At 41.1% G+C, this 288,358-nt stretch overlaps 1 protein-coding gene across 5 annotated transcripts; it reads right to left on the bottom strand.

The window, feature by feature from the left end:
* Nucleotides 1–105,174: 105,174 nt before the first annotated feature.
* On the bottom strand, nucleotides 105,175–235,056 carry SAB (HYPERSENSITIVE TO PI STARVATION 4). 5 transcript variants are annotated; one of them, XM_087679596.1, is made up of 23 exons: nucleotides 234,243–235,056; nucleotides 234,037–234,148; nucleotides 203,949–204,206; nucleotides 197,525–197,787; nucleotides 197,192–197,414; nucleotides 185,424–185,597; nucleotides 185,241–185,318; nucleotides 184,743–184,985; nucleotides 182,480–184,609; nucleotides 180,414–182,346; nucleotides 157,261–157,367; nucleotides 156,808–157,164; nucleotides 155,573–155,691; nucleotides 130,550–130,814; nucleotides 129,803–130,027; nucleotides 129,492–129,631; nucleotides 129,315–129,387; nucleotides 128,883–128,984; nucleotides 128,556–128,768; nucleotides 127,692–128,075; nucleotides 113,762–113,929; nucleotides 105,840–106,224; nucleotides 105,175–105,545 (listed from the first exon to the last, which is right to left on the bottom strand). In XM_087679596.1, exons 1-23 carry the CDS (start codon nucleotides 234,311–234,313, stop codon nucleotides 105,448–105,450), a joined length of 8,121 nt encoding a protein of 2,706 aa, XP_087535722.1. In that variant the 5' UTR covers nucleotides 234,314–235,056; the 3' UTR covers nucleotides 105,175–105,447. The 5 variants fall into 5 exon arrangements, with proteins under 5 accessions (XP_087535722.1, XP_087535723.1, XP_087535724.1 ...); XM_087679597.1 differs by lacking the exons at nucleotides 234,037–234,148; nucleotides 234,243–235,056 and having other exon boundaries at nucleotides 204,013–204,135; XM_087679598.1 differs by lacking the exons at nucleotides 203,949–204,206; nucleotides 234,037–234,148; nucleotides 234,243–235,056 and having other exon boundaries at nucleotides 185,424–185,592; nucleotides 197,525–197,659.
* Nucleotides 235,057–288,358: the final 53,302 nt, after the last annotated feature.

Raw genomic sequence — 288,358 nt, 5'->3', positions numbered from 1 at the left:
GATGCATAATTCCCTTGTTGCAATTTTCCATTCATGATGTCATTCTGCTTTTTATAGCAGTCTTTAGCCCCATTTTACCACAGTAGTAGCATTCAACATTGTTGTTTGCATTTTTCCCTCTTTGCCATCCACCACGTCCTCTTTGGCTCCCCCTGCCTCTAGAGTTACCACGTCCTCCTCCATGGGACTGGTTTTCTTGAGTTTGCTGCATATTCTGATTTCTACCACGGCCTCCAGATTGACCTCCTCTACCTCTGCCTCTACCTCTTCCAGCATTTGAGTAGAAGACAGTTTCTTTTGAAGTTCCTCCTGAAGAATATGCACCACCATTTCTCTGCTCCTCAGAAATTAGAAGAGCAATCAACTCCTCAAACTCAGGAAATCTTTCATGGATGGAAATGGATGTTCGGAACTGTGCATAATCCTTTCCTAGACCATTCAAGGTCACGGAAACTAAATCATCATCTTCCACTGGCGACCCAATGGAAGCAAGTGCATCTGAAATCTTCTTCACCTTCATGTGGTAGTCATTGATGCTCATACTTTCTCTTTGCACATTGTGCAACTCTTGCTTGAGCTGCATTTTCTTGGCTTGTGTATTTGTGCTATACATTTTTGACAAAGTATCCCATGCCTCCTTTGGCATACTTGCATCCTGAATATGCACAATCATAGAGTCTGAAATACTGATAGACAGCCAGTACATAACTTTTCTGGCTCTCTCATGCCATCCTTTAAATGCCTACATTTGCTGTTGATTGGGAACATCAGGAAGAACTGGTTCTTCTTCATTTCCTCCAACGAATTCCCAATATTCTTTTCCCATAAGGAAATTCATCATTCTAAACTTCCATGCTTGGTAAGTGTTCTTGTCAAGCTTTTCAGTGACAATCTGTGAAAGAGAATCAGACGCCATTACAAAACACTGCAAAAAATCCTGTCACTGCAAAAAACACAGCTTCAGCCTCACAAGGGCAAATCTGCAAAACTGACGAAAGTGGTATTTGACCACATAGTCACTTCCTAGTGACGATTTTGCATCAACAGGCAACAAGGATGATTCTATAACTCCCAATGTCTCTGCGCACAGGCATACGATGCAATTTCTATGGTAACTTTTCACCAACCTGTAGAATAGTGGTCGCACAACAAAAAACAGGGCCTTTTCTTGAGTGCATGGGAAAACTTCCGCCTCCAAAACAGGCCCTGAAATGGCCTCAAATAAAAAATACAGGGTAACAAAGGGCTAAAGCCCTTTCCTGCAACATAGATTGCCCTCTTGCTACATAGGGAAGGCCGTCTCAATCTGAGACAATGTACTCTTGCACTTTCTGACTATGCTACCTGTAGAGACTTACTCCCAAACTCGAAATATGAAAGCAACACTGGTCAGAGAAGGAAGGAGTCTCACTTGTAGCTCTCTCACTTGCACAATGGGGGAATACACACACAGGTGGAGGCTGAAAACAGTTTTTCATCTTCTTAGTTGTGTAAGCCAAAAATAACTCTTGTACATAGAAATAGAAGAACCCTATATATGGGTCTTAAACCAAACTCAACTAACTAAGGTGGCATACTATCTGAGCCATGAACTAGAGTAGATAAGGATAGCTATCATCTAGCTATTATTCATGGGTGGTGTATTAACTGCATCTGCAGCTAACAAGTTAGTGACATAAATGCATAACGGTCACCCTGGCGTATCACGAGTGGAGCTCGATATCTCAACACCACCCACCCACAAATTAACGTATATATATCAAAGTGTTTCTCGTCTCGTGGTATTGCATCGGACCTCGCCACCACTACCACTACCACTACCACTACCACTACCACTACCACTACCACTACCACTATGACCACTACCACTACCACTACCACGACCACGACCACGGCCACGACCATGACCACGACCACGACCACGACCACGACTACGACTATGACTACGACCACGACTACGACCACGACCATGACCACGACCATGACTACGACTACGACTACGACTACGACTACGACTACGACTACGACTACGACTACGATCACGACCACGACTATAACTATGACTACGACCACGACGACCATGACCAGGATTACGACTACGACCATGACCATGACCATGACCATGACCATGACCACGACCACCACTACCACTACCACTACCACTATAATAAACAAGAAAAGAAGAAAAAAAAAACAACAACTACTACTACTACAACAATAAACAAGAAAAGAAGAAAAAACTACTACTACTACTACTACTACTATAACAACAAAAAACAAGAAAACTAAACAACAATAAACAAGAAAAAAAAAAACTACTACTACCACAACAAACAACAACAATTAATTTCATTTTCTCTCTTCCTCTCCCTCTCTCATTTCCTCTCCCTCCCTCACCCTCTCCCTCTCTTTCTCTTTCCCTATCAGGTTTAATGTTTTTTTTCTCTTTTTCTCTCTCCTCTCCCTCTCTCATTTCCTCTCCCTCCCTCACCCTCTCACTCTCTTTCTCTATTTTCCTATTAAGTTTAATGTTTTTTCTCTCTCCTCTCCCTCTCTCATTTTCTTTTCTCTCTTCCTCTCCCTCTCTTTCTCTCTTTTCCTATTAATTTTAATGTTTTTCTCTCTTTTTATCTCTCCTCTCCCTCTCTCATTTTTTCTCTCTCCTCCCCTCTCTCATTTCCTTTTCTCTCTTTCTCTCCCTCTCTCGTTTCCTCTCCCTCGCTCACCCTCTCCCTCTCTTTCTCTCTTTCCCTATTAGATTTAATGTTTTTTCTATTTTTTTTCTCTCTCCTCTCCCTCTCTCATTTTTTCCCTCTCCTCTTCCTCTCTCATTTCCTTTTCTCTCTTTCTCTCCCTCTCTAATTTCCTCTCCCTCTCCCTCCCTCACCCTCTCCCTCTCTTTCTCTATTTCCCTATTACGTTTAATGTTTTTCCTCTCTCATTTCCCTTTCTCTCTTCCTCTCCCTCTCTCATTTCCTCTCCCTCCCTCACCCTCACCCTCACCCTCACCCTCTCTTTCTCTCTTTCCATGTTATGTTTAATGTCTTTTCTCTCTTTTTCTCTCTCCTCTCCTTCTCTCAATTTTTTCTCTCTCCTCTCCCTCTCTCATTTCCTTTTGCTTTCTTCCTCTCCCTCTCTCATTTCCTATCCCTTCCTCACCCTCTCCCTCTCTTTCTCTCTTTCCCTATTATGTTTAATGTTTTTTCTCTCTCCTCTCCCTCTCTCATTTTCTTTTCTCTCTTCCTCTTCCTCTCTCATTTCCTCTCCCTCTCTTTCTCTCTTTCCCTATTATGTTTAATGTTTTTTCTCTCTTTTTTATCTCTCCTTCCCCTCTCTCATTTCTTTTTCTCTCTACTCTTCCTCTCTCATTTCCTCTCCCTCCCTCACCCTCACCCTCTCTTTCTCTCTTTCCCTATTATGTTTAATATTTTTTCTCTCTCCTCTCCCTCTCTCATTTCCTTTTATCTCTTCCTCTCCCTCTCTCATTTCCTCTCCCTCCCTCTCCCTCTCCCTCCCTTTCTCTCTTTCCCTATTATGTTTAATGTTTCCCTCTCCCTCTCCCTCTCTCATTTCCCTATTATGTTTAGTGTCTCCCTCTCCCTTGCTCATTTCCTCTCCCTCCCCCTCTCTTTCTCTCTCCCTCCCTCTCCCTCTCTTTCTCTCTTTCCCTATTATGTTTAATGTTTCCCTCTCTCCCTCTCCGTCTCTCATTTCCTCTCCCTCCCCCTCTCCCTCTCCCTCTCCCTCTCCCTCTCTTTCTCTCTCCCTCCCTCTTCCATTTCCTCCCTCTCCCTCTCTCATTTCCTCTCCCTCCCTCTCCCTCTCTTTCTCTCTCATTTCCTCTCCCTCTCTCAATACACATGAATTATACCAAAAACAAGTAAAAGAGAGAGAGAAAATACAAAAGCAAAGCAAGAATGGACAATGCACTCACCGTAAAGGCTCGAAGAAGGGTTTGGCAGCTCCTCTTCGCTCTCCATACACCTCCTCCTCTTCTTTGTGAATGGCAGTGGCAGCGGCGGTGAGAAGCCTTCTTTCTCCCTCTTTCTCTCTTTCTCTCCCACTCAAATGCAAGATGTTCGCTCTCCCTCTCGCTCTCTCTTTCGTGAATGCATGCAAAATAATGCGCTCGGGTTTCGGCCGGCATTTTTTTCGTCTGAGTACCATCACTATTTGCGTCGCTATTAGCATCATAAATGCGATGCTTATAGCGAGGCAAATAGCGACACTGCTATTTCTCGTCGTAAATGGCCGTTGCTAAACCCTCATATCCTTGTAGTGGTTGTATATGTATTTTGTGATGTTTAGGCTATATCTATTATATTTATATATTTGTATTTGTAGTTTCAAATGTTTAGGTAATAGGGCTAAAAACCATGACAATCATACCATCTATCCTAATGACCACAACCAAGGGTGATAGAGTATATGAATTAGAAGCACAACTTGCAACACTCTTCCAAATGAGGTTGGAAGAAGTCAATACCACACATGTTAAAAGATTGGTGATCACAAATCAAAATGTAAACAAAGAGAACCTTAGGTATTTACATCACTCTAGCAAGTGCTAGATATATCCTTCCCATAAAGAGAAATTCCATCCCTCTATCAGTTGGGATAGCAAAATTTCTATGTTGGAATAATGGGAGGTCTAGGAGTATCCTATGAAGTTTACTTTCTATTTTCCAAAGGGAATTGGGAAGGTACTCCCTATTGGAGTATAGCATGAAATCATTAGCATAGGGGCACATCTAGGGAAAATGTGGCTGGAGCATAAGGGCTAGGATCCTGGATTATGGCAACATGATCTAGTAGATTACTGGCGTGACAAAGTGTTTGAACTACCCAAAATAGTACAAGGCTACAAATCCTAGCCAAAGCATAGAACAAATCTTGTGGATATCAACTTGGAGACCTTTACTAACTTTTTTAGTGTTTTACACTTGGAGAGAGGAGATCCCACCTAAATACATTACCCATGAAGGCATGGGTTTGGTTACAACCTTGGAAAATATGGGTGTTATGACTTTCCCCTTATCTTCAATGTTAATACTTGTAAGGATAAAGATAGCCTCAAGTTCTAAGAAGAGACTTGGTAGCCTCCTTCAAATGGTTCATATTGGGTTTTTCAAACCGCCATAAAACCTTTGTTTCAATATTATTATGAACCTAGCAAGAGCTTTCATGCTCTCTTCTTTAACATAAACCCATGCAATAGAAGAAGAAAGCCTATATGCTCTCTTCTTTAAGATAAAAGTAAGAATAAATAGACATGCCATGGTCAGATTACTCCTATGAGCAACAATGTTGCCAGCCTATTGTCTTAAGTTGCTGAAGGACATGAACTCAAGAAGATTCACCAATTGTAGTCACCCCTTCCTTCCAACAATACCATACGGGTATGGCTAGACCTCAAAAGTTACATGATGAGCACAGTTTGCATGAAAAAGCCTTTGAAGCCACTCCCTCTAATAACATAAAAGAGGGGAGAAAAATACAAAATTTGAAAGACAAAAAAGAAATAAAATACCATAAGTGCATCCTAGGGTCACTTAGTAGACCTGTCATCCCATCAAGCATCCTATGCAATGCATTGCACATTTCTTCAATAGCTAGGCCCCTGTAACGTGCCCGCCCCTCAAATTGCGGAACACGTCTTAGCAGTCCATCGAGAGATCAAACTAGAAGACGCCGCCTGGCACTCCCAAGGAATGACACGGGTTTTGCCAACTAGGGTCTCTCGAGTCTGCCTCGCAACGGAAATTATCCAGCTATTCCCACTAGGATCGACCTGAAGTCTAGGTATCCTAGCAATCGGGTTCACCTCACAGCCTTCTGGCATTGGTCTACAACTGCTCCACTTTGCACAGATACAACTGGACCAAAGCAGAATCATACTGCACTTGGTTCAAAGAGAATGGGAAACGAGAGGGATGCATCGCTCGACCTCTTTGCCCGTAGGGCATAATTCCATTCCGGTCCCCTAAAATGGTATGAATCAGGTTTTTAACTTACAATTCTAAGGTCCTTGTCTATCTAACGTTCCCATCAAATAAATTCCATTTACGAAAGCTCTCGGCTTACCAAGACCACCCTGTTGTAGGATGGACCCGACGGTCACATCCACCACGCTTTCCTTGGGGGTTGTTTTAGTTATCTAATTACCTACCACATTATGTTTGACACATAAAAGCACCTTCCTTAATCAGCCCACTAATCACAGATTCCTTTACGTAATTTAGGGCACAGACACGAAGACAAGATAACAAGATCAAACACTTCCTTAACTTCAGATTAATGTTTGTCTCCCGTCCATACAGGAGAATTAAGTGTCCTTTTCTGCCATCGCAGAAAAATCCTTCTGTCTCCTGGAAATAAAAACCCGAAGGTTTATCCTACCAAGATTCTGCCTTGTAACTAGTATCAAGGCCTCGAGATCCCATCTGAGTCACGTAGAACACTTGTGTAGGGTCCGAAGGCATTGGGATTTACGGCCAGAGCCCCCCCGGCACCCAAGCGTCCTCCTACACCAAGTAATTTCCATGGAGAGACCTCTCCCGATAGGTTCGGTCCACATTCCCGGCGCGGGTTCATAACCCCCTTGGTTAGGGTTTGGCGAGTCGCGGGGGTAGCTAATGCCATCCTTCCTTAATTATCCCTTTAGGAAATCACCCACAGCTGAAGCAACCAGCCTAATAACATTTACTAGGGAAAACATCCCTTTTGTTCCCATGGCAATTTATTCTTACAGTTCCCGCCATGAAAATATAATCACTTGGATATTCATCCAAAGCCATAGCCAATCCTTAAGTATCATTTCGGGAACAATCAAGCTAAAACAACCAGCCTAACATCATTTAACTAGGAAAACATCCTTTTTGTTCCCATTGCAATCAGTCAACACAGACCCGACCATGAAATCATCAATCATACCCCACTTGGATTAACATCCAAACCACATTAACAAACACTTGAATGCACAACCTCTTGCTTCAAGGCATCACAATCCCATTGCATGCACAACTAGAATTTAACTTGGATGTATCAAAACACTTGCCCAAGGAATTTAAAACCTTTTCTAAGGTAGAAATGCTTCTAGATCCTTTAAATGATCTAAGTGGTCTTCACCTTGATCCTGATTTCATCAAGGCTAACATTGCCCTATTGTTTCAAACATAGACAAGTTAGGTAGTTTGTACAACATCCTTGTTAAGGTGAAGTTCCTTTCCTGAATACCCTCAACACTCTTCCTTAGGTCGATTGCAACCCATAAGATCCGATACTTTGGGAATTGGGGTTTTCCCTAAGTATGCCTTTGCTTGTAAGGAATAAGAATCTACATAGTCGAATGGCAATTCAACTCATGCTTTTCGAGTTATGGACTGGTGATACGCCCTTTCCAACAACCTTAGCATCAACTAGGTCTTCATAGGAATTTTTTCCTAGATAGTTTACCTATCTAACTCCTAAATGTTGTTGCGCATTGAGTCCACTATAGGACGTCCTTACCCTAGTATGTAAGTCTCCCCTTCCTGATTTAGATCCGTAGGTGTTGAGACATTAACAGTTCCACTTGATTCAGTCTGCTTCTTTTCCCCTTGGGCGTTTCCTTGTGGTAACTTAGTCCTAACTCAAAGCATTGACTGGTCAACCAAGGCAATAGACAAGCCTTATTCGCAACCCATCCAAGAGCCCTTTATCCTTCCAGTTCTTTACTCATCTCTCCCTAACCAAATAAAGTTAATACACTTGGCAATGCAAGACTTTTCACCTAGGCCTTCAGGATACAATCTAGATGCATGTGTCCCTTCCATCTCTCTTAGTGTGCTACTATGCAGAATTCTCCAATCAAACTTATCCATCATGCACATGGTGCGTTTAATATATTAGTACATCTTAAATGACCTTTAACTCTCTTCGTACTTGGCAATGAATACTTATTTCTAATGCACCGGATCTCATGTGACTTGTGTATATGAAAGTCTAGGTTTCTATCCATCGGTGCAATTGCATTCTATGAACGGAAACTAACATTTCATGTGTTTAATTTCTATACAGATGCAAATCGTGATTTTTATTGGTTAATTTAAGCATTGCTCTACGCGAAGGTCTATCATTTTATGTAAAAAATTATGAAAACCTTATCGTTTCATGTGCGTCAATCCATGCAGAATCCATTCTATTTGTCCACTTGACTCCCATGCAATCATCCCGTATTTGCAATATTTCGTGCAACAATATTACATGTATGTCAATATTTCATGCAACTCATGCACTTGACTTTTCATAATCATGCACTTTAAGTATGGAAGAAAAACCATGAACAATAAGCAATAAGAATAGTGGGAGGGTTAGAGAACACCCTTTTCGAGTGGGTGGTCAATGTCGTCTTACTAGGTGTCACAAGCCATCCACGGACTTCCGGTCTCATGCGTTCGCATAATCGTGAGTGTCCTTGATTTCTTGATGGCCGCAAACGAGTCTTCGTACTTGGCTTTCCGATTTCTCTTCAAGTTCTCTTCTTTCTCACCTTCTTCTTCTTCTTCTCCTCTCTCTCCCTCTTCTTCTCCTTCTCTCTCCCTTCCTCTTCTTCTTCTACTTCTACTCTTCTTCTCCTTCTCTTTCTCTCCCTCTTTCTCTTCTTCTCCTCTCTCTCTCCCTTCTTCTTCTTCTTCTTCTCCTCTCTCTCTCCCTCTTCCTCTCCTTGTTCTTCTCCTCTTCTTCTTGTTCTTCTTCTCCTTCTCTCTCTCCCTCTCCCTCTTCTTCTTCTTCTCCTCTCTTGTTGGGGATAAAGGCCTATGTGCCTGATACCTTGCCCGATTGTCGGGCGCCCATTCTTTACAAACCCTAACTAATAAAGGAAGACCCCCTGACACTTTAGTGGTGGGGTTGGAGTTCCCATTTCTTGTCTCTCCCTTTCGTGCTCTTGCTCTCTCGCCATAGCTCTTGAGTCCAACCTTCGATCCGTCGCTCCCTTTCAACTAGTATCAGAGCTTGGCTCTCCGATCCCATGGAGCTCGTCCTCGACTCGCATTACTTCAGCTTTGAAATGAATACCTATAGCCTGCAGCCCTCATGGCAGCCATAGCTCAAAGCTTCAAGGTATGATTTGTTCCTCCCACTCTCCCCGGTTGTTCTCGAACTTGTTGGCCATGCCTCAGGGCTTGTTTGGCCTCTTGCGAGCTTAGCCCCCTAGAGCCTCTCTTTCAGCCCAGACTTTAGTTTATAAGTCAAATAGTGGACATCAGGGAATAAGAATAGCCATTGATGAACTTCTACTTGGAGTTTTGAAGCCCCTTTCTTCACTAGGCTTCATTGAGCTTTATGAGCCCTTGCATTGGGCTTTTCATCTTCATTGGCCCTCATTGGCCCTCGATTGTCTCCTCCCAGTCAGCATGACCCCATACAAATTGCGCTAAAATCTAGCAGCTGAAAGACAACTGATTCAGCTTCCCCGGGTAGCCCGTCAGCAGTTCCCCCTTGTGCTCCATGTGGTTTGAGCCCACTCAAGGCTTCTTGGAGCACTACTAGTGCCTACCTACCCTCCCCATTCATCTTCCCCAGCACATGTGGTAGTCGAGGCCTATTCAAAGGTCATGCAGGCTGCACCCTGCTATGGCAACACTTTACAAATGTGGCATTCCTCTTCCTCCAGCTCCCACTTACTATTGGAGCTCATTGGGCACTCAATAACCACCTTGGCCTTTCTCTATGCCCTTTGATACTGATCTATGGCACTTAGCCTTTGATCTTTGAGCTCCACATTCTCAAATAGGCTAAGAAATCACAGGTCTACATGCTATAATATAGGGAAGCCCCCTACTTCTCATGCCTATGGTCAATGTGGTGATGGTCCGATGATGCGCTTTTGTGCTCGGTAAATGCCTATATGATTGGGGATGATGTGCCATTGTTTGGATAGGCTTTTGGAGCTAGATTGAGCCGTTGTTTCTTCATATTTTCACTATTCACAGGCTGGAAATAGGGCAGCACTTGCCTCTTGGATGCTTCACGGTCACGGATTATGGTTATGAGCTGTATGTTCATGCCTACTGATGCTCGACACTATGGGGATGTATATGCATTGCTTGGATATGCTTTTGGGGATGGATTGATCCACTATTTGCTTGGTTTTAACATGGATTTACATGTTGGAATAGACAGGGCTAAAAATGTTTTATCAGGTATTTCTATGCCTATGGCTTACGAGCTATGTTTTGGGTGTTACAAATGATGTATTGATGCCTAAATTGGTTCCTACGCACTCGGAAATGCCTTTGGGGATGTATTGGGACTGAAATGGAGCTTGGCATTTATGACATTGGCTGTGGTTAAATGCTATTACACGTTGTTATGAGCTTGAAGATGCTTATGTGGTGTATGCTTCTGCTTTATGCTCCATGGTTGATCATGTCTCCTTCATGCTTTGGGCCGACATTGGAGCTCTGCCTTCATGACATTTCTCGTCATGGTTGCAGCAACAAGTGTTCTTTTAAAATAGCTTATGCCATATGTCCTTGGTCGATTATGGGTTATCCTCTTGGCAAGATGTATTGTCTACGATGGATGTTATGTACTTGGTTGCATTGTGATGGATGCTTAGATTCATGTCTGATTTTCCCAATTGTTATGGAGCTTGATGACATTATGCACTTAGGGATTCCGGATGCCTTTTGGATTGTGCCATTAGGACCTTGGATATGCTCTGGGTTTATGCCTATCTGGATTTGGACCTTTGGGTGTCTTGGATGTACTGCAGTTGCTCTCTTGGCATCCGCCTTTGCCCGTCTAGTGGGAGCTTTGTCCTAGCACATTGGCTTTGGATTGCAGTTTGATTTTATGAGCCTTATGGTTTGGATGCAGATGAGCTTGGATGTTGAGACCATGGGCTTCCGCCCTCGGTCTATGCTCTTGTTGTCTTTGACATATGGATCCTTGTATGCCTTTGGCACTCGGCAGGATATTTGGACATCGCCCATGCATTGTCTATTGACTTTGGGGACGCCTATGTGCTCTACCCTCTCTTTTCAGTGCCTATGGCAGGCCTTTGGCTATGTTGCCGGTTTAAGAGGGTCATGTTCATGCTTGGATGGTTACTATGTGTTCAATGCTACTACCTTTATGCAGAGTTTACCTATGTGGGCTGATTTGATTTGGATAATGCCTTGGATCCAATTATGGTCTTGCCAACCTTTTGCCAATGACAGTGCTATGCATATTGCCTATGGCTTGAGCCTTTGCTCATTTGGTTATGCGTATGGCAGTTCTCCGAGGGCCACGCGAGACATGTCATGCATGCCAGTTTATGCCTTTTGGGGGTATGCTCTCTTGACACAGTTGGCTATGTCAGACATGAGTATGGATGATGGCATGTCTTGGCTTGTTGTTCGGTTGTATTCCGACTTATTTGCCAGTGGGAGCTTATGCTTTCTTGATCAGTTGCCTATAGTTGGCTATGCTGCAGTTGTGCTCCTATAGGTTTATGCATTCCTATTGAGGGCTATGACTTGGATGTGGCAGTTTATTACCTACAGTTGGTGTGTATCACCCCACCTTGGTTGTTTTCCAGGCCTTTCTAGACTTGGTTGGCTCTTCATGTATGCTACTCAACGGTGTCTTCTGCTATTACTGGACTTGTGTCCACTGCCTTATGGCTTCTATGCATTGCCGTGCAAGAGGGTGTTGATGTGTATGCGTAACCCTGGTTTCCCTATGCCTTTGGCCGTTTCTTGGGACCTGCTTTATATGACTACTATGAGGTTATGCCCATTTGTAGCTTTGATGCTTATGCAGGGCTTATTTTCGTGCATTTGCACGATGTTGACCTTTATGGTCTTGACTGTCTTTGGCATGTTTCCTGGGTGTTCTCTGGGCGAGCAGGATGTCTTGTTTACTCCGCTCTTGCCTGGCTTAAAGACCTCAGATGTAGTCACCATTATGGTGTCCTTTGCCTATGATGACAGCTGTGCTGGGAGTACTCTAGGTCTTGAGATCTCAGCGGGATTTCTGGCCTCCTTTAGGAGGATGGGCATAGGATGAGTTTCCTCGTCCTATTGTTGGGTTTTTTCCGATTGTATTTATGTACATGTTGTACTATTTTCTTTTTTTCTCTCTCTCCTCACTTGGGCACATTTGCCTTTAAGTGGGAGGTTATTGGGCATAAAGGCCTATGTGCTTGATACCTTGCCCGGTTGTCAAGTGCCCATTCTTTACAAACCCTAACTAATAAAGGAAGGCCCCCTGACACTTTAGTGTTAGGGTTGGAGTTCCCATTTCTAGTCTCTCCCTTTCTTGCTCTTGCTCTCCTGCCATAGCTCTCGAGTCCAACCTTCGATCCGTCGCTCCCTTTCATCTCTCTCCCTCTTCCTCTCCTTCTTCTTCTCCTTCTCTTCTTCTTCTTCTTCTTCTCCTTCTTCTTCTCCTCTCTCTCCCTCTTCCTCTCCTCCTTCTTCTCCTTCACGACCAGAGGGGGGCACTGTAATCACGAGGGGGGGGGGGCGGTGTCCAGACGGAGGGGGGAGGGCTCGCTACCTCCCGTAGCAAGGGGGCCGCTGCCTATTGCCATCGAGCTGAGAAGGGGGGCGCCGATGCAGGTGATAGGGGGGAGAGGGGCCACGCTACCGTCCTTTAAGGTGGGGGAGGGGGGGGGCGAGATGGCTTATGGGGGGGAGGAGATGACGCTCCCCGCCATCTGGGGGGCTACATGTCCCCCTTCTCTCACTTCACTCCCTCTCTCTCTCTCCTCGACATGCTGTCGACGGGGAGAGAGAGAGGGATTAAAAAATTTCAAAAAAAATTAAAAATTTAAAAGGGGGTGATTCTCATGGGGAAGGCATGGGGGCACATGACGGATGTTACATCCTCTCCCCCTTAGGGGAATCAAGATGTCCTCATCTTGAGAGAAACTGGGGAAGACAAGCACTAATGGGGCTTATGACCTGTGGGTTGAGACCCACCATGCATCCGCTACGCTACTCTTAATGTTTCAAGTAGCGCAATCATATTATTTGAATTGACCATAGGTACAAGAGTAGGATTTATTCTCAATTGTGTCACATGTCGATTAAACTTCTAGGAATTTTAGTCCTCCCAATAAGGTTTAGTGGGCTCTAGATATTTGTCTTCATATGATTTGTCTATATATCCATAGACTGCACCTATGTAGCTTCGTTTTCTTGGAGCCTCAATGTCTTCTAGACTTAGATCAGGGCAGTCTGCTTAGATGTGTCCTAGCTCATTACATTGGAAGCATTGACGGAAGGGACATCCCCTATGGATGTGCCCTATCTCTCCACACGTATGGCATCTCTTATCCTGATCTCCATAGTCATCTTTGCTACAATTTCCCGATTTAAGTTCTTGGGCGATTGGATTCACTCGGAGTAATGTGTCTTGCAAGTCCATTGGGCACATTGATTCCAATCGACTATTTATGAGTGGATTCAACCCAACACAGAATTTTGACACTTGTTGTGTCATATCCATTGGGGGTGCATACTTTAAGAGCGAAACGAACTTTGAATAATATGCTTCAAGGGATAATCCTAGCTGCTTCAAGCCATAGAATTCATTCATCTTTTGTGTGCGATAGGCAGGTGGCAGATACCTCCCTCGCACAACTTAAGCTTATCCAAAGTGATTATCCCTTCCGAGATCGCTTGGTCTCTGCACCAGTGTTTCCACCAAAGTCTCGCTTCACCTGTAAGCTTAAGTTTGGCGAGCATGGCTTGGTTAGCAGAGTGCGATTCTTGCTGCCTCAAAATAGTCCTCCATGGACTCAATCCAGATCTCGGTGTCAGCTTGAACAGTCCTTCCCTTGCCATCAAACTCGGGTGCCTTAATTTGCTTGAGAAGAAATTTCTTCCTTGCATGTCAGCATTCGTGGGTGCAGAAGGTGCTTGACAATCAAGCCATACCACTTAGGTTATTTCTGTTTAGGATATGTCTATGAACCAAAAATTAATCAATTATGTATCATTATGAAGTTTTGCTCTAATACCAACTGTAACGTGCCCGCCCCTCAAATTGCGGGACACATCTTAGCAGTCCATCGAGAGATCAATCTAGAAGACGCTGCCCAGCACTCCCAAGGAATAACATGGGGTTTGCCAACTAGGGTCTCTCGAGTCTGCCTCACAACCCAACTTATCCGGCCATTCCCACTAGGATCGACTTGAAGTCTGGGTATCCTAGCAGTCGGGTTCACCTAATAGCCTTCTGGCGTTGGTCTACAACTGCTCCACTTTGCGCAGATACAACTTGACCAAAGCAAACTCATACCGCACTTGATTCAAAGAGAATGGAAAATGAGAGGGATGCGTCACTCGACCTCTCTGCCCGTAGGGCATAGTCCCATTCCAGTCCCCTAAAACGGTATGAATCTGGTTTTTAACTTACAACTTCTAAGGTCCTTGTCTATCTAATATCCGCATCAAATCAATTCTATTTAGGAAAGCTCTTGGCTAACCGAGACCACCCTACCGTAGGATTGACCCCACGGTCACATCCACCACGCTTTCCTCGGGGTTGGTTATCTAATTACCTATCACATTATGTTTGACACATAAAAGAACCTTCCTTAATTAACTTGTTAATCACAGATTCCTTTACGTAATTTAGGGCACAGACACGAAGACAAGATAACAAGATCAAACACTTCCTTAACTTGTCTTCAGATTAATGTTTGTCTCCCGCCCATACAAGAGAATTAAGTGTCCCTTTCTGCCTCCACAGAAAAATGCTTCCGTCTCCTAGCAATAAAAACCTGAAGGTTTATCCTACCAATATTCTGCCTTGTAAATAGTATCAAGGCCTCGAGATCCCATCTTGAGTCACGTAGAACACTTGTTAGGGTCCGGAGGCATTGGGATTTATGGCCAGAGCCCCCCTGGCACCCAAGCATCCTCCTATGCCAAGTAATTTCTACGGATTCGATCCACATTCCCGGCGCGAGTTCATAACCCCCTTGGTTAGGGTTTGGTGGTTCGCGGGGGTAGCTAACGCCATCCTTCCTTAATTATCCCTTTAGGAAATCATCCACAACTGAAGCAACCAGCTTAATAACATTTACTAGGGAAAACATCCCTTTTGTTCCCATGGCAATTTAACCTTACAGTTCTCGCCATGAAAATATAATTAAGTCTTGGATATTCATCCAAAACCACAGCCAATCCTTAAGTATCCTTTCAGAAACAATCAAGTTGAAACAACCAGCCTAACATCCTTTAACTAGGAAAACATCCTTTTTGTTCCCATGGTAATCAGTCATCACAGACCCGACCATGAAATCATCAATCATACCCCACTTGGATTAACATCCAAAACCACATTAACAAACAGTTGAATGCACAACCTCTTGCTTCAAGGCATCACAATCCCATTGCATGCACAACCAAAATTTAACTTGGATGTATCAAAACACTTGCCCAAGGAATTTACAACATTTTCTAAGGTAGAAATCCTTCTAGATCCTTTAAATGATCTAAGTGGTCTTCCCCTTGATCCTGATTTGATCAAGGCTAACATTTCCCTATTGTTTCAAACATAGACAAGTTAGGTAGTTTGTGCAACATTCCTATTAAAGGTGAAGTTCCTTTCCTAAATACCCTCAGCACTCTTTCTTAGGTCGATTGCAACTTACAAGATCCGATACTTTGGGAATTGGGGTTTTCCTTAAGTATGCCTTTACTTGTAAGGAACAAGAATCTACATAGTGGAATGACAATTCAACTCGTGCTTTTTGAGTTATGGACTGGTGATCCGCCCTTTCCAACGACGTTAGCATCAACTAGGTTTTCATAGGAAATTTTCCCTAGATAGTTTACCTATCTAACTCCTAAATGTTGTTGCACATTGAGTTCACTAGGACGTCCTTACCCTAGTATGTAAGTCTCCCCTTCGTGATTTAGATCCGCAGGTGTTGAAACATTAACAGTTCCACTTGATTCGGTCTGCTTCTCACTACAACAAAAATGAGGCATAGACGTGCATGTTAGACGCGCAAAGTCGGGCGCATCTATCACAGCGTCTATAAGTGCGTGTAAACGTGCGTGTAAATAGACTCGAATTTTGCGTCTATATATCCGCGCAAATAGACGCTAATATAGATGCGCCAACAGATGCACAATTATTTAACCACCTAAAATTGGCAATTCACATAATTAAAAAACCAAAGTTAATAATTATTTAACCACCTGAAATTGATTCTTGAGCATGCACGTGTACGCATGATAAAAACCATAAAATTAAGAATACACATTGAATCATTGAATTAAAAAAATAGAGTTAATAATTACTTTTTCATTGCTCTCTAATGAATGGCAGTTCCTCCAGTTGACAAGCCTGATATAAGTAATTAGCGGCAAGCGACAGAAACCTTACAATTAGTAGCAAGCATTGCAATATGTATCTCGTAATTTCTCTACGTACTTGAAGATGATAAAAGATACTTCCTTTTTATTATGGAAAATTCAATTTAGCTTTAAACTTGACTATTGATTCTTGAGTATGCACGTGTGCGCATAATAAAAACCATAGAATTAGGAATACATGTTGAATCAATAAGCAAATTAAGTATGTTACAGTGAATGATCCATCTCATCTTCAATGAGATCAGCCCTTGCTAAACTATCTACTTCTAGGTCTATGTTACCAAGAGGTAACGAAACAAATAAGTCTATCCCACTATCAGATGTGTTGCTATATTGCTCAATAACTTCATCAATATCATTGACAATCCAATTATTGCCTTCTTCTGTGTTTCCTTGAACATCCTCACGAGGTTCATCTTGTACTATATCACGGATATCATCCATTATGGTGTCATCATGCACATCAACATTAATTGTTGGATTGTCATCTGCTATCTCCATGTCGGTAATATTACCATATATTGGTTTTGAACGATTAGATATAGGGATGGCATACCACTATCGGTTATTGTTTACCATTGGATGATACACAATCTGTATTTGAAAAACAAAAGCAAAAAACTTTACTTATTATATTGACTATATGTATCACATGTATACATATACAAAAATTAGCCTTTGCATAATACCTGCTCGCATTGTTGAGGTATTACTAATGTGTCATTCTTGTTTTGGTGAAATTTTGTAGAGTCCATGATTACAAAACCACTTGGATGACGTCTGATTGTACAATGCTCACCATTTGTTATCACTTCTTTAAACCACTTCACATCCAGTACATATATAAAGAATCGTCTAAAGTCAAGCTTCAGAATATCTTGGATCAAGCCACAATAACCTTCCATGGTACCATTGGCATCCTCGAAGTGAGCAAGGACACCACAATTTTGGGTATTTCTCTTTTCATCTATACGTTGAGTTTGAAGATGTTTACCCTCACACCAAAGTGCATTGAATAATGTGCACTAGTAGTAAAAGATAAAAGATCAAACATGTCAATTATTTATATAAAATAAAACTTATAGAAACAAATTAATTGATAGTATGTCTCACCTTTTATAAGCAACCTCGTGCATATTCCCACTCTTCTTGAGATATATTAATTTCCTCCTCTTTTTCCATTCTCTCCATTTCCTCATGTAACCAATCTATATCAATATGACATGGGAGCGCATTTAGATGATCTGGAAATGAGACATTACGTCCATATCTAGTGTGAAATTCTTGTCTTTCGCTTTTTCTTCTTGCCCTTGCTTCATTATATAGTGTCACCCATTTGCTCATTACATCACTATTGAGCACACAAAAACTATTTAACTTACGAAGTTCTTCTTTTGTTAGCACTTTACTCATTCCTTTTCCTTGAGGTACTATAGAGGTCATCCTCAAGTCTTCATCATCTTTCCATAGTCGTGGTTGAGAGGGATCCACTTCAGCAAGATATTCAGAGATATAAACAAGGGATGATTGCACTAACCAACCCTCAGCCATGCTTCCCTCAGGCCGTGCTTTTTGCCTCACAAAATCTTTCAAGGTTTTCATGAAGCGCTCAAGAAAAAACATCCACCTTACATGAACTGCCCCACAAAGTGCGATCTCATCAATCAAATGTTCAAGTAAATGTAATTGAGTAGTTAAAATGGATCGAGGAAAAATTTCCTCCACCAAACAAACCACCTCAACAGATAATACTCGAGCATCTTGCAATGTGTTTGGATCAATTTCCTTCGAGCTCACGTATCTGTCAAGATGTATGATGTGCTTGTTTATTTTTGTGTAGAAATTCAAAGTTATATAATGAAAAAATACAATGTATACATACCTCACAAGCTCTCCCATCTTGTAAATGATATCACGTACATCTTTGGATACACAATGGGATATGCTAGTAGGAAGTACGAACTGAATGTAAACAATATTCATAGATCAAATGATTAGTTGAGGAAAAAGTCATCATACCCCAAAGTTTACACATAGTTACTCCACTAATTACTATATTCATGGTTAGAGATACCCTTACTTGAATCATTTTGTGCCAATCGTGGGACTTCAAACCAGATAGTTGCTCCACACCTCTTTCTTTTTCTTTATGAAGGCTCCCTTGAGACATCTCATACATCCAGTGGGTGTTCGAAAGCTATATATTTGTTCCTTCACTATTTTTTCCTCGTTCTTTGACAACATCCAAGGTGCATGGGGTAGCTCAATCTTTCCTCTGGGTCCAATGCGTGGCCAAGCTCGTCTCATGCGACCAATGTTATGTAAATCCTCCCTTACATTAACTGAATCACGAGCCCCTATCAAGTGATCCCATAATGTAGATACAACATTTTTGAATATGTGCATGGGGTCCAATAGGTGATTGATTTTGAGTTCAATCCAGTACGAAAGATGAAAAAATATAGAGAACCTAACAAACAAACAATATATTATGTAAACAATTCATCATGCTAAATACTTTAAAGTCAATCGAGAGAAATGCACTTCTTACCGACTCATGCCGAGTGGAGGGTGGTTGTCGGTATTAATCCATCTCTCCTTCCAATCTCAAATGGTTAGAGATTGTGGAGTCATTCCATTAGTAGAGAGAACATATTTGGGATGGTCAATAGGAAGAAATCAATGATGATTGTCGTAGATAACATTCTTTAAACGTGCCGGCCTAGAGGAAACTAGAGAGGGACCGCAAATAGGACATGCATGATATCCTGACGTGGTTAAACCTGAAAAACAAGTGAATTAATAAAATACAATTGATTCAAGTCTTGAATTTCAAATATAGAATTATATACATGTACCTGAATACTCACCGTATCCTGGAAAGTCGTGCATGGTCCACAACAACATGGCCTTCAATGTGAAATCTCTAGAGGATGCAGATGCACTTGTATCTTGCACCTCAATACCTTCCCGTAACATTTCTAACTCTTCAATCAAAGGCTCTAAGTAAATGTCCATGTTTTTTACCTTGTGCTTTCCAGGAATCAGAAGGGACAACATTACATGTCCCTTTTTAATTGCCATGGATAGAGGAATATTATAGTTCACCAATACCACTGGCCATACATTGTATGATGTGCTTTTGATGCCAAATGGATTGATTCCATCCATACCTAAACCAAATCTCAAATTTCTTGGCTCTTCTTTGAAAACGGGCCACAAATTATCTATATGTTGCCATGCCGGTGTGTCTGCAGGGATCCTCCATTTTCCATCACTTGAACGATGACTAGCATGTCATGACATGAGCTTTCCAATAGACTTACACTTGAATATAAGTTTTATACGTGGAACAATCGAAAAATGTCGCAAAACCTTACGAGGCACATCCATTGACTTCATCTCCACTTCGTATCTTGATTCGCCACAAACAGGACACTCTCGTGCGAACTCATGAATCCCACGAAATAAGACACAATCATTGGCACATGCATGGATCTTGACATAATCGAGGCCTCCCAGAGATGTCAAGTAAAGTCTTGCTTGCTCTCTCTTAGTTGGCAATTTGTTTCCTTTTGGAAGCATTTGTGATAATAACCTACATATATTTTTAAAAGTGAGTTAAAAAACCACCAACATATATTTCTGTCTTATTTCAAAATAGAACAATTAATATTATGATTCATAAGCCAAACTAAACGCATCCAAACTGACATTACTTCAATAACGCATCCAAACTAAACGCATGCAAACTACTTCAATAACGCATCCAAACTGACATTACTCCATCCATAAATTGTTTGCAAGTTAAGTATCTCAAGGGACGCACGAAGAACGGAGTACGTACAACCTTCATACAACGGAGTAGATGATGCTACATATAGTGGATCATCTGGCTTCGTAGAGTGACCTTCTCCTTGAATCGGTTGCGAAAATAGATGGTGTACCATGTTGTCCAAAATCTCATCCTCTACGACTTGATGGGGCATTTCATGAGGGCTACTATCATGGTCGTCAGTCTCTACTCTTCTTGAAGACTCTGCCTCCTCGCATCGACGTTTTGCAGCCTCTCGACGCCCGGGAGGGAGCATCTGAGGATGTGGCACCGCATCCTGCTCAACCACAAAAGGGAGTTTCATATACGTTGAAATATAATTCCCGTAACATAGACATGCAATCTTAGTGGTAAGAAAAACAATGAATACCGGTGATTTTTCTCGGTCCCATTCTCCATACAAGCTGAGGTGTGACATTGCAATTCGACGTGCTCGAAAAATACACCCTCGACAACGATCACACATGCATTTAATTTTTCGTCGTAGCCATGCATCTCGATTATGAAGACGCAATGTTTCATCCTCACTTGAGGATGTGCTCATTGACTCATCAGCTTGCACCGCACTAGGTGATGACGATGTTGACATGATTAAACCTAATTCATGACAACATCAAAATATTTGTCATTCATATATAAGTTTACATAAGATCTCAATTTTAAATACACAAAAATCATCATAAATACATTAAAACTTATGATAAGAATTCACTATCAAAACTTATCTTAAAAACAAAAAATTATGATAAAGCCTTAATGCGCGTCTATAACCGCATTTACCTACGCGTCTATATTGGCGTCTATTTCCGCGTCTATGTTCGCGTTTATACTCGCGTCTATCTGAACAATAGACGCGCATATACACGCAAAAATAGACGCACACGTCAAAATTCAAACCATACTTAAATCGTTTCTTTTCAAACTGTGCCTTTCCTTTCCTGCATTTTTTGCGGTTCTGAAGCTTGAGTTTAGCCAACATGCAGTCTCTTCATGCCTCACCTAGTCTCTTCATGCCTCACCTCCTCATGACTCACCTCTTCTTTCATTTCAAACACACAAGAAGGGAAAAAGGAAAGCCAAGGAGAGGAAGAAAGAGAGAACAAGAGAGAGGAGAACAAGAAGAAGCAGCAAGCAAGCATCAAGGGAGGGTAACTTACCAAGGAGAGGAAGAAGGAGAAGGAAGAAGCACAATCACCCGCCACACCAAACAACCAAGGTGAGTCTCTCTCTCTCTCTCTCTCTTCCTCTCTCTGCTCTGTCTGTGTATTTAGGATTTGTGATTCCATTATGTATTGCATTTTGTAAATCATCAATGGCGGTCGTCGGCCTAAAATCAGCTGACCGAGCGCGTCTGATAGCGCATCTACATTTCAGTGTAGATGCAGATATAGACGCGAAAAATGTTTCCTCTCATAGCGTCTGAGGGCGCGTCTTAAAGCACGTGTGCTGGCACATGTGCTCTGCAATGTACACGCGATGATACATGCGCTGGACAGAAGGTTGACCTGCAGTCTATACACGATTATACACGCGCATTGACCTGGAATGTGCGTCTGACAGTGCGTCTGTGCTGCATCTTAGATGCGAGGATAGACGTGCTGGATAGAAGGTTCACTCTGGAGCGCGTCTGAGGGCGCGTCTAACCTGCAATTTAGACACGGGGATACACGCGCCAAGTCTCCCAGTTCTAATACTAAACAATATATTTTTGCAATGATGAATGTGACCAATCCCATGTTTGTGTTTATCAGTTTTCTTGTTTATGAGAAGCATTAGCACTTAAGTTTTATGTTCAATGTCTAAAGAAAGCTCTTTGAAAATGTAGGTAATATATGATTTTTTGTATGCAAATAAATTTGTGTTTTTTTTACAGATGTTGTATCCTGGTTCATCTAGCAATGACCCGGATTTGGATCGCATGAATGATACATTGGCCTCCTTTGGCAGGGGGGTCAATGCATTTTTTGGAGGTTTTCCTAGTAGGGAAGACTTCATGGGAGAGATGACCAGACACCTTGGCCTCTCTCCCACAGCAGACGAGGTGTTCAGTGTCATGTCTGGGACGCCTCTGACGTCTTTGCCTGGCACTACTTCCCAGACTCCACATGCAAGTACTCCACATGCAGGTACTCCACGTGCTCCACGTGCATCGGCTAAAGCACAAGCATCTGCAGAAGCATGTGCATCTGCAGAATCTCGTGCGTCCAGCGAGGCAGAGGGTAGTCGACAGAGAGGGAGGAGGGAGAGTCGAGGGGGAGGACGAGACTTGTGTGGGGGTTGCCTAGGAGGTGGCGAGCGATCACCCTCACCAGTAGATCATGTAGAGGAGCTTGTATGCCAATACTATAGAGTTACAGATGCTGGTGGCATCTTTCATGATGATGAGGGAAGGGATGTAATGGCGTATATGAGGAGCGTCGTGCATGCGACGTATAAAGATTGTTTCATTGCCTTCAAAAATCAGAAAAGCGGCTTGTGGCAGGAGGGGTTGAGGACAGTCCATAGAAGGTACCCAAATCCTGAGGGTCAGTGATTCTCGGATGATTGGGGACGCACAAAAGTGAGGGATATGCTTCACAACAAAAGATCCCACCTCATGACACGGGCCAGGGACTCACTGCGGAGGTTGGAGGAGGGGCGTGGAGCCTATAGGCAACCACCTATGTGCCACCACATAGAGTGGGAGAAAGCCAAGAAGAAAGCAGCAGAGAAAGTGAAGAGTCGCCAACACGCAGAGGCGCGACGGATCCAAATGGAAACAATGGGATCGTCGCATTACGGATTACACGGCAGAGAGTGGTGGGAGGCAGAGTTTGTAAGTATATTTTGATTTCTAGTTTTTTTAATTTATATTTCTTTCAATTCTTTATATATTTTATTCTAATATATTGTGACTCATAATTGTTTGTATATATCTAAATGTTTTGCAGACTACCATCGTTAGTAGGACACCTACTCCTAGAGAGGTAGGTTACCATTGAGGCCATAACCGCGCAGCGACATGGCTTCACTTCTATGAGGAGGGTCTCATCATTGAGGACCAATACAACCGGGCCATGAGGATTCGACAGCCAGAGGAGGTATGTTTTTATTACTTTCTTATTAAAAGTATAGCTAATTATAACTTTTTATCCACCTTGTCTATTTAAGCAACCCTGATCTTTTGTGTGTGTAGGCGAACCCGGATGTGGAGCATAGTGAGGAGGGGGATAGCAACACTAGTAGCCATGGTGGTACTAGCGAAGATGTTTCCTCTTCAGATTCGTAGAGGAGCACCATACCTCCTCATGAGGCCTTATTTTCTTGTATATGTATGATATCTCTTTGAGCCTACTGCTTGTGGCCACGCTTTAGGTCGCAAGCACTTAAACTTCCCTTGTAAATACTTTTGATATATAATGAATACATTGACTTTTATTTTCAATTCTCGTGCCCGTAAGATACATTGTCTTTTTCCCAAATGCACAATCTGATGTATGGAAGGGGGGAAAAAAAAACCAGAGAGCCTTTGCAACCACATGCTCTCTAGTTTTTTTTTTTCCAGTTCTGTTTTGCATGTCTATCCACGCGTCTAAATTGGAGATAATTCGCATTTATATGCGCGTCTATAGTGCAAACTACACGCGCTTATACACACGCTTCATAATTCAATTTTAAAAAAGAAATTAAATATCTTTTTATTTTCCATTCGCGTCTACCAGTGCTTGTAAAAGCGCGTCTACTAGCGTGTCTATATGCGCGTGTATATGTGCGTCTATTGCGCGTCTATTTGTGCATGTAAATTCGTTGATACATGCGATTATAGACGTGAAATGGTAGACGCGCAAATAGACGAGCGGATAGACGCGCCCGTAAGAATTTCTTTATATTCAAAAATCGTGTCTAAATGTGCGTCTATGAGGCCTTTTTGTTGTAGTGTCTTTTCCCCTTGGGCATTTCCTTGTGGTAACTTAGTCCTAACTCAAAGCATTGACTGGTCAACCAAGGCAATGGACAAGCCTTATTCGCAACCCATCCAAGGGCCTTTTATCCTTCCAGTTCTTTACTCATCTCTCTCTAACCAAGTAAAGTTAACACACTTGGCAACGCAATACTTTTCACCTAGGTCTTTAGGATACAATCTAGATGCATGCGTCCCTTCCATCTCTCTTAGTGCGGTACTATGCAGAATTCTCCAATCAAACTTACCCATCATGCACATGGTGCGTTTAATATATTAGTACATCCTAAACAACCTTTAACTCTCTTCATACTTGGCAATGAATACTTATTCCTAATGCACCGGATCTCATGTGACTTGTGTATATGAAAGTCTAGGTTTCTATCCATCGGTGCAATTGCATTTTATAAATGGAAACTAACATTTCATGTGTTTAATTTCTATGCAGATGCAAATCATGATTTTTATTGGTTAATTTAAGCATTGCTCTACGCGAAGGTCTATCATTTTATGTAAAATTTTATGAAAACCTTATCGTTTCATGTGCGTCAATCCATGCAGAATCCATTCTATTTGTCCACTTGACTCCCATGCAATCATCGCGTATTTGTAATATTTCGTGCAACAATATTACATGTACTAGACTAGTCAATATTTCATGCAACTCATGCACTTGACTTTTCATAATCATGCACTTTAAGTATGGAAGAAAAACCATGAACAATAAGCAATAAGAATAATGGAAGGGTTAAAGGACATCCTTTTTGAGTGGGTAGTCAATGTCGTCTTGCTAAGTGTCACGAGCCATCCACGGACTTCCGGTCTCATGTGTCCACGTAACCCTGAGTGTCCTTGATTTCTTGATGGCCGCGAATGAGTCTTTGTGCTTGGCCTTCTGATTTCTCTTCAAGTTCTCTTCTTTCTCACCTTCTTCTTCTTCTTCTCCTCTCTCTCCCTCTTCTTCTCCTTCTCTCTCTCTCTTCCTCTTCTTCTTCTTCTTCTACTCTTCTTCTCCTCTTCTCCTCTCTCTCTCCCTTCTTCTTCTTCTTCTTCTCCTCTCTCTCTCCCTCCCTCTTCTTCTCCCTCTTCCTCTCCTTCTCTTCTTCTTCTTCTTCTCCTCCTCTCTCTCCCTCTTCTTCTTCTTCTTCTTCTTTCTCTCTCTCCCTCTTCTTCTTCTTCTCCTCTCTCTCCCTCTTCCTCTCTAATTTCTTCTTCTCCTTCTCTTCTTCTTCTTCTTCTTCTTCTTCTTCTTCTTCTTCTTCTTCTTCTTCTTCTTCTTCTTCTCCTTCTCCTTCACGGCCAGAGGGGAGCACTGTAATCATGATGGGGGGGCGGCATTGTGTCCAGACGGAGGGGGGGAGGGCTCGTTGCCTGCCGTAGCAGAGGGGGCCACTACCTACTTCCATCAAGCCGAGGAGGGGAGCGCCGATGCAGGTGATGGGGGGGGGGGGGGGGAGAGGGGCCATGCTGCCATCCTTTAAGGTGGGGGGAGGGGGAGATGGCTTATGGGGGGGAGGAGACGGTGCTCCCTGCCATCTGGGGGGTTGCATACCCCCCTTCTCTCACTTCACTCCCCTCTCTCTCTCTCCTCGACGTGCTGTCGACGGGGAGAGAGAGAGGGAAAAAAAGATTTCAAAAAAAATTTAAAATTTAAAAGGGAGGTGTTAAGTGATGTGGATCTAGGACATGACACAAGCTATGGTGGATCAAAGATGTAAACCAAGTTCATAATGACATGGACAAGTAGAGACAAACTATTACACAAGTGAATTAGGTTCCAAGATAGATTAGCTTGGACTCATAAACACAATCTTGTGTAGTATCGACAATGACAGATACTTAACTGAAAGTAAAAAGCATCATGATATTGTGTTCATTTCATAGTCAAGTACAATGCTTTATAGGCTTTGAGTTGTTCCACTCTCCTCGCTGTGCATATGGGATTCAAGACATCTCCTCTTGGAGCATACATCATTTGTCTATTTCTCAACACCTCCCCTCAACTGATGAGTCCCGACACTTGCTGGCTTTTGCCCCCCCTTCATGATAACATGGCCCGGAAGACTAGCTCATAGGCAGCCTAGTCAAGTTAAAGCTTGAGACTTTACATCTTGGTAAGGGTTGTACAAATCAAATTCACTAAGGAAAAGAAAGATCCACTATGGGAAAAACATATGAAAGATACAATGAAAGTTCTTCAAAACAATCTATCAGAGTTGTTGATGGTAGTGGAATCATATTCTTCTTCTTCTCTTTCTTCCATGTATTGGTTCTGGTGATGATCACTTTGCAATTGTTGGGCTCTCTTCTTGTAGAAACATTCATTGGCTACATGGCCAGTCTTACCACAATAGTGACATGTAATCCGATCCTTATTATTATTGTTGATGAATCCTCGACCTCTTCCTTTAGGTCCAACAGCTCCTTTGGTGTACAAAAGATTGTCCCTAGATGATGAGACATTGTCTTTTGCATTCTTGGTTTTTACTTTGCATTCTTCATCGAGTAGTGAGTGCTCAATATCTTTAAGTGTGAGGCTTGGAACATTACTCAAGGTGGACACAAGATTTTCATATGGATCCTTGTTTACACTTGCAAGCAGTACGGCTATTGCTTCATCTTCCTCAATATTCTTTTTAAGAGATGCAAGTTGAGTTTTTAAACTCTTAAACTTATTAATGTGTATGGTCATAGAAGCACTGTCTTTGATATCCAGTTTATAAAACTGCATGAGAAGTTTTACCTTTGAATTCTTTGCTTGAGTACCAAACATTTTATCAAGTTCCTCCCAGGCGGTTTTAGCATTTCTAATGCCAGATATATGATGTAGCACATCATCACTTAATCCCCAAGCAATGATGCCTAGTGTCTTATTATTCATCTTCTTCCATTCTTTGGATTTGAACTGGTCTTCTTCAACGAACCCGTCTTCATCATCTTCCTTCTTGTTATCTGCATCATCTTCAAACAAGTCCCATAAGTCATTTCGCATCAGGTGGTACATGGTCTTTTCCTTCCAGGCATGGTAGCCTTCTCCATTGAACTTTGCTATTTGCTCAAGTTCTGCCATGTTGAGCAGCTCCAATTAACTAAGAAAAGACCAGCAAGGGGGATTTGTGAAGTGTCACAAGGAGGTTAGTGTCAACTGACACTAGTTGAGTATCAATAGATACTATTCTTGAGCTTAGTATTGAATGTCGGTGCTTGATCCAAGTGGCAGTGTGTGCCCTAAGTTGAAGGGAATGAGAAATTTAAAAAAAAGAGCTTGCACCTTGATGGCTATGGCTTCCTGGATTAGGGTTTTGACCCAAGCCTGGTTTTTTCCAGATATCTAGAGCTAGAGTTGATCATTTTGAAAACTTTTTTTTATGGAAATGTAGCTTACTCCATGCTCTACAAGAGCCCCATGATAATCGTCAAGATCGGGTACAGAAATATGCGCGCAGATCAACGAAACGTAACTAGGCGCAGTTATGGCAACGACGTCAAATTTCAGAAATACCAGGCTTGTAGGTATCCAATGTCAGGCTTAGATGTGATAGGCAGAAGCTCCTTGAGTAGAAGAACAATCCTCTTGAAAAAAGCACACTGAAATATTGCCTGGTTTGAGAGATATGAGAGCTCAAAGTGAGGTATGTCCTGTAGGCCACAAACTGGGGCTATGGCAGCAACTGACAATAGTGACAATGCTGAGGTCCAGATAGCCAAATCTCATGGATTGATGTGATACAGGGAAGCTTTGTGAGGTGGAGAACAGCTTTCCAGAAGGAAGCTCAAAGAGATTTGGTATGTGGAGTGAGATACAGGAGCTTCAAGATGACAGGGTGCTGCTAGCTATGGCTGCCACAAGGTCCAACTGAGATTTGAAGTTGAAACTGAAGATATGAGCTGAATGTGGGCTGGTTAGAGATCACTAGAGATGAAGGGAGACTAGAGATTTAGAGTGTGAGCTGTGCCATGCCCAACTGGGCTCTGATACCATGTTAAGTGATGTGGATCTAGGACATGACACAAGCTATGGTGGATCAAAGATGTAAACCAAGTTCATAATGACATGGACAAGTAGAGACAAACTATTACACAAGTGAATTAGGTTCCAAGATAGATTAGCTTGGACTCATAAACACAATCTTGTGTAGTATCGACAATGACAGATACTTAACTGAAAGTACAAAGCATCATGATATTGTGTTCATTTCATAGTCAAGTACAATGCTTTATAGGCTTTGAGTTGTTCCACTCTCCTCACTGTGCATATGGGATTCTTGACAGCTCCTCTTGGAGCATACATCATTTGTTTATTTCTCAACAGGAGGGTGGTTCGCATGGGGAAGGCACGGGGGCACACGGGGGATGTTATAGCCCTCAAGAGTGGGACAATTATTAGTGACCAAGATACAATGGCTACTTATTAGTGATGAAGATATGGTTGGCCCCCAAGAGTGGGATGATTATTAGTGACCAAGATACAGTGGCTACTTATTAGTGATGAAGATATGGTTAAATTGCTATAGTTGTTTAGATAATATTTGCTTTCTTAATTTGGATTCTCAAAAATGGAAAATACTTGGAGGTAGTGTTGCTATCTATGGCCTCAAGCAAAGGCCATCCTTTTTTCTTCTTGAATTACTAGTAGACCTTAGGTTTATTCTAAAATGTACTAATAAACTTATGAGCTCTTGGTTAGTTCTTTAAAAGCTTTTGTTGTTTTTCTCATTAATACACTTTTTGTTGTTTTTCTCATTAATACCACATGATGTTTCTTTATCTAGTTCCTCGTTAACTAGGGAAGCATCCTTGCAAGCTATGTTTAATAGTGATGAGCATATGGTTTGGTACATGTTCTCTTATAAAATAAGGAGTCTTGATTTAGTTCAAAAGATTGAGAGACAAAAGAGTTCCTTAGGTTTTTGCACTTAATATTAACAGATTGAGCACAATAGTGTGAGATCTCGGGAAAGTTACTATATGTATATCTTTTACATCACGTGCATTCAAGGCCTATTTATAAATATTTTTGTCTGAGTTTTTAATAAACCATACTCTTTTCTATTCAATATGTAAATAAACTTTTTATATTACACCCTTTTATATGTAAAAAATATATAAAAATGATATTTTAAAAATACCTTATTTTGAACCCACGTGATGCACACATATATTCATGAGTAACTTATCCTAGCGTGAGACGTGCTTGTGGGTTGTAATAAAAACAATTATAATTATTTTCATAACTATTGTTGTATCAGTTCTATATTATGCCATGCTACAATGGTATATAGGTTTTACATTGTAGATGTGATACTCAATAGCTAGCATTTGAGAGGTTTATATCATTGTGAGTATCTAGAATTTGAGAGGTTTATATCATTTGAATGCTTTTCAAACTAAGAGCTTCTCTAGGATAATGCATTGGATCCTCTCTAAGATAATGCATTGGATCCTCAAAGTTTGTATGTTTTTATTATTTTTGGGCCTTTTTAATTGAAAATCTTTCATTACATATTATGTCTTCCTCAATGAGAACATCAGCATTCTATGAAAGGGAACAAAAAAATATTGACTTGGTTGCCTACCATTGGTTCTTGTTCTCAAAACCATGATGATGAAAACTCTCTTGAGATTAAGGCTATGGCATACAATTTTTTTTCTTGAAGTGTTAGCATACCGAGAAGAAAACTGGCTCATATTCAAGGCAATGATTTTCTTCCCAAATTAAGACGTGTGGACATTGTACTCTCGAGCAAAGTTAGATTTGATGGATGGTAAGGGAAAGAATCAAAGTTAATTGAGCATAATTTCCCCTCAAGAACGAGCAAGACTCCTAGAAGAAGCAACATACCCTTATGGGTAAGGCTCGCAATAAGGAGATCAACCATACACAGATAAAAGTTGTACATTTCCAAGCTTGAATTTTTCTCATGAGAGTTACTGTAGCCGCTCTGAAGAGAATCTATATCCCAGGAAAGGCGATTTGATCCCTAAAAAGCTGGGGTGAAATTTTTATCAGAAGTCTTTGCGAGAGTCTTGGGAAGATTTGGCATGTATTAAAACGACACTATACAAAGAAGACTCAGTAGTACTGTATTGTTTGCCTGGCGCGCACAAAAAATGTTCTAGCGGCCGGCCAAATTAGTAGGCTAAGAAGTGTGCATACAAGACGATTTAGCAGGCGGCCATTAGAGCAGTACGGTGGAGCAAAACGTCTCGTGCATTTTGTACAGCTGCTGCTATCTCATTCCTCACAGGACCTCGGGTGTGTCGATGAGTCGTACGGACAGCAAGAGGCTCAGACAATTAGAATCGGGTGACGATAAACAGTCGGAATAGGGGCGCCACCACATTTGAGGGAGGCGGCTGCCTTCCTTAAGAACTGAATTGACATATAATGGTGCAGTGGGTGCCGCCGGTTTAGCCGCTGCTGTCGATTCCTTCCTGTCATCACTAGAATCAGTACTAGCTGTGGCCGACGCGGTGATCATAGAGTTGCTGCTGGTATTATCATAAAGAGAAGCGAAGGCCGGCATAAAGAAATCCAAGCTGTCCATGGTGATCTTCTTCCTGTAAATGACTAGCGAGAGAGAGAGAGAGACAGACAGACAGACAGACAGACAGACAGACTACCTGTGAGTGATCAGGGAGTAAGTGTGGGTGGATGATTGCAGTGTCGGAGCTGATGATCAGTGCTAATCGAAGGAGCCAATATATAGCTATCTGAACAGCGTTTCTGAATGTTTTGTTGTTTCGACTGATTGAACTGATTTGGATTCATGGGGCGCCTGAAGTAATCTGGCGGGCCGAGAGCATCTGTCTTGGTAGCTGCCTGTTTTTTCTTTGAACTTTTCCTGGGGGCCCGCTGTTCCTCGTTTTGATTGCTTTAATAGGGTTCTCCAACATCACAATGCGTTCTCTCTCGGGTCACTCGCGCCCTCTAATCGTCCTCGAGGAACTCTTTCGAGATAAAAATATAACACTCTCCCGATAGGGTAGAGAAGCCACTCAAAAATTTGGGGCCTAGAAAGGTGACACTTCTTGGTTTGAAGCACGACCATGTAGTAAGGGCAATGCTCCACCCAAAGGCTAATGCTGGGAGGGGCAATCGCTACTTCCCCCCTATCCCTAGGGTCATGCTCCTTTGGTCCAACAAAACATGGGTACTTGAACCCTCACCTGCCTCTACAAGCAATTACAATGTCAATGTCCTTCTCTTAGCTCAAGCCATCACACATCAAGATTTTTGTTCAGGTTGACAAGGGTCACGTGCTTTTATTGGTTTCTCTATCCTTTACATGTCAATCATATGATATGTTATCATTAAATATATTAGGCACAATGATTTTGCCATCAAGTAGATGTAGTTCACACATCAAGCCTATAATATGCTTAATTGGGAAGAATTTTATAGTGCCAAGATCGACTTCTTTTCAAAATATTGAATCATGAGAGAGAGAGAGAGAGAGAGAGAGATTAGAATCATGCTTTGTCATTAACTCTCATTTAACACTTTTGGTATTCTCACACATATAGGATGCTTCCATAGCATGCATGCAGGGATCTATGAACCCCAAATAGCTACCTAAGTAGCATGGAGATGGTGATGTCCGTGGGTTCAAGCAATAGAAGCAAGGGGGTGGCATTGAGATAGATTGTGTACTATAGCTTGATCATCTAATATCTAACAGGTTGAAAATTGGAAATCTCATACACATTGATGAAGAGGCTCACAACAATGGGAGGAAAAGATCCACTTTGTCTCATGGCAAGAAGATATTGTGAGCCTTTATTCCTTTCTCACTACAATACTTTAAGCAATTATGTGCAAATTTTGCATATGTTGAGTTGTTTCATGGATCAAGCTTCTTTAGAAGAGGAATTTAGCATATGATTTTGGAGTAGTTATTATTTTAGGATCTCATTGTAGTAGTTCGTATTTGTTGCTAAGGGATTCTATTTGATGGTTGTTAGGTCTCAAATTGAAAAGGATCGCATTATGAATAATGATGTTGCTATTATAAACATTTGGTCTATGTTGTTCCTTGATTGTTAAGCTTTTTCTATAACAATGCACTCCACCATGAGTATCATGTGTTGATTTCTTTTTCTAGCTTACCTATGTGGTTTGATGGTGAGGTTGCTTACCTTGCTAAAGCACTAGAAGGTAAAGTTTTGTACATGCCAATAATTGCTTCTTCCATTGGAGTTATCAAAGTAGAAAGGTATGCATCTATCCTATGGGGTGGGTGAAACAATTATCATGATGCTCATGAAGTATTTGACATGAAGGAAAATGAGCTTTTACTTGGAAGTTGTTGTCATAAAAGCATTGTAGATGTGAGATAAGCATATGTACTGTAGTAGTATGTGACATATTCATAGGTGTTAGTTGAGATATTTATATGTGCATCCATTAGATCTACAACTACCCCCATCGATCGGTCTTCAATATTACTTATATGTATGTGTATGTATCCTTTTTATACAATACATGAGTAGGCTCGCCAATTTTGTATTTCTCTATCTCAGTATATTTACCACCTATCCCATTACAACATTCTTAGCCTCACATTGGTAATCCTCATTGCTCACAACCTTAGAACTGGTCCTAGGTTGATCACCTATTGCATCCATCTTAGGATCCATCCAAACTAATTGTTACACTAACTAGTTTGCAATCTCTTGATAGGCTTCTCATTGAAAAATCATTAATATATGTTGAGAGGTTAAGCTCCATATGAACTAGTATCTTTATACACCTCGGTCATGTGACATGATTTTACTCACTAGCATATTAGGTTATCAACATGGAGAATAGGACAGTGATTCTATAAATGGACTATATCCATGTAGTCTACTCTTGGCTATGGCATATTCATTGTGACACCTTATCTATCATTATTGAGTTCAAACTTAGTAGCCTCATATACATATGTTTTAGTACTTTTATATTAGTCTTTTATCATGATGTAGACTAAGTCTTTTGTATGGAAGAAAAACAAAGTAATAATGTTTCCAATAGCAAAAACAATAATGATATAAATGAGTAGCTCTTTGTCATGTAGCATTTATGAATAATACGAGTGTTGACGGTTCATTAAAGAATGATGTATGGTATGTCTCTAACCACATGAGTTATCATGGAGAGTGCTTTAGAGAGATGCACACTCTTGATTCTTTAAGTCATGTGAAAATGGGAAATCATACAACCCACCCCATTACTCACATTGAAAATTATTCCCTTGAGTATAGATGATAGTAAAACAAACTAGTTTGGCCAATTTGCTACATGTACCAAACATAACTAAGAATCTAGTTTCTATTGGTCAAATGGTGGAACCAGGATTGCACATTCGGTTCACATCTAAGGGTTGTTATGTAGAGAATCCTAGAATTGGTTGTAAGTTAATTGCAAAAGGTAAGTGAAATAGGAGATTGTTTACTCTTGATGAAGGTCTTTCTAAAATAGAGGCCACTATGTTTGCAAAGATTTAGGTGTTGTGGGTCACATTCAAAGTTGGCATAAGTGGACTGGTTATGTAAATGTACAATGTTTGAAAAATATAAAATTAAAATACATTGTGGATGGCTTAACAAAGTTTAGAGTTGATGTGATGCATAAAGTATGTGCAGCATACCAATTTGAAAAACAGGTAAGGCATGCATTTCTGCATGAAAAGCATGTATCCAAGAAGTCGTATGAGTTAATACATTCTGATGTGTGGGGTCCTACAAAGATTGCAACTATGAAAGACACATTTAGTAATTTTGGTACTACTTCAAGATTTTGGCACCATTCTCCTTTGTCACAAAGCATAGAAATCAAAGAGTCAATTGTCTATATATATTTGAAGAATTGGCTCTTAAGATGTCTACAAATAAGGGAAGTTTCAAAATGGAATTGGCACCTCTAAATGTTGCAACTTCCATCCAAGTCTTGTATTTTTCAACCCTCTATTTTGAGTCTCACAAAGTAGAAAGGTTCATGATTTTCAAATTGTGGCTCCCTTGGGTCTCCAAATATGAGAATGAAAGATGCCACACATGTAATAATCAAGACCATGAATAGGGCTAACATATACTAATATATAAATATACACACTAATCTATCATTCTCAAAAGAAAGAAGATAATGGTAAGCTTTCCATTATTTGGGAATCTATTCTTGCCAAAGCATGGTGATTGAAAATTTTCAACATGCCTTATTAGGATAAGGGAATGCATGCATTGTGTGCATTCTAAATGAAAAGCAATAAGACTTGTAGAAACAAAACTCAAAAACAATCCATGGCCACTAATTCTTATAGATACTCCTCAATCTAAAGATGTTGATTGGGATGATGACTAATAGCCCCACTAGAGCAATCCAAGGTGAGAGTGAGCATATGCCAAGAGATGGTTATCTCACAAGCCTTGCAATTACATGTGCTAGCCTACCTATGGACATGGACATCTTCCAAACCAAACTAGGTGAAACTCAACCCCAAAGTGACACAACCATGAAGGGGTTATTCTCTTGGCTCACTTTATTTGATATATCAATGTGAGCTTTGGGTGATAGTTTCAATGCATAAAGGGAGGGCAATAGTGTAAGAATGGGGTTCCATTCATGTTGTAGCACACCATCTCCACATAAAAAAACATGGCCACCTTATGCATGTGATCTCATGACTATGAGGTTGGTTTAAATGCATTCCAGCAAAAAATACAAAAATTAGCCAAGGGATTGATTTGGAAATTGAGGCTTCCATATCCCATCAAGTTGAGCATCAACAATCATCAAATCATTGTTAGTTTTTAAAATATTCCTATTAAATTTGAAATTGGAGCAATGAGTTCAATCCATCTTGAAAGGCTTGAGTTGCTAGGAGTTAGCTATGGAATTGAGAACTTGGCATTTGGAGAGGTATGGGATGTCTTGGCTCTTGATGGTGAGACGATGCCACTCTAGGCAATGGCCTTGGTGGTGACGAGATGGCCTTGCCCAAGCTTGATGTCAGCCTCCTTAATACAGATGACAATAAGTAGAATTAGGCCCACCTTGGATGGGGCATCCTAGCTCTCCCACTTATTCTCCTTTGAGCTTGATAGACAAAAACCGCGTTGTCATGCCACTGCGTGGACACAGTGTGAAAAACCATAGAGTACATCATCATTTGGCTTTCTTATTAATCTAGAAAGCTAATGACATATTAGTCATTAGTATTAGTGTCCATAGTATGGATGGTTTAAAAACATGAGATTTTTGGATTATTTTAGTCTATTTTTTATATTTTGGCCATTATTTATTGTAAATATCCTCAGAGGGTGTTTGTAAACTTCTAGAATAGGGTGACATGTAGAAAGTAAGTGGCTTTTTAGCTAGTAGTAGTAGACATTGTCTAGATAATCCAAGAACCATTTCTCTTGGAGCTAGCCAACAAATTATCAGGCCTTATGAACGTTATACTAACCAAGAATACATAGGGCTGAAGTGTGTTTGGAGTCCCATATAAGGCTTTTATTTCCCCTCTCAGGTCCTATCAAGATATAGTGCTCCTGGGAGAAGTACTTGGGTTTCTCCTATCAATAAATCATCTAAACCTGTTAACATTTGGATTGTTTGGACTCTTTATCTTGGATATACAACAGAGTTTACATGTAATACATGCAAATTTTGAATCATTGAGCTTTGTCTTTATCTCGTGTAAAGGCTTTGGCAAACTTGGTAGAAGGTTTTATGATATATCCATGATGTATGGACCTCTATCTTGAAGAGAACTTGATTTCTAGCATTCTTGGGATTCATTTGAATCTCCTGCCTATTCTTTTTCTTATCTTCTATCTCCTATTCTCTACTTTCTTCTCTCTCTAATCCCCAATGATATGATTTTTCATATAAAATCCCTCCAATATTAGTGAACTCGAGGTGAAAGGTTGTCAAAAGGAAAGGCAAGATGGGAGAACCTTCAAGCACAATTTCTAGTGATGTTTTATAGTAGTTAGTGTAGAATATAAACATGCTTATACATGTACAACAACAACAAAAACAACAAGTGATACATGCTTTTATTCAAATAGAAACTATTGTGATGAATGCTCTATAGGTAATAGAGCATGAAATGAAGTTGTTTAATGGAAGGAATATATCTACATATTTGCATACCTATCCTCAAAAGATGGATTTCTTTGGGGTGGCTCGACTTGCATGGAGCCAGTATTTTGTATGGGTAGTGTACATGAATTGGAAGCTCAAGTTACGAGATTGTATATGTAGGATGCTGACTAGGTAGTTGTTAAGAAGACACTCCAAGAAGAATTTTACATTGAGGACCCTACTTTGATTACATGCAAGACTTTCCAGGAGTGGGTTGTAAAACCTGATAAGGGTTTTGTGGCTACGGTTAAGAGGATAAAGTCGATTTGAGTAGTTAGATCTTCCAAAACAATAGTCTCTTTCAAGTCAAAAAATTAAATTGTTTCTGCTCCGTGCTTTCACTTCAAGGCTCCCTCCCTTCAACCCACACATGAATGTACACAATGTATATTCCTCTCTTACTATAAGCCGCAACTAAACATGAAACATGTAGCCACTCTATTAATACTTAAATACTCAAATACTGTAGCTTTCTCTCAATGACACTGTGCTCAATTGGTGATGGATGCAAGTAAGGTAATCTTGTTATGAGAAGGTGACTTAAATAGCCGAAATGCAATATTTGAAAAGATTCAAGGTAGATGCACAACAAAAGGAAAATAGGGACTAGATATGGACCCTCAATCCATCTTCTTCATTCTCTTTTCCTTTCATTATTCTCATGCTCTACAATGATTATCTCTAAGAGTGGATAGATACTCTTTTGACTTAAAGTCACTTTACACACAATCTTTCTTTGTTTGATGCATTCCTAGGGTATGAGCTAATCTATGAGTTATTTCCCAACACTCCCCCCTTAAACTCAAAATGAGCCTATAAACATAGTACTCCAAGTGCACTTTTAAAATTGTTAACCCCAGTACAAGATAGAAAAAAAGGAAGCAAAACTAAATTCAAGAAAATTTAAAAATACGGAGCAAAGTGAAAAAGACGACCCGATAGAAGGATAATAGGAGAAAAGGCCAAAAGTGCAAGGGCAACTTAAAAGTCAAGACAAAGACAAAGGCACATTTTAAAATATAAAGGTGCCCCCAAATTTTTGTAAAAGAGTGCGAAGCTCCCTCCTTTGCAAATTGTAAAGGGTAGAAGGGCATAGATGAAGGCATAATGTAAATAGAAGGGAATAGGACAAGAGGACCTTGGTAAGATGGCCGGTCATACAAAAAAGGGGATGGTTGCCCAAAGGGATAAGGGCATGTATAAAAGCAAAAAAGTGAATAGAGAAGCTCATTCTTGGTGTGTGGCAAAAGTGGCTCTCTTCTTCTTCTTCTTCCCTTCTCCTGTTCTCTTCTTGCTTGCTTCGGCTTGTGTTTGAGATAGGGAGTTTGAGAGTGTGAGGGTGATGAACCATGGTGGAGAAGCTCTCCATATTCTCCTCTCTTCTTCTCTTCTCTTCTCTTCTCTTGTCTCGTGCATGTGGCTATGGATCATGGAGTTTGAAGGTGGAAGATTGAGGTTGCTTGAGCTCATATCTCAGATTGTGGAGCTACCAGTGTGCTTGAAAGACAAGGGTACTTAATTGAGCATTGAGGTAAGCTCACTACACTCACAGGCTTGAGAGCATGTACAACTATGTGAGAGGTAGCCATTGGCATTCGTCCTGAAATGCTTGAATAAGACAAGACTCAATGCAGAGAGGGAAAGAGCACTAGAAGCTCATCTCACATTGATCGAGCTTCTCACAAAGAGACTTATAGACAACATGGCTACAAAGAAGAGCAGAGAGGCCCTAGCAACTTTGTTGCCAATGTGGGAATAGGAATCACTCCAATTTTGAAGAGCCAAACAAAGATACCCGTAGTTGCCAACCAACTTGACAAGTACCGGCCCGAAAACGATCCATATAGCTTTGTAGAGTAGTTGGAGCAAGTGTGCAAGGCAAATAGCCTAATAGACCCCTGTTTAATGTGTGCAAGCTTTCAGATTTTGTCTCGAAGATAAAGGATAGATGTGGTACACCAATCCAGATGATGCCGAATGCAACCACTTCAATACTCTCAAGAGTCTCTTCATCAAGAGATTCTTTGAGTCAGGGTACTTAGATAACCTCATGGTTTGACTGATGAATGTCAATCAAAAGGACAAGGAGGAAATTAGAGATTACCTCACACATGTGCAAAGTCTCTTTAAGAGAATCCTGGCCACAAAGAGCGACCTAGTGAGCAAGTGTTCTTCTCTACCATATTCATCATAAGTGAAATTAGGAGTGAAGAGCTCTACAAGGCCTTGGTAGGCAACTCGAACTTGCAAAGGGACGTACTAGTAGGGTCTTTGAAGAAGCCATACCTCGGGTAAGTTACTCATGAATATATGTGTGCATCATGTGGGTTCAAAATAGGGTATTTTTAAAATACCAATTTTATACATTCTTTACATATAGAAGGGTGTAATATAAAGGGGTTATTTACATATTGAATAGAAAAGGGTTATATTTTATTCAGGAAAAATTCACAGATAAGGATATTTACAAATAGGCCTTGAACGCACGTGATGTAGAGGATATACATATAGTAACTTCCCTGAGAACCATACACATAGACGAGTAGATCAAGGAGAGAAGCTCGAGAGCCACAATCCAAGATAGTGCAGCCTTTAGAGCCTTTGAGAGAGAGCTACTACCACTAGTGAGGGATCTCGTCAGGGTAACCAAGAGAAGGGGAAGAGTGTTGACCCCGAGCCAAGAATTAATGGACATTAGAGTTGGCCAAGCTCGAAGAAATGATGAGAAGGGCTACGCAACCTCACGTGCAACATGTCCATTGTGGAGGAAAGCACCTCCCAACTAAGTACACGGATCTAGATCCAGACCTTGAGCCAACTTCGGTAGGTTTGGTCATGAAGCTATGCATTGTCGATTACTGAGGCGATTACTATCCATATCCGCACCTTTACAACCAACCATACTACTTGGGGAATAGACCACCACAATTCAGAAGGGGAGCTCCATTAGCTCTCCTAGCGTGCCTAATGATGCCAAATCAAATGCCCCCAGAATGGACATCAACCCTACAGGCATATCTAGACCACTTGGACCCTTCGTGAACGATCCACCGAGTGACGCTCCAATATATTATGTAGAGGAGCCAAATGAGGGTGAGACATACATAAGCCATTACATCTCGTACAACAATGAGGGCAATCCCATCTTAATAAAATTTAGAATAGATCGGTGATGGCGTTAGGGATCGGGGAAGAGGTAGAGGCCTAAGAGAGCAAAGCCAAGACCCAATCTCCTGCTAGATTTACGGCCACCCAAGGCATATCTCATCTCATTACCCCAAACGAGAACAAGCTAATTGAGAAAAGGCCAACTTGAGATGCTTGAGTGTGGAATCACTCACTTATATGCCAAATGTCCCATGCAAAAACCATCTACTAGCTTAGCCATTGTACCTTCTGTAACTTAGGTGTTGTTTGGAGTCAAAACACTTAGTGATGAGGCCACTTCCATCTCGTTGAACATCATGACTAGAGCACAATGAAGCAGGTTACTATTTCATTGCCATGGCCTAGCGATCTAGATGCAGCCTCAATATGAAAGAATACTTGTCGAAGGAAGAAAAAGAGGGCTAACCCCAAAGTGACACTAAAAGTGGATAGTGCTACCACACTAATGAGAGGGAAGCAAGTGGCGAAGGCAGAGGCTAAGACTTCAACACTTAAAAAAACAGAGAAGGGGAGTGCCAAGGTTGGGGAATATCCTAATCCAAAGCACCAATTGAAAATAGTCAACAAGGTTAAGGAGTGGGTGAGAGAAGCCCAAGAGCATCTAAAGGATGCCAAGCCCATCCTAGAAGACGAGATCAACAAGTTCTCTAGTGTAAGTACACATGTCTCACTGACATGGGTAAACTCAAGAGATGCATCTTCACCTCATCAAACCACGAAGACAAGGCTTAGACACCATCAGTAGGCAAGCTATCTAAGACCAGTGGTGGAAAAAGAGTGTAGGGCAAGACGAAAGGAAAGCGGCTAATGGCCTACTTACGACACCGCTATTGGCTCATGTAACGTTGCCGATGGGGGATCTGCTTAGGCAAAGTCCCTATCTAACAAGCCAGGAGTAGCCGACTTACATGAGAATGACACAACCATGCGTAGATACCTAGCCTCACATTGAACTCAATGTCTAAGTCCTTACATGTGAATGCTTTTTGGGAAGGCACAGAGATGCATGATGTCCTACCAGTGATAGCACTAGGAGATGTCACGAGAAAGGGGATTGTAGACAAGGGAGCGGGATTCAATGTACTTAGCCATGTAGTTCTACAGGTTTGGGTAACCCACCAATGGAGATAGCAAGGTTTAACATCACACTGGCTAATGGCATGAAAGTTAAGCCATTTAGAGTATTGAAGGATTGGCCCTTGAACATAGTAGGTGTCCAATTCTCAGTGAATCTAATTGCTATAAAAAGGGAGTAGATTACGATATCTTGCAAGGCAGCCATGGATGAGAAATGCACAAGTAATCAAAGACTAGGGTAAGGGCCTCATATTCCTAGGTAATAGATCAAAGGCAGTGAGAGTCGAGATGGATACATGGATGACCATGCCAGTCGACTTAGATATCATCTCCTATATCTTGAAAGGAGACACCCAAGCCACAAATTTGTGCAAAACCTTGACAAAGTACATTCCTTGCCCCAAGGATGAGCAGGATTGGGCAAGCTGCAAGAATAGTTGGTGACTCCCATAAAGCCACCGCACCTCAAATTCCAAGGGGTAAGACCCTACCATTAGTGCCACTCTGTATGATGGCCAAAAACCCTAGCAACAACCAACAAATACCCACCCCTTTCCATATCCCATTTAACAAAAACTCTAGGGGATTATTGAGTATCTAACAAGGGACCTAGCTAGTCACCCAGTTGATAATCTCAAGCCACTCCAAGATCACATGGATGAAGCGAAATGGTGATGGACTAAAGTGCATGACCTAAACCTTATGTACAATTGGGCACTGATCATGGATGAAAAGGGAGTCGATAATAGAGACCTAGATGACGACGAGAAATCAAAAGGTAGCAATCTAGATGGCGAGTACAAGGACGGCTATTCCTCGAATGAAAGTAGTGAAGAAGAGGCCAACACCATAGAGTACGACATTGACAGTGATCGAATAAATAAAAGTAGACTCTAAGATGCAAAGAGCTAATGCATTTAGAATCAAAAGAGGAGTCTTCAGAACTGAATGTGATTACACTCGGCTAGATCACTTGGGTGTGATAGACTATGAGCAAGCAGGGCTAGTCCAACCAAGTGTTGTGCCTCTCTTTAGGATAGAGTCAACCTTAGAGCTGTGACCACTAGGGGAAACTCCATCCTCTAGCGAGGGTTGTGAGTTGAACTCAGAATTAGAAACAAGCTCTAAGAGTGATCCAAAGATACCTCGACCACCTAAAACTAGATGCACCAAAGGGGACTTGCTAGTCCATCTAAGGCGTAGATGGTTGAAGGAGGAAAAGAGAGGACAACCAAAAGGGTTGAAAGCAGAATAGCAAAAGAAACCCTAAAACCTACCAAATTGATTTATTAAATTCAAGAAAGGGAACAGGGTAGTGATCTTGTTGGGTGTGAAAAGAGACAAGGACAAACAAGTGAATCGATAGAAGGACCTGCCAGGGTCAAGGAAGTCAACTTAGTAGGGGAAGGGGAGAGGGATCAACTCGTGTCTATAGCTGAAGGCCTAACCAAGCAAGAAGAGGCTGATCTTATTTCTTTCTTGTGAGAGCACATAGATGTATTCACATGGTCCTCAAAGGAGACGATCGAGGGTTGTAACACATAACATCCCAATGACTCGTGACGCAACACCAGTAAAACAGTGACCTACTAACCCAATGAATCCAAAGCATGCTTACGCCATGAAGGAAGAGATTAGTAAGATATTGAAGGTAGGATTCATCTACGAGATTGAGCACACAAACTGGGTGCCACCCAGTATGATTATCTTGAAGAAGAATGGAAAATTCCAAATGTGCATGAGCTACAAGAAAGTCAACGCCACGACTAAGAGAGATAATTATCCATTGCCTTACACAAAGCACATGCTTGAGAGAATAGAAGGAAAAGAGGCCTATAGTTTCTTGGAGAGCTTCTCAGGTTAGAACCGAGTTCAAGTACACCCCGATTATAGGCATAAGACAGTGTTTGCCACGAAATGGGGTGTGTTCGTGTACATAGTCATGCCATTTGGGCTGATGAATGCGCTTATTACCTTTTAACATTTAATATGTACCATCTTCAAGGACATGCTTAGGTGAGAGCTAGTAGTATTTGTTGACAATCTATACATGCACTATAGCTAGAAAGAACACATGGATAAGCTTCGCACAGTCTTTGAATGATGTAGGCTCTATAGCTCTCTTTGAACCCCCTAAAGTGCCAATTTCTTGGTGAAACATGGATGTATCTTAGGGAATGTGGTGTCCAAGAATGGCATTGCCAATGACTTCTCTAAGATCAAGGTTATTGTCAACTTACCACCACCAACCAACTATAAGGGAGTTCAGTGCTAGGACACACGAGGTACTATCGGCACTTCATTCTAAACTATGGATTGATTGCTAGACCACTCTACAAGTTGTTAATTGTATTCAAGTGGATCCAAAAGTGCCAACGTGCTTATGAGGAATTGAAAAGGTTCTCACTATTGCACCAATTTTATGAGTCCCCCCCCCCCAAGACTAGAACATAACATTCCATGTGCATATTGATGTGTCAAAGTCAGGTCAAAGTCAGGTCAAAGTTTGCTGTTGGAGTTGTTTTGTGCTAGCTTGGTGAACACAACCTTGATTATCCATTGAGCTTTGCTAGGAGACAACTCATGGATATGGAGATCAACTACTCTACAACAAAGAGGGAGGGTTTAGCCATGGTATTTGCTCTAAAAGAAATTTTGACATTATCTTTGGCTATGCCCTTTACCTTCTTTACTGAACCATCAAGCCTTGCTTTATCTTGTTAACAAACCTCTACTGGACACATAGCTCAATGGTTACTTTTTCTTTTAGAGTTTGACTTTTCAGTGGTCATATGCAAAGGCAAGCGACATTACATGGCAAATCACATGTCTTGCATACCTATAAGAGAGGCCATTGGATAGGGCATTATAGATGACCTACTTGATGCACACCTTTTTAGCATGTCCAATGAAAAGGATTTATTCAGGGCCAACGTGATGCCTTATTGGGCTGAGGAAACAATGTCCAGATCCTAGAGCAAAGATTACCAGAGGGACCTATTGAGAAGGCTAGGCTAAGGCACCTTATCCTTAAGATTCAACCCTATCAATTGATCACCAACTAACTCTATAGGTCAGGACAAGAGGGCCTATTGTAGAGATGTGTATGTGAGCATGAAATGCATGATGTGCTGATTGAAGTGCATGATGGAATTGCTTGAGGACATTTCAAGAGAGATACTACGGCCCACAAAAGGACTAAGGATCCTATTTGTAAAGACAAAATGGAGTTGACCCCAGTCATAGCATGCCAACCATTTGAAAAATGGGGCATTGACTTCATTTGGCCAATCAATCCTACAGCACAGTACTCCGAAGCCAAATACATCATTGTGGCAACGGACTACCTCACAAAATAGGCCAAAGCTTGAGCCACTAGAAAGGATGATGCTAGAACTACGACTAAGTTCCTTTGGAAGCAAGTGATCTCACAATTCGGTTGCCCCATTGAACTAGTTAGTGAGCAAGGCACTCATTTCACTAATGAAGTGATCTCTTACTTGCTTTCCACCTTCTTGATCATCCATCGAAAATCATCACCTTAATATCGTCAAGCTAACGGTCAAGCAGAGTTCAAAAACAAGATCTTAGTAAATGTCTTGACTAAGGTAGTCTCTGTCTCGCACAACAACTTGGATAACAAACTCATGGCAACACTATGGGCCTATATATAGGACAACATATAAGATGGCAATTGGGCAAACACCCTTCAAGCTGACCTATAGAACCAAACTGTGATTTTGCCAGTAGAGTTTTTCATTCCTAGCTTGAGAGTAGCAGTGGAAGAGCGATGGGATGGGAAAGAAGCATGGACCAAATGCTTAGTAGAGCTGGAACGTCTCTCTGAGACATGACTCCTAGCTACTCATGTGCTAATTTGTGAGAAAGAAAGACGCAAGAGTTGGTTTGACAAGCATGTCAAACAGTGTGACTTTGAGCAATGTGACCTAGTATTGCTATACTTAGTGAAGGGCCATAAGCAAAAGATGAAATTTAGAGGATTAGGGCCTTTCATAGTCCACAATATTAGTCAAACAGGAAATGCAGAGCTCAAAACCTTACTAAACGAGAGGACATAGGCTTCTTTAATGGCAGTCGTCTCTCAAGAAGTACTACCCCCAACCTATCCATTGCACGAGCCACCAATGCTACAGTCGACTGTCAACGTGAGAGTAGCCACCATTAGAGAAATTGAGGATACGGATGAGGAGGCAATAGAACCTTCTTATTACAAATCATAGCGCTGCTCAAAAGACATGCACTTTTGATGCGCTCATTGATGAGGGAGCTAACTTTAGCATCCTTACTTACGAGCATTGGGCTCTCATTGGTCAACCCCAACTGCAACCCATGAATGCTAAGCTCAACTCGTTTGGCGGACAGCCCTACCCTCTGCTAGATAAATGCAAAGTAGTGTTCTCTATCGAGACTGAAAGCCTACCCATGATTTTCTATGTGGTACCTAACACCAAAACCATAGGTAAGGAATTTCTACTAGGACATGCTTTCAAGAAGCATGCACATTGCAATGTCAACTATGACTCGCAGTACATTCAACTCACCATTGACAATGTGAGGATAGTAATGCCTTTTAGCAAGGGTAGCAAGGCTCCACCCAAGCCTGCATAGTGCCACCAATAGTAGTACCTAATATAAAGTCTAAGGAAGGGAGTCATGGCTTGTCCCACCCTGCCACCAAGACTGACCAATCGTAACCCAAGGGAAATGCAACCAAGACCATTGAACAACATCCAAAATGGGTACCTAAATGCCAATCATCGCCACCTAAGAGATGACCTGCATGGACCCATAGCTCCCAAATATCACATCCTAAGCATAGGAGACACAATTGGATTTCTAGAACCTAACAAGAACAGTCAAGATACAATGGGCACCTATAGTGCCCTATTACATGCACAAGGCTACTGTGAGGGAAACAACTAGATTTGGGTGCCTAAGACCAAGAGTATCACATGTGCCCCTCAACCAACTGCTACTAGCCCATCTCCAATGACTAGTGAACCAACTAAACCTGCTAAACCACTAAAGTCCAAAACCAAACTTATTGAACCACAATAGGTCTACCGACCAAAACTACAATTAGTTGCCCCTAAAATCGACTCAACTTAACACTACTAGTTCCCCAACGGCTTCACAACCAACAAGTAGCACAACATTTGAGCCCCAAACCATGCCCCTCTCACACAAGTGGCTAGCCCGCATCCTAAGGATCAGCAAAAGTAGCAAACACCACTTGTTGAGCTATCCAACCCATTCAAACCCCAACATCCTACAGGCCTTAAAACCTCTTATGAGCAGAGATCTATTCTTACGTTGGCCTCTAATCTAGCTAAGAACACGGGGGATGACTTGGTCACATGCATTAGAGACACTTGGATGCTACCTTCACAATGCTTGCTAAAGCTACAAACGGTTGGACCTAGGCCTCCTAGATGAGCCTTTAGTAATTGATGTATGCACGATGCCATGTACATGGGAAGAATCCAAATTCATGTTCATTAAAATCCCCATGGTAGCTTTGAGGAATTGATCGCCACTAAGATCTCGCAGCAAGCTTGTAAATGAATGCTAATCACCTCCTATGGCAAGAGCAAAGTCTCTACCACAAAGCAAGAGCTAGAATAACTTAAAACACTAGCCATCACTGAATCCTCCTTTCTACATAAATGATACGCTCTCCATCTTCAATGGGAACAAGAGGGCTACCCAATCATGGCCAATGCTGAGCAAAGACATGCCATCAAAACCTCTGAGTATGACCCTACTTATGTAGCTCCTACCTCCTTTAGAATATTGGCCATCACTCGCAACAATCGACCCTTAGAAGATCCTAGGGTGGTGATCTTTCAAGTGTCTCCCCCACTTCCTCTTCACCTTCTGCCTATCCCACAGCCTCTTGGATTATAGCAATTAGCACCCCACCAAACCCTATAATCAATGCTTTGGATGATGATTTCTTTCTTGCATTCCCCACTGTGGAAGCCGAAGACTCCCCGCCTACTGGTCTTGTACTTGTGGCTAGTGCCTATGCCACAGCTTCAATAGTTTTTTGCACGTAGCCATTCCAATTCACTTCATCTAGGGACTTGGCTGCAAGGCTCTCTAGCAAGGGCACTCCAATTCTGCTCATTAAGGCATTGTACCTTTGACTAGAGAACAGAGTGTTGATCATCTTTGCTTGCAACTAGACTTCAGGGTCTTGAATATCGGTTAGATTGACACTATCATTGGTGTGGACTAGGGCTTTTTCCATTGCCAGCATGCCGTAGACATCCCTTTTAGGTTGCTCTCGACCTTATTGACCAAGCCCAATGCTCTTTCCACCTTTTCTAGGCTCAATTCCACCTCAACCCTATGGGGTTATTATCCTCATCTCATTGTTACATGTCGTGGCTCCTATTAGCATCAAAGGTTCATAGGCACTCTATGCACTTGCTATAGCCAACATCTCCATGTACTTTCCCAGATTGCATTGGTCAACAAGCTGCTTCACGGTCGGTTCTTCCATGACCACGTCGTCCAAGTTCATGATGTTCCCAAAGTTGAATCAGTTGAAGGCCCTTATTTCACTATTAGTTCATACTTCACATTTTCTTCTTCCATGAATGGAAGCTTGCCTTTGTCTTGGCCTACCATCATAGGTTCCTGTCACAATACCACAGCTTACCATTAGTTTTCTTGAGGTAACTCTTGTAAGACGATAAGTAGATAATGAATGTAAGCTATGGAAAGGCGAAGTGCTTAAGTATAAAATAAATACTTTTGCTTCAAGTAGTCTACATAATCCAAAAAATGTTTGACAATTTTCCTCAATCATAAGTTGATTTTTATCCATCCTTTAAACCTTGGTTGAGGTTTGAGACATGGTTTCTTCCCCACCTTACCCCCTCCTCCCCCCAGGAATGATGTGAATCCTTCCTAGGATTGGAAAATGAAGGGTTATGGGCATTAAGCATAAGCTTGTGGTGTTTCACTTTTGCATTAGCCAGGCGTAGAAGTGTGGGTTATACTATAAGTGAGCATGATGGTACATGTCGTGAGGTCTAATACCTATGTGCATAATGTAGGTTAGGACATTAGTTAGGAAATCACTTGAGTTGATCCTACTAGTAATGTATAGCTCTTCCTTGGTAAGGACTTGATCTAAATAGGGTTGAAAGGACAGTGAATTAGGGCAGAGAACCGAAGACACCATCTGGCCAAGGAGGGCCTAGGAAGCTAAAGAAGTAGACTCCTCAAAAGCAGCAACAAAAAACCAAGGAGAGAATGGCCAAGGAAGAGAAGGCCGAGTTGTTGAGAGTGCAGGCAGAGTCGAGGAGGTCTAAAGAAGAGAGAAGGGGAAAGCAGAAGTAGAGATAGAAGAGTTGCACCGGAAGGAAGAGATTTGTATGTCAGTGGAACAGCCTTCCATGGAACAGCCTTCCAGGGAGGAGGAGTTATTCACTATCAGTCCACTAAGGGAAGACAACCCAAGTACCAATGTCAAAGTACTAGAGATCAAACCTCCACCACCAATGATAGAAGTCAAAGGTAAGGGCCTATTGTATCCAATCTTGCATGTTCCTATGCCCCAAACAGTAACTACCACAACCACCCAAGGCATCACTAGACGGTGGATACAAGCAATCTCATAGCATGGGTGCAATATCTAGTGACTAAAGTACAAGAAATAGTCTCGGGCTTGAGTGGAGAAGCTCCAATAGCTAGAAAAAAGAGATCGATAGCTATGGATGCTAAATCAAGGCAAGATCCCAATAAGTGGAAGATAGAGGTCGTCATGCCAAAAAGGAGATGGGTGCCCAAAGGGATAAGGGTATGTATAAAAGCCAAAAAGTGAATACAGAAGCTTATTCTTAGTGTGTGGCAAAAGTGGCTTTCCTCTTCTTCTTCTTCCCTTCTCCTCTTCTCTTCTTGCTTGCTTTTGCTTGTGTTTGAGAGAGGAAGTGTGAGAATGTGAGGGTGAGGGACCATGGTGGAGAAGCTCTCCATATTCTCCTCTCTTCTTCTCTTCTCTTCTCTTGTCTCATGCATGCGGCCATGGAGCATGGACCTTGAAGGTGAAAGATTGAGGTTTCTTGAGCTCGCATCTCAGATCCTGGAGCTACCAATGTGCTTGAAAGATAAGGGTACTGGATCGGGCATTGAGGTAATCTCACTACACTTGTAGGCTTGAGAGCGCATATGGCTATGTGAGAGGTAGCCATTGGCATTTAGTTTGAAATGCTTAAGCAATAAGCGGTCCATGGGTCTTGGCAGTCGAGCAAAAGCTCCCACAAAAATACTCAAAAAGTTATATTTACCTAATGATTTGGTAAATATATGTGTAACTTGATTATTGCTTTTGATATGTACCAAGTATCTCTCTCCAATCATGACTTTCTTTATGATAAAGTGATAGTGCACTTCAATGTGTTTTTCCATAGCATAATAGATTGGGTTCTATTGATGTTATCACAATACATGATAACTCCTCCATCCACCTCAATCCCCAACCATGACTTTCTTTCTGATAAAGTGATAGTAAACTTCAATGTGTTTTTCCATAGCATAATAGATTGGGTTCTACTGATGTTATCACAATACATGATAACTCCTCCATCTATCTCAATCCCCATGTCACATAAAAGTAGTCTCTACCATGTTTGCTCACAAGTTGGCAATGTCACTCCTCTATAATCCATTTTAGTGCTTAACAAGGATACCTTAGGTTGTTTCTTGCTATTCCAATGTACCATGGCTAAACCAAATGAGAAAATATCCGTAGTCTACATCTATATATCCAAATAAAGTAGGCTTAATTTCTTTCTCATAGAACAAGTCATAACTCACTATCTTCTTCGCATACCTTAACACCCTTCTAACTACATCCAAATACTATTTTCATGGCTTTCAGATGAATTTGGTCATCACTCTAGTTGCATAACTTGGATTTGGTCTTGTTATGATCAAGTAGTTCAGACTACCAACCATCTTCCTAAACATAGTAATATCTTCAACATAATTCCCATAATCAAGTATCTTCACATTTTGGTCCAATGGAATATCAACTGGTTTATATGCAGTCATCTTATACTTTTCCAACATTTTAAAGGAGTATTCTCTTTGCACCAACCAAATTCCATGTGGTATATCTATCACTTCTATGTCCAAAAAGTATCTTAATAGTCCCAGATCCTTAATATCAAATTCATTGTGTAAGTCATGGTTTACTTCAATCTCTTGATCAAGAATACTTATTATAATGAGATCATCAATATAGATGACCATAGCAATCATACCATCCTCAAAATGTCAGACGTAGAGAAAATAATAAACCATACTTTGTTGAAATCCCATGTTGAATAGAAACCTTTTAATCATGTCACACCATGCTCTAGGTGCTTACTTTAATCCATACAATTCCTTCTTCAGCTTGCATACATAATGTAGATACCTCGGGTATACATGCCCTTCTAGATGCTCATATACACCTCCTCTTCCAATGTACCATTTAAGAATGGATTCTTAATAACCATTTGATATAGATTTCAACCATAAATCAAAGCCAAAGCAATCACTGATCTAGCTATGTTCATTTTTACAACTAGATTAAATGTTTTCTAATAGTCCAATCTATATGTTTGAGCATACCTTTTTCAACCAGTCTTGCTTTATATCCTTCAAATGAACCATCACCTTATATACCCACTTGCAGCAAATAGCCAATCTTTCCATAAGGTAGTTCAACCAAATCCCAGGTCTTATTCTTGTTTAAAACATCCATTTCTTTGTCCATTGTCTCTCTCTAGTCTTTGCTTTCAAGTGCTTCCTTGAAACATCTTGGCTCTAAATGTTCTACATGAGTGACCATATAAGCATAATGCATTTTCATGTAACCATTGTATATCATCTATCAATTGGATACTTTAGTCTTTTCTATCGTCTCAATTGAGGTACACTAGATGGTGTCTTAGCTACTCTTGCATCTGGCATTACATACTTTCATGTACTTTTTATATTTTGAATTGTAACATGAGGTATCCCAAACTCATCATCCATAGACTCATCTTGCGAAGTTTCACCAAGTAGCATTTTCTCTTTTGTAATTTTAGCCCTATTTTGTGTGGTTGTCAATCTATCACTCCATGGGCTAACACTTCCACTGCTTTCTATGTGTATTACTGCACTCCATGAGTATTTTTTGCTTTAGTCTTAGGTCTATACCAAGACTCAGACGCACTATATCTCACATCCCTACTTATGTAGACCTCCCTAGTAATAGGTTCATAGCACTTATCTCCCTTCCTTTCATTTGGATAACCACCAAGAAATATGCATTTAATTACCTTTTTTCCATTTTTCTTCTCAAATTATGAGGGATATGAACATAGCACACAATCAAATGCCCTAAAGTATGCAACTATAAGCTTTTTTCCATACATCTTCTCATAGGGTGACACATGATGCGTAAGTGTTGTAGGTGTCCTCTTTATAATATGAATTTCAGTATGTACTACCTTAGCACAATAAGTGAATGGCATATGCATTTGGTTCATTATAGCTCTTGCAACTTCAACAGTAATCCTATTCTTCCTTTCTGCTACACCATTATGTTATGTTGTATAATGATATGTAACTTGTCTTTTGATCCCATGATCTCTCAAGTAGTTAGAGAACTTATTAGACATATATTCACCCCCATTATCTGATCTTAAGTATTTTATATAAGACCCAAACTACTTTTTCTACCATTGCTTTAAAGTCTAAAAAATTCTCAAATGCCTCATTTTTTTCTTGCAAAAAGTAAACCCACTATCATTCAATTAAAAGCATCAATGAAAGTAATATAGAACTTGCATTTTCCACTCAATGACATATTCTGACATGGACCCAAATATCTGAATAAACCATTTCCAAAGAATATGTATTGATGCTTCCCCTATTTGGAAATGGAAGTTTAGATTGCTTCCCAAACTAACATGCCTCATGTATACATGATCATAATTTATATAGCTAAACTGTGAAAGACCACTAACTATCTATTTAGTCTGCATTTATCCCAATCTTTGCAAGTTACATGTCCAATTATTCTATGATATATCTCCACATCCTTGTCTTATCCATATCTTGTTTCCACATATATAGAATCCATACTTATTAAACCTAACTTGATATATCTCCACATCCTTGTCTTATCCATATCTTGTTTCCACATTTATAGAATCCATACTTATTAAACCTAACCTGAATCCTTAATTAGCCATTTGTCCCAGCCAACAAAAGCAAGATTCTTTGTGAAATGAGGGACATACAATGCATCTCCTAGTTTATTAAACCTAACGTGCAATCCTTGATCAGAGCCATTTGTCCAACATAAGCAAGATTCTTTGTGATAGTAGGCATATACAATACACCTCCCAATTTATTCTCAATACCATCTCTAGTGACCAATGGTACACTCCCAAAATGTATAATTGTATGTAGACTATCATCTCAAGAGATTACATACTCCTCACTTTGCATTTCTTGCTTCCTGTGAAACCATTCTTATGGTAAACAAATGTCTTCTAGCTTATCCACTTCTAGAGACATAACATATACCTCCATAAACACTTGCATAATAACCATACTAAGTCCCTCCACAACCTTTAGACATCGCATTTTTCTTATGGGAGAATTCCTTATCATAATGTCCAAACTATCCATAATAATGACATGCACTATCTCTATCAGGACTAGACCCTCCTCTACTTCTAGAGAAGGATCTCGCCCCACCTCTAGGCATGAAAACTCTACATCCAAAAGAGCTATGACTATAAGAAAATGCATCTCCATGACCATAAGGAGGTCCTCTACCCCTCAAAAGAATACCATGTCCTCTCTAATGGTAAAATACAATGTTTCCACTAGTGTTTTTGCCATTGAAACACCATATTGGGGAATATGGGAATTTCCCATAAGTTTGGGAAACGTGGTCAAATCTTTGCATTTGTCATAACTTGAACACTATAACTCCAAATCGAGCGCTCTATAGCTCAATAGATTCCACTTTTCAAGTGCTTTCCAATGATAGGTCACATCATATGGTTTTGAGAAACTTATGGGCATGTTATCTGAGTGCCACCTTTTTAGTATTCAAAAAATGGGAATTGGGAGACTAAGGCCCAATGAAATAAATGCCATAAACATGTCTGGTCATGGCCAAAAACATCAATACCACATGCCCACATGATCTATATCTTTTACCTAGCAATAAACACCAAATTCGGGGCTCAAACAATACCTGTATGATCCAAAAAGCATCAAAATGCGGGTCTTTATTTCATAATTTTCCATGCTATGTTTCTGTAAATTTTTGTACTAAAAATGAAGTCTACATACAGGCTCAAGTCAAAATAAAAAATGAAATTTATTGCAACTTATTTTCATTTGAAATGTTACCCAAAAGTTGCATTGAAACTACTTTGTTTTTCCTTCAAAACAATTAGTTCACTTCTATGCAATGTGAACACTCAAACTATGAACCCATTTAAACTTAGTTAGTTCAACCCAAGTTGAGTGTGAAACTAGTTTCCAAAATAACCAACTCAAGAAGTTCCAATGTGAACACAAGGCTTATACCTAGTTCAACCAATAACAATGTGAAAAGGTTATGTGTGGGGGGGGAGGTTCTTTAAAGCTAAGGTTTATTAATTTAATCTTTTGAGACTAATCACACAACATGCAACCATTTTTGGCCAACACCATACTGTGTGGGCGTTTAGGATGTCTTTGGCGCACTCAATTTGATCAAATACATCCTCTTGTCATATTCAATTGCACATGCAACTTTAAGTGCTCCATGAATAGTCCACATAAATAGTCTTCAATCTCCTTGTCTATCTCTCTTTGACAAACCCCCTACTTCTTTCTCTAAGCAAGTCATGTGCTCAACTCACAAGTTTCCCCTATGCTTCTGGGGTTAAGCAAGCCCTAGGCTTAAGCAGCCCCCTTGCTTCGATATCAACATATGTATCTATTTGTACCACCAAGCAAACTGAATTCTTGCTATCATACATGATTTACAGCCTTCAATGGCTTCTCAAATGCATTCAAAAAAAAGCAATAGAACCCCAAATCCAAGCTCTAGTAGCTCTTCCAATCCATACACTTATTTTGAGTTGATAAGATGAGGATTTGTACCTAATTTATTTGTAGATAGCAAGCTTGTATTCGATGCAGACCTCATTTGATGTGCTTCTTAGTCTTGTTCTACACTGCCGCTTTGATACCAACTAAAAATATAGGTAGATGTGTAACGGAAGGGAAATAGAGACTAGATATGGAGGCCCAATCCATCTTCATTCTTCATTCTCTTCTCCTTCCATTCTTCTCACACTCTAATCCATAAAGTCTATACTCTCCTTACATGTCTCTCTTTTTCTCATATCTAGTGGCTATCCTAGTTATAACCTGCTTGTTTGATCAACCTAGAGACCTAGATTTACATTGTTCTATTTTAATGACACTACTAAATGACCTTGCAAGTTAGAAATTGAGCTCAAGAAACTATGGCTATCAAGAAAGCTACAACTATTTGGTCAATATCTCCTTCTCTATCTATGTTTGTATATGACTCATAAGAACATCATAAGTTGGCTTGATGTGTGTGTATGTTATGTGTGTTGTTGGGGGAGAGAGAGAGAGAGAATTCAAATAGAGTAATGAGGAGAGAGGGATTGTTATTGCAAATAAGAAAACAAACCGTTTCTTTACACTGGATTCTGTGGGCATCTAACTAATAAGAAATCAAAACAAATGTGGCACAATAATAATTAATCATCCCCAGGATACCAAACGTTAAGGTCTACCCTTAGTCATGCCAAAAACTAGGACGCCCTAACTATTCTATGGTCGGAAGGGAGTTCAGTAATATTTTATGGCAGCATAGATTTTCCGGAAATCGGAAGCGGTAGTTACTAATATTTAACATCCTGCGCTTCGAAGCAAATGTTTTCTATTCCGGGAAACTGTAGATGGGTTTTGAAAAACAAGTGGTTGGGTTTATAAAACTGGTGAGAACAATGGGCGACACAATACAAAGACAGCCAGAGAGATGGGTAAACAGATGGTCGGCTGAGATTTGTGGAGGCGCCCCATGAATTACTTCATGATCCGATAGAAAACATCCAGGGAACGAGAAGCGCAGATCGGCTATAATATTATTACCACTAAATCTCGTTCATTCACACATTCATCCATCTATCCTCCTCCACTCTCTCTCTCTGATCTCTCTCTCTCTCTCTCTCTCTCTCTCTCTCTCAGAGACATACACACACACGCTGCTCTCCCTCGATTGCTTACGACCTCGACAAGATCAACAACAACATGGACAGCTTGGATTTCTGCATGCCGGGCTTGGCTTCCCTTTACGATGACAGTAGCTGTGTTGCGTGTAGTACAGCTGCTGCCACGTCTGATTCTGACGGCGCAGAAGATCAATCGACACCAGCTAAATTGGCAGCCGCCGCCTACGACGCCAATCCCCTCTTCATCGTCGTCTTCTTGCTCGACCTTCTTGTTGACGACGCGCCGCCCGAGGTTTTGTGATGGCAGGAGTCGTCGAGCTAACTGTGCTGCACTTTGTATCAAACATGAGAGGTTCTGGGCTGCTGTAATGATTTGATGGCCGCCCGCAAATTAGCCTTCATGTCTGAATAGTTCTTAGCTTGATTGCTGAGGCCGGGGGCGCACCATGTTGTGTGTGCGCGCTTCAGGCAGGAGATTTTTGCATTCTGGGTTTTAATTTTGAACGTCTGATCTCTATCCCCCCTTTGGCATAACGTGTAAGTTGATGGGTCAGGGAACCGAACAAATCTGGTTCCCTTGGTCTCTCTCAGTCATTAGCCCTATGAATCCCTCTCTCTCTCTCCTTCTCTCTCTCTCTCCCCCTCCCCAACCATGTCTGATCAGACCAGAGCTATAAATCCCTACTCTGGTTGTTCGTACAATCCATCTCTCTCTCCCCCCCCCCCCCCCCCAACAGACTGTAAATTCCTTCTTATCTAATAGCAAACATAAAATGTTTCGCTTGCCTGTAGCTGCCTTGTTCAACAATGCGTGCACACTTGCCTAGAATGATATGCAATAAGGTTGTACCCCCGTCATGCTCACCAAGGTCCTCGGAAGAGTGTTCTCGGTTAAGTGCAATGTAGCCATTGCAATTCTTCGTCTTGCAATGAGGGATGCAATGCGTTGATGCCTCTGAGCATTTTAGGTGCGACCGCTCGACTTCGTGCTTCATTTTGCACCCTCGTTGGGATGCAATGGACGACACTTGCTTCAATGGCCTCAAACTAAATCCAAGTTGAATAAGATAAGAGATGGATTCACAGCTCTTCATGGCTTTCCAAATGTTATAATGGGGCAAAAGATGTTACAAATTTCAAATTGGATCTTCCCCTACGGTGCGGACTTGTGCAATTGTTGCTATTGGTACGATCACGTGATTTCTCATGGGATTGTCGATGCCAACATGTATTTTTTGCATGTAAATATTGGTTGATGTGGGTGTGCACATATGATACTAGAGCGTTGCACGATTCTACATTCTTTATGCTATGCCATGGATAGTCTAGATTGATTGGTGCCCCATTTGAGTCTCCTAAATTGTAAATTAGGGAGTACATTGTGGGAGATGGTGGGTGTTTACCCTCTTTTACCGTGGCTTATTACTCCTTTCCAAAGGAATAAGCTCATTACAAAAGACATGCATAGTTACAACTACATGCAATCATCTAATGCATATTGGGGTTGAGTGGGCGTTCGGGAGGCTAAAAAGATCATGTTTGTATCTTGGTAAGACCATTGAAAACCTTGACCTTCAATGTTTGCCTAAGATTATCAATGCTTGTGTTTTACATAACATACTCATTCTTCATCAAGAAGAGGGAGACACCCCAACATAACTTGATTTGAATGATGCGCTTGTGCATAACCCTCTTAATGACTACTTTGACTAGGATGATGAATTTTTATGGAAACTCAATGTGGGGAAGGTGAACATGTTAGACACAATGTGATGGGAGTATATGAACCTAATAAAGGATGATGGAGATGCTTAGCACTTATTCGCTTGTGTACTTGATTGCATGATGCTATTTTCATTCTTTTATTTCTTTAGCTTTATTATGCCACCCTTTATTTAAAGGCTTTCCAATCTATTTTCTTAGCTTATTGAGAGACCGCCCACGCCATGTTTAGTGAGAACCAAGCAAGAGAGAGAGAGAATTTTGCATTCTTTTAATTTTTAATGTGTGTGTGTGTGTGTGTGTGTGTGTGTGTGTGTGTGTGTGTGTGTGTGTGCACTCATGAAAAACAATTTTCTCAATAGGAAAAGAAAAGGCAAGTTTTCAAATTGCCTTTTTTGTTTTGTTTTTTTGGAGAGATCATGAACTTGCTAAGTAAAAAGCTATGTGCATCACAAAATGAAGAATGACCAAACACTAGCTTTTAGAAATAGCCAATGTAGGACATAAGACTTGTGGGACTACTTAGTGACTTCTTTTTGAGAGAATAGGCTTAAGTCTAAACTTGCGGTGAGGTACCTCATAGTAGGATTGGGGTGCAAACAAGATTGTACCTTTGCTAAAGTTGGTGATAACAACCATCATTACAATGTTGCTATATGAGTAGGTAGAAAGTTCTAGCACCAAGCATAGGAAGAAGCTCTAGAAGTAATATTTCAATATTTGTCCTCCGCATTTTTTTTTGCCACAATGATGTTCCACAACTTTTGCTCCTGTGCAATGGTATCCAAAATGGCTTGTGCTTGGCCTTCATAATTTCTAGTTGTTGCTTTTTCTTCATGCACTTCACTAGTGCTTCCTTCTATGACTGCATCCACCAAATGAAATCAAGTATTGTAGAGGAGAAATTAGTAGAGAAGTTACCTTTGAGAGAAGTTACATTTGAAAAGAGTGGCATTCCTTTATAATCAAGTATTGTAGAGGAGAAATTAGTAGAGAAGTTACCTTTGAGAGAAGTTACATTTGAAAAGAGTGGCATTCCTTTATAACCTGATTGCCGACATAAAGTAGGCCACCCGAATGAATGTTTAGATCTTGGTTTGGGAGGCCATTAGCTTCATCTATTAACCGTTCTTTCCAAGTGATAGGAAGAGGTTGAAAGAACTTAATGATCAACTAAACAAACTTAAGGATTTCTTGATTAAAACATCTCAAGCTCTTGCCATCTCCAATATCAAGTTTGATGGCCCATTCCCCTATTTGTAAACCTTTATGAATAATTAGCCACAAAAGGGTGGATTTTTTAATAGGAATATAAGGAAACTAGAGGTTTGAAAATATAAGCATCCATTGATCCAAATCCTACTTAAGGTACCATTTGTCATTGAGCTTCGATAACAATTTGTGAGAGGGGAATAATATTAGGATGGGCAAAAGTGGTTGTCCATTTTCCTAAATGGTGAAGGTTCTAAGATTAAAGCCCCCTCTCAATTGGATATCTTGACAAAGGTTGTCAAGCAATGCTATTGTCCTACACATGATTAATTGAAGTTCATCTCTAGAAAATTTAAAGATGTTTTTTATCATTCTCAATTCTAGTCACTCTCTTTTTTGAAAATCCCATAGGCAAAAGGTGCCTAGGAATATTGCCATAGTATACATTGAACCAAATTGAATCTAGTGAAGCCAAGATCAAAGTGAAGTTAGGAGGGTATGGTTGGATTTGATAAAATGTTTATACTTCAGCCAAGCTTCCCACATATTCTTGGCAAGGAAAGTGACTTTGTTAATTATTATAGAAACATTGGCAAAGATAACAGTGATGTTTCATAGGTGTTTCTATTTCGGTAAAGGGAGAAGCTTGAGTGGGAGCACGAGCAAGCGAAAGCAAGGAGGTGTGTGCTATGGCAGATGGAGAAATAGAGCAAGAGAGAGACTCAAGATGTGGGAACTCCAACAATCATAAAGCGTGTTTCTATTTCGGTAAAGGGAGAAGCTTGAGTGGGAGCACGAGCAAGCGAAAGCAAGGGAGGTGTGTGCTATGGCAGATGGAGAAATAGAGCAAGAGAGAGACTCAAGATGTGGGAACTCCAACAATCATAAAGCGTGACTAGTCCTCCCTTATTCATTAGTTACCAAAATAATAAAGAATGAAGTGATAGTGATAGGCATCTACCACCTACAATGCACAGGTGTCTAGGTCCCCACCACTTGCGATGTGCATGTGTATGGGTAGTGAAGTGTATTGCATACATGGGTGACATAGGCAGAGGTGCCTTTACCCCCAATAACCTACCAATTAAATACGAATATGCATCTAGTGAAAAGAGAACGAGTAAAAAGTGACAAAGTACAAACATGTGCCTAAGACACCGATGCCATAACGATACATGTGGTGTTGCAACCACTGCCAAAACATACTCGATAAACCCAGATACAAGTAAAGGATAAAGAGTGCTAGAGTACTAGACTTGACACCTCGTGCAAGTACAAGATTCCCATTATTAATCTTCCATGAGGAATGACCAAAAGATATAAAGTAACTTGTATCGTCCAACTGTCTGGCAAAGAGTAGGCTTTTGGTTAAGGCCGAAATATGACATACATCATGCAAAGAAAGATGATGCCTGAAGTAAATTGTAGTTGTGCATCTCCAATACCAACAATATCTAATCCCAAGTCATTATCCAATTTGATAGATCCTATCATGCTATGATAGGAGTGGAACAACTCATGATGAGGGGTAACATGAAATGAAGCCCTTGAATCAATCAACCAACATTGCACATAAGCTAATTAGACTTTGAAAGATCAAGAGAGAAAGTTACAAGTGTGTAGTCATTATCAGAATCAATTTGCACTACATTAATGTCTTCAATCTCGAAGCTAGACTTACTAGGGACAATGTTGCAATCATTACTCTTTCGTAGCACTTTACCCTTTTTCTTTTCCTTGCTCTTGTCATCATGCATTTTATAGTCTCCCTTCAGAGAAAACATTGTAGAAGACGTGCTTAGAGAGTGAAAAATGATTGTAGATTTACATAACTCATCAAAATCAGTGCATCCTCTATATCAAAGCATTTGGGATTTACACACTCATGTCTCAATGGCTTAATCTATAATTTCTAAACCAAAACTTGCCATATCTATGCGTTCTAGTATAGCTATAGTTGGTGCCATCCAATTTATCAATGTTAAAGATAGCGTTGTCATTTGATCGACTAGTCATCATGCCAATAAATGAACAAGAATAGTACAAAAAAATAGGTTGATATCAAATCAGCCCCAAATCATGGTCTAAACAAGGTCTAAACAAAAGGAAACACCAAAGCGTAGGACTATCCACTAACCACTAGGATTGAGCTATCAATCAAAGCATCTACTCTCATAAATGATGCATAAGCCTACAAGTACAACATTGCCATATAATGAATCCAATAGTGAATCCAAGATCAACTCTGGACAAGTGATCAAGGGACAATGGGTCCCACTATCTCAATAGACTAAGCTCAACTACATAAAACCCAAAGATCTACTCAAATGCAAAATATCCAAGTAGATTAAGTGACTTCCCATTTACATATCTGGGAGCATAAAATCCAATAAAATATTCATATACATGGCATTCAAGCATCGCAGATACATTTACATAGCTAGGAGCATGAAATCCAATAGATCAAATACATGACATTCAAGCATCGGATATACATTTACATAGCTGGAAGCATAAAATCCAATAAAATCTTCAAGTTCGTAGGTGAATGATCATTGTAGAAATTGACCAAAGCTCCAAGACATGTAAGAAAGTTCAAATGCAAATCTCAAAACATTCCATAGGTATATCTAGGTGCATAGCATCAATGTCATATATCATTACATCCAATGAACTACCCAAATGGCATTAATTGTCAAGAGATATAACCATCACTGTCAAAGATCTTGCTGCCCACTTTATTATAATAGTGAAAACCCTACTAAGACTGAGCCAAATAAGCTCTATCCAATCCAAAATGCACCTCAAAGCATCCATATAACATTAGGGGCACAATGGTAGTAGGCCAAAGGTACCAAAGAAGCAATATATAGCTCTATGTATGATGTTCCACAGGGTATACAACAAACCTATCTGCAATAACTAGCAATGATTGACCTTATACAATCCAAATGGAGCTCAAGATCAAGACAAAGAACCTTGGGACAATATACAAAGGTCGGGAGATCAAGCAATGAGTTGTAGATGAGATATAGATGGAATGCAATGAGCTATCCAAACAATGTAAATAATGTTGGTTGAGTTAGAAGGTTCTTGGGCTACTTCTCCACTTTATTGGACACTCCATAGTGTGCAATGGGTCCTCAGGAAGTTGGGGAAAATGCTAGAACAAGCCTTAATGAAGGGGGAAGGTCAATGCATACCTTGGAAGGATGAAGGATGGGTTGCCATGAAAGCTTGTACTAAAGGTCTCTTCATGAACTGAAGCTAATGCTAAAGAAGCTCCTCGAATCAATGCTTTGATACTAGTTGAAGAGAGAAGCCTAAGTGGGAGCAGGAGTAAGTGGAAGCAAGGGAGATGTGTGCTATGATGGATGGAGCAAGAGAGCAAGAGAGCAAGAGAGAGAGACTCAAGATGGAGGAACTCCAACAGTCACAATGTGTGAGTGGCTCTCCCTAATTCAATTAGTTACTAAAACAATAAAGAATGAAGTGACAGTGATGGGCGCCCAACTTGTTGTGTACATGCGTGTAGGTAGTGAAGTGTAGTGAATAAATGGGGCACAAGCACCTTTAACCCCAACATGCGAATAGTCCTTAGCTATAACATTTTTAACTCCTTAATGGAGAAGTATAGCCTAGTCTTCCTGAGGGTACTATAAACTCATAATAATCCTCTCTTTTTTTTTTGCGAACTTGTTAGCTAGTTTACTAAAGTCTAGGATCCCAACTCCTCCTTATTCCTTGGTAAGATACATGTGCTTCATGCTACTTTGGGTTTTTTCATGTTGTAATAAACAAGGGATGCCATAATAATATGTTTCAGGACTACTACTCTTCTTACTAGCTTGCCTTGATAATCCTTTCAATACTCTAGCTTGTTTTATATATCTTGGAGAGGACTCATTGGCATTTTTGTTTCATGGAAACCATGAAACCCATTGGGATCCTAAGTAGATAAAATACCTATGCCTCCTAAATTATTTTGCAATCTTTATCGTGTATAAAAAATTTACATTTAGCCCTAGGAGAACTTAGCTTTGGTCTTGAGAATGGGGATTTTATTTTTGCGAGCTTTCATTTTCGTTCTTTTGCAATCAATCCTTTTTTATAAAGCTTTTTTGTGCAACGTACCAGGGATTCAATATTTGCAAGCTTCTAGTTTCATGCTTTTGTTTTTTTTTTTAAATATAGCTTTCAAAAATTAATGTTCCCACATGTGAACCTTGTGGTTAAGCTTGTATCAAAGAAATATATTTTGAACCATTAGAAACCCTCATTGAATGAAGGAGTAGGATTAATTGTTTAGGTAAATTTCTTGATCTGTTTGCAAATCTTATGTTTGGTGAAATACCAAAAGAGTTTTTTGAATTTACAAAACAAGTGGTGTTTTTTAAAGCATACCAAGAGCCTGCAATGGCATAGTTAATAAGCAAAATCACATTGCAGAGAATGACCAATACCATTTATTGTCTTTTAGAGTGTCCATACTAAAAAAGAGAAATACATCCACACAAAACCATAGCTCTACTTAAATTACTAGGACAAGAGAATTGTCTACAATATAGTGAAAGACCACAAATCACATGTCCAAAGATAATAGTATTATTCTAAAACTAGAGCATCTCTATGTAAGGAACTAGTCCACATGCAATGTTTGAGAGGCACTATTGGTGCAGCAAGTCATCAATCTCCGTGCAAAGGCAATGGTGACCATCCTTGGCACTAGCCTACCCAAGGCCACCACATCCTGCAAACATATCCAAGACATATTCACATTGCTCTGTGAAGGTGGCAAGTAACCACCTAATGAAAACACAACTTATTAAAATACATTCAATAAACTATTTCCTAACATTCCAAGTATATGAGACATCACCTGTAAAACAATAATGATCTCTTCACATCACCCCTAGAAAGAATCCCATGAATCTTCATAGGATAGACAAAGTCATCTGGCACATAGCTCTGATGAGCTAGAAAGTGAATTGCATCAATGGCCTTACCAACCTCTTGGTTGTATGACAACAGTATGCGCTTACCCGCCCGATGCCACAAGAAAATGGTGATGTCCAAAAACTATTTTAGCATCACAAAAATGAACATGTGTATATTAAACAACATAAAGAAACTCACAAAACTAGAAAATGAAAGTAAAAAATATTATAGGTTCTTACCATCTCTTGAGTAATAGGGTGTCTATAGGCTTTTGTAATGCAAAAAGGAATCCATGTGTGATAAAGAACAAGGCCTACCCTTGTGGCATTTACAATGAACTCTCCAATGTTCTTTGCTAAGCACATAGTAATCAAGAATCCAACGTCTATGAATCACTCATATGCCACATCCATGATGTCGACCACCAAGTTCTTTGTAAAGACATTCTGCTTTGGTATAGATATACTCTCTATACATATCAAAATGTGATGACTTGTGAACTTCAAAAGTGTCATGCAATAGATAATATATTCCTAGCATATTACACATGACATAACTCACCCACCGACTCTACACCCAATGCATCCACTAGTAGACTATGGTAAAGTCTACAAATATCAATCATGCAACCTTGTGACATGGTGCACCATCCATGTTTAATTAGTACTCACCAACTTACATGTAATGGGCCATCTTTCCGAATTAGGATGCCCAAATGCCAATTCAACCATGAAGGATGAGGTTGGAGCAGTACATTTTTTTTATGACTCAGCCAGATGTGTTTGCATGGCTCAAGAGTCTCATTAGGTGGATCCATCAACTTCTTGCCTTTGCAAATAACAATAAAAATATCATTCGACTAACTCAACAAACCCATAATCAAAGATAACATCAATACAAAGGTGGGATATTAGGCAAGGGGTAAGATACAAAGGTTCATATATTTATTACCTGGCATATCTTGCAATTTTTTAGAAGGAACTGCACAATTTGTATCCCAGTTGGTTTGTGTAGCCGGTGCAGCATGTGCATTAAGTATTTCAAGCCTAGATGGTTCAAAAACATTGTCAAACTGTGTTTCTATAGTGAAGCCTTGTTATGTTCATCCATGGATCCTAGAATAGCAATGCCATGATTACTTTAACTACCACATCCTCAACTAATCAACAATTTAGCAAACATACTAGACATTTGTAAAATAAACAAGTTAATGCCATTGTTTGCAAATCCATCTCTTGCTTTGGAATGACTCCAAGGGGGTAATCAACCCACCAAAGATAGACATTTGCCTCCCATTTTGTGGTCCCACGCTCTTGGATAGTTAGAGAGTACATGGTGTTCTCATCTTTCACATGAACCCACTCTTTGGTCACTACTACAGACATTTGTTTAGTACACAATGCAAGAACCACCTATAACCATGATGTACCAACCACAATGCAATTTAGCATATTGTCCAAATAATAATAATCGATAGTCTCCCTTGCTTAGGTATTCTATTTCAAATCAAATAAGAGCCACCCACTACCATGGATTTGCAAACATGTATAACAAGCAAGAGAACAAATCTAAAACAAACCATGCTTCCATGGGTTGTAATAGCCACAAACCAATAATAGAAGTATAGGTATACTTGAGTGAAACACCAACATAATACCCATAGAGTAGTCTCTTAGTTGAGAATTCTAACTTAGGCATCTTGTCTTGGTCTTCATCAAATGACTTCATTGTGTAAATAATCTTACCTCTTGGGCAAGTTCACAGCTTGACATACAGTATAACTTGTTGTACAAGTAATCTTCACCATGCTTAGTTCATCCCATTGAATCCCATATAATATCTTGAAGTTATCTTCTCCAGTGGCATGATTAGAAATGGAGAGATACTTGTAGCCACAATCTTTTAACTATTCTTCCTCAGCTCTTATGGAAACTTCAATATTTTTTTGTGTTTCATGTTCTAGTAATCCTTGATCCTTGATTTTTACAGTTTCTTTGAAAATGAATGCATTAAACTCTTCCTGAATTCAACTAGCACATGATTATGAAAACATAAACATGACAAAAATAACGAAGATCTTGAAAACACTGAATTGTACAAAATTGGATACAAACTCATTTTATTTGGAACATTTCTTCAAAAAAATAAGCTCATCTCTTCAAGAGGATCTTATTTTATGAATTAAGGGTATCAACGAACTTATAAGTATACATAAATGATTTTGAAAACACAAACATGACAAACATTAAAAAAATTTATGAAAATACATGGATTTAGGGTTAAATTATAGAGAGGATCCTTTGTATTTGTTGAGCTTTTTTTTAAAAAAGACTATCTCTTCAAGACGCTTCCATGTGGAATTTAAAGTCAACACTATTACTATGCAATCATGTGGGTTGTGGCGAATACCTTCCAAACAAGCTAAGATATTAGAATACACTGTGTGTTGTACCATGGTGGAGTATAGTGGTAGAATCTAATCTCAATGGACATCTCCACCTCAACCCACTTTCGTTGTTTAGGTGTCAAGCTAGGCAAGATGCTCTCTTTGTTGGCAATTTCAAACTTTTAAAACATGTAAACTTCATGGCCAATATTTGGGGTGACATAAGCTCTTGTAATTCTACATTGGGATGAGAATTATTCAAGAAACCAAATAATAGAGATCTTGCACAAAAAATTGAGGGATAAGAAGAGCACTAACACATTAGTTATATCCAAGGCTAGAAGGGCCAAATTTCAAAGGTGGTTTGCAATGGCATACAAAGCTAGGGTGGTACTTCAATCATTCTTATTTGTGAGGAAGGGATTCCTCTTTGACCTCATCTTAGCCTTTGTGGGTTTCAATGTTGAACAAAGATAGATCTTAGGTATGGGATGAGATATAAAAGAGATTTGGTTCATGCGATATCTTGGTCACCAAATTTATCCATAATAACTAGTTTCAGTCACATTGCCATCACTCCTTGATTGGTTGTAAGTGAAACCTATGCTTTAGCAAAGGCATTAGGTAGATTCATATATATTCTTAGCATTGCAAATAGATTTCTAAGAGGTGAAAATAAGGCCTCTACCTACCTACTATTTGTGTTGTAAAGGCATTTGCATTAGGTAGAGTACCAGTAGTATGCAGAGGCATTATGTAGAGTCCTATCTTCAATTTCAGTTGCCAAACATGGATGATATGAATATAGATAATGTAATTGAACAAGGGATTGAAGAAATATATCCATTGTGTTTGAGATAAGAGGTCTATAGGTTGAGATATTGAGTGTAACCATGAGGGATGAACATGATAAGTTGAGACAATGATGATTTGAAAGGAGAAGCTATATTTGGAGTATTGCACAATGAATGGGAAAAAGAGTGAGAGATACAAGGACATGAGAAACATTTTGATGTGTTAAGGAAATTGTAGGACGAAGACCTCAATGATGAGTTCTTATGTAACAAGACATGGGTGTGCAAGAGTAATTGTAGCATGAAGATTTTGTGATGAGTGCTTTTGTAGCAATACATGGTGTACAAGAGCAATTGTAACATGAAGACCTTTGGGATAAATGCTTGTGTAGCAAGACATGGGTGATACTCTATGAGAGCTTGAAGGCTTTGTCTCTTAGAAGACGAGTGTACCTAGCTATTATTAACAACATGCATATAGCTTCATAATAATTTTGTATTAATGAGGAACTTGATGCTACAAGCTTTGGTTGGTCTCTCATGTCAAATCATGGAAACATTTAGAGGAGAGGAGTGTGAAGTGATGATACAACACTATGTGAAAAGGATTAGATGGACATTGTGATTTTGGAACCAAGATAGATAGGTAAAGAGATAGTGTCCAAAGTAAAGACACTTGGTAGTGATGGTTGTGTAACTAATATAGATAAGAATGCTCTACTCACATGTAAGAGATGATAAGGAGACTATATTTTATGAAATATACCATGTACTTTATCCTTTATGCCAAACAAATCCTTTGTAGTCGATCTATTTGGGAAGGCTAGTCATTCCATCGTGGAAAGAGCTAGAACTCCTAAGTAATCATGCAAGGTGTTACTTCAGCCTTACAAGATGATACTCTAGTTACACAATAAGAGAACCTTTCATTAGAAAAAAAAACTCTCCTTCCATCTGTTTGAGTTGTTTGTGAGCATCATTCATATGATTTGGGTTGGTGATGGAGCTATGAAATACCCATTTAATTGGTTTCTGCCCCTACTACAATATGTCAATGGATCCTTCATAACTTCTAATGAACCTTAGTGTATACAAAAAAGGGGGGGTGGCAGCCCCCCATCATCCAAGTGCACTCGAATGATTTGAGGCTGCCACTCCCCTTTTTTTCTACACACCTTGATAGCTTACCTTGATAGCTTCTAATAACCCTTAGTGTGTAGAAAGAAAGGAGGGGTATAGCCCTCCTATTTCCTAAATACATGCAGATGATGGGGGGCATTGCCACCCCCCTTTTTTTCTACACATGTTGATAGATTCTAATGAACCTTAGTGTAGACAAAAACGGGGGTGGCAATCTCCCCATTATTTGAGTGCACTCGGATGATGGGGGAGCTGCCAATCCCCCCTTTTTGTCTATGCACCTTGATAGCTTACCTTTATAGCTTCTAATGAACCTTAGTGTGTAGAAAAAAGGGGGGTGGCAACCTCCCCATCATCCGCATGCACTCAAATGATGGGGGGGCTACCACTCCCCTTTTTTCTACGCACCTTGATAGCTTCGATCGAACCTTAGTGTAGAAAAAAGGAGGTCACGACCCCCCCCCCCCCGCCATCATCCGCATGCACGTGGATGATGGGGGAACTGCCCCCCCTTTTTTTCTACACACCTTGATAGCTTCTAATGAGCCATAGTGTGTAGAAAGAAAGGGGGTGGTAGGTCCCCCAATGTTTGAGTGCACACGGATGATGGTGGGGCTGCCACCCCCCATTTTTTCTACACACTAAGTCTCATTAGAAGCTTTCAAGGTGTGCAGAAAAAAAGGGGGGTGCCCCCCCCCCCCACCCATTTTTTTCTACACACTAAGGTTCATTATAAGCTATCAAGGTATGTCGGAGGGCACTCAAATGATGGGGGGGTTGCCACCCCCTATTTTTTCTGCACACTAAGGTTTATTAGAAGCTATCAAGGTGTGTAGAAAGATAGGGGGTTGGCTCGAATGATGGGGGGGTTGCCAACCCCCTTTTTTTATGCGCACTAAGGTTCGTTAGAAGCTATCAAGGTGTGTAGAAAAATAGGGGGTGGCTCGAATGATGGGGGGACTGCCATCCCTTATTTTTCTACACACTAAGGTTCATTAGAAGCTATCAAGGTGTGTAGCAAAAAAGGGTGGTGGCAGCAACCCCATTATCTGAGTGCACTCAGATAGTGGGGGGGCTCCCGCCCCCCTTTTTTTCTACACACTAAGGTTCATTAGAAGCTATCAAGGTTTGTAGAATAAAAGGGGGGAGGCGCCCCCCCCCCCCCCCCCCCCCGCCCATAATCTGAGTGCACTCGGATGATGGGGGTGTTGCCACTCCCCTTTTTTTCTAGACACTAAGGTTCATTAGAAGCTATCAAGGTGTGTAGAAGGAAAGGGGGGTGGTAGGCCCCCCATCATTAGAGTGCACGCGGATGATGGGGGGCCTACTGCCCCCTTTTTTTTTTACACACTAGGGTTTTTCCTAAGGGGATATAATGCCCTTGAGGTTTTTCCTAAGGGCATTAACAGAATCCCCTTGAGGTTTTTCCCAAGGGGATATAATTCCCGAAATTGTGAGCATGTTGTTATCATCCATCCATAGAATTTGTTCATTGTGAGTTATATCAATTGTAACGACATAGTAGAAAATTATAAGATATAAGACCATGGGAAAGAAAAGGCATAATAGGTTCAAACTTGTGTGCATTGTGTCATATATAATTAGGTATCTTACAAATTGTTATATGATATAAAGAGGAGAAATTGTAGTATGGCATGGTGTTTGAGTGAGAAACTTGATATAGCTAGACACTACTCGAGCCCATAAGGTTAGAATGGTACCATAATATATAAATGGATGCTATAGCTACAAATTGGGTCCCTAGCATAAAATGCTAGCATTATATCCATGATAGGTGATATATCTACAGCTTAGAGGCCCTAGGTTAGAGTGTTATCATAATGTTATGTAACACATAGAGGACACATGATATGATATTGTGACCGAGTGAGAAACTTGGTGATATAGCTAGACATTGGAGCACCTAGGCTAGAATATTGCTAGCATGACATACATGAGAGGTGATATAGTACAACATTGGAGGCTCCATGATAGAATGCAAGCATAATGTACATTTCTTTGGTAATTAAGGACACTTGGGATGCTAGGATAAGGCACATGATTTTGGTCATTCAAGACACTAGAGGCCTAAAAAGGATGCTACAATACATGGGATCCATAGATGTAGAATATAATTAAATAAGTAATAAAATTGGAATAAAATTCAAATGCAATTTATAACAAACACAGATAGTATTGATTCACTCTGATCAATCATTGTAACTAAATTCATTACAAACAATGATAATGATAATCAAGAAAAGCCACACTATTAGATGTGAGTCATATCTAGGATTAGTTGAGATAATTTCTTGTAGTTCTTTTACCATTGTCCCTTAGTAGAGAGAAGTTGTGTTTGCAAATGCAAATGCAATCACAACAAGCTCCTCACAAGCTACATTCATAAAAGTATACCATTGACACCTAAGACTCGTACTTTGTATCTTCAAGTTCAAAAACTTTGCATGATATTTGGATGTCGCATTGGCTTGTACCACAAAGTCCACAACCACATTTAAGGTATTGAAGTTTTATTGAGATAGTTTTATGATGGTGTCAAAATTGTTAGGTCAAAATACATTTGTAAAAGAACTCACAAAATCCAAGCTCTCATATGTATGTCAACCATGGGGTATATGATAAAGCTAATGATAGTCAATTACTTCTACAATAGATTTGTGCCACACCTCTCCTTACTTTTCCCAATGATGCTATTGAACATAGATCAATATTGTACACCATCCCTTACATGCTATGTAACTCTATATATCACATGTTACCTTTACATTTTTCAAATAAGGGTCCACTAGACTTAGTTGAAGCTATTCTCTTCACTAATTTTCCAAACAGGGATTCTCCTTTCCTCTTTCAAGCTTCTCCTGAAAGCTTTCATGGATGAAATCTCACTTATCATGCAAGACCTTGATCCAAGGATCTAAAGCCTTCTACAACCAACTTATTGGAATCTTAGCCTCCTTGATGTGGACAGACTGGCCATGTGAAAGATCTCCTCAATGTGATTTGCACTTCTTTTAGGCACACGAATGGCTATTTTGAAGCATGCAGGCCAACAACAACTATTGTGATGAGCTATTACTTGCACATTACTACAAGATTTATCTTCTATTTGGCACAAGGGAGGTCATACTTCAGCCTTTGAACATTATTCTTCATTTCTCAAACCATTTTACACATGAGAGTAGCATAGAGACTCCATATTCTTCATCATTTGTGCTCTAAGATGATTCTATCCATTGTTATTAACTAAAGGAAGCTTCTATTGTGAACCTTGAAGGCATTCTTCCACTTAACTTTCCATTCCCTCCCTTTTCATAAACCCTAGCTATGGCAAGTTTAGGACCACAGTAATGACACCATAAGGAATCCTTCCATCACATAAATTTCAATATTTTTTGTGAAGAAGGCAATCTAATTCATAATAGAAAATTCACATAGCACCACACTGTCCTATAACATAAGGGTCTTTGGCTTCTTTGGAAAGATAGGTGAATACATATTAGAACTAATATGAAATAATCATTATAGACATAATAAAATTATTGTCATTAAAAGCAAATATCTCCAAGATCAAATAGGTAACCATGAAAGTAATCATCACATCTATAATATCCATGTGTACACATCGTCAATGATTAGTATACTAATCTCTACATTCCAAGCTTTGCAACCTTTCTTATGATCTTGAGTTGATTTTTCTTCACCCTTAAAACACAAATCATTGGCACGCATCTCTCTAAGCTCCTTACTACATAAGAGTTTGCTATTAGTATTATTTGTGGTGGATTTTTTACCATTTTTAGCCTTTGTATAGTTGCCTTTTACTTCAATTGTAGGTCTATAACTACCTCCTTGTTTTGATGCAAAAACAATGGGATAGATTAGTATTTTGTTGTGATTACTACTATAGTTACTTAATCCCCTATTTTCCTGACTAAAAACTTCTCTTGAATGATTGAAATTATTCCCTAACCTTGCAGAGTGATTTAATGAAATATTCCCACATTTTTGGATTGAAAAGAAGACATATCTCTACGATATTTTTGGTTGTGCCATTTAGCAAGTTGAATTGCCTCATGAATGGCCTTGGAGTGCACTGCACCAACCTCCAATGAAAGATGAAGATCAAATCCATACATGTATTTATTCAATTTTGCCAAATCTGAAATCCGCTCAATATACATGGATAAATTCAAAAACATGTCAGAGTAATCTCTAGAGCAGACATGCCTTTTTGGTTGAGATCATACCATCTCCTTTGGAACTTCTCTTTCTTTATATGAGAGACAAAAACATCAACCATTTCTTGTTTAGAATCCTCCCAAGTGACAAACTCTTCTCCAATCTTCCTTATGTACCTCCACCCCATGTGGGCATAACTTTCAAGATGATGGATTTTATAATAGACCTTTGCTTCATCATTGAATGAGTAGAGTGTAAAATACATGTCCAATTTATTTATCCATACCTTCCATTCAACTGGTGAAGAGTTTTCCCCTTTGAAGTTTGGGATGCTAATTGCCTCTTTTTACTCTCTACCACAGTAAGATCGTGGATTTGCATTAGGTTTTCCATAAGATGGTTTCTTCCATGAATCTTTACTCCATGTATCTTGTCTAAATGAGGGATGCCCAACTTGATTGCTACCGAATATGAGAAGATAGCTATTCAAATCCATGATTAGAGAGCTGACCAAATGAATGGTCCTCTCTATTTTCTTGATCATAGAATGGTCTTCTCTCTTCATGCTTGTCTTCAAATTTGGCTTCAAATCCCCTTTGCAAGTTGAGGGTTAAGGGTAAAAGGACTTATAAAATAGATCGTACGCATGATAATCATCCACAAACCTAGGGTTTTCTCCTTGCCTAGTAGCATTGCTTGGGCTAAATTGTCTCCTTCCCTTATTATTGCCTTGTAGTTGAGATCGATGAAAAGTGTTATTCAATCTTGATGGTTCCCCCTTTTCACAAGTAGTCACATTGGATTGTGAACTTGGAGAGAATTCATGTGGGGGTGAAATAGGATCATGTGTAGGTTGAGAATCATACATCATGCTACCCAAACTCTTGGTGGTTGCAATCAATTCATCAAACCTACTTTCCATTGAGTTATTGAGCTAATGTATATCACAAAGAATTGCCACATTCATATGGCTCAACTCCTTTGACAATTCTTGATAATCATTTGGCCATTGAGAAGCTTGTGTAACTTCATTCCTATGTTGAATGTTTTGAGCATTAAGTATGCTTGTTCCTTCATCCTTTTGGTGTTTATTAACAGCTTCATTTGAGTATTTTGGCTTAGATTTATATTCTCTAATATCCCCATTAAGAGTATCCATGACTTTATCATTCTGCTCGTTTTTAACCATATGTGTAGAGTGCTATCCACAATGACCATCAATCATTAAATTCACAATAACTTTTGATTCTAATACCCAATTGAAGAGATTTTTAGTTTTAAATGATGGTAATGATGCCTCTTATCAGCCTATACCTTTGATTTATGTTAGAATGCATATACCTTATTCTAGAAGCAAGTTTTCAAACCTATCCAAAATAGGACCCAAACTATGTTGTGACCTTGTTTCAACCTTAAACCCCTTTGTAATATACAATTAACCTATGATAACCTAAGATTATGTGGGAAAAGTATCTAAGTACTTGTAGGTAGAAGGGTTAATGACCTAAACTTATAATAACGTGTCCTTGGGCCCTATTTATGCTTGTAATCCTTGTTGGTGATGAGCTACTACTAAAATATGGAATGAATCACTCCCTAACTTCCAACCAAAAAATATCCCTTCATCTGCAATTATTTCTATGGGCTCCAAATCACCAAGGGTTTTCAAAGTTCCTCTTGAACCATGATTGTGCACCCCTTTAGGGTCATAATTAGTAAGGGACCACCTCTTTTTGTCTTACCAACTCCTGTAGCATCCTCTTTTTCTTGTGGGAAGATACATGACAAGTTCATGCTAATGCAAGGTAAACAATGATGACATGCAAGGTTGAATGGATTATTTCTAATCTTCCAATGATGTGGAGGTATTGAATTGTAAAAGGGCTGAATAGATGGGGAATGGGTAATAATTACCTCTCACCAATGACTCATTACTTTACATTTATCCCCACTTACCCTCTTTGGTACTATTTCAATCATGGCACTCAATCCAAATAAATAGTATTGGGAATTTGATGATAATGGACTATGTTGTTGGCCTTGATTAAGAGCTAAGAATTAATAAGCATGGCTAGAAAATCACTCATTTTGAAAATTTTAAGTTCTAGGGAGTCTATGATGTAATGCAATGAAATATTGGATGACTTTCTTTTGCAATTAACCTCTCTTGTAGTAGGAGGAGAAGCCCAATAGTTGGATTGAAAGAGAGATTAAAAGTAAGATCATGTAGGAGTACCTTTCGCAATGAATGAATTAAGAGTGGATGGAGAGGTACTTGATCAGTGATCCTTGATTCTCTTCTTGGATTAACTCAAAAGCAATGAGTACATCCTTTTGTGCCTCATAGAAAAATCCATAACCTAGGGTGGACTTCACATACCCCAATATAGACCTACATCCAAATGAGGCTTCCTAGGTACCTACGTAAAATGACTCACAAACCCAACAACATAACTTAAGTTTGGCCTTGTAATAGTCATATAAATCAACATACTATCCTCTTGAACATAGTAAGACCTTCTATCTTATCCCCAATATCAACACTTAACTTTGGATTCTACTCCAACAACATTGAATTACATGTAGTCATACCATACTTAGATAACATATCCAAGCCATACTGTCTTTGGGATAGCCATATACCATTTGCACATCTAATCATCTCAATACTAAGAAAATATCTTAGTTCACCCAAATCTTTCATCTCAAACCTTTTCTTCAAAAGTTCCTTGACATTAGCAATCCTAATATCACTATCACCTATAATAATCAGGTCATCCACATAGATGACTATAACAACCAAACTTCCATCTCCCTTTCTTGCATAATGTGAGTGATCAGAATTAGGAAAATAATGCCCATGTTGATATGCTATTCTTTGATCTTGTCAAACCATGCTTTAGGTGTTTACTTTAACTCATAGAGTATCTTCTTTAACCTGCACACATATGTGGAATGCTCCAAAGCTATATAACCTATTGGATGCTCAATGTATACTTCTTCTTGCAAATCACCATGCAAGAAGGCATTCTTTAAATCCACATGTTGCAAACTCCAAGCTTTGGCTACTGCCAAAGAAATCAACACATTTGACAATTGCCATCATAATAATTGGACTAAGTATCTCTTCACAATCTATGCCATATATTTGAGTATATCTTTTCATGACCAACCTAATTTTATACCTACTAACAACTATTTGCATTATGCTTTAGTTTATAAACCTGCTTATAGCCAAGATCTTTTTGGTCCTTAGGTAATGGTACTAGATTCAAAATCTTGTTGGTCTTTAATGCAACCATTTGCTCATACGTTGGTGCATCCCAATCGGTAAGACCAATAGTCACCTCAAAATAAGTGGGCTCTATATCATTATCTATCTTCACCATATGAGCATAATGGTATATTAGATAACCCTTAAAACCAAATCTTCTAATAGGGTATCTCACCTTGCTACACCTACAATCCATTGGATCACTCAATGGAATCTGTATATTACCGTGTACTCTTTCTACACTTGCAGATTGGGCTAGTAGTATGTCTGATAGAAGATCTACCAATGGATTTATGTCTTCTCTTGGTAGTGAAATAGTTACTTGGAGCAACAAAAAGCAACCTATGGTTGCTTTATCAAGTATACAGACTGAGTACTAAGGTTCTACTATGGTAGCATGTGAGGTGGTATGGATGCAAAATTTTATTGGGGGATTTTGATGTATAGGTAGATGGTCTAGTTATTATTCATTGTAACAACATGAATAGATACAGTTGGCTAGGAATCCTATGTTCCATGTTAGGACAAACCATATTGAGGTGCACTACCATTTTATGATAGAGAAGGTACTTGTAGGTGAGACCAAATCAATGTATATGAAGACACAAGATTATATAGCTGACATTTTTACAAAGGCATTGGGTATTGGGAAACTTCAAAGATTTTAAAGCTTACTTGTAGTTACAAATATGCAATTGAGCTTTAGGGGGAGTGTTGAGAGCAATCTCAACATGTGTAGACATTGATGATCAATCACCTAGCTAAATGGGTCTGTACATCTATAATTAGCACGTCCATGGTCATTATGACCCTCACACATGGCCATTGACTCATTACTTATTATATTTGGTATAGAACCATTTGATTAGTATAGTTGATTATGCATTGTTTAACTTTATAGGTCACTTTACTTTATGTTGTATCTTATCTCTCTTTGTATATAGTGTATAATTTGCTAAAAAAGAAAGAAAAACTAATCAGAAACTACTTTGGTCTCCATCTCTCTTCTTGTGTTCTTAAGTGAGCTTCTCTCGCATATATTGTGTGTGTGTGGGTGCAATAATTTTAGCAAGTCTTACATTCTTACATCCTAAAATTAAGTATATTTCCATGTCCTACCATTGGAAACATGGATAAACCATATTTAGAATATTAGGATTGAGAATTATATTCCAATTCAAGTGTAGAGTGTTGAGATATGGATTGCATGAGTAAATGAATTGAGCATGCACATTTCTAGGTGGCTATTCACCATATCATACAAAGCATAGCTTTCTTAGTTCTAAATATCTCTTTATGAGCTAAGCCCAATCCAAGGCGCCAACCTATGTATAACAAAGCAAAGAAGTAGCTTCTTGAAATATCCAATGTATGCATCACTTTCTACTCACTTCTTATAGTCTAAAAATGCATGGTTTTTTTTAACCTTTAAAGAACTTGTGATTGGGCTTGGGACTTTCAATTTTTGTTTGGGATTTTTATTTATTTTTAAATGTATTTCTTTATAGTTCTTACTTTTATGGTTATGTAATCTTACTTCAAACATTTTCAAAAACTATAGTTGTCAGCTATGGGAGTATATAAACATCTTGCTATTTTTGTCTTAAATTTTTGGTAGTTTTGTATCATTACTTCTAGTGTATAAAATTATTGGTTATATGTAAACAATATTCTAATATCATTTCATATACATTAATGCAACACAAATACGTTTCTTGGTATCAGGTTCTATTTTTTATCATCCATGAAGAATGTTATATGATGGACATAATATGAGATGCATGCTTCCATTTTCTTGAGAAAGTGAGAGGAGCAAGGGGAGATACTAGGATAGTATACAAAGATGCTATGAATTTAACCCAAGGGGTTATGACTTTGTTGGATTGAGTACTATAAGGTATTTATATCTCTAATTTAGATATGTTGGAGGTGTAGCTACCCAAATCCATTATGTATATGTGATTCTTCAGTTACATATGAGAGTCAGATCTCAAAGAAGCTATAAAATTCTTTATGGATTTTCCATCATCTTACAAATGGTGACAATGAAGTCTCTTAATCTATTATAGTAGTGCAAATTTATCTTATTAGGTACGTTTTAGATTTTATCATGGTTTTTGACTTTACCGTATCTCCTTTTTGTCAAGCAAGCTAAATATAGATTGGTACACATCTTGTAGCACTACTGCATATTGTTTATACAAAAATTTCAATAACTTAAGTGTAATATGTCTTCAAATAGTTTGTAATGTTATCAATATATAATTCAAGAACTTTATTTTATACCACTTGGTTCATTTTCAATTTTATTGGTACACTTGCGTTGATATGGATGATAATAGTAACTAAAAGAAAAAGACCAAGAAGCTGTTAGTTGTAGAAATGCAGCTCCAAATGGAGTTGTAATTTTGCAATTAGCTCTCTCGTTCCTTTTCATGTGCCAACATTCAATGTATTTAACAATGTGTGCATATGTGCACGAAAATGCTTAAAATCATGCTCGTCCTCTATAAGATACACACAATTTTAGAGCGAGTTTGTTGACATACATTCAAGCTTGAGGATAGACATACCCATAAGTTTTTTAAAGTTCAATAAATGTATCTATTTGGCCTCCTACAAGCCTAGTCCCTTGTAGTGGTTTTTCCATGCTTCATATTGTGAATTCCCCTAAATTTTATGCATTTGAAAGGTTAAGCTATGGTGGAGTGATTCCAATACAAAATGATTACTTTGCTTACCACTCAAAAGATGGTCCATAAATCCTCTTTTCTGGCCCTTCCATTGAATTCACTATCTACCCATTATTTTGATTTCATTATTGTTTGCATGCCTTCATGGGTAGAATTCCTATTGATGAGGATGAATTTTTGAGATGGCTCCATGCCACATTTCAAGCTAATGTAAATGTATATTAGTTCATCTTAAATTTGCTAAAGGCTTTTTAAAAGTTCTTCATAGTTATAAAAGCTACATTTATATTTCTCATGCTTCAAAACCTTCAATTTTATTACTTAACTATGTTGATTGGTTTATAATTTTTATATCTAGTTTTTAGAAATAGTTATAGAATTTTGAATGATTATATGGGTTGCCCAAACTCTAAAATCGCAATGTTATCATTATGACTATAGTTCAATCCCAAGTCCTCTTAAGAGCTATTTTGCAGGTACTATAACTTTCTAGCTTTATAGAATTTGAAGAATTCTAAATATTTTCTAAGATATTTCAATCTTAAAGTAACCCTAAACTCATATTTCACAATAGTAAGCAAAAATTTATGTTTTGGTAGACTTTGGGCTGTATTTTATCATCCTTAGCTTAGGAAATAGTAAGTCATCAATAAGAGATGAGTTATAGAAATTTTTGCTATCTCAAACTCTCTAGTTATCTTGTTGATGTGAATTTGAATACATAGAAAGTTCCTCATCTCTAGAGTGGACATTCAAGCTGACCTAGACTTGGTCATAGATAAAATTATAACTTATATTAGAGATGGTTTTGATTAAATACATAGTTTTCAAGTTATTCTTAGCTAAAGTTAACCTCTTAGTCTAATTTTGTAATTTTGTTCAAAAATGTACTCTCTTGTCATTTTAAAGTATTAATTTATTCAATTGGCCCTTGTTTTTAGATCATACTTAGTTAGATACATTTTTTAGATAATCAAAAATTCTAAAGTTTTATTTGATGTATAATATTTTAATTACTAATGATTTTTTAAAAGGCATTTCAACCTTAAGATGCCCATCCAAAAGTCAAATTTTACTTCAATAACCAAAATAAATTAAGATTTATATATGTATATTAGGTAACTATTCTACATTTAATCTCTATATATTTCATTTATAATACATGACTATTATTTAGTTTAATATCTTCAAGTTTTATCTTAGCATCATTTAAAAGTTAGCCCTATTAATATTCTAACCTCATAACTATCTACCACTTGCAATCATATTAAATATTCCATGGGTACATATTCATTGTGTAGAAGGCAATGTTTTGGGTAAAATCCATGCAATTTTATTTATACAAAAGAAAAAATTCACTACATGGAGGTAATACAAGTGACTTTTAAAGTATTGGGCCAAGAGTTTCACTACAACAGAAACGAGGCATAGACGCGCATGTTAGACGCGCAAAGTCGGGCGCGTCTATCATTGCGTCTATAAGTGCGTGTAAAAGTACGTGTAAATAGACGCGAATTTTGCGTCTATATATCCGCGCAAATAGACACCAATATAGACGCGCCAGCAGACGCACAATTATTTAACCACCTAAAATTGGAATTCACATAATTAAAAAACCAAAGTTAATAATTATTTAACCACCTGAAATTGATTCTTGAGCATGCACATGTGTGCATGATAAAAACCATAGAGTTAAGAACACACATTGAATCATTGAATTAAAAAAATAGAGTTAATAATTACTTTTTCATTGCTCTCTAATGAATGGCAGTTCCTCTAGTTGACAAGCCCGATATAAGTAATTAGCGGCAAGCGATAGAAACCTTACAATTAGTAGCAAGCATTGCAATATGTATCCCGTAATTTCTCTACTTGAAGATGATAAAAAATACTTCCTTTTTATTATGGAAAATTCAATTTAGCTTTAAACTTGACTATTGATTCTTGAGTATGCACGTGTGCGCGATAAAAACCACAGAGTTAGGAATACACATTGAATCATTAAGCAAATTAAGTATGTTACAGTGAATGATCCATCTCATCTTAAATGAGATCAGCCATTGCTAAACTATCTACTTCTAGGTCTACGTTACCAAGAGGTAACAAAACAAATAAGTCTATCTCTCTATCAAATGTGTTGCTATATTGCTCAATAACTTCATCAATATCATCGACAATCACATTATTGTCTTCTTCTACGTTTCCTTGAACATCCTCGCAAGGTTAATCTTGTACTATATCACGCATATCATCCATTATGATGTCATCATGCACATCATCATTAATTGTTGGATTGTCATCTGCTATCTCCATGTCGGTAATATTACCATATATTGGTTTTGAACGATTAGATATAGGGATGACATACCACCATCCGTTATTGTTTACTATTGGATGATACACAACCTGTATTTGACAAACAAAAGCAAGAAACTTAAATACTTACTATATTGTGTATATATATCACATATATACATATTAAAAAATTAGCCTTTGCATATATACCTGCTCGCATTGTTGAGATAGTACTAATGTATCATTCTTGTTTTGGTGAAATTTTGTAGAGTCAATGATTACAAAACCACTTGGATGACGTTTGATTGTGCAATGCTCACCATTTGTTACAACTTCACATCCAGTACATATATAAAGAATCGTCTGAAGTCAAGCTTCAGAATATCTTGGATCAAGCCACAATAACCTTCCATGGTACCATTGGCATCCTCGAAGTGAGCAAGGACACCACAATCTTGGATATTTCTCTTTTCATCTATACGTTGAGTTCGAAGATGTTTACCCTCACACCAAAGTGCATTGAATAATGTGCACTAGTAGTAAAAGATAAAAAATCAAACATGTCAATTATTTATATAAAATAAAACTTATAGAAACAAATTAATTGATAGTATGTCTCACCTTTGATAAGCAACCTCGTGCGTATTCCCACTCTTCTTGAGATATATTAATTTTCTCCTCTTTTTCCATTCTCTCCATTTCCTCATGTAACCAATCTATATCAATATGACGTGGGAGCGCATTTAGATGATCTGGAAATGAGACATTACGTCCATATCTAGTGCGAAATTCTTGTCTTTTGCTTTTTCTTCTTGCCCTTGCTTCATTATATAGTGTCACCCATTTGCTCATTACATCACTATTGAGTACACAAAAACTATTTAACTTACGAAGTTCTTCTTTTGTTAGCACTTTACTCATTCCTTTTCCTTGAGGTACTATAGAGGTCATCCTCAAGTCTCCATCATCTTTCCATAGTTGTGGTTGAGAGGGATCCACTTCAGCAAGATATTCAGAGATATAAACAAGGGATGATTGCACTAACCAACCCTCAGCCATGCTTCCCTCAGGCCGTGCTTTTTGCCTCACAAAATCTTTCAAGGTTTTCATGAAGCGCTCAAGAAAAAACATCCACCTTACATGAACTGCCCCACAAAGTGCGATCTCATCAATCAAATGTACGAGTAAATGTAATTGAGTAGTCAAAATGGATCAAGGAAAAATTTCCTCCACCAAACAAACCACCTCAACAGATAATACTCGAGCATCTTGCAATGTGTTTGGATCAATTTCCTTCGAGCTCACGTATCTGTCAAGATGTATTTGAGAATTGTTTATTTTTGTGTAGAAATTTAAAGATATATAATGAAAAAATACAATGTATACACACCTCACAAGATCTCCCATCTTGTAAATGATATCACGTACATCTTTGGATACACAATGGGATATGCTAGTAGGAAGTACGAACTGAATGTAAACAATATTCATAGATCAAATGATTAGTTGAGGAAAAAGTCATCATACCCCAAAGTTTACACATAGTTACTCCACTAATTACTATATTCATGGCTAGAGATACCTTTACTTGAATCATTTTGTGCCAATCGTTGGACTTCAAACCAGATAGTTGCTCCACACCTCTTTTCTTTTTCTTTATGAAGGCTCCCTTGAGACATCTCATACATCCTGTGGGTGTTCGAAAGCTATATATTTGTTCCTTCACTATTTTTTCCTCGTTCTTTGACAACATCCAAGGTGCATGGGGTAGCTCAATCTTTCCTCTGGGTCCAATGGGTGGCCAGGCTCGTCTCATGCAACCAATGTTATGTAAATCCTCCCTTACATAACTGAATCACAAGCCCCTATCAAGTGATCCCATAATGTAGATACAACATTTTTGAATATGTGCATGGGGTCCAACATGTGATTGATCTTGAGTTGAGTCCAGCACGGAAGACGAAAAAATATAGAGAACTTAAAAAACAAACAATATATTATATAAACAATTCATCATGCTAAATACTTTAAAGTCAATCGAGAGAAATGCACTTCTTATCGACTCATGCCAAGTGGAGGGTGGCTGTCGGCATTAATCCATCTCTCCTTCCAATCTCAAATGGTTAGAGATTGTGGAGTCATTCCATTAGTAGGGAGAACATATTTGGGATGGTCAATAGGAAGAAATCGATGATGATTGTTATAGATAACCTTCTTTAAACGTGCCGGCCTAGAGGAAACTAGAGAGGGACCGCAAATAGGACATGCATGATATCGTGACGTGGTTAAACCTGAAAAAACAAGTGAATTAATAAAATGCAATTGATTTAAGTCTTGAATTTCAAATATAGAGTTATATACATGTACCTGAACACTATTCGTATCCTGGGAAGTCATGCATGGTCCACAACAACATGGCCTTCAATGTGAAATCTCTAGAGGATCCAGATGCACTTGTATCTTGCACCTCAATACCTTCCCATAACATTTCTAACTCTTCAATCAAAGGCTCTAAGTAAATGTCCATGTTTTTTACCTTGTGCTTTCCAAGAATCGAAAGGGACAACATTGCATATCCCTTTTTAATTGCCATGGATGGAGGAATATTATAGTTCACCAATACCACTGGCCATACACTGTATGATGTGCTTTTGATGCCAAATGGATTGATTCCATCCATACCTAAACCAAATCTCAAATTTCTTGGCTCTTCTTTGAAAACGGGCCACAAATTATCTATATGTTGCCATGCCGGTGTGTCTGCAGGGATCCTCCATTTTCCATCACTTGAACGATGACTAGCATGCCATGACATGAGCTTTCCAATAGACTTACACTTGAACATAAGTTTTATACGTGGAATAATCGGAAAATGCCGCAAAACCTTACAAGGCACATCCATTGACTTCATCTCCACTTCGTATCTTGATTCGCCACAAACAGGACACTCTCGTGCGAACTCATGAATCCCACGAAATAAGACACAATCATTGACACATGCATGGATCTTGACATAATCGAGGCCTCCCAGAGATGTCAAGTAATGTTTTGCTTGCTCTCTCTTAGTTGGCAATTTGTTTCCTTTTGGAAGCATTTGTGATAATAATCTACATATATTTTTAAAAGTGAGTTAAAAAACCACCAACATATATTTCTGTCTGATTTCAAAATAGAACAATTAATATTATGATTCATAAGCCAAACTGAATTGATACCTACTTCAATAACGCATCCAAAATGACATTACTCCATCCATAAATTGTTTGCAAGTTAAGTATCTCGAGGGACACACAAAGAACGGAGTACGTACAACCTTCATACAACGGAGTAGATGATGCTACATATAGTGGATCATTTGGCTTCGTAAAGTGACCTTCTCCCTGAACCGGTTGTGAAAATAGATGGTGTACCATGTTGTCCAAAATCTCATCCTCTACGACTTGATGGGGCATTTCATGAGGGCTACTATCATGGTCGTCAGTCTCTACTCTTCTTGAAGACTCTGCCTCCTCGCGTCGACGTTTTGCAGCCTCTCGATGCCCGGGAGGGAGCATCTGAGGATGTGGCACTGCATCCTGCTCAACCACAAAAGGGAGTTTCATGTACGTTGATATATAATTCCCGTAATATAGACTAGCAATCTTAGTGGTAAAAAAAAACAATGAATACCAGTGATTTTTCTCGGTCCCATTCTCCATACAAGCTGAGGTGTGACATTGCAATTTGACGTGCTCGAAAAATACACCCTCGACAACGATCACATATGCATTTAATTTTTCGTCGTAGCCATGCATCTCGATTATGAAGACGCAATGTTTCATCCTCACTTGAGGATGTGCTCATTGACTCATCAGCATGCACCACACTAGGTGATGACGACGACATGATTAAACCTAATTCATGACAACATCAAAATATTTGTCATTCATATGTTTACATAAAAACTTAAAGCTAGTGTATTAATTATTCTAAGATCTCAATTTTAAATACACAAAAATCATCATAAATACATTAAAACTTATGATAAGAATTCACTATCAAAACTTATCTTAAAAACAAAAAATTATGATAAAGCCTAAATGTGCGTCTATATCCGCGTTTACATACCGTCTATATTAGCGTTAATTTCCACGTCTATGTTCGCGTCTATACTCGCGTCTACCTGAACAATAGACGCGTATATACACTCAAAAATAGACGCACACGTCAAAATTCAAACCACACTTAAATCATTTCTTTTAAAACTGTGTCTTTCTTTTCCTGCGTTTTTTGCGGTTCTGAAGCTTGAGTTTAGCTGACATGCAGTCTCTTCATGTCTCACCTCCTCATGACTCACCTCTTCTTTCATTTCAAACACACAAGAAGGGAAAAAGGAAAGCCAAGGAGAGGAAGAAAGAGAGAATAAGAGAGAGGAGAACAAGAAGAAGAAGCAAGCAAGCAAGCAAGCATCAAGGGAGGGTAACTTACCAAGGAGAGGAAGAAGGAGAAGGAAGAAGCGCCACCACCCGCCACACCAAACACCCAAGGTGAGTCTCTCTCTCTCTCTCTCTCTCTCTCTCTCTCTCTCTCTCTCTCTCTCTCTCTCTCTCTCTCTGTGTGTGTGTGTTTCTCTCTTTCTCTCTCTGCTCTGTCTGTGTATTTAGGATTTCTGATTCCATTATGTATTGCATTTTGTAAATCATCAATGGCGGTCGTCGGGCTAAAATGAGTCGACTGAGCGCGTCTGATAGCGCATCTACATTTCAGTGTAGATGCAGGTATAGACGTGAAAAAATGTTTCCTCTCATTGCGTCTGAGGGTGCGTCTTAGAGCGCATGTGCTGGCACGTGTGTAGGCCAATCTACACGCGATGATACACGCGCGTGTAGATTGACCTGGAATTTACATCTGACAGCGCGTCTGTATTGCATCTCATATGTGAATATAGATGCGCTGAACAGAAGGTTGACTTTGGGAGTGCGTCTGAGAGCGCGTCTAACCTGCAATTTAGACGCGGTTATACATGCGCCAGCTCTCCCAGCTCTAATAAAAAACAATATATTTTTGCAATGATGAATGTGACCAATCCCATGTTTGTGTTTATCAGTTTTCTTATTTATGAGAAGCATTAGCACTTAAGCTTTATGCTCAATGTCTAAAGAAAGCTCTTTGAAAATGTAGGTAATATATGATTTTTTGTATGCAAACAAATTTGTCTTTTTCCTGTGTTTTTTTTACAGATGTCGTATCCTGGTTCATCTAGCAATGACCCAGATTTGGATCGCATGAATGATACATTGGCCTCGTTTGGCAAGGGGATCAATGCATTTTTTGGAGGTTTTCCTAGTAGGAAAGACTTCATGGGAGAGATGACCATACACCTTGGCCGCTCTCCTAGCGGACGAGGTGTTCAGTGTCATGTCTGGAACGCCTCTGACATCTTTGCCTGGCACTATTTCCCAAACTCCACATGCAGGTACTCCACATGCAGGTACTCCATATGCAAGTACTCCACATGCAGCACCTGTACGTGCATCGGCTGAAGCACAAGCATCTGCAGAAGCACGTCCATCCAGTGAGGCAGAGGGTAGTTGACAGAGAGGGAGGAGGGAGAGTCGAGGGGGAGGACGAGGCTTGTGTGGGGGTTTCCTAGGAGGTGACGAGCGATCACCCTCACCAGTAGATCACGTAGAGGAGCTTGTACGCCAGTACTGTAGAGTTACAGATGCTGGTGGCATCTTCCATGATGATGAAGGAAGGGATGTAATGTCGTACATGAGGAGCGTCGTGCATGCGACGTATAAAGATTGTTTCATTGCCTTCAAAAATCGCAAAAGCGGCTTGTGGCAGGAGGTGTTGAGGGCAGTCCATAGGAGGTACCCAAATCCTGAGGGTCAGCGATTCTCGAATGATTGAGGACGCACAAAAGTGAGGGATATGCTTCACAACAAAAGATCCCACCTCATGACAAGTTCCAAGGACTCACTGCGGAGGCAGGAGGAGGGGCATGGAGCCTATAGCCAACCACCTATGTGCCACTGCATAGAGTGGAAGAAAGCCAAGAAGAAAGCAGTAGAGAAAGTGAAGAGTCGCCAGCATGCAGAGGCACGACGGATCCAAATGGAAACCATGGGATCGTCGCATTACGGATCGAGCGGCAAAGAGTTGTGGGAGGCAGAGTTTGTAAGTATATTTTGATTTCTAATTTTTTAAAATTTATATTTCTTTCAATTCTTTATATAATTTTTTCTAATATATTGTGACTCATAATTGTTTGTATATATCATAATTGTTTTGCAGACTACTATCGTTGGTAGGATACCTACTCCTAGAGAGGTAGGTTACCATCGAGGCCATAACCGCGGAGCCACATGGCTTCACTTCTATGAGGAGGGTCTCATCATTGAGGACCAATACAACCGGGCCATGAGGATTCAACGACCAGAGGAGGTATGTTTTTCTTACTTTCCTATTAAAAGTATAGCTAATTATAACTTTTTCTCCACCATGTCTATGTAAGCAACCTTGATCTTTTGTGTGTGTAGGCGAACCCGGATGTGGAGCATAGCGAGAAGGGGGATAGCAACGCTAGTAGCCATGGTGGTACTAGCGAAGATGTTTCTTCTTCAGATTCGTAGAGGAGCACCATACTCCTCATGAGGCCTTGTTTTCTTGTATATGTATGATCCATCTTTGAGCCTACTGCTTGCGGCCACGCTTTAGGTCGCAAGCACTTAAACTTCCCATGTAAATGCTTTTGATCTATAATGAATACATGGACTTTTATTTTCAATTCTCGTGCCCGTAAGATACATTGTCTTTTTTCCAAATGCACAATCTGATGTATGGGAGGGGGGAAAAAAAAAATCAGAGAGCATGTGGTTGCTTCTGGGTTTTTTTTTTTTGCAGTTCTGTTTTGTGCATCTATCCGCGTGTCTAAATTGCAAAAAATGCGCGTTTATACGCGCGTCTACAGTGCAGAGTACACGCGCTTATACACGCGCTCCATAATTCAAATTTAAAAAAGAAATTAAATATCTTTTTTTAAATGAGATTTTTTGTTTTCCGTTCGCTTCTACCAGTGCTTGTAAAAGCGCGGCTATAAGCGTGTCTATATGCCCGTCTAACTGCCAAATAGATGCACTAATAGACACGTAAAATGAATTAAATAAATAGCAATTTTGGTTTATTATGCGCATGTATTTGCACGTGTATATGTGCGTCTATTGCACGTCTATTTTTGCGCATAAATTCATTCATACATGCGATTATAGACGCGACACAGTAGACGCGCAAATAGACAAGCGGATAGACGCGCTCGTAAGATTTTCTCTATATTCAAAAATCGCGTCTAAAAGTGCATCTATGAGGCCTTTTTGTTGTAGTGTTTTACTCCATAAAACCTACCTTCTTCTCTATCTTTTAAGGTGGGTGGCTGAAAATTTTCATCATATGATTGTATACATATCACACTTGTTGATACTTAAGTGATTAAAGATCTTTGATTAGTATACATATTTAAGAAAATCAATCATTATCAACATGAGAAGGTTGAAACCTAAAATTGGCTTGAAGAAATATTAAGACAAGTAACCTCATTGTCTTTCTTTATTGTGTTATCTCTTGTACCATCTTTATTAGCTTGTTTACCTCTATACACAGAATTAACCAAGATGATGCATCATACAAAGAAATTAATTTGATGTATCATGTCAAATGGAATCATCTAAGTTCATAATACATAGATTAGACAATATCTATTTTGGTAATGAAAAGTATGTGCAAGAATGTACAAATTTAAATCCTCAAAGGTAGTATCTCCATCTTGACTTGAAGAAATACTAGTAAGCCAAGTGACCTCCTTATCTTCCCTCCTTGCATTATTATTTCTTCCACCTTTTGTAATTTTCTTTCACACACACACACACACACACACACACACACACACACACACACACACACACACACACACACACACACACACACACACACACACACACATACACACACACAGAAAAGTATTCAAAGTTCAAAAGTATAAAAGAGTATCAAAACCTTCAATTATAAGGCAAACAAACTAATTGAAACCTTTATATCAAATTGAATCACATGGTTTCATAAAACATATATTAGAAAGCATGAATTCATAATGAGAAATATGTACCAAATGTAATTATCAAAGTTGAGATACATACAAATTTGAGTTATTAAAGTCAATACATGTATTGTGATTTGAAGAAAGCTCGAGGAAAATAACATCCTTATTTTTCTTTCTTGTGTTATCTCTTATATCATTGTTTATAAACATTTTTCCTATATATAGGCAATAAACCAATGTTCAAAGCAAGAAGAGACTATCAAGAATTCTAACAAGAAGTTCAATACCAACACAATCACTTACTTTCATAAACTTGGATTAGAACATGTGAATTGGTAATAAAAATGAGTAAACATTTTGATTATTAAGGTCGCGTACCTTTCACTTCATTCACCATTGAATCCACAAGCCCAATGGGATTATCATTCATCTTTTTTTCAAAAGAGCGATTATCTCAAGATTAGAATTCAACATGACCAACAAGCCATAGGGTCTGTGGTGACCACTAGAGTTCCTAGAGTCTCCCTCTCTCCGATCAATGCATATATACAAGGTGAAACTAGCCTTCTTTCTTGGAGAGGGTGGTAATATCTTGATTAAGCACTTAATTTAAAAATTTAATGAACATAAACTAAAATGCATAGACACCCTGTTGATCCCCCTTTCAGTTTTCTTTAGCTTTGATTGCTAATGGATAGTGTACAAGTTGAGATTCCACAATCTCCTTTGCTGATCCAAAAGGTCCTTGCTGTACATACAATTAGCAAGCAATTTGGGCCAATTGCCCCTTGATTTTCACCCAAGAATTGCACAAATGGAAACACCAATTTTCCCAATTTACATTGGATGACTTGGCATTTGGAATCCTTGTCAAATCCATGAATTACAGGTGTGATTTTAGTGTACAATGCCTGTTCCCGATGGCATGGGCTCCAAGGTGGCTGTCAAATCCTATTTTTTTTAGAAATTTAGGGTTCACAACAGAAATCCTCTTGCTATCCACCAAACATGGTTGAGATATGCTCAAAATGGCTGAGAGATGTTGAGAATCATGTATTTTCACGGGGCATAGCAATGAAAGTAGAGAGTACATGTTTGAAATCTTGCTAAAAAGAAAATGATTGTCAACAAGGATATGCTCTTTATTTAAAAGATAGTTCATCCTTTTCTTTCATGTAAAAGACATCAAAATGTAACCACTCAAAATATTTATGATGATCTCATTTCCTTGTTTGGTACAATAGAATTGATGGAGAGCATAATTAATCACCAATTGTATTGTCTTATGTGCAACCATAGATATTTCCCACAAATGAGTTTGTGATTGAATGGATGCGAATGAGGTAGTGCTTAAAGTGACTGCGACCACTGGTGAGTCAAAAAAGGTCACCTAAATATCCCTTGCAAATTGGTTGGTCTTTTGCGCATTAGGACACATGTTGGGACTTCTTTTCATGCTTTATTTGCTAATTATATGCTCGTGTTGCTTCAACATATGATAATAAGGAACTGATCTTGTTTGAAGAAGAAAAAGAGACTATTTATTAGATCCAAGGCGGCATGCAGGAAGAGTATGATTTCATACTTTGACATGTCATGTGGAATTTGGTTGACTTTCCTCAAGGAAAAAAATGCTACTACTGCTAGGTGGATTTGTAAGTTGAAGAGGGAAGTAGATGGTAGCATTGATCACTATAAGGTTCATCTTGTTGCAAAGGGTTATGCTAAAAAAAGGAGATTGTTTATGTTGAGACCTATGCACCTACTTCACACATGACACATTTGGTTTCTTGTATTCAATTAACATAATGGATGAACTTATACAAATTTGACCTTCATATTACTTTTCCTAATTGTAATGTACCCGCCCTGATTAAGTGATGAGTAATGTTTTAGTAATCTCCCAGAGTTTACCTTCCAGTCATCGCCATTTGTACTTTAACCAAAATGATCCGATTTTGTCCGACTAGTCTACCCGCAAGGGAAGCGTCCTACTATTACCCATGGAGAACCGACCTGAAGGTTCCTAATTGACCCAATAGTCACCTATCACCAACTATTCACATCCAGAGGTGTCCTTCAAGAGGCTTCTTGTCCGGAAGGAGTGACTGCCATTACCCTTGGTTCATGGAGTACAACACTTTTTTCTAGTAGCAGACTAAGGATTCATGAAATCCCTAGCAGTGCTCTAGCACAGCTACTGTAGATTTCCCCTAAGATAATTTACAGTTCTGTTCTAAGACCAAACCCTAGGTAAGTCGGTGAATCGGCCCTTCCTAGAGTTTCTTCCTAACGTTTGTTGTTGGGGAAACCTCTCGGCTAACCAAGACCACCCTACCATAGGACTGGATTTGTCGGGATTCCATCCACCCGCTTCCCTCTAAGAAGTTTCTTAGTTATCTAATTACCTACCACATTAGGTGAAACATATAAAAATAGCTTCATTAATTAAAAATCCCTTTATGCACAGTTGTTCGTTTTTGTAATTTACTCACAAACATACAATCAGAATAAAACAAATTCATTGATTATATTCCATAATGTGTGTTCCCCTGTCCATACATGAGAAAAATTACAATTTCATGTGCTACCTCATCTGGTGCATCTGCACGTCACCAAGATGAAATCCACCTATAGCTAGCATTTTTAGGTGTCCCAAGTAGAACTTGGGCCATATAGGGGACCAAGTAGTTCCTAGGTGCAAAAAGGATTTACTCACTAGAGTCCCCCTCCCTCGCACCCTATCAACCTCCTACTTAATGCAATCCCGACCTCTCTTCATCGGAGTCGGTTCATGCTTCCAAGGCGGTAAAAACATCCCCTCTTCTTATGGGGATTCAACACCTATCCTTGGGGGAGGTATAGGGCTCCTCAATTTTTATATGTTCCAATACTTAATTTAATTAGGATCTAATCTAGAAAATCACAAACAAGATTGATGTCTTCAAGCAATTATGACTTCAAACAATCATGTAACTTTCAAGTGATGATTAATCTCGTAGTGAGCTCTTCCCCTTGGAATTTAACTAGGGTATTTGGATTTTGGGGTCTCTAACTTCTCAGTTTAAGGTTTATGATGACATTATTGTAACCCAAGTTTCTTGGCCTTAAGTCACTTTCTTCAACTTAGAGATATTTCCGATCTTTAAAATCTTCTATCAAAACTTCTAGATTAAAACTATATCCTTGACTAATTTCTTCAGGATTTCATTCTTAATAAATTCATCTTGAAAAATTCCTCATGATTTCTCTTGAGTTCTAGGTCTTTATAATTTCCCTAACAGTTTCTAGCCTATAAGATATTCTAATAATTTACCAAGTGAATGCTCTAAGATCGCAGTATTTCTTAATAGAATTATCTTATTCCTATTGAATTCGGATAGAAATTTTTAGAAAAACTTGTGGTATCGCGATTGTTAAAGGGTTGTTATCCACATTCATGACTCTGTTAGTGACTCCCGCGCTCGCAACTCTAACCGTTGGTTCCACCTTAGCAAGGACACTCGTGATTTTTGCTTATGAATTCCTCCTCTTCGGGGCCATGATGGAAATATGATTTGTAGAAGAAGAAGAACATGGCAGTAGTATTGGCTAGCAAATGTGTAAGACTTTCCATGATGATGATGGTAATTGCAGGATTCAATGATGTAGGCCTCGCGGATGGTTCATCTTGCTTCGTGGAGAGCAATACTTTTCTCTCTCTCACCTTGGCAAGTAAGGGTAAGAACAAGAGTAGCTCTTTATCTAGTATAGAGCAAGAGCGAGAGAATAGGTATGATCTCTCTCTCTCTCTCTCTCTCTCTCTCTCTCTCTCTCTCTCTCTCTCTCTCTCTCTCTCTCTCTCTCTCTCTCTCTCTCTCTCTCTCTCTCTCTCTCTCTCTCTCTCTCTCTCTCTCTCTCTCTCTCTCTCTCTCTCTCTCTCTCTCTCTCTCTAGTAGACGAAGTAGGGACAAGAGTAGAGGTATGTCTTTTATCGAATTTTTAGAATAGAATAGGGTTCTTGACTGTCTTCTCTTATTGGATTAGAGTAGAAGAGGATGAGAGACCTTCAACATATCCCCTCCTTGGGTTGAATAGAATAGTGTCTCCTTGTCTCGTGAGTAGAGTCTCCTCCTCTTGAGTTGACGGAGTAAAGTCTCTTCCTCTTGGAATTTCAGAATAAAGTCTCCTCCTTCTTGATCAACATCTCATCCTCATCAAGATTTCCCTTGTTGTTCCTCATGCTTATCCCTATGCCCTCAATTTATAGTTTTGCAGAAAGTGGGGGGGGGGAGTTATTATCCTTCCCTGTTGGCAATGCGATGATGAGGATGTTGACGTTCACGATGATGAGGACATTGCTAATCACATTGACATTTGTCAAGCTTATAATTGGTTTTTTTTTTGACAAAAAAAAAAAGATTATGTAATTTATATGCTTTGTTTCGTTTTAAGTATTAAGATATATACTTTAAGGTATATAACTAACACATTCATAGTCGTGTTTTTTTTTTTTGTAGGGTCAAAACATTACACTAATGTTGACTTGTACCATATGTTTTGCAACCTCTTGTTTTTTTGTTAAGCAACATGAGAGAAAAGCATACCAAGTGAGAAATACTCTCTCTGATCTTACATAGACATCTTAAGCTTTGTATGAGAAGATAAATTTAGCATATGGTATTTTGAAAATTGTTCAACTAAAAGTACAAATCAATATGATCTAGTTTTATATCAAAAACTTATTGGGTGTCTTATGTATGTCTATCATACCGGGCTAGATTTGTAGTTGCAATATCACTTGTGACTAGTCTTATGTATAGTCCATGGTAGCCTTCACTAACTATAGTTGAGTGTGTGTGGTTGAAATGACTTGTTGCTAACTTGGGTGTTGATTAACCATCTCGTACAATGATCTTCTATATAGTTTCAAGTTCAAGTTTATGATGATGGTAACTTTCTTTCAAGATTCAAATGTGCTAGATAAAAATTTCAAAAAGACTCTCCTCTTGCACATCACATATTAGAGCCCAACAATCATATCCTTCATGGAAAGCTTTTGGATGATGTAACAATTCCAAGACTTGTAGTTTCAATGTATGAGCTTCATAATATGACCTCTTGTAGTTTCAATATTGCCAAAGGTACCTATTTTTAAAAATATAACTAAGATAAATTTTCAATAAAGTACAATGAAAATAACAAGGCAATGATAAGAGTGCTCTAATACCTGCACAAAAGAAGATACATGTGTTTGTTTTATGAAATAGAATACAAAATCTTATTGTCCCATGTTGCGACTAGAAGGTTGAATTGACAAGATGAAGACTTTGATCATGGAGGTGTGCTTTGGAAGTCAATGATGACACTGTTTTTAGGTATTGAACTATTTGGATATGATTGGAAGTGAAGAATGTGGAGTTTGTTGATAGAAAGCTAACCATGTGTTAAACAATAGACATTTGCAAGAACAAGTTTCAATGCTTTACAACCAACTTCATCATCAATACCTCATTATTAGTATGATGCTTAAATCTTTATAGTAGAATACATGCCACTTTTCCACAATTCACAAAAGTTGGCCCTATTGTCAAACTCCCCAAGTCTTAAAGCTACATGAACTTCCAGTTGTGCCTAGACCACATGCATTCAAATGACTGAGATGCATTTGTACACGTACATTTAGGAAGCTCACTTTATCCCTTGTTCTCTAAATACAAATAAATAACAATAATAATAACATAACAATTTCTACCATCACAAGTATGACATGATTTGTAGCTAATAATATAGCATCAGGAACCTAAGAGCACTCATGAAGGCCATTAATCCTTTGAAATTTTTTCTCTAGCATTAGGAACCTAAGAACACTCATTAAGGCCATTAATCCTTTGAAAAATTTTCTCATTATAAAGACATTTTCTTCATAAGGCACACTCATGAGGTTGATCTTCAAGATCCTCCTTTAATCTCAAGATGTTTGTGAACCAATAATAGCACATCCTCCAACTAGATTGTCTAATTCAAACTAATAAAGGTACACCTTATGTTCTCTAACATTGTTCAAACTAAAGTTTCCAAGCCTCCTTGAATAAAACAAGTCAAACTCTAGCTTGCATGGGGAAGACATTAAATGACAAAGCAAAGAACATGAGTTCACTATAAATTCCTACATATCGTAGATAAAAGATTATACAACTGCTGGTCATATTGCATGAGTCATGGGACACATTATGTATTGCTATATATACAAAAATGCCTGCTACTGGGCTCAAATTGTAGGATATAGAGGGTGTGCTCTTGAATGAAGAGGTTAATAGAAAGAATGCCAATGCTTCTTTCACCTCTTATGTTTTGACAGTCAAAGGTAATAATGGTAAGAGCAGTAATGGTTACTGTGGAAGAGACTCTCAAAAGTCTTGTTATTAGTCACGTGGATAGGTCTCGCAGTAAGTCTCGTGCATGAAGTCCTCATTGACTTGTTACTATTATGGGAAGCAAGATCATATTCAACCACAGTGCCATAAATGTCTGATACCAAGCGCAAAGAAAAGGGAAAGAATAAAGTGCAGCAAAAGAACGATGATTGCAACATTGTCCCTAGCAAGTCTAGTATTAAGATTGAAAAGATTAATGTCATGCAAACTAATTTTGATTATGACTATATACTTGCAGCTTCTTCTCTTGATGTTTCACAGTTGATTGATGCCTTATCTACCTATACTTTGTGTTGGTTGCTTGATTTAGGGGCTTGATTTCATGTTACCCCTCATCTAGATTTGTTTCACTCTTATCGCATCATGACATGATTTGTCAAATTGGTTAGCCTTCGATATTGTTGGTATTGGAGATGTCCAATTGCAATTTCATTTAGGTAGTATATTTACTTTACATGATGTATGCCATGTTCCAACTTTGACCAAAAGCTTATATCTTGGTCTATCGAGCATGTTTTCGCACTGGCTACAATACCACATGTATCATTATGGTATTATCACCTTGGACACATGTCATTAAAGAGAATGAAAATGCTTACTTGTTTGCAGTATCTTCCGCCCCTTAACTATGTGTTTTCATTTTTGTGATCATTGTCTTTATGGCAGACTCGTAATTCATATAAGAAGTCTAGCATTACGTGAATGGGTGAGCCTCTAGCTCTTGTTCATTCTAATCTTTGTGGGGCTATGCTCTACAAGTGTTTAACTAGCATGAAGTATTTTGTTACTTTCATTCATGATTACTTGCATAAGATTTGGACATACACCATAAAGTGAAAATCAAAAATCTTAGCTACATATCAGTGTTGGCTTGCTTTTGTTGAGAACCAGTTTGGGTAGAGCGTGAAATGCCTACATTTTAAAATGAGAGAGAGTGTCTCTCTAAAGCCTTTGAGCAATTTTGTGATGAGAGGGACATTAAGTGCCAGTTGATCACCCCGTATACCCTATCCCAAATGATATGGCTGAGTGCATGAATATAATGATTCATGAGCAAGTTCATATTATGCTTAGCCAGACAAGCTTATTGCAACACTTTTGGGCTAAGACAATTGCTACTACTATAAATTCAATTAATTGATCTCCATGCACTATTATGTGCTATCAGGTTATAGATGAGGTATGGTTTGGAAGACCTCCATCATAAGCTCATTTGTGTGCCTTTGATTGTGAAGCTTTTTTCCATGTTTCTAAGGACAAGCACAATAAGCTAGATCCTAAATTTGTAAAATGCATCTTTCTTGGTTAGGGGGATGCAAGTGAGATGGGCTGTCACCTTTGGGATCTATAGGCTCAAAAGATCATTTATAGCTATAAATTTTTCCATGAGGAGAAAATATATAAGTAGCTTGAGCAAGTTGTTGAGTTACATAAGGTGATATTTCAAGAGGAGCCTCCTATTACTGTATAATCAAATAGACAATCTATAACAGTTCATACTCCAATGGCCCAAGACCCTAATTTTAGATGGAATATACAAGTCCCATAGCCGGGTCTATTAGAGATAAATGTTAACATGATTGATTTACAGCCTCTATGGATTATGTTATGGTGATAAATGCTAGTGAGTCTCTTACCTATAATGAGGCCATGTGTAGAGGCAATAGTCACTCTTGGGAGAGGACCATACAATTAGTTTATGACCCATTCTTGAAAAATCATATGCGGAATTTGGTTCCTTTGCCTAGTGAAAAACATGCTTTGCCATGAAAGTGGGTGTACAAGTCGAAAAGTACCATTGGATGCCCCAAGTCAACTTATAAGGCCAGATTGGTTACTAAGGGTTTTAAGTAAGAACATGGTGTTGACTTCAATGAAGTCTTGTCTCCTAACGTCAAGATGGCAACCCTACGCTTGATATTGGCTTTGGTTGTATAGATAGATTTAGATATCTATCATATAGATGCTAAGACAACTTTTTTGCATAGGGACTTACATAATGAGATTTATATGTAGTAGCCTAAGGGCTTTGAGAAAAAAGGCAAAAAATAAAAGCCTTTATAGCCTTAGATAGCATTAGGGGAGTTTTGAGGTCTCGAAAATGCCTTTTAGGAGATAGAAAGAGAGTGCTCTGGACCAATAGGAGCAAAACCTCTATAACGGAACTTCCATTTTAAACAATGTAAAAATTTATTTTACATACATATATATATATATATATATATATATATATATATATATATATATATATATATATGTATGTATGTATGTATTTGTATTATTAATATGTATTTTTAGCCTCTTATATTCGTGATTATGATATTCTTTGCATTAATGATATACAGTCCAGGCCACTTTTATTTAATGATATGTTTGGATTAATGATAATGATAAGTTTACTCTAAATTCAAATTAGTAAAAATATTGGCACTTTTTTTTCCCTCCTTTCTTTTGTCCTTTTTTTTTTCCCTCCTTTGTAGTAGCCTAGTCTTCTCTCTCTCTCTCTCTCTCTCTCTCTCTCTCTCTCTCTCTCTCTCTCTCTCTCTCTCTCTCTCTCTCTCTCTCTCTCTCTCTCTCTCTCTCTCTCTCTATGCTATGGATACAAAAATTCGACCTTCAACAATGCATTCAAGCTCCTAAATCACATCCATATCAATGTTTAACTCATTCCAAAAAGATGGAAGATAGATTCCTACAATCATTAGCAAAAGCAGTTGGATCACCATGCAACAAGCAAAACGTGGAAAAAGGTGAAGATTGATATGAATCTGAGATTTCAAGCTTGGAAAGGTAGAATCTGAGATTTCAAGCTTGGAGTAAATAAGAATAGCATAAAAGAGGTATTGGTGCATAATGTGTTTATACATAGAGAGCTATATTTGAAACCTGGAACTTCAAATCTTCCAATGTATAGACCAAATTGTAAGAATTTGATTCTTAAAGTGTTTCTTTTCTTGAACTTGGTTTAAGGTTTTCCATTATAACATTTGTTTGTTTGTTTTGTAGATGTCTATCCCTCTGATCTTGAGGAATGGCAGCCCGTCAAGTCTATTGTTGATGTTATTGATGTGATGCATGGTTCAATTGGATAAGAAATGTACAAATGTAGAAAGAAGACAAAGCTTGCGGAGAATGGAATATTCTTTTATGATAATTCTTATATTGTCCCCATACAATGCAGCCAATGGGGATCAATATCCGCCCTTCCTTTGCCCGTTTTTTCAAGCTTTGAGTGCTTTCATATGATCATGTCATACAATTTGTTGTTGAGGGATGGGACACTAGGACAGAAAGAGAAATTATATGTAAGATAGATCAAGACTCTATAGCTTGTAAATATATGATTGCTACTCAAAATTTCATCCTTTGCTTTTATTATAGTAGATGGGATATGTTGGTGGTAGTCTAGTTGCTTTATACCAAAATCTTGATAATTTTAGCAAAGATCCTATAATCAATCTTGATGTTTGGTTCAATGAGGACATTATTGGAATCATAAAGGGTAAATTTTTATCACCCATCTCCATGACTTATACACATATGGGCTTACAAGCAATGAGGTAAAACTACTTCTTTTTTTTTTAACTTTGCTTAGGAGAAGGGGCATCCTTTTTAGGAGTTCTTTTTCCTTTCTTTGATGCTTTGGTAACCTTGGGTGTTGAAGGCATAGCCTCACCTATTGTAGTTACATACACCTCCTCTCCTTCAATGTCCAATCCTCCACTTGTATAGCAACTCATTGTAAACTATCATACATTTGTAAGAAAATATTTTTAGTGCATCGTTATTTTTTACAATGGACTATATTATTATCATCAACAACGGACTATTTTGCAACAAACCTCAATCTTAAAGTTTAGTATCTTTCACATTACATTTATAAGTTTATCTTTATTGAGATAAATAACCTAACTAATCGTATGGCATTTGCAGTTACTCTCCAGCCACAAAAGTGACTATCATCATAATGAGGACACTGCAATCAACAATATAAAATAAAACTATGAAACTTGTTTACGGCAGTTTATAGAATAACTTTTCTTATTATGTTCCAACCATTCAAATCAAGACCTTATCGTATCTTGTATGTATTGCATTGTTGCAAGTAAATCAAAAGGCATGGGAGGCTTTTTCTCTAGTACTTTAATCAATATTTTTATAGCTCTGTACTAGGAAGACAATAAAATTTAGAGTAATTACAAAAAGAAAGATCAAAATATTAATGAAAACTTGGATTATATAACTTACAACTTGGCATTTCCATGGCTTCCTTTCATAGAATTGATGAGGAAACATTGCCTCTCCACACTGTCTATTCCAATTAGGCTCCAATGAGTACTAGAAATAAAAATATTTAAATAATCGAGCAAAATAAAATCTCAAAAATCTAACAATATACCAAATTGCTTACTTTTCATTGTATGGACTTAGAAGAAGCTCCAAAGTTTCAAAGTCAATTGAATTGAACCAATGGTCAAATGCACTTGCATCAAGCTCACTCCTCATATAGTATGAGATAGATGGATCAAGAACCTCAACTTTTTGTTGTATATCAAAGGGGAGCTCATGCATTACACACCTAGCAAAGAAATGGATATCATAGTAAGAATCAACATGAAAGCCTATTGCTAGAAAAATATAGTGAGTAAAAATAAATTTTAATATATTATACCTCATCCCAGCAAGAAGAATAGAGCCATTTACTTCTCTCATTTTATTCTTGAGGATTTGAATACTGTCAAAGTGAAAAAATATCATATCAGATCTTTTGTTAATATCACTAGGTAAAAAGCAACAAACATTGAAGCCCTTAGGGTCAGTCCCTTTCAAGAAGGGTAGATAGCTCTTCTTCAAAAGATAGGAGCTACTCTAATTCCTTTTCTTCTTCCTTCTTTCTTTTATACTCCCTCCATTCATCTACCTACTCTTATATGGCCTTTTCATCTTTCTCATGTAGTCTTGTGTCTTTTTCATCTATGACATCTTCAACCTTAGGACCTGGATCGCCTTTCTTTTTTCTATATAGAGGCGTGTTTAAAATATTGAAAGCCTTCGCATCAGAAATGAGGAGTGGCTCAAGGACCTTTGAAAACCTATATCTCAACCTCCTAAGAATTATCATGTCTTTGTCTATAAGTGTAAGCCTATGTGTTTGAGCAGCATATATATAGGAATCTTGAAAAAACCCAATAAAAAAATCTTCTGCAGCCTCTTGAATGCAATTAAGAGATGCCCTTGTCCATCTAAAACAATTAAGTCTATGCTTGTCACAAATTTCCCTAACAAGCCTCTGAAAAGGAAGTTTTGGAATTGCATTATCCGAAGCCTTCATTGCACTTCTAATCTCCTTTAGACATCTAACTTGCTATGAAAACTTTCTCCTTGGCTTGATTTCCTTGTAAGTTTGGAAGGCTTGTAGGATTGATGGATCTTTAAAGCAAGACCTCTAGGATCAACTTTCTACTTTCTTACAATAGCCTTAGTTCTAGCCATCTGAAATCTCCATATGAAACAAAAAATAACTCAAAATTAGGAAAGATCCCCAAAATCTAATATAATGTCATTTGCAATCACTTAGTGGTAAATAAATACTACTCAAATAGTTTCAATCCCAACCCAATCATATATTTACACTTTGACAATAACTTATTTTATCAAATGATAAAATTAAACATTAATAATTCATCAAAGTTCTGCTAACCTTCTAACTTGACTTTCTATTGAACAATATAGCCATCTAACTTATGAAACACGACCTGGGACTTCTAAGTAAGGGAGACATATTTTTTCACGTTTCATACATCATCTTTTTTTTGTGAAAATTTTGGTCAAATTCAGAAAAATTTTGAAAATAAGTCCATAAGCAAGTAGAATATGATTTTGCTATTGGACTTGTTAAGATCTTTTAAATTTGTTGTTTCTTGAACATATAAGCATAGTAATCAATACATTTAGTTACTCAAACCAATCTTAGCATAAGATTGAGCTATTTTAATCACTTGTAGAGCCCTTTTCGATGTATGAAACGTGAGATGGAAAATTTGCATGGGGAAAGCTATGCCTTATCACATTTCCGTCATCAAGCTTTTTTTAAGAAATTTTGTTGACAAGTTCGGAGAAGATTTTGAAGATAATTTCGATAAAATGAACATTGCTATTGAGCTTACTAAGAATTTTTAAGAAAATTACATTTTTAAGACCTTAGCATGTTTTGTGCGAGGTGATGAAATCTTACCTTGTCTTGGAGGGTGCTAAAGAATTTTTGGCTATGACAAAGTCGCCTTGTGCTGGTGTTTCGAAGGAGGAAAAGGGATTGGTCTCTTCGAAAAAATGGTTTTGTGGTCCAAAAATTGTTTTTCAATGGACCTTTGTTCACACGTGTGGCTGCTATAATACGCAATAAACTTGGCACGTGCACCACGTAGACTGTTGTTTCCTCGAAACTTGTGCCACGTGTCACTAACATTTTTGGACATGATGGTGCTTTTATGGCATCGCTTTTCGGTGTAAAAGAGAACTTTTAGCCTTTTCATTTTCACTATAAATACAACTCTTCTGAACGAGTACAAGGTTTTTTTCTGAACAAATGCATGGTAACCGTTATACAATAACTCAGGCTCGTGTTTATGCAATTTTTTCTTACAAGCAAATTGATTTCTCTTCTATAACCATATCCTCAACAAGGCACCGCAAGCACAAAGTAAGTGTATTCTCAATAAAGCCCATTTATATTGAGGAAGCAATTTTATTTTCGAGTAACAAACTTATATTATCACTATTTTTTTGCCATATTGGAAAAATAGTTCACTGAGTATTTAGAGGAATCAAAGATCATTAAAATTGTTATTTTTCATCTGAAACGATTGATTGCCATACAAAACGCGAAATTGTCAACCTTGTGTTGTTATGTGAGCAAATGTAAATTCGTATATTGGTTCTCTAAACTTGTGTTGTTATTTGAGGATTGAGATCTGTGAGTAATTGGGATGACTTAAAGGAAGTTTTCTCTAGAGGGAATGGAGAAGAGGATTTGGAGGATACATGTGGTGAGAAGCTCTTTAATTTCCTCCATCCAACTAGAAATTCATCCAAAATTGTTTACATAAGAGATATGATTAATGTACCTTTTGATTTGCAAGAGCTCTTGAAGGAATTTCAAGACAAACTGAAGGATTATAGGGAGTTTTATGATGTACATGTTGAAGGCCTAGAGATTGAGGGATTTGTCCACTAAAGTGATGTAGTGGAAGCTACCAATGCTGCTAGAACAACTTTGCAACAAACAAGGTTTGTTAGTCTTATTAATGAGAAATTCAAGAAGTGGGAAACAAATTGTCATTTTCATCGGAATCAATTGTGGATCTAGGACTGGCTTAAACTCTGGATTCTTATTGTACCTAGAGGGATCTCTATTCCAATTGCTTGAGTTTAACTCTATGGCTGGGGATATGCAGTATAGGCAAGGAGATGTGGAGTTGTCTTCCTTTGATACATTGTACATACATTTGAGTGTCTTTAAGTTACCAGCTATGTGTCACTTAATCTTATAGTTCCCAAATCCTTCAACAAATAGCTTTCCTCCTACTTGTTGTCTCTTAATAACATTAGGTATTGGTGTTCGATGAAAAATCCAATACAATATATCAAAATCCTCTATATCTACTTCGAATGCTCCTAGCCACTAGATATTATATTTTGATTGAACACTAAACGATATTGAGTTATTGCAATGATATGATGAAAGTACTCTATTCATCAAGATAATAGAGACTCTCTAGTTTTGTGCATTTTAAAATCTCACTTTCATTAAGTTTAACCACAAATCTAGCCACTCCTTGTGTCTCTTCTAGTGATAAGTCATAGAATCTGATCATTAAACATTGTAGGGTGGGCAAGTCAAGGAAAATATTACTAAATTCATTGAATACAACTTCCTTTTTCTTGCCCTTGAAGCTAGCCTTGATATGAAAAGGCTCACCCAGAATCTCCATCACTTTGTTATTCACTCTCTATCTGATAGTTCTAACCACAAATGGCCTTAGAATTATGCAATTGCGTACTTATTCTTACTTCAAATTTGATTGTAAAAGCTGAAAAAGTTGTATATAAGCATCTCGACTAATACCAATACTATCTAGTGTATTCTGCACTAACTCACTATCCAAAGAATGATTCTTTGTAAATGACTCCAAGCATTATTTCTTTGCCTTTTTAAATTTCTTCTCTAAAATATCTTTTGAAACTATTAAAGGAAGAAGATGATAATAAAACTGATATGATTTTAAAGAATCTCTTTCACTTGCATTTGGTTGAAGAAAAGCCCTAAACAAAATCAACATCACTAATCAATACAATTAATTTATAAACAAAGCCATATTTAATATTTTTTAAGTGAAAAAAATATACCTTGTTGCTTGGATGCTTTTACTGCAACCACCTTCTCCTCGTTTGAGACTCAATATTTTTAAGAGCTTATTATCGATTTCAAAGGCCTAAAATAGTTTTCTTTCGTTGGTAAGATTTGATGTGTTTCTCCAACAAATGAATCATCTATTGACAGCCCTCTAGCTTCTGTAACAACTCGTTATGTTTTGATAAAAGATGGTTCTCCAATATGAGGACATCTTTTTCTACAACCAAGTTGAGTGTATAACCCAAAAACCTATTATAACCATCACCACAATGAACATCAATAATGAAGAGCTATTATAGAAAGGTGAAGTGCTATATTTGCTAGGATTTTTAGGATATAGCCTACCATCCAATCAAAGATCAAGATTCTTATTTCCTTTAAACATAAGCATATGTTTCATAGACTTTATAATAGTAATGGGTTTTGTTCTCTTCATTATTGGTTCATACTCACTATTCAACTCAATATAAAGATAATAGAGAGGTCTTTTACTAGAGCTACAGAGATCATTAGATGACTAATCCATAGCTAAGGATGTGATTAGAAGATTAGGTAGAAAAACTATACGAATTAGAAATAAGGAGGAAAAACGAAGAAGAAACTAGTAAGGATAGGAAAGAAAAAAGGGAGTGAGAATGGAGGGAAGTAATCAAACTTCGAACAAAATTCAAATTGAATATTAGTTTTCACTTTAATGAGGATGAATAAGATCTTCATTATGACAATCTTTGTCACCTTTATGGCGGCCTAGATTTCTACGTTTGATGGGACCATGAGAATATAACGACAATGACTTATTAATAATTTTTTATATATTTACTTATCAAAATATAAACATTTTTAAAAATCTACAAAATGATTTTATTTCCTAAAAATTTTTCTTTCTCTAGGATCGCTTACAAGGCATTTTCGAGACCTTAAAACTCCCCTAATGATACTTAAGCAATAGTACCACAAGTTCAATGTCTTTATATAAGGGATACACTCGTAGTGACATGGATTCGTGTTTATGTAAGGAGGCGTATGATGACAGCCTTATAATTTTGATATTATTATGTGAATGACATGCTGATTGTTGAGAGTGCTCATGATGAGCTAGATACCTTAAAAGATCAGCTTAAGATAGCTTAAGACAAGCTTTGAGATAAAGAACATGGAACAAGCCTTGCATATTCTTGGGATATGCATCGCACGCAATTGCTCTAAGGGGCTTCTTTACTTGTCACAAGAGAAATACATCCAAAAGATCCTTGAGCAACTTTATATATAGGATGTTAAGCTTATTGTCTATCCTTTACCTTCTCATGAAAAGGTTAGTCAGACTGATTGTCGATAGTTTGATGAACAAAAGGCCGAGATGGCTAAGATTCCTTATACATTCGCAATGGACAGTTTGATATATGTAGTGATAGCTACTCGTTCTGACATAACGTTTACACTGAAAGTTGTGGCACACTAGATAGCTACACTTGACAAGCAGCATTGAGATATCGTAAAGGATATCATAAGATATCTTAAAGACACTATAAATATGTGCATATATCATGGTGACCATGATACAAATGTGCAGAGTACAAATTATACAAAACATGCAAACAATAGAAAATCCACCTCTACTACAAGTACTACTTTTTAAATGTCCAAGGTGCTGAAATACACAACCCTATCCACCACAAAGACAAAGTATATTACAACCATTGAGGCTTGTAAGGAGACTCTAATTAGCCCATCTAATCGCATATCTTAGTGTTTTTTATATAGTCACTATCTTGTGTTTAAATTCTAGGAGTTATTCAATTGGCCAAGAATTTAATCTTCCATGTGAAAATAATGTGCATTGAGATGTGTTATCACTTTATCCGAGAGATCCTTAAGAACAAGTCCATTGAGCTTGTCAAGATCTCAATTGACCAAAATATTGTAGATTTACTCACTGAAAGCCACTTAACTAAGTGTTTAGCCTTCCTTAAGAAGTTGAAGTCATTACATGAGATAACGTATTTCCTTACCCTGTTATACTTTATGTACAGTTGTCGTTTGTCGCTTTTTTCTTATTCTCTTCTCACTACCAACACATTCATCTTTAAGTGGAAGGTTATTGGGAGTAAAGGCAGATGTGCCTAACCGTCCATATATTAATTACACTAGCAATACCCACATACATACACATTGCAAGTGATGGGCGCCCATTATTGTCACTTCATTCTTTTTTCTTTCAATGACATTTAAATAAGTTTAAACACTCTTAAGATTGTGACTGTTTGAGTTCCCACATACGATGTCTCTCCCTTGCTCTCTTGCTCCATCCACCATAGCTCTTACTTCCACTTGTGTACTTCAACTCCCGATCTACCTTTCAAATGCTTATTTGTGACATTTTTTTCTTAGTATCATTTTTTGTGACCTCTTGTGGCACAGTGCAAATTTAGAAATGTATTGCACATGAGTAGAAAGTTGTTTAGAAGGTCCTTTTACACGTGTCATATCAAAATGGCTATCAAATATGGTGCGGCCTTGAGTGTCAGGAGATTTCTGTTGCTTAGTATCAGACAAGTTTATGAAGGTTGCTGCACAAGCACATTGAACAGCTATAAGAACATGAAATATTGGAAGCAAATTTATATGCATTCTTGTGAAATTACATGTTCATGTCGTTTCATTTGGATTGAAGTGTTGGGGGCCCAGGAGGAGAGACATTTCCCACAATTTTAGGAGCTCTTCTTGCTATTTTGAGGCTCTTGATCTTACTCTGGTTAAATTTTTCAAGGTGAAAAAACTCATAAACAATTTGTCCCATTGGCCAAAAACATCTGAAACTTCTGAATCCATTGATAAATCAGGTCATCTCACAAAATTGGTACATAGACAGGAGACAACCCTCTGGGAGTATGACCTAAGCCTCAGCATACACTCTCTAAAAGATGGCCTTGTCAACCTTGGGTAGTTGTCCCAAAGGAAAATTGACTTGTAGCCTATATTACAGAAGCCCAAAAAATAAGGGCTGGCGTGGGCAGCTTGATCTCCCTCCCTTTTATGCCACATGTTCTGTGGAGCTACACTGGTGCTTGATGGAATTTGTTTAATCATTGACATCTTCATATTGTGAGGAGGCTTCAGATGATGGTTCACTCTCATAAGATGGCGATCCCTGGGTTTGATCCTTAAACAGGATTGCCCCTACAAGAACAGAAACAAGCAGATCAGCTTAAGACTTTAGCCTCCAAATTTGGAATGTAAACAAAAATCTGAACACAAAAATATTGTTTGCTCTGAATTGTTTAGTTTGATGTGTGCACTTATATGCAACTACTTGTGAGTTATCTCCAACTAAGGCAACGTGTGCATTAAATCTAAAAATGGATTGCACGTAAAATATGAAGATGAATACTGATATTTTCGAGGGATAACTGCAACTTTTTACAGAAACAGAGAATCACATGACCCTTTTGCAATCAAGAAAGATGAGTTCACCTCGATGGCGGGTACTGGAAAGGAACTTCTTTGTGTGCCGCCGGATTAGTCGTTTTGCCTTGCTGATACTTAATTGCCTAGAAAAAGGAGCACTATCTGCTTCACTCTCAGTCCATCCACCTCGAAGTTCTTCTGCATCATCAGCTGGCATATTTCTTCTGACCACTACTGCCTTTGCTTTCTTACGTTGGGAGTTGAAAAGGCCTCGTATGGAGGACACAAATCCTTCACCTGCACGATCAGTTCGCCTTCTGAACTTTGATGCATATAAGTGCTCATATATGCCTATATTACTGCCTTCACTGTCACTAGAATCCGAATCATCACCGGGATAACCTCCAGCTTCACCTTGCCCTTTTGGCAATTTATCTTTAAACTTCTTTCCCTTCATCAAAAAAACATTTTAAGTTTGTTAAACAGAAAAGAGGACATAATGATTTAGGCACACTAACTTTTGACACAGAAAAGGTAAAAGGACTGTAAAGCCCAAACTTATTGCCTATGTTATCCGTCAGTTGACAGTGGTAAAAGGACTGTAAAGCCCGAACTTAGTGCATATGTTCTCCATCAGTTGACAGTGGTAAGTTTCAAAAACTGAAATCTTTACTTACGGCTAGCATGTTCAAATTGTCCAACTTGATGAGGAGCACATACTAAAATCTTAGAGAAATGTTCAAAAACCAGTTCATCAAATATCACACTACGAATGTAAAGCACAAGGTACTATCAGAATCCTGAGTTTCATAAACGTCCCAATGGTAAGTACAGAATATGAGATCTTGGACAAAATGTTATTTTGCAGACCAAAGGTCCAACCAAGGCTGTTGGACCCAAAACCACATTGACCTAGTTCCTGGATGCTGCTGTAACTGGGCCCTTTGAAGCCAAACATTCAAGGACAGTTTAATGCTAGTTTGCTTTCATTAGTGGGCAAAATTTTGTCCTGCTTTCAAGAAGGGGGAGGGAATAACCAAGAGAGAAGCTCATTTGTAGTATCAAGGTATACTTAACACTGGTACACTGCAGTTTTAGTAATTTTGTAACTTTAAAGTATCATTTGACCACGAGTAATGTATCAAAAGTCAAAATACAACCACAAGTTTATGTTGAAAATCAAGTCCTCCATCCACTACCTTACCCAAGTTGATGATTATATTTGATATCTTCAGCAACTCTAGAGTAGTGACGATTTTAGTCATTCTTGTTATCCTATTCGATCAAGGATGGTAACTTCTAAGCTTCATAGAAGTCTACCCAGTCATCCTCAACAATTGTATAACCTTTAGCCACATGCAATTTCACATTATTGTTTGGCCAAATATGGGTACTGTGCTTAAGATAGGATATATGTATAGTTCTTTCATGGTATTTACATCCTCCTTGTCAATTTTGCATGCCATTTGCAAGGTCTAAGAACTTAGGAAAACAATCCTAAAATAGCTTTGAAGCTCTTAACCACCTTGCGAGAAGACATCATGGTTTTCATCTCAATAAATTTGGGATAAATCATAAGGAGCAACACTGTTAAAACATGTATTTCAATCATCTCCTCAGGTTTACAAGTTTATTTTTAGGTATCCTTGTAGAATGCTAATTCTTTCATTTAAAATAGTTGCACTCAATCTTTCAAAGGCTGCAGCCAAATATTGTTAAAGTGATCTCTAGTTTGCTGGTTGGTGAGTGACCCCAAAATCAACATATGCAAGTTTCCCCCCGCCTCCGCCTATCGCCCCCACTCCCCCTCTGCACCCCCCCCCCCCCCCCCACCCTCAATGTCTACCCAAAGGGAGTGGCAAGCCTCACACCTAGCATCCTTGAACATCAACCACCTCCGCTATAATGGGGCAAGAGGTCCCAAGAAGTTGATTGTCCAAGATGAGCTGCAGCTAGCCTTTGTTAGACATATTGGCATTCTTCTCTTGTATGAGCATAAGCTTAGCCCCTCCCAAGGTCGTCTCTATACATGGTATAGACTGATCTGTATGATACGATCCATATAGTATGGTACCATACGTATTTATACGATTTCATGCGAAAAAATGGGGCCTTTCTGGCCACACACACCCCCGTTTTGGATTGCACCCATCATTAAGTAAGTAGATGGTGACCATGGTCTTGAATCACCAATTCCTTTGGGTGAGATTTCTCAAAGATCACAACAATCACTACTGAAATGCTCAAACACAAAGGTGTTTCTTTAACTTCTTGGTGCGGGGCAAATTAAGAGAATGTAAGCTGCCTTGAGAATTATTCCTTAGCAATTTTTATTTATTTTTTTCAAATAAAATGTGGCTGATTATATTACTAAAAAAAAACTGATTACAACGGAGTGCTCATGCTCAACAGACTAGTTGGAGCTGATGCAAAGTCACAAATACATCATGAATACAAGCCTCTCAAGGTGGTCTTGGGGGGATGGGGGCAAGAAGCCATGTAGGGGGGGTGTATTGCCATCTGGGGCTGCTTGCCTGCATCACAAAAAATAGGTCCTGGCCACCCCAGGTATGCATGAAATGACTACGGAGTTCCTGACGAGCCCTGGACTCGCCCTACACTTGATCCCAATGGCCGCGGAGAGAGTGGATGATGGACGTCCAAAGCTCTGCTAAGGTCGCCTGTGCTGAAAGTCTCTCTCCGCCAAAAGTCTCCTAACACCGCGCCTTCCAAATATGCCATCTAGTAAGACTCCCTATGATCTCCCATACCTCGGAGCGGTTTGTTATGGGCTCCAATACCTGATGAATAGATAGCGCCTCCAAGCCGACCACTGCGCATGACCCTGCCTCGATGATGAATATCGTGTCTTGCATCCCGACCTCATACAAAAGGTGCCAGCCCTAGCTGATTGCCTGCCAACAGAAAGCATCCCATGAGCTATATCCAAGGCTGGGTGCCATACGGCGAAGGATGCAACATGCTTCTCTCCACACGAGCTGCGCCTCTTCACATGACCAAAGGCAGTGCTTGGGGGTTTCCAAAGGCTATTGTGTGCAACGCTTACAACCTCCAACCTTCTGCATTTGGGCAAGCTAGCTTCCCACCACCAAGCCTCCATGTGCCACCAGCCATAAGAAGTACGATACCCTCCTCGGCCTCCAGCTATCCCATAGGCGGCGCCAAAAGGTCCGTCGGAACGGCTCTGTGATGCTGTGCTCCGCCCAATCTGTACGTGTCTGCCAATCTTGGCAGTGTATTCCAGGAACTTCAGTGGCTTCTTCGCAACTACCGTGGCCGGCCATAGCCACTCTCTTGGATCCCACTCCAGCTCATCAAGTGGTCTTCCCTCCCAAATCCAAAGGCGCACTCCCTGAGCTCCTTCCAAAAAACATAGGGGTCCAGTCTCCATGTCTTCCCCTGAAGGCCCACCACCCAGATCCTCCTCCATGAAAGGGCAACTAATCCCTCATCTTACTGCCCTTTGTCAAGGGTCAAACGCCCCCCCTCCTGAACAGTAAAAAAAGTTCCCTACGGGGCACCGCCCACTCTACCTGCCACCTATAGGGGAATGCCTACTGGTGAGAACCTAGTTGCCCATACCTCCCCGGACTCTATCAGCACTCCTCTTTGAGGAGCAAGCCACTCCAGAGGTATTGCTACATCTATCTCCCTTCGCCTCAACTCCACTCCTCTTTGGCAGCCTGATACTCGTTGCAACACCTCCTCGTCCACCATCCTGTACACCTCCCGCCATGTCCTAGTGGTACGAGCCGGGCCGCCCTCCCAACCAGCCCATTGGATGTGGGGGCACTCACCAATCTGTGCCCCTTCCTGATCTTTGACCTAGGATTCCAGATCACCGATTGATGGTCTGTCTCCTCCTGGCAACCTAGGGGGCTCTGGATTAGAGCCTTATGGAGACCCTGCCACATGCGGTGTAAGCTGTGTAGGAAAGATGATTTGGGGAGGGTGATTTGGGCTGACGTGAAGATCCATCTCAAGGACGGCCTCCACTCACCGCCAAGCCTCGGTCTACAATCCTGAAGACCCTCCTGCAGTAGGACCTTCCACGTCTACCCTCCCGGTGTGAGACCCCGTACAACTAGCTTGCCCAAGAGGGCCATACTTTGAAACTCTGGATCTATGATCCGAAGCCCTCCCTCTAATCGATGCCGTATAATGGTTGCCCACGCCACCTTGGCTCGGGAATCCCTGGCGCCGTCGGACCCGGACCAAAGGAAGTTCCGCACAAGGCGGCGAAGCTGCACTATGCAAGACAAGGAGAAACACCAACACGAGGCGATGAACCAGGCCGTCGCTAGGAGGATCTGGTTAACCACCAGGGCTCGGCAGGCTAGTGAGAGCCGTGCCCCAGTAGGTTAGCTTCGTCTGAATAGAATTGAGGACTTGAAGAAACTACTGGGCGGGAGTGATGTCGAGTCCCACCTGGAATCCTAGGTACCGGACGATCTGCCCTCTGCTCACCCATCTAAATCCAAGGTGAATGCCCCACTCCGTGCTAGAGTCCGGGTCTGTGAGAAAACCAACCGACTTTCGCCAGTTGATTTTCGCCCCTGCTGCTGAACAGAACTTAAGTCCACCTAGAGAGACCTCATCGAAATTTGCAAACTTAAGTCCACCTAGAGAGACGGAGGCAAAGGATAGTAACAGACTTCTTTCTTGGATCAGATTCCACATGTAGCACTAGTTCAACAGATCCAGTCCCATCCATTCAGACCATATCTACATCACACCATGGAGTCACATTAGATAGGGCCACCACACTATGTAGGCAAAGGGTAGTAAAACAAACTTCTTTCTTGTATCAAATTTCACATGTACCACTAGTTCAACAGATCCAACCCCATCTATTCAAACCATATCTACATCACACCATGGAGTCACATTAGATAGGGCCACCACACTATGTAGAGCGTGACAACCCCCACCACCTAGCCAATGACTAAGAGGCCCATATCACAATCATATCAAAGCTATCATTGCGAGATATAGAAGACTTACCCCTTGACACATTAGAGGAGTGGTCTAGGACCATTTCAAGATGGTGATTCTATGGTCCTAAGACCTTGGGAGGGACCACTATAGCCATATGTCATATACATATAGTCTTCAGCTTTAATATATTTCAGCCTCATATTAGGGCACATTTATTTCATGCTATTTTACTTGAGCTTTATCCATAACAGGAAAGAAATGCTTAAAATAAGAAACGTTTCTGACAATAAAAAATGTGGGTTTCTTTTTTGAAGAGGAAACCCAAAAACGTGGGTTTTTTAATAAAAACTACTAGCCAATGTTAAACATGATCATGATGATGAGTAATGACTTGTGAGGACTCAAGATTTTAGATGATAGGCTTACTTTAATGGGATTTTGTTTAGCTATTGGACTCTATTAACCTAGTATCTAGATTCTATTCTTGTCTTGAGAGTTGATTATTATACAACTTTAGTCTCATTTACGAGTTATTTACGATATATTATGATTCATTTTGGATTTTGATGTTTTGTCAGTTTGTTTTGGAATGAGAATCATGATGTTGCAACTTGACTTGGTCCATATTGTACATGACCTATTTACATGTTTATTTCAATTTTCTTTGTGTGACATATATGAATCATAATGTTAAAGGTCTCAACCACAGTATAGCTTATCTAAAGACTAACTTTGACATAAGTCAATAATGGATCATGGATATATAACATATTATTCTCAATTGACTCTTATGTATTATCACTCAAGCTTGATTGGCCTTTCTTTATTCCATACAGGTTTAAAACCTCTTTCCCTAGTTAAAACTATTTAAAATTTCCTATTAAAAAAAACCCGCATTTCTTATTTTACCTCCTCTTGAAAGAAACTTACGAAACACATTTCTAACATTTCATCTCTAAACGCTTCTGACGTTTCTGGCTGCTATGGCTTTATCATGACGAGATGACACTGGATACAAATATATTGATTCTTGTCTCATAGGCCACATTAGCCTTTTTTTAGGCATTAATATATCTTTCTTCTTCTTCTCCTTCTTCTCGTCACTCTCTTGCTCTCTCGCTCTCTCCCCCCAACATGCTACTATTATAGACCCTACCACTACAACGCCACCACGACATCCACAAGTCAAAGGGGTCATAGCAAACAATGCAGCCATACTCCATAGATCACGGCACCTAGCACCCTGTCACCATTCCCAAGATCCTTACCTTCGATAGATTCAAGTCATCATCACTTGCCATTCGAGACAAGTAACTCCCCTTAGTAAACTTGGTGTCTTGGACCACCCTATGATAGATATTCTTGGCTTGAGAAGGGTAACTTGTTTCTAGAGAGTCATATTGATTAGGGCAAGATGCTACAAGTTAGCAAAAGGATCTTCAAGAGATCATTTCGTACATGATGGTCGCCTAAACATGCAGTACTCAAGGTCATTCGTTTTCATTTTCATTGTTGTTCTCCAATCGAGACAACATGGTCAGATGTACTCATTTCTTTGTCTCATAGTCTGTTTTAGCATTTGGAGATCTCTCTGTACACTCAGGATTGCAGCCAACCAACCAATGGCCCCACCACGAGGAGTCACCTTGGATAGAGCTACAGAGAGAGTCAGAGCTCACCGCCCACACCAAGCAGGCCCACGGCCGTAGGAGACATCACCTACAGATACAACGGATACTACAGCGCCACCGGGGAGCCATACCCCGCCGCATCAGCCTCTCCATGCTAGACAGGCCCATGCAGGACATCTTAAGATGACCACCCTCCATGAGCAATTCCACACTGCACTTGAAGTGCATCTAGATTGTATTGAGTCTGTATACCATTTTGTATCTACTCACCTAGTTCACCATAATACTAGATAGTAGCTTTACTAGGACTTGGAAAACTTCCTAGACATTTTGTATGTAACCTTTTGGTCTCAAAGGACAATCTAAGGCCTGGCCGAGCCTCAAGGCGGAAGAGCCCCCGGGTGGGGGGGGGGAAGAAACTGGCACAAGCGTCGGATTAGACGGAGGCGGGGGGCAGCATTGTGGCGCAATGGTGGGAGTCATTAGCAGTTGACACTTAGTTAGGATACAGTAGGGACCTAGTGGCGTGCACGAGATGCAGAAAGCCAGGAACTACCCTAGATGTCAAGAGGTATGGAGGATGATTTTCCATGGCACAGCACAGACCACGGTGACAACCTAGGGGAGGCTGTTGCTTGTGTCACAGATAGAGGCCCAGCATGTGGCGATGAGGATGTTCAAGGGAATCTTTCTTTCCTTATTATTGGACAGCACTTGAGCAGGAACCCCACTTCAGATTACTCGCAGACACAATGGACCTAGGAACACTGTCACCTATGGGAGCTGGTTGCCAGTATCATAGCCTAGTACATTTGGACCATGAGATGCACTCATGCTATAGACCTTCAGGATGTATCTGCAGTGGAGACTCTATCATGGATTTGTATAGAGGCCATCCACACTCTCCGCAGGAGATGGGAAAGGATGCAGGGCACCTCTTAGAGGATAAGGAAGAGAAGTCTTGCGGATCTGGGACTCGGCCACTTCTTTCCACACTGCAACTCAGATGGTTTAGTATTATAGGCCACTCGATTGGTTGTTCATACAACCATTGTATTTGTGATATACTTAGATACTCTTTGCAAACATTCTTGCACTTTGTATTTAATCTCTGGAGCCTTTTCTCCAGGGAGTTATTGAATTTTCTCTTCTCAAAAAATAAAAAATAGAGGTGGTTATCCAGATTCCAGATACCACTCATGCTCCAAATTTTTAAACAGCTAAATTTCAAGACCAGTAAATTTCGACTTTGAATGGACTTCTACCACCTGATCTTATGCTGGAGGAACTGTATTAGAACAGGCATATGTTTGACCTCTGGGGATCCAAATATAAAGCATGCACAAACTCCACATAGAAAGAAACCAAAATGAGACTTCAATTCAACACAATCCATACCTGCATGCCAGCAACAGATTTAAGAACTCCCCAGATGATGTGCTTCTTCACTCTTGAAAAAAACTGTCGCCAAGTTCCTGTAAATTCCACTCGTGTGAAGGTATCCATGAGAAGTCGCAGCTCAGTGATGCTTAACCTTGAACCTTCATATGTAACAAGAAGTTCCACCTGCATGAATATTGGTTAGAAAAACCAGAAGCTATTGCTCGATGTACACTAATATTAGAAATTTGCATTGACCAGGATTATTATGTGGAGATAATTCTAGACAATATACATAGTCTCTAAAAACTTCTGATGTGATGTAAAATTAAGGCAAACTTGTCTGCAGCCTTTAAAAAAAGTTTATCCTTGTGTGTTCTTGTGCATTCTAGCATATCTGCTGTACATCATCCAATGCAGTATATCAAATCTAACTTGTTCCAAGCCTTACCACATGTCAGGCACATTAGATGCTTTTTAAGGAGTAAATGCGGAAGCTGCAACAGTAGCATATCTCCCATCTTTTAATGTTAGTTTACAATGGCAGATCCACTGACTACAGAAAGCCTCTAAATGTTAACATCTTAAACCAATGAATATACTTAATTGGTAACTGTGTTTGTGAGAAGCACGCATGCCAAGCTGCCAGAATTCTATAATGTCCTAACATATGCTAGGTGTTTTGAGAACTCCTCAACCAAACTTGCAAGCCGGTCAAATTAGATAGACTCTGATAAGGACTGGGCTAGCAAGTACAGGACCGATAAATTGCCTTTAGTGGGGGGTGGCAAGGCCTGTTCTGCAGGATGAAAATTTTACAATATTGCTCCTTGGCTTCTTGCTCCAGACCACCTTGAGAGGTTTCTGTTGGACAACTTATTTCTTTGCTCTAGTTCTTCAGTAGAGCCCCATCTAATTGGCCATTCTTTTCTTGCAACATATGCTTGTTACAGAGTGATTCAACATGGAAGGTGAGAAGGATCGAAGCTTGCACTTGAGAGCTATGGCGGGAGAGCAAGAGCAAAAAAGAGAGAGACAAGAAATGGGGACTCCAACCATCACAATGTGTGACCGGGCCTTCCTTTATTCAAATTGTCACTAAAAGAATAAAGAATAAAGTGACGGTGATGGGCGCCCGCCACCTGCAGTATGCTGGCTGCCATAGCATATGCACATATCTACAGTGCCCTTCAGGTACCTCATGATACTCTTCACGGCATCTCAATGCTTCTTGCCAGGTGTAGCCATATAGCGTGCCACAACACCAACTGCAAAGGCACTATCTGGATGAGTGGCTATCATGGCATACATAAGACTGCCCACTGCAGATGCATAGGGAATCTTGGCCATCTCGGCTCTCTGCTCATCTCTCTGCAGACAATCAACCTGTGATACCTTCACATAAGAAGGCAATGAACAACCAATAGGCTTTACGTCCTACATACAGAAGCGCTCGAGGACTTTATGAATGTACTCCCTCTGTGACAAGTAGAGAAGTCCCTAATGCCTGTCGCGTCTAATGCGCATACCAAGTATATGAGCGGCTTGTCCCAGATCTTTCATCTCAAAGCTCTTCTTGAGCTAAGCCTTAAAAGCATCTAGCTCATCATGAGCTTTCCCTGCTATCAGCATATCATCCACATAGAGTACCAAAATCAATAAAGAACTATCACGGGCTTTCTTCGTGTAAAGATACGGATCCATAGCACTCCTGCTGTAGCCCTGTAACTGCATAAAGGCATCAAACTTATGATACCACTCCCTAGGTGCCTGCTTCAAGCCATAAAGACTTTTCTTCAATTGCACACTAGATGCTCCCTGCCAGGTTCTACAAAGTCCTTAGGCTGCTCCATATAAATCTCATCATGCAAGTTCCCATGTAAGAAAGCCGTCTTGACATCCATCTGGCATAAATCCAAGTCAAGCTGAGCAACCAAAGCCAAGACTAAGCGTAGGGTAGTCATCTTAACCACAAGAGAAAAGACCTCATCAAAGTCCACACCATGCTCCTGCTTAAAACCCTTTGCTACCAGTCTAGCCTTGTATGCCGGCTTGGGGTATCCAGGGATACTTTTCAGCTTGTACACCCACTTGCATGGCAAAGCCTTCTTGCCCTCAGGCAAGGAAACTAAATCCCAAGTCTCATTCTTATGCAAGGAGTATATCTCCAACTGCATAGCCCTCTCCCAAGAGTCATTGTCACCCCTATGCATAGCCTCATCATAGGTGAAAGACTCTCCTGCATCTGTAACCAAGACATAATGTATCGAGGGCTGAAATCTATCAGGTGGACGTCCGTCTTAGTAGACCGTCTCACGGCAGGCTCTGCTACCTGCCCAGCTACCTGTCCAACACTTGGCTTTGGTACATTCGGATGTCTGTGGGCCCATGCCTTGTTAGTCTATGGGTGGTGCAAAGTATTTTGTTACGTTCATTGATGATTTTTCACAGAAAGTTTGGGCTTATCCCATTAAGCTGAAATCCGATGTCTTGACTGTGTTTCAGAGATGGCTTGCATTGGTTGAGAATCAGTCTGGGTATAGGCTAAAATGCCTAAGGATAGATAATAGGGGTGAGTATGTCTCACATGCTCTTGAGTAGTCATGTGATGAGCGGGGTATTTGTTAACCTGCTCTTATTCAGTCTCAGTCTGTCATCTCCTGGTTGTGAGCTCCTGTCAGAGTCTGACAGGAGACAGAGGAGCTCTGTCAGTGTGTTTTTAGGCTGCTTTAGTCAGCATTCAGCCTTGGGCCTTTTACAGCCCAATCTGGGCTGTTTCTGGGCTGACTGCCCATTATTTTGGGCAGTCGGACCAGTTCTGGTCAGTCGGACCAGATCTGGCCATAGTCGGCCAGATCTGGCCAGGTCGGCCAGTTTAGCTGGTCGGCCAGTTTGCTGGCTGGGGGGCTATTTATAGCAGCCCCTCCAGTCAGTCCAGCATTCATGCTCTGCAGGTACAGCACTGCTCCCTCCGTCTCCGTCTCCGGCATTGGTGCTGCCTCTGCTTCCAGTCTGTCCTGGTTCCCTCACTGACGCTCCGGGCTGCGTGCAAGGACTGTTCTGTCCATTCCAGTGTATTCAGCATTCATCTCAGTCAGTGCAGACTTTCTTCCTTCATTCTCTGCTTCCTCTCTCCTCTCCTCTGTGTTCGTGTTCTTCTTTCGCTGCGCACTCTCACATGGTATCATCGCCTGATTGAGAGCACGGAGGACGAGAGAAATACCTTACTGCTGCTGCCCACAGTTCCACAACAGCCAGGCGATTCCTTCAGGCGGCTGCCCACAGGTCCATCCCAGCCAGGCGACTGCATCAGAAGGCTGTACAGCCTGCGTTTGCTGTACACAGGGGCTGCCACGTCATCCAGTGACGCAGCAACCCTGCGTTTGCTGCCAGGCGACCTCTTCTGCTGCAGGGCGACCTTCCTACAGCCTGCGTTTTGCTGTTTTGCAGGTCGCTTCTACCCCGGCTGCTCCTATCCTGCAGGCGACCTCTGTCTGGGCTTGTTCCCGGTGCTCGTGGTCTCGATTCTGGTGTTCGACATCAGATCTATTTGCGTTTTGCAGATCCAGGTGTTTGTAGGCACTCTCTGCCTGCGTCTTGGTGGTTGGTGACCACATTGCTGGTCCTATTTCGTCAGCGGCACAACTTTCTTTGGTATTTTGCAGATTGGAAGATGTCTTACCAGTTTTCAGGCTTTGAAGACTCAGAGGATGAGCTTCTTTCTCATCATTCCTCTGAGCGGAGGCGGGACTATCGTGAAGTTCGACATCGAGAAGACCCTCCTCGCACTCGTCCTTCTTCAGTCCATGCATCTCAGAGGGTTCCATCTACTGCGAACGTTTCTTCAGTGAAGACTGCATCAATTGTGCGGATGCCTTCCTTGATTCCCTCTATACAGGTGCCGATTCTCCCTTCCTTTCCGAAGGAAGATAAGTTGGATGGTTCCAACTACTCCCTATGGTCATGCAAGGTGGCTTGCATCCTTGATACCTTTGATCTATGGGAGCTTGTTTCTTCGCCCATCGACCGACCCCCCCTGGATTCGTCCGATGGCACCTCTATGGACCGTGCAGCCTTATGGGATAGGCTCAACTCTCGAGCCCGTTCCTTTCTTTTTATGAGTCTCCATGATTCTGTTCTTGTACATGTTCACAGGTTAAAGACCGCGGCGGAAGTATGGACAAAGCTTGCATCTTTGTATCAGCACAAGACATTTGCCCACAAGATTTCCCTGGAGAAGAAGTTGCGGATGCTCAGTCTTGATGGTTCTTCTTCCATGAAGGAGCACATCACGAAGATGGAGGATATGCGAGGCGAGCTAGCCTCTCTTGGTCGTCTGATATCGTCTGAGGATATGGCGATGATTTTGTTGACTCAGCTGCCATCACCCCGTTATGATGTCTTCTACACCAGCCTCATCACTACGAGAACCCGTGAGACTCTCCTATGGGAGGAGCTTTCCCCGCTTGTCTTGGAGCATGACGAGCGACTCAAAGAGGTGGGAGCCAGTGGCTCCACCAAGGCATTTACGGCTACCACAGGTGGTGGCAAGAAGAAGAAACAAAAGAAGGAGAAGTCCAAGGACAAGAAGGAGGAAGATAAGAAGGATGCGAAGGAGAAGAAGCCCAAGTGTCCCCATTGTGGGAAGGGCACTCATCCCGAGGAGAAGTGTTGGCAGAAGTATCCCCATTTGAAGCCTAAGGAGAAGGACTCGAAAGCGGCCCCAGCCACAACAGAATCTACGTTTGTGCATCTCTTTGTTGAGGAAGACACTGCCCTAGCTTCTACCACACAGGAGAAGCCTTGGCTCGTCGACAGTGGAGCATCTTCACATATGACCTTCCGTCAGGATTGGCTTCAGGATCTTCGTTCCAGAGGGGGTACAGTCACCATTGGTGACAATTCTACAGTTCCTGTTCATGGAGTGGGGACTTTACCTATGTTTTCTGACAGGCGGTCTTCCTCCGCCAAAGTTCTCTATGTGCCTGATTTGGGTTTTAACCTATTATCTGTGCATGGTCTTACTCAGTTAGGTACCCGAGTCATTTTTACTCACGATGCAGTCACAGTGGAGGATGCTTCTACAGGTGATGCTCTTTGGACAGGTACACAGGAGGGTGGGCTTTATACGCTCACAGCCTTGGCTGCGCGGACTTCCCATGAGCTTGGGCTGCTCTGGCATGCTCGGTATGGTCATTTGAACCTCGATTCTCTCCGCCAGGCTTCTAGGAGGAAGATGGTGGAGGGACTTCCTGATTTCCCTCCTCTTCACACTTTGTGCCCTAGCTGCTTGAGGGGCAAGCAGCACCGGCAGCCTCACCCGCAGGTTGCTTCTAGGAGGGCTACTTCTCCGCTTGAGTTGGTTCATACCGACCTTTGCGGACCTATGGGCACGGCCTCCCTTGGGAAGGCCAAGTATTTGATGCTGATTGTGGACGACTTTAGTCGTTATGTGTGGCCTTATTTCTTGGAGTATAAGAGCGAGGCGTACTCCCGTTTCTGTGAGTGGCAGGTGTTTGTGGAGACCCAAACAACTTCCAAGGTTCGTGGTGTTCGAGCTGATCACGGTGGAGAGTTCACTTCTCACCTTTTCTCTCAGTTTTGCAGGGATCATGGTATTCGGGTGGAGTATTCCCATCCGAACACACCATCAGAGAATGGTGTGGTGGAGCGTGCGAATCGGACCATGATTGAGATGGCCCGATCTATGCTGGAGCATAGGAGTCTTCCTCATTTCCTTTGGGGTGAGGCGGTGGCTACAGCGGTGCATATACGCAACCGCTCTCCGACTTCGGCGTTACAGAACATGACTCCATATGAGGCTTTCTTTGGAAAGAAGCCTTCCGTGTCCCACTTTCGCATCTTTGGGTGCGATGCTTTTGTCCATGTGGACAAGAAGAAGAGGAAGACGAAGTTCGACTCTAAGTCGAGAAAGCTTATCTTCGTTGGTTATAGTACAACGAAGGGATATCGGCTCTACGACCCGACGACTCGGCAGGTTGAGGTGAGCAGGGATGTGATCTTTGATGAGGCTTCGGCCTCTGAGGATCCGATTGATGGTTCTATTACAGATGTTTCTTCATCATCGACGGACCCCCCCCCACCTTCTCTCCCTTCACTTCCTTCCAAGATCACCCTTAGCACCCCCCCTATACCTCCTCCTTCGGCTTCCCTTTCCCCTTTGGTGGATGTGCCTTCATCTTCTACGAGCTCTTCTACCGCCACTTCGGGATCTTCTCGGGATATAAAGCCTTCTTCAGATGCGAAGGATTTACCTTCACTCGGTGAGGGGGAGTCCCTCTCCGATTTGGGTGCTTTACAGGTTCCGGAGACCCCCCAGTCTCCCTCATAGAAGGAGTCTCTCAGGATTCCTTTATGGTATCGCCGGCTCATGCAAGATTCAGGTGTTACTCACTTTCCTGCTTCTTCTTCAGGTCCACGTCGATCAGCACGTTTACAGGCCCAGCGGGACAGTTCACTATGTGTGAACTATGCTTTTATGTCACAGATTCTTTAGGATTCCGAGCCTTCCACTGTGGAGGAGGCTCTTGCACAGGATATTTGGAGACACGCTATGCAGGCCGAGCTCGACTCCATCGAGCGAAACCATACGTGGGAGCTTGTACCGCGTCCCGCGAAACGGAAGGTGATTGGTGTGAAATGGGTCTTTAAGACCAAATATCTTGCAGATGGCTCCTTGGACAAGCATAAAGCTAGGCTTGTTGCCAAGGGTTTTGCCCAGCGTGCAGGGTTGGATTACTTTGAGACTTTTGCTCCTACAGCTAGGATGTCCACCATCCGAGTGCTTTTGGGTCTTGCTGCTCATCACCGTTGGCATGTCTATCAGATGGACGTCAAGTCTGCTTTTCTGAATGGCGTTCTTGAGAAGGAGATTTATGTTTCACAGCCTCCTGGTTTTCTTGTGCAGGGGAAGGAGGATCATGTCTACAAGCTGCGGAAGGCTCTTTATGGCCTAAAGCAGGCTCCTCGTGCTTGGTACCAGCGGATTGACCGCTTCTTTCTACAGAGTGGTTTTGCGCGCTCCGCTTATGATCCCAACCTCTACTTACGGGTTGTGGATTCTCTTTCGGTGTTCCTCATCTTGTATGTGGATGATCTTATCATTACAGGGAGCGACACTCAGCAGGTGGAGCATACACGGTCCATTCTACAGCAGGAGTTTGACATGACGGATCTAGGGATCCTTCACTTCTTTCTAGGTCTGGAGATCTATCAGATGACACACCGCATTTTTATCTCACAGCACAGGTATATCTCCGAGCTTCTTTCGGAGTTTGATATGGCTGATTGTCGGCCTATCTCATGCCCTATGGACCCTGAGTCCAAGCTTTTGACAGCTGGAGTTCCTCTTACCGATCCCACCCGTTACAGGTGCCTTGTCGGCTCTCTTATCTGGCTGCTTCACACTCGGCCGGATATCTCCTTTGTGGTGGCTTTATTGTCTTCCTTTATGCAGACTCCTACCCAGGATCACTGGCAGGCGGCCTTGCGGGTTCTTCGCTATTTGCAGGGGACTCGATCCTTTGGGATCATGTATGGAGATGGGATTACCCTTTCTGGATGGAGTGACTCTGATTGGGCAGGTGATGTGGATTCGCGACGATCCACTACAGGTTATGCTTTCACCCTTGGATCTGGTGTTGTCTCTTGGAGCAGCAAGAAGCAGCCTACTGTGGCACTTTCTTCTACAGAGGCTGAGTATCGGGCCCTATGTTCGACCGCTATGGAGGCCGTTTGGCTCCGTCGCTTACTCGCGGAGATTGGCTTTTCCCAGACCGGACCTACGGGGCTGCGCGTGGATAACCAGAGTGCTCTTGCTCTGGCCAAGAACCCGGTGTTTCATGCTCGTACGAAGCACATTGAGGTTCAGTATCACTATGTTCGAGAGCGGATCGTGGATTCGGAGCTGGTGGTGGTCTATTGTCCTATGGCGGCCAATGCAGCTGATCTCTTTACGAAGCCGTTGCCTCAGGCTTCTTTGCTTCATCACATGCGGTTCTTGGGTCTTCAGACTCTCCCAGGAGTTGAGAGGGGGTGTTAGCCTGCTCTTATTCAGTCTCAGTCTGTCATCTCCTGGTTGTGAGCTCCTGTCAGAGTCTGACAGGAGACAGAGGAGCTCTGTCAGTGTGTTTTTAGGCTGCTTTAGTCAGCATTCAGCCTTGGGCATTTTACAGCCCAATCTGGGCTGTTTCTGGGCTGACTGCCCATTATTTTGGGCAGTCGGACCAGTTCTGGTCAGTCGGACCAGATCTGGCCATAGTCGGCCAGATCTGGCCAGGTCGGCCAGTTTAGCTGGTCGGCCAATTTGCTGGCTGGGGGGCTATTTATAACAGCCCCCCCAGTCAGTCCAGCATTCATGCTCTGCAGGTACAGCACTGCTCCCTCCGTCTCCGTCTCCGGCATTGGTGCTGCCTCTGCTTCCAGTCTGTCCTGGTTCCCTCACTAACGCTCCGGGCTGCGTGCAGGGACTGTTCTGTCCATTCCAGTGTATTCAGCATTCATCTCAGTCAGTGCAGACTTTCTTCCTTCATTCTCTGCTTCCTCTCTCCTCTCCTCTGTGTTCGTGTTCTTCTTTCGCTGCGCACTCTCACAGTATTAAGCGTCAATTGACCACCCTCTACTTCCCCCTCCCTCCAAGAATGATTTGGCTAAGCGGATGAATAGAACCATCCAGGAGCATGTACATAGCATGCTTAGCCATGCAGGCCTACCACAGAGCTTTTGGGCTGAGGCAGTTAGTACAATTGTGCATGTCATAAACAGATCACCTTCTAGTGGTTTGGATTTCCAAGTTGCAGAGGAGGTATAGACTCGAAAACCTCTCTCTTATGCGCATCTCCGTGTCTTTGGATGTGAGGCATTTTGCCACGTGCCCAGGGACAAGAGAAATAAACTGGATTCTAAGAGTGTCAAATACATTTTCCTTGGTTATGGGGATGCAGGCGAGATGGATTACCGTCTTTGGGATCCGCAGACGCGGAAAGTCATCCGCAGTCATGATGTAGTCTTCCATGAAGACAAGATGCATCGGCAACCTGAGAGAGTTGTTAAGATCCACAGGGTCATATTTTAAGAGGAGCCAAGAGCTTCCGCACAGCCAGTTGGACAGTCTACACCTGCAGTAGATGCTTATGGTCACTCATGCGTGGCCTACAAGACTTCTTATGCGTAGACCTAGTCTGCCTGCTTTAAAGACAATGCTCACATGAATCAAAACATGCATAATCAAGGGGCGATAAGTACTACAAACCAGAAAGCATTTCCATTCCCTTCAAAGACATATGGTCCAAACGGGCATGCCAAAGAGAAACATGTGAAATAGAACCCACAAGCAAAACATGATCAAGGGAAGAAGCAGATACAATCAAGGGATAGAGGTTGCCAGCCTTGGCACCTCTCGCAATCATAAGTCTGCCACGAGTGATCTTCCATGCAGAGTCTCCAAAGATACATGATAACCAGTGTCATCAAGTTGTCCAACTGACAGAAGACTGCGTATCAAAGCAGGTACATGACGTACATCCGGCATAACAAAACTGCTGCTAAAAGAAAACTGCAGCCTAACATCACCAATGTCCACAATATCAAGAGAGTTGTCATCACCCAAGCACACAGAACCCGAAACAGTACGGTATGAATGAAACCACTCTCGACAAGGTATCACATGAAAGGACGCACCTGAGTCCAAGAGCCAACACTGTGCATACATAGAGTGTATCTCTGTCATCTGCGAAGCACTAAAAAAAGCTGCAAGGATATAATCATCATCAACATCCTCAGGCTACATAACATTGATCTCTTCAATTTTAACACTAGACTTTGCAAGCACTATGCTGTGATCAAAAGACTTATCCTGCACTTTGTCTTTCCCCTTATCTTTGCACCTTTCATTGCGCAATTCATGGCATTGTGGCCTAATATGGCCATTTTTCCACAATGGTGACAAGTAACATCTGCATTCCTGCCATGGGATTTGCTACGTGACTTTCCACGAGACTTGAACCGAGATTTCTCAGAATCCCATCCACGGCCACTACCACTGCTATGCTTTCCATATCCATCACTCTTGCCTCTAACTATGATAGCATACGACACACGAGAGACATCCAAATTCTTACGGTTAACCTCTTTCTACAGAAGAGCACTCTCAACATCATATAATTTCAAGGTAGCAGTAGAGGCACATAATGCAGTGCGGAATACATCCCATGACTCATTAAGAGTACCGCAAGAAAAGAGGAGTGACATCCTCTATAAAAGTGATATCCTGCGAAGTCAAGTTCTTGAGTCTAGCATGGAACTGGCTCAAGTAAGCAAACATAGTCACATTCTTCTTCATGCACATATCCATAAGCTGCTTCAGCCAATACATTTGACTCGCTGGACTTTTCTTGTCATAGACATTCTTGATTTTATCCCATAACTGCCATGCACTCTATTCTTCCCCAAATACATTGTAATGAACCTGTTCTGTGAGAGATAATACAATACTGAACTTGTATAACTCATCAAGCTCAAGCCATTCCTCATCTGGCATAGTTGCAGACGGATGCCCGCTCAACCTCAAGGGTTTAATTTGTGATTTCTACACCAACACCTGTCAAATCTGGCTCTTGCAATAAGAGTAATTCGTACCATCAAGCTTAGTGATGTTGAAAATAGCATGATCAGTGGACGAACTCGCCATAATACAGGCTGGAAGACTGTAAACAGTTCAAACTGCTTGCTGTTTACTGCAGAAAATAATTAAAAAATCATCAAAATCGAGAGAAAATAGCGAGAAAAGTGTAACCAAAGCTGTTGTCCACCAAGTACTGGTGAAAGTACATCATTTCAGAATATTTCAGCATGAAAAATCCATGTCAGTCCGGAGTTATATACTTGCTGTAATAAAATGATAGCAGGGTACTGTGAGAGTCAATTGCTAACTAAATCACTGCACCAAGTCAATAAATGACAGCCAAGACATGACCAGCCATAAACGAGCATAAATCAGCACCAAACAGTCATCAAGACCTGAGCAAACATCCAAACATATCACCAAAGCATCCGTCAGTGAGTAGGCATACCCCTTGGACAATAACATAACACTGGCAAGACCTGACACTAGTAGGTGTATGCTCACAAGAGTGCAAAGCCCAAGCTCAGGTCAAAAGCAACGCCAAGATATCAGTACATGAACCATGCAACATTTCAGTGTAAAAGATCCCAAAGTCTCAAGTATCTGCAAAATACTCAAAATAGCATAAACCTCCTGCTCAATGTCGGTCAAGTATACAAGATGCTCCCACTGGCACAAAAAGGCGGATAAACGAGCCCAACCGCTCAAGCAAACCAAGTCAAAGTACCAAAGACACGTAACCAACACAATGCCTCAATAGCATCCAAGGTCGTAATGGAAAAAGCCAAGTCATAAGGGAAAAATCCAAGTCAATGTCCAACTGCTCAAGGGAATACTCAAATGAATGTCGAGACGAGCTCAAACAACTGTCATCCACAGCCAAAGCATAAAGCATTCTCCAAGACATCATAACCCGTACTGGGTAGCCTAAGCATAAACCATGTCATAGATGAAATGCCAGCTGCAAAGAAGTAACAATCAAACCCAAATTGAGCTCTAATCTCAACTCAAAAGCATTTCGGAGTATAAACAAGACATGTGACATAGTCCAAACACATCATGACATCATACCAAGTACCCAGGAGCACCCCGTGACCAATAGGCATAACCCAACTGTAGCATAAATAGCTTCAGCCCTGAAGTTTCCAGCAGCATATAACCTCTGTAAACTAAGCAAATCAGTACTCAATCCAAGCTCAAATCCATAAGCAAACCATAGGCATACATTCCCGTATGTATAGGCATCCACCGGGCATAATCGAGCATCAAATGCCAAGACCTGTAAGCATAAAATTGAAGTAAGAGGTGGCTGCCCTGTTTTGAACAGATCTGGAATTGTTCAAAACAGTCAATGGCTGAGCTAAATCAGCTCCAAATGCATCTCACATAAGAGGCATAATATCCACAAGTGATCCGGTATCAATAGACATCAATAGAAGCATCACATAAACCATAGGCATACAAATATATGTTTTCTCAGACCTGAAATCTGTTGCAGAATATTGTGTCATTAGAATTTGGCAAATCTGACATCACCATCGTATCCGGAGCGTGCCAAAACCCGAACTTAGACTCTTACCTTACCTAGATCGGGTTCCGAAAGCCCGAGATATGATAAAAAGTGTGATTTTTGGGCCAGATTTTGAAACAGGCGCAAAAAAAACAAAGCTGACTGGAGCAGTCTGCTGTCCCACGTGTCAACAATGGGGCCCAAAGGGGGCACAAATGGGGGCCAAAGAAGGCCTACACCAAGCCTCAGCAAGCCTTGATAGGCTCAAAGCAAGATCCAAGTGAAAGAAGATCCAAGAGGTATGAGCTATGGCTGCCCACAACCTCTGAAAACCCTGTTTACCTAGACTTGTGGACTGAGATAAATCTCTGAAATAATGAAGCAATACCTTAATGTCAATACCCTGATGGTGCCTCAATAGGCCGGGAAGAAGCTCGGGAAGCTGGGGAGTGACGGGAGCTCAAGAGAATGAGCTATGGCTGCCGGGAAGGAGACCCAATACGAGTGGGGAGTCGATGGGAAGCTGAGAATGCCACGAGCCAAGCTCAAGAGTCGGGAAGCCGTGCTCTGATACCAGTTGAAAGGTGAGAAGGATCGAAGCTTGCACTCGAGAGCTATGGCGGGAGAGCAAGAGCAAGAAAAAGAAAGACAATAAATGGGAACTCCAACCGTCACAATGTGTGACCGGGCCTTCCTTTATTGAAACTGTCACTAAAAGAATAAAGAATAAAGTGACGGTGACGGGCGCCCACCACCTGCAGTGTGCAGTGGCGGTGACTATCAGTGTAGCAATACGCGGGCGGCTAGGCAGAGGTGCCTTTACCCCCAACACAACATCTATGGCTGTTTGGCCCTCCCAAAGGGAACCTCCAATATCAACTGTCACGATGAAACACAAGGGAAGCTCTTCTACCTGCACAGTTCAACTGTTCCAGACTAAACCCTCATGATGCCACAGAAATGAAGGTTCACCACAGAGCATCAAGAGTGACTTGCTTAAGCTCACCACTACATTCATAGTAGTTATTTTGGACCCAACGGAAGGACACACCTAAAACCCCTAAGTAGGTAGGCAGTCCTCAAACTCACCTGCCCCTGGCTCATCTCAGATTCATCAGATATGTTCACAGTTCAACAGGACCTACATTGATCATTCAAATTTTGATTAACCACAAATACAAAGGTTTTGCTGTCATCTAAAAGCTGCTAGTGAGAGCAAAGATTGGTGTCCTGTTTTACGGGCAAATACTTCAAACATGTGGTCCTGCCTTCCCCACCCCCAACCCCTCATGATGACTCTTCTCTGTATTTGGACTTTGTAAGTCTTCCACTTCATTATATCCCATAGGTGGTGCGCTCTCTCCCTGAGGCACACTGCATGTGATCTCTAGCTCCTGTGGTAAGCCCTCACATGTGTAGCATTACAAGGGTGGAGTCCAGAGTTGTTTTTCATTTATTTTCCTTACTAATCTACAATACTCATTCTACCCATTGAGTGTACTTTCCACTCTGCATGTGTGCGCATGCAACTTCATTGCAGGTATCAGAGATTTAATTCAGAAAGTATAAGACACTGGTATCAGAGCTCCATTATGGAAGTGTAATACTTGGTAGCAATCCCAATTCGAGAGCTAACACAGCTCCAACTGAGGAAACTAACAACATTTTCTCCTCCTTTTCTAGAAATCAAGAACCCATTACTTAAATGGCAACCACACCAAAAAGAAAATAAAGAGAGTAAGAACCAAACTTGGAACTTTGAATAAATAAAGGTGAAAGAGCAGAAGACTGTGAACCTGACTTATTTTAATATTATGGAACTCCAGATTTGTATGTTGCAGCCTTGAGCTCTTTTTTTCTTCTTGAGCAATGGCTTTGTTAAGCTTCTTATCTTCAGAAATAGATTGCTTGTTTGACTTGGTTCCACGATTGCTGTCTCGCAGCTTGACAGCATTGCCCTCAACACTGTTCACAACACCTGTGCCAGTGTGTAGTGAGGCATCTCCTTCATCCAGTTGAATAAATGGTGTACTTTTGGATGAAGAGACAGACAGATTTGGTTCCAACTTTGGCACAATATCCATAGCCATGGCTCCTGCCAAATTGTCCTCCCAAGTCCGGTCAAAAGAGGATGTCCTGCGGTGATTCACAGCTCTTGAGCTTGCTGATTTCAAGTCTTTCTGCATTAAAAATGGTGTATTCACAAGGAGCTCAGTGTAGTCTCAAGTTTTCAAACACCATAGCAAAGTATGTATACTCACAAGGGATACTGAAGAAAGCATGAAATGCAACATATGGTATATCCATGAAAAGTACATTCTAAGCACGTATTAAGAGAGGAAAATGGGCAATCCTAAACACTTCGAACTGCTTTCTGATTGCTACAATTAAAAACTATATTTGTGACTCCATAAGTGAAATGGATACAGCAACTAAGAGCTTCCAGCAAGAACTGCGTACACTGAACATTATACATGATAATAACTTGAGTGCAACTATAAAACTCGAAGGACAAGATGGGTTGCAATGCCTCCAACCAATATAATTATGGCAGGAACTTTATAGTGGTGACATGCTGCAGGTCATACTGTCATAGCTGTGGCTTTTTTTATACAGTATCAGGATTTCTGTAGACTCATCCCTGCTAACAAAGCATTTACCTCCAAGATTTCTGCTGCCAAACGGAAATCAACACCCTGCCACTCTCCATTGTTGAGCTGTGGTTGAACTCCAGCTGATAGAAAAGGTAGTGTCGGCGTGCCTGTTTTGTTGGTCTGCTCCCGTCTAGATGCAGATGAAATGGACAACTCATTTGTAGAAGAAGTTACTTTCTTCTTACGCTTCACAACTGCAGTTGTTGAGGCTTTCCAAAACTTAACCAACAAAACCCAATGAATTGTCAACAGAAAAATTTAAGTGGATATGAGGAAATCAGTAAACTGCAGTGCCTACAAACAAGGAGAAGGGGAAAAAACAAAGAAGCATACTTGTCGCCTCTGATTATCTTGACTTTCTTCAGGAAAAAAATAATCCCACATCATCCTATACATTGTCTCTGTCAGGTAAATCTTAAGAGGATAGATTTCCACCTGCCCACAATGACATAAGATTGTTATGATAAGACACTCACTGAAAATCACAAACCTACCTGCCAACAAATGCTGAAGCTAAGGGCGGAACAAAACCAAAGGTCCTTAGATGGGGATTTTCATCTAGAAACTACCTCCATAGTATAATGCAAAGCTAAGAAATTGATTAAACTAATAAGTTTTCAGCATATGAATTTTATTTTATTAGGGCATGGATCCATCCTAAGGTTACAAGAGAGGTTGTGATCTCATTCTAGAAGCATAAATGACCTACTTCAAAGAGAGGTGAAATGAAGAACGAAGCTAAGAGCCAAAAGGAACCAAAACAACCTGAAAAAGTTCCAGAGGTGAATGGCCCTCTTTAGGAGCACCTTGTCTTGCATCAACACGAAGCATGACGTTCCTGCAAAAATACTTGATATTGACATGGATACAATTATTCAAAGCATATTTCTCTGCAAAACTCTAACAGTGCTCATTCCGTAGGAGGGTTCCTGAGTCACGCACCTCCCCCATTCTGAAGGAGGATTCCAGGCAGAAAGTACTGTGTTTGATTTTGCATTTGGAAGGCAGTTTTTCACAACGAAATGTTTCACTGTGAATTGTGCAATGCCAACTTCATGAAAATCCCGATCAACATCAAGATTCTGTAAAATTACCAACATTTAGAACCTGCCCATCCAGAAACACAAGAAATGCACAAAAAAATCCACATAATGCGACACTTTCTGTTTATTAAATCTCAATGTCTTGGGATACAGGCAACAAGGATGCTTCTAGAAATCTACAAGGTACCATTCAGCTTTTGTAACCAGTACCATGTTGCTGATTTCAGCCTCAGCAAATGCCTCCCCATCTGAAACCATACTCCAAACAATTTTATCAATGGCCCATGATATACGAAAAGCAGATGGAGAGCTCTTGTTTTTTTCCTTTTCCTTGAACCTTTGCTGCACAGCTCGCTGTAATGCACGTCTAAGGGATAGTGCTGCCAACTTCCTAGCCTTCCATTGCCTTCTTAAAGTGTCCTTAAGCTTCAACTCCTGCAAGGAGCAGAACATAAATTGTACTTAGCATGTGTGATACAACATTAAAACCCATTTTGTTTACTTTCTCAAACCAGAAATTTTTGCACCTCAGGAAGGGCCCTCATAGAAGACCCTTATCCTATAAAAGTCACCAATAGTAGCTGACTTGCAAAATATTCACAGGTACTAGCGATCATTCCATTCTTAAAGTCTCAATCAGACTCTCTCAAGTTATGTATGAGGGTTTAGAGCAAATAAATAAGTCATGCATTGACTTTTGCTAAGAACTAGTAATCTCGAATTAAGGGCCTTTGAGATGCATGTAATTGACGGTATACAGCATAAATCAAAGGGAAGTTTCACATCAAGCGTTGGATGCAATGAAGCTCAAAACATGTGATTACTTTGTATAAATCCTTATATGAGAAATGATTTACTGTTGCCTTTTAAATAAGGCAGCCAATAACTAGATGAAATACAGGAAATTGCAGCCTAAAGGAGGTGTCAGAACAGGGAAATCATGATGTTTCTCTATACCAAAGTTGGCTTTCCACAAGACATCATCCAAAGCTTGGAGTCTTCATTCTCTTCTGTGCAGTCTTCTTGATGTGCTTCAACAGCAAGAGAGCCTTGCCCAATTCTCAACATGTCATTAGACAGAAGCCTCAGCTCCCTCTCTGATTCCTCCAATGTTATACGTGCGAGCTCTATCTCTGGGAGTCCATCAGGAACAACTTCATCGGTCTCTTCTTCCATCATATCCTCTTCATCCCCACCATATGATGGAGTATTTCTCCTTGGCCTGTGAATTGCAGATAATGTTGATGTTTGATATTCAGTTTAAATTAGCACTTTTGTCAATCAATCAAAACATCATATGCGACTTTTGCTAAAATAAGTGCTTCTTTCACAATTGAGCATGCAGATTTCACACTGTTTCCATTAAAGCAGCATTTTCAAGAGGGCAAGGAACTATCTGACTAGCTTTCAGTTCCCAACCCTCTTGGCAAACCCTTCCTCTCGTCCTTAAATCCACACGCTTACATGCTTCTGCTTACTAGCTGGCTTATATCAACTATTTGCAGCTACATCATTTTCATACTTAGATCTATCAATGGCCTACTGCATTTACTTCACTCTATACTCAGTACTCTGTTTATACAAAGTTTACGTGACCATATGACCATGTCTTCCCCGATCCCCCTTGTGCACTTTTCTTCCATCTCACACCATCACCGCCTCCTTTTCACTCTTCATGTCCTCTCCTTCCCCCAACCCTCCTCTCCTCTTAACATAGAGGGATGGGAGCACAGAATAATTGCTACCACCTTCCTTCTCAAATGAAATTGAGGATACAATGTCAAGTATACCTGTGCATCTATGTCTGTGTCTAGAGCCTCCTTGATTGAAATTTACATATTCAAACCTATCAATGTCGAGGTCATGGATACCGAAAGGGAAAACATGGGAGGGTTTTGATTTTGATTCATATGACTCAAAAGAGTTATATGCACCTAGCATCGTGCCTAGATGAAATGAAGAGGATTTCATCCCAAATGCAAAGTGACCTCCCTAATTGGAGAGGTGGCCATCCTCACCAACCGATCTAGATATATTTGCAAGTTTTCAAGAGCTTTAGAGTGCTAGCTTCCATACCTGATATGCATATAATCTTTGAGCTCCTCATCTCTTGTTAGACATGTATCTCGCCAAGAAGAAGACGGTGATGCATCCTCCTCGTTGAGTCCATAATATCTCCACAAGGCCTCTAGTGATACAGAAGCCTGAAAAGACATTGTAGGATCCCAAGCTAGAGGAGTCTCAACCATTGTGAATGGGTTACTTGCCGTAAATGTATCTCGCACAAACCAAGCCTCTACAATAACCACAGCATACTCTTTAGAAGAGCACTAGCTTTGATACCATATGAAGTGATGCTAGGGCTTGCACTGAGATAACACAGAAGGTGCGAACACAACTAAAACACAAGAATTGAGACAAGAACACAATAAACACAAAAACACAAAACAAACAAAGAAGAAAGAGAACTCTAAAGTGAATGAATCAATATTTTAAATGAATGATAGAATGTACATATGCTCAATGGCAGAGCAATGGGAGTAGGCGGAGAGTGACATCCACCAAAGATGGATCCCAAGGGTTGTAACCACCAGTCAGAGCTTAGCAAAGGGTGTAGATGGCTGATGGAGACCTCCAAGACAATGGTAGCAGCTGTAAGACCAAGCTACAACAAAAAGCAATTGTTCCGGCACTCGGGTTGAGCAGCCAGTACCTAGTAATGGCAAATCAAGGGTTCTAGACTATCGTGGAGTCTCTTTGGAGCTGGAGAAGTGGTAAACAGCATGTTGCATAGCAGTAGCAGGAGCAGCAAACGCAAGTTGGACACAGGCTGCAATGATGATGGAAGCAAGCAACTGCACAAGGACCGCATACACAGCAGTAAGGTGACCACTATGTAGTAGGGTGATAGCTGGGATCAGGGTGCCAACGGCTTGAGGGGACTATGGCTGCAATCGGCAAGGGCTGGACACTTGTTGGAAGAGGGATGAAGGCTGAAAACAGGCCACCAACAGCTGGAGAGGGTGTGGAAGACTGATGCAACCAATAGATGACTTGAGTGATTCAGCCGCTAGCGCCTATTGAGCTAAAACACACTTTAGAACTGATTAGCATCTTTAAACAGCCCCAAAACACGCTAAATTAATGAAACATGCAAAACCTGTGTATGATTCGAGAGAGTTTTGGTGGCCCCACACAACCCTAATTTTTTGGGGCACCCTTCAACATCTATAAATAGACAACCTGCCCACCATTCAACATCACTCTTCTCTTGTACAGATTTCAGCCATCAGCCTCCACGTGGCAGTCCTACCCTTGCAACAGATGCCACACCTTCCATAGCTCCTCCAATGCCTAGCTTCTTCATCCATTGCTGCTGCCCATTGTCTAGTGCCCACACTTGGTTGCATTCGGCATCCCCATCATTGCCAGCCTCTCCTGCTTCTTGCATTTGGATTCTCCATTCCGAGATGTCAAATGGCAGCCCTCCACTCCTCTAGGCAACCTTCTAGAGCTTACATTCAGCCCTCCCATTTGCAGGCAATAGCTGGTTCTGGTCTTCCTCCTCCAGGCAACAGCTCTATTGCTTCATTTGCATCTTTCTGGTATCGCTAACATCCTCGAGCATCATCCTTTGCAACTGCCTCAGTTCCTTAATACTCTAGTGATCAGTGTTTGGTGTTTCCCACACTCCGACTAGTGGTCACAACACTTAAGATCCGTCTCCGGTGGACGTCACACTCCGACACTTCATTGCTCTACCCTTGGGTATTATGTATACTCTTACATTTATTTACAGTATTCATTCACTTCAAAGTCTCTTCTCTCTATGTTTGAGTTTTAAGTTTTGCGCCTGCATTTAGGGTTTGAGTTTTGCTTGTCACTCTCTGAGTCTTCATGTTTTTGTCTTGGTCCTACATGCTATGTTTCCTCAATGCAAACCCTAGCATATCTTCACATGGTATCAGAGTCAGTGCTCTTCTAAAGAGTACCTTGTAGTGATTATGGAGACTATTCTTTGTGCAAGACTCACAAATGAATTCTGATTTATAATGTCTCAAGTCCCTTCTTCAGGGGATTCTATGACACCCTATCATGCTTCTCCATCATTGGAGGCTCTGAAGAGGCATTATGTTCTTGAGAAGGAGCTAGACACATCTGCACCTTTACCATCTCCTTCTTCACGCTTTGGTCATCTTACATAGGAAGAGTTTGAGGAGCACTTGCCTATACATATTACTCCATCTAGAGCAATTGGTAAGATTGGCCATGTCTCCGATCTTGGAGGGGTCTAACCTTGGGGGACCACAACATTTGGCCCATTTGGTGATCCATCTCCTTTATCTTAGCCAAGCCCTATGTCTAGTTTGAGTAATCCTTTTGGGTCGTATGAGTCAAAACCCTCTTCTGTTTCTCCTTTTGGTGTGCAGGATGTGGATGGTTGTATGTTAACTTTAATAGAGAAGGCTCTCGAAGTAGATACCCTTCATCAAGTATATCTCTACCATTTGTTTCATTTAAGCAAGTAAACCACACTTCTCAACTCCCTCCCATCCCACCACTATCTTCTCCACATTCTGATCTACTCACATCTCCATTCCAAAACCTTGGATTACACTCCACTTCGTTTCAGAGCACACTTGGTGGCAATGCAAGTATTGCCCCAGGATACTAACCTCATCCATCACTCGCCTCCTCATTCACATATGCAAATTGGGAGGGGAGGCCATGCCATGCCCCACCATTCCCAAGGATGTCCACCAAGAATGCTCTTGAAACACTTTCCATTGAAGCAATGCAAAGGCATTTCAAGGGCAAGGGAGGAGGTGGTGTCTCCCGATCATGAACAAGATCACTCTCCAACCGTCTTTGTTTTCTCCATTGGAGAGGCCTCCTCTATCCCATCAACAAAGATCCATTCAAGTGAGGCACCTACGCTGAAGAGGCAAGCCACACTTGCCCAAGCAACAAGCCAAGTACCCGGTCCTCTCCCTTTTCTCAAAGGGAGGCAAAAGAGAAGCCGAAATAGAGATTGCACACACCATAATTAAGTGCAATCTCTCTTTTCACATCCTTTAAGTCGATTGACAGAAGCACATGGTGAAAGCCATTGCCGCCGTAGGTCCATTCGAGGGATGGTACGATGTCACATACCATGACATACATACAAGGAAGCTTGATGAGGAGAGAGAGGATTGATAAGTCACTTGAGTCCGTGCGTGCTAGTTGGGGGATGCTCTATCCAATTGGATGGATGGATCGAGAGGCACTCCTTGGGCGGCACATGAGGATACACCTATCACTATCTCCTGTGTAGAGCTTAGAGAGCCTGAGTATAATGAGGACGATAATGTACTTAGCGAAGGTGATTTTGTTGAGGAGAAAAATGACTCCTCAAGTACCAACGAGGACGCTTCTAGCTTAGATGTTAGGAGTGATACGAGTACTTTGACTCTAGAGCTTATGTCATGATTCATGAGATTGATCATCTTTGTCACACCATACATGATCCATTTTTATAAACCTTTTTTTCCAAACATTAAGTACAGACCTAAAATTATATGTTAAAAAATTTGTCATCGGACATAGATCCAAGGTTTATTAGTCCGATTAGTACTAGACTAGTATTGAACAGTACTAATCGAACACCATTGGACGTGACAACCCTACACGGTGAATTACACCACCATCCTTCTTCACATGATACTTCATCACCTTTCTCTCGTCCTTGACATCGTTGAGTGGATCAGTAAGCTTGTACTGTTTTGCGATGTGTTGGGTGTATCTATTGAGAAACCCTTTATCCGCAGTTTACGTTTTTGCGTTTCTGCATTTTGTGTTTAGGGTTTATAGCCCCAAAAAGAAGTGCCACCCTAGACTAACTATGTCTATTTATAGGCCACTCTCTCACTCATTCTATACAGCTAATTCATCCAGTTCGTCACCTCTTCTCTCCAGCCTCTTCACTACCCTCATACCCCTTCAGGAGGACATTGTGGTTCGTGGTCCATGGATGTCTTCATCATTTTCGTTGTGCTACAACACCCTTGTTCCCTTGTATCACATTCACTCCATGATTCAAAACTTCATCATTCCATTCATCAGAGTTTCTTTCCTCTTCTCTTCTCTTCTCCATGTTTGCCGAGTTCACTCCGTGTTTCTCCCCGCAAACCCTACTGTCTCGCTAGTACATCATCTTCTGACATGGTATCAGAGCTGGATCTGCTCAAACAGCGGCAAATATCCTCCACTTCACTGATAGCAAAGACCAGTGGCGGGTTCGGCATCTACTTTTCTTCTTCTGCTATGAAACCAGCCTTTCTTCTTGGAATGGGTGGTGATAACCTGACTTAAGAGTGAATTACACCAATAAATAAATGCACATAAAATGAAATACACACTTTACCATAACATTCTTGGACAGTAGACACCTTGTTGGTCCCAAAATTGGCGCTCCTAGCGGTATTTCTTTAGCTTTCAGTCAATTGGAAGGAGTACAACTTGAGATTCTTCAATCTCCTCCTGCTAACCAATTGCTCTTGCTGTCATAAATGACCAGCAAGCCTTTTGGGTCATTTGCCCCTTGATTCACCTAGGACTTCTTCTCCAATTTGACCCTTGGCTGACCAAATGCTGCCCCAAATCAATTTGAGATGGGCTGGTTCCTGAAATCCCTTGATAATCTTCAATTATCAGCTTGCTGATCTCAGTCCCTTGAGCCTTCAATCTCTGGCACGGATCCCAAGGTGGCTGCTAAACCCTAATTTCTGCCCTAAATTATTAGCCCTAAATTCGGGTTTACTGCAGACATTACAGATCAGCCCACCAAAAATGGCTGAGATCTCCTCCGAATGGCTAAGAATTGCTGAGAATGGCTGAGCATAGGCTAAAGGAGATGAGAGAATGCTGTAGAGAGAGAGAATTCTGAGATTTGTCGTGAAGGACTGATCAAAATCAGCTGCTGCCCTGCTGTACCAACCCCAAACGGATGCATCACCAACAATCGAAGCATCAGAGACTGTGATCTTCAAGAGAAAGTGCATCAGCAGAAATTGCCAGCTTCCCAAGGTCAAGAATATGCAATCTCCATCACCAAAATGGTCTCCAATGGCTGGGAAATGGCCCCAAAAGCTGGCAACAACAGTCCAACATCTCTTCCCAACAGCTCCATAAAGAAAAAACGAGATTTCCCTCTCCCTTCAGCCCTATTTAGCCTTTCCCCCACTTGCATGGGAAAGTTTTGCCAAGTGGCAGCTTTCTTAATCCATTTTCAGCAATTTCCAGTCATTTAATTAGTTTTCAGAATTAATTAATTCTAAAAATTAATTCAGCCCTTAATCCATGTCTAGAAAATTGACCTTGCCCATCCAAAAATTAATTGGCTGGGCCATTTGCAACCCAAAGTGGTCCCATGCATTAATTGACCCTTGGACAAGCATTAATCCATTAATCAATGCCTAGTCCCTAGTGTCACCACTGACATTTAATGGCCAATTAATGGTCCTAGGGGCAAACTGACACCAAAATTCACCTAGAATCTAACAAGTGTAACTTGTTACAACTTTTGCCTTTGACACCCATCTTTTTCACACGGTCCTTCGGCCTTCAACTATGAGAAAGTAGCTTGCACCTCACATGTGCAACACATGTGCATCTTTTAATTGCACATTTGACTAATCCTTTAATCAAATGTCAATTAAACATAAGCAAAGCATCAAATTTTCACGTCCTCGTGACGTGTTGCATCAAAATCTCGTTCTTGCAAGTTTCAGGTGTTTTCAGCTTGCTGCCCACACCCCTTTCGCGGAGGACATCGCAATCTCAGCTGTCCCTTGCTGTCAATTACAGTCTGGCGCCTATTTCCAGCCTTCCAAACCGCAGTTTGTAACTGTTTACAACAGAGTGACTGTTGCTGATCACTCTCCAGTCAAAAAACAATCTCGTTTTTGCAAATTTCAGGTATTTCAACTTGCTGCCCACACCCCAGACGCGGAGGACATAGCAGTCCAAGCTGGCCATCGCTGTCTACAACAGTCTGGCGCTTGTTTCCAGCCTATCACACACTGTTTGGAGCTGATTTCAGCATATTGACTACTGCTGCTAGTTTTTCCTGCATTTTTAGTCTTTCTCTCTCCTGCAACCTGCGTTTTTAGTATTTCTCTCTCCTCACCTGCGTTTTTCTACTGGTTGCAATCTCTTACTGCTCGTAGCATCCTCCTCCCACTGGTAGCTCACTTCCAGCCCTTCCACTTCCCTCCCACCCTTGCGACAGACATTGCGGTTCGTGCTTCACACTGCCCTCACACCCCTTGAGACAAACATTGCGGTTCGTGGTTCATGGTTGACCTCTTCCACCTCTTCCTTCTTCAGCAAGGCACACTGGTACCTATAGCTTCTTTACCAAAAGATGACCAAACTACTGCGTGCTCCTACTGTGGCGTCACCGGACACACCACTGATGCTTGCCGACTTCGATCTTTGCTCCCCACCCCCCCGAAGTATATGCATCTTCCACCAAGCACTCCTTGTGCCACCTCTCCTTTTTGGGCCAGAGAGATCGTTCTGCAAGCTATCAGAGTACTATGCTCAAGGCAATAAGACGCATCCGATACGCACTAAGTTCTTTCAAGCACACGGAGGATCAATTGGCACTACGACCTCCCAAAGATCGTTGCAATGCCAGCGGCAATCTTCTCCCACCTATTTTTAGGTACAATGGCAACCACGGCCTGCGGTTCTACAATCTGCTCCATTGAGAGATAGTGATTGTTTGATATTGTCTCCTCATCAGTCCGCTCCTTCCAGAGACATGGCTGCTCGACTCCTTCCTCTTCTTCGGCTTCCCAGTCCGCTCCATTGAGAAGAAGCGCCTCTTACCCACTCATTACTCAATCTAAGCCCCACCCCTCACCCTCGCCTACTCACGTTCGAGAGGCCAACTCTAGGCATTCTTCACCACCCCGGATACCTTCTTCAGCACGACCGGCAGCACTTCCTTCATCCTCACACATTTCAGAGTCCGTAATCCATGAGTTTTTGGATTTTCTATCTACCTTAGAGGGGGATGATCTTTCTTTGCCCTCCAAGGGGGCATCTACATCTATTGCAACTTCTAAGAGGGCTCCTATTCCTCCAGTTTCACAGGGGATCCCCATCCACCGCTCAATCCTTCGCACACCCTGGCGAAGTCCTTTTACCTTCTTCTTCTACCCTTGGATGGATGGCTTCCTTCTAGCAATCATCTCACCTATTGATAACCAGGATCTCCAGGATCTACCTAGATTGGGACCTTGGAGGTTCAGCCGTGACTTGGTGATGAGGCTTTTGTATTCCTTCTTGCATAGATACACAGAGCTAGTGGCTTCTCTCCCGAGGTTGAGTTTCGGATTCTCTAGTTCACTCTGTCTACTGTTCTTTACTGCAAGTTACCTTTCAGGTGGAAATCTTGGATCTTAGGGATCCTCTACATCTTCTTCCTTCTCTTCTTCTTGCCTTGGTCACTTGGTCAACATGGAGCCAACTCCTGAGATCGAGTACGGGCATATCCTTATGGTTCTTAGCACCACACAAAGTCTGGCGTTCCTCCTCTACATTGCATTTTTCATCATCTTTGTACTAAGGCACTTGGGCAAGTAAACAATTTTCCCACGAGGGACACTGTCCAAATGACACCTGCTGCAAGAGCATTCTTCAACATGTAGCATTGCATTTCCACCTCACTCCTCTTCTTTGTATTTTACCTTGACAGGTGGGGCGGTTTCTTGGTGCTCTAGATTGCAAAAAATAGTAGCACTCACCATTGAAGCTGAATATATTTCAGCCACTGAGGCTTCAAAAGAAGCAGTTTGGCTTGGTCATTAGGTCAAGGATTTTGGGCTGCCCACCAAAACACCTATACTTAGATGTGATAGCCAGAGCGTTGTATGCCTGGCTAAGAATGCCATGTTTCATGCACGTACCAAACATATTGATGTTTGTTATCATTTTATTATACAGGTTCTAGATGATGGTCTAGTCACCCTGACTAAGATCAAATCACAAGATAACCATGCAAATGTTCTCACTAAAAATCTTGCAAAGGCTCCACACGAGCATTGCATTAGACTTGTGGGAGTTGGTTAAAGGTTCGCTTAGGACCATTAAGTGGGAGGTTGTTGGGTGTAAAAGCCCTTTACGCGCCCTTTACATACGTGCTCTCCCATGTATATATTACTTTACACATGTGAACCCACCCTAACGGGTGTAAGTGTACCGTACCCTAAGTATAAATATATTATTTCATTCTTTGTGTGTACCACCCATTCGATGACTCACTCTCACTCTATCATTGTCAAACACTCTCCAACTCTTAGTCCTAAAACTCCTTGATTATTGTGCCAACTCACAACTCTCACTCTCTATCTGCTTCCGCTTCGCCTCTGCATTTTAAACAGATGTTTGCAGCCTCATGGTTAACTGATACGTTTGAAGTCGATGTCATGACTACATGGCATAAATTGGACGCCGCAAATTGTACGGATTTAGAATAGTACAATAAGAAATTTTAGGAAGCACTTTTGCCCGTGAGTTCTCACAGGACACTGCCCTATCAGAACCGATTGAAAAGTATTGTTGTGGCTTGCCCAAAGCCATCAAGGATTATTGTACCAAGACTAGGGTTACAAATATGGTGTGGCAAATGCATTGTTAAAAGGAAAAGCTGACAGCTTTAAAGGCACTGAAAAGAAGAATTCTTGGTTTAAGTAGGATCCTAGCAAGAAGAAAAAGCAATTTCCGGAAAAGACCAACTTTACAAAGAAGTTTTTTTGGAAAAAAAGATTTCAGTAGCAACCTCAGACTTCTTTTAAACAGAACAAAGGACAAAAGAGGCCACTTTTTGGCAAATCATTTGAAGAAAGAAAGGCTTTAATGATGGCTGGTGAATGCTTTATATGTGAACAGAAAGGCCATATTGCTTCTAAGTGCCCACAGCAAACTTCTAAAGATGCGGAGGATAGAGATATGCCAAGTAAAAAGAAGCCTAGCATTGGGTTAGTGCCTCATATGGTGGAAGATCAATCAACTGATGATGCTACAAACATAGTTGTCAGGTATGAAAGGTACGATACGGTATGGTACGATAAAATACGGTACTAAATGGTACCTTAAGATTTTATAGGGTAAGGTACGATATTAGTACGACAAAAAAATAACTTGATTATTTTAGACAAAAGATAATAGAATAGATATTTCAAGTCTAAATAGCGATGCTATTAGAGCATATAAGATGAGTTTTTGAGGGTAACATGCCAAAACCTAATGCGGAATGCGCAACATGCGCTACTGCTACCTACAACTTATAACTACATAGATAGGAGTGGATACATCATACATTCATGATCATACAAATAAGAGAAGTGTGGGCTTGAGAGAGAGAAGGTTGAGAGAAATTATTTGAATCTCAAATAACCTAATCTCATGGGAGAATCATATTAATATAAGAAGCATTTAGCTCGTCCCAAAGTGCAGTTCGAATAGGAAAGATGCATCCATTAAGTTGGTACCTTATGGTACTAATACGTAAGGTACGGTACCTAAAGTATGGTATAGTATCAAACCTTTCGTACGTGGTACTAGTGCAACTAGAGAGAGGAAGAGGCTAGAGAGAGAGAGAGAGAGAGAGAGAGAGAGAGAGAGAGAGAGAGAGAGAGAGAGAGAGAGAGACTTGGGGGAGAAATAAGAAAGAAAGAAGAAAAAAAAACGAAAGGAAAAAGAAAAAAGAAAGTTGTAGACTTAAAGTAGAGTAGCCAAAAAGTGCCCATTTTTTCGTACTGAATCGTACAGATACGTGCCATGCGATACCGTACGGATCATACCATACGGATCAATCCATACTACGTACAGAGACAACCCTCACTACAAAATTGTGCAGAGCTTGGAGAAAGATCAAAGATTCCACAGTGCTTATTTTCTTTGATCCTGGAGCTCGTGCAAACTTTATCTCACCAGCATTGGCAACTAAGCTGGGTATACGTCCCAAGGAAATGGGACCAGTTGAACAAGCTGATTTGGCATCCCCAAGCAATATTGAACCTGTCACTCCCATTCTTGGAAAACTTCGTATACATACTCAGAGCAATGTGGACACAGAGGAGTTCCATATTATGGATTTAAAGGGCTCTGATGTTCTGTTGGGTATCCCATGGTGCCACAGGAAGCACGCTATCTTGGATACTTGCAATAGAACGATTACTCTTGTACATAGGGGCAAGACTCATATGTTAGATGTAAAGCTTAAAGGACATTCTATCCCAATTGTTTCTGCTTCTGCAATTACTTCTATAATGAAAAATCATATTTCTGCGTGCTTGATTTTTGCAAAGCAAGCTAATGAAGTTGACAGTAATGTGTCTGTACTAGATGAAAGTAGAAGGGCTTTCTTGGATAAATTCAGTGACTGTTTCTCAGATTCATTACCAGGAGAGTTACCCCCTGAGAGACCTAAAGATCATACCATAGATCTTATTCTAAGGACTAGTCTGCCCAATAGGCCACCGTACAGGGTCAGTGAGGCACAGCAGAAAGAGATTATGACACAGGTTAATGAGCTTTTAGAGAAGGGACTAATTTAGCTCAGTAGTTCTCTGTTTTGTTCACCTGTGTTGTTAGTTCAGAAAAAGAACGGCTCTTGGCGAATGTGTATTGACTACAGAGCCTTGAATAAGAACACGATCAAGAATAGGTTTCCGATTCCGAGGATAGATGGCATTCTTGATCGATTACAGGGAGCAGGAATGTTTAGCAGGATAGATTTGAAAAGTGGGTACCATCAAATCAGAATCAAGCCAGAGGATATCCATAAGACTCCTTTTAAAACAACATTTGGTCTCTATGAATTTTCAGTCATGCTGTTTGGATTGACCGATGCTCCTGCTACGTTTAACAGGATGATGGATAGAATTTTCCGCCCTTATCAAAGTTTCGTTGGCACATTCTTTGATAATATGATTATCTTTTCAAAGAATGAAGCGGAGCATAGAAAACACGTAGTTGTAGTCTTTAATGAGCTTAAATGTAACAGATTGCTCATTAATGGTAAGAAGAGTGAATTCTTTTTGGAAGAGATTCACTTCCTTGGGCACATAGTTTCTAAAGAAGGTGTGAAGATGGATCCTGCAAAGATAGAAGCAATTGTCTCTTGGCCAGACTTGAAAACCGTTCATGATGTCTACAGTTTTATTGTTGCATTGTCTAGTATAAAAGCTAAGTACAGAGGAGCTACCTTAGCGGCTTGCGAAGCAGTTTGGTTGATGAGACTGCTGAAAGACTTGCGAATACAGCTGGAAAGCAGAGTGAGATTGCATTGCGATAACCTCAGCAGTGTTATATTGGCTAGCAATCCTGTCTACCATGCTAGATCCAAACATATTGAGGTTCACTACCATTTCATCAAAGAAAAAGTTCTTACAGGGCAGATTTACTTGATTCATGTGAAGACTGAAGACCAAGTAGCAGACATATTTACCAAGTCTCTTGGTAAAGAAAAGTTTATATACTTCAGACAGCTACTTGGAGTTTATCAAATGAATTGGGCTTGAGAGGGAGTGTTAGAATATCAAGCTCCCATTACACTTCAATCAGTCTATCTTTATATGTATGGCCGACATTAGCTGGATACAGCTGTACACGTGTGTGACATTCAATAAGTCGGTGTAGTCAGTGACTTAACCACAGTTAGTCTTGGTTAGTCATACCTATGTGTGTAAGTCTCTTTCAGTTAGTATAATGGAAGAATAATGGAATAAGAATAACAATGAGCTAAGGCTCATCTTCCGCTCCACTTTGTCTCTCTCCCTCTCTTTCAACATTACCCCCCTATCGAAGCCAACGGAACCATCAAATTTGCAGTCTAAGCAGTAAAGAAGAAGTTAGAGTTTGATGCACGCTTTTGGTCTAGAAGAAAGCTCCAGGAGATCTCATGCTTGGAGATTGCTTCTGAGTAGTACCAGACAAGGAATTTCAGGTTCTATCAATACATAGTGCTTTGATTCATTGAGCTTTGTCTTTATCTTGTATAACTCTTGTCTATTCTTTTTCTTCTCTTATTGGTGAACCCAACATGAAAGATTGTTAGAAAAAAAAGACAGATGGGAGAACCTTCAAACACAATTTCTAGTAATGTTTTGCAACAATTAGTGCAGAATATGAACATGCTTATGCAGATACAACAACAACAACAATAACAATAGGTGATGCAAGCTTCTGCTCAATTAGAAACTGTTGTGATCAATACTCTGTTGGCAATAGAGCATGAGATGAAGTTGTTTAATGGCAGAAATGTATCCGCATTTTGCATATCTATGCTCAAAAGATGAAATCCTTTGGGGTGGCTTAACTTGTATAGAGCCAGTATTTTATACAAGTTATTGTACATGAATTAAAAGCCCGGGTTACTGAATTATACGTGAAAGATGCTCACTGGGTAGCTTTCAAGAAGACACTTAGGAAAGAATTTTACATTAAAGACACCAGCTTGATTACTCGCAAGACTTTCCAGGAGTGGGTTCTACAATCCAATAAGGGTTTTGTGGCTACATAGTTATTAAGAGAATTTGAAAGTCTGTTTAAGTAGCTAGATCTTGTAGAACAGCAAGCTCTTGAAAGTCAAAAAGTTGAATTGTTTCTACAAGCGGCAGATCCTGAGCTTCAAGAGAAACTTGATGATTTATTAGAGGATCAGACTACAGAGACAGGGCTTAAAAAGTGGAGGCATGTTAAGGAAGTTGTTACTGCACTAGTAAAAAAGCACAGAAGAAGAGAAAGATTACATGTATCTAGTTTGCCCACTGTTACGAGTAAAACTATTCATGTATCCAGTAAGCCATCCACTTATGTGGCTAATGCTATGGCTGCACCTGTTGTTCCTAATGTTAGGGAGAAAAATGTATTAGATAAATTGGTCAAGGCATGCATGATCTTCAGTTAAAGATTGCAAAATTATATGAAAAATAACAAGAGGAAAGGAGATGAGCAACAGCCTCTAAACCAAGGAAACGATGTATATGTGGTGTAATAGTTTGCAGTATGAAAGGAAGGATTGTGTTGCTTATCACGAGACCTTGGCATGACAACTCAACTTTTAGAAAGATAGCAAGATCCATGCACAAGAAACGGGATTGCCTCTTGCTTTGAATTTTGGAAAGGGAGGTATGCAAAAGTTGTTGGAAGACTTGGCTATCCGAAATGCTTATTCGACTGTACATGCTTCTACTTTTGGTCTACAGTTGGATAGAATGCCAACTAAAGTGATGGTTGGTCCGAAGGCTACAATATGGACACATGCTTTGCAGGTAACTGAAAAGAGAAAAGCTACTGATAGTAAAATGTCTCATGTAGGGCAAAACATTCGTGACATAACTAGTTGGGAATCATCCATAGATGCATATTTAGTGGATGTATATTTAGCAAGAGGATAAAACACAGATGTACTTATGGAAGAGAAATGAAAGAGAGACGACGATAATACAGGGACATCTAAAAGCGTGAGAAGAAGAAGTCTGAATCAGTCTAAAGCTACAAATCAGCCACCTCCGGAGTATGTTATGAAAGAGGTTGAGCAAGAGCAAAAACAGGATAGCAAGCAAGAGGACAAACAGTTAGAATATAAGCTGCAGTCTGATATTGAGACGATTATGGATACCTTTGAAGATCCTATAGTGGAAGAGTCATCCATTGCATCTGTAGATTTTCTTAATGCATCTAAAGAGATTTACGAAACTCATGTTTTACTTGATGCAGGGACTCAGAGGAAGATTGGTAAAGTGTTGAATGTACATGATTTGCAGGATAAAGTTATCATTTATGAGAGTTCATGAGCTCGAGGATATGCCTTTAGAGGATGTTAGATGTAATGCTTCACAACTGGAAAATGTTTCAGATACTTTGTTAGAGGCCTTAATAGGCAATTCAAAGATGCTTCAAGATATGGATTGCTTTACTATTTTTGGTGATGGTGAGATTATGTTGGATACAAGTGAGGTTCAATTTATGTTTGATGTGGTACACAATTGTCAATATAAGTAAATTTCTATGCACCGGACTCTGAAGAGCAGACACGTTACTATGTATTTGTTGATGGATGCATTGATAGCATGTATATGGAGATTCAACAACATCTAGTGTATGATACGCACCCAAGGCCTTATGACCCTAGAGAGGGTACTAGGTATGGCTCAAGAGCTGTACAAATGCTGAGTATTTTAATCTATGATCCAGGGGGATGTCTTCTTATGTGCATAATGAGCAACAAGTTGAAGCTATGGGTGTTTGACCCAAGTGGATGCATCCTTGGCACATAACGGAGGATATGCAGGTTCAAAGCGGATGGATGTCGTGCCGCTATGTGGACACAGTGTGAAAACCTTGGAGGGCATCATCATTCGTCTTTCTTATGAATCTAGAGAGTCAATGTCATCTTAGTCATTAGAGTCAATGTCCATAGTATGGATGGTTCAAAAATACTAGATTTTTGGACAAGTTTAGCCTATCTTTTATCTTTTGGATATTATTTATTGTAAATATCCTAAAAAGCTATGGAAACTTCTAGAATAGGGTGACATGCAAAAAGCAATTTGCTTTTTCAACCATTTTTAGAGACTTCATGCAAAAAGAAAGATTGGCAAAATTGCGCACGTCGCAATCGGAGTTTACACACAACAAACAGCACTCGGAACTAAGGGAAGAAGGAGTGATCTGGGAGATTTTTGCCTAGGCGTACTGGAGTTTTAACCCCTGTTTGAAGCCAACAAAACCATCAGATTTTCATTCTGAGCAGCAGAGAAGTTAGAGTTTGATGCATGTTTTTGGTCTACAAAGAAGCTCCAAGAGATCTAATGCTTGGAGATTGCTTCTGTGCCAAACAAGGAATTTCAAGTTCTATCTGAAACCAGCCTTCCTTCTCAGATAGGATGGTTTATCCTGATTAAGCACTTAATTACAACAATCAACAAACAAACATAAACTGAAATGCTCACTTTACCTTCATAAACTTGGACAATGGACACCCTATTGGCCCCAAAACTGACGCCCCTTTCAATATTTATTTAATTTCAATTGCTGATGGATAAATTACAAGCCAAGATTTCACGATCTCCTTGGCTGATTCAAAAGCCCCTTGCTGTTCCAATAATCAGCAAAGCATTCCGGCAAATTGCCCCTTGATTTTCACCCAGGGCTTGCTCTAATGGAACCCCAACTCGTCAAATGCTGCCCCAAATTCACAATAGATGGGTTGGCATCTGAAATCCTCACAATTCCATGAATTTCCGGTGCTAATTTCAGTGTACAATGCCTTTGACTGATGGCACAAATCCCAAGGTGACTGCTAAACCCTAATTACTGCTGTAATTTAGGGTTTACAGCAGTAAACTCTCTGTTGTCCACCAAATTTGGCTGTACTCTGCTACCAATGGCTGAGAATTACTGAGAGTGCTTGAGCATAGACTGGAGGAGATGAGAGAATGCTGTAGAAAGAGAGAAAATCAGCTGAAATGTATCTTCTGATTCGTAGCTCCGATAACAAATCTGATGGCACCAACAGCTTCAAAAGGGGGGGTAAAACACCAACTCCGCTAGCGAGCCCTCCTCTTCTACTGCCGCCTCTCTTGAGGCGGAAGAGAAATCCTGCTGCCCCTATCCTGTTGTGGCGCGCGATCAGTCGTTGTCGCCTCTCACAGCCAAATCTAATCACCTCCTCTCCCTCTACCAAGCTCTGAACGGCTGCAATTCGGCTTCCACCACCCTCCAACAACCTTCTCCCTAGTTGCATGGGAAAGTTTTGCCAAGTGCCAGCCTTCCTAATGCATTTTCAGCCATTAACTTAATTTTTCAAAATTAATTAATTCTGAAAATTAATTTCAACCCCTTTGACCCCTACACAAAACTAAACATGCCCATCTGTAATGAAATTGGCTAGGCCATTTGCAACTTGGAGTGGTTCCCAACCTCTGTTGACCCTTAGACTAGTATTAATTAATTAATTAATGCTAGTCCCTAGTGTCACCACTGACACTTAATGGCCAAACAATTGTCCTAGGGTCCAACCTGGCACCAACTGACCACCAAAACCCAGTTGGCATAACTTAACACAACTTTTGCCTTTAACACCCACTGCATCCTCACGGTCCTTGGCCCGTTCCCATGAAATAACTGCCATGTGCATCACATGTGCTAAACAACCTTGCACATTTGATTAATAACTTAATCAAATGTTACTAGCAAGATTAAAATATCTCAAAATTTCACGTCCCCGTGACATTATCAATACATAGTGCTTTGATTCATTGAGCTTTGTCTTTATCTTATGTATCTCTTGTCTATTCTTTTTCTTCTCTTCTATCTCCTATTCTCTACTTCCTTCTATCTCTGATCCTTGATGGATATGACCTTTTGACTAAAACCCCTCCGACACCGTGAAAGGCATCTTGCAAAGGATCCAACAGGCATTCTCTAAACTCTCCAGGAGGTCCATACTCTAGAAATGAAGTCCCAAACCTGTCTAGCAACCCGGCAAGAAATGAAAAGACGAATCACTATCTCATCACAAGTAGTGCAAAAGATATATGTGCTACGGGATATCTTTCAAGCCCACAATGCATTGTCTAATAGGGAAGCTTTGACCTTGATAAGTGAACCAAGCAATCACACTACTTAGCTGCACTATCACAAACTAACCAAATTTTGTTAGCTTTTTCAATAATTGTCTCTTATTCTCCGTTGTTTTGTGGTAAATCTGATTAGTTGTTTTGTGATAAATCTTATTCTCCGCTGTTTTGTGGTAAATCTAATTAGCTGACCTCTTTATAAAATATTGGGGTTTCACAAAAGCCGAATCCAACCATCGTAATAAGGGTAAAGAAGCAAGAAAGGGAGAGTGCCTTCAAAGCTGATCCTCTAAGGTCAACCAAAGCAACTTGTAACCTCTCAATATTCAGAAGTACTAGCGAATGTAGCGGAAAGAATAAGCCCTCACCCAACCCAGGATAACAGAATCCTCGATAGTCTTCAAGCCTAATCTCACCATGCTATTAAATTTAGCCCTTTGGATGTAGCCAAAACCTTTGCTTGCAAAGAATTCACTATTGTTTTGAAATCTAGAGGGAAACATACGGTAAGGCAACGAGACTCCTGCCATGATGTAATCAAGTGGGTGAGAAGAAAAGACTTACAAGTTTTAAATGGTTGGGTGGAACTCATGATATTCCACCACAAGGCCTGAAAAGTAGTGTGCCTATGGAAAATGCTAGCATCCTTCATAGGAAACCTTGCGATATCGGTCCAAGGGTGATGTTGAATACAAAAAGCCTTTAGAAGAGCAAAGCTCAAAGCCATCATGTGGATTTTAAAATTCAAAGAAGCAGCACGGCCCAACTATTTTGGTGTAGTTATATGTTGCCACGATACCCACACTTGGCCCATTCGATTTCCTTGTTTTTTCTAGAGCATGAAGCGGATAGGCTGCACCAGCTCATGCAAAGACTTTTGCGTCCATGGAAGCAATGGCAAAAAAAATGAAATCATATTGATCATGATTGCTTGGACTACTTTTAGTTGCACGTGTAGAGACCAACCTTGAGAATTCCAATACATAAACTTATCATGTATGCAAGAAGACATCCAATCGAGCAAGGCATGCGGATCCAAATCCACCCCTATGGGATAACCCATGTCAAATTATCTCACCTTGAAGAACCACACCCCCTACCACCCCAAGTTATTCAAATTCCTCTTTACAACTGATCAAAGCAAATTTCAGTGCATTGATATACACATTCGAAGCGAGACCAAAAAGGCACCAAGTTGCCATTACCCTTTCCAAGTTGATATTTCAACCTTGAGGAACATAAAGGAATCATCAGCCAAAGACTAACCCAAAAGTTTTTCTCCACTAGGAAGAGTCAATCCAACAATCTCGCCATCAATATCCAACTTGTCTAGCAAAGAGTACATCGGATGTGTCACCAAAACAAATAGCACACAACTAGAGGACATCCCTAGCAAAGCAAGTCAGTGAGAGTAATCTCATCACTCACTCCCCCATTAAGCATGATACGCGCCACTGCATTAGTGCTGATGGTATTAATAAGCTATACCATTCGAGGCCCAAAACCCATGTCCAACATTAAGTGTCGAAGAAATGACTAGTTGACATGATTAAAAGCATTTTCAATATCTAGTTGAATTAAAACAACCTACTTGTCAAAGGCATTTGCATAATCTATCCCCAATTGTACCTTGAGAATATTGTGCACAATGTTGCTTCCCTTGATGAAACCATACAGTCGCAAGTAAATCAACTCTAGGAAAACTTTTCTCAATCTATTTGCAATGATCATGGAGAAAATTTTATATAAGGATCCCATAACAAAAATCAACCTCCACTGCTTTAAAGTTTGAGGCAAGGGAATCTTTGCTAGCAAGCGAAGTACTACAATCTTCCAATTTAAAGGCATGCAACCTGACCGTCAAACTTGCGACAAAGACAACTCAATGGGTTCTTAAGCTGATCCACGTATGTCGAGAATAATTCATTAGGCAAGTCATCCCAACTAGGGCTTTTCCTTCAATGCAAAGGAGACACAACACATCCTCAACCTCCGCCTCGATCATATTGGCCTCCATAAAATCTATCCATTCATATTTCGCTCGATCATGCACAATGTTCGACACTTAGGAGAGAAACTACTATTGCTAAGTACGAAGAGCTTCTCTTGGTGGAAGCAATCTTCCCTAAGAATCAAACCACAAGGTAGAATCCGAAGAGCTTTTTCCTCCCCCTACTAGTGCAGCATTGAGTAAAATCCCTTTCCCCTTCTCTGAAATGTTTGAGTAACATTCTGTGGGGATGAGCACGCACAAGAGATAGACGAGCATCCCAGCGCGCATTACACTTCACCACTATTACCCAAGGAGCTTCCTTAGAAGCTTGATGACAATCGGAGGATCAACACTCCACTGGTACTCTAGCGCACAAATGCTTGAGTCCTGATTGGCCAACAAGTGGAAAAGGAGATATATTTTACTCCTGAGACAAAGCTTGAGGTGTTTGCACATGCATATCTCTCCTCTTCTAAATCCATATCATGGTGTGATCCCATGTGATCCTAATTACATTCATCCATAAAGTGTCCCTATTGTCCAAATCTAAAGCAATGACATACAAATGTCCCCCATCTCAACTCGTAATACAAGGAATGCAACCCTAGGGCTTGTAAATGCATTTTAGTCAAATGAACTTTACTAGTATCCTAAAGCAAACAAGCATGATGTGCAGATTGCATGTATTGTTGAGCAGACAGTGAAAAAGGTTGTCTGGTGTATTGCTGTGCACTACAGGTCGAGGGTTGCAGAAGATTTGCTTGCTGTTTGGTATTAATTTTGTGATAATGGCAGAGAACAGTGGAAGCCCCATCATTGAGAAGCTCGACAAGAATAACTACCCTTCATGGAAGTTCCGTGTCACGAACTTCCTTATTGGAAAAGGCCTCTACGAGTTTGTTTCAGGTGAAGAAAAGGAGCCGGAGGTGAGTGATCCTCCAACTGCAGAAGAGACAAAGGCACGGAAGGAATGGAATGCAAAAGATAAAAATGTCATGTATTGGCTGTCTGCAGTAATTGACAATAATATGCTGGGACATATACATAAGAGAGTGCAACACCAATGGAAGAAGTCACCAAAGAAGTGAAGGGAAGTCGAGCCCTTCCACCCAAATAGGAGATGCCTTTCTAAGTACATCCTAAAATTCATTCAACGGCCCCACAGAACAACATGGTCTAATTGGCCATCCAAAAACAAAGGGATATTTTGCATGATCTAGGCCCGGCTTGTGGGGTGTAAAAGAGACCCTCAAAGAACCCTTTCAGTCCAACACAAATATCCTCCACTAGAGGAGCTTGTACCTAACCATCTCCACTTCTTGTAACAAATCATTACATGACAACATACCCTCAAGCCAAGGCCTAATACGAGCAATGAGGGGAATGCAACCAATGAAGTAGAAGATGGCAGCTTGCTCATGGGAAGCCGCAATTTGTTGTAACACAATGTCTGTACCCAGTACTACCACCGCATGCTCCCCATCCAGTAATGCAGATGCCTTACCCTCATTCGCATGAACGTACTCACTCATCAAGCTATTAGCTTGAGCCAACATACCTTGGTAAATGTCCCCTTGCCCTTGCAAAGGAGGGCAAGCACCCTGTTGTAAGGATACCAAAGTGCTCCGGTTCCTAAGATACATCACAATCTTGCCAGATTCTCCAACTTCATCACCTTCAGTATCTTCGAGAGCGTCCTCAACCCAAGACTCCTCATCAAAACCCAAGTACTAATCCAAAAAATCCATATCAATGCCACAAGAGGTCTCCATCTCTACCTCTATGCAATATTACGCATGGAAGGAAGAGTTCATGAGCACAGCACTTGCAGAGAAGAATAGAAGGAAAATTAGAGCTCTTCACATCCAAGTGGTTGGATGGAACAAGGAAGACATCCCTTTAGAAGATGCCAAGAGCATATGTGGAAAAACGGAAGTAGAGGACCCCTCCATTGTGAAAAACATATGGCAAGTAGATAAGGACCTAGAAAGGGGCTCGCCTCTTATCCTCAAATTTTCCGATTTGGAGTCACGACAAGCCTTCCTCTCCAAAACAAACGCTCTTAGAGGGGGGAAAATCTATCTTGAGGATAATCTCACACCAACCCAAGTAGCCCACTATCGGACTACATGCCATGAATTATGGCAGCTTGCAAAGTGGGCAAATGGGTAGTATATAGAGAAAGATGTATCATTATCATTGATAGGTACCACTGATGGGACGCAGTGGCCTATGGGACACACTTGAGGTTCACAATTTGGAACTGTAATGGAACCATGAGGATTGATGCACGGCTATGTTAAACTATGCAACAAAGCAAAGAGACAATAGAGTTTGTGGGGAGAAACACAGAGTGTGTACGGCAAAACAATAAGAGAGAAGACAAACTCAGAAAACACAAAAGAAGAAGATGATGAAGCGTTGAATCATGCTATGTGAAGAAAAGTTGATACACCAGAGTTGAAGCTCAAAAGCTGACTACACTGTTCTATCTAAATCAGGCAGCACCATCTGAAGGGAAATTGCTCAGTGAAAGAAGAGAAACGCAGCCCTCCGTGCAATGGACTATCAAAGAAATCATTGTAAGGTGAAGGACAGCTATTGAGGGAGCGGAAGATGAAGAAGATGATCACCAGCTATCAAAGGAGCAAAGCACAATCCTCAAATGCCAAGAAGTGGGCCAAGTTACAAAACACATATGCCTAGGGTGTGAGACTTGCCAAACACAAAAGACGACAACCTAGATGCTAACGCCTAGAGATGAATGAAGACACCAAATGGAAGGAGTGATGATAAGCTGCAAATGCAAGTACCAGCAGTCTATGTGATAACGCCAATAGCAGAGGAACCTTCAAATTTTCCAAACATAGAAGCCAAGATGCCGCCAGGTGTGGAAAAGGTGGTGCCTAATGGTGGAGATCCTCCAAGAGGGCAAACGCAAGCATGTATTATGATGCCAGATGGAGGGGAGTTGATGCTAGGTGGAGATGGTGGAAGGTGACTACGAATTGCAATGTCCACCAGTAGGGGTATGAGCAACAATGGTGAGAAGAGAGAAGAAAGTGGAACAAAGTGTCAGAATGACTAAGTGAAAGTGTGGGATGATGTAATGAATGGGTGGAGAGGTAGCCTATGAATAGGCCTCAACCAATCTAGGGTGCCTCCCCACTATGTGAACACCCCACTGAAAAAATGCCCAAAATATGGGTGCCCAACCCTTTTTGGGGCTATCAATGCGAAACCCTAAATGACGTAACTATACTAAATAAGTGGTTTCTCACCAAGCTATTCCAAGAGACCTTTACTAACACGAACATCATCTCATATACAGAGACACACCACAGCTCGGGCATTGCACTTATTAGGGGGTGAGAAGCTACAAATGGGACACAACATGTTGCATTAGAGCCCGATCATGCAAAGGGACCAAAGTGAAACATTCCCCCACAATCAACCTACACAAAGAAATGACACAAGTCATATTCACAATAAAAGGGACTGGACACACCTCCCAATCATAGAGCCAAATGGCCTCACCCTCGAGCCTTGAAGCTAGTAGCACTCCGGGTCACGACCACATCCCAAGGATTGGCGCCCCATACCATCAGCCCACACCATCCCAATGTACGGATGCATTGCCCAATACGACAAGAGTCCAAGAGTGGTGATCACAGTGTGAATGCACAAAGGGCACTTCATGACCATTGTAACCAATGCTACTAGCACCCATCCGGAGGCCTAGGGACGTAACACAAAGGGTCTAGGGGAGTGGCTCTATCGTGTAGGGAGAACTATAGCATCTTGTGCAGGTCATGCGGAGGGATGAGGAGGCTAGCTTCATGTGGATCCGAATACATACAAATCGCCTCCATGACATATGCATTGCAGTGTGCTACTTTGCTCTAGCACACTCCCCATATGCGCCACAAGGAGAGTCATCATATTTACCACTATATGAGCATATCATACATTATTCTAACATAGAAAATGTCTTGTTGGCTAGGAAAAACCATCTCTACTGGAGCTTCCAGAAGATTGATTCTCACATACCTTTGGAGGAGTTCACAACAAAGCTTGCAAAGTATTTCACACCTCAGCTGCCATGTATTTTCCCCACGTACGTCCCCAATCCACCCCCTTCAAGCAAGAATGTCCCACAGAACAACTAGTACAACCAAGACTACAAGGAAAGCCGTCTTCATCTTTAGCAAGGTGGAGCACAAGAAGCCTACACACAAAGCCAAACACGTTCGATCTTTCATCGCCTAGTGTAGTGGAAGAAGAGGGCATATCTATCTAAATTGGAGCACGAGCTTTACCAACTATTCTTGACGCACGACAACAATGAGGCATGGAAGGCATTCTGGACACCCCTAGCCCATACACCCATTACATCTCCAAATACATGGCATACATGTCTCCTTGTATCATGTATCTAGACAGCCCCCTCTACCTCCACCATCAAGGGAAAGGCCCACATCATCCACCTTCTACAGTATTGTGAGGGTTTGCACCGCCCTTGATAGACTCAAGAACGGTCGGTCCCACAACCATGATGGACTCAAGAACGGTCAGGCCCACCACCATGATGGACTACTAGCACAGCACCTATCACATGCTAGAGATATACTCGCACCCTTTCTAGCCCACCTATTCAACAAGGCCCTTATGGGAAGGCTTCCCTGCTAGTTGGTCAACTAATACCATAGTACCAATCCTAAAAGCCGGAGACCCCATGGTTCCTACCAACTACTGAACGGTCATGGTCAGACCAAGCTTTATGGATCTATACAAGAGCTAAGCAAATGGATAGAGAAGCACCAACATCGAGTAAATGGACAGGTAGGATTCAAGATAGGATACTCCACACTTGATCACATCCTTACACTCCAAGCATTCATCAATGAGAGTAGGACACAGGGGAGGCGGGTATATTGTTGCTTTGTGGATTTCCACCAAGCCTTTGACACAATACCCCGTGCCACACTCATGCAGAGTCTATAGGAGCTAGAGGTCCTGATTGAGGTGAGATAGGGGGTACTGGCACCATATGAGTCTCAAGTAGGAGCACAAGGAGACATTTTTTATTTTAGTAAAATTTAGCCTCATGTCAGGATACATTTATTTCATGTTATTTCACTTCACTTGATGAGATGACATTGGATACAGATTTATTGCTTCTTGTCTTATATGTCACATTGGCCTTTTGCAGACATTAATATACCTTTCTCTCTCAAAACCCAGGCTTGTATACCAATTAGTATCACAGAACATGGACTTGTATATCAACTTTTGTGTTTCATGAATATGCATATGGAAGCATTCCACTATAGAGTGTCTGCTTACTTTGGAAGCCTTGCAAGTAGTAAATTGCTGATGATGTCCACCATGACTTGAAATTGACGAGAAGTCATTGAGGCTATGATATTTGAGGAGTTAAATGACAGCTCTTTGAGTGGCTTTACCTGCAAACACACACTCAAAATAGTCAAAAAAGACATTTAAGTAAACTAAAGCTTTGATAAACCACTCAAAAAGTAATTCACAAGCAAGGGAAACTTTAGCAAGATCAAACAAGGTACAAAGCATTATCTTATTACACATGACAATTAATGTTATATAGAAAAAATGAGAAACCATGTCCTTAGTCCTTCAGAAAATATGCTTACCATCCCAAGAACCTTCTAATTAGTATCAAAGTGGATAGGTTATTGTTCACCAAAGATTGAAAAGGTGTTGGTATTAAACTCTGTCATGTTGATTCATGTGACACACAGCCATGACTACATTGACAGCAGCCATGACTGTTTGAACAGCAACAAAACCTATAAAAAGAGCAAGACAACTATATATCTGGGCAGCATGAACTAATTTAGGACAACAGTGTGAGCGCATGTGGAAGCTGAACACAATGAGAGACAAACACAGGATGCAAAGAAAAAACAAAACAAAACCTGAACAGAATGCTGAAATGCAGGCTGCATGCAATGGATAAAGAGAGACACATCAGCAAGGGTGCAAGACAGAACAGCAGTAGAGGGTTCTGTAATAATTTTACCTATATACTTCAAGGTATAGGGCTTCTGTACAGTACTATATATTACCGAAAACAAAACACAAAGCCTCTTCAAGTGTGTGGTGGGTTTCTATTTTTCTAATGGTTTGGAAGGGGGAAGAAAGCAGGGGCAGAGGCAGGGGGCAGAAGCTGTTGAAGAGAAGAATCATGAACATGTCAACCAGTGTTAATTTACTTAATGCTGGAGCTGCAAAATTCCCCAATTGTTAAATAAAAACATTCTAGCCTAATTTACAAAATTGTCACTAAAGTTACCGAAGTATACAATCCCAAACTAGAAGACATAATTTTGTGCCAGAATACATATCCAGAAAGTTTATCTCACTAAATCCGGCTCTTGTTTCAAGTAAATATAATCACAGAAATATTCTGTGCTTTACAGTTTAATTTTTCAGATACTTCAAGTTCCCACATGCTTATGTGTTGCTTTTCCTTACTAGTTGCAGTCTGTAATCCGCAATATTACTAAGTAAAATCTATGCATACAGCTGTTCAGAAAGATCACCTTCAGATCTGCAGTCTCGCCCTTGCACCTGGTATATTGGAAGTACATTGCACATGGCATGAAGACACGTTCAAGGAGGGCACCAGTTCGCTTCACCTTTGGGGATCCTCTCGGTATTTTTGGAAGCCATTGGAGGCCTGCGCCTGGATCAACATCAGTGGGGGCAACATGGGCCTGGACTTGTTCTAGTATAACAGAAAGTTCTCGTCTGTTCCATGTCAACTCTGGCATGTTTCCAGACAAATTATCTCCACCTGGCTTCAATTCTTGAGCTATCATTTCAGGCCTTACATTGATAACCGAATGAAAAGAACGAGCTAAGACTCTCCCACTTGCTGCTGCAAGCAGAAATCTTCCCTGTAACAAAATTCAAATGGCATACTTGACTGATGACTCTGATATTGAAGACAAGATACACTTTAATATTTACTCCAGAGATTCAAAGCCCATTACCCTTGCATCCTCTGAATGGAGATTAAACTGAGGCTGGACAACGTTAACCATAAAATGCATAGTTCCTTCCTCTTTAAATTCATCCAAATCACCTGCTTGTGAAGAAGCTGCAAGAATCACAAAATCCACAATCAACCATATAAGGTTAATGATGTTGAGCTAAAAATGCATTAGCTTTACTTAAACAGCCCCAAAACATGTTAAATTAATGAAGAAACCTTGCTTATTTAAAAGAAACACAATCCTAGAGAGTTTCCGTGTCCCATAAGCACAAACCCACTTGGGAGGACCCAAACTTTCTATAAATACATATGCTGCCCTCCATTCAGCCCTCAATCTCGTTTTTGCAGATTTCAGGTGTTTCAGCTTGCCGTTCGCAGAGGACATCTCAGCCAAAGCTATCCATTGTTGTCTCCATCAATTGGCGCCTGATTTCTAGTCCTCTTCACGCAATTTCGAGCTGATTCCAGCCAGGCGACTGTTGTTCCTATGCAGACCTGCTATCGTACAACCTGCCACATCATCAAAGTCCTGCCTGCGTTTTTAGTCTTTCTCTCTCCCATAGTCTGCGTTTTTAGTCTTTCTCTCTCCTGCAGTCTGTGTTTTTTGTCTTTCTTTCTCCTCACTGCTGTCTACATCAGATCCAACTTCTCACTGCTGTGTTTGCTGGTGTTCAACATCCGAAGGCTGCCTTGCTGTGATTCGGCAAAGTACGACACACTCTCCAACTCATTACTCTTGTCCTAATCCTTAAGATACAGGAGTTTGAGGTACAATATTCATTCAATGCATAGTGTGTTTGCTGCATGAGTATCGTATATTTAGTAGTCATATCACTTCATTCATTCACTGTATTCATTGTCTCTGAGTTACCCTAACCCTAACTGTGTTCTTTTATCAATCTGTGCTTTGTCGTACGGTTTCTATTTATGTTTGGTTAGGGTATTTCTTTACATGGTATCAGAGCCTGGTACTCTCTAAGAAACCTAGGCCTTTGATCTGAAAGCTCTATCAGCCCAGATCACGCTTCCTACACAGCTTTGCTCCGCGTGTGGCAGGGCCTTTGTAAGGCCCTAATCCAAGGCCCCCCAGGCTGTCAAGAGGAGATAGACCATCAACCAGTAATTTGGAACCCCAGGTCAAGGACTGGGAAGAGGCACAGATTGGCGAGCGCCCCCACATCCAGTGGGCTGGTTGGGAGGCTGGCTCGGCTCGTACCATCAAGACATCGCGGGAGGTGTTTAGAATGGCGGATGAGGAGGTACTACAGCAAGTATCAGGCTGCTAGCAAGGAGTGGAGCTGAGGAGAAGGGAGATAGACGTAGCAATATCTCAGGAGTAGCTTGCTCTCCCGATACGAGAGCCGATAGAGCCCGGGGAGGTATGGGCCGCTAGGTTTTCACCAACAGGCACCCCCCTATAGGTGGCAGAAAGAGTGGGTGGTGCTCCACCTGGGACCTTTTTCACCGTGTAGAAGGGGAGACGTCTGGCTCTTGATAGAGGGCAGCAGGATAAGGGGATAGCTGTCCTTTCATGGAAGAGGATCTAGGTGATTGGCCTTCAGGAGAAGACATGGCGGCCGGACCCTTTGGTCTTTTGGCAAGAGCTCAAGTAGTGGCGCCTCTGGATCTGGGAAGGAAGGCCACTTGATGAGTTGGAGTGGGATCTGGGAGGGTGGCTTTGCCCGGCCACTGTGGTTGCCAAGAAGCCACCAAGGTTCTTAGAGGACACTGCCAGGATTGGCAGACACGTACTGATGCAGGAGGATATGGATTGGGCGTCGTCACGTAGCAGGTACTGGGCGGAGCACAGCAGCACGGAGCCGTTTTGACGGACCTTCTGGCGCCGCCTATGGGACAGCTGGAGGCCGAGGAGGGTATCGTATTTTTTATGGCTGGTGGCACATGGAGGCTTGGCGGTGGGAAGCTGGCTTGCCCAGATGCAGAAGGAGGGAGTTTATAAGCGCTACACACAGCAGTCTATGGAAACCCCAAAGCACTGCCTTTGGTCATATGAGGCGACACAGCTCGTGTGGAGAGGAGTATGCCGCATCCTTCGCCGCATAGCACCCAGCCTTGGATGTATCTCTTGGGGAGCTTTCTGCTGGCAGGAGATCAACTAGGGCCATCACCTTCTGTATGAGGCCAGGATGTAAGATACAATATTCATTATCGAGGCAGGATCATGTGCAATGGTCGGTTTAGAGGCTCCACCCATCCGCCAGGTACTGGAGCCCACAGCAAACCGCTGGCATATCTGGAAGGCACAGTGTCAAGTGGCTTTCGGGGGAGAGAGACTTTCAGTACAAGCGATCTTAGCAGAGCTCTGGACCTCCATCATCCACTCCCTTCGAGGCCGATGGGATCAAGTGCAGGGCGAGTCCAGGGCTCGTCAAGAGCTCCGATGTCATTTCATGTGCATTTGGGGCGGCCAGGACCTGTTCTTCGTGATGCAGGCATGCAGCCCCAGATGGCGATACACCCCCCCTTCATGGCTTCTTGCCCCCGTCCCCCCTAGACCGCCTTGAGAGGCTTGTATATATGATGTATCTGTGACTTTCATCAGCTCCAACTTGTTTGTTGAGCATGAGTACTCCGTTGTAATCAGTTTTCTTAAGTCATATAATCAGCCACATTTTACTTGCAAAAAAAAGCATTTGTCAAAGTGCAGCAATGCGGAAGCGTAGGACAAAAATTGAGAAAGAAATAAAGAAAGAAAGATATATTAACGTCTACATAAGGCCAATGTGGCCTATGAGACAAAATCCAGAGTACATCCATATCTAATGTCATCTCATCAGTAAGGTAAAGATAACATTACAAATAAGTAGGTGGCTTATGAAAAAAATACTGAAAATAACTATATGATGGGACTATACTAGGGTTGAACCATGTGTAGTGTTATTCCATCAATAGAAAAGGAAAGGAAAGGAAAGGAGAACCAGATCTAATAGAACCATGTATCAAAGTGTGGTGGGGACTATGGGCTGTAGCTGATCTCAAGATCTGCACATGATCTCAGCTATGATGCGGTCCCTAGCTGCTTCACTGATATGCCTGGTGGTGAGTCTGTCGTGTCTCGTGATAATGGCTCTAATCCAACTGTGATGTGACCTCCTCGGACGTGGTCCTGGTAGACGGGGTCATCGTGCTCGACGAAGGAAAGTGGCTCTATCCAATGTGACACCACGGTGTCGCCTGTAAGGTGTCTGGCGGGGTGGCTCTGTCTCTGCTAAGTCGGTAGTGTCAGTAGGCTCCACTCTGTAGAAGAAGGCTGTCACTGCTCTCTATGTGTGTCCCTCTGGGTGAGCTGGCCTCCTGTCTCGTAGAAGTGCAGTTCGGCACCTCTCAAGCTCCAGGAGGAAAAGACCTAGGCATCTCTGGTCCTCATACTCCATGACGTGACAAAGGGGTCCAAATCCATCACAGAAGAGGCAGTGGTACCATCCTCGTATGTCATAGTATACTATGCATCTGCATATGTAGTGCTCCTCCATCTCAGGCTCTTGACCATAGAGCTGGCATGTCCTATCCTCTGCTAGGGTATTTGTCCATCTGCCTATCTCCATCTAAAGCCTATGTGAGGAGGTGCGAATCTGTCCGATAGCAACCCGTACGCTATGGGAGAGATGGGTATCCATATATGCTGGCTGAATAGTGAAACCATCATTAGAGAGACACAAGAAATGACTCCTATAGAACTCCATCCTCGATCCTAGAGGGAGTGGTGGATGGATCCATGTCCTTGCTATCTCAATCCTCAAGATATCAACTCTAATCACCTGGTTCAACTCTGATAGGCTGAGAGAAAGTGTAGGGCAGTCAAGGCTATAACCCAAAGGTAAAAGACAGTCAATATCCAAACCATGTAGGCTCATCCAAATAGTCATCTGTGAAAACGAACAGTTCTTCTCGCCTCCAGCTGCTAGTTGTTTAGATGAGGTTAGTGCCAATCTAGAGTATCTATGGCATGGAAGTTCCCATAGTCTCTGCCAAAAGGTCACTGCCCTGAAGAGTGCCTCCATAACTATAGGTATTGCCCCTAGCTCTGCTCTGACAATGGGATGTGGGGTGGAGACCTTACTCCTAATCATGCGTGCTATCATCATGATCAATGGCCTTTCCACGCTATCCCAACCATCATAATAATCCCTCTCTATTCCAATATGGTCAGTGAGTGGGCTAAGACGCTTGTGGTACAAGCTGCAACCCCATACCTTTGCTCCATATAGTAATGTAGGTGTGACTAGGGTGTCAAACAACTAGAGTTTGGTGCCGAGCTCTTGGAACTGTATGTGAGCACATTGACTCTCGAACTGTATGTGAGCACATTGACTCTCGAGTGCCCCTAGTGCTGCATATCCACGTGCCAGGGACGTGCATCTGATGCCCCTCTCAACGAAAAACGAGGGCCAGAGAAGGTGACTCCCAAATAGACATAATTCCCTCACATGCTCCAATATGTCTCCCCCAAAATGTGAACTGGTACATAGATCTGGCCAGAGAGAGTCAATACGGAGAGAAGAGAGAGAGAGAGAGAGAGAAAAGAAGAGTGTAATTACTGTGGAAAATCTGCAGTATAGTAGGCTGTATAGGAGTGCAGAAATATACACGAGTGCAAAGAAAATATCTGCGTGTGTCTCCGCCTTGAGAACCTGGATCTCTGTCAACCCGCGCACTATCAGTCTCAGCAGACCAAACTCTATCAGATGTTAGATCAGAATATCTGAAAGCGTGCCACAAACTGACTTTAAATAGCCAGGAAAAAATAGTGCAGTAAATGCAGCTGACTGCATAAAATAATGATAAAGACTGTCCGACTGCAGGCTGCCCGTGGCACCTGCGCAGACTGCTGATGTGGCTGCTGATGTGTCCTACTAACGTGGCTCCTATGCTATCCGTACTGCTGACGTGGCACTCTGTTGTCTAGGAAATAACTCTCTAACACACCCTCTCAGATATTGTACAAGTCAAAAGACTGAGGGATCTAGCATGTTGCCGAAGAAGAGCCTAGGGAAGCGCCTTCATGAACAAATCAGCAAGATTATCCTCTGTCTTGCAGTACTCCACATCAATGGTCCCATCCAGAAGCTTCTCGCGAATGAAGTAATACTGGATCTCAATGTGCTTTGTCCATGCATGGAATGCAGGATTCCGTACCAAGGCAATGCAACTCTCGTTGTCGCACCACAGTAGAGTAGGACGAGTCTGGGGGCAGCCAAGCTCCTCCAACAATCTCTAAAGCCACACAACCTCACATGTGGTGGAAGAGGCGGCCCGATACTCTACCTCAGTAGAAGAAAGGGCTACCGTGGGCTACTTCTTACAACTCCAAGAGATAATACCTGTACCCAAGGTAAAACAGTAGCCTGTAGTAGACCTCCGTTGGTCCACATCACCAACCCAATCCAAGTCGCTCTAACCTGCAAGAACAAGATCGGAAGTATCTACACCTGCTAGATAAGAAATCCCTAAGTCAAAGGTCCCCCTCAAGTACCGAAGAATCCTCACGGCAACCTTCAAATGCATCTGTTTGGGTTTACTCATGAACCCTGCCAAAAGTCCCACAACAAAATAAAGATCAACACGAGTGTTGAGGAGCCAAATCAAGGATCCAATCAACTGACGGTAGCAGGAAGCATCCGTCAAGGGAGAATCGGAGTGTGAAGTGGCCTTCCAGTTCGGATCCATAGGAGTAGAAATGGTCCAACAAGTCTCTATCTCAAAAATCACCAAGAGCTCCTGAATGTATCTCTGCTGAGAGAGAAAAATCCCCCTCTGAGACTGACAAATCTCCTGACCCAAGAAGAATTGAAGAAGTCCCAAATCCATCATCTTGAACGTCTGATGTAAAGATGTCTTGGTCTCTTGCACGTGCTGTGCATGATCCCCTATCAGAATCAAATCATCAACATACAACACATAACCAACCTCGGAAGTGTGCACATAAAGCTGCGGATCGGCCTTGGAACGCCGAAATCCCAACTTCGACTGAAGAAACGAGTTGATCTTCTCGTTCCATGCACGCAGAGACTGCTTGAGGCCATATAAGGCCTTCTTCAAACTATAAACTTTCCCATCCGAGGATCCAATGCCAGGAGGCTACTCAACATAGATCTCCTCCTGCAAGTCACCATTCAGAAAGGCCAACTTCACATCCAATTGATAGACAAGCCAGCCAGGGCAAGAACAACTGGAATAGTCGCCATACGAGTAGTAGGGGCAAAAGCATCATGGAAGTCAATGCTTGGGCCTTGAGCAAAACCTTTAGCAACAAGGCGAGCCTTGTGCTTGTCCAAAGAACCATCGCTAAGATACTTGGTCTTAAAGACCCACTTGACGCCAATCACCTTCTTGTGAGAGAGACGAGGCACAAGAGACCAAGTGCCATTTCTCTCAATAGCCTCCAGCTCGGCTTCCATAGCCTTCTGCCAATGGTCAGACTGCAAAGCTGCCTTCATTGAAGTGGACTCTCGATCCTGCATAACACGGGCCATCAAACAATAGTTAGAGCAAACAAGCTCTGTAAAATGTGTTTGGATCCTCCATGACTCCGCGGTCCATCCTGTGGTTCCCACTCCTCAAGGACCCCCTCAATCTCTGAATCTCAAAGTGTGTCACAGGCCCAACGAGGAAAACGCCAGACCTCTCCCCGTCGCTCTCCATCTACTGAAGACTCGAGAACATCCATCGGCGGCAGCTCCACTAGGGTGGCCGGTGGAAGGGAAGACTCTGAATCAAAAGAAAAATCTCCATCAAGGGGCTCAGGCTCCAAAGGAACTGTCTCAGGAGCCCAACTCTCCCCTGGATCTCCAAGGGCGGGGCACTCCTCACCCTCCTCTGTGGCCGTAACTTCCACGAACCGCACATCATGGCTCGTGTAGACATCCCGCTTGACGGGATCAAACAAACCATAACCTTGGGACTGGCAACTGTAGCCAACAAAAACCTGTCATTGGAAAGCCACCTCAAACTTGTCACACTGCGTCTTTAGGATGTGCACATAGGCATCACACCCAAAGATTCGGAAATAAGAGACATCAACCTTAGTCCCAAACTAAGCATCAAAAGGTGTCATCGTGTCAAGCCAAAGTGGGAGATCGATTGAGGATGTAAACTGCAGTAGCCATGGCCTTGGCCCACAGAAGCTGAGGTGTCTATCGGTGCTCCATCATGGTGCGCGCCATCTCGATCACACTTCTGTTCTTCCGCTCCAAAATGCCATTCTCTTGAGGAGTGTTGGTGTTAGCAAACTCGTGGTGAATGCCCCTATCTGCACAAAAACGAGCAAACTTATTACACATAAATTCACCGCCCTTGTCTGAACGCAACGTCTTCAATCGCCAACCAGATCGGTTCTCCTCAAAGAGAAGTCAATCCTTGAAGTGAGAGAAAGCCTCCAACTTCAATGTCAAAAAATAGACCCAAGTCATCCTGCTGTAGTCATCTACGATCAACATGAAGTACAAGCTCCCCTTCAAAGACTCGGTCCTCATTGGGCCACAAAGATCCATAGATACAAGCTCCATAGGTGATGTAGACTGCGTCGAAGCTTTGTTGGGAATCGCACCTCGATGCAGTTTCCCACGAATGCAAGAGACACATGGTTGATGGCTCACCACTATGTCTGGCAAACCTCGAACAAACGATCCTCGCGACGCCTTCTGAAGGTACTCATAGTTCAGGTGGCCAAACCAAGCATGCCATAGCTCAAATTGTGTCTGAGAGGTGAGAAGAAGAGAGGTCTGAGACAGCATGTATTTGTATGCCTATGGCTTATGTGATGCTTCTACTAATGTCTATTGATACCGGATTACTTGTGAATGTTATGCCTCTTATATGAGACGCATTTGGAGCTGATTTAGCTCAGCCATTGACTGTTTTGAACAATCCCAGATCTGTCCAAAACAGGGCAGCCACCTGTTACTTCAATTTTATGCTTATAGGTCTTGGCATTTGATGCCCGATTATGCTCGGTTGGTGCCTATACATACGGGAACGTATGCTTATGGTTTGCCTATGGATTTGAGCTTGGATTAAGTACTGATTTGCTCAATTTACATAGGTTATATGCTGCTGGAAACTTCAAGGCTGAAGCTATTTATGCTACAGTTGGGTTATGCCTATTGGTCACGGGGTGCTCCCGGCTACTCAGTATGATGTCATGATGTATTTGGACTATGCCACACGTCTTGTTTATGCTCCGGAATGCTTTTGAGCTAAGATTAGAGCTCGATTTGGGTTTGACTGCCACTTCTTTACAACTAGCATTTCATCTATGACATGGTTTATGCCTACGCTACCCAGTACGGGTTATGATGTCTTGGTGAATGCTTTATGCTTTGGCTGTGGATGGCAATTGTTTGAGCTCGCCTCGATATTCATTTGAGTATTCCCTTGAGCAGTTGGACATTGACTTGGATTTTTCCGTTATGACTTGGCTTTTTCCATTACGACCTTGGATGCTATTAAGGCATCGTCTTGGTTACCTGTCTTTGATACTTTGACTTGGTTTGCTTGAGCTGTTAAGCTCGTTTATCCGCCTTTTTGTGCCAGTGGGAGCATCTTGTATGCTTGACCGACATTGAGCAGGAGGTTTATGCTATTTTTAGCATTTTGCAGATACTTGAGACTTTGGGATCTCTTACACTTAAATGTTGCATGGTTCATACACTGATATCTTAGAGTTGCTTTTGACCTGAGCTTGGGCTTTGCACTCTAGTGAGCATACACCTACTGGTGTCAGGTCTTACCAGTGTTATGTATACTTTGCCCTACTGTCCATGGGGTATGCCTACTCATTGACGAATGCTTTGGTGACATGTTTGGATGTTTGCTCAGAGTCTTGATAATGTTTGATGCTGATTTATGCCCGTTTATGGCTGGTCGTGTCTCGGCTGTCATTTATTGACTTGGTGCAGTAATTTGGTCAACAATTGACTCTCACAGTACCCTGCTGTCATTTATTACAACAAGCATATAACTCTGGACTGACGTGGATTTTTCATGCTGAAATTTTCTGAAATGATGTACTTTCACTAGTACTTGGTGGGCAACAGCTTTGATTACACTTTTCTCGCTATTTTCCTCTCGATTTTGGTGATTTTTTAGTCATTTTCTGCAGTAAACAGCAAGCAGTTTTAAACTGTCTACAGTCTTCCAGCCTGCATTATGGCGAGTTCGTCCACTGATCATGCTATTTTCAACATCACTAAGCTTAATAGTACGAATTACTCTTATTGGAAGAGCCAGATTTGGCAGGTCTTGGTATAGAAATCACAAATCAAACCTTTGAGGTTGAGCGGGCATCCGCCTGCAACTATGCCAGATGAGGAATGGCTTGAGCTTCATGAGTTATGCAAGTCCACTATTGTATTATCTCTCACAGAACAGGTTCATTACAATGTATTTGTGGAAGAACAAAGTGCATGGCAGTTGTGGAATAAAATCAATAATGTCTATGACAAGAAAAGTCCAGCGAGTCAAATGTATTGGCTGAAGCAGCTTATGGATCTGTGCATGAAAGAGAATGTGACTATGTCTGCTCACTTGAGCCAGTTCCATGCTATACTCAAGAACTTGACTTCGTAGGACATCACTTTTGTAGAGGATGTCACTCCTCTTTTCTTGCTTGGTACTCTTAATGAGTCATGGGATGTATTCCGCACTGCATTATGTACCTCTACTGCTACCTTGAAATTATATGATGTTGAGAGTGCTCTTTTGCAGGAAGAGGTTAACCGTAAGAATTTGGATGTCTCTCGTGTGTCGTATGCTATCACAGTTAGAGGTAGGAATGATGGATATGGAAAGCATAGCAATGGCAGTGACCGTGGATGCGATTCTGAGAAATCTCGGTCCAAGACTCATGGGAAGTCACGTAGCAAATCCCATGACAGAAATGCAGATGTTACTTGTCACCATTGTGGGAAAAAGGGCCATATTAGGCCACAATGCCATGAACTGCGCAATGAAAGGTGCAAAGACAAGGGGAAAGACAAAGTGCAGGATAAGTCTTCTAATCGCAGCATAGTGCCTGCAAAGTCCAGTGTTAAAATTGAAGAGATCAATGTTATGCAGCCTGAGGATGTTGATGATGATGATTATATCCTTGCAGCTTCTTCTAGAGCTTCGCAGATGACAGAGATACACTCTATGTATGCACAGTGTTGGCTCTTGGACTCACGTGCGTCCTTTCATGTGACACCTTGCCGAGAGTGGTTTCATTCATATCGTACTGTTTCGGGTTCTATGCGCTTGGGTGATGACAGCTCTCTTGATATTGTGGGCATTAGTGATGTTAGCCTGTAGTTTCCTTCTGGCAACAGTTTTGTTATGCAAGATGTACATTATATACCTACTTTGACACGCAGTCTCCTGTCAGCTGGACAGCTTGATGACGCAGTTTATCATGTATCTTTTGGAGACTCTGCATGGAAGATCACTCATGGCAGACTTGTGATTGCGAGAGGTGCCAAGGCTGGCAGCCTCTATCCCTTGATTGTATCCGCTTCTTCCCTTGATCATGTTTTGTCTGTGGGTTCTATCCCACATGTATCTCTATGGCATGCCCGTTTGGGCCATATATCTTTGAAGGGAATAAAAATGCTTTCTGGTTTGTAGTACTTACCACCCCTTGATTATGCATGTTTTAATTCATGTGAGCATTGCCTTTATGGCAGGCAGACTAGGTCTACGCATAAGAAGTCTGGTAGGCTACGCATGAGTGAGCCCTTGGCATTAGTACATTCAGATGTTGGTGGGCCCATGCCTTGACAGTCTATGGGTGGTGCAAAGTATTTTGTTACGTTTATAGATTATTTTTCACGGAAAGTTTGGGCTTATCCCATTAAGCTGAAATCCGATGTCTTGGCTGTGTTTCAAAGATGGCTTGCATTGATTGAAAACCAGTCTAGGTATAGGCTAAAATGCCTAAGAACAGATAATGGGGGTGAGTATGTCTCACGTGCTTTTGAGCAGTTATGTGATGAGAGGGGTATAAGCGTCAATTGACCGCCCCCTCCCAGAATGGTTTGGCTGAGCCGATGAATCGAACCATCCAGGAGCATATACGTAGTATGCTTAGCCACGTAGGCCTACCACGGAGCTTTTGGGCTAAGGCAGTTAGTACAGCTGTGCATGTCATAAACAGATCACCTTCTAGTGGTCTCCCAAGCAAAGAGAGTTCAAGGTCAAAACCAGGAACAAAGGAAGAAAGCAAGGACCAACAATGTCAATAACTTTGTTCTTACCCAAGGTAATGGCCGCAACCTCTGTTGCTTCCATTGCAACGAGCCCGGTCATTTCAAAAGGCAATGTCTCAAACATGGCGGAAGACAACGTCAAGGGCCATTCCAAGGAACCGCCCATGGCCAAGGAGCCACCACCCGGGGCAAAGGAAGAACCGCATGTGTTGCCAACAGGGAATTGTGCGAAGAAGAAGACCCGACCATGGAAGTAAACTTTGAGAGGGCAATAGTCCATGCCGCCCTCAGGTGTTGGACAGGCAGCTGGGCAAGCAGCAGAGCCTGCCGTGAGACGGTCTACTAGAGATTGACATCCACCTGATAGATTTCAACCCTCGATGCATTATGTCTTGGTTACAGATGCAGGAGAGCCTTTCACTTATGATGAGGTTATACGCAGGGGTGACAGTCACTCCTGGGAGAGGGCTATGCAGTCTGAGTGTGGTATTATCACGAATGACGAGTATCACGTGTGGATGAATGACGAGAGGTAGCAAAAAACTCCTCACGACGGTTAAGTCTAGTATCTGAAATGGCATGAGTGATTCTTGCTTTTACCTCCCAACATCGCCTAGATAAGTGATGGCTCCTCTCTCCCCGTTTCCTTTGCCAACCATCCGCTTCAAGTGAGTCCTACTATTCTTGAACTCTCTTACTCTCTAGGCTCCCCTTGACCCCGTTCGGGTGCCCAAGGCCCGTGGACGGTCATCCCTCGTGCCTGTCTCCCATAATTACCTTATTAATGTAACATTTCCTTTCCCTTAAGAATCGGTTTCGTCCTCGAAAACGATACTTGGAAGGTCCAACTGTAAATTGGGAAACCTTTTCCTTAGGGTACTTACTCACTCCCATGTTGAGCTTTTTCTGAACGATCTTTCCATTTGACCAAACATTCTTGATAAATAGTATTCCTTGTTCGTCTGTTACGAACATTTAATATTCTTTCTGGTTCATGTGGATTAGATTGGTCATCTAATAGCTCCTCAATGTTATCATTTAAGATTAGATTATCAAATTCACCCAGCTTCTTCCTTAGCTTGCTTACATGGAAAACCAGATGTGTTTTACTACCAGCAGGTAGTTGGAGCTTATAAGCCTGTTCTCCCACCCTTTTAAGTATTATGAAAGAACCACAATACCTGGGTGAAAGCTTTGGACATCGTCCCGCTTTCATGGTTTTAGTTTGTTCAGGCACCTTAAGATAGACCAATTCTCCTTCTTCAAAGGAGATGTCTCTTCGGTGAGGATCTGCATAAGCTCTAGCTCGATTTTGAGCTTTCTTAATATTCTCTTAAGCAAATTTTAACATGCTATTCATATCCTCCAAAAAGTCCTTGGCTGCCTGAACCTTTTCCTCATGCAGTTCTATTGCATGAGGAGCTCTGGACTGAAACCCATACATTAACATAAATGGACTATATCCAGTGGAAGAGTACTTGGCACTATTATATGCAAACTCTGCTATCGGTAGATACTCTTCCCAATTAGTTTGCCTTTTACTTATATATGCCCTGAGCATATCTTCAAGGATTTGGTTAACCCTTTCAGTTTGCCCATCAGTTTGCGGGTGGTCCACCGTACTCATGCTAAGTTTAGTATCCAACTTCCTAAATACAGCACGTTAAAATTGACTATCAAATTTTCTATCCCGATCAGAAACTATATTTGCCGGAAGGCCTTACAATCCGTATATGTTCTCTATGAATAATCTAGCCAATTCTGGTGTTTTAACATCAATTGAAGTTGGAATAAACCTAGCCATTTTGGTTAACCTATCCACAATCACCCACACAGAGTCGTGTCCCCCTCTGTGTTCTGGGTAATGCAACAATAAAGTCCATGGAGATACTCTCCCATTTTCCCGAAGGAATCTCTAATGGGTAGAGAAGTCCTCCCATTTTCAATCTTTCAGCTTTATTAACCTGGCATTTATTACATTTGACCACATAGTCAAGGACGTCCTTATTCATTCCAAGCCAATAGAACTGCCTTTTAATAAGACTATAAGTCTTATTAACTCCTAGATGTCCCGCACTAGGGGTATCATGACATTCAAAGAGTATCTGGCGCCTTATTTCTTCATCTTTCGGGACATACCCTACCCTTGTAGAGTAAATAATCATTATCAATGGTAAAATTCTTCCACTTGAATCCGATTTGAGCAACCCCTGATGCTCCATTTCCTTGTTGAACATCCTCAGATATTCATTCCTCAGTGGAGGCCCTTCCATTTGGATCCCCATTTTCTATTACTTCCCATATGTTGGAATATGCCGAATCAACCTGGCATTTCCCTTTTAAGGATTCAAGCAAATCGGAAGTGAACTGAGTAAAACTCAATTCATTTATGATGGGCATTCTGCTGAGTGTATCAACCACTATATTATACTTCCCTTTTCTATACCTTATCTCATAGTCGAACTCTTGAAGGAGTTCAGCCCATCTGGCTTTACACCCTTGTAGATTCGGTTGGTCATTAAGCCACTTAATGCTTTCATGATCCGACAAGATCCAAAGTTTAGCACCGTACAAATAGTGCCTCCATTTCTTCATTGCATGTACTATTGCATACAGCTCCCTCTCATAAACAGAATAATTCCGTTTTGCACGGTCTAATTACTTGCTTTCAAAAGCAACTGGTCGATCTTCTTGTAATAAAACCACACCTATCGCCTTTATCACTCGCATCGGCTTCAACCACAAATGGTTTATTGGGATCCACAATCAATAGTACTAGAGCTGTAGCAATAGCTACCTTAAGTTTTTGAAAACTTTCATTTTGGTCTATTCCCCAATTAAAGCTCTTTCCTTTCTCTTTAAGTTGGTCTGTCATTGGAACAGCTATTTTGGCATAATCTCGAATGAATCTATGATAAAATCCGGATAATCCTAGGAAGATTTGCAACTCTTCTAGGTTCCTTGGAGATGGCCATTCAATAATTGCCCTTACTTTTTCTGGATCCATCTTGATTCCGTCTTTCGAGATAATATGCCCCAAATATTTGACTTCTTGTGCGAAGAATTCACATTTAGTTTTCTTCACATAAAGGGAATGTATTCTTAACAATTGGAATACTAATCGTAAGTGTTTCAAATGTTCTTCTCTTGATTTACTAAAGATTAAGATATCATCCAAGAAGACTACTACAAAGTGTCCTAGATAGGACCGTAACACACTATTCATCAGCTTCATAAAGGTAGTTGGTACATTAGTGAGACCAAAAGGCATCACCAAAAAATCATAATGCCCATATCTAGTACGAAATGCTGTCTTAGGAACATCCTATGCCTTAATTCTTACTTGGTGATAGCCTGATCTTAAGTCTATCTTTGTGAAGAATTTTGCCCCTTGTAATTGATCAAAAAGATCTTCCATTCTGAGCATAGGAAATTTATTCTTCACTGTTATCTTATTAAGTGCTCTATAATCAACACAAAGTCGCATAGAACCATCTTTTTTCCTTACCAATAAAATTGGCGAAGCCCAAGGTGAATTATTGGGTTGCATAAACCCTTTATAAAGGTAATACTTAATTTGTCTTTCAACTTCTTGGTGTTGTGTTTCACTTAACTTATAAGGTGGTTTAGAAATAGGGTGTGTATCCCTATCTGTGTCAATTGGGTGATTTATATCACCCCTATTTGGTGGAAGGCCACTTGGTAAATCAGAAGGAAACACATCTTTAAATTCATCTAACAAACCACTTAATTCATTACTTACACTCAACTCACAAACATAAGAAAATTGTTGCTTAATATTACAGAAAGTAAAAGTGTTTTGTATAGGAAGAGACCATAACATATATACATCACAAGCTTCCTTCTTTATCAGCTTCTGAACTTCAGTGGAACACAACAAAGGGTTATCAGATACTTCATGTTCACCTTGAATCACAAAAGTCTTACCATCCCTTTCAAATTCCACTGTATTATGATGATAACTACGTTTTAAGGATGGTTCCAATCCCCATAGCCACTCCCTCCCTAAAGCAATATCGGCTCTTTCCATATTCATAATTTGGAAATCAAGTTTATCTTTATATCCTTGGATCTCAATTTCCAAATTGGATACCATTGTATCCCATATTTTATTATCCTGACCTTGCATCATATGAACAACATATTGATGCCCACTCTTTTGTTGGGGAAGTTTGAATTTTTTGACAAGTGCATAATTTATGAAATTATGGGTAGCAAAGTCATCAATCATGACTCTAACCCTCTTTCCAGCTATCAATCCATGCACTCTAACTAAATCATGTGGCCCAAAAGTAGGCTGCCACATAGAAGTTGACATACAACACCTGTGTTGCACATCCTTGTGCAAAACCTCTAAAGATTTATACTTTTCATGCCCCTTTAATTCTAGAGTCTGCACTACATGGATTTGTTTTTCTTTTCTCTTGCCCTTGTCATTATCCTTTCCTTTATCTTCCCCCTTTTTGCTTTGAGGGCAATTCCAGGCAGCATGGTTAGGGGATAGGCAATTGAAACACAGCCTTTCTTTTTTGGCCTTATCAAAGTCATCTTGACTTAATTTTGGCCTAACATATTGTTTCTTTTCAAAGGGTTGTTTCTTACCCTAAGAAATGGCATTTTTCTTTTAAATTTTCCTACAAATTTTGAGGTTTCCAATTCCTTAGTCTTGGGCTCCGTATCAGTGAGACTAGTAAGTATACCTGGATACGTACTATCTTCATTGATTAATGCAAATTTAATTGCCTCTTCAAGCATCTTAGGTGAACTCCTTTTCACTTCCTTTTTACAGGCCTTATCTAGTCTCCTAATGAATCCTCTTATCTTTTAAAATTCATCTATTCCTTGGAATTTGAGGATTATCTCACGATATTCCTCCAGATATGTCAGCAGGGGTCTTTCCTTTTGTCTGACATAATCCCAATCTTCCCAATTTCTTTCCATTTCATTTTTAGGAAGGAATTCTTTCAAAAAGACCAATTCAAATTGAGCCCAAGTTTCAAGCATTTTATTTGCCTCCTTTAAAGTTCGCCACCATTTATATGCCTTTGGCCCCAAAGTTAAACTGGCCTTCAGTGCTTGGAGATGTGGTGGAGTATTTTTAAGTTTGTGCAAATCCTCCCAGTTTTGGAGAAAATTAAAGATAGTGTCGTTATTTCTGTCTTTTTCCTCCCCATGAAACTGAGGGGGTTTCATATCTTTTAACACTGGTTATCCCTCAACTTTCGGTGGGGTTCTTTGAGATCTCGCATAGTCACATCTAAATCTTTCGATGAAGATGGAATATCCGAGGTTTCTAGTTTATTTTTATCCCTTTCTAGTAATAAGGTTAATTGAGATTTTATTTCAGTGAGTGTTTGAGTTGGAAATTCCATTTGAACCCCCTATGCCTGCACACGAGTAGTTTGATCATCAAATTGTTCTCATGTGGCAAAAAAATTATTCCCATTGTTCTTCTTGTATCTCCGTTTCATGGGGATCTACCATAGGGTGGTCCCCAGAACTAGAGCCCTCGATTATCCCCTCTCTCCCTTTCCCCTCCATAATACACTGGAATTGGAAAGCAAATATAAGAAATTTGCGTACAAAGTTGGGGTACTTCCCTGATTACAATAAAACAGAAGTCAATTATCTCCATAAAGTAGAGATGGCAGGAAGAACGAGGCAGCTGAGAACACGGCATGTCGGTAGGAGCGCTGGGTATGGCTGTAATTAATCACCCCCCTATCTAGTCACATGGGAACACAAGTGGTGAACCAAAAATATTAAAGTTTAAAGTTTAAAGAAGGACTTAGTCCCATCGTAATCGCCCACAGGACTGTTGACGAAAAACGTAATCCGTTTTACTCTCCATCCGTCACGGTTGCCTTTGTTGACTGACGTGTGTCGGTGAAGATAGGACCCACAGCTTTTCGCAAGGACAGGACCCGCAGCTTTTCGCAAGGACAGGACGGCTCTTCAAAAGGACCCGTCGACGCTTCGGAAGAACCTGTCGACTCTTCAAAAGGATCCGTCGGCTCTGATACCAGTGTGGTATTATCACGAATGACGAGTATCCCGTGTGGATGAATGACGAGAGGTAGCAAAAAACTCCTTACGACGATTAAGTCTAGCGTCTGAAATAGCACGAGTGATTCTTCCTTTCACCTCTCAACCTCGCCTAGATAAGTACTGGCTCCTCTCTCCCCGTTTCCTCTACCAGCCATCCACTTCAAGTGAGTCCTACTATTCTTAGACTCTCTTACTCTCTAGACTGCCCTTGACCCAGTTCGGGTGCCCAAGGCCCCCGGACGGTCATCCCTCGCGCCTGTCTCCCATAATTACCTTATTAATGTAACACTGAGATACACTCCTTGCATAAGAATGACACTTGGGATTTGGTTTCCTTGCCTACAGGCAAGAAGGCTTTGCCATGCAAGTGGGTGTACAAGCTGAAAAATACCCATGGATACCCCAAGCCGGCATACAAGGCTAGACTGGTAGCAAAGGGTTTTAAGCAGGAGCATCGTGTGGACTTTGATGAGGTCTTTTCTCCTGTGGTTAAGATGACCACCCTGCGCTTAGTCTTGGCTTTGGTTGCTCAGCTTGACTTGGATTTATGCCAGATGGATGTCAAGACGGATTTCGTACATGGGGACTTGCATGATGAGATTTATATGGAGCAGCCTAAGGGCTTTGCAGAACCTGGCAAGGAGCACCTAGTGTGCAAATTGAAGAAAAGTCTTTATGGCTTGAAGCAGGCACCTAGGGAATGGTATCATAAGTTTGATGCCTTTATGCAGTCACAGGGCTACAGCAGGAGTGCTATGGATCCGTGTCTTTACACGAGGAAAGCCCGTGATGGTTCTTTATTGATTTTAGTACTCTATGTGAATGATATGCTGATAGCAGGGAAAGCTCATGATGAGCTAGATGCTCATAAGACTCAGCTCAAAAAGAGCTTTGAGATGAAAGATCTGGGACAGACCTCTCACATACTTGGTATGCGAATTAGACGCGACAAGCATTAGGGAATCCTCTACTTGTCACAGAGGGAGTACATTCAAATAGTAGGAAGTCCACTTCCGACTATGTATTCACCTATGCTGGAGGTGTTGTTTCTTGGATGTCCAGGGCGCAGAAATGCATGGCCCTTTCTACTACAAAGGCCGAGTATGTTGCAGCCACTGAGGCTTGCAAGGAGGCCATTTGGTTGGATCGTTTGATTGCTGACCTTGGTATTGATGCTACCCCTACACTACATTCGGATTCTATGAGTGCTATTCAATTAGCCAAGAATTCGGTCTTCCATGTGAAGACGAAACACATTGAGATGCGATATCACTTCATACGTGGGGTCGTTGAGGACAAGTCTGTTAATCTTGTCAAGATCTCGACTGACCAAAATCTTGCAGATCTGCTCACGAAAAGTCTCTCTACAGAGCACTTTGCCTTCCTCAGGAGGTTGATGGGCGAGGGATGAGATGACATCTTTCCTCATCCTGTTGTACGTATATACATGTTGTACTGTCTTTTTCTTTTTCTTTTCACTCCTCACTCGAGCAAATTCGCCTTTAATTGGGAGGTTGTTGGGAGTAAAGGTGCCTCTGTCTAGCCGTTCGTGTATTATCACACTGACAGTCACTGCCACTGCACACTGCAGATGGCGGGCACCCGTCACCGTCACTTTATTCTTTATTCTTTTAGTGACAGTTTGAATAAAGGAAGGCCCGGTCACACATTGTGACTGTTGGAGTTTCCATTTCTTGTCTCTCTCTTTCTTGCTCTTGCTCTCCCACCATAGCTCTCACGTGCAAGCTTCGATCCTTCTCACCTTTCACTTCGAAGGAAATAGGCTTCCCCACATTTTGAACTTGCATATGAAGCTACCGAAGAATGTTGATGTGTTCCCAAAGCGAAAAAGACTTATTTACGGACAAGGTCCGCATATGCACCTCCAAAGAAACTCTCTTCATTACGGTCATCCAGCTATACATCTGATCGAGCGCTAGTCATATCTCTCGAGCCACCGTTAAGTGCTCGATGTGAACTATCACGGCTATAGTGCAAGACAGAAAAAGAAAAGAACGAATCCTGGCATTCAGTTTGTCCCAATGAGACTGAGCCTTGATCAACTCCACACGAGCATTGGAAGAGAGTTTCGACTCATCTCTTACTGAGGGCCTGTTAATCTCCTCCATCACAAGCTCCGCCAAATCATAAGACTCCAGAATGACCAACATCATCACCCGCCAGATGTGGTAATTGTCACCATCAAGCTTCTGATCTGATGGAAGATCCAGTAGGATAGGCACCTTCCTGTCCATGATCACTTGGAACTCCAAATCAGTCTCTATAGACATATTCACCTGCAATGCTTGCACAAACACAAAATCAGCCCTCTCTGACTATGTATGTGCAATCTGTTAGGGATCTTTCCTCCACTTCCCGAGCCTTCTGTAGCCGCCGGAGGTGATGAAAAGGTAAAATCTGCAGTGGAAGGCCTAAAACATAGCCTTCCTCCCCTTTGATCAGCAATAACCTGCAGCAAATTCACTAGCTGAACTCCTTTCCCGCACGCCTACACTCGCTTCAGCCTTGTTTCAATGCGCAGCCCTCCCACTCGCCCTCGAATGCTGAAAACACAACCTTGTGTCGCGCTGAAATCTCCTCTTCAGGTAGGTTCTTCAATCAATCCGCCCAACTTCACCACTCTGACACCATGTCAGAGTGCAGCGATGCAAAAGCGTAGGACAAAAACTGAGAGAGAGTCAACACAGAGAGAAGAGAGAGAGAGAAAAGGAGACAATGTAACACAGAAAATCTGCAGTATAATAGGCTGTACAAGAGTGCAGAAATATACACGGGTGTAGAGAAAATATTTGTGTGTGTCTCCACCTTGAGAACCTTGATCTCCATCAGCCCGCATACTATTAGTCTCAGCATACCAAACTTTGTCAAATGTTAGATCGAAATATCTGAAAGTGTGCCACAAACTTAGTATAAATAGCCAAGAAAAAATAGTGCAGTAAATGCAGCCGACTGCATAAAATAATGATAAAATTTGTTCTGACTGCAGTCTGCCACGTGGCACCTGCACAGACTGCTGACGTGGCTGCTGACGTGTCCTACTAACGTGGCTCCTATGTTGTCCGTACTGCTGATGTGGCGCGCTACTGTCCAGGAAATGACTCTCTAACAGCATCATGCCAACATTGCCATACATTGGGTATGTATTCCACTTGCCATACCCGAATACTTTGGTACTTGCATATCATGCATAAGGTGGTTATATGCCAAATACATTTGGTCCTTGCATCCCCTTGGCAGAAGCATTACCAGCTATTTCTTGGAAAACTAACCCACAACCAAAGTACCATTGGTGACCCACATTAGCATGCATGCCTTGTTATCCAAAAAGCATTGGATTGGCACTTCCAAGTTGGCCTTATGATTGTTGTGTTTGTCTCACTAGCATCAATCACTTTTGGTCATTATCCACGTTTGGAACATCATGTTGTTGCATTGGCTCGAATCATGTTAAATGAATCTTGTTTATACAATGGAGTGGAGCTCAAAGATAATCGCATTGTCCTAGCTGATCAAGCAATAACAACAACTAGAAGGAATCTACACTGTGAAGGGAGCAAACCTTAGTCCTTCGAGCAAAGTGTCAATGACAAGGAAAGGAGCTACTCTATGGAGGGAGCCAAATGCAATCCTTCAAGCAGTGGAATGTCAACGTAGACATTAGAAGATGAAGGATAGTAGTAGAGGGAGTAAGACGCAATCCTCAAGAGCTATGGAGGATGGAGGATATGCTAAAATCTCTCTAGGATGATGGCTTCTCTCAAGGCAACTACTGGGAAGCCCTTCAAGAGTGAAGAAAACAAAAAACGCAAGTATCTGATTCAGGGTTGGTAAAGAGGTTGTAACTTGTTGTAAATGGCCTCAATCTTCTGCAAACACAGCCTCCATAAAGTGGTTGATGGCTGGGAACTCTCACCTGGGTGCAGGGGTGGCAGCACGAGCTGGAAACACACAATAATGATGAAGATAATCTATTGAACCAATCTGGGAAGGAGTGAAACTAGCAAATGTAGCAATGAAAGTGATGAAGAAGAGGTCACTAGGCTGAAAATGCAGGTTCTGAAGCTCCTCTGACAGAGCAATAGGCTAGGCAACAGCCAACTAAATCAAGTCAACAGCAAATAAAATCTAGAAGGCAGTACACGAGCCACTCCTACAAGAAGCATCCACTAGGCATGGGAGAGGTGAAGGTGATCAGCAATCGGTGAAGAGGGAGAGGACCGAAGAATGAGAATGAACTGTGGAGTGAAGATGAATGAATGGTCATATGCCCAATTTATAGGCATGAAGCAGATAGTGTCACCAACACTCGTTCCCAAGCTGACTGGAACCTATTATAACCTGTTTACACTTGTGTTTTGCATCACAAAGACTCCTAACAGCTGGCAACATCATTCTAAGCATGTTCAACAAGCTTGCACTCCTCTTACCGCTGCGTTTGGTGGACAATTGTTCTTCCACAGCAATCATTATCAACAGTTTTGTGTTTTCTCCTCCATATGTCTGCCTAGTAATCATCTTGATAGCAGCCATCATTCCAAAGACATTAGATCACCATCTTCATCAGCTACAACTCCTAAGGACTGCCTTTTGCTCCCTCTACTGCTGTCTATCATCAACTAGTGTCTTCTCTAACATCCCCCTTTTCCAAGGACTACATTTCATTCCCTCCACAGAGCATTCTTCTTCACATGTGTTGTCGCCTAATCAGCCATGATAGTGCAGTCATTTTTGAGCTCTCATCGACGTCGTCGACTCAACTCTACTCACCTCAACACCAGTCCCAAGGACATGGAACCCTCAGGCTCCTTCACTATATCAACATGGTACATGATTCATCATTTCATTTACTTGCTGTGATTCTATCTTAGTGTTGGCCATACACATGCTATGTTCCTCCCTGCAAACCCTAACGTCTCTTTACAAGCATCTCCTCAAGCTGGGTGGCACCTCCTCCAAGGGGTATGGGCAGGCTGGAGTGTGAGATGTCTAAAGAGAAGGGAGAGGTTAGAAAACTCAAAGAAGAGTGGAAGGAGCAATAATAATCACTGAGAGAGAGTGAAAGTGGGATGGATGCCCACGTCCTTTTATAGGGGATTTTTGGGCATTTGTTCTACTAATAAAATAATGCCTATTTCATTCAAAAAATCTTTTTAGGTTGTTTTTTTGGAGTAAACTTAGGCCTAAATGCATAATCATTTTGTATCAATGCAAGCCTTTAATCTTCCTGTCTTAACAAAATTTAATCTGAGTTTGCTTATAACAATGCAATGCATAGTTCACTAGCAAGGCACCTTTACATTGTGAAAGAGGGAAACAATGTGAATAGGGATGAAGCCTATAGGAATGTGAAAAGCAAGATCACCAAAAGCCTCAAGCAAAGCAGAAGAAAGCAGCTGACTGGCAGCACGGAGCTTTAGAATTTGCTAGGCCATATAATCCTTCTACACATCAATGTATTATTATTGGCTAATTTGTCAGCTGTCAAACAGCCCCAAAACATTACCCTAAAAAGTATATATTTTGTTAATGAGGCACAAAACTTATGTAGTGCATGAACATTCTTCCAATCCCCAAGCCTTTGCCATCATTGCATTTGCTCCAGGTCATGATCCCATGCCCATCCTCTTGAGGTGAAATCAACCGATCTCCAATTTACTACTAGGAGAATAAACTGCTGGCCATTCTTATTACAACAATGATGCAACAGATGTGGAAGCAAGACTGAAAAACCAAAAACATAAATGTAACTGTTCATTCTTTCTTGGGAATTTCCAGGTCCTGTTATGATTTGCATGGTTTTCATCATAGAGTGAGTGTCTTACTGTCAAATGAATAGTATCGGCAAGCAGTTTATGTGTACCTTGGCTCACAGATATGGAGTCTGAACCTTTCCTGTTGGGAGAGGCATAACATATTGCCTTTTCTTGACGTGATGGAGATGCGGAAGCACTGGATCCCTTAATATTCAGCACAGAGGGTCCAGAAACTGGCAATCCCAAATCCAACTCTGGTGCTTTGTTCTGTTCTTCAATCACCTTTCTTTGAGCATATTGCCTTGATGGAGATGGCTTGGGTGGCTCAAATGCTCTGTAGATGTCCTCCACCCAAGCCCAGACTGCATCCCTGTTGGGAATAGTCCACAGAAGTTTGAGACTATACAATGAAACACGCAAGCAATTATCTGGTAATACTGTGTTGAAACCATCATCATCACTAGGATCTGATCTAGTTGGATCACTGCCACTATCAGGGGAAAACTCCGTTGCTTTGTTACTTGATTTTGCACGGCCCTCCTGCTGCCAGGAAGATAGTCGAGAAAGTTCAGCTTTTGGAGCTTGCTTTCTCAATGAAAAATAGTCTGTGGTGAAAAAAAACCCACTTTCTGTTGATTTTGACAAAATCCTAGATGGATCATCACCCGTTTCCGGATACTCAATGTCATGTCTTACACACTCAGACGCCTTGCCCTTGTCACTGGTTCCCAATAACTCATCCCCCTTCAGGTTTGCCTTAAGCATGTGCAAGTCCAATCCCTGATAAACAAGCTCAAGGATATCACGTTTGCTATCAAATGCATATTGCTGTCTACCACGGCTATAACAAAGTTCATATCTCAACCTTTTCATATTGAAAGTTAAGCCTTCTGCAGGATCATCCTGTCCCACTGAACCATGCTTTATTTGTGCTGGAGTTGCATCAACTCTTAACATGAAATCGGTGAGAACTTTATCAAATGAAAGATTTCCTGATCGGGGGACTCTAACCACACCAAACCTAGGCCACTTTGAGAATGTGCGAAGTTTGTGAGGGGGGCTGTAATATGTGCTCCACCATTTGAAGATCCATATCAGATCTTGTCCACCTATGTTCATTGTAGGAATGTCAGATATTTCTGTTGTTTTAGCAGGAGAAGATGCACATGTTATATCATTGGACATTCCAAGTACAGGGGATGTGTGAAGATGGTGCTTTTGCACCTCATGTACTGTTCCTAAGCTTTGCTCTGTCAAGAGTGAGTCCCCCAGCTGAAAGTTCCACCTTAAAATCAGGGAAGTGGAACGAAAAGGATCGTATAATTTTTCACGTGTTACATGCTCTATGGGAAGTGCATGAAGATAGTGGAAGAGTGGTTTGAGTGTCTCACAATCCCAATCCATTGTTATATCTAGTTGAAAAGAAGGAGATTGAATGCAGCTCTGAACCAACCTCGAGGGAAATCGCCTAATATCTTGATGAGGTAAATTCTCAAAACTGGTGATGCTAAGATTAAATTCCTTGGCCACAAAAGAGAGGTGCCCCTCTTGCTGCTGAATATCCATTAAGCCAGCTTCAATTGTCAGCATGTCTCTTTTTTCATAAGGATCTGTTGTAGCCAGAAAAACCCATTTGAAATTTGTTGAGACAATTGAATTCCTTCCATGAATATAATATCTCATATCATCCCACCAAGGCAGGCTCCGTTCTTTCTTGGCAGGTTGAGGAAACATCTTTAACGTTTTCAAGGATGTGCGAACATGAAAAAGATCAGCACCTGAGAGGGGCTGTGTATTCTCAATCAAATCATGCACACTCAGATCCGCCCTCCTTAAAGCAACAGTGAAGGCATAACTCAAATCTGTAAATGCAGGCTCAAACCCCACCCCATAGGCAACTTCGACTTTATCAAACTCAAGTGGTAGCTCTGAATACATTTTGAATGGAGGTGTGGTTCCTCTCTCTGAACGTAACATTGTAACTTTCCGCCACCTACCTACATATATGTCTTGAGGCACTTGTCTTGGGAAACAGGTAGCCTGTGTATCCACACAAAACAGAAACACGTTCATTAAGATGGGAGGGAAATGATTAAACCCTTTTATACAGTTCGCACAACAATTTATTGTCATAAGACCAACTTTTTTGCTTAAGCAAAAGAAATTTTCCAACCTGTCTCGCAAAAACTATCTGTCCATCGCACCGGCCACTTGTAGCTGCAAGCATTGGAAAAGTGTAGTCCCGAAGCTGAAGCACAAGTGATGAGGTTGCAATCCTTACACGCTTGCCTAAAATTCTAGAGAAGGGTATCTCAACTTCTGAAGGAATACAATCCAGTTTACGTATTTGTTTGATCATTCCTGGGATGGCCCCCTCTATATCCAGCAGAATGACTTCCAAATTGGTAGCTTTTACCAACACCAGAGATCCTCTGTTAACACTTGGCCTAAATCCTGATTGGAAAGCACTCCTGGGAGATCCTGAATCATCATAGAGATGTAATTTCTTACAAGCCCTATAATAGGCCTGAAAAGTCTGCCGTTGCAGCAATTCCTTAAGCCCATTGCAGAGACAAGGATCAGAAAGATCTAGCTCTTTAACTTTAAGCATGCTGTCAAGGTTGCAAGACTTGAGGAGTTCAGTATCAAAGATACCAAGTTCACTTGCACTCACTCTCCCTCCATCTGAGATGAGTTCATCCAACATGCGCTCTCTGACCTCCAACTCAAGCTTATGTTTACTCAGCAAGCGATGATGCTCATCAAGCCATCCTTGCAGTGGTTCCTCTTCAATTTCTGCAGTTATACACTCGAAAACAAATCGAACAGCCCCAACAGAAGATGAGATAGCTGATTTTCTTTTCCGCTTGTCATTGGCAATGCCTGTTATCCCACATATTGAGATTTTCTGCGCAGCCATAGCAAGCTTTAAACCACGCCAGGTATCCTCAATTGCATCATCTAATGCACGACATTCTAGTCTATACGGTAATATTATATGCACACCAGAACCTTGAATAATATAATCCCAACAGCTTCTGCACTTAGAGGATTCAACTGTCACCCTTTCTCCAGACGTAGTCTGTATAGAAGCTGGAAGCCGTGCGACCTGCAAACGCTTGCTTCTAATAATATCAGCTCCATTCAATCCAACCTTTATGTCTTCAAGCAGGATGCCAACCTTAAAATCTTCAGAAAACACAGAGACTATAGATAACGAGCCTTCCACCCCATCAGCAAGTGCAGCAGAAACTTCAACATGTTCAATATCAACAGCTACATCCAGATTGTGGCTTTTGGCACCTTTTTCTGGAACCTCTGCAGCACTGGAAGCATGTTCTGGTTTTACTTTTTTTGATGCTGATGAGTTTGATTGCACTGACTGCCTTTGCAACTGAATAAAAGTCTTGAGTTGTAAAAAAGCATCATGAAAGAACAACTGAGCATCTGGTTCCCACCGTCCTTTCAAGTTACCTGCACAAAGTAAGCAACGAGGGACTCCATTGCTGAAAACAGCTGTCCGATAAACAATCTTCCCATTCTGCAAAGCTGCAATAGTGACATCAGTCACACGTTTCATCTCTGTGCCTAGTTCTTGATATACTAATGTGACTCTTTGCAGGTCCATCTGGGTATCACCTTTGTCACGATCAAAATGCAACTGCACATGTGTGATGTCTAAGGTGGATTTGCCTACCAGTTCTGAACCTTTAATGCCACTGAACATCACAGCCTTCACAGCAGCAAGACGAGGTTTACCATCCTCATTCTTTTCCATCTGAACAATACCACCCTGAGTTCCAAAATTAACCTTCTTTGGGTCAGGAACTTTTATATCCAGAAGGTGCAATTGCTCACAGAACTGTATGGAAAGCCCTTCAAGGTTTAGGTTTACTTTCTTTATCTTTTTCCCACTTTTGGCACGCTTTTCTGTGCCTTTCCCCATTTTGACTCTATTACCTACAGCTGCTACGTTTTTGAAGTGAGAAGCAAATACCATACTTGAAGAGAAAAGAGACTGTAACCGGTGCAATGTGAGATGCATAGCAGTTCCAGTGATCTCCATTGTAACATTCCTTTGATCGGATCCATTTGCAGTCTGCGGTTCAATTAAATTCCAATCAACAGTCACACGGGACATTTGTAATAAGCATCCAGGATTTATGTCCATTCCAAATAGACCTTTGTAGCACATATTCTCCTCCTCCACAAGGTAGACATGAAGCTCACCCAATTCCATGTGCATTTCAATCGCTTGTTTAAACATGGAACTAACAAATAAATGTGAACTCTGTAAGCATACCTGAAACAGCAGCAATAATTATGCAGACAAACTAGCATTAATTCCCACAATCTTCACTTCAAAGCTACAACAGTTTCTTCAATAAAGACTTGCATCCCTCCCAAAAAAAAAAGAGAGGCTAAATAATGTATACATGATAGAGAACAATCCTGTCCAGATCATAGACTGAAACTGCCACATCTGGTGCAGAAAATGTGCATCTCCAACTAATTTCCATCTTTGTCTTTGCAGATTTTTTCTTGACACCATGAGCAGGATTTTTTCTGGGCCTCATTGATTGTACAAGATCAACCCATTTCTCAAACTTGTATGTCAGTAAATTACACTGGGCACCACCTAATTTCATATCAAATTCTGCTTGCAATGGTTGATGTGGCTGTGAATGCAAAAAGGTTAACTGAAATCACAAGATAGTAAAAGAGCAGATAAACAAATATGAAGTCAGAATAAACAAACAGTTCGTCAACTTAAGTTGTCACTGAACACACATATATTCCAGAATGGGTATGCAGACGAGTCCAATAATACTTTGTAAAGCTATCTATCAAACTATCGCATGGTAATGTGAAGTAGTTGCTGATGAAATTCGCTGACAATTTCAGATTTGCATGAAGGATTTGAAGAACCTTACACGTTTATAAGCATCAAGGGAAGCAGATATATCTAGCTTCATGACCTCCACTAATGACTTATCTGCCTCCCGCAAAAGCTGATCAACACAAAAGAATCATTCAAACAAACATAAAACCATGTTGTACCAATGTTAAAAATGGATTGTAGAGCCTTTTGTCAGTAAAAATGCTTTAAAACTCACTTGAATTTCACCAGATTCCATGTGAATGTCAAGCCGGGTCAGAGAACTCCCAGAATCCTCCACATCTTGTATCTTATTGCAGCAAAACTGTATTCCAGTCACTTCATTCTCCAAAATTATCTCTTTTTCTTTGTGGCTGCACTTGAACAGCAACCTTGGCAGATTGAAACTAGCCTTCCATAAGCATTGAATAAAATTCATCAAAAATTACTGAAGCGCACTGACATAAAGACGTCAATATTATAAAAATCACTTAAAGCAATACGCATTGTTATGATTATTCTCAAACACCATAACTAGGCATTCAATAGATCACCTTCATACATACAAGATATATAAAAGGGTCTACAGGAAAAGGTTGCCTATTGTGAATGTCAGCAAACTTGAAGCCAGCTGAGTTACTGTCAAGCTGAGTTACTGCCAAGCTGGTTTCACCTCCCTCTTTCCCCCTTTCATTCGCTTTACCAGGGGGAAAACGTCTTCACTGGATCTCATCAATTTTACAACCACATTGATCATTACTCCACTTGAGTACGTTTGCAAGACAAACTTAATGCATTAGTGTATGTGTTAGCAATGTACATATCATGGCTGTAAGGGTCCAGGCACATTGTGTGAGTGCATTTCATTTCTAAGCAGAACCCATAATTATGGCTCAACGACCTGCACTAATGGTCTTATTAAATGCTGGCCAACCTGTTTATTATTTTGCATTATTACATCCTATTTATAGCCTACCTCTCCTCCCTCTCATTTTCGTTTCATACATGCACACTGCATTCACTCCAGTAATTATGAATGTGTACAAGGAAAAGGCTGCAAACAGCAAATCCACATTGCACTCCAACCTTGAGCACAATCCTTTCTCTCTCACATGCTCTGAATCCATGATTAAATGCAGGAAAAGCCATGAGAGAGAGAGAGAGAGAGAGAGAGATCTATTAACGTCTCTAGAGGACCAGAATGGCCTATGAGACTACAACTAATACAACTGTATCATCATCTCCCAGCAGAGAAGAAAACAGAATTATATCTAGGTCTACATGATAAATTGAAATGGAAAATCAAAAATATGGAAAACTGAAAAATTGAAAAGAGTATAGAGCATAGTGACAGGAAACGGCCGGAACAGCCCCCCGGCACGCGGAATCGCCGTCCCCGGAATGTATCCGTCATGGACCGCGTTTCCAAATGATGGAACGTTCCCTGTCCCGTTTCAGACAGGGAACGCAGCAGGGAAGAGAGAGATCTATTAACGTCTCTAGAGGACCAGAATGGCCTATGAGACTACAACTAATACAACTGTATCATCATCTCCCAGCAGAGAAGAAAACAGAATTATATCTAGGTCTACATGATAAATTGAAATGGAAAATCAAAAATATGGAAAACTGAAAATTTGAAAAGAGTATAGAGCATAGTGACAGGAAACGGCCGGAACGGCCCCCCGGCACGCGGAATCGCCGTCCCCGGAATGTATCCGTCATGGACCGCGTTTCCAAATGATGGAACATTCCCTATCCCGTTTCAGACAGGGAATGCACGTTCCCAGTCTGAAATGGGACAAGGAACGCCACATGGCAAAACTTACCTGCGCCCGGTCGCATCCTGCTCCTGCCTGCATCTTGCTCCCACCTGCATCCTGCCCCTAGCCACCTTCATTCTCTTCCTTCTTCTTCTTTCTTCTCTTCCTTCTCTTCCCTCTCTTCCTTCTTCTTCTTTCTCTTCTTTCTCCTCCCACCTCCAACCTCTTCCTTCTCTTCCTTCTTCTTCTTTCTCTTCTTTCTCTTTCTTCTCTTCCTTCTCTAGGTTTGGTGTTCCCGTTCCTACTTACTTCATGAATTTTGATTTTTTTAATGCCGTTCCCGTTCCCACGTCCCCGTTCCCTAGGTTTGGCGTTCCCGTCCCCGTCCCCGTTCCTCGTTTCATGTTTCTATGGTATAGAGTATCTCCCTCTCAATGTATGGAATCCACCAAGACCTTGCAAGCTACCTCCGACTGAGTCATTGTGGTAATCTTCGTCTATAACGAGCAATCATGATGCAAATGTGTCGTATATGATCATGCCTACGTTGCCGAGCACATACCCTAGGGTGTCATGCTCTGCATAATGCTGTAGCTCTATCTACTGTCATGCCACCTAATGATGTCCCTCAATGGTGACTATCAGAGGGAGATGTAGTGTCTAAGGTGAGGGGTCAGCTATACTCAAAAAGTCTATAACTACTCTCTGGAGAGGTGGATGTGGCTGCGGTTGCCTTTGATCCCGTAACAATGTTGCTCTGCACTGTTACAGCTCCAATAAGAAAAGGCCCAGACATCTCTGGTCCTCATAGTCCATCACCCATCTCAATGGTCCAAAGCCCTCCTTAAAGATGCAATGGTAGCGGCCTCGGAAATCATAGTATATAGTGCATCTACAAATGTTGAGTTCCTCCGTCTCTGGCTCCCATCCACAAAGCTAGCACATCCTCTCTTTGCTACAACATGGCTCCATCGACCTGTCTCAATCATCAACTAATCTAATGAGGTGTGGATCTGTTCAATAGCAACTCAAAGCCCGTGAGAAAGTTGAGCATCCATATATCTCAGCCTCGCTATGAAACCATCATGTGAAAGTTGCAAGAAGTGACACTGGTATTGTGCCATCTTCATGCCTAATGGGAAAGGAGGCTTGGACCAAGTCCTCTTCGCCATCACTTTGGTGATGTCTGCTCTAATCACTATATTCAACTCTAAACGGCTGACTCAAAGTGGGACAATCAAGGCTGTAATCAAACAGTGGCAATCTATCTATATTCATGCCATCCAAGTTCAACCACATGCTCATATGTGCATACCAACACTGTCTATCTCCCTCTGCTGCAAGTTGTCTTGAAGACTCTACAACTAGCCTAGGGTATCGGTCTTTAGGGAGCTGCCATATCCTCTAGAGGAAGGTGATTGCCTGGAATAGTGCCTCCACTATCATGGGTGCTGCAGCCAACTCTACTCGGATGGTCTCTTGTAGTACTGAGGATACATGCTATCATCATGACCAGCACTCTCTCCATATGTTCCCAACCATCATAATGTTGTGCTTCAGGTCCGTTACAGTCCATGAGGGACACCTGTCTAATATGATAAAGGATTGGGCCCCAAATGGTTGCTCCATAGAGTAGTGTGGACATAACTAAAGTGTCAAACAGCCACAATTTGGTACGGGGCTCTTGGAACTGTATGTGTGCAGACTCTCGCTCTAGAGTGCCCAAAGCTACATATGCCTGTGCAAGCCTGGCCTTCGAAGTCTCCTTCCATGAAAATTGTGGCCCTTTTGAAAGTGACCCCAAGGTATACATATTGTCTGATCATTTCCACAAATTGACCATCATACATAAAGTGATGCTTGAGCATGTCACCCAAGCTGGCAAAGTGTTAAAGACCATAATTTTAGTCTTTCCAAGATTAACCTAGAGGCCTTTCTCTTCACAAAAAACATGCAATGCATCCAAATATCGTTGTAGCCCCTCAAGTAAATTTGAGATGAGCACAACATCATTTGCATATAACAAAATTGACATCAATACCCCAAAGAGCTAGCTCCCATACCACCCCATCTTTGTATGTAATCTGAAATCTCATCAATGTACAATCCAAGCACCAAAGGAGAGAGCGAACATCCTTGCTTTACACCAATTGTGCTAGACAGTGAGTCTATTGTGCCTCCAGGCACTCGTACTCTACCTGTCACTATCTCATACAAAATATAAATACACCACTACATATCCTCTGGTACCCCAATGGTTCGCAACCTCTACATGAGTCTTGCACGTGGCAGCGTATCAAAAGCTTTGCGGAAATCCACAAACCAACAATAGATTTTTTTCCTTCATGATCAATCCTCCTCAATCAAGGCCCTCAACGTGAATATATGGTCTAATGTATTGTATCCTTGGCAGAAGCTGACTTGTCCTGTAGACCATATCCCCTTTGTTTCAGCCCACCAACTCAACTCATGCTCCACAATAGAGGCATATATCTTCGCTAGCATATGGCCAATCATAATAGTGCGGTAGTTGTTAGCGAACAATGGATCTCCGCTCTTAAAAATAGGCACTATTGTGTGGTCACACCAACTTGCTAGAAACCCCTCACATACAACTCTATTGAAGATATTTGACAAGATGGAACCGACAATAGATTTTTTGCCTTTGTGATCAATCCTCCTCAATCAAGGCCCTCAACGTGAATATATGGTCTAATGTATTGTATCCTTGGCGGAAGCTGGCTTGTCCTGCAAACCATATCCCCTTGGTTTCAACCCACCAACTCAACTCATGCTCCACAATAGAGGCATATATCTTCGGTACCATATGGCCAATCATAATAGTGCGGTAGTTGTTAGCGAACAATGGATCTCCGCTCTTAAAAATAGGCACTATTGTGTGGTCACACCAACTTGCTGGAAACCCCTCACATACAACTCTATTGAAGATATTTGACAAGATAGGGACGAATGCATAACCTGCATGTGCAAAATGTTCTACCACAAGGCCCCATTCTTTAACCTCCAAATGGCATCCTCACCATTTTTTCCGTAAAGAATTCACACAATCTTGGCCTAGAGTTTGATGGACAAAGAATCTACTCTTGTGATGGAATGTCATGCAATGCACTAGCATGTTCATGCCATACCATAGGTGATGTCAATTGAATTGGGGATTGTCTACCATGAAATTTTCTCCATGCCTTCTTGATGTCCCTGCTCAAAAAGAGCTGATATATCTCAAACTCTAGTTTGGCTAGATAATCCCTCTTCTTTTTCCACACAAGTCAACAGAAGACATTCTGTGCATACTTGTATGTGCATGTCCCTAGTATAACATCCCTCTGTAGGTGGTGTTTGCACTCATCATCATACCAAGCATTTTCAAGGGCAGTGCATCTGCGTGGTGTAGTAGAGCCCATCTTACATGGGAATGCCTTTGTAGCTGCTGCATGTAAAACCTTCTGTAGAGATTTAGTGACATCCTCTAGTGGTTCACACTAGTCTAGCTGGCTTGAGCCATCCCGTACTGCATCATTATAGATATGTGAAGTTTGCTCTAGAAACTCAGTGTGTGGAAATGTGTGTACATGTGTGCATGTTTCTTGTATTTGACCACATGCCAGGGTGAATTTTAGGATTGCATGGTCAGCTGCTAGACCGATCAGCTTGTCAAATATCTCAAAATTCTTAATTTCTAAAATTAACGCTAGCAAGCCCATTACATAGTCCACAATGCTGGCTCCTTTTTGTTGTTCCAACAAGTGAAAGCATTCACTCCCAGCCATCTCAATAAGCCATTGAATATATAGCTAATCTATGAGCACTTCCTAATGCTAGCAAATGGGATCCATATGCTATCATCTCCTTATCTTGAGATGTCCTATCAAGCCCTAGTTCGACCAATGCCAACTCCTTAAACATCTCATGTTCAATATCATAAAAGGCTGCCCACTCGTTTCCTGTTCAAGCCTTAAAGTCTCCCGTTAGTAGTATGTCCCCAATGCTTGCACACATCATAATTTCCTCACGTAGTACCTCAATTGGTGATCCCTCCCCAGGGGCAAATGTTGAATAGGCAAGTGGGAAGTAACATACTACAACATATAGATCCCTCAAGTGCCCTATCCTTAGCCTTACCCACAAATATCTAGCCTGCACATCTCATGACACCACATGAGTCATGTCTTGGAGGCTCTAACGATAAAGAATAGCCACCCCCCCCCCCCCCCCCCAACCCTCTGGTTCCCCTTGGCCTAAGAGGCTTAGGCCTATATACACTCTCCCATTTGTATCCCACAACATCTGGTAATCTAGAACTTATACATTGATGTGTCTCTGTATACATAGCTATGTCTATCCCACAAAAAGTATCCTCAAAATAACCTGCATTAAGTCTCATTGAACCATTACAATTCCAAAGGGACATCCTTAACATCTCATAGGCTGCATACCATCATTGTGACCTTCGTTTTGCTATGATTACTCTGCCATCTCTATACACAGCATACTTGCCTTCTTTACGTGCCTCCAATACCATTGACATGCTAGCCCTTCTATGCTATAACTGTGTAGGTGTGACATCCTCATTGAGATAAACCTTTTTGCCTTTCAAAGCCTTTCATTTTGAGAGGAAGGCCCTCTTATTATCCATGTCCTCAAATTTTAGCATGAGGATCCAACCTCTTTTGTCACTTGGACCACCCACCCTCCAGGCATCCATAATGCATGTCTCATTCGCACTCATCTTAGCACACAGTGCTTTAGCATCCTCTAGGGGGGTTCCTTTTTCAACCCACCCTACCACACGTACACGTAATGCATGGAGTTTCCTTTTTGCTTCCTCTTCTAGTGTTGCATTCATCATTTCTACTTTGTTCTAAAGCATCCCTTTGTTTCTTTTGACTACCTCGATCCATTGTGCATTTTCTTTCATTGTATGCTTGATATTTTCTACTTTCTTCTAAGCTTCCTTTACCACATTCACCCATGTGTGCATGTCCTTTTCTAGACTTTCCACCTCGTTCTTTAATTCCTATGCAACTAGCATTGTTGTTTGTGCATCCATCATTGACTTATGTATCGCTAATTCTTTCTTACATACCTCTAACAACCCTTTTAGTTCAGCAATCTCCATATCCTTGGCTGCTATGCGTGCATTTGTATCAGATCTCAATGCATCCATATCTACTTTCCAAGCATCACTTAGTTTGTTCAAGTTATCTGTTGTATCAACTAGCAGGTTAGCCTTGATTTCTTTGTATTTTGCATCATCCCAGCCATTAATGCATGATTTCTTGCCATCTCGCAATCTAAGACATCCACTCAATGCCAAGCAAGTAGGTCCCCGTCTGTTTGACCAATGAGCAACCCCCTGCTAGGAACAGACTCACTGTTGTGCTGGGAACAGACTCACTATCAGTCAGTCAGTGCATTGCTCATGATAGGTATCCGTCAGTACATCCTGGTCAGTCAGAGCCATCATTGTGGCATCACTACATTCACATCAACATCAGAGAAGAGAATGAAGAATCATGGAACTGCATGCAGGCCAGCAGGTTGAGGACCAGGGGGCGGCTACACACAGTTCCAGAGGTGATGACCTGCAGCCCAGTGAACAGGTTTTGTGCCCTTGCAGCCTCATGACTGCAAAGAAGGAACATTCTGGTTCCTGGACAGCAGCTGGGGAGCTAGGGAGACTGCACATACTACAGACCTGTCTGGGCACCAACACAGGGTAGACGTGTGCAGCTGCAGCAGTTTTGACTGCTGGCTCAGAGCCACAACAGGTTTGCGACTAGGAGAAGGCGCCTGTGCACAAGAAACTGACACACACTGTGTGCAGACCCCCTTCCTGTGAACTGTGTCATGGGTTCTGTCCAGAGGGCTGTTGGCTGTGCTGAGAGTTTGACTGGCGGACCGATTTTTTCCTTGCAGGCTGCTGTGTGTACCCTGCACGATCACCAAAGACAGACAAGACCTTCCATTACTGAAGGGGGGGTGGAGGGGGAGGAGAGAGAGAGCCCCGAAGACAGGCCGCGCCCATGTCAGAATTGAACACTAATTTCATTGATCAGGTGGTGGAGGCTTTGGGGCCTCACTCTGATGCTAAGGAGGGGGAAGAAATGGTTCCCTGTACCGAGATGACAGTACCATGCTCCAAGGTTCAGCCTGTTCTGATTTTCAACCACTGGTCAAACTCAGCAAACACGCTCTTGATGCCTTGATGGTAGATTCTGAAGAACCCCCGAAGCCTAGCATTAGGTGCGCTCCTATGCACAGGTCATGTCTGCTCCCAATGAATCTTTGGATTTGGATTGGGAGCACTTGTTGGAGTTTGCCAACAAGTTGCTGAGAGACTACGACTGGCACAACCATCATAAAGGTCAGTCTGCATTTAATTTGGAGCTCAAGGACTGTGAGAGAGGAGACCAGGAGAAGCAGAAACAGTCTGCATTTAATGCAGAACTGGATCGTTTTCTTTTTTAAGGGACTTAAGCAGGAGGGCAGCTTAGAGTAAAAGAGAGTGTGATAAAGGTCTTTTTGACCTGAAATGTGTTCAAAACATTGAAAATTTAACTATTCAACCTCTATAAAGATAAGAAATATTTATGTGGCTGAAGAAAATTTTGTCCATGAATCGCTTGCCCTCCACGTAATGAACGCTGGGAGAGAAATCCGCCCCCCAGTCCATGTGGTGATTGACATGGCAATAGTCAGACATCCACCCCCGTCAACTGGACAACCACTGTCCACAAGCACCAGTCCGTTCCACTCCCCCCACTGACATCCCATCACGAAGATGCTGCAACAGTTGTCCTGTTCCTCACTCTCTCCGGACTGCCTGTTCATGGTGCTGCACAGCCTTCCAAGGCTACCTTGCTGCAAGACCTGTCAGAGTATAACATACTCCAGCTCAAATTCTCTATCCCATTCCTCGAGACACGAGTTCGGGGGTTAGTATTTCTTCACTACATAATGTGTTTGCTGCATGAGCATTATATTCTATTCAAATTCATTCAATTTCTCATTCATTGTGCTAGTTGTCTCTGAGTTACCCTAACCCTACCTTGTTCTTTTATCATTTTGCTATATACATTTGATCTCCTTGGCAACCCACAAGTGTTAATCAAAGGCAAGAGGTACACAGCCAAAATCAAAGGCTCTGACCCCTACCTGTCAATCGAGCAACCCCCAACAAGGAAGGCAAGGTGGCGGCGACCAAAATGAAGGACAATGGCTTGATCAAACCCTCACTACCACTGGTCAGCCATCATAGTCAACTTTCTTCTCAATGCTAGAGGGCTTGACTAACTAGATATAGGGAATCACACAAAGTGAACCTAGGGCTCAAAGTCACTACTATTGCCTATATAGGTGTTCTTGGCAGCAATGCCATGGTATAGCTACAAAGCCCTAGCAACGCCAATGACTACAGAGAATGAATGCTGAATACTAAAGGCTCCCACCGGCTACAGGGGATACGTAGTAGGAAAAACAATAAAGCTATTAAAAGAATTAAATACCTTTTATGAATATGATATTATTTTATTTGACGTACTGGGAGATGTAGTTTGTGGTGGTTTTGCAGCCCCATTAAACTATGCTGACTATTGTATCATAATCACAGATAATGGTTTTGATGCGCTTTTTGCAGCAAATCGTATAGCTGCATCCGTTAGAGAAAAGGCGCATACGCACCCTCTGCGATTAGCAAGTTTAGTCCATCTGCATAGCAAAAATAGTGACTAGTACACTGAATAGTGATCTCTTGGCAAACATACTGTCAGCTACAGTACCTTGAATGTACATGCGGCTATGAGAGAATGAACAGCCAGAATCTCTCAATCTGCAGAAATCACAAGATAGAAATGACCAAGGGCAGGCCTGTCATAAATAGGGAAAAAATAATAAAATAATGCAGCAGGTCAGCCAGTCAAAAACTAGCCGACTGCAGCAAAACTGATCTGCCTGGCTGCAATAAATGCACGGCCTGCTCACAACTGCCACATGGCACTGCTGCATGCTTGTCTATCCTGCCTGGCCTGCCCTGATCACTCCACATCTGCCTGGCGATTGCTAACTGCTGGCAATGCTGTCTAGACTGCCCAAAACTACCCTAACCAAGCCTATGCCCGTCATAGAGGTGACTAAATCCTTAACACACATTTCATCACCACATGGAAGTCAAGTTCCATGGTTTCACCATTGTGAGCCACCTTCCTACTCAGGTTCTCAACATCTCTTGCTTGCCTCCTCTCTCCACCCGTAGCCTGCATGGAGGAAGGCAGCACTTGACTGACATGACCACCACATTCCTTAATGATTGTCGCTATTTTGATTGCCCTTTAATGGGCACTTAATTTACTCAAGCACATCGGCTTCTTTACGCAACACGCTCTCCTCCTCTCTCTACCCCTTCTTCAAATGCATGTCTTTTTCTATCAGATCTAACTCTAATCTTCCCTTCATATTCTCAACACCCCCCCTCAAAGGGTAGTTTGTGCTGCTTGATTACATTGCATGATTAACAATTTCTCCCGTTAATATTGGCCTAAGGCTACGAGAGTGAACCCACTGCTTAATTGCTTATGTAGAGTTCAGTGGGGGTGGACAAAGAGTCCCCCTTGCTGGGAGGTTGGCCTCTTAAGAGATACAATATTGGGAATAAGTTACAAGGGTTTTTGAAGGGTATTTGATCTCTAGTTGATGTAGTTGCTGATTGATATTCTTCATTGGTTGCTTGGAATCTTGGACTCTTGCTCTCTTTACTTTTCATCTTCAGTGTATTTGGCCTTTGGTTTGCTCCTAGCTCTTGCCTTTTGCATGGGTTCTAACTTTGGCTTGACTTCTAGCCTCTCCGCCTGCTCCCTAGAGAATAAAGTGCAAGTATAATACTTGCAACCGCTAATTTAAGAATGGCAAACCCTAATTTATGCTTGAAACATAGCTATGGCTTCTTTGGGTTTTCTTAGACCAGCTGCCAATTGAGGCCCAGACAACACAGAATCAACACTCATTCCTGTGTGTTTGGTGGACAGTAGCCCAACACATTGCACTGCCCACCGCTGACGAGAGGGTATCGAGAAATTTTTATCATTGCTGGCATTGCCATGGTGCAACTGATTTTCTTGCTGCAAACTGCCCATTGCTGTTCAAAGAGTCAGCACTTACAATTTTCACACTGTATGATAAGAATCTCACTCATTCTGTCACCTAAATCATCTGTTTCGTTCAGTGAAATGATGCCTTGTCAGAAGTGTACTGGAATGTCATCATTCACGCAGTTTCACATGGATTGTTGCTTAACAAACCTTTAATGCCATGTTTGGCATTGTTTTGGACCCGTGAAGAATCTACTTTCATCTAGCTAAGTGTCTTTTTGTAGCTTTACAGTTGGTAGCAACCAAGCCTAATTAGGCTATTATACAGCTTCCCATTTTTGGAAAGTAACAGACACGTCTTCATCATCTATTAGTTTGTATGCATGCACAACATCTTTGGTTCCCCATCTTCAAGGCTTTGGTTTGTAGTACAGCTTGTACCCTTGTCATCAAGCAGGATGCTGCAGTTTCACACATAGACAGTGCCCAGCATATTTATATAAGGGCATTCCATCTTCCCACGAGCAACAGACTCAGGTGATAATGTACAGTTTTGATTTTGATTCAAATTCTTGTGTTTCCCTTCTCCGACATAGGAGCTTATTGGCAATCAGCCTGTTGTTTCTCGACAGCACCCTACCATAGAGCTTGGCCAACAGCTATTACAGTAGCTGGAATTGTGCACCCGAATCGGACACAGCTTAGCCATATGCTTTGGGATCCTTCACCTCACATACAGGAATAGTGTGATTATACAGTGTTCACTGTCATGCTGTCTTTTGTGTTTGGGTTCATTAGGAGCGCGGCCTACTTTGTGACTTTTTTAACTGCCACTTGTACTTCGTGGCTTTTTCCACTCCCACCTCTCATGTAGGCTAGTCCCAACAAAGTGGTGATCACGCCCTGGCTTACTAAGATTCAGCTACTTCATTATAAAACCTTTGTGTGATATTCATTAACAAAGATTTCTGAAAAGAGAGTATAAGTAAAAAGTACAAGAATATATGGCGAAATAGGTTGCTCTAGGTGAAGAACATCCCATGGGAAGTATAAAAGTCAGAAACCTCTCAAAATTAGAGGTGCTCTTCTGAAGACTAAATGTAGTACTGACACAACCAACTATTGTAAAGGCAGATTACCTTCTCAGGGATATTTTGAATTGGAAATCCTTGTGCCTTTGGCCCATCATCATTGGAATTTTTGTCTTGATCAGGTTCTTCAATATGAAGATTAGCTTCTGAACCTTCAACAGATTTATCATTCTCAGTCAACCCAAGCTTTTTACCGAAAATATTCTCATTCATGTCCAGCAAGATTTCTCCACAAACAACATCAAACTGCCTAATTACCAAACCCTGTTCTCTGCAAGAGAGAAAAAACGAACACAACAAAATAAGTAAATATTGACACTCCCAAGTTTTGCATCATCATCATCACTCAGTACTTCCAAATAGCCAACACAACAATAGAACCTTTCATGACCAAAACTGCTGTTTACAGAGAGATGGTCCAGGGACAACAGTCCAGAAGTACCAACTGCATTGCCTTCAGCACCACCAACCAAGAGAAGCCTCTCTGGCAAACCCAAAGGCAAAGAATTTTCAGAGAGAATAAGCTGCTCTTTCTGGTGGATGTTGCATGCTGATATCGCTAATTTTACAGCCAAAAAAGAACCAGATTCTTTGCTATCAACAACTAGATCTAGGTCCTTGACTTCAATCATCCAATCAGGCACCTGCATTACAACAAACAGTCAAAAACTGCCCTGAAAACACTTTAATCAATACAGCTACAAGATCTAGTTCTTTGACTTCAATCATCCAATCAGGCACCTGCATTACAACAAACAGTAAAACATGGCCCTGAAACACTTTTTTCAATATAGCTACAGCAGCCAGAAGGCTTATCGCCTCAATATGAGTAATTGCTGTTAGCTTCAGATTCACACTATGGTCAGGACCAGAATGTTGGGAATAAAGGGACCATCCCTTTTATTGTCTTTGGGTGTGAACGCACCCTTACACTTTGTACTTTATATATTAAAAACCTAAAATGTGGTACGTTGTCATTGTACCGAATACCCATTGTGTCGTGCTCACTCTCACTCTCTACCGCTCTCAACTCTCAGCCCCCTTCACTCTCAGCTCACGCACAGCCTTCACTACAAACTGGTATCAGAGCTCACAGGCTGTGCACACTTTCCGAAGTCAGTAACAGTCGTCAAGCTGAGTGACGGACGAGCAGGAGCTTCAGGCACCAATCATCAGTATTTGGCAGGTGCAGGAGAGGCAATCAACAGGCTAAGGTTGATGCAGGCCAAACGGGACCTGCATGCGACCAGTCAGTGTACATGTGACCAGACTCAGCATCCGTGATGTGACCAGGCAACAAGGCGACAGGTTCAGCGCTGACGGACTGGCGCTGACGGATGTGCTGCAACCTGAGACTGGACCGGGATGGGCTGCGGCTGCCACCGGTGCACAGCGGACTGGTCGAGACAGGCTGCGACTGGCGCACAGCGGACCAGACTGGATCAGTCACCATGAACGTGGCTCACATGATAGGCAGCGGTCAATGGTTTTTTTTAATAAGGAAATACCTTTTTTTTTTCTCTCCTTCATCGGGCGTCACACGCCAAGGCACACAGTTAAGTCCTCCTCAAGGAATTTGGGGCTTTTCCTGGATTTGGGGACTTTAATGTAGAAGTGGACAATCTAACTCAGAAATTGCAAAACCGGTGCACATTTGCCCGTGGAATTTTGGGGTTTTTTCACATTTCAATGAAATTTCTTCGATTTCAGTGAAATTTGTGCACATCGGACCCGAAAAATTTGGGCCTTTTGAAGGATTTCATCAATTTGTGCAAGAATTACTTGGTATATGCACTTGGGCACTTGAATTGATGCAATTTAGAACAGATTATTCTCTTAAATTTTAGGGCTTTTGACCCAAATTGTCAAATTTGTGCTCAGGAATGCTTTTGGAGCAAAAAATTACAGTGAAATTTTGAGGATTTCACATGTAATTGTTGGCTTGGTCTCTAATTGTGTCAAAATTTGCTTGAGGAGTGCAGCAAACAATATTTTTTAATTCTGAAAATTCATTTGCAGATCTGAAAATTTCTGCAACCTTGGGATTTTCATTGCTGGTTGGTACTCTTGTGCACTGTGGTCATTTGTGTCATATTTGGGCTTGCCTTTGGTGACTAGTTAGTCAATTTGGGGCTGCAAATTATGGCTGGAAACAGTGACAGCGGTAATCTTTTGCACATTAAGAAGCTTGAGGATGCCCATAATTTTGCAATCTGGAAAAAACAATGCTATAATGTCTTGGTGCAGAAGAAACATGTAAAGCCCATCAAAACAAAGAGAATCAAACCAATAGGCATGGAACAAGACAAGTGGGATGACTTGGACGAGCTTGCTCGCTCTACCATTGAGCTTTCAGTGTCAGACAACTTGCTCTTCAACATTGAGAAGCTGAATTCAGCATATGCAATGTAGCAAAGGCTTGAAGAATTGTATGCTTAGAAAAGTGCAGCCAGCAAGGTTTATTGGCTGAAAAAACTGATGGACTTTCGCATGAAAGAGGGTGCAACCATGTCTATACATTTGAATGAGTTTAACTCAATTTTCAGTCAGCTGATTGCTTTGGATTTTCATATCGACAAAGAGTTCAAAGCTACCTTCCTGCTATGCACCCTACCTGGAAGTTGGGATACTTTCAAGACAGCTTTGAGTAATTCAAATCCTCAACTGTTTTACTCTAATGTGGAGAGTCCTTTGCTGATGAAAGAACTCAATAGGAAGAACAACTCAATAAACAAGTCTTCAAATGCATTACACACTAGAGGCAAATTTCAGCATAAGAGCAGTTCTAAAAATAGCGCACGCAGCTAATCTCGTGGAAAGAATGTGGAGTGCCAACATTGTGGAAAGAATGTGGAGTGCCATCATTGTGGCAAAAAGGGCACTACAAAAGGGATTGCTTTCAACTGAAGAAAGAGAAGGGCAAAAACAAAAACAATGAAGCCAACAAGGCTGAAAACAAGAACAACCAGCATGCTAAAAAGAGCAAAGTGAAAATAGACGAGGTTAATGTAGTAGCTCATGATAATGACAGTGACAGTGATGTACTTCTAGCTTCTTCTTTGGATGCACATGCATTGATTGCAGATTCTAAGGATGATATTCACACTTGGATACTTGATTCAGGTGCATCTTTCCATGTCACACCACATCATGAGTGGTTCTCTGACTACACCGGTGCAATATGTGGTGTTGTCCACTTGGGAGATAATTATGCATGTAACATTGCAGGCATTGGCAGTGTAAAACAAGAATTTTAGCATGGCTCTGTATTTGTTTCATGTACCTCAACTCAAGAAGATCTTGATAAGCACATGGCAACTAGATGATGAAGGCTATCACACCACCTTTGGCGATAGCAAATGGAAAGTAAGGGCTCCTGCATTGTTGCCAAGGGATCCAAAAGTGATACTCTGTATCCTTTGCATGTATCTAGTATGCATGACCATGTTGTCGCCATAACTGAGCAGCCAAGTGTTTCTTTGTGGCGGCATAGCCGGTTAAAACATACGAGTCAATCTAGAATGAAAGTACTCTCTCATTTGGGTTATTTACTGCGTTTGAGATATGCTGATTTTGAACAGTGTGATCATTGCATTTATGGTAAACATGCTCAAGCGTCACACAAAAAATCTCTCTCTCTAAAGTCTTCGCCCTTAGAGTTAGTACATTCAGATGTATGTCAAATTCCAGGGTTATCTTTAGGGGGAAAGAAGTATTTTATTACCTTTGTTGATGATGCCACACGTAAAGTTTGGGTTTATGCAATCCGTCGCAAAGACGAGGCCTTGGATAAATTTCAAAAATTCATGGCACTTGCTGAAAATCAGACCAGCAAGACGTTAAATGTATTTGCTCTGACAATGGTGGGGAATATGTGTCCAAAATCTTTCAAGACTTTTGTGACAGCAAAGGGATTAAGAGAGAGCTTACTGCTCCTCATAATCCGCCCCAAAATGGTATTGAAGAGGGTATGAATCGGACCATTCAAGACAAGGTCCGTACAATGCTGTAACGCACTGCTTTACCCCATGGTTTTTGGGCAGATGCTATTATGACAGCCGTACACTTGATTAATCGGTCACCAAATAGGTCTTTGGGGAGGGAGTTCCTCAAGAAGTGTGGTCGGACAAGCCACCTTCTCATGCACACTTAAAAGTGTTTGGCTGCAAGGCATTTGTGCATATATGCAAGGAAGAACGTAGCAAACTAGAGCCAAAGTCCTCTAAATGTATTTTCCTAAGATATGGTGATGAAGGTGAATGGGATATAGATTATGGGATCCCAAGAAAAGAAAAGTAGTACGAAACAATGATGTCATCTTCCAGGAAGGTCGCATGCACAAACAGCCCGAAAGAACAGAGAAGGTCCGAAGGGTTGTATTCCGAGAGGATGTATCAATAGGATAGCAAAGAATGCCCATTAGACAGTAGTAAATACCTGCTGAAAATGCAGGGAATGATGCTGTAAATAATCAGCACAATCTTGCCCATGATGTCCCACAAATTCAACAAGAACATGTGCACCTGGAACAACCTTAACCACTTATACAGCAAGCTATACCTTCAGAACAGCAAGCTGTTAATGCAACAGGCTGAATAGCCAGCAAATATTAACCATTAGGTCTGTAGGTTGACCAGAGTGCAAAAATAGCCAAATAGATTTGTTCCTTGAGTAAACTATGTGACTGATTATGTCATGTTAACAGATTGTGGTGAGCCATCATACAAGCAATGGACAAACAGGATAGTAAGAAATGGCAAAAAGCAATGCTATCATAGATGGAATCTCTTATGAAGAATGGCACTTGGGATTTAGTACTTTTGCCAAAAGAACAAAAAGTGCTACCCTGCAAATGGGTTTACAAAATGAAAGTCACTTCTGGTTCTTACCCAAGTACAAGGCACGCTTGGTTGCTAAAGAGTACAAGCAAGAACATGGAATTGATTTTGATTAAATCTTTTCTCCTATAGTCAAAATGACTACTTTGCGAACCATCTTGGGCTTGGTTGCATCTGAGGACATGGAACTCATACAGATGGATGTATAACCGCCTTCTTACATGGTAATCTGCATGAGGAAATCTATATGCAGCAACCTGACGGTTTTGTTGCAAAGGAAAAAGAGCACATGGTATGTAAACTCAACAAAAGTCCATATGGGCTGAAGCAAGCACCATCGGAATGGTATCACAAATTTGATACATTCATACAATCTCAAGGATTTAATTGCTCTCAAGTTTATCACTTGCTTATATACCAAGAAGACAGTAGATGGCAGCCTTATTCTCTTGGTATTGTATGTGGATAACATGCTAATTGCAGGCAAGGATGTTCATGCCTTGGACTCCTTGAAGCAGAGTCTATACAATAGCTTTGATATGAAAGATCTTGGTGAGGCAAATCACATTCTTGGCATGTGTATACTCAAAGACAAATCAAAGGGTCTTCTTTATCTATCACAGCAGGAGTATATTACAAAAGTCCTGCAACACTTCAATATGGAGAGAGGGAAAAACATTAGTGTACCATTGCCTACATATGTGACACTTAGTGCAAATGACAGCCCTACATCAGATGATGGTAAGGTTGAAATGGCCAAGATACCTTATGCTTCAGCTGTTGGTAGCTTGATGTACACTATGGTTGCTACACGTCTTGATATTGCATTTGCGGTGAAAGTAGTTAGCAAATACATAGCATATCCTGGCAAAAAGCATTGGAAAGCAGTAAAGGGTATCATGAGATACCTTAAGGGCACGAAGGATTTGTGTATCTGCTTTGGTGAGCAGAAGTCATCTGTTGTTGGTTTCACGGATGCAGACTATGCTGGCCATCCTGACTGCAAGAAGTCTACTTCAGGATATGTGTTTATGTTCACAGGAGAAGCAATCTCTTGGATATCTAGGCTGCAAAAGTCTACTACAGAGGCAAAATATGTGACTGCCACAGAGGCATGCAAAAAGGCTTTATTGCTTTCACATCTGGTGAGAGAGCTTGGGATTACAAAGGCTCCTATCCTCCACTATGACAGTCAGAGTGCTATCATGCTAGCACAGAATCCTATCTTTTATGCAAAGACAAAGCACATACAGGTGAAGTATCACTTCATCTAGGATGTACTTGACAACAAAGGCATTGAGCTTGTCAAGGTACATACAGATGATAATCCTGCAAACCTTCTCACGAAAGGTCTGCCAGCCGAGCGGTTTGCTCATTGCCGCCAAATGATGGGGGTTGGATAGTATATGTGTCTTTTAGCTTTGTACATACATAGACTTAGCTGATTCTTTCCTCTACCTTCAGGCATGTTACCTTTAGGTGGGAGGTTGTTGGGAATAAAGGGTCATCGTGCATTTTATTGTGTTTAGGTGTGAACGCACCCTTACACTTTGTACTTTATATATATTCAAAACCTAAAATGTGGTACATTGTCACTGTGCCGAATACCCATTGTGTCGTGCTCACTCTCTCACTCTCTACTGCTCTCAACTCTCAGTCCCCCTTCACTCTCATCTCACGCACAGCCTTCACTACACAGAATGGCCCAGAAACATTGAGAGTCAACAAGAAAATTAGTTCCAATAAAACACTCCCTCTCTCTCCTGTTCCCAGTCACGCCCCCCCTCCCCCCAAAACCCTCTTTCCCTCTGCCTTTCTCTTGCATCGGCATTCATTATATACTTTTTCATATAAATTGGTTAATGAATGCCAGTACTTTATGTTTATCAAACTGCAACAGCAGTAGTTAGTACCAGAATAGAAATGAAAAACAAGTCAAACATGCAAGTTAAGAGCAAATATTAAACCTGCACCACTAGCTCCACCACTGAGACTGTTAAGTATTGTGCAATATTAGCAAGAACCACCCACTTGCCACGACCAGATGCATGCTGTTTGGGGCGGGATTCTTTCTTTGTTTCACGATTAGATTTCTTTCTCAATAACACCTCTGCATCATACAGTGATACTTGTAGCACAAACAACCTTGGTGATTCAATTGCATCCAGTGATGACCTACAAGTGCGAACTCTCACTTCACCGATCACAAGTGATTCTAAAGGTCCCTGCAAGTGGAGCATAATCACATTAAAACAAGATTGTAGCTGATTCACAAACAATAGTCTATGATTCAAGAGAGTCATGCAGACAAGGTACATCATATTGTGCAAATGCGTGTGTGACAGAAACTGTTTTACTTTAAAGCCACAAGTAAAATTTCCCATTGTCATTTCCTTAAATGTGTTTTAGAGTCCTGATATGCACTTCAATCTCCTTTGCAAACACGAATAGCAGTCAAACACTTGGATAGAATGTCTATTAGTTCAGTCTGCTGTTGATGAAAACAGAGCACTTCAGCCCTCGGATAATGTTAAAAAGCAAGACACACAACATACAAAGAATGCACACAAGATAGATACTAAGAACCCTGGTTTTTCTTCTTTTTCTTCTCCACTATAACAGTCGACAAGAGTAAAGAGAGTACAACATACATAATATAGAAACAGTCCATAGTGTGAACATACTAACTAGAAAGAGAACTAGATAGATATCCCATAACTAGAATAGGTGGACTAACTGATGTCCGGCTGTAAAGTATCATTGGAATGATAGCTCATGCAGGTACCAACATTGTCAGTGATATGAATGCAGAAATGGTCATCCAAGTACGTGAATGTCAACTCGTGTTGAGCTTGACATCTCAACACTCCCCCTCAAGCTCAACTCCATGACTTGTACTCTAAGTAAGCTTTGAAATCGTCAAAGATTTTCTGCTACTAGGGCCTTGATGAAGTTATCTGCAACTTGTTCCTCTGTGCTCACCTATATGAGAATCAAGATAAATGTCACCTAGTAAGACCCGCTCTCTAATAAAATGGTAATGAACCTCAATGTGTTTCGTGTGTGCATGAAACACTGGGTTTCTCACCAACTATGTGCTACTCATATTGTAACAATAAATGACAACTCTCCTATCTATCTGTATCCCCAAAGCATCAGGTAGCTTTCACATCCAAGCTACTTCACATGCTGTCATAGCAGCACCCCTATGCTCTTACCTCTACACTTAATAATGCAATAGTGGGTTGTTTCTTACTACTCCAAGTCAAAGCCCCACTCCTAAGGGAAAATACATAACCATTGATGGACTTCTTGTCAGACACACTTCCTGCCCAATCTACATCAATATATAGCCAAATAACTACACCACCAAGTCGGCCTCATAGACAATATCATAATCCAATGTTGCCTTAAGGTACCGCAAGGTACGTCTCACACTATCCAAATGAGGCTTATGAGGCACCTACATAAACTGACTCTCCAAACCAACTGCGTAGTTACAACTTGGCTTGGTGATAGTGGTGAAAATGAAACTTTCCACTATCTTCCTATACATGATGCGATCCTCCAATATCTCACCCACATCAACACTTAGCTTCGCATTTTCATCCAATGGCATTAGGATTGACTTACAATTAGCCATACCATATTTCATCTGTGAGATGGAGAGAGGATCGAAGCTCAAATCAGAGTTCATAGACAGTGTGAGAGTGAAGCACGACACCCAATACAATAGATTGAAAGAGTGTGTTCTGAAAGTACAAAGTACGACCCTTAAACCTTAGGGTTGTAGTGGGTGTTCACACCCGAACACGATAAGTGCCCGTAATTGTGTGACATAAGCACATACAAAATAAGACAATAAGTCTGGGGGAAAACACGTCTCGTACCGAGAGTAAAAAGTGCCCCAGTATCCTATTGATCACCAACACTCTTCTCTGAGCGTAGACGTGAGTGAAAACCCAACAAACCCCTCTCGAGTGAAGAGTGATCAAAAGTACAAGGATCATCCGCCACCAAAGGAGATCAAATTTAAAGCATTGCGAAATGCTTCAAATTTGTTACGATGAAGAGCTTTGGTAAAGATGTTTGAAACCAGTCTTCCTTCCATGGATGGCTGGTAAATTCCCAATTACAACTTAATTACAACAGCAAACAATTAATGCAAATCTAAAAATACAAATTCACCTACTGATCTTGGACAATGCACACCCAATTGGCCCCAAAATTGGCCCCCCTTTCGGTATTTCTTTAGCTTTATTGAAAAAGAAGTTGATTTACAATGGCATTCTCCCAATCCCTTTCGGTATTCCAACTCCTCTTACTGTGATGAATCACCAACAAGTCTTTAATTTGATTTGCCCCTTGATTCGGGCAATCAATTGGCCTTCACCTACTTTGATGGAGATGGAAAAATGCCCCAAATTCAATTATTTGTTGGTCCCTCCACTTGAACAAATTCAGCCCTCTTGAATCCAAGTCTTGGAGCTTCCAATTTCTAGCATGCTTCCCGAGGCTGCTACTAAACACTTATTCTACTGCAGATTAGGGATTACAGTAAAGAAATCTGAATTTTCTCAGCCTCCAAGGGTCCAAATGCTGCAATCTTCGAAGCAAGGCTATGAAATGGCTAGGAGATGAGAGGAAAAGTGATGCTGCCCCATCTCAACAGCCTGTAGATGCTGTCTACTGCTGTTGATTGGTCTTCTTCTGCCCCTTGCTGCCTCAGAAGATCCTCCAATGGCTGCAAATCAAACCAGCAGCCTCCCCTCCCTCTCTCTTGCAGCCTAAATTTATAAAAATGCTTCTCTCCAGCCTCTAAAGACGTTTCTCGGTCTTGCATGGGCATTTTCGACAAGTGGCAGTATTTCTAAATGGTTTTTCCAATATTTTCCATAATTAAATAATAATTTTCAGTCTTTAAATACTGAAAAATAATCTAATAATTTTTTTGGTGCTTTGGAAAATAATCTGACTGGCAAATAATTAAATTGGCTAGGCAACTTCCATCCCCGAGTGTCTCTCCGCCATCTTTGACCATAAAATTGGCATTAGGTACCATTAAACGCCACTTTTCTAGTGTCACCAACTGGCACTTATGGCCAAATGAATGGCCTAGGCCAACAACTGACACTAGATACTACCAAGTACCTGTGCAACATAACTTATAGCAACCTTTGCCTTTGACATCCCATGATTTCTTCGGGTCCCGAGCTCGTGAATTTACTTTAACCCAAATTACACCTCACATGTGCAACATTTACTTAATCATGTGATTAAAAATAAATCCACATGTTAAGTGAGGTTTCAAAAATACATGTCCTCATGACTGTCCTCCCCCTTGAAATCCTTGCAATCGTCCTCGATTGCACTACCAAATGCATCAAAAGCAAAGTACTACGTTGGAATTTCCATAGAGTATCATAGTCAACACAACATTGCGCACTGCTATTCAACCATTCTTATGCCCAACATATGCTAAAAATTACCAACCAACATAACATAGCATAAGACTTAGAACGAATCTCAAAACATTGCCATATTATTATATGACATGTCCATTTCTCATCAGCTCAACTCATCTGGCAAAACCAATCCATAGTATAGCAAAAACCAAGCATAAACCATGGCTAAAACATCAATGGCATCATAATATATACTGTTATCCATGGAAGTAGATATAAACCATTGAAAACTCAACATAATTTAATCATCCCTAGTCAAGGGCTACTTCTGCGGCCCTCAAACCCAAAATAGGTATCCTTAATAACTTCCTTATCCCCTAACTCCATGTAGTGTGTCTCAAGTTGCTACTAGCTTTAACTACTCTATCTAACCCAAAGGGTAGACCTACAATGGTCAGCTAGTCACATAGACCTCATTTGATATACAAGTCAAGACCCACCAATGTCCAAGTTCACACATGGCTTCTCCTCATAATGAGGGCTTTACAACTTTGAGCAGCACCATGGATCATTGGTGGCACCTTATGAAGGTAGGGCATTGAGCTTCTTGCCACCCTCAACCACCTCAAATGGAGCTTTGCCCGTAGAACAATGCATTGTGTTGTTGTAAGCAAACTCAACCAAGGGCAAATATTCCTCCCACTATGTCTTGTGGTTTGAAACATAGCACCTCAAAAGATCTAACACTATGGAATTTGCTTCCTCAGACTGACCATCTCTCTGCGGATAGAACGATGATGAGAATTTTAACGCGGTACCCATATTCTCAAATAAGCCCTTCCAAAATAAACTGGTCATCCGAGGATCTTGATCACCGATGACCGACTCTGGCATACAATGATACTTAAAGACGTGCTGCAAAAACAATCGTGCCATATGATCAGCCTTTATTTTCTTCCTCACCAAAATCAAAAGGGCTTGTTTGCTAAACCTGCAAATGATAGTCCATATCCCATCATTCCCTGTAGATATCTTAGGAAGCTCAAAAATAAAATCCATTGCAATGCTCTGTCAAAGCCTATCAGGAATAGGCAAGGGCTGCAATAAACCCGGCATCTTTTGGCTATCATGCTTTACCTTCTGGAATATGAATCATGTCTTAACAAACTATTCTACATCATGCCTCAAAGCTGGCCAATAGAAGAAATGCTCCACTCCCTTGACCGTGGCATCAATACCTCTGTGTCTTGCATACAGAGGAACATGACTTTCAAAGATAACTCTAGGCCTTAACTGCTTTGTGACACATAGTCGTCCATGCATCATCAGAAATCCATCTCTTAGCACAAAGTGTTCATGCCTTTGGCCATTGCAAAGCTGATCACAAACATTAGCAAAGTCCGAATCAACAACATATTGCTCTTTCATGGCATCCAACTCAGTGTGATAAACCATGCTGACTGCTGAAATTTGTGGCTGACATGACAGTGCATCAGCCACAACATTCCTTTTACCATCAATATGTTCAATCTGAAAATGAAACATGGAGCAAAATTTGCCCATCTCATATGCTTCTCTGACAACTTTGTCTACGTCAGAAAGTACTTCAAAGTTTGATGGTCTTTCTGCACTGTAAAATCAGCCCCCAACAAATAATCTTTCCATGTAGACAGTGTCTGAATTACAGCCAAGAGCTCTTTCTCGTAGACTTGCAAACTCTTTTCTGCACCGTGGAAAATTCGGCTCTCATAAGCCACAACTCGGCCGTCATGTATAAGAACAGCCCCAATGCTATTACCACATGCATCACATTGAACTACAAATGACTTCCTTAAATTGGGCAACACAAGGACAAGATCTGAAGTCATCTTTTCCTTCAACTATTCAAATGCTGAAATTTCCACTGCTGTCCATCTAAACGGCACATCCTTCTTCTGCAAGGCATGCAATGGAGATGCAATTTCAGCAAACCCGCGTACATACTTCGTGTAGTAAGAACATAAACCTAAGAAGATGTGGATCTCATGCACATTCCTCAAAGGTTGCCATGATCATATTGCTTCAACCTTTGCAGGGTCCATGCGAATACCATCAGTCGATACAATATGTCCCAAAAAGTGGATTTCATGCAAGAAGAATTTACTTTTCTCGTCATTGATAACCAGCCTATGGTCATGCAGTTCATTGAACACAATATCCAAGTGTTTTCTATGCTCCGCCTCGTTCTTTGAATAGACAATCGTGTCATCAAAGAAAGTGCCCACAAATCCTCTATGTGGCCTGAAGATACGATCCATCATCCAATTAAAAGTGGCAAGAGTATTCGTAAGTCTAAAAGGCATAACAAGAAACTCATAGAATCTAAAAGATTTCCTAAAAGCTATCTTACGCACATCTTCTGGTCTAATGTGTACATGATGATATCCACTTTTCAAATCCATACGGCTAAATATGGTTGTCCCTTGCAATCTATCCATAACATCATCCATCCGAGGAATCGAAAAGCGATTCTTTATTGTGCAAAGCATGATATTCAATGCAACCATCCTTTTTCTGCACCAAAAGTAATGGAGAGCAAAAAGAAGATGAGCTGAGCTGAATCAACCATTTTTCTAACAACTCATTTACCTGACTCATAATCTCCTCCTATTGGGTTGCAGTGACTTTATAAGGTGCCTTATTAGATGGGCTACTTCTAGGGATAAGATCTATGCTATGATCTTATGGCTTTTCAGGCCGTAGCTACCCTGGAAGTGATTGAGAGAAGCAATCAGCATACATTTTCGGAAATGACATACGATCCTTCTCTAACTTAGACATGTTCCCAACATTCTCACTATCATATTTATCCTTCGTAAAAACCAAGGACGCTGAAAGATGATTTTTCATTACTTTGGAAATAGCAGCTACAGATACAACAGGGACAGATTCACCTTTCAACTTCATATCAAGTGTGAGTATCTTTCCCTTATGCTGAATAGAAATCTTTTTTGTACGAGAATCAATCACTGCATGCATACGGTGACACCATGGCATACCAAGCAATACATCATAATCCTCAAGTGGAGCAATGAAGAACTCTTCGCTATCCACATATCCTTGTATATGCAATTGAAGCTTTCCAATGAGCGGTGTGACGGGCTCTACATGGCCTTTACATGCCATTCCAACTTCCCCCATGGGTCCCATCTCATCCTCTCTGATGCCTAGACAAGCGGCCATGTCAACAGAGATGAAGTTGGCTCGTGCACCATTATCAAAGAAAATCAATGCATGTTGATCCCTAATTTTGCCCCATGCTCTGCACAACTCAGTAGCATCATCATTCGGCTTATCACTAACAATATCGGGCACCAATCCCATTGATGTTTTAGGCTTTTTTCCTTTAGAATCTCCTTGATTTTTTGATTTTGCAGCTTACTGCCTATTGGTACAGTCCTTACAATGTGACCCTCCTGCTCACAAATAAGATATTTATTTGCAGCCATCAATTCCCTACATTGTGCCAATGTTTTCGAGCCCTTTCTTTGTTGTTTTGGCCTCGTTTTAAGCTGATTTTCAGATCTGCCCCTTTTCTCAGCCTTAAACACCTTTTTATTCAGCTTCTCCCCACTCTCTAGGAAGCCCAAATCCTTCCCACGGAGCAAAGCACCGGCTGTAGCAACAGTCTCTATAAGCTGAGACATGCTAGACACGGTGGATTTAATGCAAAAATCCCTGATTCTTTTGGGCAGCCCACAAATATATTTTTCCACTTACCATGAAGGGGTACAGGGCAATAAGAAGTAATAGGCAGCAATGCATCCCAAAACTTCTTATTATATTACTCCAAATTCTTACATTCCTTAGCATCCAGCTTATTCCAAGCTGTCATGATGTCCACCTCAAAGGTACTTGTCAACCAATTCGATACAAACATTTGCTTGAATCGTACCCACGTTGACGGTGCTCTACCTTGCATCAAAAGAGTGGACCACCACTATAATACATTCCCTTTCAAGAAAGTGGCTACCTTTCGAATCTTTGAGGATTCCGTGAAGTTTCCCCCCTGAATAGGCTGCATCAAACTGCTGAATGAAAGTCAAAAGCTTTCAGCCTATCTTGTACACCGCTGAAGGACTCAAACTTCACTTCTTTTCCACCCTCATCATAGTCTTTTGCTGCCCCTTTGGGTGTCAAGTTGTCATACACTGGCTGCTGCAAAAAGAGTGCATTTGCTGAATTTACATCAAAACCAACGCCAAATGCAGCATTTGCATGACCAACATTCATTCCTTGAGACCCATAAGCATTCGGGGGTACAGATGCAATACCAAACATGCTACTTTGTGCCCCACACATCAAGCCAATGCTGCCATACATAGGGTTTTGCATATCTCCAGCCATATGCGAATGCACTGGGCCTTGCACACCATGCATTGGTTGCTGCATACCATAGGGATTTGTGCCATACATTCCCGTATGCGGTCCTTGTCCAACAATAGCATGGAAAATCGTGCTTCCACCTAAATATCCTAACTGCCCCATCATAGCATGCACACCTGGCTGTCCAAAATCCATTGGATTGGCACTTTCGTGATGGCCTTGGCAGAAGCCGAATAAGAAGGTATTTAAGACTGAGAAAGGGGCAGATCTGAAAATCAGCTTAAAAAGAGGCCAAAACAACAAAGAAAGGGCTCGAAAACATTGGCACAACGTAGGGAATTGATGGCTGCAAATAAATGTCTTATTTGTGACTAGGAGGGTCATATTGCAAGGATTGTACCAATAGGCAGTAAGCTGCAAAATCAAAAAATCATGGAGATTCTAAAAGAAAAAAGCCCAAAACATCAATGGGATTGGTGCCCGATATTGTTAGTGATAAGCCGAATGATGATGCTACTGAGTTGTGCAGAGCATGGGGCAAAATTAGGGATCAACATGCATTGATTTTCTTTGATAATGGTGCACGAGCCAACTTCATCTCTGTTGATATGGCCGCCCGTCTAGGTATCAAAGAGGATAAGATGGGACCCATGGGGGAAGTTGGAATGGCATGTAAAGGCCATGCAGAGCCCGTCACACCGCTCATTGGAAAGCTTCGATTGCATATACAAGGATATGCGGATAGCAAAGAGTTCTTCATTGCTCCACTTGAGGATTGTGATGTATTGCTCGGTATGCCATGCTGTGACCGTATGCATGCAGTGATTCATTCTCGTGCAAAAAAGATCACTATTCAGCATAAGGGAAAGGTACTCACACTTGATGTAAAGTTGAAAGGTAAATCTGTCCCTGTTGTATCTGCAGCTGCTATTTCCAAAGTAATGAAAAATCATCTTTCAATATCCTTGGTTTTTACTAAGGATAAATATAATAGTGAGAATGTTGGGAACATGTCTAAGTTAGAGAAGGATCGCATGTCATTTCTGAAAATGTATGCTGATTGCTTCTCTCAATCACTTCCAGGGCAGCTATGGCCTGAAAGGCCATAAGATCATAGCATAGATCTTATCCCTAGAAGTAGCCCATCTAATAAGGCACCTTATAAAGTCACTGCAACCCAATAGGATTCGGCCCAGCTCATCTCCTTTTTGCTCTCCATTACTTTTGGTGCAGAAAAAGGATGGTTGCATTGAATATCGTGCTCTGAACAATAAAGAATCGCTATTCGATTCCTCGGATGAATGATGTTATGGATAGATTGCAAGGGACAACCATATTTAGCCGTATAGATTTGAAAAGTGGATATCATCACATACACATTAGACCAGAAGATGTGTGTAAGACAGCTTTTAGGACATCTTTTAGATTCTATGAGTTTCTTGTTATGCCTTTTAGACTTACGAATACTCCTGCCACTTTTAATCGGATGATGGATCGTATCTTCAGGCCACATAGAGGATTTGTGGGCACTTTCTTTGATGACACGATTGTCTATTCAAAGAACGAGGCAGAGCACAGAAAACACTTGGATATTGTATTCAATGAACTGCATGACCATAGGTTGGTTATCAATGACAAGAAAAGTAAATTCTTCTTGCATGGAATCCACTTTTTGGGACACATTGTATCGACTGATGGTATTCGCATGGACCCTGCAAAGGTTGAAGGAATACGATCACGGCCACCTTTGAGGAATGTGCATGAGATTCACACCTTCTTGGGTTTATGTTCTTACTACACAGGAAGTATGTACGCGGGTTTGTTGAAATTGCGTCTCCATTGCATGCCTTGCAAAAGAAGGATGTGCCATTTAAATGGACAACAATGGAAATTTCAGCATTTGAAAAATTGAAGAAAAAGATGACTTCAGATCTTGTCCTTGTGTTGCCCGATCTAAGGAAGTCATTCGTAGTTCAATGTGATGCATGTGGTAACAGCATTAGGGCTATTCTTATGCATGACAACCGAGTTGTGGCTTATGAGAGCCGAATTCTCCACGGTGCAGAAAAGAGTTTGCAAGTCTACGAGAAAGAGCTCTCAGTTGTAATTCAGACACTATCTACATGGAAAGATTATTAGTTGGGGGCTAATTTTACAGTGCAGACAGACCATCAAACTTTGAAGTACTTTCTGACGTAGACAAAGTTGTCAGAGAAGCATATGAGATGGGCAAATTTTGCTCCATGTTTCATTTTCAGATTGAACATATTGATGGTAAAAGGAATGTTGTGGCTGATACACTGTCATGTCAGCCACAAATTTCAGCAGTCAGCATGGTTTATCACACTGAGTTGGATGCCATGAAAGAGCAATATGTTGCTGATTCGGACTTTGCTAATGTTTATGATCAGCTTTGCAATGGCCAAAGGCATGAACACTTTGTGCTAAGAGATGGATTTCTGATGATGCATGGACGACTATGTGTCACAAAGCAATTAAGACCTAGAGAGAGAGGGAGGGGAGGCTGCTGGTATGACTTGTGGCCATTGGAGGACCTTCTGAGGCAGCCAAGGGCACAAGAGAACCAATCAATAGTAGGAGACAGCATCTACAAGTTATTCAGACAAGGTAACAGCAGTAAATGACTGATTTTCTTCATTTCTTTGCATCTACATGCTATTGCGGCAAGGCAACAGCCGCACTTGATGGATTTTCAGTCATTCTTCATGACAAAACTCTGTTATTTTCTCTCTCTGCAGCTCTCCCTCTCATCTCCTAGCCATTTCAAAACCTTGCTCCAAAGATCTCAACATTTGGACCCTTAGAGGCTGAGAAATTTCAAATTTCTCTGTTGTAAACTCTAATCTACAACAGAAATTAGGGTTTAGCAGCAACCTCGGGAAGCGTGCCAAAAATTGGAAGCTCCAAGACTTAGATTCAACGGACTGAAGTTTTTAGCCTGTTCAAGTGGAGAGACCAGCAAATAATTGAATTTGGGACATTTTCCATCTCCATCAAAGCGAGTGAAGGCCAATAGATTGCCGAAATCAAGGGGCAAATCAGATTAAAGATTTCCTGGTGATTCATCACAGTAAGGGGAGTTGAAATACCGAATGGAATTGGGAGAATCCCATTGTAAATAAACTTCTTCTTCGATAAAGCTAAAGAAATACGAAAAGGGGCACCAACTTTGGGACCAATTGGTGTGCATTGTCCAAAATCAGTAGGTAAATTTGTATTTTCAGAATTGCATTAATTGCTGCAACGGAACCATGAAACCAGTCTTCCTTCCGTGGATGAGTGGTAAATTCCTGATTACAACTTAATTACAATAGCAAACAATTAATGCAAATCTGAAAATACAAATTTACCTACTGATCTTGGACAATGCACACCCAATTGGTCCCAAAATTGGCGCCCCTTTCGATATTTCTTTAGCTTTGAGGAAAAAGTTGATTTACAATGGTATTCTTCCAATCCCTTTCGGTATTCCAACTCCTCTTGCTGTGATGAATCACAACAAGTCTTTAATCTGATTTGCCCCTTGATTCAAGCAATCAATTGGCCTTCACCCGCTTTGATAGAGATGGATCCTTGGCTGAGCAAAAAGGCATCTATCTTTGTATACCAAGCTCTAGGAGCTTGTTTCAAACCATATAAAGCCTTTTTCAACTTGCAAACCAAGTGTTCCGACCCCTCAACTGCAAAACCAATGGGCTGTTGCACATATACTTCCTCATGAAGTTTCCCATGTAAAAAGGCAGTTTTAATATCCAACTGATGCACAGTCCATCCATAATGGACAGCCAAAGCAACTATAGACCTAATGGTCGTCATTTGGGAGGTAGGAGCAAATGTCTCCCCATGGTCAATGCCTTTCTCCTATACATAGCCTTTAGCTACAAGCCTTGCCTTATATTTGTCAATGGATCCATCTACATTCCGTTTCAGCTTGTAGACCCATTTTGTTCCAATGGCTTTTTTCCCAAAGCGCAAAGACACTAAATCACATGTTTGATTCTTAGTGATAGAATCCAATTCAACTTACATTGCTGCCATCCAATGCACACTTTGTTGTGCATCCTCAAAACATTTAGGCTCCTCATCATCAACAATGCTTGCTGCCATAACAAACTCCATGGTATGTGCAGTATCATGCATACGAGCTTGCCTTCTAGTCCAGTCATGGGTGCATCCAGATGACTATCTTTCATAGTCTGTAAATACCATCTAGGCATTTGTCTTGCCTCCTGACTGTGAATAAGCTCTTATTGAATTTCAGTTTCAACACTTTGCTGAATATTCAAATCAGCCAATGGCTGATTTTCTGCATTTTCCAATGGACCAGCTGGCTGAAGATTAAGTTCACTTGCTGAAAATCCAGTTGAATCACCAAATGTAATGGGCAGTAGCCCTAGAAATACATCATGAGCAGCCTGATATGTGTCTAAACTAGCAAGGGACAATTCTGATTTTTCATCAAATAGTACATCCATACTGACAAACACCTTTTTAGAGACAGGATCATAGAGTCTGTAGCCTTTGCTCTCACTACTATATCCCACAAAAATGCATTTGACAACCTTGTTATCCAACTTTTTTCCGAGTACCTTGGGAATGTGTGCATATGCAAGACACCTTAAGGTACGAAAGTATCCAACAGAAGGTTTCCGACTGTTCCAAGCCTCAAAAGGTGTAATTTTCTTCAATGCTTTGGTGGGACATCTATTCAAAACATGGCAAGCACACATAACGGCGTCCACCCAAAAACTGTGTGGCAAGCTCTTTGCTTACAATATACATTTGGCAATCTCCATGAGTGACCGATTCTTCATCTCTTCAACCCCATTCTGCTGTGGAGTATAAGCAATAGTGAACTGATGAACAATGCCCTTCTGCTTCAAAAAAAAATTCAGCATAGAGGACATATATTCCCCCCCCAGTCAGAACGGAGAGTCTTTATTTTACAGCCAGATTGATTTTCAACAAGTGCAACAAAAGCCAAGAATGCATCATACACTTCTGACTTTTTTACCAAAGAATAGACCCAACAAAATCGAGTAAAGTTATCAATAAAAGTCACAAAATAGTAACATCCTCCCTATGACTTTGTCTGCATAGGCCCACATACATCTGAATGCACTAACTGTAACCTAGTTGTGGCTCTAAAAGCAACATCATGGGGAAAAGAAAACCGATGCATTTTCCCCAAAATACATCCTTCGCACAAGTGCTGAAGACTCTCCAGAAGAGGTAATCCATCTAGCATCTGTGTACGTTGTAAGAGCATCAAGCTACCAAAGTTCATGTGCCCCATACGAGCATGCCATAACTCTGCATGTATCATAGCAAGAGTAAGAGTGGATACCAAGTATGTTGACTAATCAACTAAAAGAGCATCCAACTCATATAACCCATGACATAAAGTGCCAGTCAAGACCAAAGTCATGCATTCCTTGTCTCTCACCATGCATCTGTCATCATCAAATGTGACCTGCAATCCACAACGTGCCAAAGAAGAAATAGAGAGCAGATTCTTATTTATACCTAGCACAAACAAAGCATTCTATAGGCGAAGAATAAAGCCATCAATGGCTGTGAACACAATCTCCCCAATATCTCTAGCAGGGTATGATGCATTGTTAGCACATTGTACAGACTTGCCAACTAGAGCTACATCAACAGAAGCAAATAAATCTCTACGAGATGTGATGTGCCTAGAAGCACCCCTGTCAAAAAACCAAGTGCATGCATCCTCAGTAGAGCTAAATGCTCAATCAGCCCAATAAGTATCATAACTGCATGTGTAAAAGCAATAGTCCCTGTCCGCAACAAAGGACGCGGACTCAGTAGCAGTGGAAGGAGCATCAAAGACAGACACTCCTGACTCCTCCTCCTTGGCGATGCGCTTTCTACACTCAGTGATGTAGTGGCCTAGCTTCTTGCAATAATGGCATTTGCCTTTTTTGGTTTGCCTCCCAAAGCTCTGCGGAGCATTCTCTACTTGGCTACCTTTGCCCTTCTGTCTAGTCCAAAAAACCTGCTCAAAGGCTATGACATCCACACCACTATTTCTTCTTGTTTGCTCCTCCTTTAGAAGCAAACTGACTAACTAAAGAAAGGAAATAGGCTGTGGGGCTATCCTCATTGTGAGGTTTAGGGCAGTGTGGAAAGCCATGTACGAAGGGGTAATGAGTTCAATGTAGTAGATATCAGCTGTGCATCTGAATAGTACATTCATAAGTTGCTCGCGCAAGTCCTGAATTTTATTCAAGTGATCCTACATAGAATCACCCTCATCCATTTTCAATGTCTCAAGCTCTTTCTTTAAGAAAGAGATGCGAGTTTCATTCTTACCAGCAAACATCCGCTCCAAACTTAGCCAAGCTTCTCATGAAGAAGCTGCCGAACAAATGTGGGGAATGATGGACCGTTGAACTACCAATGCAAGTCCTAAATTTTATTCAAGTAATCCTGCATAGAATCACCCTCATCCATTTTCAATGTCTCAAGCTCTTTCTTTAAGAAAGAGATGCAAGTTTCATTCTTGCCAGAAAACATCTGCTCCAAACTTGGCCAAGCTTCTCGTGAAGAAGCTGCCGAACGAATGTGGGGAATGATGGACCGTTGAACTACCAATGCAATCATCGACAAAGCCTGTGCACCCCGTGTATCCCATGCTTTTTGAGCTGTTGATCTTTGGGAAAGTGGCTGAAGTGGAGCAGGCTAAACAGGCTAAGGTGCCCATTGTCCACATCCTCCTGGAGGAGAAGTAGCTGGAGCCACAACTCCAGGCCTAACTTCTTCTCCACTGACATAGTCCCAAAGATTTTTCGCAACAAGCACATTCTTCATCATGAAGGACCAAAGTGAGTAGTTGTTACCATCCAACCTGTCCTCCTTGGATACATAGGTAAAGACATCACCTCCTTGATTTGCCATGATAATCAATGCCAAAAGAAGTAAAAGAGCATGTCCAAGCTGGACCAACCTGGAAATCTCAAAATTTCCAGAAATTACAGCAAATAGCTTGCTGCAATTAGTACACTAAGGTATACTCTATTCTCAATCATGGAGTGAATGTGATACAAGAAAACAAGGGTGCCGTAGCACAAGGAAGATGATGAAGACAACCACAAACCACGAACCGCAATGTCCTCCTAAAGGGATGTGAGGGTAGTGGAGAGGCTGAAGAGAAGAGGTGACAGACTGAATGAATCAGCTATAAGGAATGAATGAGAGAGTGGCCTATAAATAGGCACAGTAAGTCTAGCATGGTGCCCCTTTTTAGGGCTGCAAACCCTAAACGCAAACCCTAAACACAAAACGCAGAAACGCAAACTACGGGTGAAGGGTGAAGGGTTTCTCAACAGGGAGCAATGATATCAGGAAGAACCACATCAGCTGAGACCATAGAGGAGATCTGCCATAATAGTAAACCATGAATACGGGCCACATGACTATGGATACCCGATACGGAATCAAAAATGAAAACATTCTCAGTGCGCCAAATATGCCACAGGGCTGTCCATCTAAGGAAATGGAAAAGGCAAGAGTAATCTGAATGCAAAGAAGACGAGGAATTCATCTTTCCCATAATCCACGAATGAACTGATATCCAATGCTGAGTTGTCACAGACCACACGCGAAAAACAAAGCTCCAAATTTGTCTAGCAACAAGGCAAGAGACAAAGAGATAAAGCACTATTTCATCACATGTGGTACAGAACACACAACCACCAGCAAAAATCTTGCGGGCACGCAACACATCGCCAGTTGGAAGACCCCCAATAAGTAGCCTCCACATGAACACTTTACCCTGATACAAAACCTTACACTTCCAGAGCTGGATGAATCTTTCTTGCCACTTGTTTTTGCTATCCCAAATATGCCATACTTTATTAGCCTTTTCCGTGACCCATCTCTTGGCCTCCACCATTTGATAATAAATCTGATTAGCTAACCTTTTCTCAAAATCATTAGGAATCACGAACTTCCAATCGCGCCAAGGAGACAACGGTTGTAAGGCTTGCAAATGGGCCAACCTCAAAAGCACGTCCTATATAAACGATCAATTGTCATGATAACCTCGAGGTACCCAGAAGTGCCAACAGATACACCGAAAAGAATAGAGACGTGCCTATCCAGGAATGACACCATCAAGAACTATCTGCAACCCCAAACGAGTCATCCGATTAAACTTATCTCTCTGCAATTCTTTATGAGTCCAATCCAACAACTTGGAAGTAGCTAGCACTTCACCTCACAACGAGTTCTCCTCCTAACAAGAATCAGGAGGGCGTCAAATTGCAAAGTGTAACATCACCTGCCAAGAGGCAATCAAATGAGAAAGGAGAAAAGATAGAGAGACCTTTAAGGTCTTGTGGAATTAAGCACATTCCACCAAGAAGCTTGAATAACCGTGCTACCATGAGAGATTCCAGTCTTTTCTATGAAAAATTTTGTAATCTCTGACCAAAGGTGACTCTCTATACATAATGCCTGCAAAAGTCTAGCCTCAAGGTTGCCATATGCAAGTTAACATCCAACAAAGCTGCTCCCCCATCCTTTTAGGAGTAGTAATATGCTGCCACAAAATCCACACCTGGCCCAAGCAATTCCCTTTCTTTTTCCACAACATGAATCGGATAGGTTGAACCAATTCTAGAAGAGACTTCTTGGTCCAAGAAAATAGAGGCAGGAAAAAAGAAATCATGCTGATCATGATGCATTGAGCAATCTTAAGTTGCACATGAAGAGGCTAGCCTTGAGACTTCCAGTACATGAATCGATCGTGAATACGGGATGACATCCAATCCAGCAATGTACGGGGACATCCACACCAATAGGATAGCCCAAATGCTAGTTATCTCTCTCTCTCTCTCTCTCTCTCTCTCTCTCTCTCTCTCTCTCTCTCTCTCTAGGCCCTCCATATCCACATGAGATTGTACCATCTGGAGCTCATTGTTACTAGATAGAGCTCTATGTTTTACACATAGCAATAGTTAGTTTCCTTTTTTATTTTGCTTTGTGCTACATATTTTGCCCAGACAGTTGTACCATCCTACACATGATTTTAACTCATGGTCTCATACGTCATTTTGGCCTTTTGTAGACGTTAATTATCATTTCATCTCTCTTTTTTTTTTCGTAAAAGGTAATTGTATTAATTACGAAAAAAAGTACAAGATTACATGATTACATGAGTACAAGAGACACGAGGGCCCTAGGCCAACGTGTGGGAAATCCCCGGACTAGTATACTAAAAAGGTTACACCAATCATGGCAAGGACCCAAAGGCAATTGCCAAATGCCAGGAATGCAAATCCTCCCGAGGGAGCAAGTCAGAGTGCCTGATGAGATCTAGCTGCCAATGCAAGAGCCCTTTAAGCCTTGCAATATGTCGCGGTACATTAGAGGCTGAATCAAAGAGAAAAGCATTTCGGGTGGTCCAAATGTGCCAGCATCCCCAGTATCTGAAAAAGTGAAATAAGATCTTCATATGTAACGGTGGCGGTGTGGGATACTTTGGGCGCACAAAAACCCAATCGAAAGGAGTCACTGAGGACCCCACCACTGCGCGCCAGATTTGCGACAAGAGTGACCAGATATTCTTGGCGAGCGGGCAAGAAAGAAAACGATGTCGGGCCGATTCCGCCGTAGTGGTGCAGAAGAAACAATTGCCATTCGAGATTCGACGCTTGGAAAGGGCCGAGGCAAGAGGAAGACCACCAATCATTACCTGCCACAGAAAGACCTTGCATTTCAAAGGTGCCTTATTCTGCCATCCCTCCATCAGCGTTTCCTGCCACCATGACAGTGATTTCCGCAAGCCCCAAACAGTATTAGCTTTCACACCCAGCCATTGGTGATCTTTAATGAGAAGATGATACACCTGATTAGTAGAGGCCTTTTCCAGACTCAAACGGCCTGCAAGGTCCCAGTCCTGCCAAGGGCGATCCATAGCCAGGGCAGGAAAGGGTTGCCTACCCTGAAGTTCCGACGAAAGCTTGTCCCATAAATCACGGTATCCGCGCGGGATCCTGAAAAGTCTCCTAGCAGTCCGAAACGATGCGAGGACATTGCGAGTAGCAAGGGTAGCATCCGCAATCGAAGTGACACCCAAACGGGCCATGCGGTTAAATCTTGGTCTGAGCTGATGTTTATCTTCCCATGAAAGTTATCTGGATACTGCCAACAATTCCAGCTGAAAAGAATTAGTCTGCAAGCGGTCCCCTACAGGATGCCAACGGGCCTTTTGGAGCACCACTTTCCAAGAGCCGACCAAGTGCAGTAACAAAGAGGAAGAGGGACTGGAAAATCGAGAGTCAGCATTAAGGACATGCCACCATGAGGCCCGAAGCCGTGTGTTACCCTGGCGGAGCCCGCTGTCCTCAAGAAAATAACGGGCTATGATGGTCCACGGGTGATGATCCACACACATGGCACGAAAAAGAGACCAACGAAGAGCCAACATATGAGTTTCTGCATCCAAAATAGCTCCACCACCCATGCGCTTAGGGGTACATGCATGTGACCATGAAATCCAGGAAATGCCTGCCTGCAGTGAATCTTTCTTCCATAGCATGAAACGAATGGGATGAGTGAGAGCCTTCAAAGTGGTGGGCGTCCATGGCAGTAATGGCAGGAAATACATCAGCATTGGTAGCATAATTGTCTGAGCCACTTTGAGGAGGACATGGAACGGCCAGGCTTGCGACTTCCAATACATAAACTTCGCGGCCAGTTTTTGTGAAATCCACTCCAGCAGGTCCTTTGGCCATACATCCACCCCCAATGGGTATCCAAGATGCCTGACAATGGAGCCACGGGAAACCACCTGGCCCTGCCAGCCTAATGACTGTAAATCAGGCTCCGTGCAACTAAGAATGGCTGACTTAAAGGCATTGATGTGAAGACCAGAGGCATGCCTTGCGAATGTTATCCCTGTCCGCCTGCAAAATCATAAAGGAGTCGTCAGCCAAAGATTGGCTAATGAAGTGCTGCCCCAAAGGAAGAGATAACCCTGCCAGCTGGGCAGAAGCCGCCATGGAGGATAACATTGAAAGGACCGGGTGAGTCGCCAAGGCAAAGAAGAGAGGACTCAAAGGGCAACCCTGTCGGACCGAGCGTGCAAGGACAAATGGCTCTGTAACCCCACCATTAAGTATAACTCTTGAAGAAGCCTAAGTACTAATGGTGTAGATCAATCGGGACATCCGGATACCAAAGCCCATAGCAGACATAAGATCTGCAAGGAAAGACCAATCCACACAGTCAAACGCCTTTTCCAGGTCCAATTGAATCAAGACCACTTGCTGATTGGAGTGCCGCGCATAGTCAATAGCCATTTGCACATTTAAGATATTATGCAAAATGTTGCGGCCCTTAATGAAACCATATTGGAGAGGGTGCACAATAGCTGGAAGGTGCTTGTGAAGCCGATTTGCCAGCACTTTGGAAAAGATTTTATACATCGCGCCCATCAACGAAATTGGTCTCCAGTGTTGCAGCTTTGACGGCGAAGGGACCTTGGGAATCAGTTTGATAAGGCCTTCTTTCCATGAAGAAGGCATGACCCCTGTTTCCCAAACCTGCTGAAACATGACCACCAATGGCTTTACCAACTGCGCGGCCGAGTGCTCAAAAAATTCATTAGTGAGACCATCCCAACCAGGACTTTTATCCTTAGGCAGGTGCAACAAAACATCCATAACCTCCTCTTCGCAAATATCCGCCTCCAAAGTGGCTTGCATATCAAATGGAACCTGCTGGCGGACCAGATGATAGAAGACCGAGCGGGCATGCGTAACCTGGCTAGAAGGCAAGGGAGAAGAACCAAAAAGATCCATAAAATAATTTCTACACATATTGATAATGGTCTGCCGATCAGTGACCATGCGACCTTCCGAATCCTGGAGTCGAGTCATATTTTCGCGAGCCGGAGAAGCATGCAAGGCGCGAAAGAACTTATGAGACTGGCAAGCACTATGTTGCAATGTGTCAATCAAGTTATGCAGCTTGGCCTGCTGATAAGATTTCAAGCTAAATACTTGAATAAGATGGGCCAAACGCCGCTCCAGTGACAGCAGAAAATCATCATCTGGGGAGTCCAGGAGCAAGGAACGGACCAAGGCCAATAAGTCCTCTGCTGCATGTCGACGTCAGCGACAAAGAGAGGCATTATGAATCCCATACTGCCGAGCAACCCGCTGCACATTAGAGAGCAGGCGTGCAAACGAAGCCAAGCCCTCAGAGGCGAAGTCCAATAAGAACCTCTCAATCAATTGCTGCATATAACCCTGAAAAATTGGATGCTTCAAATAAGAGGAGTTGAAGCGTAAAGGGAGCTTATCCAGCAACTGCATAAAAGGTGCAATAGATTGTGCCCGCATCTCAAGCTGGAGGGGGAAATGATCCGACAACGCATATTGCTGCAAGACCTTCATCTCCAGCATCTCGGGGAGAAAATCATCCCCCTACATGATATACATTCTGTCCAACCGCGACCAAGTGGTTGCATATTGTGCGGAATGAAAAGTAAAACCTGAAACAGAAGGGTGAAGCCACGACCAAAGATCTTGCTTAAGTACGTGCAAAGCAAAGGAGTTCCACACCCGGCTTTCCGGCGTATCCATTACCGAATGCCCTGAGGTGGACTGGGAAGAGTCAATACACATATTGAAATCTCCCATCAAAAACCCCCTGCGGCCAAGTGACATGGAGCCCTGCAAAGTCGACCATAGATCCCGTCGGGATGCGGGATCATTCGGAGCATAGAGTCCCAGCAACCATAAAATCTCTCCTTCAAATAAGACTTCGATTACCAGAAAGCGGCCCTGCACATCATTTTTAACAAGAACAGGCTGGTATTTCTCATGGACAATCATCAGCACGCCCGAATAGTGCTTAGCATGTATCCCTGCATAAAACAGACGGAATCCATGACAATCCACAACTTTTCCTGCCTCATCGTGACTTTTGTGCTCCACTGCACACAATACATCCCACTGGTTCTCATGCAAGACCACATGGTATGTTGCTTATGGCGAGAGCAAATGTCTCGCACATTCCACGTGGCAATCTTCATATATTTTCAGAAAAGAAAGTCAGGAACGAGGCGCCTGTTGCCTCGATTGCACCTTTTCCGCGAGGGCATCCAGGACACCCTCATCCAGAAAATCAGCCAATACTGCAAACGAATTCGGGCGACCTGCTTTAGAGGTAGAAGGGAAATCCACTGCCTTGGGAGTAGGGCGGGGATAACGCCTATCCCAAGGTGTAATCACATTACCTTTTGCATCAAACGCCAGCTTAGCAGGTGGGCCCTTGGGGCCCTCTGAATAGACTTTCCTTAAAGACGGATTATGGGGGGCAGACGGGGCCATGGTACACGCAGCCTGCTGTGAGGTGACCATGTCTTTCCTGCGCGTGTACGTGCGCACGAAATCCGGGGAAGCATTAGGCCCAGGATCTGCCAGGCCTGCGTCCAACTTTTTACCTTTTTTTTGTCTTGCCTCAATCCAATCAGTGCTAGGGGAATCCAAACCCCGGACCTGTTGTTTGCCTTTATCCATGACAGTAGGTGGCTGAAGGGTCTCCTGTGTCGGGGCATCAAGCACCATGTCATCCTTGGGCTGCACAACCTGCGCCTCCTCAGAAGACGGTTGCCGTTCCGGGCATTCGGCCATAAAATGCCCTAATTTACCACATGAAAAGCAGTGTCCGGCAAAATTGCCCCATTTCAGGTGAAAATGCAAAGGATGCATGCCAGAACGATTGAGGCGAAGCCATGCAGGCCTTTTCCTGGCCGTATCCCATAACATACATAAACGGTTTCGGTTCATAGCCCTGAGGCTTGGGGGAACCAGCACTGTGCCCACAACTGCCATCGCGTCCTTCAACAATGGCCAATATACCGCTGGACAATTTTCCACTTCCACCCACACCGGGCATTCTCGTTGAAGCAGACGCTGGAAGTCAGCCATAGGGCGCCATGGTACCAGATGGACCAAGCGGCGATCAAAGAATAGTGGCAACCTGGACAGGAGCTCAGCTCGATGCGATTCCGATTTCAACAGCACCTCATAAAAGCCGCAAGGTCCAAGGAAGATCTCCTCAACACACTCCCCTTGCAATAAATGGTGCATCCACTGGCGAATATGTGAGAGCATTGGGATCCTGCCGGTGAAAAAAAGTATAACTACACGGTCATAAAACACCGAGAAGGACCGCAAGACTGATTCTGGGTCTACCGTGGCTTCCAGCACATCATCCGCAGCCGCAGCAGAGAAAGTTTCATTATTATGCTGGACATAATCGCCAAGCAGAGTATTGGCAAAGTCCAGCAAATGCTCCCAGTCAATTTCCTGCGAATCCACAGGTTCAGAGGCAACCTGCGCATAGGAACGGTCCTGAGGACCCATTGGCTCGTCTGAAGTATGCTTGGAGCGTTTGCCTGCAGGCGGCAGTTCAGAACCCGGAGGCGGCTCCTCCGTGCATGGCACCATATCCTCCGGCTCCTCTGTATCGGAATCAGGGCCAATGGCTGCCACCGTCCGGTCGAGAAAATCCATATCCAAGCCAGCCATACTGCTGTCTTCTCGCTTTCGCTCGCTCCCTCACTCTCTCTCTTTCTCTCTCTGTGCAGGTCCCGCAGACCTGCAAAATCAGGGAACCACCCGGCTGCAGCAACAGGACAGTGAGGCTTCAACGCGGCTGCAACAGGCTTCCACGCTAACGCAAAGCAGCCGACCACAAACGGAGGGCTCTGCACCGGGCAAACGTCGACAGGGCAGGCAAGGCGTCAACGGGTCAGGCCCAGGCCAGGCGTCGAGGGGACAGCGTGGAAGGGGGCAAAGGGGCAAGCACAGGCCAGGCGTCGAGGGGGCAGCTTGGAAGGGCGCTGCTCGCTGGCGCAGCACCAGCGACCAGCGGCGGATCTGGCGCAGATCAGGGCGACGGCAGGGGGCACGATACACAGGCGGGCGCTGATTAGGGCAACGGCAGAGGGCGCGATACACAGGCGGCAGAAGCACACGAGAAACACAGCGTGGAGGGGCAGGGGCCAACTCCTGGTTGACGCGCTGCCCTAGACGCGCAGAACGAGCAGGGAAAAGCGCCGCAGTAAGAACGTCCCGTCACAGCTAGTTCCGCCATCTCTCTCTCTCTTCTCTCTCTCATTTCATCTCTCTCTCTCTCTCTCTCTCTCTCTCTCTCTCTCTCTCTCTCTCTCTCTCATAGTTGTCTTCGTACGATGTACGGTACTGTTCATACCATACCCTACGTATCCGTACAGATTTGTACCTTATTTTGGACCCTTTCTAGCCACCTCAGTTGCACATCTCACATCCCGAGTCTTGCATTCCCTACGGCCTTGCCTTTACTCCTGCGCATTCCGCCTGCCTGCGTGGCATATTTTGGGAGGGTGGGAAGCCTTGGATAACTTATCCCGCCCCTTTTTCCAACCATGCAATCCCCCCATCCCCCCCCCCCCCCCCCAGCACTCTTTGAATTCCGTCCAGCTGGCAACCCTCTCTTTGACCGTTGACCCTTCTTTTGACTATTTGAACTTTGACCCTTTTCTCATCTACAAAAGGTGCTCCTCTCCTCCATGCTTCCACACCAATTCAACAAGCATTTACCATTCTGATCTTCCTCTCTTGGATCTTGAGTGGACTTGTGATTTCTCATTCTCATCTCCCATCCCCTCTTTCTTGCACCTATCAAAGCATTTGCCATTCTCAAATCTCATCTCCCATCCCCTCTATCCCGCACCCTATCAAAGCATTTGCCATTCTCATCTCCCATCCCCTCTCTCTCACTCTTGCTCTGTCAACCTTACCCCAACCCTCGGGCCTCTTGAGTTTCCCTCCCTTTCAACTTACCGACAATGCATCGAATTGTCAGCGCATGGGCCATTTGCTTGACGCTGAGTTTCCCAGAATTGTGTGGACTCCATGTGCAAGTCATTGTTTGGACTTGCTCATGGAGGACATTGGAAAGCTCAAGTTGGTGGTCCGCAAAGCTACATCAATTGTCACCTTCTTTACGGTAAAGGTAAAGGTGCTTGCGATGTATCATGAGCATAGCACACTGAAGTTGAAGAAGCCTTCTTCAACTCGCTTTGCTTACATGTGGTTATTGTTGGAGCGCCTTTATGAGGTGCGCCAGTCAGTAGTGTCCACTCTATGGAATGAGTGGGATGAGCATAAGACAGAGGAGGCCAAAGCCATGTAGCGTTGTGCCTTAATGAGCAGTTTTGGCAAAAATCTAAATATTCAGCAAAGTGCTGAAACTGAAATTCAGCAAGAGCTTATGCACAGTCAAGAGGCAAGACAAATGCCTAGATGGTATTTACAGACTATAAAAGATACTCATGGCTGGTCATACTAGAAGGCAAGCTCGTATGCATGATACTACACATACCATGGAGTTCGTTATGGCAGCAAGCACCCTTGATGATGAGAAGCCTGAATGTTTTGAGGATGCACAACAAAGTGTACATTGGATGGCAACAATGCAAGCTGAATTGGATTCTATCACTAAGAATCAAACATGGGATTTGGTGTCTTTGCCCGCTAATGGCTATGCACAGAAGAAAAGCATTGACTATGAGGAGACATTTGCTTCTACTTCCTGCATGACGACCATCAAGTCTATGGCTGCTTTGGCTGCTCATTATGGATGAGCTGTGCATCAATTGAATATTAAAACTACATTTTTACATGGGGAACTTCATGAGGAAGTATATGTACAGCAGCCCATTGGTTTTGCAGTTGAGGGATCGGAACACTTGGTTTGCAAACTGAAAAAAGCTTTATATGGTTTGAAACAAGCTCCTAGAGCTTGGTATGCAAAGATAGATGCTTTCTTGCTTAGCCAAGGGTTCATAAACAGCTCATCTGAGTCTACCCTTTACATATGAAAAAAAGGAGGATCCATGCTGATCATCTGTCTATATGTTGATGATCTCTTGCTTACAAGGACACATGCTGATCAGATTTCAACATTCAAACAAAATTTGCAGCAAACTTTTGACATGTCAAACTTGGAGTCTTTGCATTATTACTTAGGCATTTAGTTCGTACATGATGCTAAAGATATTAATTTATCACAGTCAAGATACATTGGTAAACTTCTTGAGAAATTTGGCTTACAAGATTGCAAGCCAGTCTGTACACCAATGGAACCTAGACTAAAGCTGTCATTACATGATGATAGTGATCTGTTTGATATACACACATATGCTCCAACAGTTGGATGTCTTATTTACCTATGCAACACTAGGCCGAACATACAGTTTGCAGTTTCAGCCCTGAGCAAATATATGCATCAGCCACGCATATCACATTGGCAAGCTGTTAAGCGTGTCTTCCATTACTTGCAGGGTACTAGATCTCTTGGATTGCTTTATGCCAAGGGGGGACCACTACAGTTACATGCTTACAGTGATTCTGATTGGGCTGGTGATTATGATTCACGTCACTCCACTAGTCGCAATTGTTTCTTTCTTGGCTCGTCTTGTGTATCTTGGCTTAGCAAGAAACAATCCACTGTTGCCACATCGTCATGTGAAGCTGAATACAAGGCAGCTTTCACTACCACAGTTCAATGCATATGGATTAGACGTTTACTCACTAATCTGGATGTATCTGTTACGGAGCCTACTCCTTTGTTCACTGACTGTCAGAGTGCCATTGCAATGGCAGGAACCCAATGTTTCATGCATGCACAAAACACATTGAGATACATTATCACTTTGTCAGAGAGGCTACATGCAGGTGATATCAGCCTTGTCTATTGTCCTACATTTGAAGCATTTCGCAATGCTTTAAATTTGATCTCCTTTGATGGCGGATGATCCTTGTACGCTTGATCACTCTTCACTCCAGGGTTTGTTGGGTATTACAATTACGCCTCACTTATGGTTACGCTCACATAAGAGTGTCGGTGATCAATAGGACACTAGGGCACTTTTTACTCTCGATAGGGGAGGTTTTTTCCCCCAAACTGATGGTCTTATTTCGTATGTGCTTATGTCACATACTTACGAACACTTATCATATTCGGATGTGAACACCCCTACAACCCTAAGGTTTAAGGGTTGTACCTTCTACTTTCACGTTACACTCTTTCAATCTATTGCATTGGATATCGTGCTTCACTCTCACACTGTCTACTAACTTCTGTGCCGAGCTTCAATTCTATCTTGATCTCACAAAATTTATCCCCCTTTTGGAGCCAACGAAACCATCAAATTTGCCGTCTGAGCAGCAGAGAAGAAGATAGTGTTTGGTGCGCGTGTAGCTGCTTAGCCTGCTACTCCACCACCTGTCAACTCCGCCCAGGCTCCACTTGCAGCCCGCCACTTATAATCTCTGCTCAGCTCCACCTAACTCTACCCTGATTCAGTCTACGCCACCTGCTGGTCCCTCTCCTAGCTTCACATTAGAGATAACATAGACTTTTTTTTTTTAATTTTGAATTACAGCAAGGGGCTTTTTGCCCTAGCAATCTATTTCTGCTCTTGGGCGTGTCTTGGACACACTTATTGCAAAGATTTCTTGAAAGCAAACCAAAAATTTTGGGGCTTTTGGGTATTGTACAGACATTGGCACATGTACGACAAGTTCAATCTAAAATAGACTGAAATTATGCATTTTGGACAGTTAAATTTTGGGGCTTTTGCATTGGTTGTGTTGCTAAGCACTATTTGTGCATTGGACAACGTGTACATTGGACAGTTTTGATTAAGTGTGACACATTTGATTTTACAACATGGTGCATACTATAATTTCCGAAAATTTCCAGATTTCCAAGTTGTTCCAACTTTGGCTCTTGCTTTTGTGTTCTTTGAAATAGTAACATTTACTATGGGCAATCAAGGACAAAGTGATGTATTCACATATATATCCAAGGAGAATAGATTGGACGGCAATATTTATTCTCTATGGTCTTTCATGATAAAGAATGTGCTAATTGCAAAAAATCTTTGGGATTATGTTAGTGGTGAAGAAGTCCGTCCAAGAGTTGTGGCTCTTGTAACACCTCCTTCGGGAGAATGTGATCAAAGGCCCGCTCCAGCTCAACCACTTTCCCAAAGATCAACAACACAAAAGGCTTGGGACACACTGGATGCTCAAGCATTGTCACTGATTACATTGGCAGTTTAGCAATCTATAATCCCACATATATACGGTTTGTAGCTTCTTTACGAGAAGCATGGCTCACACTCAAGCAAATGTTTGCTAGAAAAAATGAGACACATATCTCTTTCTTGAAGAAAGAGCTTGAGAATGTGAAGATGGATGAAGGTGATGCCATACAAGATCATCTTAACAAAATTCAAGACTTGCGTGAGCAATCAATGAACGTAGATTAGTATTATTCAGATGCATAGTTGATCTCTACTACTCTGAATTCTTTGTTGCCCTCTTATTTGGCCTTTCATAAGGCCCTAAATCTCACCATAAGAATTTCTCCACAACCACTTACCTTTCTTCAGTTGGTTAGTTTGCTCCTGGAAGAAGAGCAAACAAGAAAGAACAGTGGGGTGGATGCAATAGCCTCTAAACAAGCTTTTATGGCAAGGCTAAAGGGCAAGGGTAGCCAACCTAAAAATGCTCAGTAGAGTTCTGGAAGTTCAGGTACTTCACAGAGCAACAAGAAACAGGGGGGAATGCAAGTCAAAAAGGGCAAGTACCACTATTGTAAGAAGCCGGGCATTACATCACACAATGTAAGAAGTGCATTGCATCAAGAAGAAGAAAAAGAAGTCACGGATATCTATTTCTGATGCACCTTCTACTGCTACAAAGTCTGTGTCTTTTGTTGTAGACCGTGACTATTGTTTTTACACTTGCAATTATGCCTCTCCTTGGACTAATAGAGCATTTAGCTCTATTGAGGATACTAGCACTTAGTTCTTTGACAATGGTACTTCTAAGAACACTACATCTCACAAGGATTTGTTTTCCTCTGTTATTGCAGCTCTTATTGGCAAGTCTGTGCAATGTGCCAACAATGCATCTTACCTTGTTAGAGGTGTTAGGGAGATTGTCTTGAAAGCCACTAATGGCTCTACTCTCCATTTAGAGAATGCATTATATGTGCCAAGAATAAAGAAGAATTTATTGTCAATTTCTTCTTTAGCAAAGTGTGGTATGCAAGTCACATTTGATGATGACAAATGTATGGTCAAGGATAAAGAATTCGTAACTTATGGCTTATCTCTCTTGGAGAGACTTCCTAGGCATATTTGTGAGGGATGCATTTCAGAAAAAATGCATCGATTCTCAATTACTTGTGATGTTGTTTTTAAAGCAGCAACTAGATTACAAATTGTGCATTTAGATATATATGGACGTATGCAGACAAAGTCATTGGGTAAATGTTATTATCTCGTCACCTTCATCGATGACTTTACTCGTTTATGTTAGGTCTACTCATTGGTGAAAAAGTCAAGGATGTATGATGCATTTTTGGTTTTTGTTGCAGACTCTCCGTTCGGACTGAGGAGGGAAATACATGTCTTCCTTGTTGAACAATTTATTAAAGTAGAAAGGCATTGTCCATCAATATACTGCTACATATACTCCACAGCAAAATGGGGTTGTAGAAAGGAAGAATCGATCACTCATGGAGATGGCCAGATGTATGCTAAAAGCTGAGAGTTTGCCACACGGCTTTTGGATGGAAGCAATTATATGTGTCTGTCATGTTTTGAATAGGTGCCCTACCAAGGCATTGAAAAATGTTTCAGCCTTTTGAGGCTTGGAATAGCCGAAAATCTTCAATTGGCCATTTTCGTGCTTTTAGGTCTCTTGCATATGCTCATATTCCCAAAGTACTAAAAAAGAAGTTGGACAACAAGGCTATAAAATGCATTTTTTTAGGATACAGTAGTGAGAGTAAATGATATAGACTATACAATCCTGTTTCCAATAAAGTCTTTGTCAGTAGAGATGTGATTTTTTATGAAAAATCAGAATTATCCCTTGCTAATTTTGATATGTATCAAGCTGCAAATGATGTGTTTGAAGGGCTATTGCCCATTTCTTTTGGTGATACAGTTAGAGTTTCAGTAAATGAACATGATGTTCAGCTAGCTGCTCCATTGAGCAATGCAAAAATTCAGCCTATGGCTGATCTGAATATTTAGCAAGATGTTGAATTTGAGGTTCAGCAAGAGCTTGTACATAGTCAGGAAGCTAGGCAGATGCCTAGATGGTACTTGTAGACTATGATAGATAGTCATTTGGATACTCCTATTGCTAGTCATACTAGAAGACAAGCCCGTCTACATGATCATGCTAATACTATGGTTTCATTTGGAGCCAAGTATTTAATAAGAGGGGGATTGTCACTAACCCCTTTTGTATACAGAATCATTGTTTAGAGATCAATCTTGGACTCCAAGCAATATTTACACACAAATTACTATGTAATTGAGATAGAAATAAAATCTTGATGCCATTAAAATTGGCATTGAAGCTCAAGTATAATCAAGGCAAAGAATGTATTGGATTTCGTGCGATTGAGCTATAAGAATCCTTTCCCATGCTCATGTAAAATGAGCTAGAACATGCCACAATTGTCATTTAGCTAAAACAGTGCTTCAATGCAATTCAGCTTGAGGAAGCCAATGCTGAAGCAAAATGAACCAGAAAAATGTCTTTTGGCTTATGTATGATTCAGTGGGAACTTAAAATTAGGTATGATTGAGCTATATCCAGCCTTTAACTTGGGAACTCAAGGTAAACTGTGCTAGACCAAATTTGTATGATAAATTGGTTTAGATTGAATCCAACGCTGGGCTTATTTAATTTGGGAACTGAAGCCGCCCTTGTTAGACTAAATTTGGAGAACAAAAGCCTAATGTCCCTACCTGAAGAACTGTTGTTTGAAGATAAATACACTGAAAAGGTAGATTAATTACAGCAGATGTATTTGAACCATCACTGAAAAGGTGATTTAGTTTATTTGTTTATTGCTTTTAAGACATGAACATTGGCTGAACTTACTGCCCATGTCAGATTATTGTTTTTGGCAACATATCGGTAGGTGTAAACAATAGTAGAGAATTAAAGCCACTTAGACATGGCATGTACTAAGTGATACTTATTGAGCAATGCACACTCTACAAATGCATCGCATCAAGGTGATACACTTGTCTTCCATAATGGATGATTAACTGATAAACATTAGTACAGCCTGCAGTTGGTACATTATCGCGTTCAAAAGAATAAGTGCTCAAAGACAACATAAAATGTTGGCCTGTCACCTTCTTGAATTGCAAAGAGACATCTTTGATACAGTTCAATCCTCCAAATCGGAACTGTACATGGGCCTTGATCATTCTGCTAAGTATCCATGCAACTAGCTTTGCTGTAAAGCTGCAAGCACAAGTATCCCATCATTGCACTCTGAGTAAACCAACAAAAGGTGAGGAAACAAAACCGATATGCACACAACACCACCGAGCCTTACTTGAAAAGCAGCCAGCCAGTTCCTGATATGAGCAAGAACGAGGCCAGAAACTTGGCTGGTGTGAGCTCCATGGAATCAAATGAATAAGCTGAGGCAGGAAACTCAGTGACTCAAGAGTATGCGACGTCAGGAGTAGCTACATCATAGCATTTCCCACTTCCAATCAGAATATGTTTCCCGTTGTAGGAGCAATGCGGCTTGCACATAATGAATGGCCTCCTGCTGCTTGATAAATGATCAATTATTTCTTGTAACATTGATATATGGAGTTAATGAATGTGAATGTATTAGATTAGATCCTCTGCATTGTAATACATGACCATTCTTGCGGATTTTCTAATTTCACTTTTCTTCCATTGACGGTTGCATTTTCAAATCTGTAAGGGCTCTCGTCGTCGCCACAATCATCAAAATACTGAAGAAAGCGTATCAATGTTCGAAATGCGAGGCACTCGTGTGTGCCAAAAAGCTCCCTTAAAAAGATCTGATTGACGGAGAGCTCGCCTGATGCGCCTGCAGCAGCCCGAAGAAGATCTCTGTGCGCGAGACAAAAGCTGGATTGAGATCAAGAATTGCGAACAGCCTATGGGAGCTTCTTCCTGAGCTGAGCCGTCCGATTACCGGCCGGGGGAGACCTAGAAGATCTGAGAGGGCATCGGCCGACAACATAGGTAAGAAAATAGGGACGCTTAAAAGATTCCAAGAAACGAGAGTGCCTGCAAATGACGACAATGAAGACGAAGAAGACGAAGGAGAAGGCAGAAAGACGACGACGACAATGGCGTTCTCTTTGCTCGTTCTCTTTGCGAGGTGGGGGAGCAGTAACAATTTAGAACTGAACTATAATCAATAAGTAGCACTGATATTTAATCACTACTAGGGGCCTGCCCTCTTTGTGGGCGTGCCCTTTTTGTCTTTGGACCTCCCGGCCATGACGGCACACTCAAAACTGGCAAGGTAATTATTGATAGTCATGGTCGACCTGCCCGTCATGACGCCTTTAGGAGCAATGATTCAAACATCGCAACGCAACGATTCCTTGCTCGCACTTCATAAGCAATCGAAGTGAAGACACCATGCCACTTTGCTTTACTCTCAACAACCCCTTATCTAGGCTCGAATTCATAAATCAATAAAATTCAATGAGCTTATGTGAGCATGTAGTTTATCCATGGATCAAACATATTAATGTCATTCTTATGTGCAATATACCATATGATGTTTTACTATGGTTTAGATCATTGTCATACTAAGTCATTCATATATCTGACAAAAAATTACATTCTAATAATTCATGCACATGCTTTTTTTTTTCGTAAAAGGTAATTATATTAATTACGAAAAAAATACAAGATTACTGGATTACAAGATACATGATGACCCAAAGCCATCATGTGAAGAGGTTTTCTCTTTCTCTCTCTCTCTCTTTTTTCTGATTACAAGATACACGAGGGCCCTAGGCCAACGTGTGGGGAAGCCCCGTAGTAATGCACTGAAAAGGTTACACCAATCATGGCAACGACCCAAAGGCAATTGCCATATGCCACGGATGCAAATCCTCTCGAGGGAGCAAGTCGGAGTGTCGGATAATATCGAGCTACCAATGCAAGAGCCCTTTAAGCCTGGCAATATGTCGGGGTACATTAGAGGCCGAATCAAAGAGAAAAGCATTGCGCGTGGTCCAAATGTGCCAGCATCCCCAATATCTGAAAAAGTGAAATAAGATCTTCTCATGCAACTGTGGCGGTGCAGGATACTTCGGGCGCACAAAAACCCAGTCGAAAGGAGTTAGCGAGGATCCCACCACCGCGCGCCAAATGTGCGACAAGAGTGACCAGATATTCTTGGCGAGCGGGCAGGAGAGAAAACGATGTCGGGCCGATTCCGCCGGTGTGGTACAGAAAAAACAATTGCCATTCGAGATGCTACGCTTGGCAAGGGCCGAGGCCAGAGGAAGACCACCAATCATCACCCACCAAAGAAAAACCTTGCATTTGAAAGGTGTCTTATTTAGCCAGCCCTCCATTAGCGTTTTCTGCCACCATGACAGCGATTTCCGCAGTCCCCAAACAGTGTTAGCTTTCTTGCCCAGCCATTGGTTATCTTGAACAAGAAGATGATACACCTGATTAGTAGAGGCTTTTTCCAGACTCAGGCGGCCTGCAAGGTCCCAGTCCTGCCAAGGGCGATCCACAGTCAAGGCAGGAAAGGGTTGCCGACCCTGAAGCATCGACGAAAGCTGCTCCCATAAATCACGGTATCCACGCTGGATCTTAAAGAGTCGCCGAGCAGTCCGAAATGATACGAGGACATTGCGAGTGGCAAGGGTAGCATCCGCAACCGACGTCACACCTAAACGGGCCATGCGATTAAATCTTGGTCTGAGTTGGTGTTTATCTTCCCATGAAAGGAATCTCGATACTGCCAACAATTCCAGCTGAAAAGAGTTAGTCTGCAAGCGGTCCCCTACTGGGTGCCAATGGGCCTTTTGGAGCACCACTTTCCAAGAGCCGACCAAGTGCAGTAACAAAGAGGAAGAGGGACTGGAAACACGAGAGTCAGCATTAAGGACATGCCACCAGGAGGCCCGAAGCCGTGTGTTGCCATGGCGGAGGCCGCTGTCCTCAAGAAAATAACGGGCTATGATGGTCCATGGGTGATGATCCACACACATGGCACGAAAAAGGGACCAACGGAGAGCTAACATATGAGTGTGAGCATCCAAAATAGCACCTCCACCCATGCGCTTAGGGGTACATGTGTGTGACCATGAAATCCAGGAAATGCCGGCCTGCAGTGAATCCTTCTTCCATAGCATGAAACGGATGGGATGAGTGAGGGCCTTCAAAGTAGTAGGCGATGCACATGCTCTCTCTCTCTCTCTCTCTCTCTCTCTCTCTCTCTCTCTCTCTCTCTCTCTCTCTCTCTCTCTCTCTCTCTCTCTCTCTCTCTCTCTCTCTCTCTCTCTCTCTCTCTCTCTCTCTCTCTCTCTCTCTCTCTCTCTCTCTCTCTCTCTCTCTCTCTCAGCAATTAATGAAAAATTCATGGCAAACAATGACACTACATTTAATGAGCTCTAACAAGAACTTGTAACTCCCAAGAAACAATTCAAAGGGCAAGACAGGAGTGGGACACCCTAGCTAGCTATGGGAATTAAATATTTGAAGACACATGTAGAGAAAGAAACTAAAGTGCATAAGGATGCAGAGGCTAGATACATGTGGGTCACTAAGATAGAGGTACATCTTTGTCAGAATATGCTGCCTCTCACTTATACACTCCAGATACACATCATTAAAAACTCACCATAATTCCATTATATAAAGATATTATGTGTTTTGCTCGCATGGAAGACATCTTACTAATAGAGGACTTAATGATAAGGGCAATGTAACAAAATATAGGACACACTTCTTGATGCTAGGGAGTGCTCATGGATTGGTTATTTTTAATTATCTATCATGTTGACTAGGATCAAGCACCCTAACTTGCTAGGCTACTAAAGGAGGTGCCAGAACATTAGACTACTTGATGGGATCTCCTAGCTTGATACATGACGTCAGGACCTTTATGATATTCGACAAATTCATTAGAGTGGTAGCAAACCACATATAACTTTTTTCCTCGTAGGCTTGTATAACATAGACACATGATTTTTATTCCATATATGAATATAGATATGCAAGATGTCATTTCACACAAGACACGGGTCCAATATATACTAGTACTATTTATGAGGAACCATGGACTATGGACCCACATAACTTTCTAAAAGAGCTTACCAAGTCGACACAACTTTCTCGCATAATAGGTCCCCCTAGGGCATGGCTCTATGTAATACAACCCCTTGAAATAGTCGGTATCATGAGGAGTGCATCAATACACAAGCATAATTAAAGCAAGAAATTTCACTTAGGGTTTGCACTCATAAGCAAGAAAAGCCACTCTTTTGACACCTAGTATGAATGAAACAAATGAATTACTTTGCTACACCTGAGTTAGAGACTTACTAGCTATTCTTGATTGAACGAGGCTAGTACAACAGTTGGGTATGGAAATGACACATTACAAAAAAAAATTATTACACTTCTTTTACTATGGATTCATCATGCACCGCACATATACGGACACACATCTCTCACATAGTTGCAAATCTACCATGGGTCAAATCGACACTTTATCACACTAGTTATTAACTAACAAGAGGCAAAGAAGCCAACAATCCTTAAGTGCCCCAACCTCAACAATTGTGCTTGGCAATGGGAGAGTGGAGCAATGCACTACTTGCATCCATAACTTGAAGGTATTTTTTATGTTTTGGTGTCTTGCAAATAGTTACAATCAATCTCCAATTATTTGTGATCAGGAAGAAAGTAGCTAGGATGTTGATCAGTTTGGTGATCAAGAGGATCAAGATGAAGATGCTTTCATGGATGGTACATTGGTAAATCAAATTTCTGCCAATAAGGATGTTATCGTGGATGATTTCTTTGGTTATATTGATGCTTTTGAGGAAGATAATGTAGCAATTAAGTCAGATTTTAGTGAGGAGTGTTTGCATGAACTCATTGTGCCATTACATGTAGTGTGGGATACACCATTTTTTTATGTATTTGTTTTGGATAGTCCGTGTTTCTAGAATGCAAAATACTAGTTTAGACCATTGTAATATTTAGATTGAAGAAATTCAACAAGTTTTCGATGCTGAAAACATTTAAGTTAATTATCCATGTGGACACCTTTTAGAATAGCATGATTTTGGACATCAAATGATTAGTTTTCAACAATGTTTAGACTTGCAAAAGTTGGTTGAAAGTCAAGAATCATAGGAAACAATCATCATGTCTGGTTTCCTTAAAGATTTGAATGCAATATCTATCAATCTCCAATTGAGATGATTTAATGGTTTTCTTTTGATCTTGAAAAAGAGAGAAATGCATTAGAAATTGCAGTAGCTAAAGCTTTATTTGTCATCAATCAGCTTTAGAATGTGAAAGCATTGCTTCAACAAGAGGTTTCTTATGATAAGAATGCAATGTATATTTGCAAGTTTTGCATTGTTTTGAGGTCATTAATGCTCTTAAGGAAGTTTTTTTGCTAAAGGATAATGAGATTTTTGATTTGCATACTCACTTAGTATTTTCTCATATTCCAAGTTAAGATGTTATTCTTGAGGATTTGTCCATTGAATGACTAGGCTATTGACGTTTCAATTCAAACTAATATGCAGAAGTCTTTGAGGACTTTGATCAATTTATTAGTGAACATAAAGCAAACGAAAGTCTATGAGTACCTATAGTGGATATTTATGTAGTTGATGTTACTACATGAACACTTGATGTTGTCCATGCTAATCAATTTTTGAGCATGACAATATTTTCAAGTTTACTGGTAAAGTCAGAATTATAGCATGGATGGTAGAAACTTGAATTCTTGCAACTTGAATTTTTGTAACAATAGGAAGATCTATAGGAGCCTAATTACATGCAACATCAGGAAGTGTGCCAACAATTTGTACAATAGGGAATACACCAACAACCTAAAAAGCAATCAGTGCAGGAGAAACTTGATGATCAGCAATCACAAGAATCTGAAAATAGCTTTGAAGATCAATAGTTACAAGTTTTTTTTTTTTTGGATTGATGTTGCTAATGATTTTGTAGATGCTATGATGCATATTGAAGTTATGCAAGATTATGATGCAGATGTAGATATAGTTCTACATTGTTTTCTTTTGCAAGTTTTCTTGGATTATCTTTCATGTTTCTTTAGTGATGCAATGCTTTGTTCGAGTGTAATGCATTGACGTACATTTTCCTATAAGGCAAATGTTGTAGTGTCGTCAACATGATTTCTTATCGATGTTCCTACTCTTTATCATTGGAGTAGTGATTTACTAATTCAATTATGGTTCTATGTCTTTATTCTCTATGATGTATTATGGATGTCATTGTACATGATGGGTTTCCAGCCTTAGCATGTTGCCTATGTAGATGGGGAAAATTTTGAGTTTGTTTTAAAGTGTCATAAACCTAACGGCAGAAGTAGAGTTTAGTGCAAGGTTTTTGTAGTGTCCTATTGATGTAGCAATTCACAAATATGTATTAGAGGATGTTGCATGGCAGATTGACAGTCAAATACATGAAGAGCAGCCTGCTTTGGAAAAGCTTGATGGGAAAATTTTGAGTTTGTTTTAAAGTGTCATAAACCTAATGGCAGAAGTAGAGTTTACTGCATGGGTTTTGTAGTGTACTATTGATGTAGCGATTCACGAATATGTGCTAAAGGATGTTGCATGGTAGATTGATAGTCAAATACATGAAGAGCAACCTGCTTTGGAAAAGGCTAATAATGAAGAAGAGATTTGAGATCATCAGTAGAAATATGTTCAATCCCTTATGGATGCTAGTGTTCAAGATTCTGTTGAATGAAGTAATGCTTTCATATTTTTGCATTTGAAAATATAGTTTCCCTATTACTAATGTAATACATTGTCTAAGCAACTACACAAGAGGGCGGCTTTGAGTTCTCCTAATATTGCATCTAGGCTCTGCTCGTAGTAGCTTGGTGTGACTCATTTCAGGGCGCAAGGCTCTAGGTGGGGCTTAGGTGGTTGCTAGCGTTAGTTTCTTGCATTTTTAGTTACACATTTAAGGATACGTCAGCTCAAGTCATGGCTACTAGGCAGCCATCCATCGGGCTGCACCAGGTGTTAACTACTAGATTGGCCATGACAAACTTGTGTTTTGCATATTCGTATTTTTAGTGTAAAGTGGCCTTTACTTTCATGTGAAAGTAGGTGTCTTGTTATATCTATGTGCACAACAATTATATTAGTTATATCTCTCAATTCTTGTGATGATGAGTTCGATAGAGAGAGAGTTTTGTTTGCACCTTATTCTATGTTTTGTTCTACAATCCTGTATTGTTTCTATTCTATTATTTGTTGTTTGCAATGTGTAGGTGTTCTCTGTTATATTGTATGTTCGGGATATCTCTGTTTTGGATTTAGTTACGTAGCAGGGCCAAAACTATGTTGAGATGTCAAGCTCTACATGAGCTAGCATCCATTGTGTGCCTCGATGATGTGGTAGGATATTAATCACTGGCATGTTAGGTGATCAACATGAGGATATGCCATTGATTCTACAACTGGACTACACCCACATTGTCGGAGGGATTTCTATCGAAATGTCATATCCACCAGGGATCAGAGATAGAAGTAAAGATAGGAGATGGAAGAGAAGATAAAGAATACACAAGAGGTAAACATAATAATGACAAAGCACAATGATTCCAATCAATATTGGTGCACAGATCGGATGCTGTATGCGTAAGTAGTGAGTGCCGAAAGGTCCCCAAGAACAAAAGAACTCTACTTTTGCACAAAAAACAAGAGAGAAGACTTGCATGACATGAAGCAAAAGACTAATTGGGTACAATCTCCCCCCATGCCTAGTGTGAGCGCTCCTCCACAAAGCATGTATTTGATATATTATTCATCTCCAAGCTCAAAAAATAGCCCAATTTACAATTAGCGCACTTTAGCTTTTGTGTTTGCTTTTGTCCAACTAAAGAATTAAAGCGATTGGGCGCCCAAAGAGTCGGGATGTGCCCAAATACAATGTCCAATAACAAATATTCAAATCGTGCGCCCATGCACATACAAAATAATAATTTAATGTCAGGCGCTTCAATAAATGAGCACGTCAAAATAAATATTGGTGCCACACCTAAGATGCGCGCCCATCAAAATGATAATTTCTTCTAAATAACTTGAATACATGTTATCACCTAGTGCTTCCCAATGCCACCGCTGCCTACTCTACACATCAACTGAAGCATTCACAATTGTTAGAAAATAATAAAATTAAACCGACAAAAGTGAATACCTAGCAGTCTTCAGCTACAAAATAAATAAATTGGTTAGAACTCAATCCTAACCTTAATTTATTACGAGTGCACACTCTAAACTCATAAACGTCCATTAATTTAAATATGTATTTTACGAAATCACCTACTATAGAATCACCCACTTGCACATTAAATTAACAAGACGCCCGAAAAGGATAGGTGTCCCCATCGACTTTTCACACAAGGAATCCACCTTGTGTATGAGCCCCGGCAACAAATATAACTTTACAGAATCCACTGCAAAACCTCACAGAATCCAGGGTGGAATATGCCAATATGCCTCCTAGCATCAAATATGTATTAACAAAACTTGAAATCCTTTGTCTGGCACTACTCAGAAGCACTCTCCAGGCATTAAATCTCCTGGAGCTCCTTCGTAGACCAAAAACGTGAATCAAAATAACAGCTCCTTCTCTACTACTCAGAAGCCAAATCTGATGGCTCCATTGGCTTTGGAAGAGGGGTAAACTGCAGGAAACCTGCTCACGGATCTCCTAGATCACTCATTTTTCTTCTTCTAGTTCAAAGTGTAGTTTTCAACCTGTCAACATCGATCGCGATGCGCGTGATTTCACCCAGCTTTCTTCTTTATGAAAAATCCAATAACTGACTGAAAAGGCAACTTGCTTTTTGCATGCCATTCTAATTTAGAAGCTTTTTTAGATTTTTTGAATATTTACAATAAATAATAGGCTAAAATTATCCAAATATCTAATATTTTTAGACCATTCATGCCACTCACACTAGCACTAATGACTCAGATCACATTGACTCTCTACATTAATAAGAAAGTCGGATGATGATGCATTCCATGCTTTTTCACATTGTGTCGGCATAGCATCACCACATCCACCCCCTTTGAACCTGCACATCCTCCGATATGTGCCAAAATCCTAGTTGTCTCCGAATTCTGAGTCCTCCTCATCCTCTGCAACCATATCCTTTGCTTCTTCATCTTCCATATCTTCCTGACTACCCCTGTATCATGGCCACTATTTTCTTTTAATTCTGGCAACTTATAGGCATTAGATTTCCACCTCTTGAATAATTTGATTCTTTTTCCTGCTACCAGAAGTTTTATAGCTGTCCCATCCAGCTCATTTAATGCATAAGTAGCATTATCAAACACTTGTCTTACTACATAGGGTCCAAACCATCTTTTGGAAACTTTATGCATGGCACTATGCTGGTTGTCTAAACTGCTATCATAAACCAATATCCAATCCCCGTCTTGTATAGTTCTTGGTCTCAGTCTATGTCTTTTGTCAAACCATTTATTATTCTGTATCCTTGCTGCCCTTAATTTTGCAACTCCTCCCTCTATGTCTTCTGACTTTCTTTCCAATTGTCTAATGCACAAGGCCAACAACTCCTCTCGATTCAACTCCTCCTCCTAAGGTAGCACACTCCATGTGACTGTCATCTCTTCTATCGGCATGATAGGTTTTTGACCATGCATTAACTCTGTAGGTATATATCTTGTAACAACACTATGAGTTGTTCTGTCAGCCCACAAGGCATAAGGAAGCAATCATGGTCACTCTTTTACCTTCTCTCCATATGCTTTTGCCAATGCCTTCACAATTTTCACTTTTGCCATTTCCTTCAGGATTATAGGCTAAAGTTAAAGCAAGCTTTATCCCCAACCTTGTAAAGAAATCATGAGCCTCATCTGGATCTAGCTCACCCCTATCTGCTGTAATTTTTTCCACACAGCCATACTAACAAAATATCTCTTCTAAGAGAAAAGTACACACAACATTTGTCGTCTTAGTACGTAGAGCTCTCCCTTCCACTTGATTAGTCAAGTCTTCATGGGCAAGTACAAGATACCTCATTTGCCAAAGACCTGTAGGCATCGTGACTAAATCTACCACCTACTTAAAATGAAGAGATAATGGATATGTGTGCTGCAATCCATCTCGATGTCTCACATATGAATACATTTAACATGTCATACATGTTTCCACAAAGTGAGCAATATCCTTATACATACCCCGCCACCAATATCTTTCTTTGATCTTTGTTAAAGTACCCCAAACACCTCTATGGCCACCCCACAAGCTTTCATGAAATTCATGCATAACATTTACTTGTGAAGCTCTATCACCCAAAACTCGCAATGGCATACCCTGTTTCTTTTTAGCATGTTTCCATAAGTATCCATCTTTTAAGAAAAAACCCATAGGCTTTCCTCTTGATCTTCTTAAACTCCTCATCTGACCATTCATCTCTCTTTGTTAATGTACTGAGGTATTAACCAATTCTTAGCCACTCTCCTACATATTTGTCTTCTAGAAACACTTCTACACAAGATGCAAAACATCTAAAGTTTATTCTCTTTGTTGTCCAAGCTTCTGTTAATGCTGTAGCAACACCTTGCATTGCTAAATTTACTCTTACAACATCATTTTCGACTACAAGAAAGTCATATTCTTCCTCCTCATCCATCATCCCATCTTCATTCTCATAGCGTGCCCGAGATAACATGTCTGCCACTAGGTTATCTCTTCCTGCAATATGCTGAAATTCAGGGTTCAAAGATTTGATGTATGCAATCCACAGGAGCATAGCAATGTCTGGAGTAGTACAACTAGTAATCATGCCCAATATTGGCAAACAATCGGTCTCAATGACTACATGAGCATCCATAAAATACTCCTTATCACATTTAAGGGCTGTCACAATGTCCCATAATTCTCTTTTAACTTGTGGATACCTTCTTTGCCGTTCCGTCAATACGTTGGCACCAAAGCGAATTGCATATCTTCGCCCGTCCTCATCATCTTGCCCAATTGCCCATCCAATCCCGATTGGGCTTGTATCAACAGTAATAATGATAGGCTTTCCATGTGAATAGTCAGCCTTTCTCAATGTAGGAGCAGATTTTAAGAGTTGGTTCAATTTCTTCATTGCTTTCTGATGCTTTCTTTCCCAATGAAATCTCTGACCTTTCCTCAAAAGCTGATATAGAGTATCGACTACATGTGCAAAGTGAGGAATCCATATCAAATAGAACACACATGCTCCCAAGAATCTACGCACCTCTGATACATTCGCTCATACATCTTGCATTCTATCAATCCCATCTATTTTTGTTGGTGATGGTCTTTGCCCATAGGGCCCACACATATGCCCAACAATCAAAACCTCTTCAACTCCAAAGACAGACTTTTGTCTAGAAAGAGTTAAATGCACCTCTTCTAGACGCGTCAAAATCCTCTCACAATCCACAATATGGTATGCAACAAACTATCTGCATCCATGAGCATCTATCTCTTCGTTCTTTTCATCCATTGCACACCCTTTGATTGGAACATCATCCAAGAAGGGCATTGCCAATTGTGGTATAAAATCCATGAGTACCCTATTCATAGCATTTGTCATGTGTGCCACTGAGTTTGTTGCACCCTGCGGGAGAGTACACATCCGTACTAACCCCAAGGGCGTCTTCATGGTTGTGATATCCCTGCTTTCAATTGCAAGTTGAAACTGATCATACCCCGGGTAAAGATCACCCAAAGAATAGATTGCTCTGCCTGCAAAAGCCTCTGCAAATTCATCAACCACAGGACATGCACCCACATTCCTTATGGTCACTTTTTTGACCGGTTGCATGTCTTGAATAAATCTCAAAGCCCCATTCTTTTTGGGCAGAGTAAACCAACGATTTGAGTACGGGGTTGAAGAAGGCTCTAAGATCTTCATGCGAATCTTTTCATTTAACAAATCCATAAGCTTTGGCAAGTAAGCTTTAGGCACTGGAATAGGCCTCAAGTTTCATAGTACATGTGGCATAATAAATATTACCATAGGAGAGACAACATTTGGATCCACACAACCTATTTCACTTGGTTGAAATGCCAAATGCCTTTCCATGCCTAGCCAACATCCACATAAAATAGTTTCTTTCAGCAGGCAAAAGAAACCCTTCTACACCAACTTTCAATTCATGTAATGTTTCACATGTAAACTGATGACATATATCTTTAGGATCTCGTAAGCTTGCCTGCCTTAACACTTTTTCATACAAACCCTCACTTTTTGGTGGAAGTGGTAAAGCAATTGGTTTCATCTTTTTTTAACTGTCTTATACTTTGTCTCCACAAGTGCTTCAGCCCATTGTAATCCTTCTTGCTGGGCAATTAACGCTATAACATCATATATGTCCCCAAATAACATACTGACAACACTCTATTTTTAGCCTCATTTTCTATATGTATAGTTGCTGAAATTTCAGCCATAGTGTCATTAATATTCAACCAATAAAAGATGCCTAAAATGCCCTCATTTTCAGCTAACAATCCCAGTGCTCTCAGTTTCTTAGTAGCTCTTTTCATAGATATGCGTTCAGCCTTGCACATAGCTTCCATAGGCTTAAACCAACATGAACTATTTATTGTAAATTGAGAATAACCACTAGTAAATACATGCTTCATTCCATTAAGAGGTGAGTACATCCTTTGAATAGCACTATTGTAGCCCCGCATTATAGCAATGCTTGATAAAAATCCAGGTCTGTGAAATCCCTTGCATTTGGAGCCAAAGGAGACTCTCGAAGCGTATCACGATTTCTAGGATGATTAACACAAACAATAAGAAATTGGACTGCTTTCCTCCCATCCTTGCTTTTGACTCTTGCATAAGCAGAACCTTTGTTTCCATACGCACTCTTGTAATAATATAGGGCTGTCCCAAAATCACTGCATATGAGGAATTATCTTGCACAAAGAAGTGTTGCTCTTCTTGTACATCACCAATCGTCACTTTTGCATTAGGACATGCAACATAAAGCTCTCCCGAAGAATTATTTGCAGCCCTCATATGCCAGCCATGATCAGTGTCTACATGTCATGCAACCTTTTTATACAATCCATGCTTAGTGGCATTTATCTCAGACCCATGGTCAAGTAAAGCCACACAAGGAGTTTTACGTTCCCCTATTTTCACTACCGTTTTAGTGGTAGCCCTAGCCCAATGATTTCTTGTGTAGTGACTTCGAGGAATAAATCCTAGAGTCTCTTCCCCATATTGTCACATCTGCCTTACTCCACCATGCATATTGCTACAAGACAATGTATTTTTAGTCACTTTCTTCTCTTTTCCACATATTGTCTACTGATTAGTAGCATCCTGCATAGATAATCCAGTACTTACTTGATGCTCATATTCAGCCCGAATACCCAACAAACCAGTTTCCTCTTCAAATTGCAGCAATGCACTAGTGGTATCACCAAGAAACTGATGCTTCCTCTTAATTATGTCAATGATCTCATAATGAAATTCTTGCTTGGCAATGCCAAGCATCTCTCCCAAGGTGAATTCCACCCGACTGTTTAAGATCCATTCTTCAAGAACCTTCTTAAGATTTGTGGTTGTCTCAATGTTAGATTGCAACAATTGATTCCTGCTTGCTTGCCCTTCTTTTTGGCCTCTCGTTTGCTCTCCTATTTTTGCTCCTGACTGACCTCTTCCATAACATGCTCAGGAGGTGGCTGATTTGTAGCTTTAGGCTGATCCACACTTCTTCTTGTCATTCTTTTAGATGTCCCTGCATTATCTTTGTCTCTCTTTTATTTTTCTTCCACAAGTACATTCGTGTTTTGTACCTTTGCTAAATATGCATACACTAAATATGCATCTACTGGTGATTCCCAACCAGCTATGTCACAAATGTTTTGCCCTACATAACACATTTCACTATCAGTAACCTTTCTCTTTTCAGCTACATGTAAAGCATGTGTCCATATTTTAGCCTTTGGACCACCATCACTTGGCCATGCATTCTATCCAACTGTAGACCAAAAGTAGAAGCATGTACCGCCGCATAAGCATTTCGGACAGCTAAATCTTCCAAGAACTTCTGCATACCTCCCTTTCCAAAATACAAAGTAAGAGGCAATCTCGTTTCTTGTGCATGGATCTAGGCATCTTTCCAAAAGATGAGCTGTTGTGCCAAGGTCTCTTGATAGGCAGCACAATCCTTTCTCTCATGCTGCAAATGATCACACCACACACATCTTTTTCCTGGCTTAGGGACTGCTGCCCGTCTCCTTTCCTCTTGTCCTTTTTCATCCAATTTTGCAACCTTCAATTGAAGATTCTGCATCCCTTTTGACCAATTCATCTAAGACATCTTCCCTAACAGAGGAAACAATAGCAAGTACAACCATAGGGTTACCCACATAAGTGGGTGGCTTACTAGATACATCAATTGTCTTGCCCATAACAGTGGCAAGCTAGAGACATGCAATCTTTCTCTTCTTCTATGCTTCTTCACAAGTGTAGTAACAGCTTTCTTGACATGTCTCCACTCTGTTTTAAGACCCATCTCTGTAGTCCGATCCTCCAGCAAATCATCAAGCTTCTCTCGAAGCTCAAGATCAACTGCCTGTAGAAACAATTCAATTTTTTGACTTACAAGAGCTTGTTGTTCTACAAGATCCAACTGCTCAAATAAACTTACAAATTCTCTTAACAATTCTGTAGCCACAAGACCCTTATTGGGTTGTCAAACCCACTCCTGAAAAGTCTTGCGCGTAATCAAACCAGTATCTTCAATGTAAAATTCTTCCTTGAGTGTCTTCTTGAAAGCTACCCACTCAACATCCTACATGTATAATTCAGTAATCTGCGCTTTCAGTTCATGTACAATAACACATACAAAATATCGACTCCATGCGAGTTTAGCCACTCCAAAGAATTCCATCTTTTGAGCATAGGTATGTGCATGTGCAGATACATTCCTGCCATTGAATAACTTCACCTCACACTCAACTGTTTGCAAAGCATTTATCACAACACTTTTTGTCTTAGCAGAAGCTTGCATCACCTATTGTTGTTGTTGTATCTGCATAAACATATTCATATTTTGTACCAACTGTTGCAAAACATCAATGGAGATTGTGTTCGAAGGTTCTCCCATCTTATCTTTCCTTCTTCTGACGACCTTTCATGTTGGGTTCACTAATGTCGGAGGGGTTTTTGTTGAAAGGTCATATCCACCGGGGATCAGAGATAGAAGGAAGTAGAGATAGGAGATGGACGAGAAGATAAAGAATACACAAGAGGTAAACACAATAATGACAAAGCACAATGATTCAAATCAATATGTATTGACAGAACCTGAAATCCTTTGTCTGGCAATACTCAGAAGCACTCTTCAGGCATTAAATCTCTTGGAGCTTCTTCATAGACCAAAAATGAAGATCAAAATAACAGCTCCTTCTCTGCTGCTCAGAACCCAAATTTGATGGCTTCGTTGGCTTCAGAAGGGGGGTAAAACTCTAAAAAATCTACTCACGGATCTCCCAAATCACTCCTTCTTCTTCTTCTTTTAATTTAAAGTGCAGTTTTCAACTTGTCAACTGCGATCGCGACGCGCACGATTTCACCTAGCTTTCTTCTTTATGAAAAATCCAATAACTAGCTGAAAAATCAACTTGCTTTTAGCATGCCATCCTAATTTAGAAGATTTTTTAGTTTTTTGGATATTTACAATAAATAATAGGCTAAAATTGTCCAAAAATCTAATATTTTTGGACCATCTATGCCACTCACACTAGTACTAATGACTCAGATCACATTGAATCTCTACACTAATAAGAAAGTCGGATGATGATGCATTCCATGCTTTTTCACACTGTGTCCGCATAGCATCACCACAACGTTGTCCATCCTTGGTTACATCACATTCATTTTGCCACCTCTTCTTTTCTTAGGGGATTCACACTTAGTGATTGTGTGTATATACATTGTGGTACTTTCATATTAGTCTTTTATCATGTTGTAGACTTAGCTCCTTTGTCTGTAAGAAGAAGAAAGAAGAAGAAGAAGATTTTAGCCCTATCTTTGTGCGTGCTAAAGTCTCCATTGCTTTTGTGTGTGTGCTCTTGGTCTCTTCACCTCTCTTCTCTCTTGTCTATTTTCATGATATATCAGAGCCATTTCATGGCTACATGGAGCTCAATTGAAGTCTTAGGTGAAGGCACTGAAGCATGAAAATAAGCAAGTAAGCAACATGTAAGAAGTTCTTCCACCTTGCTCGATTTGCCTTAGGTTATAGTTGCAAGAGGCTCCTAAGGCTGGTAGGGCTACAGACTTCGATTGCAATGAAACTTGGTGAATAAGAAGAATAATGTATACACCAGAAGGTAGCCCTTTAGGCCTTGCACAATGTAATTTTTGGCATCTAAGGTCATTTCGACCTCTGTTCTACTGGGTATATTGCAGTTTCGACTATATCGACTATTCACAAGTGCAAATGTTACAGATCTCGAATCTATAAGGTTTCAGGTGTTTACTAGGTTGTAGACACAGAAGGCATTTGCATATAGATTGCAGTTATTGTTGTGTAGTTAGTATAAAAGGTTGCATGTTTAGTTGTGGTGCACTTGGTATTAGCTTGCTTGTAGATTGCAACTTTTGCAAGGTTTTCAATTTTGTCAAAATATTTGACAACTTCAACCAAATTGTTAGCGATAAGCTCGATAATAACAATTATCCTACATGGAAGTTTAGAATGATAATTTTTTTGAAGGAAAAAAGTGTTTGGAATTACATTAAAAGAGACATGGTAGTAGCACTCGAAGTTCATGCACAAAATGCTACTGCAGAACAGGTAAAGGCTAAGAAAGATTGGGAGCAGAAACAAAGTAAAGTCACACATTGGTTATGTGTTAGTGTCATAAATAGCATGATGGGCTATTCGCAAGAATCTGAAAGTCCCATTATTGCATGGAAGAATTCGGCAAGGCTGTTCGAAGTAAATATAATTGCCAAAAAGTTGCAACTCAAGTCAAAGCTTAACCAAGTGAAAAGAGAAAACCTATCTATTAATGATTATGCCTTGAAGATCAAGAGTATTGTGGAAGCTCTTGGATCTACTAGTGTTGTAGTTAATGATGATGATGATGTTGTGCATGCATCCTTAGATTGACTTGCATATGAATACAAGAGCTTCATATAATCTATGAATACAAGAGATGATATCCCTTATCTTGAAGACTTGATTTTTATGCTGATATTTGAGGAGAAGAACCTTGGCATGGATTTTTCTTTTTCTCAAAGAGAAAACAAGTCTGAATAGGTGTTTAATTGTACTAGCTGAGGTAGAGGTCTTGGTAGAGGCTAAGGTAGTGGTTGTCAGGTCAAGGTTATGATGCACAATAAAATAAAGGACGATAGTCTCGAGGAAGGGGGAGTCAAAGAGGCCAAGTTGTAGATTCTAATAGGCAACAAAATCTTGATGATAGCAAAGACTGGTTGCATTGTGGTTAAAAAAGCCACATTTCTAAAAATTGCTTTAAAAAGAATGTTAAAATTAAAAATGAAAAAAAGTAGCAAGGTAATTATGCATCTAGTAGTAGAAACAATCATGACAGAAGTGAATAATTGTTTGTTATGTAGTACTTTATAAATACTATGACTACTAATGGTTCATCGAAAAATGATGTATAATATGTAGATTCAAGTGCCTCTAACCACACGACTTCTCATGAAGATTTGTTTAGAGAGATATGTAGTTCAAAGTCTCCAGGCTATGTGGAGACAGGGGATGATACAATTTATCCCATTACTCATGTTAGAAATGTTCCTTTGAGTATGCAAGATGGCAAAACTAAGTACTTGGTTGATGTGCTACATGTACCAAATATTACAAAAAACTTGGTTTTTGTTAGTTAGAAGGTAAAATAGGTATTGTAGGTTCGATTCACATCTGATGTTTGTTATGATCTCAAAAATGATTGCAGGTTGATTGTAAAAGGAAAATGTGCTAGCAAATTGTTTACCCTTGATGTAAGTCTACCTAAAATGGATGCTACCATGTTTGCACAAGATTCGGGTATGTTGGTTGATATTGAAATTTGGCATAAGAGAATTGGTCATGTGAATATGTAGTGGCTGAAAGACATGCAATCAAAATAGATTGTGAATGGGTTGCCATAGTTTAGGGTTGATGGGATGTATAAAGTATGTGAAGCATATCAATTTGAAAAGCAAGCAAGGCATGCGTTTTCATATGAAAAGTATATATGCAAGAAGCCACTTGAATTGATACATTCTGATGTGTAGGATCCTACAAACACTGCAACTTTAAGTGGCTGTAGGTATTATGTTTCCTTCATTGATGATCATACTTGCAAAGTATGGGTTTACTTTATGCGTGAGAAAGTGAGGTGTTCACTCACCTTAAAAGCTTTAAGGCTTTGATTGAGAAGGAGACATGGTTGTATATTAAATAACTAAGGTCGGATGGAGAGGGAGAATATCTCTCCAATGAGTTTTCTAAATTTTTGTAGAAAATGTGTATACAAAGATAGTATACATGTAGATATGCTCCACAACAAAATGGAGTTGCTGAGTGGAAAAACAAGCATATCGCAGAGGTGTCTTGTGCATCATTGATGTAAAAAAAAACCTTGTCTCACTACTATTGGAATGAAGTAGTTGCTACTGCTATATACATTATGAACATGACACCCACTGCTATTGTACATGATATGACACTTGAAGAGAAGTTTATGGGTAGAAAGCCAAATCTATCCTATCTGAAAGTATTTGGATGTATTGCTTATGTATATATTCCTGATGAGTTGCAGAATAAATTGGATCCCAAAGTAGAAAAATGTATATTTGTTGGATATTCTCTTGAGTAGAAGGAATATAGATAGTATAACCCTATTAGACATGAGTTGAGAGTCAACAGGGATGCCGTTTTTTATGAAATGTGTAGCTAGTATAGTAATGTGCAGAATACATTTGGGATTGATGAGCATGAGAGTCTGGTTGTGAAGAAAACAAGTCAGTAGTTATAAACATTGAGTATACCATAAGAGTCTCCTAGTCATGGTTTTATTGGTAAACCTTGGAGTGGCAGATTGAGGTCATAGGTTACTCCACCAAGTACAACATTGATGTTAAGAAAAGGTAAAGAGAAAGTTAGAGACATACCTGTCCTGATAGATGTATTATTAGGTTTCTCTCATGTTGATGTTGATTCAGATAGCTCTAAGTAGAGCTTGGATGAGGAGTTTGGGATTATGTCTATTAAAACACATGGTGTGTGGAAAGCACAAGAGGATGCTAAAGCACTTGGTAGTGATCCAGGTCTAGGCAAGTCAAGTAGAGTGAGAAAGCCAATGCAACAATTGACTTATGATAACTATGTGGCTCATCACTATGCATACATGACTAAAGTTGCATCAAAGGGTTGGATCATACATCAAATGGTTGCATCAAAGGGTCGGATCATACATCAAATGGATGTAAAAAATGCCTTCTTGTATAGGGAGTTGCAAGAGGAAGTTTATGTGGAGTAGCCACCTGGTTATGTAGATGAGAGTCATCCAAATTATGTATGCAGGCTTCGTAAGGCCTTATATGGGCTAAAGCAAGCACCTAGGGCATGTCATGATATGATTGCGAAATAACTTGTTAGTATTGGATTTCGTAGAGCACAAGAGGATGATCACTCATCTTATGTATGTGAGAGTGATGTGGATTATTTGATCACTATGGGTGATAGTGAGACAGAGATTGACAATGTGAAGGGTCTTCTCAAGACTGAATTTGAGATGAAGTATTCGGGAGAGTGGTACTATTTTCTTAGCATTGAGAAAATCAGGACTTCAAAGGGTATATGGTTGTCATTCGCAAAGACAGTATGCCTTGGATATGTTGAAGAAGTATGGTATAAATGATTGCAATCCTATTTCTATAGCTTTAGATGTTAATGCTAAGATTAATGCACATGAGGGTGACTTGATTAGGGATATCACTATGTATCAGAATATTGTGGATAGGCTTATCTATTTGATGATCACTAGGATAGACCTAAGCTACACAATTAGTTTGGAGAGTCGGTTTATGAAACTTCTACAAAAGCCACATTTTGATGCAATGTGATGCACATTGTGATATGTCAAATCCACATTTGACTATGCCGTATTCTATGGTACAGGACTATCATTGTACTTGCATCGTTACATAGATGCAAATTGGACTAGTAGTATTTTAGACATGAGATCTACCAATGGTTTTATGTTTTCTTGCATGGTACAGGTCTATCATTGTACTTGCATGGTTACACAAATACAGATTTGGCTAGTGGTATTTTAGACATGAGATCTACCAGTGGTTTTACACAAAGCAGCAAGAAACAATCGACAGTTGCCTTGTCCATTGTAGTATGTAAAGTAGCTTAGTTACACAAGCTGCTTGGTGATGTAGGGATGACCTTAGTTACGACACATTCATTGTGCCACCTCTTCTTGTCTTAGGGGATTTACACTTAGTGAGAGCATGTACATATGTTGTGGTACTTTCATATTTGTCTTTTATCATGTTGTAGATTTAGTTCCTTTATGTACAAGAAGAAGAAAGAAGAAGAAGAAGATTTCAGCCCTATCTTTGTGTGTGCTCAAGTCTACATTGATTTTGTGTGTGTGCTCTTGGTCTCTTCACCTCTCTTCCCTCTTGTATGTCTTCAAAACATTGTCCTTTAGATGTGTCAAACCAACCTAGCATAAAAAATAAAAGAGACCGGGATGCTTTGGCTATAAAGTGACCAACTATCATATCTTTCACAAAACCTAGGAATCAATTATTATACATTGTTGTGCCACCAAAGTCTACATTTGAGAATTGGAAACCAGGCAAGAAATGAAGAAATGAGTACAAGTCTCATCACATGTGGTACAAAAGATTCACGAATCGTGGGAAATCTTGCAAGCAATGCAACATATCATTAGTGGCAAGCCCCTTATAAGAAGTCTCTATATAGTAGCTTTTCATTGGTAGGGAAGTCTAGACCTCCAAAATCAAAGTAACCAATCACACCACTTAGATTTACTATTCTTTGAAGACTCAACTTTGTTTTCTTTCTTAGTCATCCATCTCTTATCCTCAACCAAACTTGATCGATTAATTGTTTCTAGAAGATTACTCGAGTCCATAAAAGCCCTACCCAACCATGGGGATGAATATTTTAACATAGTTAAAGGGAAATGTTTCCAAAGCCACTCTGCCAAACTAGTCCAAATCATTTGATAAACCCAAGAAAACCAAAGGTATATATGGATATGACATAATAGATAAACTCGAGATCAATGAGGAATGATAGCATCTCATACACTCCTCAAATCTAATCATGCCATCGTATTAAACATATCATGTTCCATGTGCTTATTAAGCCAATTGAGTAAATTTGGAATGATTAGAACATCATCGTGCAAGCATCAGATTAGCCTCATTTTTAGAGTCAATGGAGCAATAAATAGGGAAGCAAATTACTCCCCTGTAAGTAAACAATCAATGAAGTCAAAGAGGAGAAAAGATTATGGCATTTTGATTTCTTGAGTTGAGTTTGGAACATGCCATTGTGAGGCTTGGATGCAAGTATGACCATGTGAGATGCCAACTTGTTCAACGAATGCAGTAGTGATGTCCATCCAAGGGCACTATTGATCATGTAAGGATTGTAATAAGGCCATCCGTAATGGTCATATGAAGCTTTATGTTTAGCAAAGTAGTTGTACCCATATGATTTGGGTTGGTAACATGTTTCCAAAGGGACCCATAACTTATCTAAACAATTTCCTGCAATGATATTTGTTTCCAAAGAAGCAAAGGCAAAAAGTAGGAGATCATATTGATCATCACTATTACTCTAGCTTTGAGGTTTCCATAGCAATGCTAGACCTAAGAATTCTACCACATAAACTCGTCATGATTGCATGAAGACATCCAATTGAGCAATGCTCAAGGGGCCACATCCACTCCCAGGTGTCTAGTGATTTTCTCATGGGAAACAATCCTACCCTACCAATCCAAATCTTGCAAGTCTCTCTCTATACTATACAACTAATGAGAGTAGACATTTATGCATTCAAATTGAGATCCAAGGTCAAACCAAACAATCTCCAAATGGCCATTCATCTATCTACCAAATGCTTTGTTCTAACTAATCCCAAATTGAATGTTCAAAATGTTATGCACAATGTTTCATCCCTTAGTGAAACCATACTACTTTTGGTGAAGTGCTTTGAGAAAGATTTTTAAAGCATGTTAATGATGACCTTAGAGAAGATTTTATATAACGATCCCATCACAAAAATAGCCCTCCACTACTTCAGAGCTTGAGGGCAAGGGACCTTTGGTGGAGCACCATAATCTTAAACTAGTTGGCATTTGATCCATTCTCTAAACTTCATGACAAAGCCAAATAAGTGGGTCCTTGAGCTTATCAACATAAAGTTTCCTGGAGCCCCAAGAGGAACACCAAGGAAAAGGGAATTCTACTACAAGAAAATCTATCTTGTAACATCAACAAGCTTTTGTTTCATTCTTTGGATGACCAAAACAAGGAAAACAACAAATCTTCACTCAACACCGTAGTAGATGTCTCCCATGGATTTGATAAAATCAACCATAATCTTCAACATCTTCATAAAATCCATCAATAGAAGAAATAACACAAAGGAATACACAATTTTTGAATGGAAATCAATCACATAGTATTCATCTTCATTGTCTTCATAGTTTTCTCTTTCAATCTCTCATAGAAAGATACATTGTTTTGATAGAATTGGCTATCTCTGTCTCTCTCTCTCAATAATACATCATCTCCTCACTACAATACTCAATAATGATACTTAATAATCCCTCTTAGATTGTGGATACACCTCCCAAGAGATATGGGAGGTATGAAAGGGCACCATAGCCACTACAATGTCTCTTCATAGCTCACTACTGTCACTATCACTTCATTCTTTTCTTCAGTCTTCAATAGCTTCTTCTTCCATTTGTTTTAGCTCTTTTGAACTTAGATTCATCATTTCCAAAAGTTAGAAAACTTTTCCAAAGTCACACATACATTCTACAGAATACTTATAGAAGATCTACAGAATAGAACAAAATAGGAACAAGAGCAGAGACAGAGGCTCTTCAGAAGGTTTACAAAGGGTTACAAAAGGCTATGAGAGAACAACAGATTCTCATAACTCATACCAAAATCATTCCAAAATATAAAAAACTATTCAATAATCTTTCAAAAGATTTCAACCTTCATCAATCATCAATCCATGCTTCATACAGAAGAAAATCAGAATAAAACAGAAGCTATACAGAAGGTATCAGAACCAATCAGAACCTCAACATAACCTACCAAAACATCATAGAGCCTCATATTTCTACTAAGAATCATCATTAACTTCCAAAACATAATCAATATAATCCAAAACACTCTCAAACACTCCCATTAACAACTATAAATCACTCTAAATCCATAAAAAATAAACCATTCAGGCCTCAAAAACAAGAAAAATCAGTCAAAAATTCAGTTTTTTTCCACTCTCAGCATATCCCCACACTTAGAAAGGAAGCCTCCTCGCGACCTAAGGAAAAGAAGAATATAAGTTTAGTAAAGAGCTCAATTTGATATTCTTTAGTATATTCAACAATCACTCCACCATGACCCCAACTTATCACCTGTATATCTGATAATACTACAACGAAAGGAAAATACCCATTTGGATATTATCTCCATTGTTTTAAAAAAATTGTTAGCAACACAAAGTCACGAAGGATATAAGAGTTTTCTTTGAATCAGCATCATCTTTAGCTAGCTTGTAGTCCAACGTCTTCTTCATCAATCCATCTTCAACTTCAGCTCCATTCAACAAAGATAAACAATATATACATACCACATATACAACTCACACAGACACAACACCAGGTATTGTGAATGGCACATGCCCCCAAAAAATGGAGAGCACAGTAAAAGATTTCCATTAAAGAAAAAGAACTGATACATCCAAAAAGAACTCCACCGCTAAGTAGGATGCAAACACTTGTTCTTAAACTGCATGCTAGACTTGAGACGCTCCAGAGTTTTACTCTCATCTACAAAATGCAAAGGCACATTCTGAAGGAATTCTATACAACACATCCTTTCCAGCAAAATAAGAAACCTGGTAGGGAAATCTTATGTGAAGTAATACAGAATATCCATCTGAGTAGTAGTCACATCCACATTCAGATTGATGATCAAACAGGTGATACACTTGTGATTGTTCAGATTAGATTGTTGATGCATAAAAGCAAGGTACCAATAAAAATGAGCTGCAAGACATACAGAGGTATCCTCAGAGTGAGCATGCACCCAAGCAAAATGAAGGTAAGAGTTCGAACATGCTGTAGAGGTATCCCAAGACCCTGGAATGAAAGGCCTGTTAAACACCAATCCTTCACAGAATCATGCAGTGTCCATTGTCGTCGACAAAGTATGTCACTATCATACCCTGGTATATCCAACACTGATTGAGGAGGAATGTTAATGTAATTGGAAGGAGAGGGGAATGGAGTAAGAGGAGAGCATTGTAAAGGAGGATAGGATAGATTATAAAAAGAAGGGAAATGAAGAGATAAGGAAGATGGAAGAGATGGAAAATTCAACAAAAACTTATTAAGGGAATCTGCTGAGAAAACATAAGGAATATGATAAACTACAGGAGGAGGTTCAGAAGGGGTAGGCGATGATGTCGAATTGGCAATGAAAGGAAAAAAAAGTAAAAAATAGGAATGTGAGGGGAATTAGAAGGAGTAAAAGACAACAGATGAATAGTGTTAGGGTTGGAAGTGAGGAGGGAAATATACAACGAAAAACAATAGGACATAAGAGAATAAGACAAAAGATCAGTGGGATCTAATGGATAAAAAGAACAACGATAAGCAAGAGCTTGGAAAAAAGAATCAGTGAATAATGGATGATCAGCAATATGACACAACAGTTGAGTGTGCAAAGGCTGGATTTCAGATTTGTGGAATACACCCCTGAGACGACGAGGCTCCAAAGCAATATCCTCCAAAGGTAGATGCCAAGCATGTCCTCTACACCAAGACGTCTGCTCATGATAAGTTTTTAACCCTTTAGCTAAAAGAAGCTCCACTGAATGTACATACATCACAGCATGTAAGATGACATCTCCCACATACAAATTGATATATTCCTCAAATCAGGAATCTGCAAATGCCTCGTAAGATATATGAAAGACATCAACTGTACGTCATGAGAAATCAGCTCATCAACAAATCTGTCAAACACAGACTTTAGCAAATCTGTAGATCACAAATTCTGTCATCCATCCTCTAGAGGTTCTAAATTCACATTGCTCAAAGAGATATACAAGGCAAAATGCTGCTGATTATACTTGATCCAGAAAGATGGTGGAGGTGATACCAGCTTAGCATAACTAGTAAAATCATCCTGCACATAGTTCATACATTATTGAAGGCATTCTACCTTAGCAGAAAAACCATTACACAACATCGCCTTCTGCTATAACTGGTCAAGCTTCTTGTTGGAAGATACTACAGAAGAAACCACAGAAGGTGGAGGAACAGAAAGAGTAACAATCTTCTGATTAAGCTCTCCAATCATAATCTTTCGTGACTCAACAGTTTCCTGAGAAGACTGTAGCTGACCCTCACAAGTACCCAGTCTATTGGCTAATTCGATCATCTCCTCAAGGGCATAATTCTTCTCTTTAGTCAAATACACATTCTCTACTTCTAGGGTAACTACTTGGGCTTCAAACTTCTGAATGGTTGCTTTTTGGGAATCCCTCAGGGTAGTAGCTTTAGTCATTTGTTCATGAATATCCGTGAGGGCGGCTTTCTCAGCAGATGCTAGATCCTCCAAAGCCTTACTGAATTGACTAGTCAGGGAATCCACTTTGTCCTGCAAGGAAGTATACACCCCTGTGTAAATGGATTGAAGACAAGTCATTAGTGAAGTCTCCAATGTAGCTTGGACACCACAAACCAGCTGAGGAAGCAAAGGTCCAGCTAACGTCGTTTGTAAGGAAGCAAGGATCTGTTTATCCAACTGCCCATTCCTTTGTGCTGCAAATAGATTAGGACATGAAAAGAATGAATGAAGGGAACTGGTAGAAACAAGAGGAATGGAGTCCTATGCAAGAGAACCAGAAACTGAAATAGAAACAGGACTAAGGGGCTCTTTAGTACGTAATCTTTTATTGCGAGAGAATCTGGCAGGGGGCTCATCCTCCGAATCAGAATTGGGCTGTAATGGAGGAGGAGTTGGAACAAAAGGTGGCGGCTGCTTTGGAAGAGGAGCAGGATTAGGAATTGACACACCACCAGGAGGAGGTGCAAGGGAGATAATATTTTGAAGAAAAACATCGTAGGAGACATTACTGCCCTGACCTTTCTGAACTCTTTGAAAATGATGATCCATCTTCGCGAGCATGAATGCTACCAAATTGAACTTGGGTCCCTCTAGGATTCTAACAGAAGTAGCGAACAGCTCCTTGGAGAGACATTTGGAACCAGGCTTCCTTGACATGAACCTGTCTTGTAGAAACTAGCAAAGTTGTTTCCATATCGGGGAGGAGATGTGAGCTACAGAAACCCCAGAGGTGGTGGTAACTTTGTTGGAGACCAAAGGGGTAGAGGTTTCTTTCTGTAGGAGAGAAAGGATCTCCTCAGCTGTCAATAATTGATTTCCACTAGGGATGAAAGACGTTGAAAGAGGCAAACACAACGCATCACTGATATTGGTTGTAGATAAGCAAAAGCGTCCGTTATAAACCAAGCTAGATTGGTTCTTGTAGGATGCTAGGAAGGAGTAGAAAATCATGTTGTCCACTGGCGAAAACTTCAAAGCCACAAAAGGACGAAGACCAACACGACGAATGCAATTCGCCTCCAGGAGAAGAGTATAGTTATGCACCGGCAATGCCAGATGCTGGATGACAATAGGAGGAATAGAGGTAGATGCCATTTAGACTACACAGGAGACCCACACACACAACCAAGGAAAAAGATGAAAAATTTCATGCAAAACTCAAACAAATCAACACTGAGAAGAATATCAAAACAAAGGACAGACAACTAGACTAGACTAGACCAGACTTTCCCAAACAATCCACATTCTACGGAAAAATTTTTGACATGACCTACGCACTCGTGCGATCGAAAGCTTCATGCTATGCAACAAGTAGGCGCCCTGATCCCGCGTAATCAAACAATCAATAAAAAAAACTCAAACACACCGTACCCCAAATAATGACCAAACTCAAACAAAATTGAACACTTGGATCAACAGAATAAAGAGTGATGAATAAGACCAACATCTCAAACTTAACAAATCCCAATCCTTGTAAACACATTGCATAAACTTATGGTGCAGTGAACGTGGATGGGTGAATACTATCAAATTCATTTTAGCCATGTACAAATTAGATTGCAGTTCGTTATTAATTAACCATTAATGCATAGTGAGTCGATTTCGCAATCCCAACCCCTACTTCGACTGACTTAACTGAATGGGGGTCTCTAAAAATGTAATTCATTGTTAGAACTTGCGTGATCTGTGGTGCAAAGCGCATGCATGCGTGACGGAAGGGGTTCATTTTAATTACAAATAAATTATGTCTGTAGCACATGTGCGTGTGCACTGTGGATTTATTTTAGAAAATTATGTGGGTTATTATGCCATGTGCTCGTGTAACAGCGGGGTTTCTTTCACAATTAACGCTCGGATTTCTTTTAAATTAAAAATTAATGAAGTGCATTCTGTTTATTTGGTGGGTGCAACAGTCGGTTGATTTTATTACAATTACATGTGTGTTACGGTGCAACACGAGAGAGGGAAAAAGAGAAAAAACCTAGCAAATGGGTGGGGTTGTCTGCAAAGTCTGATACCAAGTCCTAAAAAAAAGGAAAGGCGCAATCCACAAGTATTCCACACAACGGGACAAAAGGTCGACTAAAACTAGTCGTCCTGTTATATAGAAAAATGAAAAAACAACTGACACATTGACCAAAATAAATAATGAAACAAATGATATATATGAACAAAATAAAATAAAATGATGGATATGTTGGGATTTTATTTTTATTGGGTTTTATTGTTATGGTTTTGGTGTTTGTTTGTTTTTTCATTTTTTTAAAATAATTATTTAAAGGACAAAAATGCGAAAAATAAAATAAAGGGCAATATGGTGGTTCATGTTAATGTGTATCGAAACAACAAACCAAATGAGAAAACATGTTGCAGTTGAAATATGAATGTGCGAAAATTTTATGGTTTTGTTTTGTTTTATTTTTTGTTTTCGTTTTTGTTTTTATAGTGTGTTTTGGTTTTTTTTTTAAATAAAAAAATATAATGTAAAAATGAGATTTCAGCAAATCAAACATGATCATCTAATATCAATAAGGTAATTAGATTTAATTCACATTTTTCAGCTCATTGTTGAGATTGAAAATGAATATTGCATGAATTTGGGAAAAAAATTAGGGTTTTGTCTTCAAATAATACTTTGACCAATTAGGAAAGCATTTTCAATGAGAAATGATTGACAAAAGGGATAATAAAGTTTATAGAATTTTTTGATTTTTTTAAAAATTATGTCGGTATTTTTATCAATTTTTAATAAATTTTGGATAATTTTTTAATATTTTTGAAAAGAATTTTTAATTTTCAAATTTTCTTTAATTTTTTTCTGAGATTTCCAATTTGAATAATATTTCAATTGTTTGTAGAAATATTGGAGATTTTTAAAGGAAATTTTTGTAATTTTTTTGGATTTTAATTGAATTTTAATGAATATTTGAATTTGTTAATGTGTTTTTAGAGTTTTCGGGATTTGAAGTACCCATTACTGCATATGAACGGCTGCTAATGACTATGACTGCGTACGAATGGCTACAAGATCGTATCGCATGAACAAGTCGGACGCGCGTCCTCACGCGAACAACACGAACACCACGACCACGCATGGCGGCGCGTGACCGACCAAGATGAAGACCCGCAAGTCACACCAAAAAGTGGATCGTTGTGCGCGAAGGGGGGCGAACAAGGGGTGAGGGGTAAAGGGCGGAGGTAGGGGGGTGGGACATGGGTCATAGGTGGGGGGTGAGGTAAATTGAGAGAAGGGGAGGGGTAAATTTGGGGAGGGGGGTCAACTTAGAAGGGGGGGGGGGGTAAAATCAGGGGGGAAATTTGGGGGTGGGAAGGGTGGCAATGGGGGGGGGGGGGGACAGTGGGAGGAGGACGAAGTAGGCGAGTGGTGGAGGAGGAGGAGAAGGGGAGGAGAAGGGGGTGGGAGAAGAGAAGGAGAAAGGTGGTGGTGGATGAGGAGGAGAAGGGGGTGCAGAGGGCGGCTTGGGTCGTAGAGGTGGCGAGTGATGGACGGGGTGCGGGCGGGCATAGCGGCGCGCAGGGCGTAGGCGGGTGGACAGGGAGTAGGCGGTGGACGGGGCGCAGGCGGGCGGCGGCAGGGAGAGGAAGGGGAGGAAGAAGAGGAAGAGAAGATAGAGGAGGGGAAGGAGGCAGGAGAAGAAGAGAAAGGGGGAAGGAAAAGGGGAGGAGGAGGAGGGAAGAAAAGGGAGGGAGGGAGAAGAAGGAGAGAAGGGAGGGAGAAGAACAGGGGAGGAGGAGGGAAGAAGAGGGAGGGAGGGAGAAGAGCAGGGGAGGAGGAGGAGAGAGAAGAAGAAGGGAGGGAGGGAGAAGAGCAGGGGAGGAGGAGGAGAGAAGAAGATGGAGAGAGAAAGAGAAGGAAAGAGAAGGAAGAAGAGAGAGATAAGAAGGGGAAAAAAAACCGTCAGATGGGGGGGAGAATTATTTTTTAAAATAAAAAAATTATAAATTAATTTGGAAAAAATGTTGTTCTTTTGTTTGGTTTGGTTTTTTTTTGTTGTTCTTTTTTTGTTTTTCTTTGTTTGTTTTTTTTTGTGTGTGTGTGGGTGGGTGCTTTTTTTTTTGTATTTGTGTTTTTTTCTTTGTTTTGGTTTTTTTTTAAAAAAATGGTTTGTGTTTGGTAATGGTTTTTTGGTGTTTTATTTATTTATTTTTGGTTGGGTTGTTTGTTTTTTTTTGTTTTAATGTTTTTATTAAAATAAAGAAAAAGAAAGAATGGGGAGTCGATCCCATCCCGCACGGATGCGCGGGGCGGGATTTTAAAAAAATTGCAGGGATGGGAAGCAACAGGGGCTAGGACTTCGGGACGAAAGGGCGTGAAGAGAACGGGGCATGTCGAGGTGCGTAAATTCAAAAACGCACACGTTTACGCGCAAGGCAAGGCGCACGGGGACATGGCAAAACAAAGAAAAATTAATAACTCGCAAACTGTTCGTTGGAACGCAATGCAGTAAAAAGGAAAACTAGGCTGGAAGGTAAGGGGGAGACTGTAAAAAAGTACAATGGGGTGGCCGAGATCAAATCAGGGCGTTCCCCTGGGAAAAACACGAAAAACGACTCAAAAAATACATACAGGGATTAATATTGGAAAATGAGCACGCCAGAACACAAGAAAAAAAGAAGGAAAATTGTGCCAAAGAACGTGCCCAGTAAATCTATCACATCAAAACATGGTTCCGACCGAGAGAGGACGCGCCTACATGGAAAAAACCTAAAAAACAAACTTGAAAATGGGCTCAAAGCTGAATACAAAAAGAATCCAGCAGCGAAATGAAGGGCAATAAAAAGGAAAAATGTCTACGGGAAGCGAATGCACAGGGCTATCACATCAAAACTCACTTTCGGTGAAATTAGAAGGGGCTCACATGCAAAAATATAAAAAATAGAACTGAAAATATATTAAAAAATTAATAACAAAAATAACAACGCTTGAAATAGGGTGGAGAAAAAAGAAAAAATGTGGGGAAAGGCTAGGGAGACACAACAATCAAATGAAACTGAAATTCTGGCGAAAATAGGACATGTTCACATGGAAAAATGTTAAAAATATGCACGAAAATGGCTCGAAAATGCGAAAAATTAATATTGGATGAACCGTGTATTGGAAGGAGAGGGAGAAAAAAGAAAAAATGTCAGGAGAAAGATGAGGACATGGTTGTCATGTCTGATTGTTGTTCGGAAGCAATAAAGGTGCATTCACATGGAAAATCGTCCAATTTATGGGAAATGCTTCAAAAATTAATAACTCAAGAACCGTCAATCGAAACAGGGGTTGGTTAAAAGGAAAAATGGTCAGGTCAAAGGGACGAATAGGACTGTAAGGGTTGATGGGGGTCTCGGTGAACATAGGATGTGTTCTCATGGAAAATCGTCACAATAAGGAAAAAAGGAAAAAAGAGAAGGAACAGCCCCAAGGGTGGGTTGAACAGGGACAGGTGGGTGGGGGAGGGACCCCATTAGGGTAAAATCGGATCGTGGCATACATACATGATTAAAGTGAGGCATATGCAGGGGGTATGCATCATAGACGCGCAGGGACTTGTCCCCACACTTAAAAACCTTAATGGATAGGGTTAAATGCAGGAACACAACCTAGGACTTGTCAACCAACTAGACTTTGGCATCCCCACACTTAAAATATAACATACACTTGTAATCATAAGGATAGGGTTAGAAAAACTTGACTCGGTTCATGTATGGTTGAAGGAACCGTCACTGCTACAAAAGGGTTGGAGTCAGCTCTGCAAGAGGTACCACGGCTCACTCCAGCATTCAGCTAGCGTGGCAGGGACCATGCAGCATCACCCAAGAAGATAGCTGGTTGATGAAGCCCGTTGGGGTAGGTGTCATTGACAAAGGATAGTCACTCAAATGGAATGAGAGAATAGTCGCTTAACCCATGACGCACATCGCTCAATGAATACGCATGAAATCCCATAACTCGCGGCCAGTATAGAATTGAACAAGGGGAAACTAAGTTTGAGGGAGTATGTCAGTGTGCGCAATTGATGGTGTATTCATGCATTCCACCCATCTGGCATAGGTGCAAGGAGGAAGGCCAGGGAGCTTTGTAGTGCAGTGCAGAAAACAGAGTGACGTGTCCTGTGACGATGTCAAAGACCCATCCCATAGATGCATAGGAAAACAGAAATGTACTTGATGCCAATTGTCGTAACGTCCTTCAAGCCTCACCTCTCAATACTTGATTGAAGAAACACCAGTCACACACAGCCCACCCTTTGTCTCACTCTCTGTTGAAAGATCCAGGAGGGCAACCCATTCTTGAAACCCATTGATGTAATCCTTACTGTCACTTATGCAGAGGTTGTATGCCTTGTGCACATTTGATGGTGCAACTGTGCATCCCGCCTTGTGCCGGCATACAGTGCAAGAAGGAAGGCCAGGGAGCCTTATGGTGCAGTGCATAGGAACAGATCGTGCATTGTGCATTAAGAGGCCCATCCCGTGCATGCAACACTCAAGTCGCACATCTCACCTCTCATTTGATTTGAAGGGAAAGACTGATCACTTAGTCTATCCTTTGTCTCACGCTCTGTTGAAAGATACAGAGTGCAGCCCATACTCACGTTCCCATCCTATTAGGATAAAAGCTCGCATCACTCAGGGGGTTGCTGATGAAGATCGTGTCGGCTATTGTTGTCATTAGGATATTGAAGACGAGGCGTACCCAGGGAGGCAACCAACAAGTCTGGCACTTCAATGATTTGTAAGAAAGGTCATTTGTTAAGAAGGGCAAACAGATTGATATTGCAGAGACAACGCACCAAGGGAGGTGGCTTCAAATTAGTTGCTGGAAAGGTTCTGTTGGTGAGTCAGCTATCCTGAATTGCGAGGTGCTACCACCTTTTCCATAGCCAACTTCCCGCCCAAGGGTGTTTCCACCTTTTCTTGGAATGAGACCTGTTATGATAGGGAATTTCTTCCTTTTCTCCCATAACAGTTGTCTTTTTTTGTTTTTTTGTTTTTATTTATTTTTTTGTTAATAAAGAGAATGGTAGAAATACCATGTGTCAGGACCACCCTTGCCATTGTTGTTGGATCGGACGAGAAAAGAACAAAGTAGGATTGAGAGGTATCTGTGAGGGGCTAGCAAAATGAGACCGCCTCATGAGGAAGATCATAAGGGCTATTAGAAGCATGAATAGAATGACAGTGCGATGCCCAAAAGGGAGAGAGTAGGTCAACTGGGATTGTCAAGATCCCCAAGGAGGGAAGTACTTCTTGAGACGATAGCCATTAATCAGAAAAGGATCATCAGAGGCATCAACGGTTTGCACCTAAACAGAGCCATTAGGATTGAGAGTAAGTACCTTGTATGGGCCCATCCACCGTTGTTGAAGCTTGCTAGAAAACTTGCCAAACCTTGAATCATAGGCTAGAACAAGATCACCTTCTTGGAACTCCTTGTGCTTGATGAAACTGTTGTGATAGGCCTTGCATCGCGCTTGAGTGGTTTCCATAGTTGTAGGCAATCTGCCGAATCTCATCCAAACATTCCAAGTGCAGAAGGTGGCATTATAGTGAGTCATCATCTCCCAAGCGTTCTTTAACTGCCACTCACAAAGAGGGCAATTCCAGTTTAACAGGGAAGACGGCTTCTGTACCATACACTAGCTGGAAAGGGGTCTGTCCTGTAGCTGCCTTACAGGAGGTTCTGTATGCCCAGAGAGCCTCTCTAAGTTGATCATCCCAGTTGCATCGATGTGCGGCAATCATTCATGTCAGGATCGAGCAAAGGATGTGATTGGTGACTTCAACGTGGCCGTTGGCTCTGGGGTAGTAGGGAGTGGACTTGCAATGATCGATCTTATACAGTTTCGTCAACTCTTCCATGATCTTGTTAAGAAAATGAGTTCCTTTGTCACTTACCAACTCGAGGGAACTGCCAAAACGGGTGATAATATTCTCGTACATGAACAAGGCTACGCTGTTACCATCATTCCGCTTCAGAGCTTTAGCTTCACACCACTTTGTGACATAATTCGTACATACTAAGATGTATCTATTTTGCTTCTGTCTGGTAGGTGGATCAATGGGACCCACGAAATCAATCCCCTAGTTCTCGAACAGCTTTAGGGGAAGAATAGGTTGCAGTGGCATGGCACTTGTTTTAGTGGGTTTCCCCATTCGTTGACAAGCATTGCATCTCTTGCAGTAGTCATATGCATCCTTATTGAGGGTCAACCACCAGTATCCTACTAACAGAGCCTTCCTAGCTATCGCTTCTCCTGCAAAGTGTCCACTACATGGTTCATCATGGCATGCTTTGAATACTATGCCAATTTCGTCTCATGCAACACATCTTCGCAATACTTCATCTTTGCCTCTCCTATACAGTGCACCGCCTAGCAAGGTGTAGGGAGCTGATTCTAACAGAAGATTCTTCTTCTCACAGCTTGAGGTGCCAGGAGGATACTGTTGAGTTGCCAGGAGGTTGGCTATGTCTGCATACTAGGGAGTAACTGTTTTAACTAGAAACAAGGAAGCATCTGGATCATTTGGTTCCTCTTTTGCAGTTTGAGGGATCCGTGATAGATGATCGGCTAGGACATGGGAACGGCCATGCTTAGTAACCACTTCAAAATCGAACTCCTGGAATAGGAGCAACCATCTCATTAGTCGTCCTTTAACATCTGCTTTGTTCATCAGGAAAGACAGGGCTTCATGATCCACGTAGAACTTGAAATGTGTTGACAATAGATAGTGTTGAAACTTTTCTAGTGCAAACACCATTGCCAAGCACTCAAGCTCCGTTCACTGTGTTGTTCTGTTCCCTATCAGTGACATTTCGGCTTGCATAATATATTGGTCGATCTAATTTAGAGAGGCCCTTTTGACATAGGACATCACCTAGCCCTTCGACTGATGCATCTGTGTGCACGTGAAACTCCTTTGTCCAATTATGAGGCTGCAAAATAGGTGCTTGGATAAGGCACTGTTTTAGAGTGTTAAAGGCTCCTTTGTAGTCATCAGTCCAAAGGAAATCCACATCTTTCCTTAGGAGCTTGTCTAGAGGAGCTACCTTAGTTGCAAAATGTGCAATAAATCTTCTATAGTAGCCAACATGGCCAAGAAATCCTCTCAGTTGCTTGAGTTTTGTTGGTGCTGTCAAGGAGGCAATCTTCTAAATCTTTGTCAAGTCTGTTGCAATCCCTTGTGTAGAGACAATGTGGCCCAAAAGAACTCCTGATGAGATGCCAAAGATACATTTGTCGGGGTTGAGAGAAATCCCATACTCTCGGCATCTGTCAAAGCATTGCTCTAAGTGTCCCCAATGCTCTCATATTAAGCTATAGACACAGAAGTCATCAAGATACACCGCAATGAAATCATGCAAATGATTCTGGAAGGCAGCCATCATTACTCGTTGGAAGGTGGGAGGAGCCTTACAGAGCCCAAATGGCATCACTCCATAGGCATAGGTGTCCCATTCTGTGGTGAAGGTTGTTTTGGATTGGTTCTCTTCTGCGATTTGGACTTGGTTATATCCGCTGAATCCATCCAAGAAGGAATACAGCTCATGGCCTGCCACTGTGTCCAACAGTTGGTATGTAAAAGGGATAGGAAAATGATCATTCTTCATCTTCGAGTTCAGCTTTTGAAAGTCTACACATATTCAAAGTTTCCCGTTCTTCTTAGCTACTACCACAATGGGCAAAACACATTCACTGTTAGCCACTGGATAAATGAACTCGGCTTCAAGAAGCTTCAATAATTCAGCCTTCACCAGAGCTAAATAATTAGGATTCATACGCCTTTGTCTTTGCCTTACAAGTTTGGCATCAGGCTCTAGGTCAATGTGATGTTGGTATACTGTGGGATCAATCCCCTTTAGGTCTTTATATGACCAAGAAAACACGTTTAAGTTCTCATTTAGTAGATCTCGTAGGCCACTAGTTCTTCTTCTGGAAGATCGAGACCCAGTTTCAGGTGATGTTCAGTACTGTCAGTATCCAAGAACGTCACTTGTCTTTCACCTTCCATTTCACAGATAAATATCCCACGGATTGCTTCTGGGACTCTTTCAAGGGAGTAATGTCATCGTTTGATGTTCCAGTAGAACCAGTGTCCTTCTTCTGAACGGATGACTCATTTGTCTGTTGAGATTACTAGAAGGGTATTAGAGCTTTGTTTGCTTCTATGTGAGTGGTAATTTCTTCTGGACTTAGGGATTCATCTTCAAAGGATGCGTCCAGGAATGTCACATATACGGAATTTTTAGAAGCCCTGGCTTCAATGGCTCTAGCTTCTGTTGATAAGGGGCATCATCATCATCTTTTCTCCAAAATGAGTGGTCAGGGCGACAGGAGCCACTGGTGAACTTAATAATAATTTGGTTTGACCACCAAATATGTCAGCCAATAGTCTCTTCCTGCAAAGGTTGTTTTTATGTATGGGAGGATGCCCAACAGTTTAATTCTGCTTTGGTCTACCAATCTGATAAGCCATTGCGTAGGTTGATTTCTTTGCAACCCTAAGTCCTTCATTGTCACATCCATCATTATGTTTACTGATGAGTCCCCATCAATCAATGTATCTAAAATAAAGTATTATTCTATCCATACACTAATCTCTGGGGTTCCAGGATCTAGGAAGGCGTTAGTAGATCTACGTCCTTTACAGGATCTAGGGCCTTATTGGTCTTAGTCGTTGTTGAAGGAGCAATCCTTAATCCACGTCTTCGAATAATGATGCTTTTGAATTTCTTTTGGCAGTTGGGAGACAGCATCAACAATTTTCGGAAGGTTAGATTTGGTTTAAAAGTGTTTAGGTCTTTTACCAAGTCATATTCTTTGATAGGATCCACGGGCTTCTCCAACCTGTTGGGGAATGGGACTACACCCATTTTCATCTTTCCTTTTTCTTCTAGCAATGGCAGTATTGGCACTTCCTCCGTTTCTGGAGGTGCTTATGTATCATCTATCTCCTAGACCTCTAGTCCTGTTTCTAGGACTGTCTCTGTGACTCTCTGTGGCACTACAGTGCTCTGTACTGCACTATTTTGTCATATAGTGCTCTGTCCTTCTACTGTGGCAGGTTGAACTTCACAGCCTTGGTAGGAGAGTTGTTCTCTTTCTGGACAACTAGTTCCTTCTTCTTAGCGCGCTTGATAGCGGTAACTTCTAACTCTACCAAATTGGAGGTATGCTCTTGTACCTTCTGTTGGCTATTAGTGGCATTGGCCTTGACATAGACTGGACTTGGACAGTCCTTTACAGTGTGGCCTTTTCCTTTTCATCGGCTGCAAAAGGGCTTGTAATCCACAGATCTTCTAGGGTTTGGATAATTTAGTGAGATATGACCCTTTTCTCCACATCTATAACATTCCACCTCAGATCTCTAACCACCGCCAGACTATGTCCTTTGTAACTTTGAGAGGGAAACCTCCTTGGGCCGAAATTAGGACCAAACTCCCTAGGCTTTGGTCCAAAATCCTGTGTTGCCATTTTGGATTCTAGCAAGTTGAATCGTGCATTTTCACCTTTCTGTCTTCGTTCGTGCATCTCTTTCAAAGAACAAATATTCTCTGTATGGTTCTTTCATCAACAGTAGGAACAAAAGGCTCTAGGAATGATTGGTTTTCAAGCACATTTAGTGGCTAAATGTCCCGTATGATGGCACTTTTCACACCATGTATTAGAACGCATCACATCTCTCCCACCTCCCGCAGGAGTGGATATATTAGCGGTATTCACCTTCAGCGTCTGTAGCTGCTCTGTAATCACATCCATAGGCTCTTTATTCATACTTGCAACTGAGTTGGATAAGTAGTCCTTCAGATTTTCACCTCCTGAAGTACTTGTAGTAGGGTTTTGGGAAGCTTCTGTTATTACTACATACATGGATTGGGTTGATCCAGAGGGTCCTCTGTTCTAGTTCTGATTTAGAGCTCTTGTTGAGACTTGGGGTTGTTGATTCCAGTTGGAAGGGCTCCATTGTTGTTGAGTCACCATTGGAGGAACTGTTTAAGGCCACTGTTGTTGTGGTTGAACCATCATTTGAGGCACTATTGTCCGTGTGGCGACCACAGTGGATTAGGTGCATTATACTGTGGCACTGTTTACATCTGGGGATAGGGGTAGGGAGCTGTCCTTGGGAGACTGCATTTGGTGGGTATACCATTCCTGGCATGGGAGGAGGTAAGACTCCTCTTCCTGGAGTCATTGACAACCTTGCTTCAACTTCGTCATACAATCTTGCACCTTCCATTGCAGCTTGCAGATTGACTGGCCTTCTCAATTCCATGAACTTGCAAACTTCTAGTTGTAGGCCTCTCAGGAATACTCCTTTCTGGATACCTTCGTCCAAATGATGGTTAGTCCATCTCTTCAGGATGGATTTCATTCGCGAGACATAAGCTTCTACTCTTTCTCTAGAGGATTGACTTAGGTTCATGAACTCCTCTCGCATCCGCTCTTCAAAACCTTCAAGTCTAAATTTAGTGAGGAAGGCCAACTTTAGGTCATCCTATGTGCCAAAAGCTCTTGTTGCTTGTCTCTCATACCATTGAAACGTCACGCCCTTGAAAGTGGCGGGGAATATTGCTAACCAATGCTCAAGGATTCTGGCATTGTTAGCCACGCATGCTACCATAAATTCTGCTATATGAAGATCAGGGTCTTCATTGTACTCTCCCTTAAAAATTGTCAATGGGACTACATTTGTTGGCCTGTCATCAATATTACTGCGAGCTCGTTCTCAACCTTGATTCTTGCCTTCTCTCTTCTCACGTACCTTTGGACTCGTTCTAATGCTTGCCTCTTGATTGTGACATTCATCAGGGACTTGGCTCCAGCCAGTTGTTCAGTACACAACAGAATAGAATCAAAGAGGGCTTCAGTCTTTGGGGGATTCTCTGGTCAACATCTCTTCTACTTCCTTCTTTTCAACATCTCTGAATTTGACTTTCAAACCACTACAGAGGGGGAGATATTCCGTTTTGAAAGTATTAAAACTAATTCTTCTTAGGATTGTTGTGGTGCCATTATAATAATGCCAGTTTCTGAGGGTTTCAACAGTGTATGTTGTGAAAAACACTCTGTCTACCAACTTCCAGTGGGTTGCTAATTGGACAAACAGAAGATTGTTAGTGCACCAAGCATCCCACGTATCTTGTTGTTGAGCATTCAAGAACAAATTCCAACTCTTTTCCTTCTTGTTTTCGTGAACCTCCACAAACCATGACTCCTGAAGCTTCTTCACGATCTCCCACTTGATGATGTCTAGAAACTTCTCAATGAATGCCAAATCTTTCATGGATAGTCATTCTCTCTGCTTCTGCTATTCAGTTTGTTCCCAAATAATTTGCCACCAAGATGCAAGTTTTTGCTGCTTCAACATGAAGAGGAAATAGTCCAACACATAGAGCTTGCATCATAATGGTAATATGTTTTCAACATTATGGGATGAAATTCTTGTAGAAAGTAGCTTTGGCAATAAGAATCTCCAACTCTTCAGTGGAAGAAGGAACTTTGCAAACATCCATTGAATTCTTCTCTTCTTGGCAATGCCATTTTCTTCATTTTTCAGCCTCTTCTGATGCTTGTTGATGGCAAGTTTCCCCGGCTGCGCACCCAAAAAATGGAGCCCCAAGAGGAACACCAAGGAAAATGGAATTCTACTGCAAGAAAATCTATCTTGTAACATCAACAAGCTTTTGCTTCATTCTTTGGATGACCAAAAAAAGGAAAACAACAAATCTTCACGTAACACCATAGTAGATATCTCCCACGGATTTGATAGAATCAACCATAATCTTCAACATCTTCACAAAATCCATCAATAGAATAAAGAACACAAAGGAATACACCATTTTTGAATTGAAATCAATCACATAGTATTCATATTCATTGTCTTCATAGTTTTCTCTTTCAATCTCTCATAGAAAGATACATTGTTTTGATAGAATTGGCTATCTCTCTCTCTTTGTCTGTCTGTCTCTCTCTCTCTCAATATTACATCATCTCCTCACTACAATACTCAATAATGATACTTAATAATCCCTCTTAGATTGTGGATACACCTCCCAAGAGTTATGGGAGGTATGAAAGGGCACCAGAGCCACTACAGTGTCTCTTCATAGCTTACTATTGTCACAGTCACTTCAGTCTTCTCTTCAATCTTCAGCAGCAGCTGCGTCTTCCATTTGTTTTAGCTCTTTTGAACTTAGATTCAGTCTTCATAGCTCACTATTGTCACAGTCACTTCAGTCTTCTCTTCAATCTTCAGCAGCAGCTGCGTCTTCCATTTGTTTTAGCTCTTTTGAACTTAGATTCATCATTCTCAAAGTCACACATACATTCTACAAAACACTTATAGAAGATCTACAGAATAGAATAGAACAGGAACAAGAGCAGAGACAGAGGCTCTTCAGTAGGTTTACAGAGGGTTACAGAATGTCATCGGAGAACAACAGATCCTCATAACTCATAACAAAACCATTCCAAAATATAAAAAACTATTCAATAAGCTTTCAAAAGATTTCAACCTTCATCAATCATCAATCCATGCTTCATACCGAAGAAAATCAGAACAAAATAGAAGCTATATAGAAGGTATCAGAACCTACTAGAACATTACAGAGCCTCGTATTTCTACTAAGAATCATCATGAACTTCCAAAACATAATCAATATAATCCAAAAAACTCTCAAACACTACCATTAACAACCATACATCACTCTAAATCCATAAAAATCAACCATTCAGACCTCAAAAACAACAAAAAACAGTAAAAAATTCAATTTTTTTCCACTCTCAACATTTCCTCTCCATCTCATGTACACTCCCATGTAGGTATACTTGTCTACATGATATGCTCACATATATAATCTCTTTTCTCATAAAATAATTGTCAAAGTTTACTAGATGTCCTACTTAAAGGTTGACTTAGTGTGTACAAAGGAGTGATTATGAAAATTTTGCATTGTCTCAAACTGAGAATGGGCAAAACATGAGGATGAAGTCTTCACATTGACGAAGAAACTTTTAACCTTAGTTCATAATGGTTAGAAAAGGCTTAACTTTAAAAACCAACGTGAAATGTTTTCTACAATCTAGGCCAACACAACAAAGTGCTCTTTCAATATCCTACCACCTTGCATGAAAACCTTTCGTGCTGCAAACACATTGTCATGGCATGGCAATAGAAATGACCACCACTAAGATTAATAGACCTCCATCCTCACTTTCAAATCATGTTTGGTAGCAACATAAAGAAGAGTCCTCTCGCGACTTGATATACCTCTTCGAGGTTATATCCCTATTCTCACTCCCTTACTCTCACACAAAGGAACATTGCTCACACATCACTTTTCGTGGTTGCCCTCTCTTCTTAGCCTCCTTTCTCTCCCTTCTACAACTCTATAACACTTCTTTACCCTTACACATAGCATTCTAATGCATCCAAATTGCTTCACATTGTTAGCCTTCTTCCTCACCAATCAAGCTACATTCTCTCAAACTTAGTTCTTTCACATTTTTACATTGCGTGACATAAACTATTAGTTATGAGAGACTCTAAAAACCGTTGCTTCACTTTGGATTATACCACAACTACTTCTACCTCAATCTAGGTACCATTAACAAGATGAAAAGGGGATAACAATCAAGGTGGTTCCATGACACATGGTATAAATACCTCTTAGTGCTTACTAATTCATGTTATCAATTGGTTTTTAAGTAATAGGACTACCACTTCATCATGTGTTTAGTACTTGTGTGTTTTTGCAAATTGGATTTCAAGTTACGATGAAGACAAACACACTCTCTTTCAAGGACATAATAGCTCCTTGTATCCATAGTATTCATGAACAAATACACAATTATCCACCCACAGGTCACACATGACCAACATCAACATTCTAGAAACTAGCAACTTTGAAACCAAACAAAAAACCTTGGACTTAGATTCATTCGCAAACGCCCATGAGGAAGTCTCCATAACTCCACTCTTATAACTTTAGAAAAAAACTATTCTTCCTATAGGTAGGGTCTTTGATTCTCAAACAAGCACCAATAGAAGCCTCACAAACCTTGCCTCCTTCCCTTATATGGGCTCCATGTGCTCAATGTTGAGTGGCCTTGTGTACTCGAACAATAGGTATGATAGTATCATTTCTTCTCTTCTTTATATTATGACCTTCTATTTTCTCTTCTTCACAAAAATTGCATTCTCTTCAATGCATACTTCCTCTTTTACAAGTGTATCTCCACTTCTATCATGTTTTTAATACGCAACACTTGCTTCTCTTATCTCTCCTCTATCTTCTCTTCTAAACTTACTCTCTACTCCCCTCAAAACTATAACTTCATTTCTCCCCTCCTCAAAAAAGCACATACTATGGCCTTTTTTGTAGGCCATCATAATATCCTTCTCCTCCACCTCATAGCTACACATGGCCACCATGATTCATCAGTCCCCCTACCCATTTGATTTGCTAATTATCTCCTACTCCACAATGATCACATGAAACTAGGTGAGTTGCACAAAAGCCTCTAAAAGAGATGCCTCCCTCCATTGAATCCTTTCACCTTCATGATCATAACCTTCTCCTCCACTTTTATCAACTTTGTTATATCTCCATACTAGAAGTACTATTTTATTAGCATAGCCTTATTGTATAATGCAAGTTACTATGCAAAATGTTATGACTTGCCTCCTTCCCTCACATGTTGAAAAAATACCCCATTTTGCATGTGCATATGTGTGATGCCAAAACCTCATTCATCTTAATCATGAAACCCTCATCATGAAAAGCCTCATGCTTACTATTCCCAATGACTTAATGATGCTCTTCCCTTGATCTTGCATTTCTTTGGTAGTACAAAAATATTGAGAATCTTCTTTCATAACTAGGTATGGTTCTTCCAATCATTCTTGGTCCTATTTTATATTCCCAAAAAAGTCCTCACATAGTTAGTCACCCCCAATCCAACAGAGCATTTAGAGCATTTATGCTCATTAGTCAAAGAGCCATGATGGGCCCACTCTTTCTTCTTATTTCCTTGATCCAAGTGCCTCAATGTTGGGATTTTCATTGGATGATGGGACTTTGATAGAATTGTTATTGATTTAAGGGCTTCCATTGTGTTGGTTATGCTATCTCTCACCGAGAGGCAAACACTCCTTCTCTATCTAATTTATCACTCACATTGATCCATGATAAAGACAAATACAAGACTAGATTCAAGTTGTAGAGAGCTCATCTAGCTATCGTGTTTAATACTTGTCACTTGATGGGCTCACAAGTAGCTCCATGATTCAAACATTATGCCTCCTAATCTACTACTCCATAGCTAGTACTCAATCCATGTATACTCCAAGTGATTGCAAACGAAGAGAAGAACAAGAGAATAGCACAAGAATTGGAGAGCTTATCCAATAGTCCCTCACCCTCCCTCACCTCTCTCTCTCTCTCTCTCTCTCTCTCTTTCTCTGTGTGTGTGTGTGTGTGTGTGTGTGTGTGTGTGTGTGTGTGTGTGTGTGTGTGTGTGTGTGTGTGTGTGTGTGTGTGTGTGTGTGTGTGTGTGTGTGTGTGTGTGTGTGTGTGTGTGTGTGTGTGTGTGTGTGTGTGTGTGTGTGTGTGTGTGTGTGTGTGTGTGTGTGTGTGTGTGTGTGTGTGTGTGTGCTCTAATGGATAAGATAGAATTAAGAAGAAGAGTTTCCAAAGTTGGTATATACAAGAATAACCTTTTCTATTCAAATTTTAACCTATTAGACATGGACTCAAATTTTAGGGAGTCCCTCCAAAAGTTGAGCTTGCTACCCCTTTCTTGGACTCTTGACCAATTCTTATATTGTATGCATATATTTAGAGGCTCAATCTTGGACACTCTCCTAACTAAGAGTGATATAATGTGCATGGGAGTGAGCCCCAACTCTCAATTTTACGACTATAATGTAATATAGTTTAGAAAGATTACAAGTATTTCAAATCAATAATGAAGATATTTCACATGTGTTCATAAAATGTATCCTCAAAATTCATATGCTTAATTTATTCTTTAGCTTTGCTCTAAAAATGACATTAACATTACCCCCCTCCTAGATGAGTGTTAGTCCCTTGGCACACAGCATCATGGGGCATCATGTGAGGGACAAAGTGATCGTCTATAGGAGGAGTGGTAGTAGTTCTTGATGAAGTGACAAAGTTGCCATCGTAACTTTGGTGGTGGTTGCTTGAGGAGGTGGAAGACGATTTCATGGATGTAGTGTAATTGCAAAAGATGAATGGCCCACTAGTGTTGTTGGATGCTCCTTTGGTCTTCAATAAGCTTGCAATCAACATGCTCTTCTTGGAAGTGTGTCTATCTTACTGTGCAATACAAGTGGTCATGCAAGGTGATTAAGAGATGGGTCAAAATTTGAGCAAGCTCGAGGTGTTGTCCCACACTTGAGGACCCACTTAATACAAGGTTTTATTATGTGCTATAATTCTAAATGTGAAAAGTAATTTAAGCAATCCTAGGATATCCTACCATTCATATGCCCTAGGTTATGTAGGTGGGGAAAAGAAGCTAGGGGATTTGAAGGGGAGCTAATTGACCATAGCTACTAGACTTGCATAACTTGAGGACCTCTAGGTACATGACTATGTGGTACACCTATCTAAGTTTTAGCTTTTTCTCTCTTTTATCTATTTTCTTTTCATTTCTTTTCTTTTTGAATCTTACTCCTTAGGGAGTGGTTGTAGCAAGGAGTGAGTGAGGTATTCTTTGCCAAGGAGATAATCATTTATTACTTCTCATATAGCTAAATGGAGCATTATGATGGGTATAGTAGGCAAAGTGGTTGTCCACCACATCTTCTAGTAATGCTAAAAAATATGAAGGAAAGATACATCACATAGATGTAATGAATTAGAGAGATCCTATCTATTTTAGTAGTGGTGTAAAAAAATAAAGGTGGTAATCCCTCATCGTCTAGTGTTGGTGCTTAATCCCTCATTGTACAACATTAGCACTTGTCATAGTAATTTGATCAAGAGGAGTCAAAGGTAGTTACATGTAGTTATGAAGACGAGGGTCGGGTAGACGATGAAGTGGAGGGTTGGAGGTCTCATGGTTAGAACAAATATAATTTTTAATTTATCAAAGCATTAATGTTGGGAATCATGGGAAAGTTGTACTAGACATGGTGTTGTGGATCATAGGGTTTGTGTCACTTGGGATAATAATGATGAAGCACATCAGTCCTTTCATAAGACTCCAAGTAGCAAAATGTTAATCTTGGAATATCATTAGAATCTAGGATAGCATATCGCCATTCTCGCTAAAGCTTCTAGACTCTTGTTTAATGCCAAATGTTTGCTTTTGAGCTTGCCTTCTTGAAGATTCCCACAATTCATTTGTATCTTATTTCTTTTTCCATATCTGGGTGACACTCTTCCCTAATCTAGTTAATGTTTACACTGTGCTCACGGATAGAGCCTTATGGAACCTTGCTTCTTGTGAGATCTTAAAATAAAAAGCTATATACAAATCTACCTTTCATTTTAGATATTTCTCTATTGGCTCTTTTAGATCCTCCCACACTTTACATGCCCTTGGAAGTTAAGAGGATACTTAGACACCTTCTAAGTGGGGGCCACAATGCATGGATCATCCTTGTGTAATGCTCCCTTACTTTAAGTGTGATTTCTACTACTTGTTGAGCCTTGAGGCATATCACATGTATTCTCCCTTGGCTCATCAAATTCTAGTGGATCTACATAATCTACCATGGAAGACATGGTTTTAGGTGCCCCTATGGATGTAGGCTATTCTAGCCTAGAGGGATTTGGTTATGTTGGGGGTAAAGGTGCCTTCGCCTAGCTGCCTGTGTATTACTACACTGATAGTCTCACCGCCACTGCACATTGCAGGTGGCGGGTGCCCGTCACCATCACTTTATTCTTTATTCTTTTAGTGATAGTTTGAATAAAGGAAGGCCCGGTCACACATTGTGACTGTTGGAGTTTCCATTTCTTGTCTCTCTCTTTCTTGCTCTTGCTCTCCCGCCATAGCTCTCGAGTGCAAGCTTCGATCCTTCTCTCTTTTCAATTGGTATCAGAGCACGGCTTCCCAACTCTTGAGCTTGGCTCGTGGCATTCTCAGCTTCCCATTGACTCCCCACTTGCATTGGGTCCCCTTCCAGGCAGCCATAGCTCATTCTCTTGAGCTCCCGTCACTCCCCGGGCTTCCCGAGCTTCTTCTCGGCCTATTGAGGCACCATCAAGGTATTGACATTGAGGTATTACTTCATTATTTCAGAGATGTATTTCGGTCCATAGGTCTAGGCAAACAGGGCAGCCACCATTGAAGCTTCCAACCTTCATATCTCTTTGCCACCGGTTGTGGGCTGCTAGAGGCTTGTTCCTAGGCCCCTTTGGCTCATGTTTGAGCCCTCCAACCACTCCAAAACTGCCATGTGGACCAATAGGAGCAACAACAACATCACAAAATTTGCGCCTATTTTTTGGACAGCCACATAGTCAGCCACTTCAGCTCTAGCTCCAGCTTAGCATTAAGCACTTGTTTGGAGCTCCATTTCAGGCCTTTTGCACATGTATTGATGCTTGGCATTGATTCTTTGAGATTAGGCATTAGTTGGTGGTTGAAAACAATGTTTCACGACTATTATAAACAGTCCACAGACATTTGATGCTAGTGCTACATTAAGAGTTTATGCCTATGCTTGTTTGGGCATGACTACATAACCGGTTTGATGCCTATTGCATCCCGATTGATTGGGGGATTGAAGCTACATGTAATGCTATGATTTTGGCCTAATTGTAGGGCTGGAAATACTCAATTTATAATAGTAAATGCATGCTGAATACTCTTGGGCTGAAGCTATCTTTCATGCTTTGACATATGCCTATTGGTTCCGGGTGTATGTCTTGGGTTATGCTATGACGTATTGATCATCGATGGACAACTTCAAGCTTGTCATTGGATCCGGATGCTTTTGGAAGCTTGAGCTTATTTTCAGCCCGCACTTATTGACATTGGTCTATGCTTGACAGTGGTCAGTGCTTTGACAGTTATATGCTATTTGGGTATATGCTTACCCGATGTCTACGGCTTGATGCATTTGTCTTGGCACAGTGTACCATGTACTTGTTGAGCTTTAGTGCTCTCTGAAGACTTGGCTTGGATTCTCATTTTCTATTCCAAAATTTTGTATTGGATGTCATTTTGGTTGTCAGAGATATTTATTGGGATGTATGTCTTGCTCATGGAGATGCTACCTACAGTTGCCTTGTAGCCATCATGCTCTTGGGATGCTATTGAGACATTGTCTTGCTTACCTGTCTTTGGCACTTTGACTTGGTTTGATTGAGTTGTTGAGCTTGTTTATCTGCCTCTTGTGCCAGTGGGAGAATCTTGTATGCTTGACCAACATTGAGCAGGAGGTTTATGCTATTTTGAGCATTTTGCAGATACTTGAGACTTTGGGATCTCTTACACTTAAATGTTGCATGGTTCATGCACTGATATCTTGGAGTTGCTTTTGACCTGATCTTGGCTTTACGCTCTTGTGAGCATACACCTACTGGTGTTAGGTCTTACCAATGTTATGTATACTTTGCCCTATTGTCTAGGGGGTATGCCTACTCACATTGACGGATGCTTTGGTGACATGTTTGGGTGGCTGCTCATGGTCTTGATGACTGTTTGGTGTTGATTTATGCCCGTTTATGGCTGGTCATGTCTTGGCTGTCATTTGTTGACTTGGTGCAGTGATTTGGTCAGCAATTGACTCTCACAGTACCGTGCTGTCATTTATTACAGGAAGCATATAACTCCAGACCGACATGGATTTTTCATGCAGAAATATTCTGAAATGATGTACTTTCACTAGTACTTGGTGGGCAGCAGCTTTGGTTACACTTTTCTCGTCATTTTCTCTCGATTTTGGTGATTTTTTGGTCATTTTCTACAGTAAATAGCAAGCAGTTTTGAACTATCTACAGTCTTCCAGCCTGCATTATGGCAAGTTCGTCCATTGATCATGCTATTTTCAACATCACTAAGCTTGATGGTACGAATTACTCTTATTGAAAGAGCCAAATTTAGTAGGTATTGGTGCAAAAATCACATATCAAACCATTGAGGTTCAGCGGCGGGCAGCCGCCTGCAACTATGCCAGATGAGGAATGGTTTGAGCTTGATGAGTTATACAAGTCCACTATTGTATTATCTCTCACAGAACAGGTTCATTACAATGTGTTTGAGGAAGAACAAAGTGCATGGCAGTTGTGGGATAAAATCAAGAATCTCTATGGCAAGAAAAGTCCAGCGAGTCAGATGTATTGGTGGCTGAAGCAACTTATGGATCTGCGCATGAAGGAGAATGTGACAATGTCTGCTCACTTGAGACAGTTCCATGCTATACTCAAGAACTTGACATTGCAGGACATCACTTTTGCAGAGGATGTCACTCCTCTTTTCTTGCTTGGTACTCTTAATGAGTCATGGGATGTATTTCGTGCACTACATTATGTGCCTCTACTGCTACCTTGAAATTATCTGATGTTGAGAGTGCTCTTCTGCAGGAAGAGGTTAACCGTAAGAATTTGGATGCCTCTCGTGTGTCGCATGCTATGACAGTTAGAGATAGGAATGATGGATATGGAAAGCATGGCAGTGGCAGTGGCCGTGGCCGTGGACGGGATTCTCAGAAATCTCGGTCCAAGTCTCGTGGGAAGTCACGTAGCAAATCCCGTGGCACGAATGCAGATGTTACTTGTCACCATTGTGGGAAAAAGGGCCATATTAGGCCACAATGCCATGAACTGCGCAATGAAAGGCGCAAAGATAAGGGGAAAGACAAAGTGTAGGATAAGTCTTCTGATCGCAGTATAGTGCCTGCAAAGTCCAGTGATAAAATTGAAGAGATCAATGTTATGCAGCTTGAGGATGTTGATGATGATGATTATATCCTTGTAGCTTCTCCTAGTGCTATACAGTCTATGTATGCACAGTGTTGGCTCTTGGACTCAAGTGCGTCCTTTCATGTGACACCTTGCCTAGAGTGGTTTCATTCATACTGTACTGTTTTGACTTTTGTGCACTTGGGTGATGACAACTCTCTTGACATTGTGAGCATTGGTGATGTTAGGCAGCAGTTTTCTTCTGGCAGCAGTTTTGTTATGCCGGATGTACGTCATGTACCTGCTTTGACATGCAGTCTCATGTCAGCTGGACAGCTTGATGACGCAGGTTATCATGTATCTTTTGGAGACTTTGCATGGAAGATCACTCGTGGCAGACTTGTGATTGCGAGAGGTGCCAAGGCTGGCAGCCTCTATCCCTTGATTGTATATGCTTCTTCCCTTGATCATGTTTTGTATGTGGGTTCTATCCCACATGTATCTCTTTGGCATGCCTGTTTGGGCCATATGTCTTTGAGAGGAATGAAATGCTTTCTGGTTTGCAGTACTTATAGCCCCTTGATTATGCATGTTTTGATTCATCTAAGCATTGTCTTTATGGTAGGCAGACTAGATCTACGCATAAGAAGTGTGGTAGGCCATGCATGAGTGAGCCCTTGGCATTGGTACATTCGGATGTCACTGTGTCTTTGAAGGAAATGAAATGCTTTCTGGTTTGTAGTACTTATGGCCCCTTGATTATGCATGTTTTGATTCATCTAAGCATTGTCTTTATGACAGGCAGACTAGGTCTACGCATAAGAAGTGTTGTAGGCCACACATGAGTGAGCCCTTGGCATTGGTACATTCGGATGTTTGTGGGCCCAATCTATGGGTGGTGCAAAGTATTTTGTTACTTTCATAGATGATTTTTCACGGAAAGTTTGGGCTTATCCCATTAAGCTAAAATCCGATGTCTTGGCTATGTTTCAGAGATGGCTTGCATTGGTTGTGAACGAGTCTGGGTATAGGCTAAAATGCCTAAGGATAGATAATGGGGGTGAGTATGTCTCACGTACTTTTGAGTAGTTATGTGATGAGAGGGGTATTAAGTGTCAGTTGACCGCCCCCTACACCCCCCCAGAATGATTTGGTTGAGCGGATGAATAGAACCATCCAGGAGCGTGTAGGCAGTATGCTTAGCCATGTAGGCCTACCACAGAGCTTTTGGGCTGAGGCAGTTAGTATAGCTATGCATGTCATAAACATATCACCTTCTAGTGGTTTGGATTTCCAGGTTGCAGAGGAGCTATGGACTGGAAAACCTCCCTCTTATGCGCATCTCCGTGTCTTTGGATGTGAGGCATTTTGCCACGTGCCTAGGGACAAGAGAAGTAAGCTGGATCCTAAGAGTGTCAAATGCATTTTCCTTGGTTATGGGGATGCATGCGAGATGGGTTACCGTCTTTGGGATCTGCAAGCGCAAAAAGTCATTCGTAGTCATGAAGTGGTCTTCCATGAAGACAAGATGCATAGGTAGCCTGAGAGAGTTGTTGAGATCTGTAGTGTCATATTTCAGGAGTAGCCGAGGGCTCCCACACAGCCACTAGGACAGCCTACAGCTGCAGTAGATGCTCATGGTTAGGGTGTTGGATAGGCAGCTGGGCAGGCAGCAGAGCCTGCCGTGAGACGGTCTACTAGAGAGAGACGTCCACCTGATAGATTGCAGCCCTCGATGCATTATATCTTTATTACAGATGCAGGAGAGCCTTTCACCTATGATGAGGCTATGCATAGGGGTGACAGTCACTCATGAGAGAGGGCTATGCAGTCTGAGATAGACTCCTTGCATAAGAATGAGACTTGGGATTTGGTTTCCTTGCTTGAGGGCAAGAAGGCTTTGCCATGCAAGTGGATGTACAAGCTGAAAAGTACCCCTGAACACCCCAAGCCGGCATACAAGACTAGACTGGTAGCAAAGGGTTTTAAGTAGGAGCATGGTGTGGACTTTGATGAGGTCTTTTCTCCTGTGGTTAAGATGACCACCCTGCGCTTAGTCTTGGCTTTGGTTGCTCAGCTTGACTTGGATTTATGCCAGATGGATGTTAAGACGGCTTTCTTACATGGGGACTTGCATGATGAGATTTATATGGAGCAACCTAAGGGCTTTGCAGAACCTGGCAGGGAGCACCTAGTGTGCAAATTGAAGAAAAGTCGCTTGAAGCAGGCACCTAGGGAGTGGTATCATAAGTTTGATGCCTTTATGCAGTCACAGGGCTACAGCAGGAGTGCTATGGATCCGTGTCTTTACACAAAGAAGCCCGTGATGGTTCTTTATTTATTTTGGTACTCTATGTGGATGTTATGCTGATAGCAGGGAAAGCTCATGATGAGCTAGATGCTCTTATGGCTCAGCTCAAGAAGAGCTTTGAGATGAAAGATTTGGGACATGCCTCTCACATACTTGGTATGCGTATTAGACGCAACAGGCATCGAGGACTCCTCTACTTGTCATAGAGGGAGTACATTCATAGAGTCCTTGAGCGCTTCCGCATGCAGGACGTAAAGCCTATTGGTTGTCCATTGCCTTCTTATATGAAGGTATCACAGGCTGATTATCTGCAGACAGATGAGCAAAGGGCCGAGATGGCCAAGATTCCCTATGCATCCGCCGCAGTGGGCAGTCTTATGTATGCCATGATAGCCACTCGTCCAGATATTGCCTTTGCAGTAGGTGTTGTGGCACGCTATATGGCTACACTTGGCAATAAGCATTGGGATGCCGTGAAGGGTATCATAAGGTACCTGAAGGGCACTGCAGATATGTGCATATGCTATGGCAGCCAGGATATAGGGGTCGTGGGGTACATTGACTCTGATTATGCAAGACATGTAGATAGTAGGAAGTCCACTTCCGGCTATGTCTTCACTTATGCTGGAGGTGCTGTTTCTTAGATGTCCAGGGTGCAGAAATGCACGGCCCTTTCTACTACTAGAGGCCGAGTATGTTGTAGCCATTGAGACTTGTAAGGAGGCCATTTGGTTGGGTTGTTTGGTTGCTGACCTTGGTATTGATGCTATCCCTACACTCCATTCGGATTCTATGAGTGCTATTCAGTTAGCCAAGAATTCGGTCTTCCATGCGAAGATGAAACACATTGAGGTGAGGTATCACTTCATACATGGGGTCGTTGAGGACAAGTCTTTTGACCTTGTCAAAATCTCGACTGACCAGAATCCTGCAGATTTGCTCACGAAAAGCCACTCTATAGAGTGCTTTGCCTTCCTCAAGAGGTTGATGGGGGTGGGATAAGATGACGTCTTTCCTCATCGTGTTGTACATATGTACATGTTGTACTGCATTTTTTTTCCTTTTTCTTTTCACTTCTCACTAGGGCAGATTCGCCTTTAAGTGGGAGGTTGTTGGGGGTAAAGGCGCCTCCACCTAGACGCACGTGTATTACTACATTGATAGTCACCACCACTACACACTGCAGGTGGCGAGCGCCTGCCACTGTCAATTTATTCTTTATTATTTTAGTGACAGTTTGAATAAAGGAAGGCCTGGTCACACATTGTGACGGTTGGAGTTCCCATTTCTTGTCTCTCTCTTTCTTGCTCTTGCTCTCCCGCTATAGCTCTCGAGTGCAAGCTTCGATCCTTCTCTCCTTTCAGGTTCATCGAGTCCTATAGCTTCCAACTCTTGATCTCTATAGCTTATGCTCCTCAGATGGTATGTGAGAACTTCTCTTATTAGAGCCAAGGTCAAAAGATTAAGTTCCTAGCCAAAATATAGATTACCCAATATTAGGGTGGCCAAGCCCAGTTATGTCCTTAACTCAACTACATCCTTGGTATTGGAAGTGACAACTGTCTAAATGGCATTTCTATAGTGCCCATGTTGTTGTGTGATTACATATTTCTAAATGTTAGTATGTGCCATAAGCTGACTCTCTATGTATGATGAGGTCACTAATTCAAGGGTAAGCTTTGTTAGTGCCTCTCCATAGGTTTGTTTAACTTCATTTTCTATCATAGTGATAGCTTCAATCAAAGTTGTCTCAATAGTCTATTGCAACCCTCTGCAAGATGCCTTCAATTGTCCTTAGGTTTGTTGATTCTCTTGGAGTTCTTTGATATCAAGAGTTGTCTTGCATTTCTCCTACTCTTTGAACAATGAGATCCATCATCTTGACTTGAACTTGCTCTCATCACTCCCTCATTTCTTCCATTCTTTGGTTCTTAGATCCACTCTCAACCAACTAAAAGGGTATTCGATGCTTTCTTAACTACACTAGATACTATGGGTAGTTGATATTAAACTATGCATTGATTGCTCAACCCTTATACGAATTGGTGGTTGTCCTTACGTGGATTCTTGAATGCCAACATAAATATGAATCTTAGAAGAAGGCTCTTACAACAACTCTATCTTACGAGCCCTAAATTAGTCACCAATAACTTTCCATATCCACAATACAAACTGATGCATCAAAGTTTGCATGGGAGAAATATTTTGCCAACTTGGAGAACATTACATGGATTTTCAATCAATTTTTAGTAAGCATCTCACTGATGCAAAAATGAATTATTTTCCCATTGAAAGGAAATGCTTGGTAATCATATTTGTGGTAAAGAAGTTTCACTAATCTTTTAGTAATATCATTCGCCTTCTTTGTAGGTCATCAAGCATTGCTTTATCCTCTCAACAAACCATGTATAGTACGAAGCATTGCTCAATGATTATTACTCTCATGTAAATTTTGTTGTAGTTATTCATAAGCAAAAACAACATTATATAGCAGACCATATGTCCTCAGTAAATGGGGAATCCATAGGAAAGGGTAACATGGATTATCTATTGGATGTCCAATTGTTTAAAATAGCTAGAGGAAAGAAATTGTATAAAGTATAACTTGCTCTGTATTGGCTGTTCACATCATTGAGTTACTTATTGAGAAAGAAATTGCAGATTTTCGAGTCACAAGAAGTCTCAGCTTAGACACATTACCATCAAGACTCAATTCTATCAATCATAGGTAAACTGTATTAGTTAAGTCAAGATGGTTGACAAAGAAGATGTGTCTCTAAATATGAGATGCATGGTATGCTCACCAAAGCACATTGCACACAAGGGAATCCCAAAAGGACACTTTGACAAAGACACCGGCACAAGAAAGGTCCTTCGATCTTAGTTGCTGTGGCCTACTCTTGGCGGGCGTGGCTAGATTTGTTAAACACCATGATAAGCATCAACACATTAAAGTGCTAATTAGGAATGATAATATGTAGTTGATACCTATAATAGCCCATCAACCCTTTTAATCAAACCCATCAACCTTGTAGCCCAGTACTCACAAGCAAAGTACATCATCATGGCAAATTGACTATCTAATGAAATGGATTGCGGCAATGGTTACTCAAAAGAGCGATGCTAAGATAGTAGTTAAGGTCTTATGGGAGTAGGTAATCTCTTGATTTGGATGCCCCATGAAGATTGTGACCACGACATGCATTTCATCAATGAAGTGATTGCTCACTTTTTGTCCAACTTTGTTAATGACAATGCACAACAAGGTGCATGATTGCATACCATAA

The sequence above is a fragment of the Lygodium microphyllum genome, chromosome 6 (assembly GCF_053477565.2).
Source record: "Lygodium microphyllum isolate KBCC chromosome 6, Lygodium_microphyllum_v1.1.10, whole genome shotgun sequence".
NCBI lineage: Eukaryota > Viridiplantae > Streptophyta > Polypodiopsida > Schizaeales > Lygodiaceae > Lygodium > Lygodium microphyllum.
This window is presented reverse-complemented; position numbering and strand designations above follow the sequence as displayed.

Bases quoted from the DNA above. Each gene is read 5' to 3' on its own strand.
- SAB (XM_087679596.1), bottom strand. From the start codon at position 234,313: ATGGAGCTCACACCAGCCAAGTTTCTGGCCTCGTTCTTGCTCATATCA. The intron at 204,207-234,036 runs GTGACAGGCCAA...CTCCACTTGCAG, and splicing joins TCTCTTTGCAATTCAAGAAG to GGACCTTTAGAATCACTTGT. The intron at 129,632-129,802 runs GTACTGGTTACA...GTAATTTTACAG, and splicing joins AGGCTGAAATCAGCAACATG to AATCTTGATGTTGATCGGGA.